Source organism: Mauremys mutica, chromosome 2, assembly GCF_020497125.1.
Source record: "Mauremys mutica isolate MM-2020 ecotype Southern chromosome 2, ASM2049712v1, whole genome shotgun sequence".
NCBI classification, from domain to species: Eukaryota; Metazoa; Chordata; order Testudines; family Geoemydidae; genus Mauremys; species Mauremys mutica.
This window is the reverse complement of record NC_059073.1, coordinates 158300898-158566551: the sequence shown is the minus strand read 5'-3', so window position 1 is coordinate 158566551 and position 265654 is coordinate 158300898. Positions and strand designations below refer to the sequence as shown.

Sequence of the window (265654 nt, the reverse complement as noted above, 5' to 3'; positions counted from 1 at the left end):
CAATGCTGGCAATTCCTTAGTACTATAGAACTTATGGAATAGTCTTCAATATTTTTATTAAAACAGAGATTAATGGCTAATATGCAAATACCCAGTTACCCATTGACTTAAAACAAGCTGGCTGTACCATTAAGAGCTGGCTTGAGCAGGATTGCAGATGCTAGGAAGGATAAGAAGCAGAAAGAAGGTCCTTCAGATAGTTGGATCCAAGTCTGTAAGAAGCCTGTGATGCAAAAGTAGCAGGGGTGTTCTCCATTGCCTTGCCAACCTGTGGACTTGGGGCTTCTTTTCACTCTTTGGGATACTTGGAGCAGCACCTGGAATATTTCACTAATTCCTCCATCTTTCTTATGAAATTCAGAAATTCCAGCATTTTTGCCAGAGGAGCTGGCAGCTTCCAGGAGCAGGATTCATTTGGCTTGTGCAACTAAACTTCACTACTTGTGTTCGCCGTGTCACTTCCTTGAATCCTAGGTTAACGGGGCAGTAGTCCTGGGGTGCATGCACATGTCCCAGTCCACATCTTACAGTCTTTCAAAACTGGGAGCTGTAGGTGTAGGTCACATACCTGCTACTAGTTGTGAACCCTATATAGGAAATTGGATATAAGGGTTTCTGCCTCTTAGGGTAAGTTTGCACTGCAGCTGCTATGCATGTCCAGGTCTGCCTCAACTCCCTAATTTCCACACTGAAACCCCTGAACCGCATGTCTCGAGGCAAGTAGATCTCAAGATGGCTAGCTACAGAAGAAGATTGAGAGGTGACTTGATTATGGCCTATAGATACCTTCATGGAGAGAAGATGATGAGTCCCAAAGTGCTCTTCATTCTAGCTAAAATGCACAACAAGAACCAACGGCTGCCAGCTGAAGCCAGAGAAATTCAAATGAGAAGTAGGGCATAAATTTATAATAGTAAGGGTGATTGGAACAAATTACAGAGGGAAGAGGTGAATTCTCTTTTCCTGATGGCCTCACATCACACCTGGTTGTCTTTTTGGAAGGTGTGTTTTAGTGAAACACAAGCTATTGGGCTTAATATGGGGGTAAGTGTGTGAAATTTCATGGCTTGTGAAATAGAGGCCTGATTAGAAGATCTACTGGCCACACAATCTATGAATCTATGAAAAACTCAGTGTAGGGTAAGGCACAGACTCTGCTATTTTACTGGGTAATCTGCTTGCTCCCCGGAATCAACAGCTCAAACGTTCCACCGGGCTAGCTAGGGGCAGACATCAGTCCTGCAAGGCAGAGGTGGGTGTGGCAGTGACTTCACAAGGGCTTTTGGCAAGAACTCAGTCTATTGGGCAAAGGTGGTGAGGAGGCTGTGACCTCATAGAGCTCCCTTGACATCAGCCAGGCAGGACAGGGATGCAGGGTAGCGGAACCTTGGAGACCCCTGTAGCCTTGCTGCAGGAAGCCTGCTTCTCACCGTCTCTCCTTGAGGACTAAGAGAGGATTTGTGGTCATGCACTGAGTGCTAAGGAGGAGCTTCTTTGGGGGTTTTCTTCTTTCCATGTTGATTTTCTAGAAAACAGACATCTCCTGTGTGGAAAGTAAGATTCTCAGTGAGGTTGGGAACCTGTTCAGTCTGATCCCGACATTGCCAGCCGAGCTCTAGGCTCAGAAAATACAGGTTAAGTTGGCAGAAAAATGTCCCACATAGGCCTCTTTCCCTTAGTAACTGGCTCAAAATGTAATTGTAAATAAGGAATTATTGTCGAGTGGGTGTCTTTCTAGTAGGGTCCTGTGGGGATCAGTTCTTGGAGCTACACCATGGGCGGCCGGTGACCTGGCCACCCGAGGAGGCTAACCCCCAGCTTCTTCCCTTGTGCCTGAGGCCCTTCCCCTTCTGCCTCCCCCTCCCCCGCAGGAGCCCAAAGCACCTAGATGATCAGAGTGGTTCCTTCTGGCCTTGGGATTTATGAATCTGTGACTCACTTGGGGTGTTTGGAATTTGTCCTTTTTTGCTTCCCTTTTCCTCCTTCCCTCTTATCTCCTCTTTTCTTTTTTCTTGTTCCATTTCTCTCTGCTGCTCTTCTTCCTGAGGAGGGTGGGACTGTGCCCTAGCCATCATTGTAGGAGGTCCTCACAAACAGGTGGGGCTGGAATAGTGCTCTGAAAGATCTAGACCAGAGTGATCTCCAATGGTGATTACTGCTGTCTTTTGGCCATATGTTGAGAATGCTCAGCCTCCAGTCCCTGAGAGTCTCCACACTGATTTGGCCGAGTTTGGGGTTATTGCTGAATGAATAGGGAGGAGACTCAGATCATTGTTGGCTGAGTGCAGTGAGGCCTAACGCTCAATTCAATGGCATTTCTTTGTCTCTCTGTAACGCGATAATTTTTGAAGACCACATCCAATTGATCCCAAAATTTCAGGGAATTTCTAGGCATCAATGGGAAGAACCTTGATGATTTTGATGACAACTGGAAAACACCACCACCACAAAAGCCAGGTTTCCACACCAGGCCCCTTAAATTGGTTCTGTGAGTTCAGGGGCATTGTGACTTTAAGAGTTAACTCAGCTAGTCAGTGCTAACTCTCTGCAGGTGATTTGCATAATTCAACCCCATTGGTTATAAAGGAGTCAGCAAATGAACTTGCAGGTTTCAATGGGAGAGATTACCGAGGCAGGCAGCAGGTTTAGGGTTTATGCTCAGGGTTATTGGAGTGAGTGAGTGATGGGTGGCTGAGTTACCTCTGATGTCACAATGTTACTGCTCGGGCTCCTCTGCCTGCCGCTCCACATGGGAAGTGACTGTCGGGGGAAGGTTTTGTTGATCTGAAACTTATAAAACAAGAAGACCAGAAGAGGCATGGCTTAGATGATTTGTCAATAAAATGTAGGTTTTGTGGCAGTATCCTGTGCAATTGCTACTGGTTCAGGGACAGACACAGCATTTCTGCTCCTCTCCCCACCTGTTAGCTGGGCCTACATAAACAAAGAAGGGTCCGACCCTCTTTTAAAACTGAGGAAATAATACACAACAAATGATTGATACGATGACTTTTGCTGCCTTCTCTCCTTTAATTGAATATGAGCAGTTTGATTCTCATGAATTAAGTAGTTCTTCTAAAATCAAGGTGAATAAAAATTAATGGTTGTTTCAAACCAAAAACCCAAAACCCCAAAAAGTGGATTTTTTAAATATTTAAATGGGATTTTTTAAATGTAAATTAAAAGCAAATTTATTTTTTGAAAAACAAGCCAATTGGAGATTAAATTTGAAAGTATGACAACCTATATTAAGGCCTAAAATTGCTTTAAACTAATTTAAATTAAATAAAAACGTTAAGAAGTCCATGTTTACTGCCAAGTTTCAAAGGAAATCAAACCACTGAACGGTTGGAAGTCATTGGCTAAGCACCTGGGTCCAGAGTTTGCTGAAATGTTAAGCCAGATTTTGGCAGCAATAGCCTCTTCTGCAGGTGCAGAAAGAGTATTTTCTTCATTTCAGTTGATGCAGCTAGTTCAGTTCAATGACTAGTTCATTCCGATTTAAGAAACTGACTGGGAGTTGAAAAAGCAGGAAAGCTTCTTTTCCTCTTCTAATCTGAATAAATACTAGACTGGAGGGGATGTGAGCAACTAGTTCTAAAATCTTCAAGTACATTTTGACCAGGAATAAGCAGTTCAATTCGCTAGCTAGAGATACTTGCTTACATCAGTTAGTTTTCAATTAAAAATATGTTTCAAACAACTTTTTTTGTTTTTATGTATCCTACACATCCAGAAAGTCAACATGTGTTAATGGTCACCTATTCATGAGACTCAACCTTTCATTAGGAAAATAACTAAAAAGTTCAAATGCAAAAAACCCATTCTGAATGAAATCAATCCGTCCTGATCTCTAGTGTCTGAGATTCTGGGCCTAAAAGTCCAGACTGAGACCCTCATTGGCTAGGACCAGCCAGGGACCCAGTAACAAACTCTAGTCCTGTTAGCATTCAAGCCTCTAACGCCAAGGAACAATTGAAGATAGAGGGAGACAGAGGGGCACTGACAATTTCTAACCCATGATTGCAAACAGAGATGTGTTACTGGCTTTGGATGGGGGACAAATAGGAAATCAGTCGGGATTCTTGTCCCAAACAATAATGACCCTGTTGAGCTCAAAGGGCTCTAACTTTTCTGACCTGATCACATCTCTATACTGCTAGGAGTTAGAGAAATTTCTCCACCCCTATTATAAAGGTGGGGAAAATGAGGTAAAGAGAACGGACGTGACCTATCCATGGTGTCACAGCATAGTCGTGGCAGAGCCAGAAAAATAAGCTTTTGAAAAAAAGTTTTAAATGCAAAATATTTTTGATAAAACAGCTGATTTCTTAACCAAGCAAACGTTATGTGTAGTTAGTGAACTGAATTGATGAGTTCTGATCACCATATCCTTCTAGATTTACGAACTAGTAGAGCTCAGCCCCTCACACCTAATTTTTATACATAAATAGGAGGAGGAAAACAAGATTGCCTGCTTTGTCAATGCCCAATGGATTTCTTAAATTTCAACAAATTAGTCATTGAACTGAACTTTTTGAATAAACTGAAAGGAAGAAAATATTCTCTGCACCTTCCAAGGAAGCTACTGCTGTCCAAAGCTGTGCTAGCATTTCAGCAATCTTTGGTGCCAGGGGCTTAGCCGTCACTTCAGTGGTTTGACTGTCTTAAAAACTTAGCAATGAACATGCTCCGCTTAATGTTATTTTTCTCTTCTTTTTAAATTATTTTCATAAATTTAGCTCTTAACATAGGTAGTCAATTTCAAATTTAATTTTAAGAAGATTATTTTTAATAAACCTGTGGTTAATTTAATTACAAATCCAGTTTATATTTTAAAAATCATCTATTTTTATCTATCCAGATGGGTATGGAAAGGCCTCTTAGCTCATCTCCTAACCTAGGAAGGGCTGATCCTCCTCAATCCAAACTGTAGCATGGGCTCCTGTCTCTCTACTGGGCTTAACTGAAAGCCAAGATCCAAACACTCCTCACTCTAGGAATTTGGTTCTGACCTTTGATGGTCCAGTGCTCCATAGCACTTACATAGTGGTTTTTCCTGGGTAAATCTCACAGTGCTTTACAATAGTGGGTAAGTATTAGATCCCCATTTCACTGCTGGGGCCTGAAACACAGAGAGGAGGAAAAACCACCAATGAAAGCCAGGAGTGATCAGCATCCCAGAGGGTCTCCCTGTCTGCAACAAAGTCCATCAGTCATCAGAACTCCCTGGTGGTCCTCCTCGAAGGCTCCCAATCAGCTGGAGAGTAGAAGGTCCTGGGTCTCACATCCGTCTACTGTGCCTAGAAATAGTAGGGAAAAGTTTCTGTATTGGGGTAGTGTTTGTTGTTTTCTCGAATACCAAGGGAGGTTTTGTGAGTCTGAGCTTTAAGCTCCTAAACCAGTCACTGATTCACTGTTTGTTTATGCTCGTGTTTCTCCCCCTATTTTATCCAGTTTCTGTACCTTTACCCTTAATACACTTACCTTTGTTTGTACTATATTACCTTGTCTTCACTTTATTTTCACTGCACCACATAGGGAGGGAGGAACACACCTATTGTCAGCTAATCTAACTGGTGACAGACATGGAAGAGAGTCGAGTCTGCCCTTCTGAAAAAAGGGGTTTTCCTTTTCTATTTCCTTCTCCTCTACCATTTCTAGAGTTTTCCCTTTTGAAGCGTTACCTTATTCCCTTTGAGGTAATGCTGGACAGCATGTTTCTTGCAGGGTGTCTTCCAGAGCCATCTCCAGTATGGTGGAAGCCCAGCAAAAGGGCTCCCAGCCCTTCCCTTGTAGGAGACTGTTCCCCAGGCTGAGAGTCTCTGGGGGATCAGACCCTGCCATCTGCTGAACACCCACAACCCCAATCAATGGGAACTGAGGGGGACTCATGCCTCATAAATTGGGACCTTGTGAAGTTTAGCTGGGGACGAGTTCCCAGGGCAAGCTCAGAGGCCTTCCCAGGTTCTGTTCTTTCTCTAGCCTGGAAGGGCCTATGTTCTAGGGGGGATTAGGGAGCTGCTTGTCGAAACAGACTGAAAACCCAACTGCTCTGAAAGGACGAGACTCCCCTGGTGTCACAGTGCCTCAATGGGGAGGGGGAACTTTGGGAGCAGCCTGTGCTGTGAGCTCCTGCCAGTGTGTGTAGATTGCAGTCCCTGTGCCCCGTGGTGGGGCGTGCAGTGAGGGGGAGTTGCCCCTGTGGAGGGGAGGTGGGGACAGAGCAGGCAGGCCCATTAATGAGAATTTGCCTTGACCCCAGACTCATGGCTGCTCTCCACTGAGTTCCAAGAAGGAGAGGCTCAGGCAGGTGCTGGGGAAGAAGGCTGTGCAGGTGACTCCAGAGCCAGTGGGAAGCAGCTGCTGGCTTCCCAGGAGGAGAGCCGCCCCTCTGTCCCCGCTGGTGGGGAAGCAGCTTTTGGCCAGGCCAAGCAGTGGAAGTGCCTGGTGTTCTGGAGGAGGAAGAAACCAACACCCAGAGCAGGCCCTGAGGCACCTTCTGGGCCAACATGGAGGTGGCCCAGGGTGCAGCTGCGCAGGAGGGACCCAGGACAGGGCAGGAGCTGGGCAAGGCGGCTCTGGGGCTTCTTCTCCAGGAAGCAGAGGAGCCAGGAGCCCAGCACCAGGGCCCAGGAGGAGCCATCCCCCTGTCTGACCACTGAAGACCCCCAGACTGTCCAGGGCAGAAGATATGCGACCTCTGCTCTAGCACCAGCAGTTCCGCCTACTCCCAAGGGGCCAGAAGCACCTCAGAGGAGTGTGAGAGCCCTGAGGCTGAAGGCTCCCCCAGTACAGGTGAGGGGAAATCCAAGGGAGAAGGACTGGGGTAGGGAGGCTAGTAACACCATGTGCCCATTGGTTCACTAAGTTGTCAGTCCTCAGCTACGTGAGCCCCACTGACACCAGTGGGAGTGGCACAGCCACACCTGGCGCAGGGCATTCTGTGAGGAGTCGGGGGAGCTCCAGCCTCCCGGGCACCTCATGATGATGGGTGGTGGCCTGACTGCCATGGGGCCCTGAGGCTGATGGGGCTGAGGGCATCTCTGGGAGGGGCAGGGTGGGGCCCTCTCTGCCATGAGGATCCTTACAGAGGAGGGAGGCACATTAGCCCTTCTCTCTCCACTGCATCCCGTCCTTCCCCTCAGCAGCAGCAGGAGTTATCCTCTCTCCTTCTCTGCCTAGCATTTCTCCCATGTTATCTGCGACCCCCAAGAGGGGGTGTTTGTCCCACACAGGCCAGGGTCTCCTCTCCCCACAGACACTGTCCCAGTTACAAACCCAGCCTGTGCAGGAGGACACTATGGTTTTGGGCTTTCCCTGTCCAACCCCATGGAGGACCTGGGCCCTAGAGCCAGTTTGGGTGGGGTGGGGAAGTCCCTACCTAACAGGCTCTCTCTTCCCCAATCCCAGGTTTAGCGGGTGCAGGACAGGGCCAAGCAGCTCCGCTTCCTGCACGCTATCCCAACTCTGTTCTTCTCCACACAAAAGCAGGGGCAGGACACCCTGGAGCCGCACTGCTCCAAAGCGGCCCTTGTGGAGAGCACTGTGGTGACTGAGACCCCGCCAGCCCCTGCAGGGAGGGAGCCAGACATGGGATGAAGAGGCCTCCCCTGGGCCAGTGGGAGGAGATGGTGGGGCTGGAGGTGGCAGCAGAGGACAGGGATTCCTGGGCCTGAGGATTGGGGCGCAGGGAAAGGGGAAATTCTGGCACTGTTCTGCAGCTGGCAGAGGGGGAATTGTAGGGCCAGAGGGGCGGCTGAGGCTGAGGTAGGAGGAATTTGGAGGTCCCAGCTGGAGGGAGGGAGTGAGTAAGTTCGATGGGTGGGAGGGATGTGGGGGTATTATGCTGGCTCTGTCTGCAGCGCACTTTGGCCTCCTCCCTGGGAAGTGCCTGTGGGTCAGCAGGGCCAGAATCTCACTCACTGTTCTGTTTCCTTTGGGTCTCCCAGGAGCTGACTGAAGATCTTCCCCTGGAGTCTGAGCCAAGCTACATCCTCTCTAGCCCTACGGCCGCGGTTTGCCACCTCAGGTACCAGGGCCACCCGCCCAGCTGCCCTAACCCAGGCTGGTTCAAGCCCAGAGCCAGGAGTCACAGATCCTCCCCCACCTAGGTCACCCCCAATTGTGGGTGTTTGCATCCTCCAGCCGAGGAGGCGGGAACATTCACTCTTTCCTGGCTGGGTGATTGATTTCACAGTGACATTACAGTAGCCTTAGAGAGAGGCTTACCGGTGGGGGTGGGGGGCAGAGATAACAGGGCCAGCAGGGTCCAATTGTGACATCAGGGGAAGGTGCCCAATTCCAGCCCTGCCTCTGACTGGCTCTGTGATGACTTCAGCCAGGTCACTGTGCTCCTTGGCACCTCCATTTCCATTTTTGCTGGCCAGTGCCTATTTCCCTCACATTTCATGTCCATGGCAGTGCCAGCGCCACTCTAGTGCTGCAAAGTCTAATACAGGCTCCTTTTCCTGCCAGCAAATTGGAGCTGCGATCAGGCCTCCTGCGAGCTGTCCTGCACAGTGTTTTTACTGTGCGCCCAGGGAAAGACACCACTCCCTTCTGGGTAGGTCTCCATCCTACTTCTCTGTCCCAGGAGCAGGAGTGGCCTGTGGTCCCTGCTCCTTTGGTTTGGTGGAGCTGCTGAGAATAGGAGAGGGGTGAGCAGAGCTGGGAACAAGCCTGGAGGTTAACAAAATGGTGGGGAGGACCCCTTCCCCCCCAGAGGGGATAATGTTACCTGTCCTTGGCAGATCCTTTCCTTCCCTCCTTATTCTGTGCTTTCCTGCCTGGACTCTGCCCGGGCGCCTGGTTCCCATCCATTGCAGTTTGGCTGTTCTATGCCCTGCTGGGTACCAGGCCCTGTACGGAGAACTGCTAAGGGCAAGGACTGAAGAGCCAGGTGGCATCTGGTCATGAACTCTTGCTAAGTGTCCCTGGGGTGATGTGAATGGGAGAGGCCAGGATGTGTCTTTGGGGACTTGCCAGGGTTCCCCAGAGAACCCTCCTAATCCATCCCCTGACCGGTGTAGCCCCAGATCCCATGACTGATGGGTGCTCCCTCCTCTTGCAGGCTCTGCACAAAGCCTCTGCAGACAGCCTGGATGTCATGCTGGGGAACCTGCTGACGGAAACCCCCACCATGGACAAGCTGCAGCACCTCTTGGACGTGAGCACAATGGCAGGGTCTGGGGCCTCTGCTCCATTTAATGTTGATAACAGTTGGCTGCATGCGTGTGTTCCCTCTGTGTGCTGCCCCGGCTCTGCGCAGATAGCTGACACAGCGGACCCCTGAGAGAACCCCGAATGACCACAGACTCCGATAAGGTACGAAGGCACTCGGTCAGGTTTATTGTTGAAAAGAAACACAGTCTCTAGCTCCCCAGATCAGATATCTACAGTTCTGCTAGTACATATGTGCTCCCTGACAATGGACCGGCTCAGTCAGTGATGGGACTTTTCACTGCCCTCTAGGCCAGACAAAGACACTGCCCCAGGGATGCATTCTTACATACAGGTATAAACAAGTTACACATCACTCCTGATGTACTGAGGTGCAACCCTTCTACGTAGCAAGGTACAACCCTCTACAAAATAAGGTGCCGCCTTTCACCTTGTACATGTTGGTTTGAACAAAACAACTCAGACAGACACGGAAGAGAGTCGAGTCTTCCCTTCTAAGAAAAGATGACATCAGCCGGCAAGCCAGGGGTGGGATTTACTGGCTCTACCAGCTCCTGCTCCAGAAGAGAGAAAAGAAATCCAGCTGGGCAATGAGACCCTATAGAAATGAGCCCCTCGGAGACTAACTGCAGCTGGTCATTGGGACTCCTAGAGAACAAAGACCTCTCTTTTTAGACCAACCAGAGCTGGGCAGAGGGACTCCAATAGAAGCAAGGACCCTCATTTGACACTCACTCTGCTGAGGAATGGGACTGTATAGAAAGAAGCCCCCTCCTCTGAGACCGACCCCATCTTAGATGCTGATTCTTTCTCTTCCCTGCTTCCTGAATCAGGGAGATGAGTATGAAAGTGCCAGGGAAATTGGCTGTTTTATCTCAGAGCCCGGCCCTGTCCCCCACCTCAGGGAAATGAGCCCATCCACGGGGTGCCAGCTGGTGAGGGGACAGGAATGGAGATATTGAGACACATGAAGGGAAAGAGCCCATAGGGAAGTCAGGGGCAGGAGCAGGGACCACAGGGGAAGCACACAAAGTGTGTTGGGTGTCACCAGTTGGTTACCTAGGGCCAGATCGTGACTTCAGTGGGACTGGGGGGTTCTCAGCATTAGACACTGTCCTTAACAAGCATCCACTCCCAGAACACAGTGACTGTAAGAAAGGCTGTGGGATTTGCCCAGCACCATCGCGAGTCAGGAAGCAGAATCTGCACCTGCCTTGGGAGTTGGGTCAGGGACACTGAGCTCCTACCCTGGGTTGAATTACTGCACCATACGCAAGGCTCATGGGAATGTCAGTGGGGTGTGGAGTAGAAACGGAGGTAGCTTTGAAAGGCCCATACTTCTAGCGTGTGAGCTCCAGGAGATATCGCTGCTGGAAGCAGTAGAGGGTCTTGTGTGGTCTTTGTGAGCTACATTCTAGAGAGTGCCAGGCTCATGCACATGGACACATTCCCAGCATATCATGGCACCTGCAATGAATCCTGCACCAGAAAGAGCTATAAGAGGCCCTGATGCCTGCGACCTCTTACTGAAGGGGGTTCCCTGGACCATGGGACCCCAAAGGTCCTCAAGGGGAATTAGCTGCCCGGGCTGCAGCAGGACTCTGACTCTCTACTTGAGCCACTAGAGGGATTTGGAGTCTGGTTCTGGGCAATTACCAAGGGCTCTGGTACTGTTGGTTTTAGATCTTCAGAGATATCTTCTCAGAAGGCCAGAGAAGATCCTTCCTGCAGGCGGTGCTGTTGGCCATTCATGACCCCCAGCTACATGTCAGCCAGTCTGGGCTGTTCCTAGCCTTCTCCATCGTGGGGGAACCTGGCCAGCTAATAGGGGATGAGGTAACCAGAGAAGGATTAATCTAGTTAATGAGGAGTGACCCAGGGCCTTTCACCTCCAGGCCATCGAAAGTCACTGCCATCCCATCCCCATTCGCTGACCTGGATTAATCATGGCAGGCGCCATTGTTAGGTGCCAGTTTGTCTCCTGAGTAGCTCAAAGCAATTTGGACCCAGGTCTCCAGCAAGGCTATTTCATAACAGGCATCACATCAACAGGACAAGCTGCCATTGCTCATGCTAGGGGTTGGAAACTCTCCTAGTGATCTCTGCGAACCTTTCTTTCCCTCAGGGCCTCAGGCCAGTTCCTAGTGGTCTAGTGTCCTTGTCATCCGAGCCACCATCCAGAGCTGCCCCATCACTGGCAGCCTTGGAGGCCAAGGATTGAAAAGGCCACGGAGACTAACCAGGCTGGGCTCAGGCATGTGGTCCGGGGAAAGCTTGCCCTGCTGCTGGCCGGGCTGGGCCTGCTCTGGGAGAACTGGAGGATTCAGTCAGCAGAGGCTGCCCATGTGGCCCATTCACCAGAGCTACCGTCCACGGCTTCACCATAAGTACTGGGGGTCACTTGGAGAAAGGTGTCAACTTCTTCTCACCCCACTTCACTGCTGCCAAAAGCCTCCCAACCCCTCAGCCGGAGGGGAAGGGTGGCTGAGAGGATTCTGGGGAGCTGGGTTTGGAGGTAGAACAGCTCTCACAGGGGGACTGAGAGGAATGGGGGAGGAGTTCACTCTACAATGGTGGAAGTGGGGTTGGAGGTCACTAGAGAGGAGACAAGACTTCATCTTGGGGGTTGGGTGGAAATTTTGCTGGCTCCAGGTGCTGTTATTACCCTTCATTGCCGGGAGTGTCTGAGGCTCTGACTAATCCTTGTTCCCTTGCAGGAGGAGGATGTTAGAGACAAAGTGATGGCCTCCCTATTTTACATCTGGGGCTTGTGCCAGGTGCCCAAGGCACTGCATGGGCTTTGCCCCATGGGACAGCCTTAAAGGCCTCTCCCTCGCATGTCCACTCTCTGCTGCAGGTACTGCTCTGTCTCACTGTAAATGGGGGGAGGGACTAGTGGGAGTGGAGATAGAGCCAAGAGCACTGAGTGAAATCCTCTCCTTTCTGGGTGGGGGCAGGGCCTTCTGTCTGCTACCAAATCCCTCTGGGCATGAGGTTCTCCCCACCTGCTTTTTCTTGGCCTTGGCCTCTCTGCCATCGTCCCTGCTCCCATGCCAAGCTCTCCTTGCCCAGCCTGATGCAGAAGGGCCCGTGTTCCTCAGTGGAGCTCAGAAAGCTCCGCATTGGAGCAGGGGGACTGGCCAAGTACCACATCTGTAGCAATCCCTGACCTGGGGCTGATGTGGCAGGGCCCCTCAGTCCCTCCCCCATGCCAAGAGGCCACAGCAAGAATCTGCCCTCAGGGAGCCAAACCTAGAACGCCATCTCCCTCTCACCACATGCCCACCTGGACCCCCCTGCTCCATGCCAGGAGGCAAGTTTAGGAAGCATCAGGCTGTCAGTGCCATGGGACCGGCTCAGCCCAGGACAACAACACATGAGAACATCGGTAGAACCAGGGCTCAACCACTGCAATCTGGGAGTGATGGCGTGACGTGGAACCCCTACCCTGTGGCACTGCTCAGACTTTCCCACGGCCCGTGTCACCTTAGAGCTAGTGAATGGACCCACGCTCCACCCAGGGCCCAATCCACTCACATTGTATCTGAACTCTTCCCAGTCAGGAATGAAACTCTCCACAAGCACCCTGGGGCAGGGAAGGATACTCCTTATCTGACAGGTGGAGACAAAGACACTGGAGGGGTGTGGTCCTGGTCTCACAATCCTGGGTGTAGATCTGGGAACTGGACTGAGTCCCAGGCTAGTGCCTTTCCCGTCAGGGGCAGCTTCACTTTCTGCCTTTTATTCTTCCCTTCTGCTAGAAGGGGGTTTCCGAGTGTGAAATGAACAGAAGCTAGAGATAGTAAGGAGGCCCTGGCACATAGCCTGGGTGGGAACTCCCCTTGGCCTGGATCCCAGCCCAGGGACAGAGACATCTTTGTCATCCTTCTGTCCTCCTTTTATTCCTAGGAAGAAAGTCCCCAGGTGAGGATTCGTGGGACTTGAACCCAGGTCTCTAGTGCCCTCTTCTGCCGCTCTCTGCAAAGCCACATAGAGTGACAACCTCCCCTCTTAACAAGCTAACAGCCTCCCTCTTATTTAGGGTGATCATATTTCCCTATGCTGAATATGGGACACCTGGTAAAATTACTCATATTCACGCAAGTTCAATGGCTATCAATCAGATCGATGCAGTACAAATGTTAATTTTAACATCAAGTTGACAGAGCCCCTGTTGAAAAGAAATACTGTGTAGTTGGAGTCTTTTTATTTACCTTCTTATCGACTCTCCCTGCCCGCCACTCTCTGCCCTCCATGCTTGGCTGGGCTCTCGGGCCGGACCCACCTCTCTTGGTACCCAGCACCTCGTCTTCCACAGGCAACGTGTGTGTGGAGGCACACAGGGTCACATGTCCCCCTCCCCAGATTTCTGCCAGGGTTCACACCAGAATGTGGCCAGCAACAGCCTTTCCGCACTGTGTGAGATGGAAGGGATGGGAGCTCTTCCAGCCACAGGGGGTGGGGGGAAGGGATGACCTGGCCTGTGTCTTTGCAGAGCTCATCTCTTCCCCCATCCCCGTGACTGGAAGCAGCTTGTCCCTTCCTGCCCACAGTGTCGAAAAGCAGCTAATGCTTCCAGGCTGCTGCTGGCCAACAGTATAACCCAGCTGCCTTCTGTCCCCTGGCTACAGTGCAGGCAGGAAGGGGTTAAGCCCTACAGATGCATTATGTCCAAGGAACTGACTGCAGGGACTTGAGTGAACCTGGACAGAGAGGTGCCTCAGCAGGGGACAGGGGACCAGGGGCGGCTCTAGAAATTCCGCCACCCAAAGCAGCGCGCCGCCCTTCCCTGGTCCCGTGGCCGGGGCAGAAGTGCCTGCGGACGGTCCCATGGTCCCGCGGCTCCGGTGGAGCATCCGCAGGCATGCCTGCGGGAGCTCTGTCTGAGCCGCGGGACCAGCGCACCCGCCGCAGTCATGCCTGCGGGAGCTCAAGCGGAGCCGCGGGAAGAGGGGACCCTCCGCAGTCATGCCTGCGGCAGGTCCTCTCCTCCCGGGGCTCCGATGGACCTCCCGCAGGCATAACTGCGGAAGGTCCACCGAAGCCAAATGCCGCCCTGCCAGGACAATGCCGCCCCACGCGCCTGCTTGGCGCGCTGGGGTCTGGAGCCGGCCCTGCAGGGGACGACCAGCCCTGTGCTGTCTGGGGGCAGGGCCTGGGGGTGTGTGTGAAGAGGGTGCTAAGCCCCTGCCCAAGGGGCTGCTGTGGAGTCTGCAAAGTCGGGATGCAAACAGGCTGGAAATCGCTTCCCTCCCCCGGCTGCCATGCCAGAGCTTAGCTGAGGGGCAGAAAGGCTTCCCCATGCCAGTGCTGCGTGTGGCTTTGGCACATACAGGGCTTGGCTCCTCCTGGCCAGAACCCCAAGCCGGAGGGTCTTGGGCTTTCCTGGGGTGCCAGCCCAGCCAGAGGCAGTGGGGGAAGGAAGTAGCCTGCTAGCCAGGTTGTTGGTGAGCTGAGCACTCCAACCAGGGGCTGGTTCTCCACACAGTGCTGGGAGCAGGATGCTCCCTGCCAGTGCAGATATGGAAGGAGCAGCGGGGCTAGGGGGCAAGGTGAAGGGGCAAAGTAGGGAGAGGGGGAATACCCTGCCACCAGCCTTGCACACCACCCCTATTGTTAGCCACTGGATCCCCCCCACTCACCGCTGGTGGGAAGGCGGCTGGCAAGCAGGGATCCAGCCAGCAGCAGGATCCGCCAGTACTGATGGGGGGGAGACAGAAAATATGGGACAATTTTGCCCGTTTTTAACAAAAAGTCAGGACACCTGCGGGAGAGCTTAAATACGGGACTGTCCCTTTATAAACAGGGTATCTGGTCACCGTACTCTTATTCCCAATGCTAAGTCACAAGCCCCAGTACTTACGGCTCCATACAGCTCTGGGCAGCAGTGAAACTGGGTCCAGCTCTGGTTTGTCCTTGGGCGATTCCTCCCTGGCATAGTGCTCCTCCTGGCTCCTGTCCTGGGGTGTGCCTGACCCCCTGCTCTGTCCCTCCTCGGCTTCAGGCAGGTTGTCGGCTGCTTCACTCTGTGAGGGCCTCCTTGCTACAACCCTTCTGTTTGGAGCTCCAGACACCCCCCGTCACTCTCTCCCTTCTTTCTCTGCTCCCAGGCCTTCCCAACAGGACTTCCTCCTCATGGAGCAATCAGCAACCCCTCTCCCAGGGAAAAGATTTAAAGGAGTCATGCTCTCTAAACCCCAAGGGGGTTACAGTGGGTGTTTGGGCAGGTTGGGGAGAGAAGTCACCCTCCATGCCCTTCCTGACACTGGCTTCAGCCTTTAGAATACTAACACTAAAGAATCATTCCTAAGGTACCTGCGCTGTGGTTTATCTTCAGGGCTAGCTGGTTTCTTGGTGGGGTCACTCTGGGTATTAATAGCATTTTATAATTAATTTATTGTTTCTGGATTAATTGCTGATTTTTGGACTCTGGACACAATTCTGCTCTCACATCTTATTTACCTCAGACAAGAAGCAAAAAATTTGATGGCACAAGCTGGTAGAAAGAAAACAGAGCTAACAGAAAGGACCAACTTCAACCCAGGTGTAAGCAGTGGCCAATCCACTAGCAGTCAACATGGGCTGCCCCTGCTTACGGCAGGGGTGAACTGGCAGAGTGTGGTATGATTTGCACTGACTTGCTGTATGACATACCAAAGGCCAAGTCATGTCAGGTGTTCAGCGCCCGCCTTCCGTTGATCCCCTTGGAGATTGGCTTGCTGAGCCCTTTGAGCCGAGCGCCTGGTGGGGTCAGACCCTAGAGCTAGTTGTCAAACATTGTTTTTGAAGTGGGAGGACGGGCTGTAGGTCGCTTTAAAGAAGATTTTTGGAGTGTGAATTCAAATGAGGATGATTTCTGACATCCCATCTCTCCAGCCCAGCTTTGAGTGCCTCACATTATAGGCGGTGGGTGGGGGCGGGTGTTTGTTGCTAGCACTACCTGTTATTAAGGTTGGCCAGTGCTTCCCACAATAAGCCTTTGTTTTCAGTTGCTTATGTAACCTTTCTGCCCGTCTGAGTTGGCAGCAACAAGGGCCGGGTTCAGTATCCAGGGGTTCCGTTTCAATAACACAGTGCAAACCTGGCTTGAGCCCCCACCCAGTGACCTGAGACAATTACATACCACCCCCCGGGGCACCTCTAAGAGGCAATACTTCCCCTCTCGCAAGCACGGAGTCTGAGTGTAGCAAAATCCTTTTAATAAAGGAGGGAGACAATGCGGCCTTATGTTGGGGAAACACCACAAACAGGATTCATAACACAAACCATGAGCAAAAGCCCTCCCCCCAGTAAGTTTGGCAGTATCCTTTTCCCCTCAGGGTCTTAAGTCCAGCAACCCAAAAAGTCACCCAAAGTCCCAAAAGTCCAACACTCCAAAAGTCTCCGTCCCCGTGTCTCTCATCCTGACACTGCTTACACTTATAACATTGTCAGACTTTAGCCCATCTTGGCTAATAATCATTGTTGGACCTATCCTCCATGAATTTATCTAGTCATTTTTGAACCCTATTATAGTCTTGACCTTCATAACATCCTCTGGCAAAGAGTTCCAGAGGTTAACTGTGCGTTGTATGAAGAAATACTTCCTTTTGTTTGTTTTAAACCTGCTACCTATTAATTTCATTTGGTGACCCCTAGTGTTACCCGGGATTCTTTCAACCCAAAGCTCTTGGTAACTTTACTCTGTGCGAGGAGGTGTCAGGAAATCAATCAGGGGAGACACTGCCGTCCGACCGATAGATGGCTGGCACAAACAGGACAACACAAGAGTGCTTTTTCTTAAAGCTAAACTTTACTAAGTCTCAAGCACTAACAAGTTAGTAAAACACCCCCAACCCTTGATAATTACCAAAGCTGAGTGTGGCTCTTGAGTGACACAACAGCAGGTTTCCGGTGGCCAAATCTTCCGTCTGCCGGTGGGAACTGAAAGATGTATCCAGAGGGAGAGTCCAAAAGAGTCCCCAAATGAGTCCAACTATCTCAAGCTTTTCCCCCTTATTTATACATTAGTAATAGAATGACATGTCCCTTAAAGAAACCTTGTTAAGTAAGCAGTTTCAAGCAAGAGGTTCCTTCTGACTATTGATTAACCAGGTGTGAGTTTTCCAGAGTCTGCAGCTCTGAGACCCCAATAAACATTCCTGCTCTTTTTAAAATGCACGTATCAACAACTTCAACACGAGTCTTATCAGGAAGGACGAGAGGTCAAGCTGCCCTTTTTGTGGCACCCCAAACCCCCTCCCCTCCTGCCTTGGTCAAGCTGAGTTTGCTGAATGATCAATTTACAGCTTGCTGACTAGGTTGCTTTTTAACAATAAGCCATAGTGGTTTTAGGCACTTTACTGGTTTGCCAAAGTCTCCCCGTACACTAGTTCTTGTGTTATGAGAAGGAGTAAATAGCACTTCCTTATTTACTTTCTCCACAATAATCATGATTTTATAGACCTCTATCATATTCCCCCTTAGGCCTTGTCTACACTACAGGACTATTTCGAATCTACTTAATTCGAATTTGTGGATTCGACCTTATGAAGTCGAATTTGTGTATCCATACTAAATACACTAATTCGAACTTCTGAGTCCACATTCACGGGGCCGGCGTCGACTTTCGAAGCGGTGTACTGTGGGAAACTATCCCACAGTTCCCGCAGTCCCCGCTGCCCATTTGAATTCTGGGATTTCCCCCCAATGCATGCTGGGGGAAAAATGTGTCGAGGGTGGTTTTGGGTAACTGTCGTCATTGAACCGTCAATCACGCCCTCACTCCCTCCCTCCCTGAAAGCGCCTGCGGGCAATCTGTTCGTGCACTTTTCTGGTCAGTGACAGCGTGGACGCCACAGCACTGCAAGCATGGAGCCCGCTGCGATCCTCGCCGTTTTCTCCTCCTCGCACTTTATTGTCCACCTCTTCCACATTCAGCTGCTGAGAAATTGGGCTACTTTTCAATGGTTCTGCAAGCACTGGGGGACCATAGGGGCCTTTTTACCAACATGAACGTCGTATGGCCGGGCAAGGTTCCTGATGCGTGTGTTCTCAGGAACTGTGGGCTGCTCAGACGCCTGCTGGAAGGTAGTTTCTTCCCGTACCACGAAATAACTGTTGTGGATGTGCATTTGCCTATAGTGATCCTCGGTGACCCAGCCTGCCCGCTAATGCACTTGCTCATGAAGCCCTATACAGGCGCCTGGGACAGCGACAAGGAACTCTTTAAATACCAGCGAGCAGCGTGACCTGTGACTGTTCAGTTTCTTTACAGAGAAGCTGAACCTGCCCCTGTTTCTTTACCCAGTTACTGTTGACTCTCCTCTTCGGTTAAATACCCCGTTCTCCCCGTTTCCTCCACTTCCAAGACACGTGTAAAAATAAAATACATGTCACACTGTTACTGAGGAGAGGTTTCTTTATTCATGACTTTTCGTTAAAGGGTCGAAACTGGAACGCAGACTGCGGTGGGTAGGGTGTGCGCTGATGTAAAGACCGCCTCTAAACTCAAGGAATGACAGGCTCCTGCTCCTACAGCGGTCCGCATTGCCGGACTGCTTGTTTCAGCGGAGCCTGCCATCCCTCCTTTTTGGGATTCTGTGTGTGGGGGGCTATGTGGCCTTGTGGCGGAGGAGGACGGATACAGATTCCTCTGCTGCGTGACTCAGCGGTCCACGACAAGGACCGCTGTATAAGATCTGTACCCGCCCTCCCCCGCTAAAAAGTCACATCCCCACCGCCCACACAGAACCTGGAAACCACCTCCCATACCGACCACGGTGCCTGCTGACTGCACTGTGTGTGTTACCCGCTGCTGATCCGGCCCCCGTGTCTGTACCCTGCGAAAGGTGCCTGTCCTATGCAATTAGCAACGCACTTCCCCACGCACCCCATTCAAACACAGTCTTCAGTGAGGAAACATGACGGAAACAGTACTTAACAGCAAAGTATTTTTATTACTTAAGTACACAGTTATGGGATGGGACTGGGATTGGGACTTGTTTGAGTCCGGAAGGGAAGGACTTATGCAAACGTAGGGTATGAGAGCTTTTGGTTACTTGAGCACTCTGCTGGGGTGCAGTGACAGTATTCACGGCCCAGGGCGGGCATCCTCCTGGTTATTTAGGGTGAGGGGGGTATGTGACTTTGTGGCGGGTGAGGGCGGTTGCAGAGATACTGCCGGGGGCTCTGTCCTGCAGCGGTCCTGCAGAACATACACAAGTCGCCGGAGCGTGTCCGTTTGCTCCCTCAGTAGTACAAGCATTGCTTGACTCGCCTGCTTGTGTTCCTCAAGCCACCTCTCCTCCCATTCGCTGTGTGAGCGCTGGTACAGAGAGACTTTCTCCCTCCACTGCCTCTGCTGGTCCGCCTCGGCTAGGTAGCAGCCCACACATTCATCGAAAATCGTGTCCCTTGTCTTTTTCTTTCGCCGCCTAATCTTCGCCAGCCTCTGCGAGGGGGATGCTGTGGAAGGTCTGGAGACAGTGGAAGCTGTGAGATGGGAAACAGTTAGTTAATTCCTTGCAATGATACTTTTTTGCGAACAATTAACTGAGTCTAGGCTGTCTCTGTGAATTTTTTGTTGAGACCCCTGTGCCTGCTGTTGCACAAATCATTTGCGCGGTGGATTCTGGGTAAATGTCGCCAGTCATTCCTTCCTCCGGGAAAGCAAGGGCAGACAATCATTTCGATCACGTTTTCCATGAAATGCCCTGGCACACGCCATAGCGTGGCAACAATGGACCCTATTTTGCCTTTTGTGTATGTCACCGTATGTGTACTGTATGCCGCTGACAGAGGCGGACCAGCAGCGCTACACAGCAGCATGCTTATGCTTTTGCATGACAGCAGCGATGGTTACCAGGCATACTGCACCGTCTACCATACCATGAACTGGTAAGAAGACGGTAATAAGATGGTCATGGTTACCTGTCCTTTTGCACTGCGCCATTTGGTGCTGTCATAAGTGCCCCTGGTCGATCAGCCAGGGGCGCAAAAGCAAAATTTGGGAATGACTCCCCGAGTCAATCCCTCCTTTTTGGGTATCTAAAAATAGAATCAGTCCTGCCTAGATTATGTGCAAGTGTGCTAGAGAACCACTGTATCATACAACCAGAGACCACAGCTGCTCTCTGTCCAATCCTGCATAAATTTTGAGCTGAACGCTATTCACAGGGGGTGCTCCTGAAACAACCCCAGCTGTTCATTCCGTTCTTCCCCCAGCCTTCCTGGGTTCCAATACCATTGTCCCCCCACTTGTGTGATGAAGTAATATAGAATGCATGAATAAGACACAGGTAGTAGTTTGTGAGAAATGAGTGGAAGGAAGCCTCCAGCTGCAATGATAGTCCAGAGATGACATTAAGGGGTGTGGAGGAGGGAGCCACTCATCCCTCTGCTAGTCCAGGGGCAATTGAATCTTTTCTTTACAATGAAGGGTGGGGGCTGATGGATCTCAGCCCCCTGTTGCAATGATGAGGACGGTTACCAGCCATACTGCACCATCTACCATGAAAAATTAGCAACAGGCGGCCTTGACCGACCGGTCCCAAGCAAGTTGGTACGGTTGTCACGGTTACCAGCCCTTTTGCACTGCCCCATGTGCCAATAGGCTGATGATGAGGATGGATTTCCATCGTTTTGTACCATCAGCCATCCATAGCGTGGGGGGAGCAAGGATGTTGGTGTTGAGTGGTGCACCATCGTGTCTATCTGCAGCATTCAGTACAGATACGGTGACATGTAAAAGAGTCAACAGCGGATTGTTTTCCCTTTAACTTCTGGGGGTCGGGGGGGTGCGTAAGTTGCCGAGCTATGCCCCGACCCACCGCGGACACTGTGTTTGACCCTAGAAGCATTTGGAGATCAGCCAAGAATGCAAATGCTTTTCGGAGACAGCAGGAACTGTGGGATACCTTGCGTCCTCGTTCCCCCCTCCCTCCATGAGCGTCCATTTGATTCTTTGGCTTTCCGTTACGCTCGTCACGCAGCTGCGTGCTGAGTCTGTGCTATGCCGTCTGTCCGTTTATTTATTAAAAATACTTTGGACCAGGCGTAACGTAACATTTCTTCCCCTACTTAGATGCAGGAGTCTCCGAGCGAGATCACCGTGAGGACAGGCACTGAAGGAGATAGAGAGCGCATTCTGCGTGAAATCTAGCACGAACCACGGACCTATGCAGCCATGCTCTGGGAGGCAGTGCTCCCTGAATACCGCATGAAAGCCTCGCGCGGAAAAGTGTGCTATCACGGAGCACCCAATAAGGCAGCTCTCCCCAGGAACCTCCTGCTGATGCTTATTGATTAACGGCAGGAGAGCTTCGTGGCGTTCTCCCAGGAGGATTTCTGTTCTATCACCATATATACAGAGACCTCCTTTTCACACACTTCAGATTCCTGTTATATTAAGAATAAAAGTTAACATGGTTAAAGCACTTACCGACTGCTCCTACCCCTGATTCAGGATCCGGGTTCCTGGCCGGGGAGGGTTGGTAGGGGATCTCCGTGACGGTGATGAAGAGATCCTGGCTGTCGGGGAAACCAGCGTTGTAAGCGCTATCGCCTGCCTCGTCCTCCACAAACCCTTCCTCATCTTCCCCGTCCGTGAACATCGTCGAGGAACTGTCCGTCGACACTGTCCCATCATCAGAGTCCATGGTCACTGGTGGGGCAGTGGTGGCAGGCTCCGTAGCGTCCGTTGGCCGCTTTGATTTTTTGGTAGCCTTGTCTGGGGTCCTTGATTTTCACGCGGCGCTGCGTTGCATGACGGCTGTATCCTCTGTCTCTCATGGCTTTGGAGACCTTCTCGTAGGTCTTTGCATTCCGTTCGTTGGAGCGCAGCTCCGAAAGCACAGACTCCTCGCCCCACACACCGATCAGATAGAAGAGTTCCCGGTCAGTCTATGCCGGGTCCCTCTTTCTATTCAGAGATTACATGAACTCCTCTGCTGGAGAGCTCTGCATTGCTGCCGGTGCTGCGGAGCTCGCCCCGATGTGCAACCAGAACGTCAGATTCAAACCGCCCAGACAGGAAAATGAATTCAAATTTTCGCGGGTCATTTCCTGTGTGGCTGGGCAGAGAATCCAAGCTCGGGCTGCTGTCCAGAGCGTCAACAGAGTGGTGCAGTGTGGGATAGCTCCCGGAGCTACTAAGTTCGATTTCCATCCACACCTAGCCTAATTCGAACTAGCCATGTCGAATTTAGCGTTACTCCACCTGCTGGGGTGGAGTACCAAATTCGAACTAAAGAGCCCTCTAGTTCGAATTAAATGGCTTCCTGGTGTGGATGGTTGAGCGGTTAGTTCGAATTAACGCTGCTAAATTCGAATTAAAGTCCTAGTGTAGACCAGGCCCTAGTCATCTATTTTCACAGCTGAAAAGTCTCCAGTCTTATTAATTGCTCCTCATATAGAAGCTGTTCCATACCCCTAATCATTTTTGGTGCCCTTTTCTGTGTCTTTTCCAATTCCAATATATCTTTTTTGAGATGGGATGACCACATCTGCACGCAGTATTCAAGATGTAAGCGTAACATAGATTTATATAGAGGCAATATGACATTTTGACTTATTATCTATCCATTTCTTAATGGTGCCCAACATTTTGTTTGCTTTTTTGACTGCCACTGCACATTGAGTGGATGTTTTCAGAGAACTATCCACAATGATTCCAAGATCTCTTTCTTGAGTGGTAACTGCTAATTTAGACCCCATCATTTTATATGTATAGTTGGGATTATGTTTTCTAAAGTGCATTACTTTGCACTTATCAACACTGAATTTCATCTGCCATTTTTGTAGCCCAGTAACCCAGTTTTGTGAGATCACGTTGTAACTCTTCACGGTCTGCTTTGGACTTAACTTTCTTGAGTAGTTTTGTATCATCTGCAAATTTTGTCACCTCACTGTTTGCTCTTTTTTCCAGATCATTTATGAATATGTTGACTAGTACTGGTCCCAGTACAGACCCCTGGGTGACACCCCTATTTACCTCTCTCCAGTCTGAAAACTGACCATTTTTCCTATCCTTTGTTTCCTATCTTTTAACCAATTACCGATCCATGAGAGGACCTTCCCTCCTATTCCATAACAGCTTACTTTGTTTAAGAGCCTTTGTGAGGGTCCTTATCAAAGACTTTCTGAAAATCTAAGTACACAATATCCACTGGATCACCCTTGTCCATATACTTATTGACCTCCTCAAAGAATTCTAGTAGATTGGTAAGGAATGATTTCTTTTTACAAAAACCATGTTGACTCTTCCCCAACAAATCATGTTCATCTATGTATCTGATAATTCTGTTCTTTATTATAGTTTCACCAGTTTGCCTGTTACTGAAATTAGGCTTACCGGCCTGTAATTGCCAGGATCAATTGGAGTCTTTTTAAAAATTGGCATCACATTATCTATCCTCCAGTCATCTGGGACAGAATCTGATTTAATCTCCCACAGTTAGTAGTTCTGCAGTTTCACATTTGCGTTCCTTCAGAACTCTTGGGTGTATAGCATCTGGTCTTGGTGACTTATTACAGTATAATTTATCAATTTGTTCCAAAACCTCCTCTAATGACACCTCAATCTGGGATTGTTCCTCAGATTTGTCACCTAAAAAGAATGGCTCAGGTTTGGGAATCTCCCACAGATTCTCATCCATGAAGAGCGATGCAAAGAATTCATTTAATTTCTCTGCAGTGACCTTATGGTCCTTGAGTGCTCCTTTTGCATCTTGGTTGTCCAGTGACCCCACTGGTGGTTTAGCAGACTTCCTGCTTCTGATGTACTAATAAAAAACCAAAACTGCTATTACTTTTTGAGTCTTTGGCTAGCTGTTCTTCAAGTTCTTTCTTGGCCTTCCTAATTATATTTTTACATTTCATTTGCCAGAGTTTATGCTCCTTTCTATTTTCCTCTCTAGGATTTAACTTCCACGTTTTAAGGGATGCCTTTTTGCCTCTCACTGCTTCTTTTACTATGTTGTTTAGCCACGGTAGCACGTTTTGGTTCTATGTTTTTTAATTTGGGGTATATATTTAAGTTGAGCCTCTATTATGGTGTCTTTAAAAAGTTTCCATGCAGCTTGCAGGGATTTCACTTTTGGAACTGTACCTTTTAACTTCTACTTAACTAACATCCTCATTTTTGTGTAGTTCCCCTTTCTGAAATTAAATGCTACCTTGTTGGGCTGTTGTGGTGTTTTCCCTGACACAAATCAAGAATTGCCTCTCCCCTTGTAGGTTCCAGGACTAGCTGCTCCAAGAAGCAGTCATTTAACCTGTCCTGAGGTGACATGTACACAGTCAATATGGGGTTAGTTGAAATGTCCCATTATTATTGGGTTTTTTATTTTTATAGCCTCTCTAATCTCCCTGAGCATTTCATTGTCACTATCACCATCCGGTTAGGTGGGCTGTAGTATATCCCTACCGCTATATTCTTATTATTCAAGCATGGAATTAGTATCCATAGAGATTCTATGGTACAGTTTGGTTCATTTAAGATTTTTACTTCATTTGATTCTACGCTTTCTTTCATATATAGTGCCACTCCCGCACCAGCACGACCTGTTCTGTCCTTCCAATATATTTGTACCCTGGTATTACTGTGTCCCATTGATTAGCCTCATTTCACCAAGTTTCTGTGATGTATATTGTATCAATATCCTCATTTAATACAAGGCACTCTAGTTCAGCCGTCTTATTATTTAGATTTCTAGCATTTGTATATCAACACTTAAAAATTGTTACTTTTCAGTTGTCTGCCATTTTGTGATGTAACTGAATGGGACTCTTTTTCATTTGCCTGTTTCTCATCCGATCCTAGCCATATTTTATCTTCCATCCTCTCCTCCTTACTAGAACACAAAGAATCTCCATTAATAGATCCTCCCCTAAGCCATATCTCTGTCCAAACCACATGCTTCTCCACATCTGTTGGCTTTCCCCCAGCCCTTAGTTTAAAAATGCTCTACGACATTTTTAATTTTAAGTGCCAGCAATTCGGTTCCACTTTGGTTTAGGTGGAACGCATCCTTCCTGTTTAGGCTCCCCCTTTCCCAAAAGGTTCCTCAGTTCCTAATAAATCTAAACCTCTCCTCCCTACACCATTGTCTCATCCATGCATTGAGACCCTGCAGTTCTGCCTGTCTAGCTGGCCCTGCTGTCGGTGTGGAACTGGAAGCATTTCAGAGAATGCTACCATGGAGGTCCTGGACTTCAATCTCTTACCTAGCAGCCTAAATCTGGCCTCAAAGACCTCTGTCTTATCCTTCCCCATGTCATTGGTACCTACATATACCACAACAACAAAGGAGGCGAGGGGGAATGGGAGAGAGATCTGATGAAGAGCAGGGGTTCAGGAGAACCGGGATTGGCTGGGCAAAGAGATTGAAAGAAGGAACTGGGGCTGGAGATTCATGGGTATTGCGATTGGATGAGAAGCCTGGGGAGTTAGATTGGTACAGGAGGCCAGGATGTGGGGGAGAGACAGATCGGATGAGGAGATGGGAGGGAGACAACTGGGACTGTGTCTAGGAGACTGGCCCTACAGCCAGTGCTGAGACGTCCCAAGCCTCTCCAGCCACTTTCCACATTTTTCCAAATTCCCCCTTCACCTCTGTTCACTTCCCTTTCCGGTTTAGCCCCTCAGAGACCACAGAGCAGTTAAAAGGAGGAGCCCCAGGCTTCGCAAAGTAACTTCTTAAACATACACACTTTACTCTTAGCACAAGAGTTACACATCTGTGCAAAACAATAAACACCTGACCTCAATCCCCCCGCCAAGCTCTCAACAGTCCTGAGAGCCATTAGGTTTTGATCAGTGACCTGGGGCTCCTGGCATAAGATTGGCTCTCTCTTCTCAGAGAGCACATCACTTTAAAAAAGTGAAACTTTTTCTTTGGGGCCTAGGATACCTTGACTGCAAAGACTCGCATCCCCAGGAAGGGAGCCAAATACCCAGTTACCCATTGACTTAAAGCAAGCTGGTCATACCATTAAGACATCCATTAAGAAGGTCCTTCAGATAGTTGGACCCAAGTTTGTCAGAAACCCATGATGCAGAAAGTAGCAGGGGTGTTCTCCATTGCCTTGCCAACCTGTGGACTTGGGGCTGCTTTTTACTCTTTGAGATACTTGGAGCAGCATCTGGAATACTTCACTAATTCCTCCATCTTTATTATTAAATTCAAAAGTTCCAGCATTTTTGCCAGAGGAGCTGGCAGCTTCCAGGAGCAGGATTTATTTGGCTTGTGTAACTAAACGTCACTACGCGTGTTCATCATGTCACTTCCTTGAATCCTAATTTAACAGGGCAGTAGCCCTGGGGTGCATGCACATGTCCCAATCCACATGTTACAGTCTTTTAAAACTGGGAGCTGTAGGTGTAGGTCACATACCTGCTACTAGTTGTGAACCCTATATGGGAAATTGGATGTAAGGCTTTCTGCCTCTTAGGATATGTTTGCACTGCAGCTGCTATGCATGTCCAGGTCTGCTCCAACTCCCTATTGTCCACACTCAAACCTCTGAGCCACACATCTTGAGGTAAGTAGATCTCAAGCTGGCTAGCTTGCCTGATGGGTGTGGGTAAGTGCACAGGTGAACTGTGGCCCACCCCATAGCTGCAGTGTGGATGTAGTAAAGGTGCGGGTTCCTGGTCTCGAGTCAGAATAGTCCTCCACTGCAATTCCCACAGTTCCCTGTACCCATATCTTCCTGACCTATCTATAACCTTCCCAATCCCCCTGTGTGCACCAGAATTTACATGCTGCAGCCTCCAAACCCACAGCAGCTTAAAACGACCACAGTCCTGTGAGCAGCTTGTTGGCGGGAGGAACACACCAAGATTGTGATCAATAGGTGGCAGGATTCTAGCCATGACCACGGTTTCTCTCAGAGCAGCAGCACTACACAGTTGTATGTTGCAGAGCCAAAGGCTGGCGGAGTTGGACATTGAGCATTCTGCTGTTCAGTGCCGAGAGAGAATGAAACATTTGAAGCAGCATCAGAAGGTCCAGGACTCCAATAAAAAGTCAGGAACTGCACGTGCCCTTCCTATTCAGATCTAGATTGTAACACTGTCAGTGTTACAGACTGGTCACTTAAAATCTATAACATTCAGGGGAGAAATGAAACCTAGGCCTCAAATCCTACCCCTTTTTACGAGATCAAACTCTCCGTATCTGTCACCGTGTGTATTTAAAATCAAAACTGATTAATACAAAACTGATCAAAACAGGTAAATAACATAAACCAGATAACATTTCTTAACTAACATCTTAATAACAAAGATAATAAGTTTGGCAGTTACCAGGTCCCTAACAAGGAATGATAGTGGTAGGAATAAAAGAGCAGAGCAAGAGAGGAGGGTGGGGGAAGGTAAGATCCCTTCACAAGGTAAGTCTCTCTCCTAGTATTCTGCTTATCTTCCAGAGATTACCCTAGTTGGGCAGAGTGAGTGCGGTTTGCTGCTGCTATAAGGGCAGTGCATGTGGGTAAGGGCAATTCAAGGGCCTTGTCTGCCTCTGAAGTGGTGGACTAGGCAGCAGCACCTTGATTGCTTCCCCCCCTCCCCCCGCCTGCTGTCCCTGAGTGGCCTGCAACAAACTGACAGCCAACTGTCAGGCTATCGACAGCCAACTGACAGCCAACTGTCAGGCTATCGACAGCCAACTGACTTTTTGCACACAGCCCACTTGTGCTGTACACAGCACCAAAAAGGGTGTGTGTTGGGGGGGGTCTCTCTCTCTCTGTTACGAGGCAGAATAGATATCATAGGACAACCAAAAGTTACACAGGGTAACTCACAGAAAACAAGGGAATGAACTTATTAAAAAAAAAAAAAGAAAGAAAAAGGGAGTATCATCCCTACATCGAGGGCCCTCAGCAGAGAGCCTATCGTGACACATGCCATTTTGCTGAATCATAGTAGGCACATTATCAGACAGGATAACGAGGGTAATGCTGCAGCTGGGAACAATGAAGATCCTGCAGGTCACGATGTTGTTGTTGGTGTCACTAGGCCTAAGTAAACCAAAGTTCTTCCATGCTGTAAACTTTAACCAGCCTAAGATGCTAATAAACAACAAGCAAAATTTGTAACTGTCAGCTTTCTTAGCTTGCAGCTGCAGGACAGTTTAAAACAGCAAAAAGCGGCGGGGAGGCGGGGGAGAAGGGGGAGAAAAGTCTACATGCGCCTGGGCCAACAAGGCCAAAGATAAGCATGGGAATGGGAACTTTTCTAACATGCTAAAATGTAATGTTTAAAGTAACTGCTGTTGGGAAAGGAGGGGTGAGGGGGAAAACAAAACAAAAGGCTTACACAAACAGCTTAAGGTATAAATGCTGGGACCCTGCCTGCGCGCGGGTGTGCAGGATTTGAGAATGCTTTTTCTCCCTGGCACCTTTTTTTTTTTGGGCTCAAATAAACTTGGTTTGCTTCTCCACCCTGGTGTGTTAATTAGTGCGACACACACTGGGCAACGAACCCCACTGCTGCCTCCTCGGGCCCTTTGGCCAGCAACAGTTTTGGCGTCCCTGGGTGGGCTCGAGGCAAAAATTGTGCCTTGCCCGGACTCCTCCGATGGCCAGTGGACGATGGTCACAGCCGACGCCCAGCGCGCACCGGTGCCTTTACCGGGGGCCTCGGCAGAGACGCGTCAGGCCGACCTTGAAGGACACAACAGTGCAACGCACTCAGATAGTGGAGAAGCTGTTGCAGGCGATGGTGAGGAACCGGTCCTGTGGATAAGGTAGGAACAGTCCAGTGGTGTGGACTTTGCCTGAGGCTGGGGACGCCCAGCCGTTGTAATTCCCACTAGACGAGAGAGCGTCGTATAGTGGGTCAAGGGCAAGCCCGTGGTATGGGGCAGGGGCAGAGTATAGGTAGGGCACGGTGTACACCCTTAGAATGCATTCTGACGAATTGGAAAGTGTTCGAATCAGATCCATTGGCTAAAAGCAAACTGAAAAGATTCTGTACAGTAGACTGGCCTCAGTACCAACTAGAGGACCAGGAAAGGTGGCCACTGGAAGGATCACTTAATTACAACACGATCCTCCAATTACTCCTGTTTTGTCAGCGAACGGGTAGCTTCTGAAGCTGTTTGTATGGAGAGCTCTTATAAAAATCCCCCATCATATGCCCCAGAGCTGCACTGGGAGGAGGACTGTCCGCAGGGGATGTCTGTCTCTGTTGGGCTCATGCCGTCTGAACTTATTGACTGTGCAGCAAGATAAGATGAATCGTTGTAATAGGAAATAATGGTCTTGGTGTGTGTGTGTGTGTATATACCAGTGTGAGTGACTGTTACCGGAAGACGCCCAGAGTACCCTGTGAAGCGAAAGCTCGTGACCAGGACTACTCTAACGCAAGCCCGGTAACTAGTGGATCTTTAGGAGATCCGACCCACGGTGGGCTGACTCAGCCTGGCATCGTCCGGCGAGGAGGCTACCTGGGTCTAGGAGTGTGTGAACCCATCTTCCCTCCCCCACCTTCCTTTCCGTGTGGGCTACTGACAGTCTGATCATCTCACTGGACGCAATCAGAGTAAGCGGCGCCGTCTCCCAGAGACTAGCCGATGCTCTTTTCTGAAGGGAGGTGTAGGAGAGTCGTGGTCATCCTCATTAGTCTCTCCTGGGTGAGTACCCCGTAGGGAGAGATCCTTAGTTTATGAGCCGCTAGCGCGGACAGGGCACCCTCCCTGTGTGTGTAAGTGGAAAATGGGTTAGAGACAGTCTAAACATTCCACCTCACCCCTTAAGGGTACCCCAGCATAGTACATGTACGTACATTGTGGTCCTAAAACCTGCAGGTATTTAGAGAATTGGAATCTTCACACGCGTGAAGATCCATCTAAACAATGCACCATTAGAAGGTACCTTCAATCTAGATAAGATCATATATCTCAGAGGAGCTTTTAATCACCAAAGAAAAGCCTTTGACACAGTGTGAGCAATTTGTCTAGGAACAGGTTAATTTGAAATTCAGCTTGGCCCAGAGATAAAAAGAAAGTTGCTCTATGTTCAAGGTCAAGAATCAATGCAGACTATGCTAAGTACAAAGAAAAACTGCTTTCGGCCCCAGCTGGCTGTGGAAAATAGAGACAGAGGCAAACCAAAGGCAATACAAGTTACAGAACTGAGATTACATTTGCAAAGCTTAACTGTTCAGTAAGATCCAACAGTCTTTGCAACCCCAGAGCTGGTGTGGCTTGGTGACACTGGAGAAGCCACAGGCAGCTGACCTGGATTGGAATCTCTGAAAAAGACATCGCAGGAGATTCCAGGGTGTAAAAGAACAGCCGTCCCAAGAGTGGAAGCATGTTGGAAATTCTGAACAAGCTGTATACAGGATAATCTCCCGTCCACCTATTCCCCTTCTCTGAATGTTATACACAGACGTGGCCAGTCTGGACATGTGTGAGTATTAAAGTGGCTTAAGGCTTGGGGCATTCATATTTTTCCTGAGTGATGTGGGAGCATTCCCAACACTCTCTATTGTTGTTTTATTATTTTCAATGAAGCTTTAAAATTTGGTTATATGGTGTGTTTTCTTCCCCCAACCTCCTGCAATGTCAGCCTGATCACCTGACATGAGGGATAAATTGGTAACAGAAATTTGTCACAGTTTGGTGAGCAACTAAGAATGGGGAAGCCCTGCAGAATTTACACCATCTATCTGTTTTACCCTTGTTATTTTATGTTTGCTTTGTTTGGTATTGTTGGTGTTATATGTTAAGAATTGCATGATTAAAGGTGAACCCTAATAGAATAAGGAAACACTATCTGGTTTTGGTGCACTATCTAGTTCTGGTTCTGTTCTGTTTAACCGGTTACTGTTGTTTTTCTGCTCTGTTCATTTGGGCGTTAGGTGTGTGAACCTAACTTCTCGTTCGTAATTCCTCAGGGTGGAAGCCATGTGTGCGATGAAGCTCTGAGGTTGTATTGAGATCCTTCTGTCCCGCCCCCTGTAACGGACAATGTAATAGAAGTAGAAAAATCTGGCTTAGACTGTAATTCTCTCTGCTTTCTGTGTAATTTTCTTTTCTGTTTAAGTGTCAGCAGACAAATGGGTGGGTCTCTGGGTAAACCCCCTAAAGGGATTTGGATTATGTGTTAAGTAAATGGCCTTTACCCAATGGCCATGTATTTTTGCCCAGGTGGCAAGCCTCACAAGGGAGGACTCGGGTAGTCTTGTGAGTAAAAATGTTTTAGGGAAAAGACCAGAAGGGTGGGGGCTAGTTGAGAAGCCCACCCTCCTAGCTAAACTGGTAGTGGAACATGTTGGTGCCCATGGAAGGGACGGTTCAGCGAGAAAAGCAGGATCGGGCCCAGGCGGGCAGGCAACAGACAGAGAGATTGGAGAACAGGTTGGAAACTTTTGAGGGTGTAGTGGAAGGAAGGAGTAAGTAAGTATAAGCATGGGGATTTCAAATACTCAGGAGGATATTTGGAATGGTGATTTGAATTGGTAAGTGGCTGTTGGAAGACAAGCAAGTGATTTAAGGAAAGAGCAAGTAATTTAAAGGAGAGTGAAAAGTTAACTCTGTAGTTGCTGGAGGGAACAGCAGTTAAATTTTGTAAAAATGCTAAAGAGAAAAGTTCTTGGTGTCTTTAAAATGTTTAGTATCAGAGGGGTAGCCATGTTAGTCTGGTTCTGTAGAAGCAGCAAAGAATCCTGTGGCACCTTATAGACTAACAGACGTTTTGCAGCATGAGCTTTCGTGGGTGAATACCCACGTCTGCTTGCATCCGAAGAAGTGGGTATTCACCCACGAAAGCTCATGCTGAAAAACGTCTGTTAGTCTATAAGGTGCCACAGGATTCTTTGCTGCTTTTAAAATGTTTGTAAATTCAGGCAAAGAAATTATTAGATTGAAATCATTTGGCTATGAACAAGTTTGTTGAACTAGCTGAAGAATGTATACAGTGCTATGTAATTGAAATTTTATTAGGCTCTAAGGGCACTATAAGTGGTGATGTTTTCTTTCAGTGTTTAAAAGCAGGAGTTAAAAGTAAAAAGCAGGCCAGAAAGCATCTGTCTTAATGCAAATTATCTAACTGATAAGGTAAAAGCCACTAAAACCTGGGCTGCCTATGAAACACATACAAGAAAATATGGGGTAATTCCTCTGTTTTGCCTAAAATCAACAAGGGTATTTGTATATTTTAAGTGATGATTGACTGCCCAGAAGGGGTAGACCTCTGTTTTTGTCTTTCAGATAATCAGAGAGAACTGATGCCAGCTGAACAGCATTCAACATATCATGATTTACTGGCACAGTAAAAATTATGTTTTGTGTTCTATGTTCTGTCTTGTGGTGTTTGTCTTGTGGCCAGAATTGTTGTGTTTAATATTTTCATGGGATGGTCTGGTTTAAAATCAAGCGGAAGGGTTGGATTGAAATGCAGATACTTGTTTTGTTCAACTTAGAATACAAAGTGTTTGGTCAGAAAAATGTGATATACTAAAGTCTAATACATTTTCTTAAGTAAGAGAAAGAAACTACATTGGCCAAATCTTTTAATTGAAAATTGTTATTAAAATTTGCATACCAACAGTCTTTGGAAGCAAGGACACGAAAAGTTAACCCACTCCCCATATTGTACATGGGATCCTTCTGTCTACCTCAGACTTCTAGCCAGAGGACTGGGGATGGTGGAAAGCTATTGAACTAGAGGTTGTATTGAATGAACTCATCAAAGTGGGTGTGCTTGTCCTGGCTTGTTGTTCCAAAGCTCTGTAATAAGGTTATTTTAGTGAAAGGGTATATGTGGCATACATTAAATAATAAGACTAATGTACTGTATAACAGCAATGTGTATGTGTTCATTGTTAACAAAAGGTGTATAAGTAAAAAGTAAAAGTTTCCTTTAAAGGTTAAAAAAAAAAAAAGGGGCCCAAAATGGGAAAAGGAAAAAGAACGAGTTAAATGAGAAAAAAAATAGCTAACATGCTCAGTCTAAGGATAAGGCGCTGGCCCCATTCAAGGACACTGCTCACAGTTAAAACTTGGCTGATAACCAAGAAAAGGGGGGGACTTAAATTTTCCCATGCAGCTATGAAATTTGTAAAACATTGCCAGGCACTAATGAAATGTGTTAGGTTTCTTTTGTCACAGGTAAAGAAGTGCTACCCAAAGATCCTAGCAGCCCTGCCACTCCTTGGAACCAGAAGACTGGATCAATGTAAAGGTCCATCAACGAAAGACTGCCTTGGCTCCATGCTGGAAAGGCCCTTTCCAAGTCCTGTTAACCACCAACACTGCTGTGAAGTGCCAAAGACTGACTGCCTGGACCCATGATTCTTACTGCAAAAAGACCCCTCCACCTCAGGAGGATTCTCCTACTGATAATTAGCCTATTCTTTCTTCTAGTTCTACTGTGCTTTCTGGACAGCAGGGAAAAAGGACAAGGTGACGTGCTAGTAACCTCTCCCTTGTCCGCTGACAAATCTACTGTGCCTTTAAGCTTTTCTAGAAAAAGCAAAACCATTACAGGGTGATGTCCTGGTAATCTCCCCTGTAGGATGCTGAACCACGACTGCTTCGGGAAAGAAGAAACAACACTCACTCCACTGACATTGCCAAAGTGCAGGAATTCCTGACTAAAAAGGACATTAAGAACTGACCCTGGTGAAGAAACAAAGAATTATACACTGGGAGGAAAAATTTTTTTGTGGGACCCATGCTTGGGAATGTGGTATTGATTGGATTTTGGGGTTTATTCTACAGGCTGCGCCCTGTGTTTTGGATAAATCCTTCAGTATGTATTGCCCTCCCTAATTGGATTTTAAATAACATTGCCCTTAACAGGTTTTCAGATTACTTCTACATACCCAAATTGCTCACAAGGGACTGCCATTAGATTAGCACAACAGAGGGCCTGGGTTATTTCCTCTGGAAAGAAAGAGAATTAACCAGATCCCTGTGGGCTAGGGCTAATAGTGCAGCAGCCATTTGGAATATTCTTAAAAGCCAAGAACATGATAAGAAATTGGGCCAAATAGAAAAGGCCACTAGCCTTATTTTTGAAGCTCAGCTATCTTAAGTACAGGCTGGAGTTGGTGAGTTACATGTCATTTCCACCATTAGTTCTATGACCCAAAAGTTACTGACAGAAATGGTATTGAATATCACTGAGGCTGGGAAGGCATTGCAATGGGATCTAGTATGTTTAAAAATTCAGGATTTCCTAAATGACCAGCTGTGGCCATTCCGAGTGATCTTGAGCACCAGACTTGGCCCACTGCCCTTACAGACGCATCAGGGGTACCATCTGATCTGTGGTCATGAAGACATCCTTGGACACTTTCTGGATGAAAGTGTGGACATTCACAGTGCTCCTTCCAAGCATATAGACCGGTTAGGGTGGGTGTGGCTCCCACATACCGAATCCTGCCGGGTCCATGGGGAGGATGCATATGGGACTAAATTATTCACCGAGACATCTGGGAAATTAAACCACTTGGTATACCTACCTGATTTATAGTCAGTGCCCCGATCCCTTAGTTGTTAAATGAACAAATTTCCACTCTTTTGTCCATGCATTCATTTCTGGGTTGGGGGTGACTAAGCTCAAAAGAGCAGTTGTACATATTTCTGCAGAGCTTCATTGCTTTTTGTCTTCAAAGTTTGAGAAGACTCGCCAAAAGTTTGTTGAGTATTCTAAAAGGGGGGAGTTGTTGGTGTCACTAGGCCTGAGTAAACCAAAGTTCTTCCATGCTGTAAACTTTAACCAGCCTAAGATGCTAATAAACAGCAAGCAAAATTTGTAACTGTCAGCTTTCTTAACTTGCAGCTGCAGGACAGTTTAAAACAGCAAAAAGCGGCGGGGAGGCGGGGGAGAAGGGGGAGAAAAGTCTACATGCACCAGGGCCGACAAGGCCAAAGATAAGCATGGGAATGGGAACTTTTCTAACACGCTAAAATGTAATGTTTAAAGTAACTGCTGTTGGGAAAAGAGGGGTGAGGGGGAAAACAAAACAAAAGGCTTACACAAACAGCTTAAGGTATAAATGCTGGGACCCCGCCTGCGCGCGGGTGTGCAGGATTTGAGAATGCTTTTTCTCCCTGGCACCTTTTTTTTTTTGGCTCAAATAAACTTGGTTTGCTTCTCCACCCTGGTGTGTTAATTAGTGCGACGCACACTGGGCAACGAACCCCACTGCTGCCTCCTCGGGCCCTTTGGCCGGCAACATTGTCATCAAATTATATCAGGAGGAGCAGTTTGAAGAAGACATCAGTGAAAACCCTAGAGAGGAGAATGCGCCTGGCCAGAGACAGGAAGTCCAGGCTGGTAACTGCAACTCTACTACCTCCCACACCCACTTTTTTCCTGGATAAATTGTACTTTCAAAACTCATAAATGTATAAGTTATGGGCAAATAATTTACTGTCCTGGATAATATGCCATACATGGCCGTCTGTGTGCCTGTGGTATAGTGCAGCTGCCATGCCAATTGCCCAGCCTGTCTCCTCACCCTTCATCCTCCACCTTCCCCTCCCTTCCAACCAGCTTCTGCTGTGCACAATCCAAAATGGATGCTTTTTTCAATAATTCAGAGACTGGGCTGTATTGTTTGTGCAAAAGCCCACAGTCTTTAGAAAGTTCACAAACAGAAATCAGTGGCCCTCTGTATCTCCCCATTTCATGGCAGGCAGACAGGTGGGGTGGAGGGGTTGAAACACCACTTGGATGAATGCTCTCCATCCTAGCTCAGGCTTTGGTTGATTTCCTTCATTTTCTCTCAATCCTGGTAGCTTGTTCTATGAAATTTCTCATGCAGCATGAATTGTTGATGGTCTTTCAGGTGAACTGGGAGTGCAAAGCTACTAGGGCCCTACCAAATTCATGGACCATTTTGGTCAATTTCACAGGCAGAAGGTTTTAAAATTAGTCAATTTGAACATTTCAGAGGTTTACACCTGAAATTTCACAGTGCTGTGACTATGGGAGTCCCAGCCCAAAATGGGATTGTAGACGGGTCAGACTCACCCTTGCGGCACCTCCTGCTGGTGTCCCCGGGAATTAGCTCGTTCCAGCGCTGGAGCGTCCTCTGCAGGCCGGTGATCCACCTGTCCTCTGGCCCCCATGTCCCTCCCTGGGCCCAGTGCCCTTTTACATGGGATTGCTGCCCCCTGGCAGTAACCCCTTTCTCTCAGGGTTTCCCCTCTAAGAGAATCCCCACCCTCTATCCCCACCTTGCCTCAGTGTATGGCTACTGCCAGTCATTGTCTAGCCCCACACCCCGGGGCAGACTGCAGCATCAGCCTATTCATCACTGGCAAGGTTGGGTTTGGACCTGCTGCCTTGGCCTACCCCTGGGCTGCCCTCTGCAACCCCCAGTACCTGTTGGCCCTCTGCTAGGCAGCAGCCTGGGGCTTTCCAGGCTGGAGCTCCTCAGCCTTTCCCCAGCCCTGCTTCACTCAGGTATCCAGTCTCTAGCTCCCTGCAGCTAGGCCCTTCTCTCTCTGAAGGCAGAGAGAGACTGTCTTGGCTTCTGGCTTCTAGCCTCTTATAGGGGCCAGCTGGGCCTGATTGGGGTGTGGCCCAGCTGCAGCCACTTCCCATTCAGCCCAGCTTAAAGGCTGTTTTCTCCCACCTCAGCCCCTTCCCAGGGCTGTTTTAACCCCTCCAGGGCCGGAGCAGGGGTTCACCCTGCTACAGGGATAATGGGGCGGGGTAGGTCAAAAGTTGTTGTTGGGGGGAAGGGGAGGTCACAGTGTTACCCGGGGTTCTTTCAACCCAAAGCTCTTGGTAACTTTTACTCTATGTGAGGTGGTGTCAGGAAATGAATCGGGGAGACACGGCCGTCTGACCGATAGATGGCTGGCACAAACAGGACAACACAAGAGTGCTTTCACTTACAGCTAAACTTTACTTAGTCTCAAGCACTTACACACGTCCTCAACAAGCTAGTAAAACACCCCCAACCCTTGATAATTACCAAAGCTGAGTGTGGCTCTCAAGTGGCACAGCGGCAGCCCATGTGCTGGTGGGGAACACAACATGCATCCAGAGGGAGGGTCCAGTCCTGAAGAGTCCCGCTACCTCAAACTTCTCCCCTTATTTATACATTAGATAGAATGCCACATCCCTTAAAGAAAACTTGTTAAGCAAGTACTTTCAATGGTCAAGCAAGAGGCTTCCTTCTGATTTCTGATTAACCAGGTGTGGGGTTTTCCCAGTTTGCAGCCTTGAGGCCCCAAAAGACATCCTGCTCTTCTCAAATGCATGTATCAGCAACTTCAACACAATTCTTATCAGGAAGGACGCAGGGTCAAGCTGCCCTTTCTGTGGCACCCAAAACCCCCCTCCCTTCCTGCCTTGGTCCAGCTGAGACTGCTGAATTGGCTGCTTTTAACAATAAACCATAGTGGTTTCAGGCACTTTACTGGTTTGCCAAAATCTCCCCCTACAACAGCATTGCCCCCCCTCACTTCTGTGCTACCTTCAGTGCTGGACTCTGAAGGCAGCAACCACTAACCTTCCTGAAGCTACAGGAGGTTCCCAGATGCGGAGGTGGGTCCCAGCTGGTGGAAGTGCCTTAGCTGGGGGCTCCTAGCTACTAGTTCTCTGGAAGAGTAACGCAGGGGCCTTGGCCAATTTCAGGGTCCCCAGAAAAATAGGCACCTGAGCCCCAGCAGGAGCCACAGGGGTAGTAAGCCCCAAGCCCAGGCAGCCAGAGCCCTGGCAGGAGTGGATTGGAGGGTGGAAGCCCCAAGCCCGGCACCTCAGCCCCAGGAGGGATAGCTCAGTGGTTTGAACATTGGCCTGCTAAACCCAGGGTAGTGAGTCCTTGAAGGGGCCATTTAGGGATCTGGGGCAAATCCCTCCCCCCCTAAAAAAACCCCCCAACAACCTGTCAGGGACAGTACTTGGTCCTGCTAGTGAAGGCAGGGGACTGGACTCGATGACCTTTCAAGGTCCCTTCCAGCTCTATGAGATAGGTATATCTCCATATATAATAATAATAGCTACAGCTGTGGAACAGCAGCCCTGAGCCTGAGCATCTTGAGTTCCAGCTGCAGCCGTGGGGGCTGAAGCCTTGAGCCGTGACTGCAGCTGCCAGGCAGAAGCTCTGAGCCCAGGTGCCCAGATCCCTGGCAGGAGTGTGTGTGTGTGTGTGTGTGTGTGAGGCAGAAGCCCCAAGCCCAGACACCCAACTGGAGCTTTCGGGAGCTCAAGACATGAGCCTGGGCGCCCTGAGTCCCGACTGCAGCCTCAGGGGCCAGAAACCCCTGAGCCTGGGCACCCAGAGCCCTGGCTGGAACAGGAGCGGGTGGGGCAGAATCCCTGAGCCTGGGTAGAAGCTGCCAGGGCCAAAGCCCTGAGCCCAACTCCAGGACTGCTGCAGCGTAGAACTGAGGGTGTACCCCCCTCACTAATGCACTGCATCTACATGTGAGTCTGATATCCCCACTGAGAGCAATCATGCAGATGAAGGACATGTCCTGTCCCCAGCTTGATGAATTAGCAGCTAGGAGCCTCCCTGCTGGGGTTCTCCTGGCTGGAATGCTCCCAGCACCATGGGGAATGGGATTTCACGGGGCAGGGCTAATTTCACAGTCCTATATAATTGGTAGGGCCCTAGCTATAGAAGTAAATTGAAAGATGACTTTATTTCAGTGTAGAACTCCCTTCATGGAGAGAAAATAGTACCAAAATGCTCTTCAATCAAGCCAAGAAAGGCACAACAAGAAGCAACGTCTGTCAGCTGAAGCCAGAGAAATTCAAATTAGAAGTAAGGCACAAATTTTTAATAGTGAGGGAGATTAACCAATGGAACAAATTACCAAGGGAAGAGGTGGATTCTCTGTTTTCTGATGGCCTCACATCACAACTGGTTGTCTTTCTGGAAGGTGTGTTTTAGTGAAACACAAGGAATTGAGCTTAATATGGGGGGTAAGTGTCTGAAATGTCATGACTTGTGAAATAGATGCTGGATTAAGAGATCTAATGGTCTAAAAATCTATGAAAAACTCAGTGTGGGATGAGGAACAGCCTCTGCTGTTTTACAGGGAAGCCTGCTTGTTCCCCAGAATCAATAGTGAGCAAGTGGGGTGATCCGGGGAGCAGCTCAAACATCCAACCAGGCTGGCCAGGGGCAGACATCAGCCCTGCAAGGGAGGGTTGGTTGGGCAGTGACTTCACAAGGCCTTTGGCAGTAACTCAGCCTATTGGGCAAAGGTGGTGAGGAGGCTGTTACCTCACAGAGCTCCCTTAACATCAGACATGTAGTACATGGGTGCAGGGCAGGGGGAACCTCGGAGACCCCTGTAGCCTTGCTGCAGCAAGTCTCCTTCTCACGGTCTTTCCTTGAGGACTAAGAGAGGATTTGTGGTCATGAATCTGAATGCTAAGGAGGAGCTTCTTTGGGAGTGTTCGCCTTTCTATGTTGATTTTGGAGAAAGCAGAAATCCCCTGTGTAGACGGTAAGATTCTCAGTGAGGGTTGGAACTTGTTCAGTCTGATCCATATGTTGCCAGCCGAGCTCTAGGCTTGAAAAACACAAGGTAAATTGGCAGAAAAATGTCCCACCTAGGACTCTTCCCCTTAGTAACTGGCTACCTAATAGGTCTCAAAATGTTATTGTAAATGAGGAATCATTATCAGGCGTGTGTCTTTCTAGTAGGATCCTGCAGGGATTGGTTCTTGGCGCTATGCTGTTTAACATTTTGATCAGTGATTTGGAAGCAAATATACAATCATCATTGATAAAAATCTTAGTTATAAAGTATTTCCTGAGATTTAATCTAAATTTGCTATGCTATTGTTTGAACCCATTGCCTCTTGCCCTGCCCTCTGTGTCAAGAGAACAATTTTTCTCTATCTTTCTTATGGCAGCCTTTCAAGTATTTGAAGACAGCTATCATGTCCCCCCTAAATCTCTTCTTTTCCAAACTAAACATGCCCAATTCCTCCAGCCTTTGCTCATATGATTTACATTCCACCTCTTTGATCATTTTTGTTGCGTGCCTCTGGATCCTTTCCAGTTTCTCTACATCCTTTTCATATAGCAGTGTCCAAAATTGGACACAGTACTCCAGCTGAGGCCTAACCAGTGCTGAGTAGAGCAGTACCATCATCTCCTATGACTTGCATGGTATGCCTCTCTTTATGTAATCCATAGGGCATTTTTTTTGCCACAGCATTGCATTGTTGACTCATGTTGAGGTTGTGATCCATCACAATGCCCAGATTCTTCTGCAGATGACAGAAAGATTGGGGGAGTGGTAAATAATGAAGAGGACATATCACTCATACAGAGCCATCTGGATTGCTTAGTAAACTGAGCACAAGCAAACAACATGCATTTTAGTATGCCCAGATGTAAAGTTATACATCTAAGAACAAAAAATATAAGCTATATGTTCAAGATGGGGGATTCTATCATGGGAAGCCATGACCCTGAAAAAGACTTGGGGTCATGGTGGATAATCAGCTGACCATGAGCTCCCAGTGGGACCCTGTGGCCAAAAGGGCAAATGCGATCTTTGGACCCATACATAGCAGAATCACAGGTGAAAGTAGAGAGGTTCTATATCTCTGTATTGGGCACTGGTGCAACCACTACTTGAATACTGTGTCCAGTTCTGGTGTCCACAATTTGAGACAGATGCTGATAAATTTGAGAGTGTTGAGAGAAGAGCCACAAGAATGATTAAAGGATTAGAAAACATGCGTTATAATAATAGACTCCAAGAGCCCAATCTATTTAGTTTCACAAAGTGAAAGTGTGATAAATGGGGAAGGGGCAGGGAAGGGAATAGCTCCCTTTTATGGACACCCAGCCAGCCAGTAGCTATAAAATCCCTCTTAGCAGCTGTTTTCTAATTGTTCTACCTGTAAAGGGTTAAAAAGTTTCACTGCTATGCAGAGGTAAAAGAAAGTGAGTGGGCACCTGGTCAAAAGAGCCAATGGGAAGGCTAGAACTTTTTAAAATTGAAAAAAAGACTCCCCTTTTGTCTGTCTGTTGTTGTTCTCCCAGAAAGAGGTGGACAGGGCAGCAACTATGCTGTAAGAAGCTTGGGCCAGGTATGAAAAATCATTGGTATCATACCTAGAAACTACTCATTTAAAACCCCAGTTATGTAAGTAGATCAGGAAATTTTTAGGAAGATGCAATTAGGTTTATCTCTTTTATTTCGTTATGGCTTGTGGATTCCTCTGTGCCAACCCAGGTGCTTTTGTTTTTCTTGTAAGCTTTAAGCTGGTCCTCAAGAAAGCTATTCTTGGTGCTTAATTCTTGTAGTTGCTCTTTTAAAATCTAGCAATAGCCTGAGTTCCCAGATGTATTTTCTTTCTTTTTTTAATTAATAAAATTTACCTTTTTTAAGACCAGAATTGGATTTTTGTGTCTTAAGAGGTTTGTGCACATGTTGTTTAATTAGCTGGTGGCAACAGATGATTTTTTCCCCTTTCTCAGCTCTTCCCCAGAGGGGTGGTGAAAGGGCTTGAGGTACCCCACAGGAAGGAATTCCCAAGTGCACCTTCCTGGGCTCTCAAAGGGCTTCTGAACTTGGGTGGTGGCAGCATGTACCAATCCAAGGTCAGAGAAAAGCTGTAACCTTGGGAGTTTAATACAAGCCTGGAGTGGCCAGTATTAATTTTTAGAATCCTTGCGGGCCCCAACTGTCTGTACTCAAAGTGCCAGAGTGAGGAATCAGCCTTAATATGGTGGCACAGCAGTGGGATCGTTTTGAACCAGAAGCACAGATTTCAGGATTTTAAAAGGACACATTTTCCTTTTGGCAGCCTGCAAAGCCAGGAAGATTTCTTTGTTTCTTTCTTTCTTTCTTTTCTGCCTGAGGGAGAACAGGCATGCAAAGTGTCCAGCCTGCCAAGCCAGGGAGTCCAACAAGCAGTTTATTTTTTTTCTTAGCGCTGTGGCAACGAAATAGCTAGGCTGGAGTAGGGCAGCCCTGTGCATGAGGTTGCAGTCGGGCACCAAAACCCTAGAGCAATCAGTCTTCCCAAAGTGGCACACCACAGAGAAGACAGACCCAGATCAAGCCCAGACATCCAGTTCCATGAAGGAAATGCAGGGAGGGGATGGGGGAACAGAGACTTCCCTGGAGGGAAGGGTCAGCCATACCCCAACCGAGATCCCAATGTGAGGATGGAGGGATGCCCTTAACTCAGGCCGAGTTCTAATTGAGGAAGAAAGGAATTTCTTCCTAGAGATGAAGTGCTTGGAGGAGGAAGCGGAGATGAAGTGCTGGGAGGCAGAAGCAGAGGCAAAGCGCTGGGAGGCAGAAGCAGAGGAGAGTTGAGAGGTGAACGCTTGGAAATGAAGTGCTGGGAAGTGGAAGCAGAGGAGAGGAGAGAGGCAAAGCGCTTGGAAGTGTAGCTGAAGCACTTAGAGCTGGAAAAGGCTAAGCTGGATCAATCAGGTAGCCCTAACAGTCCTTCTCCAGGTACCGCTCCGAAAAATTCCCCACATACAAGATAGACGATGATACAGAGACCGTCTTAGAAAATTTTTAAAGGGCCTGCCTTGGGTACAACCTCCTTCCAGACCAGTATATGGTGGAGCTGAGGCCACAACTCAGTGGGCCCTTAGCAGAGGTGGTAGCTGAAATGCCTAAAGAACCCATGAACAAGTACGAACTTTTTAAACAAAAGGTCAGAGTTAGGATGGGGCTAACACCCGAGCATGCCTGTCGGCGGTTCAGAACCCTAAGGTGCAAATCAGACGTGGCATTTCCTTACGCACCTACCACATTGTAAAAAATTGAGATGCCTGGAGCAAATGTTAAGACTCTGGAAGATCTGTCCCTCCTAATACAAATGGAACAGTTCTTAGAGGGTGTCCCTGAGGAAATAGAAAGGTACATCCTAGATGGGAAGTCCACAACTGTAATCGAAGTGAGGGAGATCAGAGCCAAATGGGTGGAGGTGGTGGAGCAGAAGAATGCTAGTAGCAGTTGGTGGGGATACCAGAAGGGGAAACCCGAGATGACACCCCACCATCAGGGTCAGCTCAAGGCCCCACCTCGCAAGGAGGAGCCCTCCACACAGCCAGGAAACACCAAATACCCTCTTGTCCCACCACCCCACTCTCCAACCGCCCATCTCACCCCAGCCCAGAGTCAGCTGGGCGATGCTTTAAATGTAATGAGCTGGGGCATGTAAAGGCCAACTGCCCCAAGAGCACCAGCCGACTGCAACTCATTACCCGGGGTCCCACCGAGAGCCTTCAGGCCCAGATGCCTCGTAAATACTCTCAGAGTGAAGGGAAACTGTGAGTGTTGGGGGGAGGAAGATTACTGCATGGAGAGACACTGGAGCACAGGTATCAGCTATCCACCAATCCTCGGTGGACCCCAAATTCATTGACCCAGAGGCCCAAATGACAGTGCAACCATTTAACATCAACTCTTTTAACTTGCCTACAGCCAAGTTGCCTGTTCAGTATAAGGGCTGGTCAGGAATATGGACTTTTGCAGTCTATGACAATTATCCCATTCCTGTGCTGCTGGGAAAAGACTTAGCCATCCATGTAAGGCTAACAAAAAGGGTGGGGATGGTCACCTGCAGCCAGGCTAAACAGACCTCCACACCTAACTCTATTCCTGAGCCTCCTACAGAGGTGGTGAAACCGGACCCCAGACCAAAGACTATGGCAGCAGTTGTAGATCCAATTCCTGGGACCCAGCCAGAACCAGCCCAAGAATCGGAACTGGCAGAGCAGTTAGCACCAAAGCCCGTGCTTGCAACCGCACCAGAGTCAGGGAAGCCAACACCAAAGGGCGCCACAGAACCTGCACCAGCAGCTAAACCAGTGCAAGAAGCTCAACCAGAGCCTGAAATACAACCTAGCACACCAACAAAAAGCATTTCAAAATCAACGGAGACAACCCCATGACCTGCATCACTTCTAGTGGGACCAAGCCCAAGTCCACAATCCAGTGAGGAACTAATGTCTCCAGCACCAAAGGAGCAGGAAGCAGATGAAAGCCTCAAGGGAGCTTGGACGGCTGCACAGAGTGACCCACTGCCTCTCAGCTCCTCCAATAGGTCCAGGTTTGTTGTAGAAGGAGAACTCTTATACAAGGAAACCCTTTCTGGTGGGCACAAGGAGGACTGGCATCCTCAGAGACAGCTGGTAGTTCCAAGTAAATATAGGAAAAAGCTCTTCAGTTTAGCCCATGATCACCCTAGTGGCCATGCTGGGGTGAACAGGACTAAAGGCTGTTTGTGGGAGGGATAGCTTGGTGGTTTGAGCATTGGCCTGCTAAGCCCAGGGTTGTGAGTTCAATCCTTGAGGGGGCCACCTAGGGAGCTAGGGCACAATTGGTACTTGGTCCTGTTAGTATAGGCAGGGGGCTGGACTAGATGACTTTTCAAGGTCCCTTCCAGCTCTACAAGATAGATATATTTCCATTATATATCTATTTTTATTTATTTTTATTTCACTGGGAGGGAATGGGTAAGGATGTTTCTTGTGAGGTGTGCCAGAGGGTGGGAAAGCCCCAAGACCAAGTCAAGGCCCCTCTCCAGCCACTCCCCATAATTGAGGTTCCATTTCAGCATGTAGCTGTGGATATTCTGGGTTCTTACCCTAAGAAGAGACCCAGAGGAAAGCTATATATACTGACCTTCATGGATTTTGCCATGAAGTAAGCTCAAGCAGTAGCTCTAAGCAACACCAGGGCTAAAAGCATGAGACAGGCAGTGGCAGACATTTTTGCCAGAGTAGGTTGGCCCTCAGACATCCTTATGGATTCGGGAACTAACTTCCTGGCAGGGACCATGAAACGTCTTTGGGAAGCTCATGGGGTGAACCACTTGGTTGCCACCCCTTACCACCATCAAACGAATGGCCTAGTGGAGAAGTTTAATGGAACTTTGGGGGCCATGATACATACATTCATGAATGAGCACTCCATTGATTGGGACCTAGTGTTGCAGCAGTTGCTCTTTGCCTAAAGGGCTGTACCACATCCCAGTTTGGGGTTTTCACCCTTTGACCTCGTTTATGGCCACAAAGTTAAGGGGCCATTACAGTTGGTGAAGCAGCAATGGGAGGGGGTTACATCTTCTCCAGGAACTAACATTTTGGACTTTTTAACCAACCTGCAAAACACCCTCAAGGACTCTCTAGCCCTTGCTCAAAGAAACCTACAGGATGCTCAACAAGAGCTAAAGGCCTGGTATGATAAACATGCCAGACAGTGTTCCTTCAAAGTAGGTGACCAAGTCATGGTCCTGAAAACGTTCCAGGCCAATAAGATAGAAGTGGCGTGGGAGTAGTCATTTATGGTCCAAGAGCACCAGGGAACTGTTAATTACTCATAGAGTTTCCAGACCCTACCCTAAACCCTAAAGTATACCATGTTAATTCTCTAAAGCCCTTTTATTCCCAAGAAATCAAGGTTCTCCAGTTTACAGCCCAGGAGAGAGACAACGCTGAGTGGCCTGAAGGAGTCTACTATGAAGGAGAAAGCCATGGTGGCGTAGAAGAGGTGAACCTTTCCATCACCATTGCACGTAAGCAGCGACAGCAAATCCAGGAGCTGTGCACCAGTTTTACACCAAAGTTTTCAGCCACCTCAGGGTGGACAGAATGAGCATAATGCTCCACTGATACAGGTGATGCTTGCCCAATTAGAGCACAACCTCACTGGATGGCTCTTCAAGCCAAAACCGCAATAGAAAGGGAGATCAAGGACATGTTACAGGTGGGTGTAATCTGCCCCTCTGAGAGTGCATGGGACTCTCCAGTGGTTCTTATTCCCAAACCCAATGGGAAAATCTGCTTCTGCATGGACTACCGGAAGCTAAATGCTGTAACTCGCCCAGAAAACTATCCAATGCCTTGCACAGATGAGCTATTGGAGAAACTGGGACATGCCCAGTTCATCTCCACCTTAGACTTAACTAAGGGGTACTGTCAAGTGCCACTAGATGACCCAGCCAGGAAAGGTCAGTCTTCATCACCCATGTAGGGCTGTATAAATTTAATGTGCTCACTTTCGGACTGTGAAATGTACCTGCCACCTTCCAGAGACTGGTAGATAACCTTCTGGCTGGATCTGGGGAATTTGCAGTCACCTACCTTGACAATGTGGCTATATTCTTGAATTCATGGGCAGAACACCTAGAACACCTCCAAGCAGTCTTCCAGCACATAAAAGAGAGGCAGGATTAACCGTTAAGGACAAAAAGTGTCAAATAGGCAGAAACAGGGTAACGTACCTTGGACACCAGGTGGGTCAAGGAACTATCAACCCCTTATAGGCTAAAGTAAATACTATCCAAAATTGGCCTGTCCCTAAGTCAAAAAAGCAAGTCCAATTCTTCTTGAGCTTCGCTGGGTATTACTGATGATTTGCACCACACTACAGCCAAATTGCCACCCCTCTGACAGACCTAACCAGGAAAAAACAGCCAAATTCAGTTCAGTGGTCTGAGAAGTGTCAGAAAGCCTTTAACCAGCTTAAGTCTGACCGTGTAGTAAGGGCCCCAGACTTCGACCAACCTTTCGTTGTAACCACAGATGCATCCGAGCATGGTATATGAGCAGTTTTAATGCAGGAAGGACCAGATCAACAATTCCATCCTGTCGTGTTTCTCAGCAAAAAACTTTCTGAGGGAAAGCCACTGGTCAGTCTCAGAAAAAGAATGTTATGCCATTGTGTATACTCTGGAGAAGCTACACCCATACATTTGCGGACGGCGTTTCCACCTGCAGACTGACCGTGCTGCACTGAAGTGTCTTCACACAGTCAAAGAGACTAACAAAAAACTTCTTCGGTGGAGTTTAGCTCTTCAATACTTGGATTTTGAAATACAACACATTTCAAGAGCCTCTAACAAAGTGGCTGATGCACTCTCCCGGGAAGATTTCCCAGAATCAGCTGGGTAAAAATGTCCCTGTATTCTAAGTCATTGTAGTCTTAGAAATGTAAACAATACTGTTTAAGTTCTTCATGTAATTAGTAGTAAAATTAGAGGTGCATGTATCTTATTAACTCTGTTTCCTAAACCTCCAGGAAAAAATCCCAGCCAGTGTGGACCCGACCTGAACCAGGCTGGCCAGCACCGTCTGTGATTTGGGGGACGTGTGATAAATGAAAGGGGCGAGGGGAGCTCCCCTTTATGGACACCCAGGTAGACAGTTAGCTATAAAGTCCCTCTTGGTGACTATTCTCTGCTTGTTTTACCTGTAAAAGGTTAAAAAAATCTCCCTGCATAGGTAAAAGAAATGGAGTGGGCACCTGACCAAAAGAGCCAATGGGACAGCTAGAACTTTTTAAAATTGAAACAAAACTCCCCCTTTGTGGGTCTGTTGTTCTCCAGGGAAGAGGGGAACAGGGCAGCAGTGAGAAGCTAAAGGCCAGGTATGAAAATCACCAGCTCATACCTAGAAACTACTCAGTTTGAACCCCAGATATGTAAGTAGATCAGGAAATGTCTAGAAAGACATGATTAGGTTTCTCTCTTTTATTTATGTAAGGCTTTTGGACTCCTCTGTGCTAACCCCCAAATGCTTTTGTTTTGCTTGTAACCATTAAGCTGGACCTCAAGAAAACCATTCTTGATGCTTAATTATTATATTTGCTCTTTTTAAATCTAGCAATAGCCTAAGTTCCAGATGCATTTTCCTTCTTTTTGTTTTTAAATAATTTACCTTTTTTAAGAACAGGATTGGGTTTTTTGTGTCCTAAGAGTTTTGTGCATATGTTTTTAATTAGCTGGTGGGAACAGTTGATTTCCTTTGTTTTCTTTCTCAGCTCTTCCCCTGTGGTGGTGGTGAAAGGGCTTGAGGGCACCTCACAGGGAGGAATTCCCAAGTGAGCCTTCCTGGGCCCAAAGGGGTTTTTTTGCACTTGGGTGGTGGCAGCATCTACCCACCCAAGACCAGAGAGAAGCTGCAACCTTGGGAGTTTGATACCAGCCTGGAGTGGCCAGTATTAATTTTTAGAATCCTTGTGGCCCCTCACCTTCTGCACTTGAAGTGCCAGAGTGGGGAATCAGCCTTGACAGACTGTCTTTAAAACTTGGCAGTGAAAATATTCCTTTTAATATTGTTTTTTCCTATTTTTTTAAATTATTTCCAGAGATTGTAATAAATTTAGCCCTTAAAAAGTTGTCAATTTCAAGTTTGAAACAACAAACCTGTGGTTACTTTAATTAAAAATCCAATTCATATTTTAAACATCATCTATTTTTATCTACCCAGATGGGTATGGAAAGGCCTCTTAGCTCATCTCCTAACCCAGGAAGGGCTGATCCTCCTCAATCCAAACTGTAGCATGGGCTCTTCTCTCTGTACTGGGCTGAACTGAAAGCCAGAATCCAAACACTCCTCATGCCCAAGGTCCCATAAGTCAATAGGAAAACCGCCAATGAAAGCCAGGAGTCCTGACTCCCAATCCCCTGCCTCAGTAGCTCCAGCAGGTCACACTCCCTCTCAGTGCCAGGGAGACTGGGAATACTGTCCTGCTTGCAATTGCCATCTCTGGAAAGGAATGTTCCTCTAGTGATCAGTGCAGGGTCCTGGACACTGGACACAGGCCTCCTGGGCTCCATCCCTGCCTCTGTCACTGCCCAGGCCACAGTTTTCTGTCAGTGGGGTTGGAGTCCCTCCCCTATAGGCCTTGGCTTGTCAGGCTTCAGGAATGTGTGTGAGGTGCTAGGAGACCTTGAGACGGGAGGAGTCCTGCCCGCGGTATGTCAGTGATCTGGACCCCGGCTGCTTGCCTGAGTTTATCCATCCTTTAGCAGGGCATTGTGCAGCTCCCTTTCCAGCCCCCCTTTGTGTGGGAGAGCAAGGAAGAGGGCCAGGGCCAGACCAACGCTGAGCATCTGCCACCCAGCACTGCGCCATCTAGAGCTAGTGAGTGGCATGGAGCATTTCCTAAGAGTCTTCCCTGTTCTGCTTGGGGAGGGGCAGAAATGGGGGGCGGGAAATTTCCTCCAAGTGAGACTAGATTTATTAACACAGTCCCATGCAGCCCTTCACTCTGGGCCTAGGCAGCGTGTTTCTTGCAGGGTGTTCTCTAGAGCCACCTCCAGCATGGTGGAAATAGCCCAGCAATAGGGCTCCCAGCCCTTCCCTTGTAGGAGACTGTTCCCCAGATTGAGTCAGACACTGCCAGCTGCTGAACATCCACAACCCCAATCAGTGGGAACTGAGGGGGACTCATGCTTTTCTGAAGTCCAGGGTCTGTATTCTGCTGCTCATTCTTCCTTGTGTCAGGATCCTGAATTTGACCATCTCATGGTCACTGCCTCCCAGGTTCCCATCCACGTTTGCTTCCCCTACTAATTCTTCCCGGTTTGTGAGCAGCAGGTCAAGAAGAGCTCTGCCCCTAGTTGGTTCCTCCAGCACTTGCATCAGAAAATTGTTCCCTACACTTTCCAAAAACTTCCTGGATTGTCTGTGCAACACTGTATTGCTCTCCCAGCAGATACCAGGGTGATTGAAGTCTCCCATGAGAACCAGGGCCTGTGATCCAGTAACTTCAGTTAGTTGCCGGAAGAAAGCCTCTTCCACCTCATCCCCTGGTCTGGTGGTCTATAGCAGACTCCCACCACGACATCACCCTTGTTGCTCACACTTGTAAACTTAATCCAGAGACTCTCAGGTTTTTCTGCAGTTTCATACCGGAGCTCTGAGCAGTCATAGTGCTCTCTTACATACAATGCAACTCCCCCACCTTTTCTGCCCTGCCTGCTCTTCCTGAACAGTCTTTCCTTTACCATGTCTCTACAATCCCCCCTGTCCTCTCCAGCCCACCTGCTCCAGGCCTTCATCACCCATCCCATTAACTCTGCCCTCCCTCCACAGCGCCTCTCATTCCCCTTCAGAGCCCGCTGTAAAGTCATCTCACCTGTCAGACCAGCCCATTCTGATCCCTCCCCTGGCTCCCTCGCAGGTCCTACCCTAGAGCTAGCAAATTCCCCCAAAATGAATCTCTCAGGGCCACCCAAACCACGCGCGAATTCAGCAAATCCTTTCAGCCACACACACAAAGGGAATGTTTTGTTTTGTTTTAAAAGTCAAACCAGTCTGTTTGGACCATTCCACAGCAAAATGTTGTCACTTTTCATTTTGAAATTGAGGCAACTTTAAAAAAAAATGGGGATGGGGAGCGGGGTGAAAAACACCCACAAACAACCTGAAACAAAAAAACAACAATAATTTTGTTTCAGGCCAAACCGAACCAATATTTATTTTTTTGTATTTCTCTGACTGGCCCCAAAACTGAAAAGTCACTGATTCGCTCAGCTCCATTCAGCACCCGAGTGCAACTCCTTGCTGAGTCTTTGCAAACTTTGTCCCCACCTAGCTCTCCGGGCTCATTCACCCGCTACTCTCCCAGCCATTCCCTTTGGGCCCTTCCCTGGCTCTCCCTTCCCAACCCCCTGCCATGCTGCTCCTTAGGATAACATTGTTCTCCCTTTCTCCTGCCCCAAACTTCCCTCTCTTCCTTCAAGTTCCTCCTTAAACAAGATCCTGCTCAGGAGAATGGGAAATCAAATAAACCAAGCACGAGATTCGCTGCACTTTGGGGTCAGGCCTGTGCCCTCCCCCAGGGCCGGCTTTAGGCCAATTCCACCAATTCCCCTGAATCGGGCCCCACGCCTAAGTGAGAATCCCGCCCCTGGCTAGAGGCGCCTTTTTAATTTTTACTCACCTGGCGGCGCTCCGGGTCTTCAGCGGCACTTTGGTGGCGGGTCCTTCAGTGCCACCGAAGACCTGGAGTGAGTGAAGGACCCGCCGCTGAAGACTCAGAGCACCGCCTGGTGAGTACAAGCCCCATGTGTTTTTTACATTTTTAAAAAAAATATATAGTTATCCCTGCCAGGGCCCTGTCGAAACTGTTCGAATTGGGCCCCGCACTTCCTAAAGCCGGCCCTGCCCTCCCCTGTGTTGTACAGCCCCCAGCATGCCATTGGGACTCAATAAATACCCACGGATCCTGCGCTCTGACTGCCTTTCATTGCAGCCTTCAGGAACGGGATTTAGTGTCTGTGTGTATCCTTAGGAAAGAATCTTCTCAGCCCTTTTATTCTCTCAGCCCAGGGCACTGATGCAGCTGTGGCTGGACTAGCAATTGGAGCGCCTCAGGCTGAGACAGACGGCCAGTCCAATCTCATGCTTCAGGGATTCCATGGTCACTGAGGGGTGAGGAAGGAATTTTTTACCCATATGTCAGAGACCAGCAAAGCTGGCCAGGTGCATTGTGGGGATTTCACCTTCCCCTTTGCTGTGGCATGAGGCAAGATACTGGAATGGACTGACACAGAATGGTTTTGCACCTTGTGGTCGAATCTCCTTTTCTCATGACACATTATATAGACAGGGTTTGTGGGGAGGCCCCGGGGCTTCCTTGAATTAAAATTCCCAACAAAAGCCAAGAGCAATCCTCCCTTAATCCAATCTGTAGGATGCAAACCCCAAGGGCCCTAGCCAGACAGCCCCAGCCCACCTTGCCTCTGTGATGTCAGCAGTGGCCCTGTGTCACAAAGGAGGTAGGCAGCCTGTGGCTCAGTGTGCTCTGGGAGCTGGAGGAGGGAGCACATGTCTGTCTGGGCTCTGCCTTTCAGACCGTTGGGAGCATTTTTTGGAGTATATAGCACCTGTTTACACAGAACTCGCAGAGGAATCCACATCCTCACTGTCATCTGCGATTATATGTGAGACATCAAAATTCTTCTGTGGCTCGACCATCCCAGCATGGTGAGGGACCTTTCCAGATACTCCACAGAGAAGGGGGGATCTTCCAGTTTTTCCGCTGGCTGATCTGGGGTAAACATTCCAGGGATGGGCTGGTTTTGGCGAGTCTTCTCTCTCCTGTCTGTGTCAGCTTGCTTGTAGAGAGGGAGAGGATGAGTTGAGTTTGAGCAGGGTAACAGAGCATGTTCAGGGTGCTCACTTTGAGTTTTTATACTTGTCTCTTCCCTATTTCCATGCAATTTTAGAAAAACACATCTCTCTCACCCTTTCATTGGCTCTGTACATTCATGGAGTCTCTTCATCTTATGGATAGGTAGTTTGTTAATGCATATATGTGTTAGGGTTGGAAGTCTTTCTTGACAGTTATAGTTCCTTTGTTTTTGTTGGAGAGATTCTCAGAACATCTTCAAATTTAGTCTCTTAACGTATTCAGTTCATTTTCTGAGATATTAATTAAATCATTCTTAATGAGTCTTTAGCTTAAATAGTGATTGAAGAAGTTGTTGATTCTTTAGAACAATTGTTGATGATGCTTCTTGTTATCTTTCTGAATTGGGGGAAGGAGTGGGTAGAGATCTGCCAGTAACTAATTACTTCCTCATTAATATAATAAATAGTCTAGACTTAAACGTCTTCTTATATTGGTAATCAGCTGAGCAAAGTCATTAGATTTCATGTTAGTACATAATGAATTTTACCACACGTAGCAATGGTATTAAAAACCACATTAGATACTTTGCATTTAGTTAAAAAACTTTGCAAATATGCCTTTCAAAACAGTTTGTCATTTCAATATTTTAGAAATCAACTAAGGTTTTCTACAAAACTTTTTCTCAATGTAAACGGGCTACTCACCGCCGCGGCGCCTCCCGCTGGTTTTTCCGCGGAATTAGCTCTTTTTCAGCCCGGAGCGCCCTCTGCTGGCCGGTGATCCGCCTGTTTTCTTATCGGCCCCGTGTCCCTCCCAGGACCCCGGTGCCCCTTTAACTGGGTTTCCCCCTCCCTGGGGAACCCCCACCCGGGTTTCCCTGCTTCGCCTCAGAATGGCTACTGCCCAGTCGTGCTCTAGCCCCAGCTCCTGGGACAGACTGCAGTATCCACCTTCTCATCACAGGCAAAAGGGGTTTGGACCTGCTGCTTTACCTACTCCTGGGTTGTCCCATGCAACCCCCAGTACCTCTTGCCCTTTTCTAGGCCGCAGCCTGGGGCTTTCCAGGCTGGAGCTTCCCTAGCTCCTCAGCCTTCCCCAGCCCTGCTGCACTCAGGTACCTGGCCTCTATTTCCCAGCAGCTAGGCCCATCTCTCTCTGAAGGCAGAGAGAGACTGTCTGTGCTCTGGCTTCCCTGCCTTCTTATAAGCCCCAGGGCTTCAGTTTGGGGCGTGGCCCCAGCTGTGGCCACTTCCTTACTCAGCCCAGCTTCCAGAGCCACCCCTCTCAAGCCCTGGCAGGCAGCTTTTCAAGCCCCTCTGGGCAGGAGCAGGGTCCACCCTGCTACACACCCTCCCCCTCAAGAACCCCTCCGGGAGGGGGGCAGGCGGGGTGTTCTACCGGCCCAGCATTCTTCTCAGCTGGGCCCGCAGGGAATCTCTTTCTTGCCGCAGGCCCTCCATTGCTTGGAGCAGCCTGCTGACTTCCCCCTGGTTCCGGGTCCCCACCATAGACCTCCCTGGTCCTCTGTGGGTTCCCCCTTCAGTTTGGGTTCCCACTTCGGCCCCCCTGGCCCTGGTGTGGGTTCCCTGATTACGGTGCGGCCGTTTTGCCCCAGCCCCTTTCTGCTTAGGGGCCTCGGTCGGGACTACCCCTTCCTGGCGGGGGGTCCCAGACCGAGCCTCAGTTACAGGCACGTCCCCTTTCTGCCCCAGGGGGTATTGCCTCGTGATGTGGCCCTTGGGGTGGCAGTGGAAGCACCCTCGAGGCCTCCCCCCTGCCTCGGCCCCAGTTTTGTGGGCCTCAGCCCTTCTTTCTGGGCTTGGCTGGGCCCTGCGAGTTCCGTGGGGGCACTCCCGCTTCAAGTGCCCTGGTTTCCCACAGGCCCAACAGTTCCTTGGCCTTGGCACCGGCCTCCTGCCCCAGGTGCCTGGGCTCCAATGAGGTCCGTGTGCCCTCCCCTGCCGCAGCTGAAGCAGCCCCGCTTGCTGCTCGGCGAGCCGGGCCCGACAGGCTCTCCAATAGTAGTCTCTATACCGTCTCTCCACCATTTTGTGTTCAGCTAGTCTCTGAGTGCCCGGTCCCGGACTCGGGGCCCGGGCGGCCGGGCCTATAGGGGCCTCGGCCTCGAGAAAGTCCTCCATAAGCCTAACGGCCGTGCTCAGCGTTTGAGGACGGTGCCGCAACACCCACGCCGTCTCGGGAGTCGGGAGGATGTGGACGAACTGCTCGAGGACGATCTGCTCCGCGATGTCAGCGGAGGCTCTACGCTCAGGCTGTAGCCATCGACTCGCTGCATCCCTTAACTCCTGGGCCACAGCCCGGGGCCGGACGCCCGGAGGGTAAAACTTTCCCCGAAACCGTCGTCGAAAGGTCTCCGGGGTGACCTCGAAGGCATCCAAGATGGCCGCCTTCACTCGAGCGTAAACCCGGGCCTCATCGTCTGGGAGGCCCCGGTAGGCCCTCTGAGCGGGCCCCGTCAGATAGGGGGCGAGGAGGGTCGCCCACTGGTCCGGTGCCCACCCGGCTACTGCCGCCACCCTTTCGAAGGTTACCAGATAAGCCTCCGGGTCATCCTCGGGCCCCATCTTGGTCAGACGTACTAGTGGCGCAGGGGGGGTAGGCGAAGCGGCCCCCCCGGGTGGAGCGCCCCCAGGACTCGGCCACAGGGTGGCGAGTTGCTGGAAGCATTGGGTCTGTTGCTCCCGATGCTGGACCCCCAAGGTTTGAAGCAGCTGCTGCTGGTGGGCCCCCAGCTGCTGTACGAGCTGCTGCTGCTGCTGCTGCTGGCTTTCGGCCAGGAATTTAATAAGGGTCTCTGTCTCCATTTTCTATCTAGGGCCGTCTTCTTCTGGGCAACTGTCCCATAGTCCTTGCCCAGGCCTCTTGTATCAGGGGCGGACCGCTATGCCTGCATTCTCCACCATATGTAAACGGGCTACTCACCGCCGCGGCGCCTCCCGCTGGTTTTTCCACAGAATTAGCTCTTTTTCAGCCCAGAGCGCCCTCTGCTGGCTGGTGATCCGCCTGTTTTCTTATCGGCCCCGTGTCCCTCCCAGGACCCCGGTGCCCCTTTAACTGGGTTTCCCCCTCCCTGGGGAACCCCCACCCTGGTTTCCCCGCTTCGCCTCAGAATGGCTACTGCCCAGTCGTGCTCTAGCCCCAGCTCCTGGGACAGACTGCAGTATCCACCTTCTCATCACAGGCAAAAGGGGTTTGGACCTGCTGCTTTACCTACTCCTGGGTTGTCCCATGCAACCCCCAGTACCTCTTGCCCTTTTCTAGGCCGCAGCCTGGGGCTTTCCAGGCTGGAGCTTCCCTAGCTCCTCAGCCTTCCCCAGCCCTGCTGCACTCAGGTACCTGGCCTCTATTTCCCAGCAGCTAGGCCCATCTCTCTCTGAAGGCAGAGAGAGACTGTCTGCGCTCTGGCTTCCCTGCCTTCTTATAAGCCCCAGGGCTTCAGTTTGGGGCGTGGCCCCAGCTGTGGCCACTTCCTTACTCAGCCCAGCTTCCAGAGCCACCCCTCTCAAGCCCTGGCAGGCAGCTTTTCAAGCCCCTCTGGGCAGGAGCAGGGTCCACCCTGCTACACTCAACTACACACATTTTTCTCTAAAAATTTACGGACACAAGGATAGGGTTTTCTTGTAAAGAGGGGCTGGTAGAGCCCACTTTACAGCCTAGATTTATTGTTCTAACATATCCCTAAATTCACTTCGGAATATCTAACATAAATAACATTCTCACATTCTCCTACGGGGCCAGATCTTTCCTAAAACATTTCTCTTTATAACATTTGTTTTATTGAGATAAAGGATTAGATCTATAATAAACTGACAGCTTATAGAAAAGGGAGGTGTTCTGGTGCAGATAAAACACTCTTTTGGGTGCTTTGATTCTTGACCCAAGTTCCTTAGAGTTACAAGTGGTTTGTTATAGCAATTAAACTTCTCTTAAATATTTTGTACAAAGCACAAATGCCAATAAGCAACACATATTTTAAACATAGCACAGCAAGAAAATAGTATAAAAGTTAAAGCAGATTAAAATGAGGACAGCTGCCTTTTAAAGTTTGTACAGACACTCTTGCGAGACAGTTTTATGGTCAAGGAGATGTTATTTTCTGGACATTTGCTTCTTTCTGGATGACAGAAAGCTGAAGCCTTCTGCTATTTCTTTGATTAGCATGAACATTTTATAACCTAGCTAACTAAAACTGGGCTACGCTTATATTTTCAAGCATCCTGGTGATAATATACTTATAGGTATATAGGAATGTTCAGTAAAGGCACAAACATGTTCGTAATGACCTAACATTATAAAAATAAGTTAGAATAATTCTATTAACAAAATTTTTACATCAATATTGAGGTCTCACCACCTCATAGCGGTCTTGTCTCTCCAGCCAGGCAGGCAGCAAAAAAACCTAACTCTGGGTCTCCTTGGCCCATCTAGAACCATGTGTGAATATGGTGGGGTCTGTGTCATGGGAAGGAAGCCTCAGGGACTCATTCATGTTGGTTCTTGTCTTAGGAGCCGATATGGATCTTTACGGCCACCTCTGCCGACTGCTGGTCCAGTCTGGAGGTGAGTAGGAATTCTGCCCAGAAATGGACCCTCCTCTCCCCCCATTGCTGTCCTCTCCAGAGGTACCTGCAGGGGACTACTGGGAATCTGCATGGAATGAATCTCCATGTGCTTGGGGAGTCAGGGTCTCCTGATGGAGGAGGTTTGTTTTCTCCAAGGATCCTTGGAGCATTTTAGCTTTATTTAAACCCCCAGACATTTCTAGCCCTTCTGGACTGGCAGGGAATTGTCTGATGGGACCCCAATGCAGCATTGCCACCCTGGCGTTGTCTGCACTCTCCTTGTCTCCTGCTGGAGATCTGTCATTAACTAGAGAAGTGGGGATAGGCAGAGCTGGGGAAGTCCTGGCCTCTTGGGCTAAAATCTCTAATGGAATCCTGCTGGTTGGGGAAGAATTTGGGGCAGATTCTCCCCAAATTTCCCCCTGGCCCCTATTGCCCCTGCCCATGTTATCTCAGCTCCCTACCAGTGGGGTGAGGTGTTTGTCAAATGCCTTGGAGATGGGTGTGTAATATAAATGCTCTGAGCTGTGACTGGTGGCAGTCCCTCTCCAGAGGTGTGGTGCAGTGTGATTAGTTCCCCACATGGCTGTATTGTCTACCTCACCCCCTGGGGTTTCTATCAGTGACCAGGAAAGGAGGAAATGACCCCCTCCTCTTTGCACTTATCTCAGCCATAGGCCAGGGGAAGGAGGATACAGCAGCCACAGGGAGTTGCAGCCCTTCCCTGTCTGGGCCTGCTGCTTCAGGTAAGTAGGAAACAGGGGTACAGACTCCTCAGATTCACCCCTTTCCCTGCGTAACCTTGTGTAACATTCATGTTGGAATGTTTCCAATTCGTAGTAAGTCATTACAGATAAGGCTGCAACAAAACCCAGGTTCAAGCATCTAGGTCGGTTACAGAAAATGTATTTAGGTGACACTATGAATGATAAAACCAAACTTCATTCAAAAGGAAAACGATTAGTTAAGCAAACAGGTGCGCAACTACCACTTATACTGTCATCACTGAGTGTGTGTCTAACTGTTGTATTGTGGATCAATGCGGGATCAGTCTGCTGACAACAGCGTGAAGTACAGTCTTAGAACCCTGGGACGTAACGGTACCCTTGGGGTGTTAATTGGAGCGCCCGCCGAATTAACAAAACAACTCCCAGTAGAAGCCATTCTCATACTGTTGAACGTGCATCTCCCCCTTACACTAATTATATTTCCATCGCCTCCTTGACTCTACTTTACACGTGGTTTACATTAACAGCTGCACCAATAGCCTTCCCATACTATTAGTATAGATAACATTTGAATAAAACAGTCACAGTGCTCAAAACCACTCATTAAAACCCCTGCTTAAGCCAGTTTTAACTCAAACCTAACAGTAGCATAACCCCAGGCCATGTCCTTGCTAACTCTTAGTTTCCCATAACAGGATCTCCAACTTGCCACTAACTTTCCTCACACAAACAACTTCAGTTTTCTAAACTCTTCTACACTTAAGCTAACTTAGGCCAAAAGCCTATTTTCTACTTATTTCTTAACCTAAACTATCCCATAGGTAGGCCAAATTCACATCCATGAAAAAGTCATGGACCATGAAATCAGACCTCCCCCATGAAATCTAGCTATTGGAGGGGTGGGGAAGGGCAGGCTCCCATCATGCCCCTGGCTCCAGCTGCTAGTTCCCACTATTTACCGCATTGTGAAAACTGAAAATATATTCTTACCCTTTGTTTCCTGTCTTTTAACCAGCTACAGTCCATGAGGGGACCCTCCCTCTAATCTCGTGACTGCTTACTTTGCTTAAGAGCAAACTTAGTTTCCTTCTGTTCATTTTAGGCACCAAGCGAAAGGCCTCTGCATCACCCAGGGGACAGCTCACCCCAATCATCAACGAGGAAAGGCCAAGGAAAAGCAGAGTGAGTGAGGAGATAGCGGGAAATCCACAGCACACTGGGGAAGTGCCTATGGCACAGATGGTACAAAGTTCCCTCCATCGCCAACTCAGCCTGGACTCCCGCCTCCTACTGCCTTCCCCATGACACACTGACCCTCTAAGGCTCTGACCGTCTTTCCCCATCTGCTTGCTTCCAGATTCACTGCCATTCTCTGGCCCTAGAGAACATGCTCTGACCCCCTTTGCCAGGGCAGGTGTTGCAGATGGGAGGAGAGAGGCGCCTCCATTCCCAGCACCTGGCTCTGCTTTCTTTCTTCTTTGCTGGCTGGTCAGCAATGGGCTGCATTAGGGAACCAGGGAGAGAAATAATAACCATCGTCCTGAGCTTCACCTCTCCCCAGAGTGTCCCACGCATTCACCTCTCCCTGGGCCCAGGGCAGGGTTAGCTGTTAGCCCAGCCTAGATCTGCGGAGAGCAAGGCTCCGGGAGGGGAAGTGGCTGGCCCAAGCCAGAAAGCAGGAGTATCCATCTCTGGTACACTCTGGAAGTGACCATTGTAGGAGGTGAGCAGGCAGAGACAATGGGCCAGATCCTTGGCCCCTGGTAAGGCCGCATGAAGGGACATTAAGCTTTCCCTTCCAAGCTCCCGCGTGGTCTCCTCATCCCAGCACGGGGGCAGGGAGGAGCCCTTGGATGCTGTCTCCCCATCCCTGACCTGTCTGTGTGGGTCTCTAGACTGTCAGCCCTTCAGGACAGAGATTGTCTCTATCTGTGTTATGCTGCACCCAGTGCAACAGGGCCTGACCCTGACTGGAGTCTCTGGGCACTGCCCTAACATCAGTAGTGATAAGTAATCAGGGCGGGCCCTGCTCTTCCAAACCGAGCCCGTCATCCCTGCCATCCTCTCAGCACACATCACCCCAGCTGGCATCAGGTACAACTTTCCTGTTAAACCAACCAGAAGTGATACTAGGCTAGTGCAAACAAAGGGATCAAATGCCCCTCCCAGAGAAGGGAGAGTCCGGCACCAGCTAGAAGCTGCTCTCCACAAGGCCATAACTTTATTCCTTCCAAGTCTGGGTTGTGGTAACCCAGCTGCTGATGGAGACTCTACACATTGGGGCTTGTCTGCCTGACACGTCATCGCCATGTAATGCGTCTCTTCTCTTGCACAGAGCCTTGCTTGCGTGAGGGACATGGATGAGACTGCCCTGAGGACGGACATTGGCACCCTCTTCCCAGCACTCCACTCCATGGTAAGAGATGCTGGGATCACTCAGGCAAAATGCCGGGGCCTATTGGCTTAGACTAGGTGGGCTGTGGGAAGAGCTGTCCCTGCCTCATCCTGTTCCTAGTGGGTGATGGATCCTGCAGAACTCTCCTTTGGTTTCTTTTCCTCCGACCCCCCCCAACCCCTTTGACCGGGAACATCAGCATCCCACACCTTGTTCCAGTGCTCCACATCTTCGGTTCCTGACCCGTCAAACTCTGCTTCTACATGAGCCATGGTCCCCAAAACCTCGGCGTCACTCATAGACTGATCCATCTTGCTGACCTGTTCTTTAGATGGGAATCAGAATCTGCCTCTCCAGCCTCAGCCCTTCACTCTGCCATCCAAGGGCTTGGCCTGAGAGACACTTGATCTAGTTTACCTTTGCTGTTGTTGCTTTCTTCCCTTAGGTGTGTCATCTCCCCAGAGAGACACACGTAAGGAGGAGCGGAAAGAGGCCCTGGACTTTCTAGTTCATAAGATCATAGAATATCAGGATTGGAAGGGACCTCAGGAGGTCATCTAGTCCAACCCCTTGCTCAAAGCAGGAGTAATCCCCAGACAGATTTTTGCCCCAGATACTTAAATAGCCCCCTCAAGGATTGAACTCACAACCCTGGGTTTAGCAGACCAATGCTCAAACCACTGAGCTATCTCTCCCTCCAGGTAAGAAACCCATTCACCTTTCCCAGAAAAGGAGATCACAGCCTGTGGAATTTCAGAGCCAAGGCATAGAACTATATTCCCTTCCCCTTTATGCTTCACCCCATTATGATTCACTCCTCTTCCTGCAGCTCGCTTGTTCCTGCTGGAGCTGCTTGTGTTCCTGTTCAGGAGGCTGAACAAGGATGAGGAAGAGGAGACCTGTGCCAGTCTCTTCATTCTGGACTGGATAGTCTGATCCCAACAGTAAGTGACCCACAGCGAGGCCTTGTTTTATGATGTGTTATGGCCTCTTGTGCAATTAGCAGCACTTAGCACTGGGCCTCATTGGGGTCATTTGTATCTATCTGCAGTAGATAATCCAAGTCCTGCAGCCCCTCAGCCGATGCTGCGGCAATGAGAGAGGACAATCACTGCTGGAACTGCAAGCGTGGGCAGATGCAGCTGGTTACCCATGGGGGTACCCTGCCAGCAGGGTCATGTAGGGACACTGAGGCTGCTCTAAGTTTCCTGAGATCTCAGGTCCCTGCACACCCCGGTTTAACATCAGCCCTGCCGAGCCGTGTGTCTGTCTCTCTTACAGTTTCCGAAATGACACACCATACAGAGAAGCTGTTCACAGCCCTAGGGCCAATCCTGCAGAGCACAAGCATACAGGTGAGTCTGGAACCATGGCCAACGCGGCCAAAGCTAGCGAATGTCTGCCTGCCAGTGCAAAGCCTGCCAGGACCCTGTGCATCGAAACCCATGACACATCAGTGCTCCATAGTGTAGGGCAGAAGGTGGGGGAAAGAATCCCAGCAGGGCTCCAGCTGCATTCTCATCTCTGGGCTGCCTAGCAGCATTTCCCCAAACACCCGCTGAGAAAGGATCCCAGCCTGGACTGGGAGGGGACAAGGTCCCTCCACACTGTGTGCAAATCATTTCTGTTTCTGTCTGGGTCTGGCAGGTCAGAGAAGCCCTTGCTTCTTTTATACGAACAATGGGGGTGCATGGGCTCTTGGAGAAATCTGCATCAAGACCCTTAATTGACTTCTTGGTGTGTCAGTGCACCCTGACCCTCGACAGCACGGTAAGAATCCGCAGAGACCTTAGCGATGGGAGTCCGTGAACGGGACAGAACATCAAGGGACAGGGAAGGAGGGGCAGCTGCAGATGGGGAGTGGCAGGCGATGGGCAGCAAATAGGGCTTGGGAAGCAGATGGAACTGGGGATGGCGCCCTCCATCTACTGATGGAAGATGATGACAAATAGATGACAGTGTTTTTTCCTCCCAGCCCATTTTCTCTCCTCCCTCTCCTAGCTGCCATCTGGGCTCTGTCCCTCAGGCTGGGAGGGCAGGACCCCTGGCTTCCTCCTTCTTTCGCCCCACTGTGATCATCCACCCTACAGGAGACTAAGCCATGATGGATCTGGTTTTCCCCAGGCAGAGGGGTGGAGCCTAGACCTGGATCCACACAGACCCTGGGCTGGTTATGGCACAGTCACAGCCAGGGTTGCACCTTTTCCCTTCAAGCCCCATTTTCACCCCCTGCCATGCCCACTAGAGTTACCGTGCCACGGAGATCTCCACTGAATCTTAATCTCCCTGGTGTCTCCCTTATTTCTCACCCTCAGGAGGAAGCAGACGGGAGGCGCACCATGGAGCTGGAGGTCCGCCAGCTCTGCTCCAGCACCCTGCAGTCCCTGGGTGACTCCCCGAGAATGGTCAATGTAGGTGACCCTGCCTCTCTCCATTGGACGCAGGCCTCTGTGGGTCTGAGCTTTTCGATGAGACAGGCCCCAGCCAGACTTATTTATCTGAGCCTCCCCGCTCCAGAACATCCTGGGGTTGGGGAAAATGGACCCCGGATCCGAGCCAGACCTGGTTCTTTGGAACAGGAACCACTCACCGGCTGAGTGCTCCTGCATGCCAGGGTTTGGTGTCACAGGGGCTCTTCCGCTCTAGCATCCTCTGTGGCCAGTCATGCTGGTTCTGCAGCTTCCATAGCTCAGTCCCTCTTCATCGGTCCCTCTGTAAACTTTTTCCTGGCTGTTCCAGGGTGGGGTCTATACAGCCCATCACATTCTTGTTTTGCAAATGCCAACCCTAGCCCAGGATTTCCTGCCTTTCATCCACACTACCCTGGTGCCCAAGGGAGAGTCCACTGAGCTGGGAGACACCACATCCACATCTCATCTCTGCTGACTATTGCTTATGTTTCCACACACGGCACAGACCTGATTACTGACCCAGGTCTCAGAACCCAAGCCTAAGCAGTCAAGTATTAGCCAACCTCCCTCCCCACACTGAACAGCGACGTTGCGCAAGGTCACTCCAGGCAGAGCTGAGACTAGAAGCCACATTTCTAACAAGGCAGACCCAAATATTGTGCACTCAGCTACGCTGTCTTTCAGATTGAGCATGCCAAATATATGTGCTTTAGTTACTACAGGTGGGGATAGGCCCCCGGGGGTCCTGATCAACTGAAATATCCATCTCAATCCTGTCCTGGTTGTCAGCTCCACCTCCCTGCTGTCTCCTTCCCTCCATCACTGAGCTCTCCCCCTGCACATGTAGGGAGCTCCCTTCTCACACTGCCTTGCAAGGGAGGGGTACAGCCACCTCTGCCTCTTTGTCCGCCAAGTGCTCGCTGCATCTTTGTATATGACGGTGCAAGTCAGAAGGGCAGCCATGTTCCTCCCCTTCCAGCTGATCAGCATGTTTCAGGCCGGGTCGGGCTGATTCTGGGATAACTACATGACGCACATGCTCCTCTAGGTGGAAGGTGAGGAGGGAGTGTCTCCCCTTGCAGGAGCGAAGGGAGGGGACACTGTGGTGCTGGGCTCAGAGAGGGAGAGGCCAGGGCCTCCCTCTGAATCCAGCATAATATGATGATGTGACCTTGGAATCAGAGAGGATCACATTAGGAACATATCCCTTGGTTCATCAAGCCCAGCCTCCCATGCCTAGACAGGAAGGATCCTTTCCAGGACCTTCATCTGACACCTCACACCCTGGGGAAGGATCTTGGCAAGCAGAACTCCTGGGTATTTCACATGAAGGACTCTGGGTCTGAGGAGCATTGTTGTCCATCAGCGATTTGCAAAGAGCCATGGGTCCGCTCGGGGCCCGTGAATCAGCAGCTCCTCCCCACCCCCCCACCAAACAAGAGCCGTGCTGCAGGCTGCTCCCCAGTAGAAGGGTCTAAACACAAAGGAAACTGACCTGCCCATCTGTGACGTTATTGATATAAATGGGAACCATATAGAACATGGGTTGCAACCAAGGTCCTGTGGTGGCACCAAATCCTAAGTAAAGGGGGTCATATAAGGTGTCTAAGACCAGGTTCTGGGTTGCTGGTTATGATTATGCTGTCTGTATGTCTGTGTATCATTTTGTAGTTGAAGTTATAAGTATTGGCTCTGTACTGTCTGTAGTTTGTATTATGCTCTGCTTCTGGGAAAGATCCCAGACAAGCTGATGTTAGCCCTGCATAGCTGGCTTGATGGCCCATTAAAGGGCCATCAGCTACACAATTGACCCATGGAGAGAAGGCAGACACGCCTTGTGACTCAGCAAAGTATGCAGAAACTTGTCCATGTGACTGCAAACTCCATTTTATTTTTGCTGTAAGTTTCCACCGTGAGGACAAAGGGATTCTTACACCTGGAAAAGTCTATATAAGGCTGAGGCATCATCTCCATCTTGTCTTCAATCCTGCTTCTGACCTCTGGAGGGATTTTGCTACAAGCTGAAGCTCGGCACAAAGGACTGACTGACCCATCCCAGCGGGGGTGTATTCCAGAGACTCAATTTGAACCTGCAGTTTACTCCATCTCTGCTGCAAGCCTGAACTAAGAACTTTACCATTACTGTATGTAATTGATTCCATTTAACCAATTCTACCTCTCATCTCTACTTTTTTCCCTTTATGAATAAACCTTTAGATTTTAGATTCTAAAGGATTGGCAACAGCGTGATTTGTGGGTAAGATCTGATGTGTATATTGGCCTGGGTCTGAGGCTTGGTCCTTTGGGATCGAGGGAACCTTTTTCTTTTATTGGGGTGTTGGTTTTCATAACCATTCATCCCCAGGACGAGTGCACTGGTGGTGATGCTGGGAGACTGGAGTGTCTAAGGAAATTGCTTGTGTGACTTGTGGTTAGCCAGTGGGGTGAGACCAAAGTCCTTTTTGTCTGGCTGGTTTGGTTTGCCTTAGAGGTGGAAAAACCCCAGCCTAGGGCTGTGACTGCCCTGTTTAAGCAATTGGTCCTGATTTGGCACTTTCAGTTGGGTCCCGCCAGAATCGCACCGTCACAGTGGCGTAGTCGTGCTTGGATCCACAGAACCAGGTCAATTAAGCTTTGGGTCAGAACCCCACGCTATCCAAATTCGAATTTTGGGGTTTGAGAGTTTGATTGGTTAGAGAGCTGCTGCAATGGCTGAGCAGAGAGATTATGCGGGACTGGGCAAAAGAGCCCTGGAAAATTTGTGCTCAGAAAAGGGGATAAGCTTTAGAAAGAAAGCTACAAAGGAGGAACTCAGAAATCTGTTAATGGCCAATGATCAGGGAGCTTGGCCCTTGCCTGACGCTGCAGAAACAGTTGGAGGGCAAGAAGCGACAGATAAACTGCAACTTGAGCATGAACGGAATCTAACAGATCTTCGGTTGCTGGAAAGGCAAAAAATAGCTGAATTGGAGAAGGAGGCCGATGAGAGAGAGAAAGAAGCTGATAAAAGAAAGAAGGAGGCTGATGAGAGAAAGAAGGAGGCTGATGAGAGAAAGAAGGAGGCTGATGAGAGAGAAGAGAGAGCTCGTAAGGGGCGTCTGGAGCTGCTGGCTGCTGAACGGGAGACTCACAGGATGCAACAGGAGACTCACAAGATGCAACAGGAGACGGCCAAACTTCAGCTCCAAGTGGAAGAGCGGAGAAAGTCATCACCCCCTGATACTCCACTTCCCCACCGCCATGAGAAAAACTGGGAAAGGATGTGTCCCATTTACAGTGATACTGAGGATATAGAGGCGTTTCTGTCTACCTTTGAACGACTCTGCAATCTGTACCAAATCCCAGACGGTCAGCGGATGCCTGTCCTGCTGACCAGACTGACTGGAAAAGCCAGGGAGGTATTTAATGAATTGGGGGAACGGGAAGCCTTGGATTATGAGCGGTTTAAAGATTCTGTGTTAAGGCGGTTCAAAGTCACTCCTGAATCCTACAGAGTTAAATTTAGAGAGTTTAAAATGTCTAAGGATTGTACTTTTGTAGAATGTGCTCATAAACTGATGGGTTTTGTTAAAAAATGGGTTATGGGAGCAAAGGCACATGGGAGTTTTGACAAACTGCTGGATTTGATAACTTTAGAACAGTTCCTAGACATTGTGCCTGACCATGTGAGAGCAGCTGTGTGTGATAGGGACCCTGAGTCAGTCCTACGGGCGGCAGAGATTGCGGATGCCCATACCCAAAACAGGGCTCGGGAAGGATGTAGACCCCTGGGGAAAACTAGTCACCATTCTCCCCAGCTCAAGAGGAGGGAGGGATTTAAAGGTAAACCTGGCCCTGACTCCTCTAAAGGGGGGATGGAGGGTAGGAACTCGCATCCCAGGATGGAACAGGTGACCTGCTATCACTGTGGTATGCTGGGCCACATCAGACCCGATTGCCCGACCCTGAAGGGCAGCCCAAAGCCAGCAGTGCAGGCCAACTCCATTACCCTGAGCACTCAGGCTGAACCAAGCCTCAACAGCGCCACCTTGAGTCCAGGTGCAAGCACAGCGATGGCTAATGCCAACCCCATTGTCTCCAGTGGCCTGGGGGGAGGGGATGAGCTCACCAGTTATGTCAGGACTGAGGCTTGGCAAGGGAGTGAGAGGTTTATTAAGGAAGCAAAGGTCAATGGTGTTGAATGCATGGGATGGCGAGACACGGGCTCTGATGTAACTATAGTCAAGGGACATCTGGTGAAGCCAGAGGACATGTTGCCAGGGGAATATGTGACAATAGTGGCACTATCTGAGTACTCTGTGGACCTGCCAATGGCTAGGATCCACCTTGAGTGGGATGGCTTTCAAGGGGAGGTGAAGGCTGCTGTCCGGGATTTAATCCCGGCGGATGTTTTGGTAGGAAATAACATACTGAGGGTGAATGGCCACGTGAATGTGGTGACCAGGTCGCAGAAAGAGTTGGTGCCTGGGGCAGATACCTTGACTGAGGCCAGTGAGGGGGACGGCGAACAGACAGAGAGTGTCTCTCATGATGAAGCAGGCGAGGGTTTGTCTGAAGTTTCGGAGATGGCTCTGAATTCAAACAAAACCCAAAATGAATTCATTGCGGCTCAGCAAAGTGATGTATCTCTGGAGAGAGCCAGGAATGATGCCCAAAGTCAGGTCCCAGCCAGTGAAGAGAGAGGCAGGTTTTTCATGCAGGATGGGCTGTTGTATAGGGAGCCGCCCAGGGGAAGGAAGAATTCCCAAGCAGCAGCTCACAAACAGCTGGTGGTACCGGAGAGTTACCGCAGTGATTTGTTGAAGTTGGCTCATGATGGTCCATTTGCAGGACATCTGGGTGTAGGCAAAACATGTGACAGGCTAGAGCAAAATTTCTACTGGCCTCACCTCTTTGGGTCGGTGAGAGATTACTGCAGGAGCTGTGAACTGTGCCAGAAGCGTAAGGGGTTAAGAGGGCCTAGCAAGGTGCCCCTCCAGCCTCTGCCTGTTATTGGGGAGGCTTTTGCCAGAGTGGCTGTGGATATTGTGGGGCCATTCCCAAGACCCTCCAGAAATGGGAAGAAATACATTCTGGTGTTGGTAGATTTTGCTACCAGATATCCTGAGGCTGTAGCCTTGGCTAATATTGAGGCAGAGACAGTGGCAGTGGCCTTGTTCTCTATTTTCAGCAGGGTGGGTTTTCCTAAAGAAATATTGTCTGACCGTGGGTCTAACTTCATGTCCGTGGTTTTCAAGCAGTTGTGGGAGTTATGTGGGGTAAAGCACCTGAAGGCTGCTCCCTACCACCCCCAGACTAATGGCCTAGTGGAAAGGTTCAATGGAACCCTAAAGTCTATGTTGAAAATGTATGTTGATAGACGCCAGAATGACTGGGATGTTCTGCTGCCGTATCTATTGTATGCGTACAGGAGTGTGCCCCAAGAGTCTACAGGGTTTGCTCCCTTTGAGCTGCTCTATGGGAGGCAGGTCCGGGGGCCCCTAGATTTGGTCCGTGACTCGTGGGAAGGTAATGTGAAGGAGACAGAGCAGCCAGTGGCTGAGTATGTGGCTCAGTTCAAGGAGAGTTTGCAGGAGATGATGAAGTTGGTTGAGCAGAATCTGAAGGAGAGCCAGGATTCTCAGAAAGCCTGGTATGATAAAGATGCTAAGGAGAGAGCGTTTGAAATAGGGGACATGGTATTGGTGTTAGATCCTGTCCGGAGGAACAAAATGAAAGATGTTTGGATTGGGCCCATGGAGGTAGTGGAGAAAATTAATGAGGTGACCTATGACGTGGGAAAGCCAGAGCTCCAGGGAAGTGTGCAGACAGTGCATGTGAACAGAATGAAGGCTTATCATGCAAGGGAGGTAAATGTGAACATGATCTGTTGTGCTGAGGAAGAGGCAGTGTCTGTCCCTTTGATTGACATGGTTGCTGAAACCCAGGAAGAGACGCCTCTTGAGAGCATTGAGATGGGGGAGGGTTTATCCCCCCCTCAAAGAAAGGAGCTGCTAATGTTGTTAAAACACCACAAGCGAACCTTCTCCAACAGGCCAGGGCTCACTGATAGGATGACACACTCCATTCAGACGGTGGGTCCCCGCCCAGCTCCTAGCAGAGCTTATAGGGCCAAGGGAGACATGCAAAGGCAGATCCAGGAGGAAGTAAAAAGCATGCTGACAATGGGGGTAATTACCCAATCCATGAGCCCCTGGGCCTCGCCCATTGTGATGGTGCCAAAGAAGGATAAAACCATGAGGTTTTGTGTGGATTACAGGAAGCTAAATGCGATCACTCAGCCTGACCCTTACCCCACACCCAGAATAGAGGATCTATTGGATACACTGGGGGGGGCAAAGTTTATAAGCACCCTGGATTTGACTAGGGGATATTGGCAAATTCCCCTAGATGCTGATGCACAAGAAAAATCCGCTTTCATAGTGGAATCTGGCCTGTATGAGTTCAAAGTGTTGCCCTTTGGGATGCGTAATTCAGGGGCTACTTTCATGAGACTTATAAACGAGGTCCTACGGGGATTAGAGTCTTTTGCCAGGGCCTATATAGACGACCTGGCCATATTCAGCAGTTCGTGGCAAGATCACCTTAACCACGTAGGGGTTGTGCTGCACCGGCTCAGAGAGGCCAATCTAACTGTTAAGGTGTCTAAATGCAGAATGGGAGCTGCTGAGGTGACCTACCTGGGGCACAGGGTGGGCAATGGGCAACTGCGCCCTGAGCCTTTGAAGGTGGAGGCCATTAAGAGCTGGCCTGTCCCTAGAACTAAGAAACAGGTCCAATCGTTCATTGGTCTGGCCAACTACTACAGGAGGTTTGTTCAGGGATTCAGTGACATTGTTGCTCCCATCACAGACCTGACGAAAAAGGAAAAACCGGACCAGGTGCGATGGACCGAGGCCTGTGAGCAGGGATTTCAAAGCATCAAGAATGCTTTGGCTAAAGAGCCGGTTTTGGCCAGCCCAGATTTTAGCAAACCTTTTCTGCTGTGTACAGATGCTTCCAATATCGGGCTTGGGGCAGTACTGATGCAAGAAGGGGAAGGTGATAAAAGACATCCCGTGGCGTATCTAAGCAAGAAATTGTCCCCCACTGAGCAAAATTATGCTACCATTGAGAAGGAATGTTATGCCATTGTCTGGGCTGTCAAGCAGCTTAAGCCCTATTTGTACAACAAAAGTTTCACTGTGTTGAGTGATCATGCCCCTCTGGTCTGGCTGCACAAGGCCAAAGGTACCAACTCCAGATTGCTGCGCTGGAGTTTGGCCCTTCAAGAGTATGAAATGGATATAGTCCACATAAGGGGGAAGGAAAATATCGTAGCTGATGCATTGTCCAGAGTGGGGAGCTCTTAGGATGCAGTCAGTGATGTTTTGTCATCCCTTCCTGCATCACTTTTGCGTTGGGGGTGTGACGTTATTGATATAAATGGGAACCATATAGAACATGGGTTGCAACCAAGGTCCTGTGGTGGCACCAAATCCTAAGTAAAGGGGGTCATATAAGGTGTCTAAGACCAGGTTCTGGGTTGCTGGTTATGATTATGCTGTCTGTATGTCTGTGTATCATTTTGTAGTTGAAGTTATAAGTATTGGCTCTGTACTGTCTGTAGTTTGTATTATGCTCTGCTTCTGGGAAAGATCCCAGACAAGCTGATGTTAGCCCTGCATAGCTGGCTTGATGGCCCATTAAAGGGCCATCAGCTACACAATTGACCCATGGAGAGAAGGCAGACACGCCTTGTGACTCAGCAAAGTATGCAGAAACTTGTCCATGTGACTGCAAACTCCATTTTATTTTTGCTGTAAGTTTCCACCGTGAGGACAAAGGGATTCTTACACCTGGAAAAGTCTATATAAGGCTGAGGCATCATCTCCATCTTGTCTTCAATCCTGCTTCTGACCTCTGGAGGGATTTTGCTACAAGCTGAAGCTCGGCACAAAGGACTGACTGACCCATCCCAGCGGGGGTGTATTCCAGAGACTCAATTTGAACCTGCAGTTTACTCCATCTCTGCTGCAAGCCTGAACTAAGAACTTTACCATTACTGTATGTAATTGATTCCATTTAACCAATTCTACCTCTCATCTCTACTTTTTTCCCTTTATGAATAAACCTTTAGATTTTAGATTCTAAAGGATTGGCAACAGCGTGATTTGTGGGTAAGATCTGATGTGTATATTGGCCTGGGTCTGAGGCTTGGTCCTTTGGGATCGAGGGAACCTTTTTCTTTTATTGGGGTGTTGGTTTTCATAACCATTCATCCCCAGGACGAGTGCACTGGTGGTGATGCTGGGAGACTGGAGTGTCTAAGGAAATTGCTTGTGTGACTTGTGGTTAGCCAGTGGGGTGAGACCAAAGTCCTTTTTGTCTGGCTGGTTTGGTTTGCCTTAGAGGTGGAAAAACCCCAGCCTAGGGCTGTGACTGCCCTGTTTAAGCAATTGGTCCTGATTTGGCACTTTCAGTTGGGTCCCGCCAGAATCGCACCGTCACACCATCTCTTCCAGATCACAAGACCTGCTTCTGCAAGAAGGAGTGGGAGCAGCAGCTGCTGCAGGTAAGGGTCAGAGAAATGGAGGGCTGGAAAGAAACTCAAGAGGTCATCTAGTCCAGCCCGCCCACACTGAGGCAGGATTAAGAGGCCCCTCAGCAGCACTGCATTGTGGGACAGAGGAAGGGGCTGAACCCAGCAGATACAATTGGAGAAGCACCAGGGGCAGCTCATAAGGATTCACAAGCATTAGGAGAGACGTGGGGGGTGACAGTGCACGCTCCCTCTTCCCCTGCCCTTCCCTCGCAGCTGTGGTGGGCTCCTGGCTGGAGCTATTGAGAGGACCAGTTTCTTGGCACCTCTCACTTCTAACTGGCTCTTCTTTCCCTGGCAGTTCCTGGAAGACCTTCTCTTCTTCATCTCGGACCATACCTGGCTGGGCTGATTCATCGCTAGTATCAGGCGCCAGCTGCCCACAGTGATAAGCGGCGCGGTGACAATGTCGGTGTCCTGGAAGGAATTGGGGGTCAGTGCCTAGTTCAGAACAGCAGTCGCTACCCAGGGGCAGCTTGGGGCCAGTGAAGCAGACAACTATACCCAGTGGGCTCTGTGCATGCCAGGCCGTGCCCAATGCATCCAGCGTGATGGTGTCTCTTTCGCAGAGCTTCCTCTCCAAGTGCTGGGGCACCGGACTGATGGTTTTTCCAGCAGAGAGCATCAAGCCCCAGCTATGGCTTCTGGTGGAGATGGTTGATTTCCGAGAAGAAGAGGAAAGAGAGGTGAGGTCTTTGCTCCTCCACGGTCAAGAGATCCCTCATTCCTTGTCAATCCCCTGATGCTACATTATGTTCTGCCAGTGGATTGAAAAGATCTTCCTTATACCCATGCCCATGGCGATGACTTTGAGAGCCCATCCTGGCCCCTTGGCTTGTTGCTCAGCATTCCCAACCTCCATCTTTCTGTCTCTCAGAGACTCGCCCGAGCGCTTGGGCTGTGTACCAGGCAACATCTAGGCGAGATTTTCACCATCCTGGAGCACTGGGAGGAGTTCGTCAGCAGGGTGAAGTTCCAGCCTTCTGCCGGTGGCTCTCTGGAGGTATGGTCCCACCTAGCATCTCTGCTCTTTCATCCATCCCTTCACCAGCCTTTTCAGGTAAAGGGACCTGCCAGGGAGGACTCTGCTTCCCAGAAGCCTGTTCAGTGAAGAGCTGAATTTCCAAGCAGTGGCTCAGCCTCCGTGGAGGGAGCCCTTTCCTTACTCCTCCGTGGAGCTGCAATCACAGCACAATGGGGTGGATCCAGGGGGGAAGGTGGGTCCTGTTGTATAAGCTCTCCGGGGTTTCTCCTGGGGAGCTCAGACATGCTCCACGCAGCCCCATAAACAAGGCTCAGAGAGGGCCCAAAAGATGCTGCCATACCATCAGCTCCAGCTGACACATTTCTCAGCAGAACAGACCCTTGGTCTTCTCCTGATCTGGGCTATTTCACAGACCTTCCTGGCAGACTCACCAGGGCTGGCATGTCTGACATTCCCCTCGCACCACCACCACCACCACCACCTTCCCAGTAACTCTCTGGGCCTGTGCAATCCACTGTAGTCCCAGTGACATCTCTGGAGCTAGGCTGAATTAAAGCAGCTGCTAGTGCGTCCCCTTTGGCTGCCAGGTCACCTCAGCCACCAAATCCTGGGGAGCTGGGAAGGGTCTCGGAGTCCAGGCAATTCAGCTCAGCAGAGTAGCCTTTGGTTGCTAAGCCGGCTGGGTGAAAAATCCTCCCCTGGCCCCATTTGTGAGTTAGGAGCAGCTGGAGGCCATCCCGCCTCCTCACTCTTTCCTTTGCAATTCTCAGGAGCCAGCTTCCATCGAGCAACTGAGAAGCCTCCTGCTCCTCACCTATGGGCACGTGGTCCACTTGGGCCCCACAGATCTCATCCTAGAGAGCACAGACTGCAAGATCCTGTCTCCCATGTGACAACACTATTTTCTGAGCCCACACGTAAGTCAGAGCCCTCCCCTGACTGCCCACGCAGCACCTACCCGGGCTGTGCACAGCAGCACAGAGCTATGTCTTTGCATAAACTCAGCTCAGAGGGCTGGCCCTTTGCCCCAGGAGGGACCGGAGACATGGGAATAGCACCATTCTCTGTCACTCCCCCATCTCAGTTAGCTTCTTCTCTGATTCCAGGCCAACGGAAGCTAATGGAAGGACTCCCACCTGGGCCTTGTTAGAGTGTAGCTGAGCATCACTTGGTGCTCTTGTCCCAGAGACGACTGTACCCTGTTTGGTACCTCTAGGCTTGTGCCGCACTCAGGGATCATGAGATAAAGATTTATGGCCTGTTTCCCCACACACTGCAGTCGATGGTGTAGCTGGGCACAAAAGGCGCATGGAGGGATTCAGGCCCCTAGCCTGGTTGACAGGCTCTGGTGCTGAAGGGGGATTTTTGAGTGACTTCACAAGGGCCTTTCGCAGGAACTTAGCCTATTGGGCAAAGGTGGTGAGGTGGCTGTGACCTCACACAGCACCCTTAATCTCAGCCTGGCAGCACAGGGATGCAGGGTAGGGGGAAACTGGGAGACCCCTGTAGCCTTGCTGCAGGAAGCCTCCTTCTCGCGGTGTCTCCTAAAGGACTAAGAGAGGATTTGTGGTCACGCACCTGAGTGCTAAGGAGGAGCTTCTTTGGGAGTGTTCTCCTTTCTGTGTTGATTTTGTAGAAAGCAGACATTCCCTGTGTAGAAGGTAAGATTCTTCTTCGAGTGCTTGCTCATATAGATTCCAATTAGGTGTGTGCGCGCCGCGTGCACGCTCGTCGGAAGATTTTTACCCTAGCAACACTCGGTGGGTCGGCTGGGTTGCCCCCTGGAGTGGCGCCGTTATGGTACCGGATATATACACCTGCCGACCCAACGGCCCTTCAGTTCCTTCTTACCGCCCGTGACGGTCGTTGGAACTGTGGAGCCTGGCTTAGCTGATCTCCACTTCCCTAGCTTACTCATAGTTCTTTACTGTTAGTTGTGTATATAGTTCGAGTTTTTACAGTTATAGTTAGTATTAGTTGTTTGTGTATATATATAGTTAGTGTATATAGTTGAAGGGGGACCGGGGATTAGCCTCTTCCCCCCCCCCCCCCCGCCTGGTACCGGGGCCCATGCCTGGGTCACCGGGATTCAAACTGTGCTCAGCCTGCCAAAAGCCGATGCCAACAGGGGATCCCCACGACTCCTGCCTCAAGTGCCTTGGGGAATCCCATCTTCCTGACAAGTGCCGCATCTGTAAAGCCTTTAAGCCGAGGACAAAGAAGGAGCGGGACTTTCGTCTGAAACAGCTCCTTATGGAGGCAGCACTTAGCCCAGCACCGTCGGTACCGAGCGCTGAACAATCTGCTTCTGTAAGGAGCACTCCTTCGGCTCCGGACCGCTCCGGTGCCGTGAAGCAGTCCCGGCACAGACTCTCCCCTGCACCGTCGGCTCGGCACCGCTCCCTGTCCCCGTGGCCCAGGAAGCAACTCAAGGCTCCAGTGGCTTCAGTATCATCCGCACCACAGAAGGAGCACATGTCTAAGATGGATCACCTGGCACTGCCATCTGCTGCGGCACTGCCGTCTGCAGCACCGTCGATTCCGGTCCCGCAAGGGCCGTTGAGTCCAGTGCCCGAAAGCTCCCCAGCTCATGCCGGGGTCGAGCTCACTCTCCCATCCACGCCGGAGACCTTCTCCACGGCACGGGAGTTGATCGCGATGATGGAGACCGCGCTGCCTTAACTCCCGGCACCGCTGGTGCAGGTCATCCAATCTATTGGCAAGCCTGCCTTGCTGAGGCCGCCCTCTGTGGGAGCCGCCGAGAGGCATCGTTCAAGATCTCGGTCCCGCCGACGATCTCGGTCCCGCCGACGATCCCGGTCCCGACGCCGCTCGCAGTCCCGGCACCGCTCTCCATTGTGGTACCGGTCGCACTCGCGGCACCGCTCAGCCTCTCGCTCACCTGCCCGGTACACCCGGTACTGATCCGGCTCCCAGCACCATTCACGGCACTGATCACCTCGCAGCCATTCCAGGCGAAGGGGATCGAGATCCCGGTCGACCTCCCGGCACTGATAAAGTCATAGGTCCCGGTCTCACTCACAGTACCATTACAGGTCCCGGTACCTCTCCCCGGTGCCGTCCCGGGAACGACCAGCCAGAGACAGAGCTCCTTCTCAGGGCCCCTCAGCACCGCCTTGGCCATCGAGACACACCTCGGTGTCGTCTCATGCTGGTAGTGTTTCCTATGTACAGGACCGCGACTTGGACGTACCCAGCCACACGTATCCTGAGAGCCATGGCCACGAGCAAGGGGCCCATCAGTGGTCTTTCTGGACACTTTGGGCGTACCACCAAGTCCAAGGTGCTCCACCAGCTGCACTACGGTCAGCTCCATCGGAACACCGGGTGCCAGAATCAACTGTAAGCCGCCCCCCGCCACGAGTACGGATGAGGCTTCGGTACCACCAGCAGATACCCAGGCCCCACTTGAGCCTGATGTAGCCCCTCAAGAACAGGAGCCCCCACAAGACCCTCTTGTCCCTGGCCTCTCCTCTTCCTCCTCACCAGATGAGGCGGTGGCAGGGACATCCTCCTCCGGCCCTCCCCCAATTGACTTAAGGGCCCATCAAGACCTTTTGAGGCAGGTGGCGCAGAATATGAATATGCAGGTAGAGGAGGTCCCTGAAATAGAGGACCCAGTCGTGGACATCTTGTCTGCAGACACCCCTACAAGAGTAGCCCTGCCCTTCATTCGCACTATACAGGCGAACGCTGATACCATCTGGCAATCCCCAGCCTCTATTCCCCCCACTGCCAGGGGAGTAGAGCGAAAGTACATGGTGCCCTCCAAGGGCTACGAATATCTGTATGTGCACCCTCCTCCTTGCTCCCTAGTAGTGCAATCGGTCAACGAGCGGGAATGTCGTGGCCAGCAAGCTCCTGCTCCCAAGTCCAAAGAGGCAAGGTGCATGGACTTGATAGGCCACAAAATGTATTCAGCTGGGGGCCTCCATCATAGGGTGGCAAACCAGCAAGCCCTCTTAAGCAGATACAACTATAATACGTGGATGTCCCTAGGGAAGTTCACGGAGCTTGTTCCCCCAGGAGTCCCGCCAAGAATTTGCGGCCCTGATGGAAGAGGGGAAAAAGGTAGCAAGAACCTCCCTCCAAGCTTCTCTGGACGCAGCAGACTTGGCTGCCAGAACTCTGGCTTCCGGAGTGGCAATGAGATGCCTTCCACCTGAAGTACAGCAGACTTTACAGGACTTGCCCTTTGAAGGCCAGGGGCAATTCTCAGAAAAGACCGACCCTGGGCTGCAAAGTCTAAAGGACAATAGAGTAATTATGCGCTCACTGGGGATGCACACCCCAGTAACCCAGTGCTGGCCCTTCTGCCCCCAGCCTCACCGCACTTACCCCTGTCCTAGGCCACGACAGGACTTCGCCAGAAGGCGTGGCTGGGGGAATCGTAGAAGGCAGTCTGGACCCCACGGAGGTCAAAATCAGGGCCCCCCTAAACCACCTGCGGGGCCCAAACAGAACTTTTGAAGGGGCGCCTGAGGACGACGCACCAGTTCTTTTCCCGGATCCTTTCCCACCTTTTTACAACCACCTCTCCCATTTCCTCCATGCGTGGTCCCATCTAACATCGGATCGTTGGGTCCTGCACACGGTGGAGTTGGGATACCACCTTCAGTTTGTTATACCCTCTCCTTCCCTGCCCCCCTCCTTGTCCCTCTTCAGGGACCCCTCTCACGAGCAATTCCAGACGCTCCTATCCATTGGAGCTATAGAGGAGGTACCAAAGACCTGAGGGGGCAAGGGATTTTATTCCCGCTACTTCCTAATCCCCAAGGCGAAGGGAGGTCTAAGACCGATCCTAGACCTGCGAGGACTCAACAAATTCATGATAAAGTTGAAGTTCCACATGGTATCCTTGGGGACCATCATCCTGTCCTTGGATCCCGGAGACTGGTATGCCACCCTCAATATGAAGGACGCGTATTTCCACATTGCAATTTACCCACCACAGACGATACCTTCGTTTCGTGGTCAACCATCAACATTTTCAACTCACAGTCCTTCCATTCGGCCTTTCTACAGCCCCGCGAGTAATTACAAAATGCATGGCGGTAGTTGCCGCCTCTCTTCGCCGTCGTTGGGTGCACGTCTACCCATATCTTGATGACTGGCTCATTCGAGGGGCCTCCGAGTCACAGGTGAGCAGTCACCTCTGCATCGTCAAAGATCTCTTCACGAGACTAGGCCTGATGATCAACACTGAGAAGTTGAATCTGGTACCCACGCAGAGAATAGACTTTATCGGGGCGATTCTGGACTCCAATCTCGCCAGAGCTTGCCTGCCACAGCCTCGTTTCCAGGCGATGGTAACAGTTGTTCAAGTGTACCGACTGGACCGAGACAGCCTGGACACGATAGTCACGGTTCCCTTGAACATTTTAGCTTCCCTGACCTGGTGGCTGAACCCATCCCTGGTCTGTGCAGGAATGCCATTCCACCCACCGCAACCTTCGATGGCCCTAACCACGGACGCGTCATCTCTGGGTTGGGGTGCCCACCTAGGGGGTCTCCATACACAAGGCCTTCGGTCGGCTCAAGAGCTAACCTTACACATCAATGTACAGGAGCTGCGAGCGGTTCGCCTAGCGTGCCAGGTGTTTTCTCATCAACTCCAAGGCCGTTGTGCATCAGTGTTTATGGACAACATAACAGCCATGTTTTATATAAACAGGCAGGGCGGAGCTTGCTCCTCCCCTCTTTGTCAGGAAGCCATTCAGCTCTGGGAGTTTTGCATAGCCCACTCAATCGATCTGGTAGCGTCCTTTCTCCCAGGAGTTCAGAACACCCTGGCAGATCGCCTCAGCAGATCCTTCCTAACCCACGAGTGGTCGATTCGTCCAGACGTTATCCATTCTGTTTTCCGGAAGTGGGGGTTTCCCCGCATAGACTTCTTCGCCTCTCGCGAGAATCAGAAATGCTCTCTCTCAGATGCATTCCTGATACCGTGGACGAACCATCTGCTCTATGCCTTTCCACCATTCCCGCTGGTCCACAGTGTCCTACTCAAGCTCCGCAGAGACAGAGCCCGCCTGATCATGATCGCCCCAGTGTGGCCGAGGCAGCACTGGTACACCATGTTGACCGACCCAATTCCCCTACCACTTTGGCCAGATCTCATAACTCAGGACTATGGCAGACTTCGCCATCCAGACCTACAGTCTCTTCACCTCACAGCATGGTTGCTGCGTGCTTAAGCCAGTCCGAGTTGTGCTGCTCTGCCTCGGTGCAACAGGTGCTCTTAGGCAGTAGGAAGCCTTCCACTAGGTTGACATACCTGGCCAAGTGGAAGCGTTTCTCCTGCTGGTGCGCTCAACGTAACATTGTCCCCACACAAATACCAGTCCCTATGATCTTGGACTACCTCTGGTCCTTGAAAAAACACGGCCGAGCGGTTTCATCCATAAAAGTGCATCTGGCGGCCATCTCGGCCTTCCACCCAGGGGAGAACGGACGCTCAGTTTTTTCTCACCCTATGGTTTCAAGGTTCCTCAAGGGCTTGGAACATTTGTACCTGCAGGTTTGACGTCCTGCCCCGACCTGGGACCTCAATCTCGTTCTAGCCAAGCTTATGGGTGCTCCCTTCGAGCCGCTAGCCACCTGCTCGCTGCTGTACTTCTCCTGGAAGACAGCCTTCCTTGTTGCCATTACATCAGCGAGGCGAGTGTCCGAGCTTCAGGCCCTCACAGTGGACCCACCATACACGGTGTTTCATAAGGACAAGGTACAGCTGCGACCACACCCTGCCTTCCTCCCTAAGGTGGTGTCAGCTTTTCATGTTAATCAAGACATCTTCTTTCCAGTCTTCTTCCCGAAGCTCCACTCGTCACATCGGGAACAGCAACTGCACTCCTTAGACGTCCGTAGGGCTCTCGCCTTTTATATTGAAAGAACAAAGCCATTTAGAAGGACGCCCCAGCTCTTCGTAGCGGTGGCAGATCGAATGAAGGGCCTGCCGGTCTCCTCTCAGCGGATTTCATCTTGGGTGACGTCCTGTATCCGTACCTACTATGACTTGGCCCACCTTCCAACTAGCCACCTCACTGCCCACTCTACTCGGGCTCAAGCTTCATCTGCCACCTTCCTGGCGCATATACCCATCCAGGAGATATGTCGTGCAGCTACCTGGTCATCGGTTCACACCTTTGCATCACATTATGCATTGGTGCAACAGTCCAGGGATGACACGGCATTTGGCTCAGCAGTCTTACATTCTGCGACATCCCACTCCGACCCCACCACCTAGGTAAGGCTTGGGAGTCACCTAATTGGAATCAATATGAGCAAGCACTCAAAGAAGAAAAGACGGTTACTCATCTTTGTAACTGTTGTTCTTCGAGATGTGTTGCTCATATCCATTCCAAACCCATCCTCCTTCCCCTCTATCGGAGTAGCCGGCAAGAAGGAACTGAAGGGCTGTTGGGTTGGCAGGTGTATATATCCGGCACCATAATGGCGCCACTCCAGGGGGCGACCCAGCCGACCCACTGAGTGTTGCTAGGGTTTAAATCTTCCGACGAGCGTGCACGCGGCACGCGCACACCTAATTGGAATGGATATGAGCAACACATCTTGAAGAACAACAGTTACAAAGGTGAGTAACCGTCTTTTCTCAGTGAGGGTTGGAACCTGTTCAGTCTGATCCATATGTTGCCAGCCGAGCTCTAGGCTCGTAAAACAGAAGGTAAGTTGGCAGAAAAATGTCCCACCTAGGACTCCGGCCCTTAGTAACTGGCTACCTACTAGGTCTCAAAACGTAATTGTAAATAAGGAATCATTATCGAGTGGGTGTCTTTCTAGTAGGGTCCTGCAGGGATAGGTTCTTGATCAGTGACTTGGAAGCAAATATACAATCATCACAGTAAAATCTGCCAATGACAGACAGATTTGGGGAGTGGTAAATAATGAAGAGGACATGTCACTCATACAGAGCCATCTGGATTGCTTAGTTTCCTGAGCACAAGCAAATAACATACATTTTTGTATGTCCAAATGTAAAGATTCCCTTTTGGAAAAACAATATAGGCTATGTGTACAAGAGGGAAAATAGTGTACTATGTGTACTATCCTGGGAAATAGTGACCCTGAAAACGACTTGGGGTCATGGTAGATAATCAGCTGTCTATGGGCTCCCACTGAGACTCTTTGGCCAAAAGGGCAAATGCGATCTTTGGACCCATACCTAGCAGAATCACAGGTAAAAGTAGAGAAATTCTATATCTCTGTACTGGGCACTGGTGTGACCACTACTGGAATATTGTGTCCAGTTCTGGTGTCCACAATTTGAGACAGATGCTGATAAATTTGAGAGGGTTGAGAGAAGAGCCACAAGAATGATTAAAGGATTAGAAAACATGCCTGATAAAGATAGGTTCAAGGAGCTCAATCTATTTAGCTTAACAAAGAGAAGGTTAACAGATGAGCATAAGGGAACAAATATTTGCTAATGGGCTCGTCACTAGAGCAGACAAAGAGATAACAAGATCCAATGGCTGTGAATTGAAGCTAGACAAATTCAGACTGGAATAAGGCGAACATTTTGAACAGTCTGGGTTTGGAGCAATTAACCCAGGGTTGTAATGGATCCTCCACAACTAGCATTTTTAAAATCAAGATTGGCTGTTTTTCTAAAAGATGTGCTCTAATTCAAATAGGAATTATTTGGAGGGGAGTTCTATGGCCCACGTTACACAGACTAGATGGTCAAAGTGGATCTTCTGGCCTTGAAATCTATGACTCACTGAGGCATTTGGAATTTGTCCATTTTTGCTTCTCTTTTCCTCCCTTCCTCTTGTCTTTTCTTTTCTCTGCTCTTGTTCCATTTCTCTCTGCTGCTCTTCTTCCTGAGGAGGGTGGGGCTGTTCTCCAGTTGTCATTGTAGGAAGCCCTCACAAAGAGGTGGGACTGGAATAGTGCGCTGACAGAGATCTCCACCAGAATGATCTCCTGTTGTGACTAGTGCTGTCTTTTGGCCATCTGTTGAGAATGCTCAGCCTCCAGTCCCTGAGTGTCTCCACACTGATTGGGTGAGCTGGGGGTTATTACTGAGTTAAAAGGGATGAGACTCATGTCATTGTTGGCTGACTGCAGTGAGGCCTAACACTCAATTCAATGGCATTTCTTTGTCTGTCTGTAATGCAATAATTTTGGAAGACTACGTCCAATTGATTCCACCGAACTCCCTTGTCATCGATGCAGTTGCACAGAGGACCAAACAGTCACAATATCGACCTACCCCTCAAGACAAAGACCTTAAACACCTTGATGTCCTCGGACGTAAGGTTTACACATCCTCTACACTACAGTTCAGGATTGCTAATTATTCTGCCCTCCTCGCTAGTTATGATTTCGACAACTACAATAAGCTTTTCGAATTTGCCTCCTACATGCCAGAGGACAGAAGAGCAGACTTCAAATCAATCCTGTCTGAGGGGCAACTGATCTCCAGAACGGCCCTACAGGCGTCTCTAGACACGGCGGACACAGCAGCCCGTACTACCGCAACTGCTGTGGTTATGCGCAGAACCTCATGGCTCTCTGCGTCCGGGATTCCTAAAAAACTCCAGACTAAAGTGGAGGATCTCCCTTTTGACAAGGACAAACTCTTCTCCCAAAAAACTGATGAACTCCTCCATACCATGAAGGATTCCAGAGCAACACTGCGCACCCTGGGCATTCAACCATCTCTCCCCAGGAGACAGCAATACCAACCCTACCAAAGACCACGCACACATCAGTACTATCGCCCTCAATTCAGACCATACGACACAACTAGGAATCGTACTAGACCACCCAAGCGCAGACAAAATCAAAATCAAGCCACCACCTTCCGTCCACAGGGCAATAAACAACAATTTTGAAGCTTTGGTCGAGGGTCTGCACGACCACCCTTTGATTCCACCACTTACTTGCCCATTTGGCCACCGCCTCCAGTATTTCCAACGTGCCTGGCAGCGGATCACACAGGACCACTGGGTCCTCGAAATAGTTCAGACCGGCTACTCCATTCCTTTTATATCCTACCCTCTACCCTTTCCCCTTCCCCGTCCCTCTTCAGGGACCCCTCCCACGAGCAATTACTTCGCACAGAAGTGGCTCACCTTCTGGAACTAGGCGCAGTGGAACCTGTACCTCTGAAACACCAAGGGACAGGTTTCTACTCCCATTACTTTCTAACGCAGAAAAAGACCGGAGGATGGAGGCCTATATTAGATCTACGCCGACTGAACAAATTCGTGAGGACACAAAGATTCAAGATGGTCACCCTGGGCACAATAATACCCGCATTGGATCAAGGGGACTGGTTCACAGCCCTCGACCTACAAGACGCTTACTTCCACATATCAATTCATCCAGCTCACAGACGCTTCCTACGATTCACAATCGGTCACGATCACTTCCAATACGGAGTTCTTCCTTTTGGACTCTCCACGGCTCCAAGAGTTTTTTCCAAGACCCTAGCTGTCATTGTGGCTCACCTCCACAAACACGGAATCACACTTTTCCCCTATCTGGACAATTGCCTCATCAAGGGCAACTCCTATGGCGACACACTTCAAGCCACGCATCTCGCCATCTCCCTCTTTTGCAGCCTAGGTCTCCAAATAAACACCCAAAAATCCACCCTAGTACCCACGCAACAGATAGAGTTCATTGGAGCTCATCTCGACTCAACCCAGAGCAGGGCCTCGCTCCCATACAACAGATTCCTCGCTATCACACAACTCATACGCACGCTCTCTACTCGTCCCAGGACGCAAGCAAGAATCTGCCTACAGCTCCTGGGTCACATGGCAGCTACCACCTTCGTGGTTCAACACGCCAGGCTCCATATGAGATGCCTCCAGGGCTGGCTCAACTGCAGTTTCAAACCGAGCAGACATCACTTAGGGATGCTGTTAACTCCTCCTCCCAAGGTTATAACTTCCCTACAATGGTGGACAAGTCCAGAAAACCTCTGTGCAGGGGTTCCCTTCCAGCAACGGTCCCCATCGCTCATGCTCACCACGGATGCTTCCCTGATAGGTTGGGGAGCGCATCTAGGGGAACACAGGGCACAAGGCCGATGGTCTCCATCAGAGACGCATCTACATATAAATCTCCTAGAGCTCAGAGCAGTGAGGAGAGCATGCCTTCATTTTCTTCCCCTTATAAAGGACAAATACCTGCGAGTTCTAACAGACAACATAGCATATATGTATTACATAAACAGACAGGGGGGTGCCAGATCACATTCCCTCTGCATGGAAGCCATTCGACTATGGAATTGGTGCATACAACATCGAATACAGATCATCGCCTCCTATCTACCAGGCTGCCATAACACTACTGCCGATGCACTCAGCAGTAACTTCTCCACAGAACACGAGTGGGAACTGCACCCCGCAGTACTCCAACACCTTTTCTCCCACTGGGGCACTCCATCAATAGACCTCTTCGCCACGACCCAAAATCGAAAATGCCCCGTTTTGCTCCAGGGCGGGACTCGGGACTGCATCCCTAGGGGATGCATTCCTCATCTCATGGAACAGTTACCTCCTGTACGCCTTCCCGCCTATCCCTCTACTACACAGGGTTATTCGGAAGATCGCGGACGACAAGGCCCAGGTCATCCTTATTGCCCCGGCTTGGCCAAGACAGACGTGGTACCCTTACCTTCTCCGCATGTCCTCCTGTCACCCATGGGCTCTCCCCAACAGGCCAGACCTCCTTTACCAGGACAACGGGCGGGTCCTTCATCCCCAACTCCAGAAGCTCCACCTCACGGCCTGGTTCCTTCATGGTTCCAAACCCATGAACTAGCCTGTTCCGAGCAAGTCCTACATGTCCTCTTGCACAGTAGGAGAGACTCCACCCGTAAAACCTACCTTCAGAAGTGGAAGCGCTTCGCTCTTTGGTGCTCACATAAACATTTAGCACCCAACAATGTGACCCTTCCTAACATTCTAGATTACCTCCTCGAACTGAAACAGGATGGACTTTCGCTTAGCTCCATCAAAGTGCACCTGGCGGCGCTTACCACCTTCCACGAACTATTGGATGGGTACTCACTCTTTACACACCCCACCATTAAACGCTTTCTCTCTGGCCTGCAGAATCTCTACCCTGAAATTCACTCAACAGTAGCTACATGGAATCTTAACCTCGTTCTTCATGCTCTCATGAAACCTCCATTTGAGCCCTTGGCTACCTCCTCTGATCTCCATATGTCCATGAAGGTGGCTTTCCTAGTTGCCATAACATTGGCAAGGAGAGTTGGAGAAATAAGTACCTTGATGGCCCACCCTCCATACACAATTTTCTCCAAAGATAAAGTCACTTTGAGACCACATCCTAAATTTCTTCCTAAGGTGGTATCGACCTTCCACCTCAACCAACCTATATATTTACCTACTTTCTACCCCAAACCTCACAAAACGCCACAGGACGCAACCCTGCATACTCTCGACGTCAGGCGAGCAATTGCCTTTTATTTAGACAGGACTAAACCTTTTCGCAAGTCTCCACGAATCTTCGTTTCAATTGCCGAAAGATCAAAAGGCACAGCTATATCTAAACAACGTCTATCTAAGTGGATCTCTGACTGCATCAGATCCTGTTACCGTGCGAAGAATCTTCAACCGCCCAAAGGCATAAGAACTCATTCCACTAGAGCCATGTCGGCATCCGTTGCCTTCCTACACAACGTTCCCATTCCCGATATCTGCAAAGCAGCTACATGGTCATCTGAACACACGTTTGCAAAACACTATGCTTTAACGCAAGACACCACGGCAGACACAATAGTAGGTCATACAGTACTATCTTCAGCACTTCCTGCCGTATCTCCAAAGTCCCACCAACCGTAGTGGGTACTGCTATACATTCACCTAGAGTGGAGCACCCACAGGGACAGCACTCGAAGAAGAAGAGAAGGTTACTCACCTTGCAGTAACTGAGGTTCTTCGAGATGTGTGTCCCTGTGGGTGCTCCACTCCCCGCCCTCCTCCCCTCTACTTTGGAGTACTAAGATACTCTCCACGGTAGAGAAGGAACTGAGGAGGGTGTGGGGCGCACACACCCCGGAAGATTCCAACTGCACGGGAGATACCATCTGGGTGCGTGCGCCCCAACCAGGCACTGCTACCAAAAATCTCCGATTGACAGCGCTGGGACGCACCGTCACCTAGAGTGGAGCACCCGCAGGGACACACATCTCGAAGAACCTCAGTTAATCCTCTGTTGTTAATCCACCAGGCTAGAGATGGAAAAGCCTCCTGGCTCATTTCCCACCCCAGGAAGGGCTGAGCCACAATCCAAGGTCTAGGGCTGGGCTCCTCACTCTGCACTGAACTGAAAGCCTAGATCTAAACTCTAGGAATTTGGATCTGACCATTGATGGCCCAGTGCTGCATAGCACTCACAGAGCGGCTTTTCCTGGGTAAATCTCACAGCACTTTACAATAGTGAGTAAGTATTAGATCCTCATTTTACTGCTGGGGACTGAAACACAGAGAGGGGAAATGGCTTGCCCAAGGTCCCATAACTCAATAGGAAAACTGCCCATGAAAGCCTGGAGTCCTGACTCCCAATCCCCTGCCTCAGTAGCTCCAGCAGGTCACAGTCCCTCTCGGCGCCAGAGAGACTGGGAATAGTGTCCTGCTTGCAATTGCCATCTCTGGAAAGGAATGTTCCTCTAGTGATCAGTGCAGGTGCCTGGACACTGGACGCAGGCCTCCTCAGCTCCATCCCTGCCTCTGTCACTGTCACTGGCCAGGCCACAGTTTTCTGTCAGTGGGGTTGGAGTCTCTCCCCTATAGGCATTGGCTTGTCAGGCTTCAGGAATGTGTGTGAGGTACCAGGAGACCTTGAGATGGGAGGTGTCCTGCCCGCGGTATGTCAGTGATCTGGACCCCGGCTGCTTGCCTGAGTTTATCCATCCTTTAGCAGGGTATTGTGCAGCTCCCTTTCCTGCCCCCACCCCCCTTTGTGCGGGAGAGCAAGGAAGAGGGCCAGGGCCAGACCAACGCTGAGCATCTGCCACCCAGCACTGCGCCATCTAGAGCTAGTGAGTGGCATGGAGCATTTCCTCAGAGGCTTCCCTGTTCTGCTTGGGGAGGGGCAGAAATGGGGGCGGGGGATCTCCTCCAAGTGAGACTAGATTTATTAACACAGCCCCATGTAGCCCTTCACTCTGGGCCTAGGCAGCGTGTTACTTGCAGGGTGTTCTCCAGAGCCACCTCCAGCATGGTGGAAATAGCCCAGCAATAGGGCTCCCAGCCCTTCCCTTGTAGAAGACTGTTCCCCAGGCTGAGAGTCTTTGGGGGGGGGTCAAACCCCGACAGCTGCTGAACACCCACAACCCCAATCAGTGGGAACTGAGGGGGACTCATGCCTCATATGATTGGGACCTTGTGAAGTTTAGCTGGGGACCAATTCCCAGGGGAAGCTCAGAGGCCTTCCCAGGTTCTGTTCTTTCTCTAGCCTGGGAGGGCCTGTTATCTGCGGGGAGGACGGAGCTGCTTGTCCAGACTGAAAATGCCACTGTTCTCAAAAGATGAGACTCCGCCGGTGTCACAGTGCCTAAGTGGGGAGGGGGAGCTTTTGGGGCAGCCTGTGCTGTGAGCTGCTGCCAGTATGTGTAGATTGCAGTCCCTGTGCCCCATGGTGGGGCATGCAGCGAGGGGGTGCTGCCCCAGCAGAAGGGAGGTGGGTTCCCACTCAGTTCCAGGATGGAGAAGCTCAGTCAGATGCTGGGAAAGAAGGCTGTGGCGGTGTGTCCAGAGCCAGTGGAAAGCAGCTGCTGCCTTCCCCAGGAGGAGATCCGCCCCTCTGTCCCCGCTGGCGAGGAAGCAGCTTGTGGCCAGGCCAAGTGGTGCAAGTACCTGCCATTCTGGAGGAGGAAGACACCTTCTGGGCCAACATGGAGGTGGCCCAGGGTGCAACTGTGCAGGATGGACCCAGGGCAGGGCGGGAGCCAGGCCAGGCAGCTCGGGGGCTTCCATTCCAGGAAGCAGAAGAGCCAGAGACACAGCACCAGGGCCCAGGAGGAGCCATCCACCTGCCTGGCTTCCTACCTGTCCAGGGCAGGAGATTGGCCACCGCTGCTCTAGCACCAGCAGCTCTGCCTACTCCCCGGGGGCCAGCAAGACAATCCTAGTCCTGCTCCAGGACGTGTCACTTTGGCATCCTAAATTTGGGCTGGTGCCCCTGTGCCCCTGAAGGAAACAGCCCCGGGACCCCACAGGATCAGTGGAGAGAATCCTCAAAGCGCTGAGCCCAAGACCCTCAGATCTGTCCCAACGCCCCCCAGACAGGAGAGGAGCACTGAGTTCCAGTGTCCAAAAGCGGAGGAGAAGGGGTTAAATACTCCATGTCCTCTCCCTGCTGGGGTGGGAAGCAGGTTCTGGGGGTCGCCCCGGCATTGCTGCCACTCACACGGCTTTCTCCCTGCTCCCCAGCCCTTGCAGCCATGGATCTGCTCTCCCCGGGCCCAGGAGAGGAGCTGAGCTGTGAGAGCCAGCACCCAGATCTTCATGTTCTATCGCTTCAAAGCCATCACTGAGGTGAGCAGCACAGACCCTGCTGTCCCCCACAGCACTCACGGGGTGGGGCGGGGGTGATACAGAAAGATCTGGGCTCGCCCCAACCCATGCCCTGATTTTCTGTTCGGTGACCCGCTAGGACTGGAAACCCATGGCAGAGCAGGGCTACGTGGCCGGGCTGCTGACAAGCCACAGGACTTTGATGTTCAGGAGGCCACCAGATACTGGGCATCTCAGGCTCTCTACTGGCTCTTCACGCCTTGCAAAGGTAAGATGGAGCAGAAGCAGTCACCACTTCTCAGCCCTCACAGCCCCAGCCGTTACCTAGCGAGCAGGGCTACAGAGAGAACGTGGCGCCTTCATCACAGCCCTGACCAGAGGGACACGGAGCAGAAGTGAGCTGGTACCTACCAGGCTGACCTGGCATGTGCCCTTCACCAGGTGCCTGGGACCATCTGGGACCTCCCCTGATCCCACCCCAGCCCCAACACACCTTCTACAGCAGGGTGATAGGTGGGCAGTTGGCCCAGGAGCCAGCTGAGAGCTCACCCTAGCTGGGCGTTCTCAGCTGCGGCTGGAGTCTGGCTCTTTGGCACCTCTGACCTGGCTCGATGGGGAGGGGGAAGAATCCGGCCCTGAGAGCTCTGCCTGAGCACTGCTGGTTTCTTGTGTAGCCGTCGTGCACACCAAGACAGAGGCGGTGGTGACTGTGATGAGCAAGACGCAGAAAGATGCCAGCTGCAGAGAGAGCCCTGCCCACGTTGCTATGGTGAGTAAAAGAGACTGTGTCTGGAGAGAGAGACACCCCCATGGGAAAGGGTTTTTTTGTCTCCTTCCCTCGGTGAGGAGCCGGCAGATGGAAATTCCTGGGTATGGGCTCCAATGCCCACTCACATAGCCCTGGGCACAGGCTGCCAGTGCCTCTGTCCCTGTTCCTCAAAGAGCAAACCCACCTCTCCCACGCAGTGTCTGTGCTAGCCCCGAGGACGGGGAAGTCTCCTGCTTGTATCCTTGTTGTCCAGGAACCCCTGACACCTTCGGGGGACTGAGGGTTCAGATCAGCCAGGCTTCTCGTGCTTAGGAGAGGGCAGAGCTGCCCCCGGATACTCCTGGAGCCAGAGAGCTCCTCAGAGTGGGCAGCTCATGGGGGCAGGGCTCAGAGCAGCAGGGTGTTCAGGGGGGCACTGCATGTACTTTTCTCTTCAGGGTCAGTTTCCTGGGTGTGGGTGGGGGGGGAATTTTCACATCTTTGGAGGAGAGCGTAGGTCACATCTGCAGACACTCCCTCCCCTTCCCCCCTCCCCAGTTGGGGAGTGGAGAACCAAAGGCAGAAGTGGAGCAGCTTCTATTCTCACCCTGATCCCTTCAGTGCTGCAGCAAAGAAGTCCTGCCCCCCCACCCCGCCCAGAAAGCAGGCATCCCCACATCACCATCTCCTGCCCCCTTCTCTTCCCAGCATGGCCGTGCAGGCCCTGGCACGGGTGCTGCACCTCAGGGGCAGTCAGCCAGCTGTGGAGCTCATGGACCAGGAGTGAGGCTGGCAGCTGCTAGAGGAGGCCCAGCCCGAGGGGTTCGCTCTCCTCAGCAGATGAGGACAGAAGAGGGAGGAGTCACGTTCTCGCTCTGGAGCTCAGTGGGGCAGAGATGGGAGGGGGTGGCCGGGACCAGGCCGGATTCCGGCATGTGCAGGGTTGTCATGCACACATCAGCACGAGCTCTTGTTCTCTCCCAGGGCCATGGTGATCCACCCAAAGCAGGCCCTGAGAAGTATCCCGTGGTTCCTCCTTCCCAGCCTCCAGGCCAGCCAGGAGGGCGAACGCATGGCCTGCACTGTCCTGTTGGCAGAGGTGAGCCTGGAGGACTGGGGGGAGGGTTAAGCAGGCCCAGAAGCTGATGGAACAGGAGGCCAATAGCTGCTCAGCCAATGAGAGATGGTCCCGGTGGTGTATTGCTTGTAAATTAGTCCCTCTGCTGGGGGCTCTGTGGTGGGGTTTGGGAGCACTTCGCTGGAACCAGAGGGAGCGCTCTGCCCTGCTCGTGTCACTTCTGTTAAGCTCAGCTGAAGCCAGCCTCTAGTGAACAGCAGTCGGTACAGATCTAAGTCACCTCCTGGCCCCTGATCATACTCCCTTCCCCTTCCTCCGGCCACGCTAGGAACCACTGGCCTCGCCCAGCCCTCTCTGACAGCTTCTTTTGGTCCCTTTAGTTCCTCGGCAGCCCCCTGCTGTTGGGGAATGAGCCCAAAGCCATGTGGAAGCAGGTTGTGAAGGCCATGCTGCTGCGGACAGAGGACAGCAACATCCACATTCGAGGCAGAGCGCTGCACGGCCTCAGGAACGCAGTAACCGAGTTCCCGGACAAGGTGGGTCTGGAATGGCAGGATACTAGGCAGAGAGGGCTGGGTAGGAAGCTCCTGGTTCCCCTTCTCCCCAGCCCATGGCTCCTGTGGAGCAGACTGGGCTGTAGGCTGAGTTGCCCGGACTGTGGTTCCACTCAGGCTGACAGAGCGTTGCTCACCGAGCGGCGTCCAACCCCTTCTCTGCAGGTCAGGAAGAAACGAGACCAGATCCTGGGGAGCTTTGTCTGCGCCGTGTGCGAATGCTGCGACCCCCGCGCTGTTCTGGATGCCATGGAAGGGCTCTGCTGTATGCTGCGGGACCCCAAGGCGTCTCTGAAGGCGCACGTTGCCATCCCGCTGGCCCTGCAGGCGAGAACGTTCTTTGAGGATGTAAGTGCCAAGCAGGGCAGGCCCCATGGCGCTATAGGGCCCCCCACAGGGGAAGATGTTCAGGACCTGCCCTCCCGCAGAGGGGGCTCAGTGTCCGATGCAGGCATGCTCCTGGACTTGTGGGGCAGCTCAGCTCCTCTGCCCGAGGAGGCAGGGATAGAATCATTCTTGGGCCCTGGGCCCACAATTGTTCGACAGCCCTGGGGCCCAGCAGGAAGGAGGGGAGTTTGCAGAGAATTGCCCTGTCATTTGAACTAGCTGACACCTCTCCAGGCTCTGCATCTGCCAGGCTGATTCCCAAAGCATGTGAGGACCTAAGCCTGTCCCCCCCAACCACCTTGCACCCCCTGTCTGCAGGAGAACAGCGGCCTGAGGCAGGCCTCCATGGAGCTCTTTGGCCATCTCAGCAAATTTGTTTGCAAGAAGTCGTCCCTCTTTAGGGCTGAGGTGGAGGAGAGCATGGGGACGCTGCACATCCACCTCCAGGACGGGGACCCCCAGGTGGCTCAGGTGAGTGCAGCTGAGGGCTCATAGGGGCAGGGTTGCTGGGGGCATTATAACAACATGGCAAGGGTGGTGCAAACTCCACCCTCCAATCCCCAGATCTTCTCAGTGCTGACCTGTGGCACCCAGGACAGGGACCCCCCACTAGTCTAGCTCTTCCCCACCCCACACAGAGCTCTGCCAGTCCTCAGGGTGTAGCTGCGGGGTAGATCTGTGGGGTTCCCTTCTCCTCCTCCATTCCCCAGAGGCACCTCCAGCCTCCCCGCCCAGCCAGACTCTCCGCGGCCTTGGCTCCATTTTACAGCCTGCCCTGTTTAGTGGCCAGGCCCAGGTCTGTCTAGCAAGTGACCTGACCCAAGCAGGGCCTCAGGGAAGGGCAGGTTCGCTGGGGCCGGCTGGCTCTCCATTGCTGCTGCCCTGCCCTCACTTGTGTGCTAGCTCCTGTCTGGGAACGACCAGCCTCCTGCAGCAATCCCCTCCCCTGCTCCCCCCCTCCCCCGCCGAGTAGCAGCCCCGCAATAGTGCCTGGGATTGAGGGGAGACCAAGTACGTTGGTCACCGGGCGTTGCTGTTAACGGTCCGTTAGGGACCCACAGGGAATGGCCCGTTCCCTGCTCCACGACTGTCCCTACCCGGCCCCAGCACTCAGGCCTGGCTCCTCTCAACCCAGCCAAGCTGGAGATGGGGGCTGTGGGGGCCTGGGGAACAACCGTCAGGCCATAGGAGGGTCTGCAAAGAGGTGGCTCCTTGCTGCTCCGGCACAGTGGAGTCTCCCCAAGCCGCGCAGAGCCTGCGACTTGGCGCTCAGGGAAGCTCACCAGCTCCCTTCTCGCCCTCTCCGGCAGGCGTGAAGGGTGGCATTACTGCGCTGTGCACCCTTCCTCAGCTACCAGCCCCTGCGCGCGCTCGTGCGGAGCCAGCTGGCTGCATCCCCACCTTCCTGAGTGAAGCCTGCAGGACCCTGGTGAGTGAGCTCTGGGGCATGGGCCCTGCAGGACAGGGGGCTGGGAGGACCTAGGCACAGGGGGTTTCCCTGCTCCAGGGAGCCTCCTCACTGACTCAGCCGCATCCCCCGGCCTTGAGGATGGCTCCCCTACAAGTCAGCTCTGTCCCATGGGAGGAGTCAAGGGGGAGAGGGCTCTGACAGCCAGGGCTTCCTCACCTCCAGAGAAGGCAGCTCCCCTCAGCCTGGGGAGGATGTGTGGCTTGGGACTAACTGGGTTCCTGGCTTCCCAGCTCCAGGACTGCCCGGAGAGGCTGAGCAAGAAGGCTGCCCTGAGAGCAGCCTCTGCCCAGCAGCTGATAGGTAAGAAAAGGGCTGGAGCTCTACTTCCTATTGTCCCTCCCTGCCCCATGAGTCCGGGGCCCAGTGCCACATGCACACTCCCAGCCCGGGGCCGGCGGGGAGGCCTCCTCTGCCCACACATAAACCCAACCAACTTCCCACCTCCTTGGGACAAAGGGGGAACCAAGGCTCCTTGCAGTCAGAGGCTGGAGGGCTCTGCGGCCAGAGGGTCTCCTCTGTCCTGGCCCTGGGCAAGCCTAGCTCCTGCAGCAGGAGCAGGCCCGAGGGAGAGACCTACCTCCCAAAGGTCTCACCCTGGTTCCCCTCCCCCCACCCCCGAGGCACTGGCCCCAGCCAGGTTCCCCTGCAGCCTGTACAGGGAGGGCAGAGATTCACAGGAAGCCCCAGCCCTGCCCACCTCAGCTACCACCAGCCATGCAGGCAAAGAGCCAGGGTAGCATTTCTGCCACACTGTGCTTCACGCCAGCGCTCAGTGTGTGCACAACACCTCTCCTAGCCTTCGTGGGGCACGAGGCCAAAGGCAAAATGATCCCAGTAATCTTGGGGACTGACTCTCCACCCAGCTCCTTCCCCTCCTCTGCCCGCATGGATTGGGGGCAGGGAGCACCTTGAAGGACAGAAATACAAGCGGTGGCTGGTGCCCTGCATGCTGTTAAATAACTAGGCCCGCCTGCCTCCTCTAGGATACATGATGGACAATTGAAGCCAGAGAAGAGCAGGAGGCTTGGGACACCCGCCCTGCTGTAAGTCACGGCTGAGGGGTATTGCTGTGCTGGGAGGAGGGGCGGGGGGAAATCGGGGAGGAGTTCTATGGGCACGGGGTAGCAGCTAGATCACATGGTGACCAGTTCTCTTCTAGTAATAGAGGTACAATCGGGGCTTGAGATAGCAGCCGAGGTGGTCCCAGACCGAGCTGATAATTTACAAAGTAACACCCCCCTCACTTCTTCGAGCTGGACTTCATCCCGCTCTTAGTAATATACCATGTCCCCATAGGACCGCCCAGAGAGGAGATTTGATCAGTCAGGGGAGTTCTGGGGCCAAAACCCATCAGAGGAAAAAACTCACATAGAGCAGTGAAGGGTGGATAGGAGACACACCTAGACCCCTCTTGACAAGGGTGCAAGATTAAGACATCTCCATTAGCATACAGAATGAAGAACAGAGACAACTCCCTAGCCTCATCTGCATGAAAGATGGGACACGGAGACATCTCAATTTGCATACAGAATGGAGAACAGAGAACCGCACTGAACTCTGGGACCAGAAAAAGCAGGCAAGCACTGCATCATGGGAATCTCTGCTCCAGATCTTAATGAACCTATGTCTGCCCACACCCAGCTCAGCAGTTATCAGACCAATTCTAGTAAGGAATCCTTGATTGGTATCCAAAATACTGAAGCAGCCTAGTTGCATTGTGAGCTCTCTGGAAGAAAACATCACCCATAAACAAGAGTGATCAGCTCCTATTGTCTAGCCTAAAGAAAACCCTTGAGTCATCAGTTAACCTAGAAAGAAATCTAGTGTTCTCCCTTGAACCATTGTGTTTTCTCTACAAAAATTCCTGCTCACCCTCCAGTAGGTGTTCTGATGCATAGACCCAAGCTGTGCATCAGTTCTACTGGGACTCCATCTCCTGACTAATCGTGCTGGGGGCTCTGCCTGTCTCCTGCCCTCAAGACCTGAACTACCACAATCACCTGGGAACCCCAACCAGTTCACGCTTCAGATGAAGCATCAGGGCAGTCTAAACCTCATACACATCAAACCCAAGGACAAAACAAAAGACTCTGGCAAAAACCAACCACACAAACACAACTCCAGTTCCTCAGTGGCTGCCACCACACCAAGTCCTGAGAAAACTGTGAGCGCAAACATCCACCTTCACAAACAGCTTGCGCTCTAGGGGTTGTGAATAAAAAAACAAGGACTGAGAAACCATTCTTCCAGCTCCCGCATATTCTAGTATTTGGGAAAAGTATGATGCTTCATTCAGAAAACTGATGGACGCTGTTTCCTTGGGGGTTCTAAAAAAACGGTATTCTAAAAAGATTTGGGGAAAATATGATGCTTCGTTCAGAATACTGGTGGCTGCTGTATCCTCAGGGGGCCTATAAGAAAGGAGGGCTGGAAACGACATCAAAAATGTAAAAGCTCTGGTGGATGACTTTGAAAAATAGTTCAATTTTTCCTAAGGGTAGCTCTGAGCAGGTGTGACTAGTCGTGGAAAGGGACCTGGGTAAAAAGGGCACCCTCAAGGGTACACATCAGCTTAAATGTAAGCAAAAGCGGGGACAGCTCTTGGGGGATAAACAGATGGCTGCCAAAAAGTTCCAGGCCAGGGACGCTGTACAATTTTTTTAAAAAGGCTAAAGATTAAGTAATGAGGAAAAACCCCCAAAAGAGATGTCCCCTACTGGAGGCTCTCAAACTGGTTCATCTGAAATAGGGGAGGTGGAACCCGACTCTCACGCAGAGTCTGATTTAGAAAATTCCCCAGAGGGCTCTCTAGATGGGTCCCTGTCTACTCCTGATGACCCTCATGGAGGCCCCTCGAAGTCTGACTCTCAAATAGCCTCTGATGTAGAAGATGCCGCTGATGGTCCCGTAGAGGAACCGCCAAGTAACCCTGAAAATGCAGAGGTGTGTATGCAGAGAGTGAGAAGTTGGTGAAGCGAATTACCTAGACTGCGGGGGGTGGTGTCGATCTATTGTGACAAATTTCGTTTTGTCAATCTTGAGCTAATAAATTCAGCTCAGCATGTTCTTGAAGCCATACACAGGGGGATACAGTTAGTTCTCGATGATGTTAACAGTAGAGTAAGCCCTGATCATAGAATCATAGAATATCAGGGTTGGAAGGGACCTCAGGAGGTCATCTAGTCTCACCCCCTGTGCAGAGCAGGACCAATCCCCTCATATTATGTTCAGTTACGTTTAGAGAGCCGAAATTTAACTAACCCTTTGTTTTTGGTCAGAAGAACTAGGGATGGCTGTCTGCTGAGGATTTCTTAAATCAGGCCTTAAAGCTGCTACAGAGCAACAGAGAGTTGCATGTTGATAGGACATGGCACCTCGTTGTGACACTTGTATAAAACAGGGGTGGGGGCGCTCATAGTTTTAAATTCTATCCTCAGTTGTCAAATACTCCATAAAAAGACAATGTTTGGTAGACCTGACTTACACCGGTACCAATCTGTGTTTTGCGGGTGGGCTCTAGGCAGTTATGTCTGACTGTAAACCTTCGGATGCGGAATTGTTAGGGGGGCCAAGAAAACTGCATGAGAAACTGGGGTGATCAGATAAAAAAAAGGTTCTGCTCAGTGACGTAGCGACGTTTGAATGGCATTTAGGAGTCAACGTACAGGTGGTGCTGTATGCGGCGAAAGGAGGATGGGGCTTTTTTAAAACCGGGGGCCCAGTGTACTCCAAGACTTTTTTCATCCTGTTGCATGATGAGCATTACTATGGGGTTTTGGATGTGAAAAAGTTGTTCGGTGCGAAAAATTATTGTGAGTTTAGCCACACGGTATACAGTCACAACCACTCTTGCAGGTATTGTTGCCGCCTCTGTTTGAGCGTAACGTGCTCGGACAGTGTGGGCGTGCAGCTGAGGTGTCCTACCTGTAGACTGTATTGTCAGTCCGAAGAGTATTTAGACAGGCACATTGACTGTGCATCGAAAAAACAAGTCGAATGCCTGTCAGTCTTATGTGGACAAGCGGCACAGGTGTAAAGGGAGACGCTGTAAGCAGTGTCAGGGTTTGATTGCTGGTGATGGAGACAACCACCTCTGTTTCATGGACAGCATTAGAGCCTGACTCATCAGAAAAGTATATTTTTTATGATTTTGAATGCACGCAGGAGACTGGGTTGCACATGACCAATTATATTTTAGCTATGTCCCTAAAGCCGGAAAAATCCTGGGAATTTAAGGGCGATGAGTGTCTTTCTATGTTTGTTAAGACCTTTATTGGCAAAGAGTTCCAGGAGTACACATTCCTAGCGCACAATTCCAAAGGTTATGATGCATACTTCATCATTAGACAGTTACTGAAGAAAAAAATGTGCCTAGAACTGATCACTCAGGGTAGTAAACTAATGTGTGTGGAAGTTAAGGTCCTGGGCATTTGTTTTATAGACTCTTCAAACTTCTTGCCCACGAAGCTTAGCAAGCTCCCACAGGCAATGGGTTTGAAGGGTGAAAAAGGTATTTTCCACATTTTTTTAACACTATAGAAAATCAAAATTACGTGGGGTCTATGCCCAGCGTGGAGCACTATGGTGTGGAAAGCATGATGCCCAGGGAGAAAGCAGTTTCTTGACTAGTATCGGGACCACAGATATGAGACGTTTGACTTGCAGAAAGAGCGTGCGTGTTACTGTCAGCAGGATGTCAAAATTTTGAGACAGACTTGTATCCTATAAAGAAAAGAAATTATGAAAGTGATGGAGATGGGAGATACAGTAGAGAAAGAACCTGGTAAATTCACCGAGATAAAACTGTCTATAGATCCATTCCGGTACATAATGCTGGCATCTCTCTGCATGGTTATGTACAGATTTATGTTTCTGGAGCCTAACACGGTAGCTCTTCTCCCTCCAGACAACTATCACAGGCAGAAAAAGATATTTGACCCCATCTATTAGTGGCTGTCATATACCTCCCACAAAGGTAAGGTAATAATAGGAGATATACCAATCTCCTAGAACTGGAAGGGACCTTGAAAGGTCATCGAGTCCAGCCCCCTGCCTTCACTAGCAGGACCAATTTTTTGCCCCAGATCCCTAAGTGGCCTCCTCAAGGATTGAACTCACAACCCTGGGTTTAGCAGGCCAATGCTTAAACCACGGAGCTATATACAGCTGCGGCCTGCTTTACAGGGTGGGGAACTACTATTATGATTTAACCAGCCTGTACCCTTTTGTAAGCAAAATCAAAGAATACCCTATTGGACACCCCGATATAGTTTATGACAAATTTGGACCCCTTGCAAATTATTTTGGAATTGCAAAAGTGAAAGTGTACCCCCCGCGAGGCCTCTTTTCCCCACTGTTACCTGTCAGAGTGGGCAGCAAGCTTACGTTCCCGCTATGCCGAACCTGTGCGGAAACCGAGCAGCGAGAGACATGCACTCATACTGACGAGGAGAGGGCCATCCTGGGGACTTGGTGCACGATGGAATTGAATGCAGCAATAGCGAAGGGGTATGCGGTATGAAATCTGGCATTGTAATGAAAAATCGGATGAACTCTTTTCTGAGTACATAAAATTACACCTCCGCCAGAAGCAAGAGGCTTCAAAGGGATTCCAGCTGGTGCACAAATGAAGAAAAACAAAATAAGTACGTTAACGATTTCTACCAGAAAGAAGACGTGTTTATGCCAACATACGATCAGGTCGATCCCCGCTAAACACCAAATCGCTAAACTGTTTTTAAATTCTCTGTGGGGTAAATTTGGCCAAAGAACAAACCTACCCAACACCAGCATCATGAGAAACCCTGATGAATTCTTTCAGTACCTGTTTCCCCCCAATTATGAGGTTTCATCCTGTGAGTTTATCGACGATGAAACAGCGTGTGTGTCTTGGAAACATGCAAAAGACCAGTACTCTGTCTCTGGTAATACCAACGTCTTCATAGCCTGTTTTACCACCGCTTGTGCCCGCTTAGAACTATACAACCTCCTAGACAGGTTGCCTGTACCCGACACTGACTCGCTGGTATTTGCGAAAAGGGTGACTGGAATCCCCCTCTGGGGGATTATTTAGGGGACCTCACGAGCGCGATCCCGCTGGATCAACACATCACTGAGTTTGTGCCGGCAGGCACGAAAACATACGGGTATAAGCTGTCAGGTGGAAAGGCGTGTATGAAAGTCAAGGATATTACCCTAAACATAGCAAAGTGTGAAAAGATTAACTTTGACAGTTTGAAAGATCTAATCCTGGACAATTGCACGAGCCTGCAAGAAAACACCTCAAAAAAGATAACTCTGTATCGTAAGGAACACAAATCAGCGGCAAATAGAGACAAAAACCTTAAGAAAACACAGAAAGTCGTTTACAACAAGAGGGTCCTAGGAGAAGGGTTTAAACCCCTGCCCTACGGCTTTTAAAAATGGATACATGGTGAAAACACTCCTTTTCTACAATTCTCGCGGGGCCTAGCAACTGCGGCAAAAGTTACTTTATAAAAAATGTGTTGGATAACGCCCAAACAGACATTGTCTTTTCTGCCTGAGAATATTGTGTGATGTTACAGTTGTTGGCAACCTCTGTATAAAGAACTGCTCTGTAAATATCCCTTTATCAATTTTGAGGAGGGGCTGCCTGATGCTTTGGACGATGACCATTTGTTTCCTACTAATAAAGTAAATATGATTATCATAGATGATCTGATGAACTCTGCTTTTGAAAGCGATGAAATCAAAAAAGCCTTTACCAAGTACGTGCATCACAGAAACCTGAGCATTATGTATATACTTCAAAACATATTTTGTCAGGGAAAAAAGAGTCGCACAATTAACCTAAACACAAAGTACATGGTTCTGTTAAAAAAACCCCGGGATAAATTACAAATCGCTAAGCTCTCTCGGCAAATGTACCCCATCAAAGCTCAATTCTTTCTAGAAGCTTTTGAGGATGCTACCAAAAGACCTTATGGCTACCTGATGGTGGATTTAAATGCTTCCACCCCAGAAGCTTATAGACTAAGAACTGGTCTTTTCCTTCCAGAGTGGCCGGCGGTTTATACTTTGAAAAGAACAACAGCTGGGTATAAATAGAGATGAATTATTGGCAGGCCCCCTTTTTAACAGCCAGGGTTGCTGACCGAAAACATGTCTAGCTGCGTGAAGAGAAACCTGGTCCTTTTGAAATTACTTAGCAAATGATCCCAGCAGCAAAGGAGGGCTCTACTGTGTTCGGCCTCTGTCGATTTAGTAGCGGCCATCTCAGAAATAGCGCTCAATACCTTAAAAGGAAACGTACCTTGGACACAAAATCAAGTGCGCGTGCTGAAAAAGAGATGCAGACTTATAAAAAAAAAACTTTGTGTTAATAAAAGGGTTTCACTTAAAAGAAAGAAACATCTGGTGAAGCAGTCTGGGGGGTTTATCGGACCTCTGTTAAGTTTTGGTATCCCTCTGATAACGGGACTTTTGACTAATCAATAATGGAGTATGCAGAAAAAATGTACCTGGTTCCCAGCTGCCAATTGGAGCAATTAAGGGCTTCCCCCTCTGGCAGAGGAAAATATCAGAATGACCGCAACTCCCTTACTGGATGCTGAAATGAAGTCTGTTCTTCAAATAACTGATTTAGCTGAATACGAAAAGGCTAAACTTTACAGCGCCGTGCTTCAAAGGTACCTAATGTACGTGAAGCAGAGCGATACGGATAAAGGGAAAATAAGTCTGTTTCTACCGGAACAGGAACAGAGTGTGACTGCCAAAGCCTCAGAAACACCAAAGACCTGGAGGCGATGGATAACGTGAATAAGCGTTATAAGAAAAATGCATTAGTATTGCTAAATAAGTTGGGCCAGGATAAAAATGTCTCTACATGGAACGATAAAGGGGCTTTTCTGTACAAAGGCTCTGTATTTAATGGTTCTAACATGCTTAGTGAGGGCCGTCACCCAGACACGCTCTGTTCCTAGCAGACATGTACCTAAAGGATGGGATGTGTTTATGAATGTCATGGCGGAACCGAACGTACTATATTACGTCATGGGCAATGTGGCTAACAGAGAGGGGTCACATGACCCACTTCCAGATGGGTCTCCACGCCCCCGAACTCCCCCGATTGATCAAATCTCCTCTTGGGGCGGTCCTATGGAGGAAGAGTTTAAGGGGCCAAGGGCTAGGGTTAGAGTTTGACTGATGGTAGGGCCTTTATACTACTAGGAGCAGGATGATGTCCAGCTCGAAGAAGTGGGCGTGGGGGTTACTTTGTAAATTATCAGTTTAGTCCGGGACTGCCTCAGCTGCTATCTCAAGCGCTGATGGTACCTCTATTACTAGAAGAGAACCAGTCTGGGACAGATCTCTCTCCAACAGCCTCTGCGATAAAGGGAGAAGATGCACACACAAAAATATCAGCTTCTCAGCAATCTCCTTGTCGTCTTTAATTGCTCTCTTGAATCCACCCGTTCTTTCATAGACTTCTGATCTCCTTAAAGTGTTTTTTAGTGTTTGTCTATATCCCTTCAGTTATTTGCTCTTCACAAGCCATCTTAGCACTTCTACTTTCCCGCTTACATGCTACCTGCTGTCATTTAGGCTTCTGTTTACTCCCCACCCTGCCTCTTTTAAAGAATTTGTTTAGCTCCAATGAGCTCTTGGCTCTTGCTATTATTAGTGGCCTTGCTGCTTAGGAGCTCGCTTCACTACAAAGCCAATGTAAAGAGCTCAAACTCCCCCTCCCTAAGCAAGAACTGGCCCCCACAGTTTGTCCTCAGCAGTGACTGTGGCGGGGTAGAGGGGAGAAAGACGCTTGTTAAAGGGAGCTGGGGAGTTTTCTGACAGCCAGGGTCATACCTTGGGAGAGCCCAGGACTGCAGCCAGAGTGAAGGAAATTCTGGCTGCAGCAGCCTTATTCCTCTCTTGCTCTGTGGATTGGGGCTGTGAGAAGTGACACTGGGTCTGCTTGTGGCTTGCAGTTCAGCCTGCGACTCCACCAACCCCTGCCCACTCTTCTTGGGCTGACCGCAGCCTCTACAGGCATTTACGCCCCAGGCCTAGCATAGCCCGCTCAGCACCTGGCTGGGGTCTGCCTAGTGAGCAGCTGGCAGGATCAGCCTCTGACAGAACTAATACCCGTGATACGGGGGAGGGGTTGGACTACACACTCCAGCCCTGGATTGTGTTTCCTCAGCACCTGGCTCTGTCTCCTCAGCTCTGGTGCAGCCCTTTGGGGCAAGATCAGCTGTTGAAGGCAGGAAGGCTGAGAGCTAGAATTTTGTATCCCCATAAGCATAGCTGGGGCTGGGGAGTGGGGGTTGGGGTGATGGTCAGCTGCTCCGTGCCTGAAGGGGCTCTTGGAGCTGCCACTTGCAGGGGGCTGGCAGCAATCCTTGGGAGAGATGGTTAGTGCTGGGTCTGCAACACGGCTTCCTGGCATATGCCAGGCTGGGTTCTGCAGAGTTAGCTCCAAATGAGGCTCGGAGCAACCCTCAGCCTCGCCCTTGGCGGGGGCTGCTCAGAGTCCCTGCTGGCGGCACCGCAGCTGGTGAGGGAGTAGGGGGAAAAGTCTCCTCCAGCAGCCGGGTCTCCCATCAGAAGTTGTTTTCCTCCCTCTTGTGGAGTCCACCCCCTCTCTGCTTGCCACTGCCCCCTGCCTGCCAGGAACGGCTCACTTATGACTCCCAGATCCTGCTGACCAGCCGTGGCTCCTGCCTGGGCCAGGATGGGAACATCCCACGGGGCAGGGAGTTTCAAACTATGGCCGGGGAGAGGATACCCCAGAACCAGCCCCGAGGGCTTTCTCCCTGCTCCTACACTCTGCAGGTCACTCCAGCTGGGTTCTGGCTCCCAGCCACCGTCGATGTGGCTACTGCCCCCTGCCCCTAGAAGGCCTCCCCGATTTCCCCCCGCCCCTCCTTCCAGCACAGCAATACCCCTCAGCCGTGACTTACAGCAGGGCAGGCGTTCCAAGCCTCCTGCTCTTCTCTGGCTTCAATTGTCCATCATGTATCCTAGGGGAGGCAGGTGGGCCTGGTTATTTAACAGCATGCAGGGCACCAGCCACCGCTTGTATTTCTGTCCTTCAAGGTGCTCCCTGTCCCCAATCCATGCGGGCAGAGGAGGGGAAAGAGCTGGGTGGAGGAGTTACTGTATCGCTCTGAGGCTGGTTGGTTCCCACTTTCTCCCACCGAACACAGCCTACCTGACTCCTTTATCCCCCATGGCAGGATTGGAGGGGGACACACACATGTGGCAATACTGTTTATCTCACACCTAGCTTCCTGTGCATGCAAAAATTCAGGCCCCAATCCTGCAATTTATTTTAAGTGGATTGGCTGTGCATCTACGACGAAGTCCCATTAACTTCAATGAGGCTCAGCCTCGCCGCTGGGGTCCTCCTGAGCAGAGCCAGTTGCAGGAGCAAGGATTTACGTGACAGCTGCCAGGAACAGATGCAGTTATGATCGGGTCTATGAAAATAGTATTTTTGTTTAAATATTTGAGAGCTAAATAACAGGAAGATTGCAGTGCTGGTAAGACAGATGGGTCTGTGAGAGGATCGCTGTTCGGAGCTGCTCCACAGGGTGAAAAGAAGAACCTCCGTCCTACAGTGTGAGAAACCCAAAAGGATTGTCAGAGTCCAAGAGAAAGAAGCAGCAAAACTGAAACTGAGCAGCCTAACTGCAGAGTGAAACAGCAAAGGGGAAAGAAAGAGCAGCAGAGCACCTTTGATTTTTAAAGCCTTTAATTTAAACACACAATAAAGGATCTTGCGAGTGTCCCTTCACCTCCCCCAATCTGTAAGGATTTTTATCTCTGTAGGCCGATCTGATCAGAAGATCTCGGGGAGCCTTACAGTTTACCTCCCGCTGAGTCCCCCTTTTAAGGCCATCTATCAGAGCTGACCCCAAATGAATAACACACGCACAAATGTAAAACAACCAAGACCACTTTCTTTGCTAAGGGGAGAGGAAGGAAGGGAAAGGGGAATGGATTTATGATTCTGGAGATTCAGAGTAACACACAGGCACACACATGCACTTATAACAGAAGATTTTCTTCTACCTTTACAGACATCAGTGATAAAGGGGCTGCAGGATCCAGATGACAGAAGCCGGCAATGAACACCGACCGTGGACAAATGAAATAGACGGGTACATACGTATCCCTATCTTAACTCCCACCCTAACCCGCTTTGCGTCGTCCTGAGTGCACGATTGATCTGAATAATCGGACCAGGTCCGTGTATGCAAGTTTGCTTTCCTAAAACAATAAACAAACAACCCCAACTTAATTAGTAAGTAACTATTGCAGGCCAATAGCCAGTGCCAAGATTGTACCGCACTACGAGAGAGAGCTAGACACCTGAACCTCTGACAGCTTAAAAGCTCAAGAGCCACTGCCCCTGGCCCCTCCCCTCATTGGTCTTTATAGGGAGCTGTTGCTGGGCAAGGTCAGATTCCTGCGCTTTCCATTTTCCCGCCTTTTCTGAGGAACAAGAACCTGACCCAAAATGGAGGTTGCCTTGTCCTTTTATCAAACCAAAATGGCCTTTTGATTTACAGAACTTATTTTAACTTTTATACATAATTTGGCAAACATGTAAACTGAAATTAACACCTCAGCCTGCTCCATGCTTTCAGAGCAGCCACACCCAGGCTGTAGCAGGTGTGCACACCCCATCTGATCGCCCCCTGCCCCAGGGCACGGCTGGAGTCACTGCGACTCTCAGGCAAAGCCACAGCCTGAGCAGCGGGTTTCACTGGGGACAAGCCACGTCACTTTCCAAATCCAGACCCGTCTGATCATGGCCCGTGCTCACAGCCTGGCCAGCAGGAAGCAGGGGCTGGGGGTGACTCGGGTCCCCCACCGGCCAGCGGGGCTTGCTCCATAGCTCGTGTGAGCACCCCCCACCCAGCGGCCTGAGCCAGCTCCACGCCCACCTCGGCCCTGGCGCACCGGGCCGGGCCGCTCCAGGCACAGGGGGAGGGGCGCTGGAAGTGAGGGTGCTGGGGGGAGAGGTGGGCAAGCCCCGCTGCAGGGGCTGGGGGGACGCCTGCGGGCTGCTGTTTCCCAGCCGGAGGGGGCGGAACTAGCAGCGGACCGGTCCGACTCCCACCTGCCCCGGAGGTTGCAGTCGGGGAAGCGGTGCTCGGAGACGAACTTCTCGGCCCCAGGGCCGGCTTTAGGCACTGCGGGGCCTGATTCAAAAGAGCTGCTGCCAAAGACAGCAGCTGGACTATTGGCTGCCGGTGCCTTTGGTGGCACGTCAGAGGAGGGTCCTTACGGACATTGCAGGGCCCTCTTAGGGGCGCGGGGCCCTCTTAGGGGTGCAAGGCCCCATTCGGGGGAATTGGGTGAATCGCCCTAAAGCCGGCCCTGCTTGGCCCGCTCCAGCATGGTGTGCTGGTGCCTCAGCCCCTGGGGCCCGGCCATGGCCCCGCGGAGCAGCGCGGACACGGGCCGAGCCACAGCTGGAACATGCAACAGGGGGAGCTGGTCCCTCTGTGCTTCTGCGCATGTGCGGGGCCGGGGCCCGGTGGGGAGTGAGCACCCCGGAGGCGGGGCATGGGTTCCACCTCTCCCTGTCGCCTAGCAATGGGCAATTTGGGCTCCACCTCCGCTGCCCTGCCCAGATTCCTGGACTGGGCTCCTCCCTGCAGCCACTGCGGGGAAAGAGCAGGACGCACACCCTGGCGGGGTCCCTTACACCGCTCTGGGGAAGGGCCGCGGCCTGGCTGTCAAGGCTGGCCTTACCATGAGGCGAACTGAGGCAGCCTCCTGAGGTGCCAGACTGGGGGGGAGGGGGTGCACCAGCACCACTAGGACCCAGAGTGTAGAAAATTGTGTCTGCTGTTGGTGCATATGTTATTCTCTGTGCTCTAGATGCACAGAGATGGTGGAGTGCTGTGCTGGAGGAAGGAGAGCACAAGGGATGTAACAGGCAGGCAGGAGAATTGGTGAGAGGGAATAACAGAAAGCAGCAGGGGCTGCAGGGAGAGAGAGGAGAAGGAACCTCTTATGTACCTCTCTAGCACCCCCAAGAGCCTGGACTGATTAACACCAGCTTCTCAGGGAGCTTCCTGTTTCCTGCTGCTTCCCTGAACTCACTTGAAGAGAACAGGCAGTCAACTGAAGTAGTAGGAGCCAGTTAGGCCCTTAAGATGCCACGAGGAGGAGGGATAGCTCAGTGGTTTGAACATTGGCCTGCTAAACCCAGGGTTGTAAGTTCAATTCTTGAGGGGGCCACTTAAGGATCGGGGGGCAAAATCAGTATTGGTCCTATTAGTGAAGGCAGGGGGCTGTACTCAATGACCTTCCAGTTCTATAAGATCGGTATATCTCCATATCTTCCCTCACTCAGGCCCTGCTACCAGCCTGGTTATTTGTCCCCTTCAACTGAGTGTTGAGAGCCACAATAGCTGGCACAGAACAGCAGTCATGAGTGAAAGAAGAAAACGCCCCTCTGAGGCAGCTTTCAGAAGAAAGAAAGCAAAGGAAGCTTTTCTATCCAAGCAGGAAGGAGCTCTCTCTGAGATACATAGACACAAATGTTCACGGTGAGCCTTCCGGCCCCAGTGAGGATGTGAGTGGTGAGGAGATGCCTGATCTTCCAGTTAGTCAGAGTGCAGGTGACCTGGCATCTACTGCAGCATCCATATCTCCATCTCAAATGGATGTAACCATGCACATTCCTGAAGAAAAGTGTAGATCAGAGAAATGTGTGGTGGAGGCGCAAGAAACAGCTGCTACTGAGTTTTGGTCCTTAAGTCAAGATGATCCAGGACTGTGGATCCACATGAGCAGTAGCCTGAGGGACTTCCTTGTACTGCATGGGCCACAGCAAGTGAAAAATGTCCTGTTCCCCAAAGACAATGAAAATAGAAGTTTCCATCCAACACATTACTGGCGTGAAATCCCCAATGGTGACAAAGTGGAGAGGCAATGGCTTATGTACTCAAAAACCCAGAATGCTGCATACTGGTTTTGTTGCAAACTCTTCCAGTCTAATGTTCCAGCCCCATTGGGTTCTACAGGAACAAAGGACTAGAAAAATCTGGCTAGAAATGTGCCATGTCGTGAGAAGGCAGCAAATCACCAGAGAGCATTCCATAAGTGGAAAGAGCTTGAGATGAGAATAAGGTTAAAGGCCACCATAGATGATCAGCATCAAGAGAAGATTGCATCAGAGTCTCTTAACTGGCAAAATGTTCTGAAAAGGCTCATTGCCATTGTGAGAATGCTTGCTACCCAAAACCTAGCACCACGTGGCACTTCAGATCACCTGTATGTGCCAATCAATGGAAACTTCCTTAAAACTGTGGAGCTGATGGCTGAGTTTGATGCTGTACTCCAGGAGCATCTAAAAAGAGTCACCACCCAAGAAATGTACACACACCACTACCTTGGAAAAACAATTCAAAAAGAGATCATACAGTTACTGGCAACAAAAGTCAAACAGAAGATTGTGGCAGATCTGAAGTCAGCAAGATATTACTCTGGTTTCAGAGTAGCAGCCGTGTTAGTCTGTATCCACAAAAAGAACAGGAGTACTTGTGGCACCTTAAAGACTAACAAATTTATTTTAGCATGAGCGTTTGTGAGCTGCAGCTCACTTCTTCGGATGCATAGAATGGAACACACAGACAGGGGATATTTATACATACAGAGAACATGAAAAGGTGGAAGTATGCATACCAACAGGCAGAGTCTAATCAATTGAGATGAGCTATCGTCAGCAGGAGGAAAAAAAACTTTTTGAAGTGATAATTAAGATGGCCCATAGAAGGTGTGAGGAGAACTTAACATAGGGAAACAGATTCAATTGGTGTAATGACCCAACCATTCCCAGTCTTTGTTTAGGCCACAGTTAATAGTATCTAGTTTGCATATCAATTCACTGTGGCCTAAACAAAGACTGGGAATGGTTGGGTCATTATACCAATTGAATCTGTTTCCCTATGTTAAGTTCTCCTCACACCCGAAACAACAATTCAAAGTTGAATTCTTTAACCAGGTGCTAGATTGTGCAATACAGTCAGTTGAAGAATGTTTCATGCAGCTCAAGGCACACGGCAGTATATTTGGGATGTTGTATGATATTCCAAAACTCTTCACTTTACCTGAAGAAGACCTACACCAGCAATACAGGGCACTGGAGACAGTGATGACATGCGCAATATTGATGCGAGTGATTTAGGTGATGAACTGAAAGCCCTTTCAAGATACATTTCAGCAAGATCAACTCCAAAGGCTGTTCTGGAATATAGGTGCACAAATAAGATGAGCACCCTCTTTCCAAATGCTTGTGTTGCTCTGTGCCTACTTCTAACACTTCCTGTAACAGTTGCCAGTGAAGAACGCCGCTTCTCCAAGCTGAAGTTAATAAAAATGCATCTACACTCCACAATGACACAGGAGAGCCTGGTCGGCCTTGCAACCATCTCAATAGAGCATGAGCTGGCCCAGACTGTGGACCATCAGCAGGAAGCAGTTCAAATCTTTGCAACCAAGAAGGCACAGAAAGCACCACTTTGATCATTCAAACAGATAAAAATGCCAGTGTTTACATTTGCTGTTCAGATATTTGAAAGCTAAGTGTTACTTACAATTTTTGAACAAGGCATTTTAAGTTGTTAGTTTTCCTGTATTGGTTTAGGTAGCAGAGCAGTACCATGAGAGGAGTAGAATAGGAAGAAGGCAGAATTGAGACTTTTCAAAATTTTGGTGTCATTTGAGCTCCCCGCCTCTGGTGCCAAAATGTTGTGGGCCGGCCCTGCCGGCTGTGAACAGCCACGGGGTCAGCCCCGGGATTGTTGTGGGAACCAGGCCCTGCTGTGCCGCAGGCTCCCAGTGCCACGGTGGGCCAGTCACTTGGGCCCAGATCCTCATGGGTTTAGGCACCTAAATCCCATTGAAATCCTACCTTCTCTGTGTCTCAGTTCCCCACCTCTGCAGTGGGGGTTATAGCCTTGCCCTGCCTCCCAGTGGTGGTATGAGGATAAAGACCTTAAAGTTTGGGAGGTGATCAGCTCCTACAATAATGGGCCCACAGGAGTACCTAAGACAGACTACAGACAGGCAGAGATATGAGAAAACACACACACACACACACATGTGAAACACACACACACACACACATGTGAAACACACACATTCCCAAACAGAACTATGCAGGGTAATGCATGTTATAAAACACACACACAAATTAACCACACACAACAAGCCCGTGTAGGGTGACCAGACAGCAAACGTGAAAAATCGGGATGGGGGTGGGGGTAGTAGGAGCCTATATAAGAAAAAGACCCAAAAATTGGGACTGTCCCTATAAAATCGGGACATCTGGTCACCCTAAGGCCATGGACCAAGCTGAACTTGTTACTGTCACTCTCATTTCACATGCCCTTTCCTCCTAGTGTTTGTCACACTCACTTGTTGCATCTTGTTTTAAATCAGGCCCTGTCCCTGCAAATGCAAGCCAGGATTCCACAAGCTGCCCTGCACACTCGAGTCCTTACCCCTACAAGGAGCTCCATGGAAGCCAAGGAGGGTCTGCCACATGGATGCAGGGATCCAGCGAAGTGGACCGGTTTGAGGGATTATGTCACTTCTGCATGAGTTTGCTCATGTGAATAGTCGAATTGACTTCATTGGGGCTCTGCACATGCACAAAAGGCCTTCCATGTGGACCAGTTAGAGGATCAGTGGCTTTGGCCCCCAAACTTGTCTGAACTCCGTACAGCCGCTGGGGTCCACCCACACTCATCTCATGGTAAAACTGGGACCTTTGAAAGAATACGGCTTTTTCATCTCAGCATTTACAAACATCTCCATTGAATGAGCTACTTTATCATAATCACTGCACGCAAGAGAGATGATTAATCCATTTTAATTAGTGATAGCCCTGGGACTTCTACTAAGTTTGACCCCATTGCATGGCAATTTTACACCTTCAAATATTTTTACTCACACCACTATGTTGTCATTGTTACATCAGTTGCATTGTAAAGGAATCATAGGTAGAAAGGGGACCCCTTTGGAAACACTCTCAGGTTCAAACCCTGCTAGCAGCTCAGTGTAGGTGGACTCCTGCAGAGTCATTGGTGAGCTTCATCCTAGGTGCAGTGAACCACCCACAATGATCAGCTTGTAAGGTCGGGGCCTTCGTTGTGACAACTTCTCTGATGATCAGAACAGTTGCTGAAATCATTCCCAGAAGTGTGAGCACCCAGAGAAGCTTGAACTGAACCCTGTATTAAAATATACACTCTCTGTCTCCACTTCTGCAAATGTGCTCAATAGCCTTTCACATTGTTCTCTAAGAATTTAATAAGCATGGGCTAGTATGGGGCTAGAAATCCGACAAGGGCAGTCATTTAAAGATAGATCTCTGTAAGAGAAGAATTTGGGCCCTGGGAATTTCCCATGTTGCAGAATTTGGCTTCCAGAAAGTAGCGGAGTACAGAAAGTTTCACACCGCCGTTGCTTGTTCTCTCTGTTCACTCATACTGCACCATGATCCTTTGTCCAATGAGGGTTTTGATCTGATCTGAATTGTTTTCAGGATGCAGTTTCTTGGAATTCTGCGGCTAAGTCATCCCACCCCCATGGTCAAACCCGTGGTAGAAGGCTCTGGGGGAGGAAATCTCCATGAGACCCTAGCTGAGATACCTCCACATCATCCTGGTAGGGGGCGAAGAGAGAACAAAGCCACAAGGCCCACACTCAAGCTCTGCACATCCCCAGAGCACCGCAGAAGGCCAGGATTCTCCATGCAGAGGCCTTTTACTTCCAGATCAGCTCTAGCCCCAAATTCAGTTGAAGGCAATAGGAGCACTGGCTCCACAGCCCCACTGAAAAACAGCCCCCAGGTGTCCCCAGTTGGGCACAAGAAATGAAGGCACCCAAAAATCAGTAGCTGCTTTTGAGAACGTTGATCTCCCCCTCTCCATGCCTCAGTTTCCCCATCTGTAAAATGGAGATAATACTCCTCACCCACCTTGCTAAAACACTTTGAATGACGAACACTTGGTAATGCTTTCTGGAGAGACTGTAGAAAGAGAGGAACTTTCTTCACACATAGATTAAAGAGACCTACCAACAGCCATGCTGCTTCCCACCTCTTTGACTGAGTCCCTGGAATGCCTAGTGAAAATATGCGTCCACTGAACAATTCTAGACTGCCTTTACATCTCTCGTGGCCACTAAACTGCTCCTTAGTGACACATTGGAAGAGCAGATGCCCCTGACAACACTGCCTGGGGTGGGGGGGACAAGATACTCTTGTTACAAAAGAACTTTGAGATGATCAGAAAGCTGGAGCCAGGGACCATCCTATAGTCTGGCAGCTTTTCCTGAAGAGAGTCAAGAGCTTTGATTCACTCTAAATTAGACTCTTCCTCAGTCACTCTGTGTGAGTGTGTGGATGCAGAGAGAGAAAGTACATGGGTAGGAAAAAGCAGGGAGAGGAGGCAGGGAGCAGAGACAGGCACTAGGGAAAGACACCAATGGGGAATGGGGAGCAAGTGGGTTTGGGGAGACAGAGCCAAAAAGGGACAGAAGGAAAGAAAGAGGCGTGGGGAGAAGAGAGAGAAAAAAGAGAGCTGGGGAATCTCAGGGGAAGAGCCCACAGGTCCCAGGGAAAGGGGTTGGAGGAGGTGCAGAGGAAGAGACTAGAAAAGCGAACAGCAGAGAGGCAAACAGAAGGAGTTTGCCTGGGATCCCTCTGAGCAGAGATACGCTAAGTGCTGCAGTAGGGGGACTGCGCTGGTGAGTATCTGAGTGTCTGTTGGGGGGGGCAGTTTGACTGTGTGCTTGATTGTTTGATTGCTTGTTTGACCAGTTTGATCTGGGAGTGCTTTGTTCCAGCTGGGCCTGACTGTTATAAAAAGGCAGTCAGCTGCAACCCAGCTGAGCAGCGAACAGCAGAGAGGCAAACAGAAGGAGTTTGCCTGGGATCCCTCTGAGCAGAGGTACGCTAAGTGCTGCAGTAGGGGGACTGCGCTGGTGAGTATCTGAGTGTCTGTTGGGGGGACAGTTTGGCAGTTTGACTGTGTGCTTGATTGTTTGATTGCTTGTTTGACCAGTTTGATCTGGGAGTGCTTTGTTCCAGCTGGGCCTGACTGTTATAAAAAGGCAGTCAGCTGCGAACCAGCTGAGCAGCGAACAGCAGAGCGGCAAACAGAAGGAGTTTGCCTGGGATCCCTCTGAGCAGAGGTACGCTAAGTGCTGCAGTAGGGGGACTGCGCTGGTGAGTATCTGAGTGTCTGTTGGGGGGGCAGTTTGACTGTGTGCTTGATTGTTTGATTGCTTGTTTGACCAGTTTGATCTGGGAGTGCTTTGTTCCAGCTGGGCCTGACTGTTATAAAAAGGCAGTCAGCTGCGAACCAGCTGAGCAGCGAACAGCAGAGCGGCAAACAGAAGGAGTTTGCCTGGGATCCCTCTGAGCAGAGGTACGCTAAGTGCTGCAGTAGGGGGACTTGCGCTGGTGAGTATCTGAGTGTCTGTTGGGGGGGCAGTTTTGACCTGTGTGCTTGATTGTTTGATTGCTTGTTTGACCAGTTTGATCTGGGAGTGCTTTGTTCCAGCTGGGCCTGACTGTTATAAAAAGGCAGTCAGCTGCGAACCAGCTGAGCAGCGAACAGCAGAGAGGCAAACAGAAGGAGTTTTGCCTGGGATCCCTCTGAGCAGAGGTACGCTAAGTGCTGCAGTAGGGGGGACTGCGCTGGTGAGTATCTGAGTGTCTGTTGGGGGGGCCAGTTTGGCAGTTTGACTGTGTGCTTGATTGTTTGATTGCTTTGTTTGACCAGTTTGATCTGGGAGTGCTTTGTTCCAGCTGGGCCTGACTGTTATAAAAAGGCAGTCAGCTGCGAACCAGCTGAGCAGCGAACAGCAGAGAGGCAAACAGAAGGAGTTTGCCTGGAGAGAGCTCTTAGAAGGAAGAGACCATGGATGCTGAGCAATCCGCCGTTGTGACCTGCACAGGATGCGCCATGTTTGTCTTCCTTCCACAGGATAGGAGCGACTTTGTCTGTACCAAGTGCAAGCTGATCTCCATCTTGGAAGAGAAGATTCAAGGTCTGGAGAAACGAACAACAACCCTGCATTCTATAAAAGAAAATGAGGATGTCCTGGATAGACGTCAGGATCAGCTGCAGCGGGCACAACTTTCTGAAGATTCAGAGCAGGCTACGCAGCGGGGACAGAAGGCCAGCGAGGATAAGTGGCGGCATGTGACTTCCAGAAGGGGAAAGAGTACCAGAAACATCCATGTACCAGAAACACAGATACAGGTGAGCAACCGTTTTCAATGTTTCTCTCCACAGGTATTAGTGCAGAGAGTGGAGTGGATGACGCACCTGAGGGAACAGAGCAAAAGGAGACTCCACTGATTGGAAGGCATGAGATGCACCTTCCTAGGGATGGGGGTTCCACGACCACCACTCCCAAGAGGAGGAGGAGGGTGGTGGTGGTCGGGGACTCTCTCCTCAGGGGGAACTGAGTCATCTATCTGCCGCCCTGACCGGGAGAAACCGAGAGGTGTGCTGCTTGCCAGGGGCTAGGATTCACGATGTGACGGAGAGACTGCCGAGACTCATCCAGCCCTCGGATCGCTACCCCTTCCTGCTTCTCCACGTGGGCACAAATGATACTGCCAAGAATGACCTTGACGTATCACTGCAGACTACGTGACTCTGGGAAGAAGGATAAAGGAGTTTGAGGCGCAAGTGGTGTTCTCGTCTATCCTCCCTGTGGCAGGAAAAGGCCAGGGTAGAGACCGTCGAATCGTGGAAATCAACGAATGGCTACGCAGATGGTGTCGGCGAGAAGGGTTTGGATTCTTTGACAATGGGATGGTCATTCCAAGAAGAAGGATTGCTAGGCAGAGACGGGCTCCACCTCACGAAGAGAGGGAAGAGCATCTTTGCAAGCAGGCTGGCTAACCTAGTGAGGAGGGCTTTAAACTAGGTTCACTGGGGGAAGGAGACCAAAGCCCCGAGGTAAGTGGGGATGTGGGATACCGGGAGGAAGCACAAGCAGGAGATTACAAGAGGGGAGGACTCCTGTCTCAGACCAAGAAAGCGGGACAATCAGCGGGTTATCTTAAATGCCTATACACTAATGCAAGAAGCCTGGGGAACAAGCAGGAGAACTAGAAGTCCTGGCACAGTCAGGGAATTATGATGTTATTGGACTAACTGAGACTTGTTGTGATAACTGACCTGTTGTGAGTACTGTCATGGATGGATATAAACTGTTCAGGAAGGATAGGCAGGGCAGAAAAGGTGGGGGAGTTGCGTTGTACGTAAGAGAGCAGTATGACTGCTCAGAGCTCCAGTATGAAACTGCAGAAAAACCTGAGTGTCTCTGGATTAAATTTAGAAGTATGAACAACAAGGGTAATGTCGTGGTGGGAGTCTGCTACAGACCACCGGACCAGGGGGATGAGGTGGACGAGGCTTTCTTCCAGCAACTAACAGAAGTTGCTAGATCACAGGCCCTGGTTCTCATGGGTGACTTTAATCACCCTGATATCTGCTGGGAGAGCAATACAGCAGTGCACAGGCAATCCAGGAAGTTTCTGGAAAGTGTAGGGGACAATTTCCTGGTGCAAGTGCTGGAGGAACCAACTAGGAGAAAAGCTCTTCTTGACCTGCTGCTCACAAACAGGGAAGAAATAGTAGAGGAAGCAATAGTGGATGGGAACCTGGGGGGGCAGTGACCATGAGATGGTCGAGTTCAGGATCCTGACACAAGGAAAAAGGGAAAGCAGTAGAACAGAGACCCTGGACTTCAGAAAAGCAGACTTTGACTCCCTCAGGGAACTGATGGGCAAGGTCCCCTGGGAGAATAACATGACGGGGAAAGGAGTCGAGGAAAGCTGGCTGTATTTCAAAGAAACCTTATTGAGGTTGCAGGAACAAACCATCCCTATGTGTAGGAAAGAGAAGTAAATATGGCAGGCGACCAGCTTGGCTTAACAGTGTGAAATCCTTGCTCATCTTAAACACAAAAGAACAGCTTACAAGAAGTGGAAGATTGGACAAATAACCAGGGAGGAGTATAAAAGTATTGTTCAGGCATGCAGGTGTGAAATCAGGAAGGCCAAATCACACTTGGAGTTGCAGCTAGCAGGAGATGTTAGGAGTAACAAGAAGGGTTTCTTTAGGTATGTTAGCAACAGGAAGAAAGTCAAGGAAAGTGTGGGCCCCCTTGCTGAATGAGGGAGGGAACCTAGTGACAGAGGATGTGGAGAAAGCTAGTGTACTCAATGCTTTTTTTGCCTCTGTCTTCACAGACAAGGTCAGCTCCCAGACAGCTGCACTCTGCAGCACGGTATGGGGAGGAGGTGACCAGCTCTCTGTGGAGAAAGAAGTAGTTCGGGGCTATTTAGGAAAGCTGGACGAGCACAAGTCCATGGGGCCGGATGCGTTGCATCCGAGGGTGCTAAAGGAGTTGGCCGATGAGATTGCAGAGCCATTGGCCATTATCTTTGAAAAATCATGGCGATCGGGGGAGGTCCCGGATGACTGGAAAAAAGCTAATGTAGTGCCCATCTTTAAAAAAGGGAAGAAGGAAGATCCAGGGAACTACAGGCCAGTCAGTCTCACCTCAGTCCCTGGAAAAATCATGGAACAGGTCCTCAAGGAATCAATCCTGAACCACTTAAAGGAGGGGAAAGTGATCAGGAACAGTCAGCATGGATTCACCAAGGGCAAGTCATGCCTGACTAACCTAATTGCCTTCTATGACGAGATAACCGGCTCTGTGGATGAGGGGAAAGCAGTGGATGTACTATTTCTGGATTTTAGCAAAGCTTTTGATACAGTCTCCCACAGTATTCTTGCCAGCAAGTTAAAGAAGTCTGGGCTGGATGAATGGACGGTAAGGTGGATAGAAAACTGGCTAGATACTCGGGCTCAACGGGTAGTGATCAATGGTTCCATGTCTAGATGGCAGCCGGTATCAAGTGGAGTGCCCCAAGGGTCGGTGCTGGGGCCGGTTTTGTTCAATATCTTCATTAACGATCTGGAGGATGGTGTGGACTGCACCCTTAGCAAGTTTGCAGATGACACTAAACTGGGAGGAGTGGTTGATACGCTGGAGGGTAGGGATAGGATACAGAGGGACCTAGACAAATTAGAGGATTGGGCCAAAAGAAATATGATGAGGTTCAACAAGGACAAGTGCAGAGTCCTGCACTTAGGACGGAAGAATCCCATGCACTGCTACAGACTAGGCCGAATGGCTGGGTAGCAGTTCTGCAGAAAAGGACCTAGGGGTTACGGTGGACGAAAAGCTGAATATGAGTCAACAGTGTGCCCTTGTTGCCAAGAAGGCTAATGGCATTTTGGGTTGTATAAGTAGGGGCATTTCCAGCAGATCGAGGGATGTGATCATCCCCCTCTACTCAGCACTGGTGAGGCCTCATTTGGAGTACTGTGTCCAGTTTTGGGCCCCACACTACAAGAAGGATGTGGATAAATTGGAGAGAGTCCAGCGGAGGGCAACAAAAATGATTAGGGGGCTGGAGCACATGACTTATGAGGAGAGGCTGAGGGAACTGGGATGTTTAGTCTGCAGAAGAGAAGAATGAGGGGGGATTTGATAGCTGCTTTCAACTACCTGAAAGGGGGTTCCAAAGAGGATGGATCTAGACTGTTCTCAGTGGTAGAAGATGATAGAACAAGGAGTAATGGTCTCAAGTTGCAGAGGGGGAGGTTTAGGTTGGATATTAGGAAAAACTTTTTCACTAGTAGGGTGGTGAAGAACTGGAATGGGTTACCTAGGGAGGTAGTGGAATCTCCTTCCTTAGAGGTTTTTAAGGTCAGGCTTGACAAAGCCCTGGCTGGGATGATTTAGTTGGGTTTGGTCCTGCTTTGAGCAGGGGGTTGGACTAGATGACCTCCTGAGGTCCCTTCCAACCCTGAGATTCTATGATTCTATGATTCTATGAAAAGAATGAGAGGGAGAAGATGAAGGGGGAAATGAGGTCTAATTGGTGGACAAAATAATAAGGGGAAGGACTATTCCACCCATGGCTCCCTTTGGGGTCCGTTCGAAAAAAGACCTTGGGGGGAGAATGAAGTGCTCTGACTAGCTGGGAGATGGGTGGACAGGAAAAAATGAGCTTCACTGCATGGCTGCCACATCCACCATCTCCTAGGGACTCTTGGGCCTTCATGATCCTGATCCTGATGCCGAGAAATGTCCTGTCCAGACCAGGCCTTAGAGAGAGGGACACAGATGACACAGCCAACTCCACTGGCTCTGGTCAAATCCCAAACACCACCTGGGATTTAAGACTTTGGTTCCTGCTGTTACCACCGCCCCCACCTTTGTGTGTCATTTTCCTTCCCTCCTATTTCTCCTCTTTCCTCTCCCTCTCCTTTTGCCTTCTGTTTAGTAAGAGTCTAGATGAGCTGGCCAAGACTGCCTATTTAGCAACACTGCTGTGAGCCTGTGACTAAAAGAGGCAGCAAAAAGCAATGTTCTAAGCAACCCAATGCTGGTACACGTTTGTCAGGTCTCGGAGTGGCTGATTGGACTGTGTGCTGTGCCTTTAGTTTGCCAGCAGCAAGGCTGCAAGTGAAAGTCAACACCGGAAACTGAAGCTGCTTTTTCAGTCTTCCCCTTTTTGTGTGTTTTTGGCTTGTTCTGTCTTTTTGGAAACAGCATCTGTCTGCGACAACAGATCCAGCCCATCTCAACTAACTCCTTCTCTTTCCCAAAAACAAAGAAACAAACAAAAGCAAACAAAACCCCCAAAATAACAAAGGGAAAAACAAAGGACAGTTATTACCATCTTTAATACCATCAAAGAGACCGTCAGACAGGGCTTTTCCCTTCTAAAAACTCTCGATAGCAAAAGAATATTGTTCAAACAAAAGCCTCCCTCAAGATGCTACATTTCAAATGTGTGAACTGTTTCCTTCTTGTTCTGTGTCTTTAATAAAAGGTTACAGAGATTTTTTAACGGGGTGTTTGCTGTGGGACTGAGCAGACCAATATCTGTGTGTTCCAAAATCCCAGGCCTTCTTTCACTGTTTAGTGCTGTACAGTGGCAGGAGTCATGTTAACACCTTTCAATCTCTAGGCCAATACATTCCATTAAACCGAATACAAAAACCTTCCAGGCTATGGCTGCCTCTCTCCCCCCCAGCTCATACTAGCCCTTGGGAGAGCTGCATTGCCCAGCTGCCCCACACCCTCCCCTCTTAGTGCCGGCCCCACAGCCACCCTCCTCTACATCAACCCCACGATCTCAACCTTGGAGTCAGCTACAATTCTGCCCCTCCTTCTCCTGCTCCCCACACCCCAAATCCAGGCTGCTGCCCAATCTCGCCAGTCATAGAATCATAGAATATCAGGGTTGGAACGGACCTCAGGAGGTCATCTAGTCCAACCCCCTGCTCAAAGCAGGACCAATCCCCAACTAAATCATCCCAACCAGGGCTTTGTAAAGCCTGACCTTAAAAACCTCTAAGGAAGGAGATTCCACCACCTCCCTAGGTAATCCATTCCGGTGCTTCACTACCCTCCTAGTGAAAAAGTTTTTCCTAATATCCAACCTAAACCTCCCCCATTGCAACTTGAGACCATTAATCCTTGTTCTGTCATCTTCTACCACTGAGAACAGTCTAGATCCATCCTCTTTGGAACCCCCTTTTAGGTAGTTGAAAGCAGCTATCAAATCCCCCCTCATTCTTCTCTTCTGCAGACTAAACAATCCCAGTTCCCTCAGCCTTTCCTCATAAGTCATGTGCTCCAACCCCCTAATCATTTTTGTTGCCCTCCCATGGACTCTTTCCAATTTTTCCACATCCTTCTTGTAGTGTGGGGCCCAAAACTGGACACAGTGTTCCAGATGAGGCCTCACCAATGTCGAATAGAGGGGAACGATCACGTCCCCTGATCTGCTGGCAATGCCCCTACTTCTACAAATGTCGTTAGCCTTCTTGGCAACAAGGGCACTGTGACAGACCCAGACCAGTGGGGTACAGGAGTCTGGTAGAGGGCAAATATACTAGTCACTGGATGAGTAGTTTTCTGTTCCCTGAGTGACCAGAGCAGGGGCTGCACTAGAGTAATCAGGAACCTGCTAGAACCAATTAAGACAGGCAGGATAATTAAGACACCTGGAGCCAATTAAGAAACTGCTAGAATCAATTAGGACAGGCTAGCTAATCAGGGCACCTGAGTTTAAAGAGGACCTCACTTCAGTTTGTGGCGTGCATGAGAGGAGCTGGGAGCAAGAGGCATGAGGAGCTGAGAGTGAGAAGACATATTGCTGGAAGACTGAGGAGTACAAGCATTATCAGGCACTAGGAGAAAGGTGCTGTGGTGAGAAGGCCATGGGAAAGTAGCCCAGGGAGTTGTAGCTGTCACGCAGCTGTACCAGGAGGCACCCTAGACAGCTGTAGGCCACAGGGCCCTGGGCTCGAACCCAGAGTAGAAGGCGGGCCCGGGTTTCCCCCAAACCTCCCAACTCCTGATCAGACACAGGCGGAATTACCTGGACTGTGACTTCTACCAGAGAGGAAGGTCTCTGGCCTGTTTCCCAACCCACAAGGTGAATCTGTGAGGCGAGCAAATCCGCCAATAAGCGCAGGACCCACCAAGGTAGAGGAGGAACTTTGTCACAAGCACACTGTTGACTCATATCCAGCTTCTCGTCTACTGTAACCCCTAGGTCCTTTTCTGCAGAACTGTTGCCTAGCCATTCGGTCCCTAGTCTGTAGCAGTGCGTGGGAATCTTCTGTCCTAAGTGCAGGACTCTGCACTTGCCCTTGTTGAACCTCATCAGATTTCTTTTGGACCAATCCTCCCATTTGTCTAGGTCCCTCTGTATCCTATCCCTACCCTCCAGCATATCTACCACTCCGCCCAGTTTAGTGTCATCTGCAAACTTGCTGAGGGTGCAGTCCACGGCACGCCATCCTCCAGATCATTAATGAAGATATTGAACAAGACTGACCCTTGGGGCACTCGGCTTGCTACTGGCTGCCAACTAGACATGGAGTCGTTGATCACTACCTGTTCAGCCCGACGATCTAGCCAGCTTTCTATCCACCTTATAGTCCATTCATCCACCCCATACGTCTTTAACTTGCCAGCAAGAATACTGTGGGAGACTGTATCAAAAGCTTTGCTAAAGTCACATCCACTGCTTTCCCCTCATCCACAGAGCCAGTTATATTGTCATAGAAGGCAATTAGGTTACTCAGGCATGACTTGCCCTTGATGAATCCATGCTGATTATTCCTGATCATTTTCCTCTCTAAGTGCTTCAGAATTGATTCCTTGAGGACCTGCTCCATGATTTTTCCAGGGACTGAGGTGAGGCTGACTTCCCTGTAGTTCCCTAGATCCTCCTTCTTCCCTTTTTTAAAGATAGGCACTACATTAGCCTTTTTCCAGTCATCCGGGACCTCCCCCAGTCGCCATGAGTTTTCAAAGATAATGGCCAACGGCTCTGCAGTCACATCCGCCAACTCCTTTAGCACTATCGGATGCAGCACATCCGGCCTCATGGACTTGTCCTCGTCCAGCTTTTCTAAATAGTCCTGAACCACTTCTTTCTCCGCAGAGGGCTGCTCACCTCCTCCCCATGCTGTGCTGCCCAGTGCAGTAATCTGGGAGCTGACCTTGTTTGTGAAGACAGAGGCAAAAAAAGCATTGAGTACTTTAGCTTTTTCCACATCCTCTGTCACTAGGTTGCCTCCCTCATTCAGTAAGGGGCCCACACTTTCCTTGACTTTCTTCTTGTTGCTAACATTCCTGAAGAAACCCTTCTTGTTATTCTTAACATCTCTTGCTAGCTGCAACTCCAAATGTGATTTGGCCTTCCTGATTTCACTTCTGCATGCCTGAGCAATATTTTTATATTCCTCCCTGGTCATTTGTCCAATCTTCCACTTCTTGTAAGCTTCTTTTTTGTGTTTAAGATCAGCAAGGATTTCACTGTTATTTACTATTCTTTCTACACATGGGGATGGTTTGTTCCTGCAACCTCAATAAGGATTCTTTAAAATACAGCCAGTTCTCCTGGACTCTTTTCCCCCTCACGTTATTCTCTCAGAGGATCCTGCCCATCAGTTCCCTGAGGGAATCAAAGTCTGCTGTTCTGAAGCCCAGGGTCTGTATTCTGCTGCTCTCCTTTCTTCCTTGTGTCAGGATCCTGAACTCAACCATCTCATGGTCACTGCCTCCCAGGTTCCCATCTACTTTTGCTTCCCCTACTAATTCTTCCCAGTTTGTGAACAGCAGGTCAAGAAGTTGGTTCCTCCAGCACTTGCATCAGAAAATTGTCCCCTACACTTTCCAAAAACTTCCTGGATTGTCTATGCACCACTGTATTGCTCTGCCAGCAGATATCAGGGTGATTGAAGTCTCCCATGAGAACAAGGGCCTGCGATCCAGTAACTTCTGTTAGTTGCCGGAAGAAAGCCTCTTCCACCTCATCCCCCTGGTCTGGTGGTCTATAGCAGACTCCCACCACGACATCACCCTTGTTGCTCACACTTCTAAACTTAATCCAGAGACTCTCAGGTTTTTCTGCAGTTTCATACCGGAGCTCTGAGCAGTCATAGTGCTCTCTTACATACAATGCAACTCGTCCACCTTTTCTGCCCTGCCTGCCCTTCCTGAACAGTCTTTCCTTTACCATGTCTCTACAATCCCCCTTGTCCTCCCCAGCCCACCTGCTCCAGGCCTTCATCACCCATCTCATTAACTCTGCCCTCCCACCACATCTCCTCTCATTCCCCTTCAGAGCCCGCTGTAAAATCTCACCCGTCAGACCAGCCCATTCTGGCTCACTCCCCATCCCCCCTGGCTCCCTTGTAGGTCCTATGCTAGAACTAGCAAATTCCCCAAAAATGCATCTCTCCGGGCCACCGAAACCACGTGCGAATTCAGCAAATCCTTTCAGCCACACACACAAAGGGAATGTTTTGTTTTGATTTAAAGGTCAAACCAGTCTGTTTGGACCATTCCACAGCAAAATGTTGTCACTTTTCATTTTGAAATTGAGGCTACTTTAAAAAAAGTGGGGTAGGGTTTGAAAAACACCCACAAACAACCTGAAATGAAAAACCAAAACAATTTTGTTTCAGTACAAACTGAACCAATATATTTTTTTTAATTTCTCGACTGGCCCCCAAACTGAAAAATCACTGATTCACTCAGCTCCATTCAGCACCCGAGTGCAACTCCCTGCCATGTTGCTGCTCAGGCTAACATTGTTCTCCCTTTCTCCTGCCCCAAACTTCCCTCTCTTCCTTCAAGTTCCTCCTTAAACAAGATCCTGCTCAGGAGAATGGGAAATCAAATAAATCAAGCACGAGAGTCGCTGCTCTTTGGGGTCGGGCCTGTGCCCTCCCCTGTGTTGTACAGCCCCCAGCATGCCGTTGGGACTCAATAAATACCCACGGATCCTGCGCTCTGATTGCCTTTTATTGCAGCCTTCAGGAATGGGATTTAGTGTCTATGTGTATCCTTAAGAAAGAATCTTCTCAGCTCTTTTATTCTCTCAGCCTAGGGCACCGATGCAGCTGTGGCTGGACTAGCAATTGGAGCGCCTCAGGCTGAGACAGATGGCCAGGCCAATCTCATGCTTCAGGGATTCCATGGTCACTGAGGGGCGAGGAAGGAATTTTTTACCCATATGTCAGAAAACAGCAAAGCTGGCCAGGTGCATTGTGGGGATTTCACCTTCCCCTTTGCTGAGGCAAGAGGCAAGATACTGGAGTGGACTGACACAGAATGGTTTTGCACTTTGTGGTCGAATCTCCTTTTCTCATGACACATTATACAGACAGGGTTTGTGGGGAGGCCCCGGAGCTCCCTTGAATTAAAATTCCCAACAAAAGCCAAGAGCAATCCTCCCTTAATCCAACCTGAGGGGATGCAAACCCCAAGGGCCCTAGCCAGACAGCCCCAGCCCACCTTGCCTCTGTGATGTCAGCAGTGGCCCTGTGTCACAAAGGGGGTAGGCAGCCTGTGGCTCAGTGTGCTCTGGGAGCTGGAGGAGGGAGCACACGGCTGTCTGGGCTCTGCTTTTCAGACCGTTGGGAGCATTTTTTGGAGTGTATAGCACATGTTTACACAGAACTTGCGGAGGAATCCACATCCTCACTGTCATCTGCGATTATATGTGAGACATCAAAATTCTTCTGTGGCTCGACCATCCCAGCACAGGGGTGAGGGACCTTTCCAGATACTCCACAGAGAAGGGGGGGATCTTCCAGTTTTTCCGCAGGCTGATCTGGGGGGAAACATTCCAGTGAGGGGCTGGTTCTGGGGTTGTTTCTTGGGCTGGTTTCTTCATGAGTCTTCTCTCTTCTGTCTGTCAGCTTGCTTGTAGAGTGGGAGAGGATGAGTTGAGTTTGAGCAGGGTAGCAGAGTGTGTGCAGGGTGCTCACTTCGAGTTTTTATACTTGTCGTCTCTTCCCTATTTCCATGCAATTTTAGAAAAACACACCTCTCTTGCCCTTTCATTGGCTCCGTATTTTCATGGAGTCTCTTCATCTTATGGATAGGTAGTTTGTTAATGCATATATGTGTTAGGGTTGTAAGTCTTTCTTGACAGTTATAGTTCCTTTGTTTTTGTTGGAGAGATTCTCAGAACATCTTCAAATTTAGTCTTTTAACTCTTAACTTACTCAGTTCATTTTCTGAGATATTACTTAAATCATTCTTAACGAGTCTTTAGCTTAAATAGTGATTGAAGAAGTTATTGATTCTCTAGAACAATTGTTGATGATACTCCTTATCTTTCTGAGTTGGGGGTAGGAGTGGGTAGAGCTCTGCCAGTAACTAATTACTTCCCCATTAATATAATAAATAGGCTAGACTTAAATGTCGTCTTATATTGGTAATCAGGTCATTAGATTTCATGTTAGTACATCATAGAATCATAGAATCCAAGATCAGAAGGGACCAATATGATCATCTAGTCTGACCTCCTGCAAGATGCAGGCCACATTAGCCGATCCCCCCCACTCCTTTAGCAAGCGACCCCTGCCCCATGCTTCGGAGGAAGGCGAAAAACCTCCAGGGCCACAGCCAATCTACCCTGGAGGAAAATTCCTTCCCGACCCCAAATATGGCGGTCAGCTGAACCCCGAGCATGCGGGCAAGACTCTCCAGCCATACCCTCTGGAAAAAGGTTAAGAATATCATATCATTGACCCATTGTACTATTTACCAGTGTGGCACTTAATTAACCTATTGACTAAGCCCGGTATCCTATCATACCATCTCCTCCATAAACTTATCTAGCTTAGTCTTGAAGTCATGGAGGTCCTTCGCCCCCACTGTTTCCCTCGGTAGGCTGTTCCAGTATTGCACTCCCCTGATAGTTAGAAACCTTCGTCTAATTTCAAGCCTAAATTTCCTAACTGACAATTTATATCCGTTTGTCCTCGTGTCCACATTAGCACTGAGCTGAAATAATTCCTCTCCTTCCCTGGTATTTATCCCTCTGATATATTTAAAGAGTGCAATCATATCTCCTCTTATCCTTCTTTTGGTTAGGGAAAACAAACCAAGCTCCTCAAGTCTCCTTTCATACGACAGGCCTTCCATTCCTCGGACCATTCTAGTGGCCCTTCTTTGTACCTGTTCCAGTTTGAATTCATCCTTCTTAAACATGGGAGACCAAAACTGCACACAATACTCCAGATGAGGTCTCACCAACGTCTTATATAACGGGACTAGCACCTCCTTATCCCTACTAGAAATACCTCGCCTAATGCATCCCAAGACCGCATTTGCTTTCTTAACGGCCACATCACATTGCCTGCTCATAGTCATCCTACGATCAACCAGGACTCCTAGGTCCTTCTCCTCCTCCGTTACTTGCAACTGGTGCGTACCTAGCTTATAACTAAAATTCTTGTTAGTCATCCCTAAATGCATAACCTTACACTTCTCACTATTGAATTTCATCCTGTTACTAATACTCCAGTTTACAAGGTCATCCAAATCTCCCTGGAGGATATCCCGATCCTTTTCCGAATTGGCAATACCTCCCAACTTGGTGTCGTCCGCAAACTTTATCAGCCCACTCCTACTCTTGGTTCCCAGGTCAGCAATAAATAGATTGAATAAAATCGGACCCAAAACCGAACCTTGAGGAACTCCACTAGTAACCCCCCTCCAACCTGACAGTTCCCCCTTCAATACTACCCTCTGCAGTCTCCCCTTTAACCAGCTCCTTATCCACCTCTGGATTTTCATTTCAATCCCCATCTTTTCCAATTTAACCAGTAATTCCTCATGCGGTACCGTATCAAACGCCTTACTGAAATCCAGATATATTAGATCCACCGCATTTCCCTTGTCTAAAAAATCTGTTACTTTCTCATGCATTTTATTACACGTAGCAATGATATTAGAAAACCACATCAGATACTTTGCATTCAGTTAAACTACTTGGCAAATATGCCCTCCAAAACAGTTTGCCATTTCAATATTTTAGAAATCAACTAAGGTTTTCTACAAAACTTTTTCTCAACTACTCACATTTTTCTCTAAAAACTTAAGGACACAAGCAGAGCAGTGAGATGCCCTCACATCACACCTGGATATCTTTCTGGAAGGTGTGTTTTAGTGAAACACAAGCTATTGGGCTTAATATGGGGGTAAGGGTGTGAAATTTCGTGGTTTGTGAAATAGAGGCCTAATTAGGAGATCTAATGGCCTCACAATCTATGAAAAAACTCAGTGTGGAGTGAGGAACAGACTCTGGGTAACCTGCTTGCTCCCCCCAGAATCAATAATGAGCATGTGGGGTGATCGGGAGAGCAGCTCAAACATACTACCAGGCTGACCCAGGCCAGACATCAGCCCTGCAAGGCAGAGGTGGGTGGTGCAGTGACTTCACAAGGGCCTTTGGTAGGAACTTAGCCTATTGGGCAAAGGTGGTGAGGAGGCTGTGACCTCACACAGCACCCTTAACCTCAGCCAGGCAGGACAAGGATGCAGGGTAGGGGGAACCTTGGAGACCTCTGTAGCCTTGCTGCAGTAAGCCTGCTTCTCACAGTCTCTCCTAGAGGACTAAGAGAGGATTTGTGGTCACACACCTGAGTGCTAAGGAGGAGATTCTTTGGGAGTGTTCTCCTTTCTGTGTTGATTTTGGAGAAAGCAGACATTCCCTGTGTAAAAGGTAAGATTCTCAGTGAGGGTTGGAACCAGTTTGATCCATATGTTGCCAGCCGAGCTCTAGGCTCGTAAAACACAAGGTAAGTTGGCAGAAAAATGTCCCACCTGGCACTCCGCCCCTTAGTAACTGGCTACCTACTAGGTCTCAAAACATAATTGTAAATAAGGAATCATTAACGAGTGGGTGTATTTCTAGTAGGGTCCTGCAGGGATCGGTTCTTGGATGTACACTAACATTTTGATCTGTGACTTGGAAGCAAATATACAATCATCACTGTAAAATCTGCCAATGACAGAAAGCTTGGGGGAGTGGTAAATAATGAAGAGGACATGTCACTCATACAGAGCCATCTGGATTGCTTAGTTACCTGAGCACAAGCAAATAACATACATTTTAGTATGTCCAAATGTAAAGTTTCCCTTTAGGAAACAAAATATAGGCTATGTGTACAAGAGGGGAATTCTATCCTGGGAAATAGTGACCCTGAAAAAGACTCGGGGTCATGGCAGGTAATCAGCTGACTATGAGCTCCCACTGAGACACTTTGGCCAAAAGGGCAAATGTGATCTTTGGACCCATACCTAGCAGAATCACAGGTAAAAGTAGAGAAGTTCTATATCTCTGTACTGGGCACTGATGTGACCACTACTGAAATATTGTGTCCAGTTCTGGTGTCCACAATTTGAGACAGATGCTGATAAATTTGAGAGGGTTGAGAGAAGAGCCACAAGAATGATTAAAGGATTAGAAAACATGCCTTATAAAGATAGGTTCAAGGAGCTCAATCTATTTAGCTTAACAAAGAGAAGGGTAACAGATGAGCAGAAGGGAACAAATATTTGCTAATGGGCTCATCACTTGAGCAGACAAAGATATAACAAGATCCAATGGCTGTGAATTGAAGCTAGACAAATTCAGACTGGAATAAGGCGAACATTTTGAACAGTCTGGGTTTGGAGCAATTAACTCAGGGTTGTAATGGATCCTCCACAACTAGCTTTTTTAAAATCATAATTGGCTGTTTTTCTAAAAGATGTGCTCTAATTCAAACAGGAATTATTTGGAGGGGAGTTCTATGGCCCACGTTACACAGACTAGATGGTCAGAGTGGATCTTCTGGCCTTGAAATCTATGACTCACTGAGGCATTTGGAATTTGTCCATTTTTGCTTCTCTTTTCCTCCCTTCCTCTTGTCTTTTCTTTTCTCTGCTCTTGTTCCATTTCTCTCTGCTGCTCTTCTTCCTGAGGAGGGTGGGGCTATTGTCCAGCTGTCATTTTAGGAAGCCGTCATAAAGAGGTGGGGCTGGAATAGTGCACTGACAGAATGATCTGAATGATCTCCTGTTGTGACTAGTGTTGTCTTTTGGCCATCTCTTGAGAATACTCAGCCTCCAGTCCCTGAGCGTCTCCATACTGATTGGGTGAGCTGGAGGTTATTACTGAGTTAAAAGGGATGAGACTCAAGTCATTGTTGGCTGAGTGCAGTGAGGGCTAACGCTCAATTCAATGGCTTTTCTTTGTCTGTCTGTAATGCAATAATTTTTGAAGACTACGTCCAATTGATTCCAAAACTGCAGGGAATTTCTAGGCATCGGTGGAAAGAACCTTGTTGATTTTAGTGGCAAATGGAAACCACTCCCACCAGCAGGAAAGCTTGATTTCCACACTGCCAATTTACTTGGTGCTGCAGGTAGAGGCACATTGTGACATCAGAGTTAACTCAGCCAGTCAATGCTAATTCTGTGCAGGTGATTTGCATAATTCAACCCCACAAATGATCCTGCAGGTTTCAATAAGAGAGATGACCAAGGCAGGCCATAGAGTTAGCATTTAAGTTCACGGTTGTTGGAGTGAGTGTGTGATGAGTGGCTGAATTACCTCTGATGTCACAATGTTACTGCTCAGGCTACTCTGCCTGCAGCGTCACATGGGCAGTGACTGTCAAGGCGAAGATTTTGTTGATCTGAAACTTATAAAACAAGAAGAGCAGAAGAGAAATGACTTAGATGATTTGACAATAAAATTTAGGTTTTGCGGCATTATTCAGTGCAATTGCTACTGGTTCATAGGTAGAAACTGGGCCTACATAAACAAACAAGTGTCCAACCCTCTAGTTAGTCTCTTTTACGACTGAGTAAATAATTCATAAGAAATTGATATGATGAATTTTGCTGCCTTCTCTACTTTAATGGAATATGAGCAGTTTATGATTCTCATGAATGTAGTATATCTCCTAAAATCAAGGTGAATAAAAATCAATGGTTGTTTCAAAACCAAGAAGCCCAAAAAGGGATTTTTTAAAAATTAAATTGGATTATTTTTGTTTAATTTAAAAACAGGTTTATTTTTTGAAAAACAAACCTATTGGAGATTCAATTTGAAATTATGACAACCCATGTCAATGCCTAAACTTGCAATAGCTTAGTAAAGTCATTTAAATTAAATAATAAATATTAAGAAGTCCATGTTTGCTGCCAAGTTTTAATGGAAATCAAACCACTGAACTCATGGTCGTCTTTGGCTGGCACCAGAGTTTGCTGAAATGGTAAACCAGCTTTTGACAGCAGCAGCCTCTTCTGCAGGCACAGAAAGACTATTTTCTTCATTTCAGTTGATTCAGCTAGTTGAGTTAAATAACAATTTCATTCAAATTTCAGAAACTGACTGGGAGTGGAAAAAGAAGGACATGAAAGGATCAGATCTATTAGTTCTAAAATCTGACAGACACGATGACCAGATACAACCAGTTCATTTCACTAACTGCAGATACATCCTTAAATCAGTTAGTTTTAAATGAAATATGTTTCAGTAAATCCAGCAAACTGAAGGTAGATTTATTCAGTTAAGAAACAAATTGAAAATGCTGTTTTTGTGCATTTTTAAGTGCATTTGAATTTCCATCGAAACAGCGCGTAGACAAATCACAAGTAAAAAAAATCTATCGTCGTCTAGGAAATAAATGCATCATTTGCCATTTTGCAACATAATAAAAATGTAAACATTAGATACAAGAAATGTAAATTAAGCCATATAACTGCTTAATTAAATGTACATAGATATACTTTACTGTCATGGTTAGCAAAAGAAAAATCACCAAATTTAGTGTAAATACTATATTTAGTTGCAAATCAACATTTTTTAATGATTCTCAACCAATGAGAATCAACCTATCATTAGGAAAATAACTAAAAAACACATATGCAAAACATGATTAAAATCAATGGTGTAACTCAATCCACCCGGATGTTTACTTCTGGGATTCTGAACTTTGGAGGCCAGACTGAGACCCTCATTGACTTGGAACAGCCAGGAACCCAGTAACAAATTCCAGTCCTGCTAGCATCCAAGGCTCTAAATCTAAGGAACAATTGATAGCAGTAGACAATTGAGGGGTGCTGAGAATTTCCAGACCCAAACATGATATTGGCTCTGGATGGGGGAGAAGCGGGAAATCACCAGGGATTCTTGATAAATCACCCATTGTCCTTTGGAGCTCAAAGATGTCTAACGCTTATGACCGACTCAAATCACACTACTGCTAAGAGTTAGATAAGTGTCTCTATCCCGAACAGAGGTGGTGAAACAGGGGTAAAGAGCAAGAGGTGGTTACACAGCAATGCTGTTGCCGAACCAGAAAGAGAAGCATAAGAAAAACATTCATCAAAAATGTTTTGCACTTAAAACTACCTTATTTCTTAAAGAAAGGAAATACCATATGTAGTTAGTGAACTGAACTGATACATTCTGAAAACCTGGCGCAGTGTCAGGGCCCAGGAGGAGCCATCCCCCTGCCTGGCCCCCAGCCTGGCCAGGGCAGGAGATTGGCCACCGCTCCTCTAGCACCAGCAGCTCTGCCTAGTGGCCAGCAAGACAATTCTAGTCCTACTCCAGGGCGTGTCACTTTGGCATCCTAAATTTGGGCTGGTGCCCCTGTGCCCTGAAGGAAACAGCCCCGAGACCCCACAGGATCAATGGGGAGAATCCTCAAAGCACTGAGCCTAAGACCCTCAGACCTGTCCCAACGCCCCCCAGACAGGAGAGGAGTGCTGAGTTCCAGTGTCTGAAAGCAGAGGAGAGGAGGTTAAATGCTCCATGTCCTCTCCCTGCTGGGGCGGGAAGCAGGTTCTGGGAGTCACCCTGGCATTGCTGCCGCTCACACGGCTTTCTCCCTGCTCCCCAGCCCTTGCAGCTGTGGATCTGCTCTCCCCGGGCCCAGGAGAGGAGCCGAGCTGTGAGAGCCAGGGCCTGACTCTTCATGTTTTATCGCCTCAGAGCCATCACCGAGGTGAGCAGCACAGACCCTGCTGTCCCCCAGAGCACTCACGGGGTGGGGGCGGGGGTGATACAGACAGAGCTGGGCTCACCCCAACCCATGCCCTGATTTTCTGTTTGGTGGCCCATTAGGACCTGAAACCCATGGCAGAGCAGGGCTACATGGCCGGGCTGCTGACAAGCCAGGCCTTTGATGTTCAGGAGACCACCAGATACTGGGCATCTCAGGCTCTCTACTGGCTCTTCACGCCTTGCAAAGGTAAGATGGAGCAGAAGCAGTCACCACTTCTCAGCCCTCACAGCCCTGGCCGTTACCTAGCGAGCAGGGCTGCAGAGAGAACGTGGCGCCTTCATCACAGCCCTGACCAGACGGACATGGAGCAGAAGTGGGCTGATACCTCCCAGGCTGACCTGGTATCTGCCCTTCACCAGGTGCCTGGGACCATCTGGGACCTCCCCTGATCCCACCCCAGCCGCAACACACCTTCTACAGCAGGGTGGGCAGTTGGCCCAGGAGCCAGCTGAGAGCTCACCCTAGTGGGGCTTTCCCAGCTGCGGCCGGAGTCTGGCTCTTTGGCACCTCTGACCTGGCTCGACGGGGAGGCCCCTGAGAGCTCTGCCTGAGCACTGCTGGTTTCTTGTGCAGCCGCCGTGCACTCCAAGACAGGGGTGGTGGCGACCATGCTCAGCAAGATGCAGAAGGATGCCAGCTGCAGAGAGAGCCCTGCCCACGTTGCTATGGTGAATAAAAGAGACTGTGGCTGGAGAGACGGACACACCCATGGGAAACGGGGGTTATTGTATCCTTTCCTAGATGAGGAGCCGGCAGATGGAAATTCCTGGGTATGGGCTCCAATGCCCACTCACATAGCCCTGGACACAGGCCAGTGCCTCTGTCCCCATTCCCCAAAGAGCAAACCCACATCCACGGGCCTGGGCTCACTGCTCACACTCGGCCTGTGACTTTCCCTGCAGCTCATTGCGAAGCAACTGCCATCGCGTGACCTCACGCCCTTCAGCTTCACCCTGTTGGTGGGCTTGCTGGAGAAGGGGGAGTGTGCTGACCAGCTGGCGGGTGTCATGGAGGCAGTGCTGAAAGAATCAGAGGTACAGGGCCAAGTAATGGCTGGGCATGGGACATCTCGGGTAGCTCCATCTTGCCCCATTGCTAGAATTCCTGGGGCACAAGGGAGGATGTGGAGGGGAGACGTCCCTTCTCACCATCATTGATCAATGGGACCCATCCATTACCTGTGTGCAGGGCGGACGTTGGACATGGCCCTGTAATCACTTGCAGGGTTTGATCCCAGGCATCTGGCTTGCCTGGCTCACTCCATAGGAAATGTGCCCTGTCTCTAGACTCATCTTGCAGCTGGGGGAACGGAGCCCGCAGTTGGGTCCCCCGTGTCCACTGACTCTTTGCCCAGTGGACACGGATTGATGTTGAGCACGGAAATGCATCCCGGATGCTTAGATCCCACTCTGGTGCTGAAGCAGCCCAGGCATGCTGTCACAAGGGGAGGTGCAGCCGGGATATCCGGGGGGGGAGAGGGGGATGGGGGTGTCACTCGGCCGTGGGATTGGGACCCTTAGTGCTACAGAGCTGGCTCAGGGCTGGGGGTTTCAAGGTAGCAAACCCCCCTCAGCTCAGTCACTCACTAGGATCGTTTATCCATGGCCTCCGCTGGGCCATGTGAACGCTGACTTGTTTCTGAGCCTGCCCAGCTCCTCCTGGCCCTTGTCTGCCAGACACCCACAGCGGGGATAGGGTATCAGCCCCTGCTTTGCCTCCACAGGTTCAGATCTGCACACGGCTCTTTCCTCCACACTGAACCCACCCCGGGGGAGACGGGCTGAGTGACGGGAAAAGAGGCATCCTGCACCTGCTGGCCAGAGAGCACACCAAGGCCGCGGTCAGCATCCTCCTGCAGATGCCCTGGCCTTACAAGCGGTGAGCGCCGGTCCCAGGGAAAGGATAGACACCCCCCTCCAGCCTCCGAGCCCCCCCTTTAATGGGGTCACTCCACAGCACCATGGTTACACGCAGCACAGACCCTCCCCTTGCATACAGGCCCCCAGGGAACAGCCCTGCCCCGTATGTGTCACCATTCGCCTCCCTGTCCCTTGGAGGGCTCCGTGTGCTCTGGGACCCCCGGCTCAGGGCTCCCCCAGCTGAGCTATTCCTAACAGAGCTGTCACCCTCCCCGACTTCGTTCTGTGCTAACCCCTCCCGGTTCGGCTGTGCAATGGCTTGGCTGGCTGGAGGCCAGAACAGTCTTCCAGGGACCCCCCATCACAACACAGAGCAGGAGAAACCCCATGTGAGCAGAGTCACCCCCTCTGTCAGCATGGCCACCTGCTTCCGTCAGGGCATCCCTCCAGGGCAGGAGAGGCAGGAGAGGTGCCAGCCTAACTGCATTGCAGGGGCACCCCCTCCCCACAGCTGGGAAATGCCCCCTCCCCCCTGGAATCCCAGCCTGGTATCTTCCCCATCGCTGCCCTTTTAGATGCCTCATCCCACCCCCAGAGGCTGCTCTTCTCTGATTCACCAGCCTGCCAGGTTCCCCTGGGCCAGCAGTGCCTCCCCTGCATCCTGCCCAGAGCCAACAAGCACAGAGCCCATTTTACAGCCTTCGCCAACCCACCCACCCCAGAGGCATGGCGTGGTCAGAACTGGAGCCTTCTTCCTCCTGAACCCCCCATCACCTGCCCCATGGGGAAGGAGCTCCTGCTCTCCTTGCCCACAGCCCCCACTCTTTGCCCCCCGCCAGCTCAGGAGATCCAGCCCAGCACCTCGCCCTAGTCCCCCACCCCAAGATTGGGCACCTCCTCACACACACCAGGCCTGAGCCTGGAGTCACTGCTTTCCCCTATGGGGGCTCTAACCACAGCCCCTCTGGTTCCCATCAGGAGAAGGCAGCAAGGAAGGGAGGGGGCCCCCCCCGCTGGGAGAAGTGAGTCTGGCCACCTCCGCCCGTCCCTTGCTGTGACACAGCGCCCCCTGGCAGTGCCCAGGCAGGAGGGAATGAACCTCTTAGGACTGGCCAGTGCCTGAAAGGCCTTGAGGTCAGCCACGAGCAGGCTCAACCTGCTGCTTCTGGCTCGTCACCCCTCGCAGGGCATCATCCCTGGTGTGCACCAACTGGGCCCCTCCTCTGTGTTAATTCCTTCCCTGCCGTCCCTCTGTCCGTCACAGCCAGGCCAAGGCCATCTGGAGATTCCTAGGTGCAGACCCCACGCTGACCAGGGAGGTACTGCACATCCTGCTGTGTGACAGCCCGGAGAAGGGCCAGGCTAACGCTAGACAGAGCCAGGACAGAAACTGCCCCCAGCCAGCCCGGCTGCCCCCGGCGGTAAGTTCCCAGCGCTGGCATTCAGCCCTCTTTCCCGGCTGCATTCTGCACACGGTCACGGCCTTCAGACTGTATCTTATTCCCTTCCAGACCACAGGCAGCCTGTGGGAGCTGGTCGGGGCCCTGGGGCAAGCGGACACGCTGGAGGGACTCGAGAACGACCTGTTCGCCTCTTGCTTCCTCGCCATCGCCTGCTCCCCGGCACGGCACCTCTCGGGAGCCCAGCAGGACCTGCCCAGTGACGCCAGTCCCCGTAGGTAACGTGTGGGGCTGACGGATTCCAGCACCCAGGCAGTGTCTGTGCTAGCCCCGAGGAGGGGGATATTTCCTGCCTAGATCCTTGTTGTCCAGAGATCCCAGACGCCTTCGAGGGACTGAAGGTTCAGATCAGCCAGGCTTCTTGTGCTTAGGAGCGGGCAGAGCTGCCCCCGGATACTCCTGGAGCCAGAGAGCTCCTCTGTGTGGGCAGCTCATGGGGGCAGGTTTCAGAGCAGCAGGGCGTTCAGGGGGGCACTGCATGTACTTTTCTCCCCAGGGTCAGTTTCCTGGGTGTGTGGGGGGGAATTTTCACATCTTTGGATGAGAGTGTAGGTCACATCTGCAGACACTGCACCCCCCCCCCACCTCCACCTCCACCTCCACATTTGCCAGCTGGGGAACCATAGGCAGAAGTGGGGCAGCTTCTATTCTCACCCTGATCCCTTCAGTGCTGCAGCAAGTGAGTCCTGCCCCCCCGCCCCGTCCAGAGAGCAGGCATCCCCGCATCACCATCTCCTGCCCCCTTCTCTTCCCAGCATGGCCGTGCAGGCCCTGGCGCGGGTGCTGCACCTCAGGGGCAGTCAGCCAGCTGTGGAGCTCATGGACCAGGAGTGAGGCTGGCAGCTGCAAGAGGAGGCCCAGCCCAAGGGGTTCACTCTCCTTAGCAGGTGAGGACAGAAGCAGGATGTGGATAAATTGGAGAGAGTCCAGCGGAGGGCAACAAAAATGATTAGGGAGCTGGAGCACATGACTTATGAGGAGAGGCTGAGGGAACTGGGATTGTTTAGTCTGCAGAAGAGAAGAATGAGGGGGGATTTGATAGCTGCTTTCAACTACCTGAAAGGGGGTTCCAAAGAGGATGGATCTAGACTGTTCTCAGTGGTAGAAGATGACAGAACAAGGAGTAATGGTCTCAAGTTGCAGAGGGGGAGGTTTAGGTTGGATATTAGGAAAAACTTTTTCACTAGTAGGGTGGTGAAGAACTGGAATGGGTTACCTAGGGAGGTAGTGGAATCTCCTTCCTTAGAGGTTTTTAAGGTCAGGCTTGACAAAGCCCTGGCTGGGATGATTTAGTTGGGTTTCATCCTGCTTTGAGCAGGGGGTTGGACTAGATGACCTCCTGAGGTCCCTTCCAACCCTGAGATTCTATGATTCTATGAATCACGTTCTCGCTCTGGAGCTCAGTGGGGCAGAGATGGGAGGGGGTGGCCGGGACCGGGCCGGATTCCGGCATGTGCAGGGTTGTCATGCACACGTCAGCACGAGCTCTTGTCCTCTCCCAGGGCCATGGTGATCCACCCAAAGCAGGCCCTGAGGAGCATCCCATGGCTCCTCCTTCCCAGCCTCCAGGCCAGCCAGGAGGGCGAACGCATGGCCTGCACTGTCCTGTTGGCAGAGGTGAGCCTGGAAGATCGGGGGGAGCATTAACAAGGCCCAGAAGCTGATGGAACAGGAGGCCAATAGCTGGTCAGCCAATGAGAGATGGTGCTGGTGGTGTATTGCTTGTAAATTAGTCCCTCTGCGTGGGGCTCTGTGGTGGGGTTTGGGAGCACCTCGCTGGAACCAGAGGGAGCGCTCTGCCCTGCTCGTGTCACTTCTGTTAAGCTCAGCTGAAGCCAGCCTCTCGTGAACAGCAGTCGGTATGGATCTAAGACACCCACTGGCCCCTGATCATACTCCCTTCCCCTTCCTCCGGCCAGGCTAGGAACCACTGGCCTCGCCCAGCCCTCTCTGACAGCGCCTTTTGGTCTCTTTAGTTCCTTGGCAGCCCCCTGCTGATGGAGAAGGAGCCCGAGGCCATGCGGAAGCAGGTTTGAAGGCCATGCTGCAGTGGACAGGACAGCAACATCCACATTCGAGGCAGAGCGCTGCACGGCCTCAGGAACGCAGTAACCGAGTTCCCGCACAAGGTGGGTCTGGAATGGCAGGATACTAGGCAGAGAGGGCTGGGTGGGAAGCTCCTGGTTCTCCTTCTCCGCTGCCCATGGCTCCTGTGGAGCAGACTGGGCTGTAGGCTGAGTTGCCTGGACTGTGGTTCCACTCAGGCTGACAGAGCGTTGCTCACCGAGCGGCATCCAACCCCTTCTCTGCAGGTAAGGAAGAAGCAAGACCAGATCCTGGGGAGCTTTGTCTGCGCCGTGTGCGAATGTTGCGACCCCCGTGCCATTCTGGATGCCATGGAAGGGCTCTGCTGGATGCTGCGGGACCCCAAGGCGTCTCTGAAGGCGCACATCGCCGTCCCGCTGGCCCTGCAGGCGAGAACGTTCTTTGAGGATGTAAGTACCAAGCAGGGCAGGCCCCATGGCGATATAGGGCCCCCCATAAGGGGAGATGCTCAGGACCTGCCCTCCCGCAGAGGGGGCTCAGTGTCCAATGCAGGCATGTTCCTGGACTTGTGGGGCAGCTCAGCTCCTCTGCCCGGGGGGGCAGGGATAGAATCATTCTTGGGACGTGGGCCCACAATTGTTCGGCAGCCCTGGGGCCCAGCAGGAAGGAGGGGAGTTTGCAGAGAATTGCCCTGTCATTTGAACTAGCTGACACCTCTCCAGGCTCTGCATCTGCCAGGCTGATTCCCAAAGCATGTTAGGACCTGAGCCTGTCCCCCCTAACCACCCTGCGCCCCCTGTCTGCAGGAGAACAGCGGCCTGAGGCGGGCCTCCATGGAGCTCTTTGGCCACCTCAGCAAATTTGTTTGCAAGAAGTCGTCCCTCTTTAGGGCTGAGGTGGAGGAGAGCATGGGGATGCTGCTCATCCACCTACAGGACGGGGACCCCCAGGTGGCTCAGGTGAGTGCAGCTGAGGGCTCATAGGGGCAGGAGTGCTGGGGGCATTATAACAACATGGCAAGGGTGGTGCAAACTCCACCCTCCAATCCCCAGATCTTCTCAGTGCTGACCTGTGGCACCCAGGACAGGGACCCCCCCCCTCACTTGTCCAGCCCTTCCCCACCCCACAGAGAGCTCTGCCAGTCCTCAGAGTGTAGCTGTGGGCAGGGCCGGCTCTGGCTTTTTTGCCGCCCCAAGCAAAAATAAACCCACAGGCCGGCCAGAGCGGGAAGGGGTGCGGGGGACACAAACCTGCGGACCGGCCGGAGTGGCGAAGGGAGAAAAAACCCCCCAAAACTGCCGGGCTTGCTACAGACCTGGCACCGCTCCCAGCAGGGAGCTCCCCTCCTCCGTGCTTCTGCCCCCTACAGGGCAGCTGGAGCGGCGAAGGGGGAAAAAAACAACCTGCAGGAATGCTGCCCCTTCAGATCTGCCGCCCCAAGCAGCAGCTTGCTCAGCTGGTGCCTGGAGCCAGCCCTGGCTGCGGGGTAGATTTGTGGGGTTCCCTTCTCCTCCTCCATTCCCCACAGGCACCTCCAGCCTCCCTGCCCAGCCAGACTCTCCACAGCTTTGGCTCCATTTTACAGCCTGCCCTGTTTAGTGGCCAGGCCCAGGTCTGTCTGTGGCCTCTAGCAAGTGACCTGACCCAAGCAGGGCCTCAGGGAAGGCAGGTCGCTGGGGCCGGCTGGCTCTCCATTGCTGCTGCCCTGCCCTCACTTGTGTGCTAGCTCCTGTCTGGGAACGACCAGCCTCCTGCAGCAATCCCCTCCCCTGCTCCCCCACGTAGCAGCCCCCAATAGTGCCTGGGAGTGAGGGGAGGCCAAGTACGTTGGTCACAGGGCAGTGGTGTTAACAGCCCAACAGGGACCCACAGGGAATGGCCCCTTCCCTGCTCCAGGAGTGTCCCTCCCTGGCCCCAGCACTCAGGCCTGGCTCCTCTCAACCCAGCCAAGCTGGAGATGGGGGTTGTAGGGGCCTGGGGAACAACCGTCAGGCCAGAGGAGATTCTGCAAAGAGGTGGCTCCTTGCTGCTCCAGCACAGTGGAGTCTCCCCAAGCCGCGCAGAGCCTGCGAGTTGGCGCTCAGGAAGGCTCACCAGCTCCCTTCTCGCCCTCTCCAGCAGGCGTGCAGGGTGGCATTGCTGCGCTGCGCACCCTTCCTCAGCTACCAGCCCCTGCGTGCGCTCGTGCGGAGCCAGCTGGCTGCATTCCCACTTCCTGAGTGAAGCCTGCAGGACCCTGGTGAGTGAGCCCTGCAGGACAGGGGGGCGGTCCTATGGGGGCAGGGCTTAAGGGGTTAAGGGGTGGGGTTAGGGTTTAATTGATGGTAGGGCTCTTATACTACTAAGAGCAGGATGAAGTTCAGCTCGAAGAAGTGGGTGTGGGGGTTACTTTGTAAATCATCAGCTCGGTCCGTGACCGCCTCGGCTGCTATCTCAAGCGCTGATGGTACCTCTATTACTAGAAGAGAACCAGTCTGGGACAGATCTCTCTCCAACAGCCTCTGTGATAAAGGGAGAAGATGCACACACAAAAATCTCAGCTTCTCAGCAATCTCCTTGTCGTCTTTAATTGCTCTCTTGAGTCTGGGACAGATCTCTCTCCAACAGCCTCTGTGATAAAGGGAGAAGATGCACACACAAAAATCTCAGCTTCTCAGCAATCTCCTTGTCGTCTTTAATTGCTCTCTTGAATCCACCCGTTCTTTCATAGACTTCTGATCTCCTTAAAGTGGTTTTTAGTGTTTGTCTATATCCCTTCAGTTATTTGCTCTTCACAAGCCATCTTAGCACTTCTACTTTCCTGCTTACATGCTACCTGCTGTCATTTAGGCTTCTCTTTACTCCCCACCCTGCCTCTTTTAAAGAATTTGTTTAGCTCAAATAACCTCTTGGCTCTTGCTATTATTAGTGGCCTTGCTGCTTAGGAGCTCGCTTCACTACAAAGCCAATGTAAAGAGCTCAAACTCCCACTCCCTAAGCAAGAACTGGCCCCCGCAGTTTGTCCTCAGCAGTGACTGCGGCGGGGTGGGGGGGCAAAGACGCTTGTTAAAGGGAGCTGGGGAGTTTTCTGACAGCCAGGGTCACACGTTGGGAGAGCCCAGGACTGCAGCCAGAGTGAAGGAAATTCTGGCTGCAGGCAGCAGCCTTATTCCTCTCTTGCTCTGTGGATTGGGGCTGTGAGAAGTGACACTGGGTCTGCTTGTGGCCTGCAGTTCAGCCTGCGACTCTGCCAACCCCTGCCCACCCTTCTTGGGCTGACCGCAGCCTCTACAGGCATTTACGCCCCAGGCCTAGCATAGCCTGCTCAGCACCTGGCTGGGGTCTGCCTAGTGAGCAGCTGGCAGGGTCAGCCTCTGACAGAACTAATGCCCGTGATGCGGGGGAGCGGTTGGACTACACAGACCAGCCCTGGGATGTGTTTCCTCAGCACCTGGCTCTGTTTCCTCAGCTCTGGTGCAGCCCTCTGGGGCATGATCAGCTGTTGAAGGCAGGAAGGCTCAGAGCTAGAATTTCATATCCCCATAAGGATAGCTGGGGCTGAAGGCGGGGTGATGGTCAGCTGCTCCGTGCCTGCAGGGGCTCTTGGAGCTGCCACTTGCAGGGGGCTGGCAGCAATCCTTGGGAGAGATGGTTAGTGCTGGGTCTGCAACACGACTTTCTGGCATATGCCAGGCTGGGTTCTGCAGAGTTAGAACCAAATGAGGCCCCGATCAACCCCCAGCCTCGCCCTTGGCTGTGGCTGCTCAGAGATCGGAGAGGTGTCAGCTAGTTCAAAGGAGCTGAGCTGCCCCACAAGTCCAGGAACATGCCTGCATCGGACACTGAGCCCCCTCTGCGTGAGGACAGGTCCTGAGCATCTCCCCCTGTGGGGAGCCCTATAGCGCCATGGGGCCTGCTCTGCTTGGTACTTATTTCCTCAAAGAACGTTCTCGCCTGCAGGGCCAGCGGGACGTCAACGTGCACCTTCAGAGATGCCTTGGGGTCCCGCAGCATCCAGCAGAGCCCTTCCATGGCATCCTGAATGGCGCATGGGTCGCAGCATTCGCACACGGCGCAGACAAAGCTCCCCAGGATCTGGTCTCGTTTCTTCCTGACCTGCAGAGAAGTGATTGGACACCGGTTGGTGAGCAACGCTCTGTCAGCCTGAGTGGAACCACAGTCCGGGCAACTCAGCCTACAGCCCAGTCTGCTCCACAGGAGCCATGGGCTGCGGAGAAGGAGAACCAGGAGCTTCCCACCCAGCCCTCTCTGCCTAATAACCTGCCACTTCAGACCCACTTTGTCTGGGAACTCGGTTACTGCGTTCCTGAGGCCATGCAGTGCTCTGCCTCGAATGTGGATGTTGCTGTCCTCTGTCCGCAGCAGCATGATCTTCACAACCTGCTTCCGCATGGCCTTGGGCTCATTCCCCATCAGCAGGGGGCTTCGGAGGAACTAAAGGGACCGAAAGGAGCTGTCAGAGAGGGCTGGGTGAGGCCAGTGGGTCCTAGCCTGGCTGAAGGAAGGGGAAGGGAGTTTGGTCAGGGGCCAGGAGGTGACTTAGGTCCGTACCGACTGCTGTTCACGAGAGGCTGGCTTCAGCTGAGCTTAACAGAAGTGACACGAGCAGGGCAGAGCGCTCCCTCTGGTTCCAGTGGGGTGCTCCCAAACCCCACCACAGAGCCCCACGAGGAGGGATTAATTTACAAGCAATACACCACCAGGACCATCTCTCATTGGCTGAGCAGCTATTGGCCTCCTGGTCCATCAGCTTCTGGGCCTTTTTAACCCTCCCCCCGGTCCTCCAGGCTCACCTCTGCCAACAGGACACTGCAGGCCATGCGTTCACCCTCCTTGCTGGACTGGAGGCCGGGAAGGAGGAGCCACGGGATGCTCCTCAGGGCCTGATTTGGGTGGATCACCATGGCCCTGGCAGAGAACAAGAGCTCGTGCTGACGTGTGCATGACAAGCCTGCACATGCCGGAATCCGGCATGGTCCCGGACACCCCCTCCCATCTCTGCCCCACTGAGCTCCAGAGCGAGAACGTGACTCCTCCAGACTCTGTTCTCACCTGCTAAGGAGAGGGAACCCCTTGGGCTGGGCCTCCTCTAGCAGCTGCCAGCCTCGCTCCTGGTCCATTAGCTCCACAGCTGGCTGACTGCCCCTGAGGTGCAGCACCCACGCCAGGGCCTGCACAGCCATGCTGGGAAGAGAAGGGGGCAGGAGATGGTGATGTGGGGATGCCTGCTCTCTGGGTGGGGTGGGGGGGCAGGACTCCTTTGCTGCAGCACTGAAGGGATCAGGGTGAGAATAGAAGCTGCTCCACTTCTGCCTTTGGTTCTCCCCTCCCCAACTGTGGCGGGGGGAAGTGTCTGCAGATGTGACCTACACTCTCCTCCAAAGATGTGAAAATTGCCCCCCCGCACCCAGGAAACTGACCCTGAGGAGAAAAGTACATGCAGTGCTCCCCTGTACACCCTGCTGCTCTGAGCCCTACCTCCATGAGCTGCCCACTCTGAGGAGCTCTCTGGCTCCAGGAGTATCCGGGGGCAGCTCTGCCCTCTCCTAAGCACGAGAAGCCTGGCTGATCTGAACCCTCAGTCCCCCAAAGGCGTCCAGGGTCCCTGGAGAACGAGGATCCAGGCAGGAAACTTCCCCTTCCTCGGGGCTGGCACAGACACTGCGTGGGTGCTGGAATCCATCTGCCCCACACGTTACCTACGGGGACTGGAGTCACTGGGCAGGTCCTGCTGGGCTCCCGAGAGGTGCCGTGCCGGGGAGCAGGCGATGGCGAGGAAGCAAGAGGCGAACAGGTCGTCCTCGAGTCCCTCCAGCATGTCCGCTTGCCCCAGGGCCCCGACCAGCTCCCACAGGCCGCGTGTGGTCTGGAAGGGAACAAGATACAGTCAGAAGCCCGTGACCGTGGGCAGAATGCAGCCGGGAAAGAGGGCTGAATGCCAGCGCTGGGAACTTACCGCCGGGAGCAGCCGGGCTGGCTGGGGGCAGCTCCTGTCCTGGCTCTGTCTAGCGTTAGCCTGGCCCTTCTCCGGGCTGTCACACAGCAGGATGTGCAGTACCTCCGTGGTCAGCGTGGGGTCTGCACCTAGGAATCTCCAGATGGCCTTGGCCTGGCTGTGACGGACAGAGGGACGGCAGGGAAGGAATTAACACAGAGGACGGGCCCAGTTGGTGCACACCGGGGATGATGCCCTGCAAGAGGTGACGGGCCAGAAGCAGCAGGTTGAGCCTGCTGGTGGCTGACCTCAAGGCCTTTCAGGCACTGGCCAGTCCTATGGGGTTCATACCCTCCTGCCTGGGCACTGCCAGGGGGCGCTGTGTCACAGCAAGGGACGGGCGGAGGTGGCCAGACTCACTTCTCCCAGCTTGGGAGGCCCCCTCCTTCCGTTGCTGCCTTCTCCTGATGGGAACCAGAGGGGCTGGGGTTAGAGCCCCCATAGGGGAAAGCAGTGACTCCAGACTCAGGGGTGGGGGTGGTGTGTGTGAGGAGGTGCCCACCCTTGGGAGGGGCTAGGGCTAGGTGCTGGGCTGGATCTCCTGAGCTGGGGTGGCACAGAGTGGGGGGTTGTGGGTAAGGAGAGCAGGAGCTCCTTCCCCATGGGGCAGGGAGTGGGGGGTTCACGAGGAACAAGGCTCCAGTTCTGACCACGCCATGGCTCTGGGGTGGGGGCTGGAGAAGGCTGTAAAATGGGCTCTGTGCTTGTTGGCTCTGGGCAGGATGCAGGGGAGGCACTGCTTGCCCTGGGGAACCTGGCAGGCTGGTGAATCAGAGAAGACCAGCCTCTAGGGGTGGGATGAGGCATCTAAAAGCGTGCGGCGATGGGGAAGATACCAGGCTTGGATTCTGGGGGAGGAGAGGGCATTTCCCAGCTGTGGGGAGGGGGTGCCCCTGCGGGGACATACTCAGTGTAGGAGACAGGGCACAATCTGGAGACAGGGCACATTTCCCAGGGAGTGAGCCGGACAAGCCAGATGCCTAGGATCAAAGCCTGTAAATGATTACAGGGCCATGCCCAGCAGCCGCCCTGCAGACAGGGGTTGGATGGGTCCCATTGATCAATGATGGTGAGAAGGGACGTCTCCCCCCCACATCCTCCCTTGTGCCCCAGGAATTCTAGGCATGGGGCAAGATGAAGCTGCCCAAGATGTCCAATGCTCAGCCATTCCTTGGTCCTGTACCTCTGATTCTTTCTCTCTCAGCACCGCCTCCGTGACGCCCGCCAGCTGGTCAGCACACTCCCCCTTCTCCAGCAGGCCCAGCAGCAGGGTGAAGCTGAAGGGCGTGAGGTCACGCGACCGCAGGTGTTTCGCGATGAGCTGCAGGGAAAGTCACAGGCCGAGTGTGAGCAGTGAGCCCCGGCCCGGGGAGGTGGGTTTGCTCTTCGGGGAACGGGGACAGAGGCACTGGCATCCTGTGCCCAGGGCTATGTGAGTGGGCATTGGAGCCCATACCCAGGAATTTCCATCTGCAGGCTCCCCATCGAGGGACGGACACCCCCCTTTCCCATGGGTGTGTCTGTCTCTCCAGCCACAGTCTTCTTTACTCACCATAGCAACACGGGCAGGGCTTTCTGCAGCCGGCATCCTTCTGCGTCTTGCTCAGCACGGTCACCACCACCCCGTCTTGGTGTGCATGATGGAGGCACAAGAAACCAGCAGCGCTCAGGCAGAGCTCTCGGGGCCGGATTCTTTCCTCTCCCCATCGATCCAGGTCAGAGGTGCCAAAGAGTCTGGCTCAGCTGAGACTGCCCAGCTAGGGTGAGCTCTCAGCTGGCTCCTGGGCCAACTGCCCACCTATCACTCTGCTGTAGAAGGTGTGTTGGGGCTGGGGTGGGATCAGGAGAGGTCCCAGATGGGCCCAGGCCCCTCGTGAAGGGCACATGCCAGGTCAGCCTGGTAGGTAACAACCCACTTCTGCTCTGTGTCCCTCTGGTCAGGGATGGGATGAAGGCGCCATGTTCTCTCTGTAGCCCTGCTTGCTAGGTAACGGCCGGGGCTGTGTGGGCTGAGAAGTGGTGACTGCTTCCGCATCATCTTAACTTTGCAAGGCGTGAAGAGCCAGTAGAGAGCCTGAGATGCCCAGTACATCCCCAGCTGGGATGGGTCATCAGTCCTGTGTGTAGAGCTTCCGTTTGTAGATGCCCAGTATCTGGTGGCCTCCTGATCATCAAAGTCCTGTGGCATGTCAGCAGCCCGGCCATGTAGCCCTGCTCTGCCCTGGAGTAGGACTAGGATTGTCTTGCTGGATCCCAGGGTCGGGTGTATGCCCCATGGGAACTGGCTAGTTCACAGCAACTGGGAGGCCTGCTCAGCCCCCTCGGGATCAACTGGAGCCTTCCCTCTAGTGGTTCAGATAGAATGTGAACAATCAGCCTGGCCCCACATGGCCTGTGCGAATGAGCCCCTCCCTATCATACCAGGAATGTCTGCAGCACAAGATCCAGGCCCTCCCAGGGCAGCTGTTGCAGAGACTGGAGCAGAGAGAAGCAGGGAAGTAAATAGCAGGGGAGCTGGCATACACGAGGCAGAGGGACAAGTGGATCCCCCATCTGGAGCCAGGTGCTGTTGGTATTCGGGGTCCCTTTACCCAGGTGATACTGATCCCCCTGCAATTAGACATGGGTCTCACCTGGACCTTGGGCTGCCCTTCCCCAAAGAATCCTTCCTCCCACCTGTGCTCCCCAACACATGTACTGAGCAGGGCTCTGGAGGGAATGCCTCCTCCCTCCCCATCTGGAGGGGCCCCAGCTGCCCCCCAACACCCCGCTGGGCTCGCCAAGGGCTGAGCTGTTCATCCCCGCTCCAGCCAATCTCTGTTTCTGTGGCAGGGCGAGTTGTGGCCTGGCCGTGTGGCTGTCCCGAATCCATGCTTTCCTCCCTCTGCACCAAATGCTATTTAACGCTCTGGGCCAGATCCTCAGCTGGTGTAAACTTGGGGTAGGTTCCAGCTCTCTGTGCCAAGAAGCCAGGGTAATTCTGTACAGTCTCACAGACACCCACCTCTACAGCTGTCCTCCCTGCCAACCCCACTGCAGAGTTAACTGAGTAGCCACTTGTCACCAGCCCTTTGGAAAATAAACCGAGGGGCTGGATTCGGCTGGACACGCAGCTCTCTGCATCGGGCCAGGGTCCAGCTACTCAGCAGGGGGGTGGCTGAGTTCCCCAGCCAAGGAGGCAGGTGGAAGCTGCAGCTTTGTCCATGCCTCACTAAGCTCTGTACGGATAGCGGAGCTTTCTGCCGCCTCAGTCCCCCTCAGCTTCACCGGGGCTGGGCGCTGAATCATGGCGCTGGTGATACACGTGCTGATGGTCTCAGCCTCCTGTTCCTTAGAGAGGCGAGGCTCAAATTTCCTGATTGAAAGGAAAGGAGCAGACAAGGCCATTAGAACAGAGACAGGTCCCGGCATGAGCAAGGTTGGGTTTGCTGGCACGAGGGACAGCTCCCTCCCTAAGCAGCAGAGCTCCAGGGGGCATTTCCAGCAGAGCCACCGCCTAGGGAATGGTTCGGTCTGGAGATGCCTATGCCCCCAGGGCCCGGCATGGGCTCTGCTGGGGGAATCTGCTCTCTGGGGATGATCCTGGGCCCTGCTCCGTGGCTGCACCCATTCACAGAACTTCATGCTGATGGGAGGGATTCCCTCTTACCAGGCAATATGCAGAGATGGGGGTCTGGATAAAGTGACCTGGAGGCCAAGGAGGATATGGCCCGTTAGTGATCCACCGGGGAGGAGCATCCTCCAGTTCTTCTTGCAGCTCCTCCCTCCCCCATTTCCTCTCCCTCCATCTGCTCCTCCCCAGCTGCTGGGCTCCGCAGGTGAGTCAGGCCTCAGGGACGTACCGTAAGTATGAGATGGCCAGCAGGGCATGCTGGTGATGGGGTTCTGCAGCCGGGCCCGGTCTTTGCCTCTGAGCATCTCCTGCAGCACAAAGCAGAGAGTCAAAGGCAAAAGAATTTGGGGAGCTGGGTTACTTAGCAAGACGTGGAATCTCCAAATGCTGTTTGACGCCCCCACCAACCCTCAGCCCCAGCGTGCAGTGCACTGGGGCCCGGAGCTGGGAAGATGGCCTGGGAGTGGCCCCATGGCCAGAATGCAGGGGACATTCACAAGAGAGTTCCTGTTTTGCCATTCCTGATGGCACATCTGGAAACTTCAGCATCTGCCACGGAGCAGGGAAGGGGGATCTGGGCAGAGGCAATTTTGTGACAGGGAGCATTAGAGTCCTTAACAGCTGAGGTGTGACGTTATTGACATGAACTGGGACCGTATAGATCATTGTTGCAACCAAAGTCCTGTAGTGGCACCAAATCTTATATAAAGTGGGTCAAATAGGGTGTCTAAGACAAGGTTATGGTTTGCTGGTTATGATTATGCTATCTGTATATGTGTATCATTTTTGTAGTTGAAATTATGAATATTGACTCTGTACTGTCTGTATTTCAAACTTCTGCTATGCTTCTGGGTGACACCCCAGACAAGTTGGTGTCAGCTTTGCCTAGCCTGCTTCATGGTCCATTAAGGACCATCAGCTATACAATTGACCCTTTGAGAGAAGGCAGATACACCTTGTGACTCAGCAAAGTATGCAGGGACTTGCCCATGTGACTCCAAACTCCATTTTGCTGTAATTTTCCACAGTAAGAACAAAGAGGTGTTCTTATACCTGGAAAAGACTATAAAAGGCTGGTGCCTCTCCTCCATCTTGTCTTCAATCCTGCTTCTTACCTCTGGAGGGACTTTGCTACCAATGGAAGCTCTACACAAAGGACTGATGACCCATCCCAGCTGGGGATGTACTCCAGAGTCTTGATTTGAACCTGCACTTTATTCTGTCACTGCTGCAAGACTAAACCAAGAACTTTGCCATCACTGTATGTCATTGATTCCATTTAACCAATTCTAGCTCTCATCTGTATCTTTTTCCTTTTATGAATAAACCTTTAGATTTTAGACTCTAAAGGATTGGCAACAGCGTGATTTGTGGGTAAGATCTGATTGTATATTGACCTGGGTCTGGGTCTTGGTCCTTTGGGATCGGGAGAACCTTTTTTCTTTTACTGAGGCATTGGTTCTCATAACCATTTGTCCCCATAATGAGTGGCACTGGTGGTGATACTGGGAAACTGGAGTGTCTAAGGGAATTGCTTATGTGACTTGTGGTTAGCCAGTGGAGTAAAACCAAAGTCTTCTCTGTTTGGCTGGTTTGGTTTGCTTTGGTGTGCATAGAAACCCCAGCCCTGGGCTGTAACTGCCCTGCTTTAAGCAATTTGTCCTGAATTGGCACTCAGTTGGGTCCCATCAGAACCAGCATCGTTACGAGGTCAAATATTTTCCTTCAAACCTAGGGAGGGCTGCGCCTGTTAAGTCCTCAGGATCATGTCCCGGACTTAATCCCCAGGGCACTTCTGGGTGCTGGGTAGATCCCTCAGAAGTGGGATGGGGAATCGTCCCGGGTGTAAGCAGCATGAATCTGCTAATGGAAAATAGTGTCATTTAATTCCTTGGGCTGGAATTGCACCAGAAGACTCTGGCATCAGCACTGGGTTTGCAGTGCACAATGTAGAGCCCTGGGCAGCCGGTCGCAAACACAGCACAGGGCCTTCAGCGCCAGATACTCTGGCATGTGCATCTGACTGAGGGACCCCTCCCAGGACCCCAGTGTGCTCGCTCACCAGCAGCGGGGACAACACGGAGCATGTGCCCTAGCTCACCAAGGGAATCCTGCTCTCTTGGGTGACAGCTTCACCCACCAGCATGAGGCTTCTCAAAAAAACAGATCTCACCAGTTGGTCCTGGGCTCACAGGCAGGAGGGGGAAGAGAATGATGAGGAAACAGCTACAGGCAATAGAGAGCTGAGACACAAGGCTACAGGGCGAGTCTCTACAAGAGAGCTGCTGTCCCAGGCTGGATTGCCCTCAAGCCCTAAGGGAAAGAACCTGGCTTGTTGAGTGGAACATCTTTGCATTCCCTAGGGGACCATCTCTGGAGATGGATGCAAGGAATGGGCTGATTTCCAGAGGTGCTGAGCACTTGCAGTTCCCAGAGCTGTCAATGGGCCATGGGGCTGCTCAGCTCCCCTGACAATCAGGTCGTAATTGTCTGATCTGGGACAGGAATCTGCTGCTCTCTGGAGCTGGCTGGGCTCTCCCTACCAAGGCATCCGTTCTCCACGGAGAACATTCAGTTCAACCAAACCAGCATCCCCTCTTCTTTTCGCTGGGACGCGCATCTGGGCATTGTAACCAGCGTGGGACTGAACGTTGGCCTCAAACCTCCGATGGCAAGAAAACAACCTAGAGTTATCTCAAAAATCCCCCTTCAGCACCAGAGCCTGTCAACCAGGCTAGGGGCCTGAATCCCTCCGTGTGCCTTTTGTGCCCAGCTACACCATCGACTGCAGTGTGTGGTGAAACAGGCCCTAAATATTTATCTTCTGATCCCTGAGTGCGGCACAAGCCTAGAGGTACCAAACAGGGTACAGTCGTCTCTGGGACAAGAGCACCAAATGATGCTCAGCTACACTCTAACAAGGCCTAGATGGGAGTCCTTCCATTAGCTTCCATGGGCCTGGAATCAGAGAAGAAGCTAATCGAGATGGGGGAGTGACAGAGAATGGTGCTGTTCCCATGTCTCCTGTCCCTCCTGGGACAAAGGGCCAGCCCTCGGAGCTGAGTTTATGCAAAGACATAGCTCTATGCTGCTGTGCACAGCCTGGGTAGGTGCTGCGTGGGCAGTCAGGGGAAGGCTCTGACTTATGTGTGGGCTCAGAAAATAGTGTTGTCACATGGGAGACAGGATCTTGCAGTCTGTGCTCTCTAGGATGAGATCTGTGGGGCCCAAGTGGACCACGTGCCCATAGGTGAGGAGCAGGAGTGTCATGGGTCTACCCTCACTTGAAACTGGGGGGTTTCAAGGTGAGGACCCGCATGCCACCATGTCAAAGGTCTCACCCCCACTTGGAACTGTTGGGCTCCAATGTGGGGACCTGACTTGGTTTCCCTCTAAACTAAAATCCTAGTTTAGATCTAGTAAGCTGCCACCACTCAATTAGGAAATGTGAATTGAGACACAGTCCTTCCCCAAAATTAGGAAGAGCCCCAAATCCATGGAGTTCTTACACCCAGGAGAAACAACTTCCTCCCCCCCCTTTTCCTAGGAGAGATACGGGATCCAACTACAGAGGGATACCTCCCCCTCCCCTTTCCCTGAGAATCCACCCAAGGAAAGACCAACAAGTCTTACAGGTAAAACAGACTTTAACCCTTAACTATCTGTTTATGACAAGGAGGCTTCTCAGTTGCTCGATGGAAGCTGGCTCCTGAGAATTCCAAAGGAAAGAGTGAGGAGGCGGGATGGCCTCCAGCTGCTCCTAACTCACAAATGGGGGATTTTTTACCCAGCCGGCTTAGCAACCAGAGGCTACTTTGCGGAACTGAATTGCGTGGACTCCGAGGCCCTTCCCAGCTCCCCAGGACTGGGTGGTTGAGGTGACCCGGCAGCTGAAGGGGACGCACTAGCAGCTGCTTTAATTCAGCCTAGCTCCAGAGATGTCACTGGGACTACAGTGGATTGCACAGGCCCAGAGAGTTACTGGGAAGGTGGTGGTGGTGGTGCAAGAGGAATGTCAGACATGCCAGCCCTGGTGAGTCTGCCAGGAAGGTCTGTGAAATAGCCCAGATCAGGGGAAGACCAAGGGTCTGTTCTGCTGAGAAATGTGTCAGCTGGAGCTGATGGTATGGCAGCGTCTTTTGGGCCCTCTCTGAGCCTTGTTTAATTCAGGTAATTCAGCCACCCATCACACACACACTCCAACAACCTTGACCTAAATTGCTAACTCTATGGCTTGCCTTGGTCATCTCTCCTATTGAAACCTGCAGGATCATTTGCTGACTCCTTTTAACCAATGGGGTTCAATTATGGAAATCAACTGCACAGAATTAGCATTGTGACGTCAGAGTTAACTCAGCCAGTCAATGTGCCTCTACCTGCAGCACCAAGTAAATGGCACAGTGTGGAAATCAAGCTTTCCTGGTGGTGGGGGCGGGGGTTTCCATTTGTAACGAAAATCAACAAGGTTCTCTCCACTGATGCCTAGAAATTCTGGAATCAATTGGACGTAGTCTTCAAAAATTATTGCATTACAGACAAAGAAATGCCATTGAATTGAGTGTTAGGCCTCACTGCACTCAGTCAACAATAACTTGAGGCTCATCCCTTTTAACTCAGTAATAACCCCCAGCTCACCCAATCAGTGTGGAGACACTCAGGGACTGGAGGCTGAGCATTCTCAACAGGTGGCCAAAAGACAGCACTAGTCATGACAGGAGATCATTCTGGTGGAGATCTCTGTCAGCGCACTATTCCAGCCCCACCTCTTTGTGACGGCTTCCTAAAATGACAGCTGGAGAACAGCCCCACCCTCCTCAGGAAGAAGAGAAGAGAAAAGACAAGAGGCAAGGAGGAAAAGAGAAGAAAAAATGGACAAATTCCAAATGCCTCAGTGAGTCATAGATTTCAAGGCCAGAAAGATCCACTCTGACCATCTAGTCTGTATAACATGGGCCACAGAACTCCCCTCCAAATAATTCCTGTTTGAATTAGAGCACATCTTTTAGAAAAACAACCAATTGATTTTAAAAATGCTAGTTGTGGAGGATCCATTACAACTCTGGGTTAATTGCTGCAAACCCTGACTGTTCAAAAATGTTCGCCTTATTCCAGTCTGAATTTGTCTAGCTTCAATTCACAGCCATTGACTCTTGTTATATCTTTGTCTGCTCAAGTGACGAGCCCATTAGCAAATATTTGTTCCCTTCTGCTCATCTGTTAACCTTCTCTTTGTTAAGCTAAATAGATTGAGCTCCTTGAACCTATCTTCATAAGGCATGTTTTCTAATCCTTTAATCATTCTTGTGGCTCTTCTCTCAACCCTCTCAAATTTATCAGCATCTGTCTCAAATTGTGGACACCAGAACTGGACACAATATTCCAGTAGTGGTCACCCCAGTACCCAGTACAGAGGTATAGAACCTCTCTACTTTTACCTGTGATTCTGCTAGGTATGGGTCCATAGATCGCATTTGCCCTTTTGGCCAAAGTGTCTCAGTGGGAGCGCATAGTCAGCTGATTATCTACCATGACCCCGAGTCTTTTTCAGGGTCACTATTTCCCAGGATAGAATCCCCCTCTTGTACACACAGCCTATATTTTGTTTCCTAAAGAGAAACTTTACATTCAGACATACTAAAATGTATGTTATTTGCTTGTGCTCAGGTAACTAAGCAATCCAGATGGCTCTGTATGAGTGACATGTCCTCTTCATTATTTACCACTCCCCCAAGCTTTCTGTCATTGGCAGATTTTACAGTGACGATTGTATATTTGTTTCCAAGTCACTGATCAAAATGTTAGTATACATCCAAGAACCGATCCCTGCAGGACCCTACTAGAAAGACACCCACTCGATAATGATTCCTTATTTACAATTACGTTTTGAGACCTAGTAGGTAGCCAGTTACTAAAGGGCGAAGTCCGAGGTGGAACATTTTTCTGCCAACTTACTTACTATTTTACGAGCCTACAGCTCGGCTGGCAACATATGGACAACTGAACTGGTTCCAACCCTCACTGAGAATCTTACCTTCTACCCAGGGAATGTCTGCTTTCTACAAAATCAACAGAGAAAGGAGAACACTCCCAAATAAGCTCCTCCTTAGCACTCAGGTGCGTGACCACAAATCCTCTCTCCTAGTGGACTAAGACCGTGAGAAGAAGGCTTCCTGCAGCAAGGCTACAAAGGTCTCTTAGGTACCCCCTACCCTGCATCCCTGTCCTGCCTGGCTGAGGTTAAGGGTGCTGTGTGAGGTCACAGCCTCATCGCCACCTTTGCCCAATAGGCTAAGTTCCTGCCAAAGGCCCTTGTGAAGTCACTCAAAAATCCCCCTTCAGCACCAGAACCTGTCAACCAGGCCAGGGGCCTGAATCCCTCTGTGCGCCTTTTGTGCCCAGCTACACCATCGACTGCAGCGTGTGGGGAAACAGGCCTTAAATCTTTATCTTCTGATCCCTGAGTGCAGCACAAGCCTAGAGGTACAGTCGTCTCTGGGACAATAGCACCAAGCGATGCTCAGCTACACTCTAACAAGGCCCAGATGGGAGTCCTTCCATTAGCTTCCATGGGCCTGGAATCAGAGAAGAAGCTAACTGAGATGGCGGAGTCACAGAGAATGGTGCTGTTCCCATGTCTCCTGTCCCTCCTGGGGCAAAGGGCCAGCCCTCTGAGCTGAGTTTATGCAAAGACATAGCTCTGTGCTGCTGTGCACAGCCCGGGTAGGTGCTGCGTGGGCAGTCAGGGGAGGGTTCTGACTTACGCGTGGGCTCAGAAAATAGTGTTGCCACATGGGAGACAGGATCTTCCCAGCTAAACAGGACTGGGTGGTTGATGTGACCCAGCAGCCGAAGGGGACGCACTAGCAGCTGCTTTAATTCAGCCTAGTTCCAGAGATGTCACTGGGACTACAGTGGATTGCACAGGCCCAGAAAGTTACTGGGACGGTGGTGGTGGTGGTGGTGCAAGGGGAATGTCAGACATGCCAGCCCTGGTGAGTCTGCCAGATCAGGGGAAGACCAAGGGTCTGTTCTGCTGAGAAATGTGTCAGCTGGAGCTGATGGTATGGCAGTGTCTTTTGGGCCCTCTCTGAGCCTTGTTTATGGGGCTGCGTGGAGCATGTCTGAGCTGCCCAGGAGATACCCCGGAGAGCTTATACAACAGGACCCACCTTCCCCCCTGGATCCACCCCATTGTGCTGTGATTGCAGCTCCATGGAGGAGTAAGGAAAGGGCTCCCTCCACGGAGGCTGAGCCACTGCTTGGAAATTCAGCTCTTCACTGAACAGGCTTCTGGGAACCAGAGTCCTCCCTGGCAGGTCCCTTTTCCTGCAAAGGCTGGTGAAGGGATGGATGAATGAGCAGAGATGCTAGGTGGGACCATACCTCCAGAGAGCCACCGGCAGAAGGCTGGAACTTCACCCTGCTGACGAACTCCTCCCAGTGCTCCAGGATGTAAAAAATCTCACCTAAGTGTTGCCTAGCACACAGCCCAAGCGCTCGGGTGAGTCTCTGAGGGCTAGTCTACACTTACCTGCCGGGTCGACGCGGTGAGTTTGACTTCTCGGAGTTCGAACTATCGCGTCTAATCTAGACGCGATAGTTCGAACTCCCCGCACGCTCCGGTCGACTCCGGTACTCCACCACTGCAAACAGCGGTGGAGGAGTCGACCTTGGAGCCACGGACTTCGATCCCGTGGCGTCTGGACGGGTAAGTAGTTCGAACTAGGGTACTTCGAGTTCAGCTACGCTATTCACGTAGCTGAACTTGCGTACCCTAGTTCAACCCCCGCCCTTAGTGTAGACCTGCCCTGAGAGACAGAAAGATGGAGGTTGGGAATGCTGAGCAACAAGCCAAGGGGCCAAGATGGGCTCTCAAAGTCATCGCCATGGGCATGGGTATAAGGAAGATCTTTTCAATCCACTGGGCCTTGTCCAAGGCAAAATATACACATGTAGCATCAGGGGATTGACAAGGAATGAGGGATCTCTTGACCGTGGAGGAGCAAAGACCTCACCTCTCTTTCCTCTTCTTCTCGGAAATCAACCATCTCCACCAGAAACCATAGCTGGGGCTTGATACTCTCTGCTCGAAAAACCATCAGCCCGGTGCCCCAGCACTTGGAGAGGAAGCTCTGCGAAAGAGACACCATCAAGCTGGATGCATTGGGCACGGCCTGGCATGCACAGAGCCACTGGGTATAGTTGTCTGCTTCACTGGCCCCAAGCTGCCCCTGGGTAGCGACTGCTGTTCTGAACTAGGCACTGACCCCCACAGCTGGAACATGCAACAGGGGGAGCTGGTCCCTCTGGGCTACTGCGCATGTGCGGTGCCGGGGCCCGGTGGGGAGTGAGCACCCCGGGGCGGGGCCTGGGTCCCGACTCTCCCTGTCGCCTAGCAATGGGCAATTTGGGCTCCACCTCCACTGCCCTGCCCCAGATTCCTGGCTTGGGCTCCCCCCTGTGGTTGCTGCAGGGAAAGAGCAGGACCACACCCCGGCGGGGTCCCTCTCACCGCTCTGGGGAAGGGCCGTGGCCTGGCTGTCAAGGCTGGCCTTACCATGAGGCGAACTGAGGCAGCCTCCTCAGGTGCCAGACTGGGGGGGAGGGCAAGCGCCACTAGGACCCAGAGTGTAGAATATTGTGTCTGCTGCTGGTGCACATGTATTCTCTGTGCTCTAGATGCACAGAGATGGTGGAGTGCTGTGCTGGAGGAAGGAGGGCAGAAGAATTGGTGAGAGGAAATAACAGAAATCAGCAGGAGCTGTAGGGAGAGAAAGGAGAAGGAGCCTCTTATGTACCAATCTAGCACCCCCAGGAGAATTGGTGAGAGGGAATAACAGAAATCAGCAGGAGCTGTAGGGAGAGAAAGGAGAAGGAGCCTCTTATGTACCAATCTAGCACCCCCAGGAGCCTGGACTGATTAACACCAGCTTCTCAGGGAGTTTCCTGTTTCTTGCTGCTTCCCTGAACCCACTTGAGGAGAACAGGCAGTCAACTGAAGTAGTAGGAGCCAGTTAGGCCCTTAAGATGCTGATATCTTCCCTCACTCAGGCCCTGCTACCAGCCTGCTTATTTGTCTCCTTCAACTGAGTGAAGAGAGCCACGATAGCTGGCACAGAACAACAGTCATGAGTGAAAGAAGAAGAAAACGCCCCTCTGGGGCAGCATTCAGAAAGAGAAAGCAAGCAAAGGAAGCTTTTCTATCCAAGCAGGAAGGAGCTCTCCTGAGATACAGAGACACAAATGTTCACGGTGAGCCTTCCGGCCCTAGTGAGGATGTGAGTGGTGAGGAGATGCCTGATCTTCCAGTTAGTCAGAGTGCAAGTGACCTGGCATCTACTGCAGCATCCATATCTCCATCTGAAATGGATGTAACCATGCACATTCCTGAAGAAAAGTGTAGATCAGAGAAGTGTGTGGTGGAGACACAAGAAACAGCTGCTACTGAGTTTTGGTCCTTAAGACAAGATGATCCAGGACTGTGGACCCACATGAGCAGTAGCCTGAGGGACTTCCTTGTACTGCATGGGCCACAGCAAGTGAAAAACGTCCTGTTCCCCAAAGACAATGAAAATAGAAGTTTCCATCCAACACATTACTGGCGTGAAATCCCCAATGGTGACAAAGTGGAGAGGCAATGGCTTATGTACTCAAAAACCCAGAATGCTGCATACTGGTTTTGTTGCAAACTCTTCCAGTCTAATGTTCCAGCCCCATTGGGTTCTACAGGAACAAAGGACTGGAAAAATCTGGCTAGAAATGTGGCATACCATGAGATGGCAGCAAATCACCAGAGAGCATTCCATAGATGGAAAGAGCTTGAGATGAGAATAAGGTTAAAGGCCACCATAGATCATCAGCATCAAGAGAAGATTGCATCAGAGTCTCTTAACTGGCAAAATGTTCTGAAAAGGCTCATTGTCATTGTGAGAATGCTTGCTACCCAAAACCTAGCACCATGTGGCACTTCAGATCTCCTGTATGTGCCAAACAATGGAAACTTCCTTAAAATTGTGGAGCTGATGGCTGAGTTTGATGCTGTACTCCAGGAGCATCTAAAAAGAGTCACCACCCAAGAAATGTACACACACCACTACCTTGGAAAAACAATACAAAAAGAGATCATATAGTTACTGGCAACAAAAGTCATACAAAAGATTGTGGCAGATCTTAAGTCAGCAAGATATTATTCTGTTATTCTGGACTGCACATCTGACAGCAGTCATATGGAACAAATGAATTTAATGGTGTGTTTTGTAACAACAGAACCTAGTGAAAATGTCCCTGCAATAGTGACCGTCAGAGAGCATTTTCTAGAATGTATTGACATTGATACTACAGGAGCTGGTCTGAGAAATGTGCTTCTTGAAAAGCTGGAAGATATGGGAATTGCGATAGCTGACATGAGAGGTCAGGGCTATGATAATGGTGCCAACATGAGAGGAAAGAACAGAGGAGTCCAGACTCGATCTGAGAGTTAAACGCTTGAGCTTTTTTTGTTCCATGCAGTTCTCATTCATTGAACTTGGTAGTCAGTGATGCAGCATCAGCTTCTAGTGAGGCTGCTGAATTTTTTATGATCAGGGGCCAGTGGTGACTTAGATCCGTACCGACTGCTGTTCACGAGAGGCTGGCTTCAGCTGAGCTTAACAGAAGTGACACGAGCAGGGCAGAGCGCTCCCTCTGGTTCCAGTGGGGTGCTCCCAAACCCCACCACAGAGCCCCCAGCAGAGGGACTAATTTACAAGCAATACACCACCGGGACCATCTCTTATTGGCTGACCAGCTATTGGCCTCCTGTTCCATCAGCTTCTGGGCCTTGTTAATGCTCCCGCCCCCCTCCCTGATCCAGGCTCACCTCTGCCAACAGGACAGTGCAGGCCATGCGTTCGCCCTCCTGGCTAGCCTGGAGGCTGGGAAGGAGGAGCCACGGGATGCTCCTCAGGTCCTGTTTTGGGTGGATCACCATGGCCCTGGCAGAGAACAAGAGCTCGTGCTGACGTGTGCATGACAACCCTGCACATGCCGGAATCCGGCCTGGTCCCGGCCACCCCCTCCCATCTCTGCCCCACTGAGCTCCAGAGCGAGAACGTGACTCCTCCCGCTTCTGTCCTCACCTGCTAAGGAGAGCGAACCCCTTGGACTGGGCCTCCTCTAGCAGCTGCCAGCCTCGCTCCTGGTTCATTAGCTCCACAGCTGGCTGACTGCCCCTGAGGTGCAGCACCCGCACCAGGGCCTGCACGGCCATGCTGGGAAGAGAAGGGGGCAGGAGATGGTGATGCGGGGATGCCTGCTCTCTGGGCGGGGTGGGGGGGCAGGACTCCATTCCTGCAGCACTGAAGGGATCAGGGTGAGAATAGAAGCTGCCCCACTTCTGCCTATGGTTCCCCAGCTGGCAAATGTGGAGGTGGAGGTGGGGGGGTGCAGTGTCTGCAGATGTGACCTACACGCTCCTCCAAAGATGTGAAAATTCCCCCCACCCTGCCCAGGAAACTGACCCTGGGGAGAAAAGTACATGCAGTGCCCCCCTGAACACCCTGCTGCTCTGAGCCCTGCCCCCATGAGCTGCCCACTCTGAGGAGCTCTCTGGCTCCAGGAGTATCCGGGGGCAGCTCTGCCCTCTCCTAAGCACGAGAAGCCTGGCTGATCTGAACCTTCAGTCCCCCGAAGGCGTCAGGGGTCCCTGGACAACAAGGATCCAAGCAGGAGATTTCCCCCTCCTCGGGGCTAGCACAGACACTGCGTAGATGCTGGAATCCATCAGCCCCACACGTTACCTATGGGGACTGGAGTCACTGGGCAGGCCATTGCAGCACTTTCTGTGCTGAGCCTCCTGATCCAGGTAGGCCCATGCCCAGTACTGAGTGCCAGGAATAAAGGTGGGGAAAGCAGCCACAGTGACAGCAAAACCCCAGTGCTGAGAAGGCAAGAAGAGACTCCACCCAGGCTCTGTGCCCTGCTCTGCACATGCACATAAGCCACTGCCCTGCGCTCCACCAGCCTCCGTGTCGTCCCACGCTGGGCTAAAGCCCTGCTGCCATAAGGCAGCACTGGATTCACCACTGGGCAGCCTGGGTGCCAGTAAAGGGGGAACTGACCCACCAGGCAGCTCCCTCTACCAGCTCAGCTCCCCAGGGGCTCTTCATAAGAACAGCCATGCTGGGTCAGACCAATGGTCCATCTAGCCCGGTACCCTGTCTTCTGACAGTGGCCAATGCCAGGTGCTTCAGAAGAATGAACAGAACAGAGCAATTATCAAGGGGTCCATCCCCTGTCATCCACTTCCAACTTCTGGCCATCAGAGGTTTAGGGACACCCAGAGCATGGGGTTGCATCCCTGACCATCTTGGCTAATAGCCATGAATGGACCTATCCTCCTTGAATTTATCTAGTTCTTTTCAAACCCAATTATACTTTTGGACTTCACAACATCCCCTGGCAATGAGTTACACAGGTTGATTGTGCATTGTGTGAAGAAATACTTCCCTTTGTTTGTTTTAAACCCACTGCCTATTAATTTCATTGGCTGACCCCTGGTTCATGTGTTATGTCGGGGTAAATAACACTTCCCTAATCATTTTCTCCACACCATTCATGATTTTATAGACCTCTATCATGCCTCCCCTTAGTTGTCCCTTGTCTAGGCTGAACAGTCCCAGTCTTTTTAATCTCTCCTCATATGGAAGCTGCTCCATCCCGCTAATCATTTTTGTTGCCCTTCTCTGTATCTTTTCCATTTCTAATATACCATGGATTTATATACAGGCAATATGATATTTTCTGTCTCATTATCTACCCCTTTGCTAACGATTACCAACATTCTGTTAGCTCTTTTGGCTGCCGCTGCACATTGAGTGGATGTTTACGGAGAACTATCCACAGTGACTCCAAGATCTTGTTTTTGAGTGGTAACAGCTAATTTAGACCCCGTCATTTTGTATGTGGGATTATGTTTTCCAATGTGCGTTACTTTGCACTCATCAACACTGAATTTCATCTGCCATTTTGTTGCCCAGTCACCAGTTTAGTGAGATCTCTTTGGAACTCTTTGCAGTCTGCTTGAGACTGAATGGTGAGTAATTTTGTATCATCCACAGATTTTGCCACCTCACTGTTTTACCCCTGAACAGCAAAGGCCCCAGTACAGATCTTTGGGGACCCCACTATTTACCTCATTGTGAAAACTGAAAATGTATTCTTACCCTTTTTCCTGCCTTTTAACCAGCTACAGTCCATGAGGGGACCCTCCCTCTAATCCCATGAATGCTTACTTTGCTTAAGAGCAAACTTAGTTTCCTTCTGTTCATTTTAGGCACCAAGCGAAAGGCCTCTGGATCACCCAGGGGACAGCTCGCCCCAATCAGTGAGGACAAGGAAAAGCCAAGGAAGAGCAGAGTGAGTGAGGAGAGAGCGGGAAATCCACAGCACACTGGGGAAGTGCCCATGGCACAGATGGTACAGAGGTACCAGGCCTCGTCTTTAGATGTGTTATGGCCTTTTTTGCAATTAACAGTGCTTAGAACTGGGCCTCATTGGGGTCATTTGTACCTGTCTGCAGTAGATAATCCAAGTCCTGCAGCCCCTCAGCCGATGCTGCGGCAATGAGAGAGGACAATCACTGCTGGAACTGCAAGTGTGGGCAGATGCAGATGGTTACTGTCGGAGAAAAACTCAGTTCTCGCTTTTTCTTTGGGTGCAGCAAAATCAAATACTTTATTCTTTCTCTAGTAATTACAATAGAGGGAGGGAGTGCCCTAGGACACAGGGTCGCCCCAGTCCCGGGCAGGTCTCTCAACTGGTAAACAATTACAGCAAGCCTTTATACCTTTGTTACAGACAATAACTAGCAATAATACAGACAATAATGGGCAACAACTGCATTTTGTTTATACATAAGCCATTCTGCTATCTTATTTGTCTCACTCCTAGAAAACGCAAGCCTGCATATTTGGTTATCAGTACAAGGTCGTAATAACTTTTTACACAGTTCTTTTCCTCTTGCCTCACACTATCCTTGCTTCTACAAGTCTCACGTCATTAGGATTACAGCTAGCCTAACTCTTGCTAACTGACTGACATGCATTAAAATCCCCTTCAAATCCTTGTTAATTCTTTCCCTGCTTCCACATTACCCATGGGGGTAACCTGCCGGCAAGGTCATGTAGGGACATTGAGGTTGCTCTAAGGTTCCTGAGATCTCAGGTCCCTGCACACCCCAGTTTTACATCAGCCCTGCCGAGCCGTGTGTCTGTGTCTCTTACAGTTTCCGAAATGACACACCATACAGAGAAGCTGTTCATAGCCCTGGGGCCAATCCTGCAGAGCACAAGCATACAGGTGAGTCTGGAACCATGGCCAGTGCGGCCAAAGCTAGCGAATGTCTGCCTGCCAGTGCAGAGCCTGCCGGGACCCTGTGCATCGAAACCCATGACCCATCAGTGCTCCATAGTGTAGGGCAGAAGGTGGGGGAAAGAATCCCAGCAGGGCTCCGGCTGCATTCCCATCTCTGGGCTGCCTAGCAGCATTTCCCCAAACACTCTGCTGAGAAAGGATCCCAGCCTGGACTGGGAGGGGACAAGGTCCCTCCACACTGTGTGCAAATCATTTCTGTTTCTGTTTGGGTCTGGCAGGTCAGAGAAGCCCTTGCTTCTTTTATACGGACAATGGGGGTGCATGGGCTCTTGGAGAAATCTGCATCAAGACCTTTAATTGACTTCTTGGTGTGTCAGTGCACCCTGACCCTCGACAGCACGGTAAGAATCCGCAGAGACCTTAGCGATGGGAGTCCGTGAACGGGACAGAACATCAAGGGATAGGGAAGGAGGGGCAGCTGCAGATGGGGAGGGGCAGGCGATGGGCAGCAAATAGGGCTTGGGAAGCAGATGGAACTGGGGATGGCGCCCTCCATCTACTGATGGAAGATGATGACAAATAGAAGACAGTGTTTTTTCCTCCCAGCCCATTTTCTCTCCTCCCTCTCCTAGCTGCCATCTGGGCTCTGTCCCTCAGGCTGGGAGGGCAGGACCCCTGGCTTCCTCCTTCTTTCGCCCCACTGTGATCATCCACCCTACAGGAGCCTAAGCCATGATGGATCTAGTTTTCCCCAGGCAGAGGGGTGGATCCTAGACCTGGCTGGTTATGGCACAGTCACAGCCAGGGTTGCACCTTTTCCCTTCAAGCCCCATTTTCACCCCCTGCCATGCCCACTAGAGTTACCGTGCCACGGAGATCTCCACTGAATCTTAATCTCCCTGGTGTCTCCCTTATTTCTCACCCTCAGGAGGAAGCAGACGGGAGGCGCACCATGGAGCTGGAGGTCCGCCAGCTCTGCTCCAGCACCCTGCAGTCCCTGGGTGACTCCCCGAGAATGGTCAATGTAGGTGACCCTGCCTCTCTCCATTGGACGCAGGCCTCTGTGAGTCTGAGCTTTTCGATGAGACAGGCCCCAACCAGACTTATTTATCTGAGCCTCCCTGCTCCAGAACATCCTGGGGTTGGGTAAAATGGACCCTGGATCTGAGCCAGACCTGGTTCTTTGGAACAGAGACCACTCACCGGCTGAGTGCCCCTGCATGCCAGGGTTTGGTGTCACAGGGGCTCTTCCGCTCTAGCATCCCCTGTGGTCAGTCATGCTGGTTCTGCAGCTTCCATAGCTCAGTCCCTCTTTGTCGGTCCCTCTGTTAACTTTTCCTGGCTGTTCCAGGGTGGGGTCTATACAGCCCATCACATTCTTGTTTTGCAAATGCCAACCCTAGCCCAGGATTTCCTGCCTTTCACCCACACTACCCTGGTGCCCAAGGGAGAGTCCACTGAGCTGGGAGACACCACATCCACATCTCATCTCTGCTGACTATTGCTTATGTTTCCACACATGGCACAGACCTGATTACTGACCCAGGCCTCAGAACCCAAGCCTGAGCAGTCAAGTATTAGCCACACTGAACAGCAACATTGCACAAGGTCACTCCAGGCTGAGCTGAGACTAGAAGACACATTTCTAACAAGGCAGACCCAAGTATTGTGCACTCAGCTACGCTGTCTTTCAGATTGAGCATGCCAAATATACGTGCTTTAGTTACTACAGGTGGGGATAGATCCCCGGCGGTTCCTGATCTCCACTCTTCTATACTGGCTAGCAAAGAGTTGTGTAACCCTCTGGCATAGTGTGTGTTAAGTCCCGCTCCTGTCCACACAGCAGACAGCCATTGCGTCTGTGGTTCAAGTGGCACAGGTCTGTGTGGGGATGTGAAGGTCAGAGCTCAAACCTCCCTGAGTGCCTGTTATGGCTTCACTTGATAGGATTGGTTTCCTAGTCTCCTCTTTATTGATCAAGCTGGTGTATTGCATTCACGCCATGAGAACACAGCCTTTCCAAGTGAGACTGGAGTTAGGAAATACTGTGCTGCCAATGATGAGGCTACACTCAACAAAAGGCGGCGGGGTGGGGGTCAGTCATGTGTCACTTGATTTGGTGCTGGAGGCAGACACTGACAGGTGTGAAGGGAGGGGGGATCACTGCATGGTTCAGGCTGGGTAGAGAGGTCTGGCTGGCGGTGGCAAGGCCAGGGGTCCTGTCTAGTGTAGGAAAGAGAGAGCTGGTGCAGGAGGAGGATATTTCTGTACTGAGATGGCTTTTCTGTGCTCTGCAGGTTTTATGGCCCGGGCTGCTGCTTCAGCTGAGCCCAGCAGCCTATGGACCAGCCCTGCCTCTCCTCCTGCAGACGTCAGTTAGGGTGGTAAAGAGGATGCAGGAGGAAGGCAGGCTGCCCTTGGCCAGGAGGTGCAGCAAGGAGAACAGAGGTGAATCCCAGTATCTTATCCACCCGCTCTTAGTCCTGTAGCGAGAGGCGTCTGCCCCCAGGTGGGGGTGGGGATCAGCTCTTGGCTCTGCTTCCATCTCACTGCAAGGACACAGCCAGCCGTCAAGGGCCCAGGTAGAGCTCAGAGACGAATGCAAAACCTCCAGAGCCTGATGGGATGTCCCCACTCTGTTCACAGGGTGTCGGTCAAGCCACAGGGCCACTCTACCCCAGGAGCTGCTGGCTCGGCTGCTGGTGAGTAACCCGCAGCCAGGAGGTTTCCTTAGCCTCAGTGGGAAGGGGCCACTCCTGGAGCTGGCATGCAATGCGTGGTGGCTCTTCTCCCCGCAGCCCCCAGAGGAGCTGGCTCGTCACATTCCTCTTGTTCATTGCACATCGACCCAGCACCTCTCGGCATTTAACAGAACCAGCGAGCCCTCTGAGCCAGCCACCTTCCTGGCTCCCCTGATCCTGGGGCTGGACCAGGTCCCCCAGCACAAGTTAGTGCAGCCCTTGGATGGCTCCAATAGAAGCCAGCTGGAATGAGCCCTTAGGGACTGTTGTGCAGGCCCCCACCTGCCCCCTGGCCTCCAGCATCCTCCCTTGCCAAGGGGCAGCTGGGGATTCCCTTTATGCCCAGCTGCCTCTTTCGGGCTGCTTCAAGCTCCCCTTGTGCTGCTGTGACCTAGGCCAAGGGTCTGACTCAGCAGCTGCCTGACGGCCTCTGGATAATCCTGTCTCCTTTCATCTGAGCTAGAGCCAGCCCAGGAGTGAGAGGATGGAAGGAGCCAATAGCTGGTCCATGGAGTGTCCCTGATCAACTGAAATATCCATCTTAATCCTGTCCTGGCTGTCAGCTCCACCTCCCTGCTGTCTCCTTCCCTCCATCACTGAGCCCTCCCCCTGCACCTGTAGGGAGCTCCCTTCTCACACTGCCTTGCAAGGGAGGGGTACAGCCACCTCTGCCTCTTTGTCCGCCAGGTGCTCGCTGCATCTTCGTATAGGTCAGAAGGGCAGCCATGTTCCTCCCCTTCCAGCTGATCAGCAGGTTCCAGGCTGGGTCGGGCTGATTCTGGGATAACTACATGACGGAAACGCTCCTCTACCTGGAAGGTGAGGAGGGAGTGTCTCCCCTTGCAGGAGCGAAGGGAGGGGACACTGTGGTGCTGGGCTCAGAGAGGGAGAGGCCAGGGCCTCCCTCTGAATCCAGGATAATATGATGCTGTGACCTTGGAATCAGCGAGGATCACGTCAGAATCATATCCCTTGGTTCATCGAGCCCAGCCCCCTGTGCCCAGACAGGAAGGATCCTTTCTGGGACCGTATCTAACCTTCATCTGACCCCTCACACCCTGGGGAAGGATTTTGGCAAGCAGCACTCCTGGGTATTTCATGTGAAGGGCTCTGGATCTGAGGAGCATTGTTGTCCATCAGCGATTTGCAAAGAGCCATGGATTCCGCTCGGGGCCCATGAGTCGGCAGCTCCTCCCCACCCCCTGCCAAACAATAGTCGTGTTGTAGGCTGCTCCCCAGTAGAAGGGCCTAAACACAAAGGAAACTGACCTGCCCATCTCTTCCACATCACAAGACCTGCTTCTGCCAGAGGGAGTGGGAGCAGCAGCTGCTGCAGGTAAGGGTCAGAGAAATGGAGGGCTGGGAAGGACCTCAAGAGGTCATCTAGTCCAGCCCGCCCACAATGAGGCAGGATTAAGAGGCCCCTCAGCAGCAGTGGCGTAGCCAGGTTTTAACAGCAGGGGGAGAAAGCAAACATAAAAAAGGCGCCCCCTCTTGGCTCCTCCTCCGGCCACGCCCCCGGCTCCTCCAGCCATGCCGTGCCCCCTCGGCTGGCTCCTCCGGCCACACTGCGGCCACGCTGTGTGCCCCCCCAGCCATGCTGCCCCCCCCCCCAATGGCTGTACAGGGAGGCTGGCAGAGGATGGAGGTACGAGGGGAGGTGAAGGGGAGGGAAAGGCAGGGGCACGGGGTACATGGGAGGGGTACACGGGGTATGGAGATTGGGGAGGGGTTACTGGGGATGGGAGTTGGCTGGAGTCCCCGTCGCTCTCTGTGCAGAGGGGGATGGAGCTCCCCCCGGGACCTGGAGAGCCTGGGAGGGGCTCGCCACGTGCAGCACCAGCCCAGCTCAGCACTGGCCCTACCTCTTGGGGGGTGGGGGAAGAAGGCAGCGAGCCCCACCAGGCGCGGTCCAAGCGAGCTGCTTCCACGCCGGCCTGCCGCAGCTGCCCGCCCCACAGCTCCTTCGGCCGTGTTGCTGGCAGTGCTGGCCTGCAGGCGCCGCTTCCGCCCCACGATCAGCTATATCCCTCCTGCTGGGAGACACAGCTGATCAGCGGTGGCGGGGCAGAAGCCGGGCAGGCCGTTCAGAGTGGAGCCCGTGAGGCAACACTTTTTAAAAAATGTGGGGAGGAGAAGCAGCTGCTTCTGATACATCCCACTAGCTACGCTACTGCTCAGCAGCACTGCATTCTGGGACAGAGGAAGGGGCTGAGCTCAGCAGATACAATTGGAGAAGCACCAGGGGCAGCTCATAAGGATTCACAAGCATTAGGAGAGATGTGGGGGGTGACAGTGCACGCTCCCTCTTCCTCTCCCCTTCCCTCCCAGCTGTGGTAGGTTCTTGGCTGGAGCTATTGAGAGGACCAGTTTCTTGGCCCCTCTCGGTTCTAACTGGCTCTTCTTTCCCTGGCAGTTTCTGGAAGACCTTCTCTTCTTCATTTCGGACCACACCTGGCTGGGCTGGTTCACTGCTAGTATCAGGCGCCAGCTGCCCACAGTGATAAGCGGCCCGGTGACAAGGTCGGTGTCCTGGAAGGAATTGGGGGTCAGTGCCTAGTTCAGAACAGCAGTCGCTACCCAGGGGCAGCTTGGGGCCAGTGAAGCAGAGAACTATATACCCAGTGGCTCTGTGCATGCCAGGCCATGCCCAACGCATCCAGCGTGATGGTGTCTCTTTCGCAGAGCTTCCAAGTGCTGGGGCACCGGGCTGATGGTTTTTCCAGCAGAGAGCATCAAGCCCCAGCTATGGCTTCTGGTGGAGATGGTTGATTTCCGAGAAGAAGAGGAAAGAGAGGTGAGGTCTTTGCTCCTCCACGGTCAATAGATCCCTCATTCCTTGTCAATCCCCTGATGCTACATGTGTATGTTCTGCTTTGGACAAGGTCCAGTGGATTGAAAAAATGTTCCTTATACCCATGCCCATGGCGATGACTTGGAGAGCCCATCCTGGCCTCTTGGAGGTTGGGAATGCTGAGCAACAAGCCATCTTTCTGTCTCTCAGACTCGCCCGAGCGCTTGGGCTGTGTGCTAGGCAACACTTAGGTGAGATTTTTGACATCCTGGAGCACTGGGAGGAGTTCGTCAGCAGGGTGAAGTTCCAGCCTTCTGCCGGTGGCTCTCTGGAGGTACAGTCCCACCTAGCATCTCTGCTCTTTCATCCATCCCTTCACCAGCCTTTGCAGGTAAAGGGACCTGCCAGGGAGGACTCTGCTTCCCAGAAGCCTGTTCAGTGAAGAGCTGAATTTCCAAGCAGTGGCTCAGCCTCCGTGAAGGGAGCCCTTTCCTTACTCCTACATGGAGCTGCAATCACAGCACAATGGGGTGGATCCAGGGGGGAAGGTGGGTCCTGTTGTATAAGCTCTCCGGGGTATCTCCTGGGCAGCTCAGACATGCTCCACCAGCCCCATAAACAAGGCTCAGAGAGGGCCCAAAAGACACTGCCATACCATCAGCTCCAGCTGACACATTTCTCAGCAGAACAGACCCTTGATCTTCCCCTGATCTGGGCTATTTCACAGACCTTCCTGGTAGACTCACCAGGGCTGGCGTGTCTGACATTCCTCTCGCACCACCACCACCACCTTCCCAGTAACTCTCTGGGCCTGTGCAATCCACTGTAGTCCCAGTGACATCTCTGGAGCTAGGCTGAATTAAAGCAGCTGCTAGTGCATCCCCTTTGGCTGCCAGGTCACCTCAGCCACCAAATCCTGGGGAGCTGGGAAGGGTCTCGGAGTCCAGGCAATTCAGCTCAGCAGAGTAGCCTTTGGTTGCTAAGCCGGCTGGGTGAAAAATCCTCCCCTGGCCCCATTTGTGAGTTAGGAGTAGCTGGAGGCCATCCCGTCTCCTCACTCTTTCCTTTGCAATTCTCAGGAGCCAGCTTCCATCAAGCAGCTGAGAAGCCTCCTGCTCCTGCTCCTCACCTATGGGCACGTGGTCCACTCAGGCCCCACGGATCTCATCCTAGGGAGCACAGACTGCAAGATCCTGTCTCCCATGTGACAACACTATTTTCTGAGCCCACGCGTAAGTCAGAACCCTCCCCTGACTGCCCACACATCACCTAGCCGGGCTGTGCACAGCAGCACAGATCTATGTCTTTGCATAAACTCAGCTCAGAGGGCTGGCCCTTTGCCCCAGGAGGGACAGGAGACATGGGAATAGCACCATTCTCTGTGACTCCGCCATCTCAGTTAGCTTCTTCTCTGATTCCAGGCCCATGGAAGCTAATGGAAGGACTCCCATCTAGGCCTTGTTAGAGTGTAGCTGAGCATCACTTGGTGCTCTTGTCCCAGAGACGACTGTACCCTGTTTGGTACCTCTAGGCTTGTGCCGCACTCAGGGATCAGAAGATAAAGATTTAAGGCCTGTTTCCCCACACACTGCAGTCAATGGTGTAGCTGGGCACAAAAGGCGCACGGAGGGATTCAGGTCCCTAGCCCGGTTGACAGGCTCTGGTGCTGAAGGGGGATTTTTAAGATAACTCTAGGTTGTTTTCTTGCCATGGGAAGTTTGAGGCCGACGTTCAGTCCTACGCTGGTTACAATGCCCAGATGCGCGTCCCAGCGAAAAGGAGAGGGGATGCTGGTTTGGTTGAACTGAATGTTCTCCTTGGAGAATGGACGCTTTGTTAGGGAGAGCCCAGCCAGCTCCAGGAGAGCAGCAGATTCCTGTCCCAGATCAGACAATTACGACCTGATTGTCAGGGGAGCTGAGCAGCCCCAGGGCCCATTGACAGCTCTGGGAACTGCAAGTGCTCAGCACCTCTGGAAATCAGCCCGTTCCTTGCATCTATCTCCAGAGATGGTCCCCTAGGGAATGCAAAGATGTTCCACTCGGCAAGCCAGGTCCTTTCCCTTAGGCCGTGAGAACAATCCAGCCTAGGACAGCAGCTCCCTTGTAGAGACTCGCCCTGTAGCCTTGTGTCTCAGCTCTCTATTGCCTGTGGCTGTTTCCTCATTGTTCTCTCCCCCTTCTGTCTGCGAGCCCAGGACCCACTGGTGAGATCTGCTTTTTTGATAAGCCTCGTGCTGGTGGGTGAAGCTTTCACCCAAGAGAGCAGACATCAGCCCTGCAAGGCAGAGGTGCGTGTGGCAGTGACTTCACAAGGGCCTTTGGGAGGAACTTAGCCTATTGGGCAAAGGTGGTGAGGAGGCTGTGACCTCACACAGCACCCTTAACCTCAGGCAGGCAGGACAGGGATGCAGGGTAGGGGGAACCTCGGAGACCCCTGTAGCCTTGCTGCAGGAAGCCTGCTTCTCGCGGTCTCTCCTAGAGGACTAAAGGAGGATTTGTGGTCACGCACCTGAGTGCTAAGGAGGAGCATATTTGGGAGTGTTCTCCTTTCTATGTTGATTTTGTAGAAAGCAGACATTCCCTGGGTAGAAGGTAAGATTCTCAGTGAGGGCTGGAACCTGTTCAATCTGATCCATATGTTGCCAGCCAAGCTCTAGGCTCGTAAAACAGAAGGTAAGTTGGCAGAAAAATGTCCCACCTTGGACTCCACCCCTTAGTAACTGGCTACCTAATAGGTCTCAAAACGTAATTGTAAATAAGGAATCATTGTCGAGTGGGTGTCTTTCTAGTAGGGTCCTGCAGGGATTGATTCTTGGATGTACACTAACATTTTGATCACTGACTTGTAAGCAAATACACAATCATCACTGTAAAATCTTCCAATGACAGAAAGCTTGGGGAATGGTAAATAATGAAGAGGACACATCACTCATACTCTGGAACTGCTCCCCACAAAGCCAGTCAGGACTTTGGGGAGCCTCCTCTCCCCTGGAGCAGACTGTCTTCAGGGCAAGAAGCTTACATGGCTTCATCTTCCTGGGTCTGAGATGGGAGCATTCAGCATAAGCCCCTCCGTGTGCTTCCCACAGCGAGTCTGCCCTGGCGGGGTCCTGGGGAAGCCAGAGGGTTCTGCATGCACCCCCACTTCGCAATCAGACTTGACTATTAGCCAGTCAGTAAAACAGAGGTTTATTAGATGACAGGAACACGGTCTAAAACAGAGCTTGTAGGTACAGAGAATGGGACCCCTCAGCCGGGTCCATCCGGGGGCCCAGTGAGCCAGACAACCCCATCTGCCCTCACTTCCCGTCCCCAGCCAGCTCCCAACTGAAACCCCCTCCAGCCCCTCCTTCTCTGCTGAGTTCCTTTCATAGAATTCATAGAAGTCATAGACAAAGTCAGAAGGGACAATTATGGTCATCTAGTCTGACCTGCACAATGCAGGCCACAAACTCTCACCCACCCACTCCTGTAACAAACTCCTAACCTATGTCTGAGTTACTGAAGTCCTCAAATCGTGGTTAAAGAGCTCAAGGTGCAGAGAATCCTCCAGCAAGTGACCCGTGCCCCACGCTGCTGAGGAAGGGGAAAACCTCCAGGGCCTCTGCCAATCTGCCCTGGAGGAAAATTCCTTCCCAACCCCAAATATGGCGATCAGTTAAACCCTGAGCATGTGGGCAAGACTCACCAGCCAGCACCCAGGAAAGAATTCTCTGTAGTAACTCAGAGCCCACCCCATCTAACATCCCATCACTGACCATTGGGCATATTTACCTGCTAATAATCAAAGATCAATTAATTGCCAGAATTAGGCTATCCCATCATACCATCCCCTCCATAAACTTATCAAGCTTAGTCTTGAAGCCAGATATGTCTTTTGCCCCCACTGCTCCCCTTGGAAGGCTGTTTCAGAACTTCACTCCTCTAACGGTTAGAAACCTTCTTCTAATTTCAAATTTAAACTTCCTACTGTCCAGTTTATATCCAGTTGTTCTTGTGTCCACATTGGTACTGAGATTAAATAATTCCTCTCCCTCCCTGATATTTATCCCTCTAATACATTTATAAAGAGCAATCATATCTCCCCTCAGCCTCCTTTCCCAGGCCAGGACGTCATCTGACCTCTTTGTTCTCCCACACCTTTAGCATCCCCTTGCAGTGGGGAAGGGCCCAGGCGATTAGTTGCCAGGAGACAGAGTGTCAGCCCAAAACTGAGGCACCCACACAGTATTCAGAGGAAACACCAAGAACAGTCCTACTGGTTTGACACTCAGACCAGTCTCTCGCTGCTGACCTAGCTGTAACTCTCGGTTCTTGATGTTAGCTACCAACACCGGCTCATATTATCTTTGCCCTGCTCTAGCCTCACTCCAGCCCCACTACCGAACTGCTACAACCTTGCCTCCTCCTCCTGAGCCTCCCCAAGTCCTCAGACTCTGACTGCCCGGCTTCGAACTTCCGCCTGTATCTGGACTCTGGCTCTGATTCTGGTTTGTCTTGGACTCTGGTCTCGGTTTTGATCCTGTCGCATCCCTGGACCTTGATTCTAGCACCACTCTTAGCCTAGGCGCAATCCTACACCTAGCTGCGACGTATGCTCTAACCACTAGACCTAATTATCAGACGTGGCATTTGACATCAGATGGTGCAACTGTTTGCAGAAAAGCGAGTTTTCCGGAAGTAAGTGGCCCATATTCAAAAGGAGACATGTCACACCAGGTGTGAACCATGGCGTTGGTCATGAGACTAGCCCTGTGGTGCCCCAACTGGAGTGGTTCGATGGAGATGACTGAAAATGTAGGGGTTTCCTTAACCAGCCTCTGTCCCTAGACCTACTCCTCCTTTATTGGCTCTGACACCCAACATTCCCGATAAATACCAGGATTTTGTGGACATCTTCGAAAGAAAGGAGGACACATTGCCTCTGCACCGAGACTGTGACTGCCCTATTGACCTACAGCCTTGGGCGAAAGTTGCCTTTAGCCATATTTACGCAATGTCCAAACCAGAACTAGTGGCTCTCCCTGCGTACAGCCATGAAAACCAGTCCAAAGGGTTTATTTGCTACTAAGCATTTTCCCACAGCTGCCCTGGCCCTTTTTGGGAAGAAGAAAGGTGGGACTCTACGCCTTCGTGTAGATTACCAGCCCCTGAACAAAGTGAGAGTTTGGAACCAGTAGCCCCTAATCTTAATCCCAGAATTGTTGGATCACATGAAACCTGCACGGGTATTCATCAAACTAGACCTTCAAGGATTTACAATCTAACATTCATTTGGGTGGGAGACAAATGGAAGACAGATTTCAAAACACATTATGGACACTTTCACTGTCTGGTAATGCCATTTGGACTGACTAAGGGTCCTGTGACCTTGCAACACTTCGTCAGTGATGTATTTGGGGACATTCTGGATCACTACATTCTCATCTATTTAGATGACATACTTTTCTCTTTGAAGAGCCCAGAGCAGTACACGCTGCCCACATCAGAACCTGAAGAGGTTGTGGCAGAATGGTCTCTATACAAAATTGGAAAAGTGCACCTCTAGCCAACTCTCCATGGAGATTTTGGGGTACATCCTCTTCCCAGAAGGAGTTAAGAATGATCCAAATAAGGTGGAAGCCATTCACTACTAGGAGGAACTTGAAGCACTCAAGAAGAGCAGCACTTTCTAGGTTTCCCCAGTTTTACTGCTGCTTCAGCCCAGGGTTCTCAGAGAGAAGAAGCCCCATGGTAGCTCTCCTCCACAAGACTGTCAAATTTGTTTGGTCGCCCAAGGGCCAATAAGCCCTCAACAGCTCAAAATTGCCTTCACTGCTGCACCTATTCTGGCGTACACCAATCCAACTGAAGCATTCATTATGGAAGTTGACACATCTAATATGACAATTAGGGCCATGCTCGCTCAGGCATGGCTCCCAGCACCTGCTGCAAACCTGTGCATAACACTCCTGGAGGCTCACCCCCACAGACCAAATCTAGGAGTGTGGGAACTTGGCAGATGGGTATATGAGAAGCCGAAGTGCTTAGACTTCAAGGACGGGCTAATTAGGCTGTGAACTGTGTAGTGCGAAGCTGGCCTTGGGCTGGTTCTCATCTGCCAGTAGGCAGTAAACAGGATAATAAATCAGAAAGTTGTACAGGATGACAATTACCCTATGAAGTTATAGCTGTGCCTGTGTGTATCTTATTAACCAATTAGCAATTGCTTGATTGCCTGCCATAATTGTATATAAGAGCATGCTGGAGAGAAATAAATGACTTTGCTACCAATCACATTGATTGTTGGGCTCTGTCCGTGCCCGCCTGAGAGGCACCTTGACAATGAGTGGGTTCTGATAAAATCATCATTTGAAGACTTATGTCAGTAGCTGAAGGGGACTCGATACCCAGCACAAGTTTGGACTGATCACAAAAGCCTCCAGTATTGTGAAAAGCCAAAGCATTGAATCAGGGACAATTCAGCTAGACCTTATTCTTTTCCTGCTTCAATTTCAAGATTACTTAACTACGGACTGGGAACTAAGAATGGCCAGGCCGACGCCCCGGTCCCTAATGCAGAATATAACCAAGAAGGGAGAAAGCTAGTGAGGAACAGCCCTTCCTCCTCAAGCCCTACAATGTGATTAATACTACCAGACCTCAAGCTCTAACCATGCTAATTTAATCAGTCTCCTGGGATGACCCGTGGCCGGGGAATGGGGGACCCCTCTGGACAATCAGGAGCAGAGAATGAGAAACAACATTCCATGTGGGATGCGATAACATTTACTGAGGGCCACCTGTATGTTCTGCCAGGATGTCCCCGGTTGAAGGTACTACATCCGAACAAGGACAGCTCCCTGGCAGGACACTTTGGGTGCCTCATAACCTCTGCCTAACCTCCTGCTTTGATTGGTGGTGCCAGATGTGGGTTGAAATTCAGACATATGTTGACTCACATGAATTCTGCACTTGCACCAAGGCACCACACACCAAATACCTTGGCACCTCATGTCTTTGTCCCAGCCATGGGCAGCCAGTGCAAATGGATTTCGTTGCAGAACTCCCTGAATCAAATGGCCACATGGTGGAACTGACTATCATAGATCAACTGATGAAGATGGCACGCTTCACCTCCCCTGTGACCACGTACCTTCAGCTGAGAGGCCAGATCAGCTCCAAATTTGCAAACCACAAAGCCAACGACACCTTTTTAAAAAATATTTTTTATTTTTTTTTGCTAACCATAGATTTCCCCCTGATTTCATCCTACACTACCAGTGGCCTCTCCGAACTTCCTGGCTAGCTTCCTGGTTCAGTGAATTGACCACATTCAAGAAGAACTAAGGGGCCACCTGGAGGACACTAGGAAAGACATCAATAGCATGCAGACTGCCAATGACAGGAGGGGCCAGTCTTTTCAGTAGGGAAACTATTAGCTGAGGGGAGGTACTGAGCCCTTGGCACTGATCGAATTCCTAAGCTCCGTTTGTGGAAGCAGTTCCTGTCCCATCCCCCTTCCTTGACCTCCTGATCCCATCTTCTGCCCCGGCTGTAGTGGAACAAACTCTGGGTCCCTTCCCTCACTCTGGCACAATCCATGCCCAGAGTGTCCAAGCCCCATGCAGATAATGGGACTGTCCTCCCCTCAACTCCTGGGCAGGGGAGAACACTACTACCCCCATTTTACAGATAGGGAATGAAGGCAATAAATTGACCTCTCCGAGGCCACACGTACAAACGTGGGGTGGATCTGGGAACTGGATTGGAGTCTACTCTAGTGCCTTCCCCACAGAGGTAGCTTCACTTCCTGCCCTTCATTCTTCCCTCCCTTCTTGGCCCTTCTTCAATGGGGTCTCTGAATGGGAAATGAGCAGGGGCTTCCTCCCCTCTCTGTCTTCCAGGCTCTGGGATCTGTCTCTACCGCCTACATCAATGCAGTCTGCAGCTGGCCCAGCTTGGGGAGTAATGACCTCATCCTGTCAAACAGGGAAGAGCTGGCTCTCAGTGATGCTTAGATGGAAAACCACACACTCCTCACGGAGGTAGGAACCACTCTCTCATCTGGGCGATTGTGGCATTTGGGACAAAGATCAGGTTCCTGGTACACAGCCTGGCTGAGGGCATCCCTTATCCCTGGATCCCAGCCCTGAGACTGAGACATTGTTCTCATTGTGCTGTGTTGGTTTTATTCCTAGGAAAAGCATCCCCAAAGTACATGTATAAGGATCCTGGACTCTATTGCCCGCAAGAAGCTTCAGCCACCTTCACAGGTAGAGGTCATTGTCTTTCATACAATTATACCAGTGCCCTTTCTGCTCTCTATCACTGCTCCCTCCAGCAGGACAGAGACACCCCTTAACTCCCAGAGTTCTGATTCCTGCCATTCAAGGGGCTGAAGGCTTGCATTACCCTCACCCCCACCATCAGATACTTTTTCTATGGGAATCTCACTAGAGCAGGGGAGAAATTTCCACTTCTCTTAGAACCTGTCTGCTCAGTAAATCCACCCATGCTGACCTCATCTTAGCTGTTTTGCTTATCCGAGATTAGCAGTATCTTCTGAAAATCCTTAGCATGTGGGGCTGAGATGGCGCAGGTAATCCTGCCGCTAATCATGTTTTTGACCCCATATGAGAGTAGGGCTGGATGCCCTTTTCCTGTTCTACAGGGGGGGAGTGAATGCGTGGTGCCTGGCGGGTGAACAGGCTCTCAGCCACTAAGTGTCTTCAGTATTTACACCAACGATCCGGAAGTCAATATCACATCACAGCTGGTAACATCTGCAGGTGGCACAAGGATTGGTGTTGTGGTAAATAATGATGAAGACAAGGCAGCCCATTCAAACAAAACACATTTGAATACAGCAAATACCCAGTCCTAATTTAGGAGGGAGGGAGATTAACCGTTGGAACAAATTACCAAGGGAAGAGGTGGAGTCTCTGTTTCCTGATGGCCTCACATAGCACCTGGCTGTCTTTCTGGAAGGTGTGTTTTAGTGAAACACAAGCTATTGGGCTTAATATGGGGATAAGGGTGTGAAATATCGTGGTTTGTGAAATAGAGGCCTAATTAGGCGATCTAATGGCCTCACAATCTATGAATCTATGAAAAACTCAGTGTGGGGTGAGGAACAGACTCTGGGTAACCTGCTTGCTCCCCCTAGAATCAATAATGAGCATGTGGGGTGATTTGGAGAGCAGCTCAAACATTCCACCAGGCTGACCCAGGGCAGATGTCAGCCCTGGAAGGCAGAGGTGGGTGTGGCAGTGACTTCACAAGGGCTTTTGGCAGTAACTTAGCCTATTGGGCAAAAGTGGTGAGGAGGCTGTGACCTCACACAGCACCCTTAACTTTAGCCAGGCAGGACAGGGATGCAGGGTAGGGGGAACCTCGGAGACCCCTGTAGCCTTGCTGCAGGAAGCCTCCTTCTCACTGTCTCTCCTAGAGGACTAAGAGGGGATTTGTGGTCACGCATCTGAGTGCTAAGGAAGAGCTTATTCGGGGGTGTTCTCCTTTCTGTGTTGATTTTGTAGAAAGCAGACATTCCCTGTGTAGAAGGTAAGATTCTCAGTGAGGGCTGGAACCTTTTCAGTCTGATCCATATGTTGCCAGCCGAGCTCTAGGTTTGTAAAACAGAAGGTAAGTTGGCAGAAAAATGTCCCACCTAGAACTCTGCCCCTTAGTTACTGGCTACCTACTAGGTCTCAAAACGTAATTGTAAATAAGGAATCATTATCGAGTGGGTGTCTTTCTAGTAGGGTCCTGCAGAGATCGGTTCTTGGATGTATACTAACATTTTGATCAGTGACTTGGAAACAAATATACAATCGTCACTGTAAAATCTGCCAATGACAGAAAGATTGGGGGAGTGGTAAATAATGAAGAGGATATGTCACTCATACAGAGCCATCTGGACTGCTTTGTTACCTGAGCACAAGCAAATAACATAAATTTTAGTATTTCCAAATGTAAAGTTTCCCTTTAGGAAAAAAAATATAGGCTATGTGTACAAGAGGGGGATTCTATCCTGGGAAATAGTGACCCTGAAAAAGACTTGGGGTCATGGTAGATAATCAGCTGACTATGAGCTCCCACTGAGACACTTTGGCCAAAAGGGCAAATGCGATCTTTGGACCCATACCTAGCAGAATCACAGGTAAAAGTAGAGAGGTTCTATATATCTGTACTGGGCACTGGGGTGACCACTACTGGAATATTGTGTCCAGTTCTGGTGTCCACAATTTGAGACAGATGCTGATAAATTTGAGAAGGTTGAGAGAAGAGCCACAAGAATGATTAAAGGATTAGAAAACATGCCTTATAAAGATAGGTTCAAGGAGCGCAATCTATTTAGCTTAATAAAGAGAAGGGTAACAGATGAGCAGAAGGGAACAAATATTTGCTAATGGGCTCGTCACTTGAGCAGACAAAGATATAACAAGATCCAATGGCTGTGAATTGAAGTTAGACAAATTCAGACTGGAATAAGGTGAATATTTTGAACAGTCAGGGTTTGGAGCAATTAACCCAGAGTTGTAATGGATCCTCCACAAGTAGCATTTTTAAAATCAAGATTGGCTGTTTTTCTAAAAGATGTGCTCTAATACAAACAGGAATTATTTGGCAGGGAGTTCTATGGCCAACATTATACAGACTAGATGGTCAGAGTGGATCTTTCTGGCCTTGAGATCTATGATTCACTGAGGCATTTGGAATTTGTCCATTTTTGCTTCTCTTTTCCTCCCTGCCTCTTGTCTTTTCTCTTCTCTTGTTCCATTTCTCTCTGCTGCTCTTTTTCCTGAGGAGGGTGGGGCTGTTCTCCAGCTGTCATTGTAGGAAGCCCTCACAAAGAGGTGGGGCTGGAATACTGCGCTGACAGAGATCTCCACCAGAATGATCTCCTGTCGTGACTAGTGTTGTCTTTTGGCCATCTGTTGAGAATACTCAGCCTCCAGTCCCTGAGCGTCTCCACACTGATTGGGTGAGCTGGGGGTTATTACTGAGTTAAAAGGGATGAGACTCAAGTCATTGTTGGCTGAGTGCAGTGAGGCCTAACACTCAATTCAATGGTATTTCTTTGTCTGTCTGTAATGCAATAATTTTTGAAGACTACGTCCAATTGATTCCAAAATTGCAGGGAATTTCTAGGCATCAGTGGAAAAAACCTTGTTGATTTTAGTGACAAATGGAAACCACCACTCATACCCCCACCCCCACCACCAGGAAAGCTTGATTTCCACACTGTGCCCATTTACTTGGTGCTGCAGGTACAGGCACATTGTGACATCAGAGTTAACTCAGCCAGTCAATGCTAATTCTGTGCAGGTGATTTGCATAATTCAACCCCATTGGTTAAAAGGAATCAGCAAATGATCCTGCAGGTTTCAATAGGAGAGATGACCAAGCTGGCCATAGGGTTAGCATTTAAGGTCAGGGTTACTGGACTGAGTGTGTGATGGGTGGCTGAATTACCTCGGAGGTCACAATGTTACTGCTCAGGCTACTCTGCCTGCAGCGTCACATGGGCAGTGACTGTCAAGGGGAAGATTTTGTTGATCTGAAACTTATAAAACAAGAAGAGCAGGAGAGGAATGATTTAGATGATTTGACAATAACATTTAGGTTTTGCGGCATTATCCAGTGCAATTGCTACTGGTTCAGAGGTAGAACCATGTCCATGTGTGCTGCCAAGTTTTAATGGAAATCAAACCACTGAACGCATGGCAGTCTTTGGCTGGAACCAGAGTTTGCTGAAATGGTAAACCAGCTTTTGACAGCAGCAGCCTCTTCTGCAGGCACAGAGAGACTATTTTCTTCATTTTCTTCATTTCAGTTGATTCAGTTAGTTCAGTTCAGTAACAATTTCATTCAAATTTCAGAAACTGACTGGGAGTGGAAAAAGAAGGAAAGCTTGTTTTCCTCTTCCAGTCTATAAATAAACACTAAACGTGAGGGGATCAGATCTATTAGTTCTAAAATCTGACAGACATGATGACAAGATACAATCAGTTCATTTCACTATCTGCAGATACGTCCTTAAATCAGTTAGTTTTAAATCCAGCACATTGAAGGTAGTTTTATTCAATTAATAAACAAATTGAAAATGCTGTTTTTGTGCATTTTAAGAGCACTTGAATTTCCATCAAAACAGGGCATAGACAAATCACAAGTAAAAAATCCATCATTGTCTAGGAAATAAAAGCATCATTTGCCATTTTCCAACATAATAAAAATGTAAAAATTAGATACAAGAAATGTAAATTAAGCCATATAACTGCTTAAATAAATGTGCATAGATATACTGTACTAATGAGAATCAACCTATCATTAGGAAAATAACTAAAAAGTACAAATGCAAAACATGATTAAAATCAATGGTGTAACTCAATCCACCAGGATGTCTACTTCTGGGATTCTGAACTTTGGAGGCCAGACTGAGACCCTCATTGACTAGGAACAGCCAGGAACCCAGTAACAAATTCCAGTCCTGCTAGCATCCAAGGCTCTAAATCTTAAGAACAATTGAAGGCAGTAGACGATTGAGGGGGTGCTGAGAATTTCCAAACCCAAAGATGTGATATTGGCTCTGGATGGGGGAGAAGCAGGAAGTCACCAGGGATTCCTGATAAATCACCCATTGTCCTTTGGAGCTCAAAGGTGTCTAACACTTATGACCGACTCAAATCGCACTACTACTAGGAGTTAGAAAAGTGTCTCTATCCCAAACAGAGATGGTGAAACAGAGGTAAAGAGCAAGAGGTGGTTACACAGCAATGCTGTGGCCAAGCCAGAAAGAGAAGCATAAGAAAAACATTCATCAAAAATGTTTTGCATTTAAAACTACCTTATTTCTAAAAGAAAGGAAATACTATCTGTAGTTAGTGAACTGAATTGATACATTCTGGTCACCATATCCTTCCAGATCTATGAACTGGTAGATCTCATCCCCTCACATCTAGTGTTTATTCCTAGAGTGAAGGAAGAAAACAAGTTTGCCTTCTTTGTCCACTCCCAATGTGTTTCTTCAATTCAATTAACTAGTCATCAAGGGCGGCTCCAGACCCCAGCACGCCAAGCACGTGCTTGGGGTGGCACACCGCGGGGGGCGCTCTGCCGGTCACCAGGAGAGCGGCAGGCAGCTCCGGTGGACCTCCCGCAGACGTGCCTGCGGAGGGTCCGCTGGTGCCGCAGCTTCGGTGGAGCATCCGCAGGCACGCCTGCGGGAGGTCCACCGGAGCCGCGGGACCCGCGACCGGCAGACGTTGTGCTTGGGGCGGCGAAATGGCTAGAGCCGCCCCTGCTAGTCATTGAATTGAACTAGATGAATAAACCGAAAAGATGAAAATATTCCTCCTGCACTTGCAGAGGAAGGGTTCCTGCTGTCTAAAGCTGTTCTAGCACTTCCACTAACTCTGGTTTCAGGTGCTTCAAGTAGTCTGACTGTCCTTAAAACTTGACAGTAAACATGGACTACCTAATATGGGTTTTTTTCTATTCTCCTGAAATTATTTTAAGAGATTATAATAAATGTGGGCCTTAACGTAGGTTATCAAATTCAAATTGAATTTTAAGCAGGTTTATTTTTAATGAAAAAACCTGTGGTGAGTTTAATTTAAAAAAACCCAGTTCCTATTTTAAAAATCCTCTATTGTTAATCCACCAGGCTAGGGATGGAAAAGCCTCCTGGCTCATTTCCCACCCCAGGAAGGGCTGAGCCACAATCCAAGGTCTAGGGCTGGGCTCCTCACTCTGTACTGGACTGAAAGCCTAGATCTAAACTCTAGGAATTTGGGACTGACCATTAATGTCCCAGTGCAGCACAGCACTCACAGAGCGGCTTTTCCTGGGTAAATCTCACAGTGCTTTACAATAGTGAGTAAGTATTAGATGGATCCTCATTTTACTGCTGGGGACTGAAACACAGAGAGGGGAAATGGCTTGCCCAAGGTTCCATAAGTCAATAGGAAAACCACCAATGAAAGACAGGAGTCCTGACTCCCACTCCCCTGCCTCAGTAGCTCCAGCAGGTCACACTCCCTCTCGGCGCCAGAGAGACTGGGAATAGTGTCCTGCTTGCAATTGCCATCTCTGGAAAGGAATGTTCCTCTAGTGATCAGTGCAGGGTCCTGGACACTGGACATGGGCCTCCTCAGCTCCATCCCTGCCTCTGTCACTGTCACTGCCCAGACCACAGTTTTCTGTCAGTGGGGTTGGAGTCTCTCCCCTATAGGCCTTGGCTTATTAGGCTTCAGGAATGTGTGTGAGGTGCTAGGAGACCTTGAGACGGGAGGTGTCCTGCCCGCGGTATGTCAGTGATCTGGACCCCAGCTGCTTGCCTGAGTTTATCCATCCTTTAGCAGGGCATTGTGCAGCTCCCTTTCCAACCTCACTTGGTGCGGGAGAGCGAGGAAGAGGGCCAGGGACAGACCAACGCTGAGCATCTGCCACGCAGCACTGCGCCATCTAGAGCTAGTGAGTGGCATGGAGCATTTCCTCAGAGGCTTCCCTGTTCTGCTTGGGGAGGGGCAGAAATGGGGGCGGGGGTTCTCCTCCAAGTGAGACTAGATTCATTAACAAAGCTCCCTGCAGCCCTTCACTCTGGGCCTGGGCGGCGTGTTACTTGCAGGGTGTTCTCCAGAGCCACCTCCAGTATGGTGGAAATAGCCCAGCAATAGGGCTCCCAGCCCTTCCCTTGTAGGAGACTGTTCCCCAGGCTGAGAGTCTCTGCGGGATCAGACCCTGCCATCTGCTGAACACCCACAGCCCCAATCAGTGGGAACTGAGGGGGACTCATGCCTCATAAATTGGGACCTTGTGACATTTAGCTGCGAATGAGTTCCCAGGGCAAGCTCACGCGCCTTCTCAGGTTCTGTTCTTTCTCTAGCCTGGGAGGACCTGTGATCTGGGGTGTGGGGGGGGACTGAAAACCCCACTGCTCTGAAAGGATGAGCCTCCCCCGGTGTCACAGTGCCTCAGTGGGGGTTTGGGAGCAGCCTGTGCTGTGAGCTGCTGCCAGTGTGTGTAGATTGCCGATCCTGTGCCCCGTGGTGGGGCGTGCAGCAAGGGGGTGCTGCCCCAGTGGGAGGAAGCTGGGGGCAGAGCAGGCAGGCCCGTTAGCGAGAGGCAGCCTTTTCCTCAGACTCATGGCTGGTGCCCACTCAGTTCCAGGATGGAGAGGCTCTGTCAGATGCCGGGGAAGAAGGCTGCAGACGTGGCTCCAGAGCCAGTGGGAAGCAGCTGCTGGCTTCCCCAGGAGGAGAGCCACCCCTCTGTCCCCGCTGGCGGGGAAGCAGCTTGTGGTCAGGCCAAGCGGTGCAAGTACCTGGCGTTCTGGAGGAGGAAGACACCTTCTGGGCCAATATGGAGTTGACCCAGGGCACGGCGGGAGCCGGGCAAGGCGGCTCTGGGGCTTCAACTTCAGGAAGCAGAGGAGCTAGAAGCACAGCGCCAGGACCCAGGTGGAGTTATCCCCCAGACTGGCCCCCAGCCTGTCCAGGGCAGGAGATTGGCCACCGCTGCTCTAGCACAAGCAGCTCTGCCCCCTCCCTAGGGGCCAGCAAGACAATCCTAGTCCTGCTCCAGGGCGTGTCACTTTGGCATCCTAAATTTGGGCTGGTGCCCCTGTGCCCCTGAAGGAAACAGCCCCGAGACCCCACAGCATCAATGGGGAAAATCCTCAAAGCGCTGAGCCCAAGACCCTCAGACCTGTCCCAACGCCCCCCAGACAGGAGAGGAGTGCTGAGTTCCAGTGTCTGAAAGCAGAGGAGAGGAGGTTAAATGCTCCATGTCCTCTCCCTGCTGGGGCGGGAAGCAGGTTCTGGGAGTCGCCCTGGCATTGCTGCCGCTCACACGGCTTTCTCCCTGCTCCCCAGCACTTGCAGCTGTGGATCTGCTCTCCCCGGGCCCAGGAGAGGAGCCGAGCTGTGAGAGCCAGCACCCAGATCTTCATGTTTTATCGCCTCAGAGCCATCACCGAGGTGAGCAGCACAGACCCTGCTGCCCCCCACAGCACTCATGGGGTGGGGCGGGGGTGATACAGACAGAGCTGGGCTCACCCCAACCCATGCCCTGATTTTCTGTTTGGTGGCCCATTAGGACCTGAAACCCATGGCAAAGCAGGGCTACATGGCCGGGCTGCTGACAAGCCACAGGACTTCGATGTTCAGGAGGCCACCAGATACTGGGCATCTCAGGCTCTCTACTGGCTCTTCACGCCTTGCAAAGGTAAGATGATGTGGAAGCAGTCGCCACTTCTCAGCCCTCACAGCCCCGGCCGTTACCTAGCGAGCAGGGCTACAGAGAGAACGTGGCACCTTCATCACAGCCCTGACCAAAGGGACACAGAGCAGAAGTGGGTTGTTACCTACCAGGCTGACCTGGCATGTGCCCTTCACCAGGGGCCTGGGCCCATCTGGGACCTCCCCTGATCCCACCCCAGCCCCAACACACCTTCTACAGCAGAGTGATAGGTGGGCAGTTGGCCCAGGAGCCAGCTGAGAGCTCACCCTAGCTGGGCGTTCCCAGCTGCGTCTGGAGTCTGGCTCTTTGGCACCTCTGACCTGGCTCGATGGGGAGGGGGAAGACTCCGGCCCCGAGAGCTCTGCCTGAGCACTGCTGGTTTCTTGTGCAGCCACCGTGCACACCAAGACAGGGGCGGTGGCGACCGTGCTGAGCAAGACGCAGAAGGATGCCAACTGCAGAGAGAGCCCTGCCCACGTTGCTATAGTGAGTAAAGGTGACTGTGGCTGGAGAAACAGACACACCCATGGGAAAGGGGGGTTATTGTTTCCTTCCCTCGATGAGGAGCCGGCAGATGGAAATTCCTGGGTATGGGCTCCAATGCCCACTCACGTAGCCCTGGGCACAGGCCAGTGCCTCTGTCCCCATTCCCCAAAGAGCAAACCCACCTCCCTGGGCCGTGCTCACTGCTCACAATCGGCCTGTGCCTTTTCCTGCAGTTCATCGCAAAGCACCTGCCATCGTGTGACCTTACGCCCTTCAGCTTCACCCTGCTGGTGGGCCTGCTGGAGAAGGGGAGTGTGCTGACCAGCTGGCGGGTGTCACGGAGGCGGTGCTGAAAGAATCAGAGGTACAGGGCCAAGGAATGGCTGGGTATTGGACATCTTGGGCAGCTCCATCTTGCCCCGTTGCTAGAATTCCTGGGGCACAAGGGAGGATGTGGAGGGGAGACGTCCCTTCTCACCATCATTGATCAATGGGACCCATCCATCCCCTATCTGCAGGGCGGCCGCTGGGCATGGCCCTGTAATCTTTTGCAGGCTTTGATCCCAGGGGTCTGGCTTGCCCGGCTCACTCGCTGGGAAATGTGCCCTGTCTCTAGACTCATCCCACAGCTGGGGGAACAGAGCCCACAGTGGGGTCCCCCGTGTCCACTGACTCTTTGCCCAGTGGACACGGATTGACGTTGAGGATGGAAATGCATCCCGGATGCTTAGATCCCACTCTGGTGCTGAAGCAGCCCAGGCGTGCTGTCACAAGGGGAGGTACAGCCGGGATATCTGGGGGGTGGAGGTGTCACTGGGCAGCGGGATTAGGGTGGGGGTTTCAAGGTACCAAACCCCCCTCAGCTCAGTCACTCGCTAGGAGAGTTTATCCATGGTCTCCTCCGGGCCATGTAACCGTTGACTTGTTTCTGAGCCTGCCCAGCTCCTCCTAGCCCTTGCCTGCCAGACACCCACAGCGGGGGTAGGGTCTCAGCCCCTGCTTTGCCTCCACAGGTGCAGGATCTGCACACGGCTCTTTCCTCCACACTGAGCCCACCCCGGGGTCGGGGGGCGGCTGAGTGACGGAACGAGAGACATCCTGCACCTGCTGGCCAGACAGCACAACAAGGCCGCGGTCAGCATCCTCCTGCAGATGCCCTGGCCTTACGAGCGGCCATGGGGAAAGGATAGAAACCCCCCTCCAGCCTCCGAGCCCCCCCTTAATGGGGGTCACTCCACAGCACCATGGTTACATGCAGCACAGACCCTCCCCTTGCACACAGACCGCAGGGAGCAGCCCTGCCCCGGCATGTGTCACCATTCGCCTCCCTGACCTTTGGAGGGCTCCGTGTGCTCTGGGACCCCTGGCTCAGGGCTGCCCCAGCTGAGCTATTCCTAACACACCTGTCACCCTCCCCGACTTTGTTCTGTGCCAACCAGTCCACCCGCTCCCGGTTCGGCTGTGCAATTGCTTGGCTGGCTGGAGGCCAGAACAGTTTTCCAGGGACCCCCCCATCACAACACAGAGCAGGAGAGACCCCATATGCGCAGGGTCACCCCCTCTGTCAGCATGGCCCCCCGCTCCCACCAGGGCATCCCTCCAGGCTGAGGCAGGAGAGGGGCCAGCCTAACTGCATCACCCCCACAGACGCCACTACACTGAGCATGTCCCCGCAGGGGCACCCCCTCCCCCCAGCTGGGAAATACCCTCTCCCCCCTGGAATCCCAGCCTGGTATCTTCCTCATCCCCACACACTTTTAGATGCCTCATCCCACCCCCAGAGGCTGGTCTTCTCCGATTCACCAGTGTGCCAGGTTCCCCCGGGCCAGCAGTGCCTTCCCTGCATCCTGCCCAGAGCCGACAAGCACAGCGCCCATTTTACAGCCTTCTCCAACCCCCCAACACGAGAGCCATGGTGTGGTCAGAACTGGAGCCTTGTTCCTCCTGAACCCTCCACCCCCTGCCCCATGGGGAAGGAGCTCCTGCTCTCCTTGCCCACAGCCCCCACTCTATGCCCCCCCAGCTCAGGAGATCCAGCCCAGCACCTCGCCCTAGCCCCCCCCACAAGGGTGGGCACCTCCTCACACACACCGGCCCCCACCCCTATGCCTGGAGTCACTGCTTTCCTCCATGGGGGCTCTAACCCCAGCCCCTCTGGTTCCCATCAGGAGAGGGCAGCCACGAGCTGGCTCAGCCTGCTGCTTCTGGCCCGTCACCCCTCCCAGGGCATCATCCCCGGTGTGCACCAACTGGGCCCCTCCTCTGTGTTAATTCCTTCCCTGCCGTCCCTCTGTCCGTCACAGCCAGGCCAAGGCCATCTGGAGATTCCTAGATGCAGACACCACGCTGACCACGGAGGTACTGCACATCCTGCTGTGTGACAGCCCGGAGAAGGGCCAGACTAACTCTAGACAGAGCCAGGACAGGAACTGCCTCCAGCCAGCCCAGTTGCCCCCAGCGGTAAGTTCCCAGCACTGACATTCAGCCCTCTTTCCCGGCTGCGTTCTGCCCACGGTCACGGGCTTCTGACTGTATCTTGTTCCCTTCCAGACCACACGCGGCCTGTGGGAGCTGGTCGGGGCCCTGGGGCAAGCGGACACGCTGGAAGGACTCGAGGACGACCTGTTCGCCTCTTGCTTCCTCGCCATCGCCTGCTCCCCGGCACGGCACCTCTCGGGAGCCCAGCAGGACCTGACCAGTGACTCCAGTCCCCGTAGGTAACGTGTGGGGCTGATGGATTCCAGCACCCAGGCAGTGTCTGTGCCAGCCCCGAGGAGGGGGAAGTCTCCTGCTTGGATCCTTGTTGTCCAGGGACCCCTGACGCCTTCGGGGGACTGAAGGTTCAGATCAGCCAGGCTTCTCGTGCTCAGGAGAGGGCAGAGCTGCCCCCGGATACTCCTGGAGCCAGAGAGCTCCTCAGAGTGGGCAGCTCATGGGGGCAGGGCTCAGAGCAGCAGGGTGTTCAGGGGGGCACTGCATATACTTTTCTCCCCAGGATCAGTTTCCTCTGTGTGTGTGTGTGTGGATTTTCACATCTTTGGAGGAGAGTGTAGGTCACATCTGCAGACACTTCCCCCTGCCCCCACAGTTGGGGAGGGGAGAACCAAAGGTAGAAGTGGGGCAGCTTCTATTCTCACCCTGATCCCTTCAGTGCTGCAGCAAGGGAGTCCTGCCCCCCCACCCCGCCCAGAGAGCAGGCATCCCCACATCACCATCTCCTGCCCCCTTCTCTTCCCAGCATGGCTGTGCAGGCCCTGGCGCGGGTGCTGCACCTCAGGGGCAGTCAGCCAGCTGTGGAGCTCATGGACCAGGAGGGAGGTTGGCAGCTGCTAGAGGAGGCCCAGCCCGAGGGGTTCGCTCTCCTTAGCAGGTGAGGACAGAGGCTGCAGGAGTCACGTTCTCGCTCTGGAGCCCAGTGGGGCAGAGATGGGAGGGGGTGGCCAGGACCAGGCCGGATTCTGGCATGTGCAGGGTTGTCATGCACACGTCAGCACGAGCTCTTGTTCTCTGCCAGGGCCATGGTGATCCACCGAAAGCAGTCCCTGAGGAGCATCCCATGGCTCCTCCTTCCCAGCCTCCAGGCCAGCCAGGAGGACGAACGCATGGCCTGCAGTGTCCTGTTGGCAGAGGTGAGCCTGGAGGACCGGAGGGAGGGTTAAGCAGGCCCAGAAGCTGATGGAACAGGAGGCCAATAGCTGCTCAGCCAATGAGAGATGGTCCTGGTGGTGTATTGCTTGTAAATTAGTCCCTCTGCTGGGGGCTCTGTGGTGGGGTTTGGGAGCACCCCACTGGAACCAGAGGGAGCGCTCTGCCCTGCTCGTGTCACTTCTGTTAAGCTCAGCTGAAGCCAGCCTCTCGTGAACAGCAGTCGGTACGGATCTAAGTCACCTCCTGGCTCCTGATCATACTCCCTTCCACTTCCTCCTGCCAGACTAGGACCCACTGGCCTCGCCCAGCCCTCTCTGAAAGCTCCTTTCGGTCCCTTTAGTTCCTCGGCAGCCCCCTGCTGAAGGAGAAGGAGCCCAAGGCCATGCGGAAACAGGTTGTGAAGGCCATGCTGCAGCGGACAGAGGACAGCAACATCCACATTCGAGGCAGAGCGCTGCACGGCCTCAGGAACGCAGTAACCGAGTTCCCGGACAAGGTGGGTCTGGAATGGCAGGATACTAGGCAGAGAGGGCTGGGTAGGAAGCTTCTGGTTCCCCTTCTCCCCAGCCCATGGCTCCTGTGGAGCAGACTGGGCTGTAGGCTGACTTGCCTGGACTGTGGTTCCACTCAGGCTGACAGAGCGTTGCTCACCGAGCAGCATCCAACCCCTTCTCTGCAGGTAAGGAAGAAGCAAGACCAGATCCTGGGGAGCTTTGTCTGCGCCGTGTGCGAATGCTGCGACCCCCGCGCCGTTCTGGATGCCATGGAAGGGCTCTGCTGGATGCTGCCGGACCCCAAGGCGTCTCTGAAGGCTCACGTCGCCGTCCCACTGGCCCTGCAGGCGAGTACGTTCTTTGAGGATGTAAGTACCAAGCAGGGCAGGCCCCATGGCGCTACAGGGCCCCCCACAGGGGGAGATGCTCAGGACCTGCCCTCACGCGGAGGGGGCTCAGTGTCCAATGCAGGCATGTTCCTGGACTTGTGGGGCAGCTCAGCTCCTCTGCCCGGGGAGGCAGGGATAGAATCATTCTTGGGCCCTGGGCCCACAATTGTTCGGCAGCCCTGGGGCCCAGCAGGAAGGAGGGGAGTTTGCAGAGAATTGCCCTGTCATTTGAACTAGCTCTCCAGGCTCACCTCTCCAGGCTCTGCATCTGCCAGGCTGATTCCCAAAGCATGTGAGGACCTGAGCCTGTCCCTCTAACCAGCCTGCCCCCCCTGTTTGCAGGAGAACAACGGCCTGAGGCGGGCCTCCATGGAGCTCTTTGGCCATCTCAGCAAATTTGTTTGCAAGAAGTCGTCCCTCTTTAGGGCTGAGGTGGAGGAGAGAATGGGGACGCTGCACATCCACCTCCAGGACGGGGACCCCCAGGTGGCTCAGGTGAGTGCAGCTGAGGGCTCATAGGGTCGGGGTGGCTGAGGGCATTATAATAACATGGCAAGCGTGGTGCAAACTCCACCCTCCAAGCCCCAGATCTTCTCAGTTCTGACATGTGGCACCCAGGACAGGGACCCCCCCAACTAGTCTAGCTCTTCCCCACCCCACACAGAGCTCTGCCAGTCCTCAGGGTGTAGCTGCGGGGTAGATCTGTGGGGTTCCCTTCTCCTCCTCCATTCCCGACAGGCACCTCCAGCCTCCCTGCCCAGCCAGACTCTCCGCGGCCTTGGCTCCATTTTACAGCCTGCCCTGTTTAGTGGCCAGGCCCAGGTCTATCTGTGGCTCCTAGCAAGTGACCTGACCCAAGCAGGGCCTCAGGGAAGGCAGGTCGCTGGGGCCGGCTGGCTCTCCATTGCTGCTGCCCTGCCCTCACTTGTGTGCTAGCTCCTGTCTGGGAACGACCAGCTTCTGCAGCAATCCCCTCCTCCCCCGCCGAGTAGCAGCCCCCAATAGTGCCTGGGAGTGAGGGGAGACCAAGTACGTTGGTCACCGGGCGTTGCTGTTAACGGTCCGTTAGGGACCCACAGGGAATGGCCCCTTCCCTGCTCCACGACTGTCCCTACCCGGCCCCAGCACTCAGGCCTGGCTCCTTTCAACCCAGCCAAGCTGGAGATGGGGGCTGTGGGGGCCTGGGGAACAACCGTCAGGCCAGAGGAGGGTCTGCAAAGAGGTGGCTCCTTGCTGCTCCGGCACAGTGGAGTCTCCCCAAGCCGCGCAGAGCCTGCGAGTTGGCGCTCAGGGAAGCTCACCAGCTCCCTTCTCGCCCTCTCCGGCAGGTGTGAAGGGTGGCATTGCTGCGCTGTGCACCCTTCCTCAGCTACCAGCTCCTGCGCGCGCTCGTGCGGAGCCAGCTGGCTGCATCCCCACCTTCCTGAGTGAAGCCTGCAGGACCCTGGTGAGTGAGCTATGGGGCGTGGGCCCTGCAGGACAGGGGGCTGGGAGGACCTAGGCACAGAGGGGTTTCCCTGCTCCAGGGAGCCCTGTCACTGACTCAGCCCCATCCCCCGCCCTTGAGGATGGCTCCCCTACAAGTCAGCTCTGTCCCATGGGAGGAGTCAAGGGGGAGAGGGCTCTGACAGCCAGGGGTTCCTCACCTCCAGAGAAGGCAGCTCCCCTCAGCCTGGGGAGGATGTGTGGCTTGGGACTAACTGGGTTCCTGGCTTCCCAGCTCCAGGACTGCCTGGGGAGGCTGAGCAAGAAGGCTGCCCTGAGAGCAGCCGCTGCCCAGCAGCTGATAGGTAAGAAAAGGGCTGGAGCTCTACTTCCTATTATCCCTCCCTGCCCCATGAGTCCAGGGCCCAGTGCCACATGCACACTCCCAGCCCGGGGCCGGCGGGGAGGCCTCCTCTGCCCACACACAAACCCAACCAACTTCCCACCTCCTTGGGACAAAGGGGGAACCAAGGCTCCTTGCAGTCAGAGGCTGGAGGGCTCTACGGCCAGAGGGTCTCCTCTGTCCTGGCCCTGGGCAAGCTCAGCACCTGCAGCAGGAGCAGGCCCGAGGGAGAGATCCTGCCTCCCAAAGGCTCACCCTGGTTCCCCTCCCCCCACCCCCGAGGCACTGGCCCCAGCCAGGTTCCCCTGCAGCCTGTACAGGGAGGGCAGAGATTCACAGGAAGCCCCAGCCCTGCCCACCTCAGCTACCACCAGCCATGTAGGCAAAGAGCCAGGGTAGCATTTCTGCCACACTGTGCTTCACGCCAGCGCCCAGTGTGTGCACAACACCTCTCCTAGCCTTCGTGGGGCACGAGGCCAAAGGCAAAATGATCCCAGTAATCTTGGGGACTGACTCTCCACCCAGCTCCTTCCCCTCCTCTGCCCGCATGGATTGGGGGCAGGGAGCACCCTGAAGGACAGAAATACAAGCGGTGGCTGGTGCCCTGCATGCTGTTAAATAACCAGGCCCTCCTGGATACATGATGGACAATTGAAGCCAGAGAAGAGCAGGAGGCTTGGGACACCCGCCCTGCTGTAAGTCATGGCTGAGGGGTATTGCTGTGCTGGGAGGAGGGGCGGGGGGAAATCAGGGAGGATTTCTAGGGGCACGGGGTAGCAGCCAGATTACATGGTGACCAGTTTTCTTCTAGTAATAGAGGTACAATCGGGGCTTGAGATAGCAGCCGAGGTGGTCCCGGACCGAGCTGATAATTTACAAAGTAAACCCCCCCTCGCTTCTTCGAGCTGGACTTCATCCTGCTCTTAGTAGTATACCATGTTCCCTTAGGACCACCCGGAGAGGAGATTTGATCAGTCAGGGGAGTTCTGGGGCCAAAACCCATCAGAGGAAAAAACTCACATAGAGCAGTGAAGGGTGGATGGGAGACACACCTAGACCCCTCCTGACAAGGGTGCAAGATTAAGGCATCTCCATTAGCATACAGAATGAAGAACAGAGACAACTCCCTAGCCTCATCTGCATGAAAGATGGGACACGGAGACATCTCAATTTGCATACAGAATGGAGAACAGAGAACCGCACTGAACTCTGGGACCAGAAAAAGCAGGGAAGCACTGCATCATGGGAATCTTTGCTCCAGATCTTAATGAACCTATGCCTGCCCACATCCAGCTCAGCAGTTATCAGACCAATTTTAGTAAGGAATCCTTGATTGGTATCCAAAATACTGAAGCAGCCTAGTTGCATTGTGAGCTCCCTGGAAGAAAACATCACCCATAACCAAGAGTGATAAGCTCCTATTGTCTAGCCTAAAGAAAACCCTTGAGTCATCAGTTAACCTAGAAAGAAATCTAGTGTTCTCCCTTGAACCATTGTGTTTTCTCTACAAAAATTCCTGCTCACCCTCCAGTAAGTGTTCTGATGCATAGACCCAAGCTGTGCATCAGTTCTACTCGGACTCCATCTCCTGACTGATCGTGCTGGGGGCTCTGCCTGTCTTCTGCCCTCAGGACCCTGAACTACCACAATCACCTGGGAACCCCAACCAGTTCACGCTTCAGATGAAGCATCAGGGCAGTCTAAACCTCATACACATCAAACCCAAGGACAAAACAAAAGACTCTGGCAAAAACCAACCACACAAACACAACTCCAGTTCCTCAGTGGCCGCCACCACACCAAGCCCTGAGAAAACTGTGAGCGCAAACGCCCACCTTCACAAACAGCATGCGCTCTAGGGGTTGTGAATAAAAAAACAAGGACTGAGAAACCATTCTTCCAGCTCCCCCATATTCTAGTATTTGGGAAAAGTATGATGCTTCATTCAGAAAACTGATGGATGCTGTTTCCTTGGGGGTTCTAAAAGAACGGTATTCTAAAAAGATTTGGGGAAAATATGATGCTTCGTTCAGAATACTGGTGGCTGCTGTATCCTCAGGGGGCCTATAAGAAAGGAGGGCTGGAAACCACATCAAAAATGTAAAAGCTCTGGCGGATGATTTTGAAAAATAGTTCAATTTTTCCTAAGGGTAGCTCTGAGCAGGCGTGACTAGCCATGGAAAGGGGCCTGGGTAAAAAGGGCACCCTCAAGGGTACACATCAGCTTAGGTGTAAGCAAAAGGGGGGACAGCTCTTGGGGGATAAACAGATGGCTGCCAAAAAGTTCCAGGCCAGGGACGCTGTACAATTTTTTTTAAAAGGCTAAAGAGGTAATGAGGAAAAAAACCAAAAAGAGATGCCCCCTACTGGAGGCTCTCAAACTGGCTCATCTAAAAAAGGGGAGGTGGAACCCGACTCTCACGCAGAGTCTGATTTAGAAAATTCCCCAGAGGGCTCTCTAGATGGGTCCCCGTCTACTCCTGATGACCCTCACGGAGGCCTCTCGAAGTCTGACTCTCAAATAGCCTCTGATGTAGAAGATGCCGCTGATGGTCCCGTAGAGCAGGGGTCCCCAACCCCCGGACCGGTACCGGTCCGCGGCCTGTTAGGAACCGGGCCGCGAACCGACCCCTAGCATATCAAGCGGCGTGTCTCTGGCGGGCCCCTGAGCTCCGTCCTGCTCAGAGCCGCGTGGTGAGGGGGCGGGGCTGTGAACTCCGGGCTGAGCTCAGCTGCCTCCGCTCGGCGTGGAGCTCCCAGCCCCGCCCCCTCATCACGCGGCTATGAGCGGGACAGAGCTCAGGCCGCGCCGGAGACACGCTGCAGCTGTCGGGCGAGGCGCTGAGGATCCGGGTGAGGAGGGAGCCGGGGGTAAGAGGCTGAGGCCAGGGGGATTGGCTAAGGGGCAGGGAGTCCTGGGGACAGTCAGGGCACAGAGAGGGGGCGGAGGTTGTGGGGGCAGTCAGGGGGCAGGGAATGGGGGGGGTTGGATTGTGGGTGTTCCGGGGGGGGGTCTGTCAGGACTCAGCGGGGGGGGGAATAGGGGTTGGGGCAGTCAGGGGACAGGGAGCAGTGGTGGGGTCCCAGGGTGGTGGGGGGTCTCTGGGGGATGGTGAGGGGACAAGGAGCAGGATGGGTCAGGGATTCTGAGGGGGGCGGGCAGTCGCGGGGACAGGAAGTGGGTGGGGGTCAGATAGGGGGCAGGGCCAGGCTGTTTGGGAGGCACAGCCTTCCCTACCCTAAAGCTCATTCAGCAGCTCATTCAGCGAGGCTTGCAGGAGAGCCAAGCTGTTAGCTTTTCCATTAGGGCTACCATCCCTTTCACTTCTCAAATGCCAAATTATAGTCTATATGTAATTTCAGTGCCATAGGGATATTCATGTCAGGGGAGGGTAGCTTCATTTAAAATTAGCCACTGGGGGGGAAGGATCACATGAGAAGAGCAATATCCTTCCCAACCTTACCAAGGGAGACCCCCCCCTCCCCTGCATTCCCTGAGGCTTCAGAGGGGTTAATTCAGTGGTTCTCAAACTTTTGTCCTGGTGACCCTTTCACATAGCAAACCTCTGATGCGACCCCCCCGCTTTTATAAATTGAAAACTCTTTTTTATATATTTAACACTATTATAAATGCTGGAGGCAAAGCGGGGTTTGAGGTGGAGGCTGACAGCTCACGACCCCCAGTAATAACCTCGTGACCCCCTGAGGGGTCCTGACCTCCAGTTTGAGAACCCCTGGATTAATTTAGTTTTAGCACCCTGTGTCCATTCACATGCATGTGCTATTTTGAGCATTTCAGTTTTGACAACATAGGCTCATCCCAGATTCAGGAACAAGCTCAAATACTCACTTCGTGGAGTATGTACATAAGCTATAGTAAAGAAAAACCCACAGTAACTGTCTCCAGTTTGTGAGGGACCACATGGAGCCAGTCTCTAGGAAACAGATAAATGCATGACGATTAAGTCCATTAATGGCTATTAGCCAGGATGGGTAAGGAATGGTGTCCCTAGCCTCTGTTTCTCAGAGAGTGGAGATGGATGGCAGGAGCGAGATCACTTGATCATTACCTGATAGGTTTACTCCCTCTGGGGCACTTGGCATTGGCCATTGTCAGTAGACAGGATACTGGGCTGGATGGGCCTTTGGTTTGACCCAGTATGGCTGTTCTTATGTTCTAACCTAAATGAACCCAAAGTTATGGAGACAGATATGAGTCAAGGAAGCCAGCAGAGTATCAGAAACCTGGAAAAATCTCTGCCTGGATGGGCTCAGGTGTTTGGTTACAAGCTGAGGTGGTTCAAAAGTTTGGGATTTTTTTTTTAAGCAGAATTTTTTTATTGCTTAAAGAAACAATCAAATACAGCAAGCAGCAAATATTTGGCCACACACTTCTGAAACCTCAAACCATATTCAGGTTTTGGCAGATTAATTTCAGCTTTTCAATTAAAAAAAACACAACAAATTTTGAAGGAAAGCAGACATTGTCCGTGATTTTTTTCTGCTTTGTAAAAAGCCCTAGTTTTCGATCCAGAAAAAGTTTTGATGGAAAATATTTGTCCAACCCTTTTAACGAGCTTTAGTGCCTTTTAGCACTAGCTGATGCTGAGAACCAGTGATACCTTGTAAAGAAGTTTTCTCAAAACTGGGTTTGTGCCAAAATGCGGAAGGTTTATTTTTCCCAGGGGTGCCTGTGGAGGGGAGCAAGTGGGTCAATTTGCCGTGGGCCCCGCAAGGGCCCCCAGGAGAATATAGTATTGCAATTTTTTTATAGAAGGGGCCCCCAAAATTTCTTTGCCCCAGGCCTCCTGAATTCTCTGGGCGGCCCTGCTCCCCGTCGCTCGCATTACTGCCTGAGCTCCGTCTTCTGTCAGATGTTAGATTCTCATAGGAGCGCGAACCCTACTGTAAACTGCGCATGCGATGGAGGGAGTTTTGCACTCCTTATGAGAATCTAATGCCTGATGATCTGAGGTGGAGCTGAGGCCATGATGCTAGCGCTGGGGAGCGACTGCAAAAACAGATTACATAGCAGAGGTTTCACTGCACAGAGACCATAATAAATCAATCGCTTGCAGACTAATATCAGAACCCTATCAGTGAGTGGCAAGTGACAATTAAGCTGCATCTGGTGGCAGGCTTTATAGTGGCAAGTGAGTTGATGTACTTCAATTGTACAGCTGCATCTGGTGTCAGGCTTTAAGTCAGAATCCGACACTTATATTAGTCCGCACGTGGCCCGCCCATTATTTTATTTACCACTTCTGTCCATGCCTCTTTCCCGCACAGTTTTGGTAAGCCCACAAGCTAACCCTCGCCAAAATGAGTAAAATACAAACGTCGCTGCAAAGCTTCTTTGAAAAGGGGGAAAGACCCAATGATGAGACAGCAGAAGACTCTAAGACGGCCAACAAAAAGAAAGCTGCATTTAAAAGAAAATACCAAGAGTCCTACTTAAATTACGGGTTCATTGCAACAGGTGACTCACATTATCCATGCCCGCTTTGTATAATATGTGGCGACCGGCTATCCAACGAAGCCATGAAACCTTCAAAACTGCTTCGCCACATGGAGACCAAGCACCCTGCATTAAAAGACAAGCCTTTGGAGTTTTTCAAAAGAAAAAAACGTGAACACGAAGAACAGAAGCAATTACTGAAGGCCACCACTTCATCAAATGTGTCTGCACTGAAAGCATCATTCTTAGTGGCTAACCGCATTGCTAAAGCTAAGAAGCCCTTTACTATTGGGGAAGAATTGATCCTGCCTGCTGCTAAGGACATTTGTCGTGAACTTTTAGGAGAGGCTGCAGCTCAAAAGGTGGCATGTGTTCCTCTTTCGGCTAGCACCATAACTAGACGAATTGATGAAATAGCAGAGGATATTGAGGCACAATTGTTAGAGAGGGTGAATGAGTCACCATGGTACGTAATCCAGGTTGACGAGTCTACCGATGTTGACAACAAGGCAACAATGCTTGTTTTTGTGCGATATATTTTTCAGGAGGATGTGCATGAGGATATGTTATGTGCACTTTTGTGGCCAACCAACACCACAGCTGCAGAACTATTCAAGTCTTTGAATGATTACATGTCAGGAAAACTGAATTGGTCATTTTGTGTCTCTATATGCACAGACGGAGCAGCTGCCATGACTGGACGGCTTTCTGGTTTCACTACTCGGGTCAAGGAGGTCGCTTCTGAATGTGAGTCTACGCACTGTGTCATCCATAGAGAAATGCTAGCTAGCCGAAAAATGTCATCTGAACTTAACAAAGTTTTGCAGGATGTGATTAAAATGATCACCTACATTAAAGTACATGCCCTTAACTCACGTCTGTTCGCGCAGCTCTGTGAGGAGATGGACGCAGAACACACACGTCTTCTCTTATACACAGAAGTGAGATGGCTTTCTAAAGGTAGATCACTGGCCAGAGTTTTTGAGTTACAAGAGCCGCTCCAGAGATTTCTTTTAGAAAAACAGTCACCACGGGCAGCACATTTCAGTGACACAGAATGGGTCATAAAACTTGCTTACTTATGTGACATATTCAACCTGCTCAATGAACTCAATCTGTCACTTCAGGGGAGAACGACAACTGTGTTCAAGTTGGCAGATAAAGTGGCTGCATTCAAAGCCAAACTAGAATTATGGGGGCGACGAGTGAACATTGGGATTTTTGACATGTTTCAAACATTAGCAGAGATTTTGAAAGAGACTGAGCCAGGGCCTTCTTTTTCCCAGCTGGTGCATGATCACCTATCTCAGCTTTCAAAAGAGTTTGAGCATTACTTCCCAACCACAAAAGACCCCCGAACTGAGAAGGAATGGATCTGCAACCCATTTGTGAATAAGCCAGGTGAATCGACTTTATCCGTGCTAGAAGAGAATCAACTGCTTGAGATCACAAATGACGGTGGCCTTAAAAGTATGTTTGAGACGACTTCAAATCTCCATACGTTCTGGATTAAAATCAAGGCAGAATATCCTGAGATTTCCACAAAAGCACTGAAAAGCTTACTTACATTTTCAACATCCTATCTTTGTGAAGCAGGGTTTTCTGCAGTGACAGCAACCAAAACAAGATTACGGAGTAGACTGGACATAAGTAACACACTTTGGGTGTCACTGTCTCCCATCACCCCCAGATGGGACCGTCTAGTTGCAGGAAAACAAACTCAGGGCTCCCACTAATTCTGCATTATGGTCAGTTGTATAATTATTTCATTATATATTACAATAATAATAGAAATAAAAGTACAAAAATAAATGTAATGCGCTTGAATCGTCCCATAACCATCCGACTGGTCCGCGGAAATTTTTTTTTCTACGAAACCGGTCCCTGGTGCCAAAAAGGTTGGGGACCGCTGCCGTAGAGGAACTGCCAAGTAACCCTGAAAATGCAGAGGTGTGTATGCAGAGAGTGAGAAGTTGGTGAAGCGAATTACCTAGACTGACGGGGGGAGGTGTCGATGTATTGTGACGAATTTCGTTTTGTCAATCTTGAGGTAATAAATTCAGCTCAGCATGTTCTTGAAGCCATACACAGGGGGATACAGTTAGTTCTCGATGATGTTAACAGTAGGGTAAGCCCTGATCATAGAATCATAGAATATCAGGGTTGGAAGGGACCTCAGGAGGTCATCTAGTCCCACACCCTGCGCAGAGCAGGACCAATCCCCTCATATTATGTTCAGCTACGTTTAGAGAGCCGAAATTTAACTAACCCTTTGTTTTTGGTCAGAAGAACTAGGGATGAGCTGTCTGCTGAGGATTTCGTAAATCAGGCCTTAAAGCTGCTACAGAGCAACAGAGAGTTGCATGTCGATGGGACATTGCACCTTGTTGTGACACTTGTATAAAACAGGGGTGGGGGCGGTCGTAGAGTTTTAAATTCTATCCTCAGTTGTCAAATACTCCATAAAAAGACAATGTTTGGTAGACCTGACTTACACCGGTACCAATCTGTGTTTTGCGGGTTAGGCAGTTATGTCTGACTGTAAACCTATGGATGCGGAATTGTTATGGGAGGGCAAGAAAGCTGCATGAGAAACTGGGGTGATCAGATCAAAAAAAGGTTCTGCTCAGTGACGTAGCGACGTTTGAACGGCATTTAGGAGTCAACGTACAGGTGGTGCTGTATGCGGCGAAAGGAGGATGGGGCTTTTTTAAAACCAGGGGCCCAGTGTACTCCAAGACTTTTTTCATCCTGTTGCATGATGAGCATTACTATGGGGTTTTGGATATGAAAAAGTTGTTCGGTGCGAAAAATTATTGTGAGTTTAGCCACACGGTGTACAGTCACAACCATTCTTGCAGGCAGGGCCGGCTCCAGACCCCAGCACGCCAAGCAGGCGCGTGGGGCGGCATTGTCCTGACAGGGCGGCAGGCGGCTCCGGCGGACCTTCCGCAGTCATGCCTGCGGGAGGTCCACCGGAGCCCCGGGACGAGCGGACCTGCCGCAGGCATGACTGCGGCGGGTGCGCTGGTCCCGCGACTCGGATGGAGCTCCCGCAGGCATGCCTGCGGATGCTCCACTGGAGCTGCGGGACCACGGGACGGTCCGCAGGCACTTCTGCCCCGGCTGCTTGGGGCGGTGGAATTTCTAGAGCCACCCCTGCTTGCAGGTATCGTTGCCGCCTCTGTTTGAGCATAACGTGCTCGGACAGTGTGGGCGTGCAGCTGAGGTGTCCTACCTGTAGACTGTATTGTCAGTCCAAAGAGTATTTAGACAGGCACATCGACTGTGCATCGAAAAAACAAGTCGAATGCCTGTCAGTCTTATGTGGACAGCGGCACAGGTGTAAAGGGAGACGCTGTAAGCAGTGTCAGGGTTTGATCGCTGGTGATGGAGACAACCACCTCTGTTTCATGGATAGCATTAGAGCCTGAATCATCAGAAAAGTATATTTTTTATGATTTTGAATGCACGCAGGAGACTGGGTTGCACATGACCAATTATATTTTTGCTATGTCCCTAAACCCGGAAAAATCCTGTGAATTTAAGGGCGATGAGTGTCTTTCTATGTTTGTTAAGACCTTTATTGGCAAAGAGTTCCAGGAGTACACATTCCTAGTGCACAGTTCCAAAGGTTATGATGCATACTTCATCATTAGACAGTTACTGAAGAAAAAAATGTGCCTAGAACTGATCACTCAGGGTAGTAAACTAATGTGTGTGGAAGTTAAGGTCCTGGGCATTTGTTTTATAGACTCTTCAAACTTCTTGCCCACGAAGCTTAGCAAGCTCCCACAGGCAATGGGGTTTGAAGGGTGAAAAAGGTATTTTCCACATTTTTTTAACACTTTAGAAAATCAAAATTACGTGGGGTCTATGCCCAGCGTGGAGCACTATGGTGTGGAAAGTAAGATGCCCAGGGAGAAAGCAGTTTCTTGACTAGTATCGGGACCACAGATATGAGATGTTTGACTTGCAGAAAGAGCGTGCGTATTACTGTCAGCAGGATGTCAAAATTTTAACGCAGACTTGTATCCTATACAGAAAAGAAATTATGAAAAGGATGGAGATGGGAGCTACAGTAGAGAAAGAACCTGGTAAATTCACCGAGATAAAACTGTCTATAGATCCATTCCGGTACATAACGCTGGCATCTGTCTGCATGGTTATGTACAGATTTATGTTTCTGGAGCCTAACACGGTAGCTCTTCTCCCTCCAGACAATTATCACAGGCAGAAAAAGAGATATTTGACCCCAGCTATTCAGTGGCTATCGTATACCTCCCACAAAGAAAACATACAGCTGCGGCATGCTTTACAGGGTGGGGAACTACAGGTAGGCCCCTACTTTTTAGACGTTTATGCCAGTGTTGACGGGGTACACGTGGCCTTTGAGTTTAACGGGAGTTTTTTCCATGGTGTGTCACCTGTTCTTGTGAAAAAGCACAAAATCCTGTGATGGGGACATCTTTTGGGTTTCTTTATTACAAGATGCAGCTCAAGTCTGACTATCTGAAATGACTTGGTTTTGTAGCGAGGACTCTCTGGGAGCATGAGTGGGATGTGATGAAAGAAAGAGACAGGGAGCTTACAAGTTTTTTAAACCAAGCCCAGTTGCCCAAGCCTCTCATACCTAGGGATGCTCTTCTGTGGGGGAGGACAAACGCTACCCACCTATATTAGAAACCTAACCCTGGGGAAGAAATCCACTATTATGATTTAACCAGCCTGTACCCTTTTGTAAGCAAAATCAAAGAATACCCTTGCAAATTATTTTGGAATTGCAAAAGTGAAAGTGTACCCCCCGCGAGGCCTCTTTTCCCCACTGTTACCTGTCAGAGTGGGCGGCAAGCTTATGTTCCCGCTATGCCGAACCTGTGCGGAAACCGAGCAGCGAGAGACATGCACCCATACTGATGAGGAGAGGGCCATCCTGGGGACTTGGTGCACGGTAGAATTGAATGCAGCAATAGCGAAGGGGTACGCGGTATGAAATCTGGCATTGTAATGAAAAATCTGATGAACTCTTTTCAGAGTACATAAAATTACACCTCCGCCAGAAGCAAGAGGCTTCAAAGGATTCCAGCTGGTGCACAAATGAAGAAAAACAAAATAAGTACGTTAACGATTTCTACCAGAAAGAAGGCATGTGTTTACGCCAACATACGATCAGGTCGATCCCCGCTAAACACCAAATCGCTAAACTGTTTTTAAATTCTCTATGGGGTAAATTTGGCCAAAGAACAAACCTACCCAACACCAGTATCATGAGAAACCCTGACGAATTCTTTCAGTACCTGTTTTCCCCCCAATTATGAGGTTTCATCCTGTGAGTTTATCGACGATGAAACAGCGTGTGTGTCTTGGAAACATGCAAAAGACCAGTACTCTGTCTCTGGTAATACCAACGTCTTCATAGCCTGTTTTACCACCGCTTATGCCCGCTTAGAACTATACAACCTCCTAGACAGGTTGCCTGTACCCGACACTGACTCAGTGGTGTTTGTGAAAAGGGTGACTGGAATCCCCCTCTGGGGGATTATTTAGGGGACCTCACGAGCGAGATCCCGCCGGATCAACACATCACTGAGTTTGTGTCGGCAGGCCCGAAAACATACGGGTATAAGCTGTCAGGTGGAAAGGCCTGTATGAAAGTCAAAGTTATTACCCTAAACGTAGCAAAGTGTGAAAAGATTAACTTTGACAGTTTGAAAGATCTAATCCTGGACAATTGCACGAGCCTGTAAGAAAACATTTCAAAAAAGATAACTCTCGATCGTAAGGAACACAAATCAGCGGCAAATAGAGACAAAAACCTTAAGAAAACACAGAAAGTCGTTTTCAACAAGAGGGTCCTAGGAGAAGGGTTTAAAACCCTGCCCTATGACTTTTAAAAATGGATACGAGGTGAAAACACTCCTTTTCTACAATTCTCGTGGGGCCTAGCAACTGTGGCAAAAGTTACTTTATCAAAAATGTGTTGGATAACACCAAACAAACCTTGTCTTTTCTGCCTGAGGATATTGTGTGATGTTACAGTTGTTGGCAACCTCTGTATAAAGAACTGCTCTGTAAATATCCCTTTATCAATTTTGAGGAGGGGCTGCCTGATGCTTTGGACGATGACTGTTTGTTTCCTACTAATAAAGTAAATATGATTATCATAGACGATCTGATGAACTCTGCTTGTGAAAGCGATGAAATCAAAAAAAGCCTTTACCAAGTACGTGCATCATAGAAACCTGAGCATTATGTATATACTTCAAAACATATTTTGTCAGGGAAAAAAGAGTCGTACGATTAACCTAAACACAAAGTAAATGGTTCTGTTAAAAAAAACCCGGGATAAATTACAAATCGCTAAGCTCTCTCGGCAAATGTACCCCATCAAAGCTCAATTCTTTCTAGAAGCTTTTGAGGATGCTACCAAAAGACCTTATGGCTACCTGATGGTGGATTTAAATGCTTCCACCCCAGAAGCTTATAGACTAAGAACTGGTCTTTTCCTTCCAGAGTGGCCGGCGGTTTATAGTTTGAAAAGAACAACAGCTGGGTATAAATAGAGATGAATTATTGGCAGGCCCCCTTTTTAACAGCCAGGGTTGCTGACCGAAAACATGTCTAGCTGCGTGAAGAGAAACCTGGTCCTTTTAAAATTACTTAGCAAATCATCCCAGCAGCAAAGGAGGGCTATACTGTGTTCGGCCTCTGACGATTTAGTAGCGGCCATCTCAGAAATAGCGCTCAATACATTAAAAGGAAACGTACCTTGGACACAAAATCAAGTGCACGTGCTGAAAAAGAGACGCAGACTTATAAAAACTTTGTGTAATAAAAGGGTTTCACTTAAAAGAGAGAAACATCTGGTGAAGCAGTCTGGGGGTTTTATCGGACCTCTCTTAAGTTTTGGTATCCCTCTGATAGCGGGACTTTTGACTAATCAATAATGGAGTATGCAGAAAAAATGTACCTGGTTCCCAGCTGCCAGTTGGAGCAATTAAGGGCTTCCCCCTCTGGCAGAGGAAAATATCAGAATGACCGCAACTCCCTTACTGGATGCTGAAATGAAGTCTGTTCTTGAAATAACTGATTTAGCCTAATACGAAAAGGCTAAACTTTACAGCGCTGTGCTTCAAAGGTACCTAATGTACGTGAAGCAGAGTGATACGGATAAAGGGAAAATAAGTCTGTTTCTACCGGAACAGGAACAGAGTGTGACTGCCAAACCCTCAGAGACACCAAAGACCTGGAGGCGATGTATAACGTGAATAAGCGTTATAAGAAAAATGCATTAGTATTGCTTAATAAGCTGGGCCAGGATAAAAATGTCTCTACATGGAACGATAAAGGGGATTTTGTGTACAAAGGCTCTGTATTTAATGGTTCTAACATGCTTGACTTAGTGAAGGCCGTCACCCAGACACACTCTGTTCCTAGCAGACATTTACCTAAAGGATGGGATGTGTTTATGAATGTCATGGCGGAACTGAACGTACTATCTTCCGTCATGGGCAATGTGGCCAACAGAAAGGGGTCACATGACTCACTTCCGGATGGGTCACCCTGCCCTGGAACTCCCCCGATTGATCAAATCTCCTCTCGGGGCAGTCCTATGGAGGAAGAGTTTAAGGGGCCAAGGGCTGGGGTTAAGGTTTGATTGATGGTAGGGCCTTTATAGTACTAGGAGCAGGATGACGTCCAGCTCAAAGAAGTGGGCGTGGGGGTTACTTTGTAAATTATCAGTTTAGTCCGGGACCGCCTCAGCTGCTATCTCAAGCGCTGATGGTACCTCTATTACTAGAAGAGAACCGGTCTGGGACAGAACTCTCTCCAACAGCCTCTGTGATAAAGGGAGAAGATGCACACACAACAATATCAGCTTCTCTGCAATCTCCTTGTCATCTTTAATTGCTCTCTTGAATCCACCCGTTCTTTCATAGACTTCTGATCTCCTTAAAGTGTTTTTTAGTGTTTGTCTATATCCCTTCAGTTATTTGCTCTTCACAAGCCATCTTAGCACTTCTACTTTCCCGCTTACATGCTACCTGCTGTAATTTAGGCTTCTGTTTACTCTCCACCCTGCCTCTTTTAAAGAATTTGTTTAGTTCCAATGAGCTCTTGGCTCTTGCTATTATTAGTGGCCTTGCTGGTTAGGAGCTCGCTTCACTACAAAGCCAATGTAAAGAGCTCAAACTCCCCCTCCCTAAGCAAGAACTGGCCCCCGCAGTTTGTCCTCAGCAGTGACTGCGGTGGGGTATGGGGGAGAAAGACGCTTGTTAAAGGGAGCAGGGGAGTTTTCTGACAGCCAGGGTCACATGTCGGGAGAGCCCAGGACTGCAGCCAGAGTGAAGGAAATTCTGGCTGCAGCAGCCTTATTCCTCTCTTGCTCTGTGGATTGGGGCTGTGAGAAGTGACACTGGGTCTGCTTGTGGCCTGCAGTTCAGCCTGCGACTCCGCCAACCCCTGCCCACCCTTCTTGGGCTGACCGCAGCCTCTATAGGCATTTACGCCTCAGGCCTAGCATAGCCTGCTCAGCACCTGGCGGGGGTCTGCCTAGTGAGCAGCTGGCAGGATCAGCCTCTGACAGAACTAATGCCCGTGATGCGGGGGAGGGGTTGGACTACACGCTCCAACCCTGGGATGTGTTTCCTCAGCTCCTGGCTCTGTTTCCTCAGCTCTGGTGCAGCCCTTTGGGGCATGATCAGCTGTTGAAGGCAGGAAGGCTCAGAGCTAGAATTTCGTATCCCCATAAGCATAGCTGGGGCTGGGGGGCGGGGGTTGGGATGGTGGTCAGCTGCTCCGTGCCTGCAGGGGCTCTTGGAGCTGCCACTTGCAGGGGGCTGGCAGCAATCCTTGGGAGAGATGGTTAGTGCTGGGTCTGCAACACGACTTCCTGGCATATGCCAGGCTGGGTTCTGCAGAGTTAGCTCCAAATGAGGCTCAGAGCAACCCCCAGCCTCGCCCTTGGCTGCGGCTGCTCAGAGTCCTTGCCGGCGGCATCACAGCTGGTGAGGGAGTAGGGGGAAAAGTCTCCTCCAGCAGCCGGGTCTCCCATCAGAAGTTGTTTTCCTCCCTCTTGTGGAGTCCACCCCCTCTCTGCTTGCCACTGCCCCCTGCCTTCCAGGAACAGCTCACTTATGACTCCCAGATCCTGCTGACCAGCCGTGGCTCCTGTCTGGGCCAGGATGGGAACATCCCACGGGGCAGGGAGTTTCAAACTATGGCCCGGGAGAGGATACCCCAGAACCAGCCCCGAGGGCTTTCTCCCTGCTCCTACACTCTGCAGGTCACTCCAACTGGGTTCTGGCTCCCAGCCACCGTATGATGTGGCTGCTGCCCTCTGCCCCTAGAACGCTTCCCCGATTTCCCCCCGCCCCTCCTCCCAGCACAGCAATACCCCTGAGCCGTGACTTACAGCAGGGCAGGCGTTCCAAGCCTCCTGCTCTTCTCTGGCTTCAATTGTCCATCATGTATCCCAGGGGAGGCAGGCGGGCCTGGTTATTTAACAGCATGCAGGGCACCAGCCACCGCTTGTATTTCTGTCCTTCAAGGTGCTCCCTGCCCCCAATCCATCTGGGCAGAGGAGGGGAAAGAGCTGGGTGGAGGAGTTACTGTATCGCTCTGAGGCTGGTTGGTTCCCACTTTCTCCCACCGAACACAGCCTACCTGACTCCTTTATCCCCCATGGCAGGATTGGAGGGGGACACACACATGTGGCAATACTGTTTATCTCACACCTAGCTTCCTGTGCATGCATAAATTCAGGCCCCAATCCTGCAATTTATTTTAAGTGGATTGGCTGTGCATCTACGACGAAGTCCCATTAACTTCAATGAGGCTCAGCCTCGCCGCTGGGGTCCTCCTGAGCAGAGCCAGTTGCAGGAGCAAGGATTTACGTGACAGCTGCCAGGAACAGATGCAGTTATGGTCGGGTCTATGAAAATAGTCTTTTTGTTTAAATATTTGAGAGCTAAATAACAGGAAGATTGCAGTGCTGGTAAGACAGATGGGTCTGTGAGAAGATCGCTGTTTGGAACTGCTCCACAGGGTGAAAAGAAGAACCTCCGTCCTACAGTGTGAGAAACCCAAAAGGATTGTCAGAGTCCAAGAGAAAGAAGCAGCAAAACTGAAACTGAGCAGCCTAACTGCAGAGTGAAACAGCAAAGGGGAAAGAAAGAGCAGCAGAGCACCTTTGATTTTTAAAGCCTTTAATTTAAACGCACAATAAAGGATCTTGCGAGTGTCCCTTCACCTCCCCCAATCTGTAAGGATTTTTATCTCTCTAGGCCGATCTGATCAGAAGATCTCGGGGAGTCTTACAGTTTACCTCCCGTTGAGTCCCCCTTTTAAGCCCATCTGTCAGAGCTGACCCCAAATGAATAACACACGCACAAATGTAAAACAACCAACACCACTTTCTTTGCTAAGGGGAGAGGAAGGAAGGGAAAGGGGAATGGATTTATGATTCTGGAGATTCAGAATAACACACAGGCACACACATGCACTTATAACACAAGATTTTCTTCTATCTTTACAGACATCAGCGATAAAGGGGCTGCAGGATCCAGATGACAGAAGTCGGCGATGAACACCGACCGTGGACAAATGAAATAGACGGGTACATACGTATCCCTATCTTAACTCCCACCCTAACCCGCTTTGCGTCGTCTTGAGTGCACGATTGATCTGACTAATCGGACCAGGTCCGTGTATGCAAGTTTGCTTTCCCAAAACAACAAACAAACAACCCCAACTTAATTAGTAAGTAACTATTGCAGGCCAATAGCCAGTGCCAAGATTGTACCGCACTACGAGAGAGAGAGCTAGACACCTGAACCTCTGACAGCTTAAAAGCTCAAGAGCCACTGCCCCTGGCCCCTCCCCTCATTGGTCTTTATAGGGAGCTGTTGCTGGGCAAGGTCAGATTCCTGCTCTTTCCATTTTCCCGCCTTTTCTGAGGAACAAGAACCTGACCCAAAATGGAGGTTGCCTTGTCCTTTTATCAAACCAAAATGGCCTTTTGATTTACAGAACTTATTTTAACTTTTATACATAATAATTTGGCAAACATGTAAACTGAAATTAACACCTCAGCCTGCTCCATGCTTTCAGAGCAGCCACACCCAGGCTGTAGCAGGTGTGCACACCCCATCTGATCGCCCCCTGCCCCAGGGCACGGCTGGAGTCACTGCGACTCTCAGGCAAAGCCACAGCCTGAGCAGCGGGTTTCACTGGGGACAAGCCACGTCACTTTCCAAATCCAGACCCGTCCGATCATGGCCCATGCTCACAGCCTGGCCAGCAGGAACCAGGGGGTGGGGGTGGCTCGGGTCCCCCACCGGCCAGCGGGGCTTGCTCCGCAGCTCGTGTGAGCACCCCCCACGCAGCGGCCCAAGCCAGCTCCACGCCTACCTCGGCCCTGGGGCACCGGGCCGGGCCGCTCCAGGCACAGGGGGAGGGGCACTGGAAGTGAGGGTGCTGAGGGGAGGGGAGGTGGGCAACCCCGCTGCAGGGGCTGGGGGGATGCCTGCGGGACGCTGTTTCCTGGCCGGAGGGGGCAGAACTAGCGGCGGACCGGTCCGACTCCCACCTGCCCCGGAGATTGCAGTTGGGGAAGCGGTGCTCGGAGAGGAAATTCTCGGCCCCAGGGCCGGCTTTAGGCACTGCGGGGCCTGATTCAAACGAGCTGCTGCCAAAGACAGCAGCTGGACTTCGGTGGCAGCTCTATTGGCTGCCGGTGCCTTTGGTGGCACGTCAGTGGAGGGTCCTTAGGGACATTGCAGGGCCCTCTTAGGGGCGCGAGGCCCCATTCGGGGGAATCGGGTGAATCGCCCTAAAGCCGGCCCTGCTTGGCCCGCTCCAGCATGGTGCGATGGTGCCTCAGCCCCTGGGGCCCGGCCATGGCCCTGCAGCCCGGCCATGGCCCTGCAGAGCAGTGCGGACATGGGCCGAGCCACAGCTGGAACACGCAACAGGGGGAGCTGGTCTGGGGAAAGAGCGGGACGCACACCCCGGCGGGGTCCCTTACACCGCTCTGGGGAAGGGCCCTGGCCCAGCTCTTAAGGCTGGCCTTACCATGAGGCGAACTGAGGCAGCCTCCTCAGGTGCCAGACTGGGGGGGAGGGGGTGCACCAGCACCACTAGGACCCAGAGTGTAGAAAATTGTGTCTGCTGCTGGTGCATATGTATTCTCTCTGCTCTAGATGCACAGAGATGGTGGAGTGCTGTGCTGGAGGAAGGAGGGCACAAGGGATGTAACAGGCAGGCCGGAGAATTGGTGAGAGGGAATAACAGAAAGCAGCAGGGGCTGCAGGGAGAGAGAGGAGAAGGAGCCTCTTATTTACCTCTCTAGCACCCCCAAGAGCCTGGACTGATTAACACCAGCTTCTCAGGGAGCTTCCTGTTTCCTGCTTTTTCCCTGAACCCACTTGAAGAGAACAGGCAGTCAACTGAAGTAGTAGGAGCCAGTTAGGCCCTTAAGATGCTATAAGGAGGAGGGATAGCTCAGTGGTTTGAACATTGACCTGCTAAACCCAGGGTTGTGAGTTCAATCCTTGAGGGGGCCACTTAGGGATCAGGGGCAAAATCAGTACTTGGTCCTACTAGTGAAGGCAGGGGGCTGGACTCGATGACCTTTCAGGGTCCCTTCCAGCTCTATGAGATCAGTATATCTCCATATCTTCCCTCACTCAGGCCCTGCTATCAGCCTGGTTATTTGTCCCCTTCAACTGAGTGTTGAGAGCCACAATAGCTGGCACATAACAGCAGTCATGAGTGAAAGAAGAAAATGCTCCTCTGGGGTAGCATTAAGAAAAAAGAAAGAAAGCAAAGGAAGCTTTTCTATCCAAGCAGGAAGGAGCTCTCCTGAGATACACAGACACAAATGTTCACAGTGAGCCTTTCGGCCCTAGTGAGGATGTGAGTGGTGAGGAGATGCCTGATCTTCCAGTTAGTCAGAGTGCAGATGGCCTGGCAGCTACTGCAGCATCCATATCTCCATCTCAAATGGATGTAACCATGCACATTCCTGAAGGAAAGTGTAGATCAGAGAAGTGTGTGGTGGAGACGCAAGAAACTACTGCTGCTGAGTTTAGTTCCTTAAGTCAAGATGATCCAGGACTGTGGACCCACATGAGCAGTAGCCTGAGGGACTTCCTTGTACTGCATGGGCCACAGCAAGCAAAAAACGTCCTGTTCCCCAAAGACAATGAAAATAGAAGTTTCCATCCAACACATTACTGGCGTGAAATCCCCAATGGTGACAAAGTGGAGAGGCAATGGCTTATGTACTCAAAAACCCAGAATGCTGCATACTGGTTTTGTTGCAAACTCTTCCAGTCTAATGTTCCAGCCCCATTGGGTTCTACAGGAACAAAGGACTGGAAAAATCTGGCTAGAAATGTGGCATACCATGAGACGGCAGCAAATCACCAGAGAGCATTCCATAGGTGGAAAGAGCTTGAGATGAGAATAAGGTTAAAGGCCACCATAGATGATCAGCATCAAGAGAAGATTGCATCAGAGTCTCTGAACTGGCAAAATGTTCTGAAAAGGCTCATTGTCATTGTGAGAATGCTTGCTACCCAAAACCTATCACTGTGTGGCACTTCAGATCTCCTGTATGTGCCAAACAATGGAAACTTCCTTAAAATTGTGGAGCTGATGGCTGAGTTTGATGCTGTACTCCAGGAGCATCTAAAAAGAGTCACCACCCAAGAAATGTACACACACCACTACCTTGGAAAAACAATTCAAAAAGAGATCATACAGTTACTCGCAACAAAAGTCATACAAAAGATTGTGGCAGATCTTAAGTCAGCAAGATATTACTCTGTTATTCTGGACTGCACATCTGACAGCAGCCATACAGAACAAATGACTTTAATGCTGCGGTTTGTAACAACAACAGAACCTAGTGAAAATGTCCCTGCAATAGTGACTGTCAGAGAGCATTTTCTAGAATTTATTGACATTGATGATACTGCAGGAGCTGGTCTGACAAATGGGCTTCTTAAAAAGCTGGCAGATATGGGAATTGCGATAACCGACATGAGAGGTCATTGCTATGATAATGGTGCCAACATGAGAGGAAAGAACAGAGGAGTGCAGACATGGATCTGAGAGTTAAACCCTGAGCTTTTTTTGTTCCATGCAGTTCTCATTCATTGAACTTGGTGGTCAGTGATGCAGCATCAGCTTCTAGTGAGGCTGCTGAAATTTTTAATGTAATTCAAAGCATCTATGTATTTTTCTCTGCATCAACTCATCAATGGCAAATTTCGAAGCAACATCCTCTCTGACACTGAAACCACTGAGTGCCACACAATGGGAAAGTCAAGTGATGGCGATAGAGCCTATCAAACACCAAACTGGGACGATAGATGATGCCATAGTTGCCATTATGTAGGATAATACTGTGACAGGAACTGTTCGTGGGAGAACAGTGGCAGAGGGAAATGGAATCACCAGAAACGTACATAACTTCAAATTTCTGCGTGTCTTAGTGTTGTGGCATGACATACTGTTTGAAATAAATCTTGTAAGGAAGAGACCTTGATATAGCTGGAGCAATGGAATAACTGGACAAAGCAAAGTCATACCTACAGTCTTCCCGGTCAGATGAGGGATTTCAAAACATTCTGAAGAGTGCACAGAAGTTGGCAGAGGAACTTCACACTGAAGCTATTTTCCCACCCATTCAAAAAAGCAAGAGTCATTGAAGAAGAAGAAGACATTTTGATTATGACGCATGGGATAATCCCATAAGAGGCCCCAAACAACAATTCAAAGTTGAATTCTTTAACCAGGTGCTAGATTGTGCAATACAGTCAGTTGAAGAATGTTTCATGCAGCTCAAGGCACACGGCAGTATATTTGGGATGTTGTATGATATTCCAAAACTCTTCACTTTACCTGAAGAAGACCTACACCAGCAATGCAGGGCACTGGAGACAGTGTTGACACATGATGACATGCGCAATATTGATGTGCGTGATTTAGGTGATGAACTGAAAGCCCTTTCAAGATACATTTCAGCAAGATCAACTGCAAAGGCTGTTCTGGAATATATGTGCACAAATAAGATGAGCACCCTCTTTCCAAATGCTTTTGTTACTCTGTGCATACTTCTAACACTTCCTGTAACAGTTGCCAGTGGAAAATGCAGTTTCTCCAAGATGAAAAAAAATACATCTATCTCCACAATGACACAGGAGAGGCTGGTCAACCTTGCAACCATCTCAATAGAGCATGAGCTGGCCCAGACTGTGGACCTTCAGCAGGAAGCAGTTCAAATCTTTGCAACCAAGAAGGCACGGAAAGCACCACTTTGATCATTCAAACAGATAAAAATGCCAGCGTTTACTATGCAGACAAGAAAAGTTACATTTGCTGTTCAGGTATTTGAAAGCTAAGTATTACTTAAAATTTTTGAACAAGGCATTTTAAGTTGTTAGTTCTCCTTTATTGGGGTAGGTAGCAGAGCAGTACCATGAGAGGAGTAGAACAGGAAGAAGGCAGAATTGAGAGCTTTCAAAATTTTGGTGTCATTTGAGCTCCTCGCCTCTGGTGCCAAAATGTTGTGGGCCGGCCCTGTCGGCTGTGAACAGCCACGGGGTCAGCCCCGGGATAGCCATGGGAACCAGGCCCTGCTGTGCTGCAGGCTCCCAGTCCCACGGTGGGTCAGTCACTTGGGCCCAGATCCTCATGGGTTTAGGCACCTAAATCCCATTGAAATCCTACCTTCTCTGTGTCTCAGTTCCCCACCTCTGCAATGGGGGTTATAGCTCTGCCCTGCCTCCCAGTGGTGGTATGAGGATAAAGACCTTAAAGTTTGGGAGGTGCTCAGCTCCTACAATAATGGGCCCACAGGAGTACCTAAGACAGACTACAGACAGGCAGAGATATGAGAAAACACACACACACACACAGATGTGAAACACATACAAACACAGATGTGAACCACACAGACTCGCAAACAGAACAATGCAGGGTAATGCATGTTATAAAACACACACACAAAGTAACTACACACAACAAGGCTGTGTAGGGTGACCAGACAGCAAACGTGAAAAATCGGGATGGGGGTGGGGGTAGTAGGAGCCTATATAAGAAAAAGACCCAAAAATTGGGACTGTCCCTATAAAATTGGGACATCTGGTCACCCTAAGGCCATGGACCAAGCTGAACTTGTTACTGTCACTCTCATTTCACATGCCCTTTCCTCCTAGTGTTTGTCATACTCACTTGTTGCATGTTGTTTTAAATCAGGCCCTGTCCCTGCAAACACTGGCCAGGATTCCACCAGCTGCCCTGCACACTCGAGTCCTTACCCCTACAAGGAGCTCCATGGAAGCCAAGGAGGGTCTGCCACATGCATGCAGGGATCCAGCGAAGTGGACCGGTTTGAGGGATTATGTCACTTTTCACATGAGCAAACTCATGCAGTAGTCGAATTGACTTCACTGGGGCTCTACACATGCACAAAAGGCCTTCCATGTGGACGGGTTAGATCAGTGGTTTTGGCCCCCAAACTTGTCTGAGCTCCGTACAGCTGCAGGGGTCCACCCTCACTCATCTCATTGTAAAACTGGGACCTTTGAAAGAATACGGCTTTTTCATCTCAGCATTTACAAATATCTCCCTTGAATGAGCTACTTTATCATCATCACTGCACGCAAGAGAGATGATTAATCCATTTTAATTAGTGATAGCCCTGGGACTTCTACTAAGTTTGACCGCATTGCATGGCAATTTTACACCTTCAAATATTTTTACTCACACCACTATGTTGTCACTGTTACATCAGCTGCATTGTAAAGGAATCATAGGTAGAAAGGGGACCCCATTTGAAACACTCTCAGGCTCAAACCCTGCTAGCAGCTCTGTGTAGGTGGACTCCTGCAGAGTCTTTGGTGAGCTTCGTCCTAGGTGCAGTGAACCACCCACAATGATCAGCTTGTAAGGTCGGGGCCTTCGTTGTGGCAACTACTCTGATGATCAGAACAGTTGCTGAAATCATTCCCAGAAGTGTGAGCAGCCAGAGAAGCTTGAACTCAACCCTGTATTAAAATGTACACTCTCTGTCTCCACTTCTGCAAATGTGCTCAATAGCCATTCACATTGTTCCCTAAGAATTTAATAAGCATGGGCTAGTATGGGGCTAGAAATCCGACAAGGGCAGTCATTTAAAGATAGATCTCTGTAAGAGAAGAATTTGGGCCCTGTGAATTTCCCGTGTTGCAGAATTTGGCTTCCAAAAAGTAGCAGAGTACAGAAAGTTTCACACCGCCGTTGCTTGTTCTCTCTATTCACTCATACTGCACCATGATCCTTTGTCCAATGAGGGTTTTGATCTGATCTGAATTGTTTTCAGGATGCAGTTTCTTGGAATTCTGCGGCTAAGTCATCCCACCCCCCATGGTCAAACCCATGGTAGAAGGCTCTGGGGGAGGAAATCTCCATGAGACCCTAGCTGAGATACATCCACATCATCCTGGTAGGGGGCGAAGAGGGAACAAAGCCACAAGGCCCACCCTCAAGCTCTGCACATCCCCAGAGCACCGCAGAAGGCCAGGATTCTCCATGCAGAGGCCTTTTACCTCCAGATCAGCTCTAGCCCCAAATTCAGTTGAAGGCAATAGGAGCACTGGCTCCACAGCCCCACTGAAAATCAGCCCCCAGGTGTCCCTAGTTGGGCACAAGAAATGAAGGCACCCAAAAATCAGTAGCTGCTTTTGAGAACGTTGATTTCCCCCTCTCTGTGCCTCAGTTTCCCCATCTGTAAAATGGAGATAATACTCCTCACCCACCTTGCTAAAGCACTTTGAATGATGAACACTTGGTAGTGCTTTCTGGAGAGACTGTAGAGAGAGAGGAACTTTCTTCACACATGGATTAAAGAGACCTAGCAGCAGCCATGTTGCTTCCCACCCCTTTGACTGAGTCCCCGGAATGCCCAGTGAAAATATGCGTCCACTGAACAATTCTAGACTGCCTTTACATCTCTCGTGGCCACTAAACTGTTCCTCAGTGGCACATTGGAAGAGCAGATGCCCCTGACAACACTGCCTGGGGTGGGGGGGGGACACGATACACTTATTACAAAGGAACATTGAGATGATCAGAAAGCTGGAGCCAGGGACCATCCTATAGTTTGGCAGCTTTTCCTGAAGAGAGTCAAGAGCTTTGATTCACTCTAAATTAGACTCTTCCTCAGGCACTCTGTGTGAGTGTGTGGATGCAGAGAGAGAAAGTACATGGGCATGTACCTATATGCATAGGAAAAAGCAGGGAGAGGAGGCAGGGAGCAGAGACAGGCACTTGGGAAAGACACCCATGGGGAATGGGAAGCAAGTGGGTTTGGGGAGGCAGAGCCAAAAAGAGACAGAAGGAAAGAAAGAGGAGGGGAGAGAAGAGAGAGAAAAGAGGGAGGCCTGGTGGGAGGGAGAGCTGGGGAAACTCAGGGGAAGAGCCCACAGGTCCCAGGGAAAGGGGTTGGAGGAGGTACAGAGGAAGAGACTAGAAAAGAATGAGAGAGAGAAGATGAAGGGGGAATGAAAATCATAGCGAGAAGAAGGGATAAAGAAATGGCTCAAGGGGAGGAGAGAGCAAGACAAGTCACCACTTTATGATCCAGCCGGGCTAGTGGAGCCTGTTGTAATAATTTGGGCCTCATACGCCTACCCCAATTGTAAGCTTAACTTTAGGTAAGTGGATAAAAAGTTGATCAAATATTCCAATAACTCATAACAGGGAATGTTGATGAAAGGGAGACAGACTGAATGAGCCCAAACAGAAAGGCCAACTAGTAACTAAAGGACAGTGTTAAGATCATGCCTGGTCAACAAGAGAACTGTGGGGCTGGAAATCAATGGACCAAAACTGGTGTGTCGGAAATGAGGTCTAATTGGTGGACAAAATAATAAGGGGAAAGACTATTCCACCCATGGCTCCCTTTGGGGTCCATTTGAAAAAAGACCTTGAGGGGAGAATGAAGTGCTCTGACTAGCTGGGAGATGGGTGGACAGGAAAAAATGAGCTTCACCACATGGCTGCCACATCTACCATCTCCTAGGGACCTCTTGGGCCTTCATGATCCTGATCCTGATGCTGAGAAATGTCCTGTCCAGACCAGGCCTTAGAGAGAGGGACCCAGATGACACAGCCACCTCCACTGGCTCTGGTCAAATCCCAAACACCACCTGGGATATAAGACTTTGGTTCCTGCTGTCACCACCGCCCCCACCTTTGTGTGTCATTTTCCTTCCCTCCTATTTCTCCTCTTTCCTCTCCCTCTCCTTTTGCCTTCTGTTTAGTAAGAGTCTGGCTGAGCTGGCCAAGACTGCGTATTTTGCAACACTGCTGTGAGCCTGTGACTAAAGAGGCAGCAAAAAGCAATGTTCTAAGCAGCCCAATTCTGGTACAAGTTTGCCAGGTCTTAGAGTGGCTGATCGGACTGTGTGCTGTGCCTTTAGTTTGCCAGCAGCAAGGCTGCAAGTGAAAGTCAACACCAGAAACTGAAGCTGCTTTTTCAGTCTTCCCCTTTTTGTGTGTTTTTGGCTTGTTCTGTCTTTTTGGAAACAGCATCCGTCTGCAACAACAGATCCAGCCCATCTCAACTAACTCCTTCTCTTTCCCAAAAACAAAGAAACAAACAAAAGCAAACAAAACCCCCAAAATAACAAGGGGAAAAACAAAGGACAGTTATTACCATCTTTAATACCATCAAAGAGACTGTCAGACAGGGCTTTTCCCTTCTAAAAACTCTCGATAGCAAAAGAATATTGTTCAAACAAAAGCCTCCCTCAAGATGCTACATTTCAAATGTGTGAACTGTTTCCTTCTTGTTCTGTGTCTTTAATAAAAGGTTACAGAGATTTTTTAATGGGGTGTTGGTTGTGGGACTGAGCAGACCAATGTCTGTGTGTTCCAAAATCCCAGGCCTTCTTTCACTGTTTAGTGCTGTACAGTGGCAGGAGTCATGTTAACACCTTTCAATCTCTAGGCCAATATATTCCATTAAACCGAATACAAAAACCTTCCAAGCTATGGCTGCCTCTCTCCCCCCAGCTCATACTAGCCCTTGGGAGAGCTGCATTGCCCAGCTGCCCCACACCCTCCCCTTTTAGTGCCGGCCCCACAGCCACCCTCCTCTACATCAACCCCACGATCTCAACCTTGGAGTCAGCTACAATTCTGCCCCTCCTTCTCCTGCTCCCCACACCCCAAATCCAGGCTGCTGCCCAATCTCGCCAGTCATAGAATCATAGAATATCAGGATTGAAAGGGATCTCAGGAGATCATCTAGTCCAACCCCCTGCTCAAAGCAGGACCAATTCCCAACTAAATCATCCCAGCCAGGGCTTTGTCAAGCCTGACCTTAAAAACCTCTAAGGAAGGAGATTCAACCACCTCCCTAGGTAACCCATTCCAGTGCTACACTACCCTCATAGTAAAAAAGTTTTTCCTAATATCCAACCTAAACCTCCCCCATTGCAACTTGAGACCATTACTCCTTGTTCTGTCATCTGCTACCACTGAGAACAGTCTAGATCCATCCTCTTTGGAACCCCCTTTCAGGTAGTTGAAAGCAGTTATCAAATCCCCCCTCATTCTTCTCTTCTGCAGACTAAACAATCCCAGTTCCCTCAGCCTCTCCTCATAAGTCATGTGCTCCAACCCCCTACTCATTTTTGTTGCCCTCCGCTGGACTCCCTCCAACCTTTCCACATCCCTTTTGTAGTGTGGGGCCCAAACTGGACACAGTGTTCCAGATGAGGCCTCACCAATGTCGAATAGAGGGGAACGATCACGTCCCTTGATCTGCTGGCAATGCCCCTACTTCTACAAATGTCGTTAGCCTTCTTGGCAACAAGGGCACTGTGACGGACCCAGACCAGTAGGGTACAGGAGTCTGGTAGAGGGCAAATATACTGGTCACTGGATGAGTAGTTTTCTGTTCCCTAAGTGACCAGAGGCAGGGGCTGCACAGAGTAATCAGGAACCTGCTAGAACCAATTAAGACAGGCAGGATAATTAAGACACCTGGAGCCAATTAAGAAACTGCTAGAATCAATTAGGACAGGCTAGCTAATCAGGGTGTTATATCCTTGGGGCAGCCGGTGTAGGAAGCAATCACTTGAGGCCAGAGAGCAGGCAGCTAACCAAAACCTCCATTTTATTTACAGATATACAGAGAGCTCACTCAGCCGGTTGAAACCGACTGAGCTATCCCTTAATAGTCTAACTCAGTTGCCATAGTAACAAAACCCATGACAACCAAATACACAACATATTCCTCCCCCCCTAATAAGAACATCCCCTAAATAAAACACACACTAAACTAGAGAAGGAGGGTAGACTGCCTCCATTCCCGGCTAAACCCTGGGGATTATTTTGCCCCATAACCGTGGGTTCGCCCTAACTAAAGATCCAGCCGATGAGGAGGCCTTCTGTCTCTAAGTGGATTACGGCGAACTTCTGGTGTTGTTGCACCTGAAAGTACTAGGGGCTCAGGGTCCGCAGCACGAATAGGTGAGGAGGTGGTATCAGCTCGTGCTGGGCAAAGGGGTATCTCAGCTGCCGGCAGTAATGGAGGAGAACAGTCAGGAACAGGTGACTCATGATTCGGTGTCTCACCAGGAGGGGTGAAGTCAGACCCCTCAACTGCAGATGGGTCCTGAAGACTGGCATGACCTGGCAACAGCTGATCTACATGTCGCCGCCAGGTAAGATTCTCTGCAGTCCGGACTGTATAGGAAACAGGTCCTGTTTGAGTGATGACTGTGGCCGGGACCCATTTAGCTCTGGAAGTATAATTCTGAGCCAAAACTGGCTGTCCTGGGCTAAAGGTTCAGTCTTTTGCTCTGGGTGCCCGTCTGATGACTTGATATTGCTGCTGACGTTGCACAGTTTGTCTGGGTTCAGAAGGTTTCAGCAGATCAAAGCAAGTGCGCAGCTGTCGTCCCATCATTAGAAAGGCTGGGGAAGCCTGGGTCGTAGCATGAGGTGTGTTTCTATAGGAAAGTAAGAAGGTATCCAGACGCTTTTGAATGGAGTGTTGTCCCTTTGCTGATTTCAAAGCGTTTTTCATTGTCTGCACAAATCTTTCAGCTAATCCGTTGGTGGACGGATGATATGGTGCTGACGTGATGTGGTGTATCCCATTTGCCTTCATAAAATTTTGAAACTCCTGAGAGACGAACTGCGGTCCGTTGTCGCTCACAAGTTGTTCTGGCAGACCAAAACGACTAAAGAGTCCTCGTAGTTTTTGGATAGTACTCTCTGCAGTAGTGGACTGCATTATAGAGATTTCTGGCCATTTAGAATGGGCATCTACTGCCACCAAGAACATGCTTCCTTCAAGGGGGCCAGCAAAGTCAACATGAATACGTTGCCACGGGTTTTCAGGCCAGTCCCATGGGTGTAGGGGTGCCCACTGGGGTGCATTTCTTACACCCTGACATGACATACAAGCTTTTGCCTTCTCTTCAATAGCACTGAACTCCTGACAAGCCACACAAGATCTGGTCCATAGCCCTCTGGAACAGGGCGGGAGCCGATGTGATTCCGAAGGGTAGGCGACAGTATCGATAAAGCCCCTTATGAGTCACAATAGTCAACAGCTCTTGGGACTTTTCATCGACGTGCATCTGTAAATATGCTTGACTCAGATCAATCTTACTGAACTTTTGTCCCCCAGCCAGGCCTGCGAAGAGGTCATCGATGCGGGGAAGCGGGTATTGCTCTGCACACAACACTGGGTTGACAGTGACTTTAAAATCACCGCAAATCCGGAGAGAGCCATCTTTCTTCACTATTGGAACGATAGGAGTGGCCCAGGAGCTATGGGTAACTGGTATTAGGACTCCATTGGTGACCAGGCGCTCCAGGTCTGCTTCAACTTTTGGCCTGATGGCATATGGCACAGTTCGGGCTTTCAGATATTTTGGTGGACTGCCAGGTTTAATGTTCAATGTCACAGTGATTCCCTTCATACTTCCCAAATCATCTCCAAAAACAGCAGCATGTTTCCTTAGTATAGGGGTTAGACTGGTTTCTTCTTTAGTCATCCGGTGCACTTCTGCCCAGTTCAGCTGAATCTTCCCAAGCCAAGACCTACCCATTAAGGCTGGGTAGTCACCTCTCACCACAAACAGTGGCAATTTAGCCGCCCGTCCATTGAGCTCCACCTTAACATCAATAGTGCCCAACATGGGCACAGCTTCACCTGTATACGTCTTCAGAACAGTTTTTGTTGCCTTAAGCGGAAGATGCTGTAGCTTTTCCTTATACACAGTCTCAGGAACCAGCGAGACAGCTGCACCGGTGTCTAGTTCCATGCGTATAGGTTTGCCCTCCAATAAGGGGGTTACCCAGTATTCATGTGAGCCCGCTGCCAAAGACAAAACATGCAGTGGCACTTCCTCTTGTGAGGAGGTGTCACCTTGATCATCCTGGGTCTGCTCTAGGGTATGCAAGGTTCCTCTTTTTGTCGGCCAGACCACAGGCCTCTTTTTCTTTTGTTTACAGGCATACTCAATGTGTCCCCTTTTGCCACAGTGTCGACACACCAGGTCCTTACACCAGCATTCTGATGCCTGGTGACCCAGCTTACCACAGCGGTAACATTCTTGACTCTGCACCGTTTTGTGGGTCAGTTCTTGTGACACTTTTTGCACCCTAGGGGATACACCGATGTATTGTGCCTCCCTTGTAGCAAGTTCCATGGAGACAGCAATATCAACAGCCTTCTGTAATGTAAGCTGAGCCTCTGTCAGTAGGCGCTTCCGTATAGCTTCACTGCAGAGGCCACACACTAACCTGTCACGCAGGGCATCATTTAACATCTCTTTAAATTCACGGTGTTCTGCTAGCTTTTTTAAAATGGCTACAAATTGTACAACTGTTTCATCTTCCTTTTGGTCTCTTTTGTGGAACCTATATCTTTCAGCAATTACCAGTGGTTTTGGGGAGAAATGAGACCCCAGGATTTCCACAATGTCACTGTAAGATTTAGTCTCAGGCTTAACAGGGTGTAGTAAGCTGCGTAGCAGAGAGTAAGTTTTAGCCCCTACAACAGTTAAGAATATTGGCACCTTCTTCACTTCTGTAATGTCATTTGCAATACCAAAAAGCTCAAAACGCTCAGTATACACATGCCACTGCTCTGTATTCTCATCAAAAGGCTCCAGGGGCCTGGTCAGAGTAGCCATGATTTTTAGTTTCACTTTCACAGTCAGTGCAAACAAGCAGCTTTTTTTTGTTTGTTTGGTCTTTACCTTAACTTCTACTTCCTTCTGTTACTGGAGCAGCACCGGAGTCTCACCCTCGTCGCCAGTGTTATATCCTTGGGGCAGCCGGTGTAGGAAGCAATCACTTGAGGCCAGAGAGCAGGCAGCTAACCAAAACCTCCATTTTATTTACAGATATACAGAGAGCTCACTCAGCCGGTTGAAACCGGCTGAGCTATCCCTTAATAGTCTAACTCAGTTGCCATAGTAACAAAACCCATGACAACCAAATACACAACACAGGGCACCTGAGTTTAAAAAGGACCTCACTTCAGTTTGTGGGGTGCATGCGAGGAGCTGGGAGCAAGAGGCATGAGGAGCTGAGAGTGAGAAGACATATTGCTGGAAGACTGAGGAGTACAAGCATTATCAGGCACCAGGAGAAAGGTGCTGTGGTGAGGATAAAGAAGGTGTTGGGAGGAGGCCATGGGAAAGTAGCCCAGGGAGTTGTAGCTGTCACGCAGCTGTACCAGGAGGCACCCTAGACAGCTGTAGGCCACAGGGCCCTGGGCTCGAACCCAGAGTAGAGGGTGGGCCCGGGTTTCCCCCCAAACCTCCCAACTCCTGATCAGACACAGGCGGAATTACCTGGACTGTGACTTCTACCAGAGGGGAAGGTCTCTGGCCTGTTTCCCAACCCACAAGGTGAATCTGTGAGGTGAGCAAATCCGCCAATAAGCGCAGGACCCACCAAGGTAGAGGAGGAACTTTGTCACAAGCACACTGTTGACTCATATCCAGCTTCTCGTCTACTGTAACCCCTAGGTCCTTTTCTGCAGAACTGTTGCTTAGCCATTCGGTCCCTAGTCTGTAGCAGTGCATGGGAATCTTCTGTCTTAAGTGCAGGACTCTGCACTTGCCCTTGTTGAACCTCATCAGATTTCTTTTGGACCAATCCTCCCATTTGTCTAGGCCCCTCTGTATCCTATCCCTACCCTTCAGCATATCTACCACTCCGCCCAGTTTCGTGTCATCTGCAAACTTGCTGAGGGTGCAGTCCACGGCATGCCATCCTCCAGATCATTAATGAAGATATTGAACAAGACTGACCCTTGGGGCACTCCGCTTGATACCGGCTGCCAACTAGACATGGAGCCGTTGATCACTACCCGTTCAGCCCAACGATCTAGCCAGCTTTCTATCCACCTTATAGTCCATTCATCCACCCCATACTACTTTAACTTGCCAGCAAGAATACTGTGGGAGACTGTATCAAAAGCTTTGCTAAAGTCAAGGAATAACACATCCACTGCTTTTCCCTCATCCACAGAGCCAGTTATATTGTCATAGAAGGCAATTAGGTTACTCAGGCATGACTTGCCCTTGATGAATCCATACTGACTGTTCCTGATCACTTTCCTCTCCTCTAAGTGCTTCAGAATTGATTCCTTGAGGACCTGCTCCATGATTTTTCCAGGGACTGAGGTGAGGCTGACTTGCCTGTAGTTCCCTAGATCCTCCTTCTTCCCTTTTTTAAAGATAGGCACTACATTAGCCTTTTTCCAGTCATCCGGGACCTCCCCCAATCGCCATGAGTTTTCAAAGATAATGGCCAACGGCTCTGCAGTCACATCCGCCAACACCTTTAGCAATATTGGATGCAGCGCATCCGGCCTCATGGACTTGTGCTCATCCAGCTTTTATAAATAGTCCTGAACCACTTCTTTCTCCACAGAGGGCTGGTCACCTCCTCCCCATGCTGTGCTGCCCAGTGCAGTAATCTGGGAGCTGACCTTGTTTGTGAAGACAGAGGCAAAAAAAGCATTGAGTACTTTAGCTTTTTCCACATCCTCTGTCACTAGGTTGCCTCCCTCATTCAGTAAGGGGCCCACACTTTCCTTGACTTTCTTCTTGTTGCTAACATTCCTGAAGAAACCCTTCTTGTTACTCTTAACATCTCTTGCTAGCTGCAACTCCAAATGTGATTTGGCCTTCCTGATTTCACTTCTGCATGCCTGAGCAATATTTTTATACTCCTCCCTGGTCATTTGTCCAATCTTCCACTTCTTGTAAGCTTCTTTTTTGTGTTTAAGATCAGCAAGGATTTCACTGTTATTTACTATTCTTTCTACACATGGGGATGGTTTGTTCCTGCAACCTCAATAAGGATTCTTTAAAATACAGCCAGTTCTCTTGGACTCTTTTTTCCCCCTCACGTTATTCTCCCAGGGGATCCTGCCCATCAGTTCTCTGAGGGAGTCAAAGTCTGCTGTTCTGAAGTCCAGAGTCTGTATTCTGCTGCTCTCCTTTCTTCCTTGTGTCAGGATCCTGAACTCAACCATCTCATGGTCACTGCCTCCCAGGTTCCCATCTACTTTTGCTTCCCCTACTAATTCTTTCCAGTTTGTGAACAGCAGGTCAAGAAGAGCTCTGCCCCTAGTTGGTTCCTCCAGCACTTGCATCAGAAAATTGTCCCCTACATTTTCCAAAAACTTCCTGGATTGTTTATGCACCACTGTATTGCTCTGCCAGCAGATATCAGGGTGATTGAAGTCTCCCATGAGAACCAGGGCCCGCGATCCAGTAACTTCTGTTAGTTGCCGCAAGAAAGCCTCGTCCACTTCATCCCCCAGGTCTGGTGGTCTATAGCAGACTCCCACCACGACATCACCCTTGTTGCTCACACTTCTAAACTTAATCCAGAGACTCTCAGGTTTTTCTGCAGTTTCATACCGGAGCTCTGAGCAGTCATAGTGCTCTCTTACATACAGTGCAACTCCCCCACCTTTTTTGCCCTGCCTGCTCTTCCTGAACAGTCCTTCCTTTACCATGTCTCTACAATCCCCCCTGTCCTCTCCAGCCCACCTGCTCCAGGCCTTCATCACCCATCTCATTAACTCTGCCCTCCCACCACATCTCCTCTCATTCCCCTTCAGAGCCCGCTGTAAAATCTCACCCATCAGACCAGCCTATTCTGGCTCACTCCCCATCCCCCCCGGCTCCCTCGTAGGTCCTACGCTTGATCTAGCAAATTCCCCAAAAATGCATCTCTCAGGGCCACCCAAACCACGTGCAAATTCAGCAAATCCTTTCAGCCACACACAAAAAGGGAATGTTTTGTTTTGATTTAAAGATCAAACCAGTCTGTTTGGACCATTCCACAGAAAAATGTTGTCACTTTTCATTTTGAAATTGAGCAACTTTAAAAAAAGGGAGGTGGGGTGGGGTTTGAAAAAACCCACAAACAACCTGAAACGAAAAACCAAAACAATTTTGTTTCAGGAAAACCGAACCAATATTTTTTTTTTATTTCTCCGACTGGCCCCCCAAACTGAACCCGAGTGCAGCTCCTTGTTGAGTCTTTGCAAACTTCAACCCCACCTAGCTCTCTGGGCTCATTCCCCCTCCACTCTCCCAGCAATTCCCTTTGGGTTCTTCCCTGGCTCTCCCTTGCCAACCCCCTGCCATGCTGCTCCTCAGGCTAACATTATTCTCCTTTTCTCCTGCCCCAAACTTCCCTCTCTTTCTTCAAGTTCCTCCTTAAACAAGATCCTGCTCAGGAGAATGGGAAATTAAATAAACCAAGCACGAGATTTGCTGCTCTGTGGGGTCGGGCCTGTGCCCTCCCCTGTGTTGTACAGCCCCCAGCATGCCGTTGGGACTCAATAAATACCCACGGGTCCTGCGCTCTGACTGCCTTTTATTGCAGCCTTCAGGAACGGGATTTAGTGTCTGTGTGTATCCTTAGGAAAGAATCTTCTCAGCTCTTTTATTCTCTCAGCCCAGGGCACCGATGCAGCTGTGGCCGGACTAGCAATTGGATCGCCTCACGCTGAGACAGACGGCCAGTCCAATCTCATGCTTCAGGGATTCCATGGTCACTGAGGGGTGAGGAAGGGATTTGTTTTACCCATATGTCAGAACAGCAAAGCTGGCCAGGTGCATTGTGGGGATTTCACCTTCCCCTTTGCTGCGGCAAGAGGCAAGATACTGGAGTGGACTGACATAGAATGGTTTTGTACCTTGTGGTCGAATTTCCTTTTCTCATCACACATTATACAGTCAGGGTTTGTGGGGAGGCCCCGGAGCTCCCTTGAATTAAAATTCCCAACAAAAGCCAAGAGCAATCCTCCCTTAATCCAACCTGGGGGGATGCAAACCCCAAGGGCCCTAGCCAGACAGCCCCAGCCCACCTTGCCTCTGTGATGTCAGCAGTGGCCCTGTGTCACAAAGTGGGTAGGCAGCCTGTGGCTCAGTATACTCAGGGAGCTGGAGGAGGGAGCACACGGCTGTCTGGGCTCTGCTTTTCAGACCGTTGGGAGCATTTTTTGGAGTGTATAGCACCTGTTTACATAGAACTCGGGGAGGAATCCACCTCCTCACTTTCATCTGCGATTATATGTGAGACATCAAAATTCTTCTGTGGCTCGACCATCCCAGCACAGGGGCGAGGGACCTTTCCAGATACTCCACAGAGAAGGGGGATCTTCCAGTTTTTCTGCAGGCTGATCTGGGGGTAAGGGTGTGAAATTTTTGTGATTTGTGAAATAGAGGCCTAATTAGGAGATCTAATAGCCTCACAATCTATGAATCTGTGAAACTCAGTGTGGAGTGAGGAACAGACTCTGGGTAATCTGCTTGCTCCCCCCAGAATCAATAATGAGCATGTGGGGTGATCTGGAGAGCAGCTCAAACATACCACCAGGCTGACCCAGGGCAGACGTCAGCCCTGGAAGGCAGAGGTGGGTGTGGCAGTGACTTCACAAGGGCCTTTGGCAGGAACTTAGCCTATTGGGCAAAGGTGGTGAGGAGGCTGTGACCTCACACAGCACCCTTAACCTCAGGCAGGCAGGCAGGGATGGAGGGTAGGGGAAACCTCAGAGACCCCTGTAGCCTTGCTGCAGTAAGCCTGCTTCTTGCGGTCTCTCCTAGAGGACTAAGAGAGGATTTGTGGTCACACACCTGAGTACTAAGGAGGAGCTTCTTTGGGAGTGTTCTCCTTTCTGTGTTGATTTTGTGGAAAGCAGACATTCCCTTGTGTGGCAAATTGCCAGCACTATTATGATGGGATTCGTGCTTTCTCTTCTTTGGGGGGGGGGGGGGGTTCAGGGCACCATTTCTTGCCCCTCAGTTGGAATATTAATTGCCCCACTAGTGTCCTTGAGGAGGGGAGTGGAGGGGGAGGGACCTGGGCCCACCCTCTACCCCAGGTCCCAGCCCAGGGGCCCTGAGGATAATGGTGTACCACTTGAACTGGCGGTTCCTTCCCCTGGGCTACTTCCTTCTCCTGCCCTTCAGCTTGTGGCGGGGGGGGGGCGCTTCCTGCCCTCTCTCTGCACAAGCCAGGTGCCCCTTACCTAGGGTCTTGGACTTCTTAGCCCACCACAGCACTCCTCCAAACTTACCTCCGCTCCAGTACCAATCCTTTCTGCTCCAACTCCCACAATGTCTGATTGAAGCAGGGGGGTTTTATCATGTGACTGGCTTCAGGTGCTCTACTTGGCTTCAGGTGCTCTAGTTAATCTATAGCAAACTTTCTTCCCCTTACAGGGAATAAGGCTCCCTTGTAACACTCTCCTGCTGCCTTCTGGCAATGCTGTATCACACTGTGTAGAAGGTAAGATTCTCAGTGAGGGTTAGAACCTGTTTAGTTTGATCCATATGTTCCCAGCCGAGCTCTAGGCTCGTAAAACAGAAGGTAAGTTGGCAGAAAATGTCCCACCTCGGACTCTGCCCCTTCGTTACTGGGTACCTACTAGGTCTCAAAACATAATTATAAATAAGGAATCATTGTCGAGTGGGTGTCTTTCTAGTAGGGTCCTGCAGGGATCGGTTCTTGGATGTACACTAACATTTTGATCAGTGACTTGGAAGCAAATATACAATCATCACTGTAAAATTTGCCAATGACAGAAAGCTTGGGGGAGTGGTAAATAATGAAGAGAACATGTCACTCATACAGAGCCACCTGGATTGCTTTGTTAACTGAGCATAAGCAAATAACATACGTTTTAGTATGTCCGAATGTAAAGGAAAAAAATATGAGCTATGTGTACAAGAGGAGGATTCTATCCTGGGAACTAGTGACCCTGAAAAAGACTTGGGGTCATGGCAGATAATCAGCTGACTATGAACTCCCACTGAGACACTTTGGCCAAAAGGGCAAATGCGATCTTTGGACTCATACATAGCAGAATTACAGGTAAAAGTAGAGAGGTTCTATATCTCTGTATTGGGCACTGGTGTGACCACTACTGGGATATCATGTTCAGTTCCGTTGTCCACAATTTGAGACAGATGCTGATAAATTTGAGAGGGTTGAGAGAAGAGCCACAAGAATGATTAAAGGATTAGAAAACATGCCTTATAAAGATAGGTTCAAGGAGCTCAATCTATTTAGCTTAACAAAGAGAAGGTTAACAGATGAGCAGAAGGGAACAAATATTTGCTTATGGGCTCGTCACTAGAGCAGACAAAGATATAACAAGATCCAATGGCTGCGAATTGAAGCTAGACAAATTCAGACTGGCATAAGGCGATCATTTTGAACAGTCAGGGTTTGGAGCAATTAACCCAGAGTTGTAATGGATCCTCCACAACTAGCATTTTTAAAATCAAGATTGGCTGTTTTTCTAAAAGATGTGCTCTAATTCAAACAGGAATTATTTGGAGGGGAGTTCTATGGCCCACGTTATACAGACTAGATGGTCAGAGTGGATCTTTCTGGCCTTGAAATCTATGACTCACTGAGGCATTTGGAATTTGTCCATTTTTCCTTCTCTTTTCCTCCCTTCCTTTTGAGGTGGGGCTGGAATAGTGTGCTGACAGAGATCTCCACCAGAATGATCTCCTGTTGTGACTAGTGCTGTCTTTTGGCCATGTGTTGAGAATGCTCAGCCTCCAGTCCCTGAGCATCTCCACACTGATTGGGTGAGCTGGGGGTTATTACTGAGTTAAAAGGGATGAGACTCAAGTCATTGTTGGCTGAGTGCAGTGAGGCCTAACACTCAATTCAATGGCATTTCTTTTTCAGTCTGTAATGCACTAATTTTTGAAGACTATGTCCAATTGTTTCCAAAATTGCAGGGAAATTCTAGGCATCGGTGGAAAGAACCTTGTTGATTTTAGTGACAAATGGAACCCAGCACCACCACCCCCAGGAAAGCTTGATTTCCACACTGTGCCCATTTACTTGGTGCTGCAAGTAGACGCACATTGTGACATCAGAGTTAACTCAGTCAGTCAATGTTAATTCTGTGCAGGTGATTTGCATAATTCAACCCCATTGGTTAAAAGGAATCAGCAAATGATCCTGCAGGTTTCAATAGGAGAGATGACCAAGCTGGCCATAGGGTTAGCATTTAAGGTCAGGGTTATTGGAGTAAGTGTGTGATGAGTGGCTGAATTACCTCGGACGTCACAATGTTACTGCTCAGGCTACTCTGCCTGCAGTGTCACATGAGCAGTGACTGTCAAGGGGAAGATTTTCTTGATCTGAAACTTAGAAAACAAGAAGAGCAGAAGAGGAATGACTTAGATGATTTGACAATAAAATTTAGGTTTTGCGGCATTATCCAGTGCAATTGCTACTGGTTCAGAGCTAGAAACTGGGCCTACATAAACAAATAAGTGTCCAACCCTCTAGTTAGTCTCTTTTAATACTGAATAAATAATTCATAAGAAATTATTGATATGATGAACTTTGCTGCCTTCTCTCCTTTAATGGAATATGAACAGTTTGATTCTCATGAATGTAGTAGTTCTCCTAAAATCAAGGTGAATAAAAATCAATGGTTGTTTCAAAACCAAGAAACTCAAATAGATTTTTTAAAAATTAAATTGGATTATTTTATTTAAATTAAAAACAGGTTTTTGAGTTCAATAACAATTTCATTCAAATTTCAGAAACTGACTGGGAGTGGAAAAAGAAGGAAAACTTGTTTTCCTCTTCCAGTCTATAAATAAATACTAGACGTGAGGGGATCAGATCTATTAGTTCTAAAATCTGACAGACACGATGACCAGATACAACCAGTTCATTTCACTAACTGCAGATACTTCTTTAAATCACTTAGTTTTAAATGAAAAATATGTTTCAGTAAATCCAGCACATTGAAGGTAGTTTTATTCAATTAATAAACACATTGAAAATGCTGTTTTTGTGCATTTTTAAGTGCATTTGAATTTCCATTGAAACAGTGTGTAGACAAATCACAAGTAAAAAATCTATCATCGTCTAGGAAATAAATGTTTCATTTGCCATTTTGCAACATAATAAAAATCTAAAAATTAGATACATGAAATGTAAATTAAGCCATATAACTGCTTAAATAAATGTACATAGATATACTGTACTGTCATGGTTAGCAAAAGAAAAAGCACCAAATTTAGTGTAAAATACTATATTTAGTTGCAAATCAAAATTTTTAATGGTTCTCAACTAATGAGAATCACCCCGTCATTAGGAAAATAACTAAAAAATACACATGCAAAACATGATTAAAATCAATGGTGTAACTCAATCCTCCTGGATGTCTACTTCTGGGATTCTGAACTTTGGAGGCCAGACTGAAACCCTCGTTGACTAGGAACAGCCAAGAACCTAGTAACAAAGTCCAGTCCTGCTAGCATCCAAGACTCTAAATCTAAGGAACAATTGAAGGCAGTAGACGATTGAGGGGTGCTGAGAATTTCCAAACCCAAAGATGTGATATTGGCTCTGGATAGGGGAGAAGCAGGAAGTCACCAGGGATTTCTCCTGAAATTATTTTAAGAGATTCTAATAAATGTAGGCCTTAACATAGGTTATCAAATTCAAATTTAATTTTAAGCAGGTTTATTTTTAATAAAAAAAACCTCTGGTGAGTTTAATTTAAAAAAAAACCCAATTCCTATTTTAAAAATCCTCTATTGTTAATCCACCTGGCTAGGGATGGAAAAGCCTCCTGACTCATTTCCCACCCCAGGAAGGGCTGAGCCTCAATCCAAGGTCCAGGGCTGGGCTCCTCACTCTGTACTGGACTGAAAGCCTAGATCTAAACTCTAGGAATTTGGATCTGGCCATTGATGGCCCAGTGCTGCACAGCACTCACAGAGCGGCTTTTCCTTGGTAAATCTCACAGTGCTTTACAATAGTGAGTAAGTATTAGATCCTCATTTTACTGCTGGGGACTGAAACACAGAGAGGGGAAATGGCTTGCCCAAGGTTCCATAAGTCAATAGGAAAACCATCAATGAAAGCCAGGAGTCCTGACTCCCAATCCCCTGCCTCAGTAGCTCCAGCAGGTCACACTCCCTCTCGGCGCCAGGGAGACTGGGAAGAATGTCCTGCTTGCAATTGCCATCTCTGGAAAGGAATGTTCCTCTAGTGATTAGTGCAGGGTCCTGGACACAGGCCTCCTGGGCTCCATCCCTGCCTCTGTCACTGCCCAGGCCACAGTTTTCTGTCAGTGGGGTTGGAGTCCCTCCCCTATAGGCCTTGGGTTGCCAGGCTTCAGGAATGTGTGTGAGGTGCTAGGAGACCTTGAGACGTGAGGTGTCCTGCCCGCGGTATGTCAGTGATCTGGACCCCAGCTGCTTGCCTGAGTTTATCCATCCTTTAGCAGGGCATTGTGCAGCTCCCTTTCCAGCCCCCCTTTGTGTGGGAGAGCGAGGAAGAGGGCGAGGGACAGACCAACGCTGAGCATCTGCCACCCAGCACTGCGCCATCTAGAGCTAGTGAGTGGCATGGAGCATTTCCTCAGAGGCTTCCCTGTTCTGCCTGGGGAGGGGCAGAAATGGGGGCGGGGGATCTCCTCCAAGTGAGACTAGATTTATTAACACAGCCCCATGTAGCCCTTCACTCTGGGCCTGGGCGGCGTGTTACTTGCAGAGTGTTCTCCAGAGCCACCTCCAGTATGGTGGAAATAGCCCAGCAATACAGCTCCCAGCCCTTCCCTTGTAGGAGACTGTTCCCCAGACTGGGGTTGTGGGTTTTCATCTACTGAAAACCCACAACCCCAGTCAGTGGGGATTGAGGGGGACTCATGCCTCGTATGATTGGGACCTTGTGAAGTTTAGCTGGGGACGAGTTCCTAGGGGAAGCTCAGACGCCTTCCCGGGTTCGGTTCTTTCTCTAACCTGGGAGGGCCTGTTATCTGGGGGGGAGGAGGGAGCTGCTTGTCCAAACAGACTGAAAACCCCACTGCTCTGAAAGGATAAGACTCCCCCGGTGTCACAGTGCCTCAGTGGGGAGGGGGAGCTTTGGGAGCAACCTGTGCTGTGAGCTGCTGCCAGTGTGTGTACATTGCAGCCCCTGTGCCCCATGGTGGGGCATGCAGTGAGGGGGTGCTGCCCCAGCAGAAAGGGAGTTGGGGGCAGAGCAGGCAGGCCCCTTAGTGAGAGGCAGCCTTTTCCTCAGATTCATGGCTGGTCCCTACTCAGTTCCAGGCTCAGTCAGATGCTGGGGAAGAAGGCTGCGGAGGTGGCTCCAGAGCCAGTGGGAAGCAGCTGCTGGCTCCCCAGGAGGAGAGAGGCCCCTCTGTCCCCGTTGGCGGGGAAGCAGCTTGTGGCCAGGGCAAGCGGTGCAATTACCTGGCATTTTGGAGAAGGAAGACACCTTCTGGGCCAACATGGAGGTGGCCCAGGGTGCAGCTGTGCAGGACAGACCCAGGGCAGGGAGCCAGGCAAGGTGGCTCAGGGGCTTCCTCTCCAGAAAGCAGAGGAGCCAGGAGCACAGTGCCAGGGCCTAGGAGGAGCCATCCCCCTGCCTGGCCCCCAGCCTGTCCAGGGCAGGAGATTGGCCACCGCTGCTCTAGCACTAGCAGCTCCGCCTATTCCCCAGGGACCAGCAAGACAATCCAATCCTGCTCCAGGGCGTGTCACTTTGGCCTCCTAAATTAGGGTTGGTGCCCCTGTGCCCCTGAAGGAAACAGCCCCGAGACCCCACAGGATCAATGGGAGACAGGAGAGGAGCGCTGAGCTCCTGTGTCCGGAAGCAGAGAAGAAGGGGTTAAATGTTCCATGTCCTCTCCCTGCTGGGGTGGGAAGCAGGTTCTGGTGGACGCCCCGGCATTGCTGCTGCTCACACAGCTTTCTCCCTGCTCCCCAGCACTTGCAGCCATGGATCTGCTCTCCCCGGGCCCAGGAGAGGAGCCGACCTGAGAGAGCCAGCACCCAGATCTTCATGCTCTGTCGCTTCAAAGCCATCACCGAGGTGAGCAGCACAGACCCTGCTGGCCCCCACAGCACTCACAGGGTGGGTGAGACAGACAGAGCTGGGCTCGCCCCAACCCATGCCCTGATTTTCTGTTCAGTGGCCCATTAGGACCGGAAACCCATGGCAGAGCAGGGCTACATGGCCGGGCTGCTGACAAGCCAGGACTTCGATGTTCAGGAGGCCACCAGATACTGGGCATCTCAGGCTCTCTACTGGCTCTTCATGCCTTGCAAAGGTAAGATGGAGCAGAAGCAGTCGCCACTTCTCAGCCCTCACAACCCCGGCCGTTACGTAGCGAGCAGGGCTACAGGGAGAACATGGTGCCTTCATCCCATCCCTGACCAGAGGGACACAGAGTAGAAGTGGGTTGTTACCTACCAGGCTGACCTGGCATCTGCCCTTCACCAGGTGTCTGGGACCATCTGGGACCTCCCCTGATCCCACCCCAGCCCCAAAACACCACCTACAGCAGGGTGATAGGTGGGCAGTTGGCCCAGGAGCCAGCTGAGAGCTCACCCTAGCTGGGCTTTCCCAGCTGCGGCCGGATACTTAGATCCAGGGCCGGCTCCAGACCCCAGCGCGCCAAGCGCGCGCTTGGGGCGGCATTTTGCCAGGAGGTCGGCAGGCGGCTCCGGCGGATCTTCCGCAGTCATGACTGAGGAGGGTCTGCTGGTCCCGCGGCTCCGGTGGACCCTCCGCAGGCACGTCTGCAGGAGGTCCCCCGGAGCAGCGGGACCGGCGACCGCCAGCGCGCCCCCCGCGGCGTGCCGCCGTGCTTGGGGCGGCCAAATTCCTAGAGCCGCCCCTGCTTAGATCCCACTCTGGTGCTGAAGGAGCCCAGGCGTGCTGTCACAAGATGAGGTGCAGCTGGGATATCCGGGGGCGGGGGGGGTGTCAATGGGCAGTGGGATTGGGACCCTTAGTGCTACAGAGCTGGATCAGGGGTGGGGGTTTCAAGGTACCAACCCCCCCTCAGCTCAGTCACTCACTAGGAGAGTTTATCCATGGCCTCCGCCCGGCCATATGAACGCTGACTTGTTTCTGAGCTTGCCCAGCTCCTCCTGGCCCTTGTCTGCCAGACACCCACAGCGGGGGTAGGGTCTCAGCCCCTGCTTTGCCTCCACAGGTGCAGGATCTGCACATGGCTTTTTCCTCCACACTGAGCCCACCCCGGGGGAGACGGCTGAGTGACGGGAAAAGAGACATCCTGCACCTGCTGGCCAGACAGCACACCAAGGCTGCAGTCAGCATCCTCCTGCAGATGCCCTGGCCTTACGAGCGGTGAGCGCCAGCCCCGGAGAAAGGATAGACACCCCCCTCCAGCCTCCGAGCCCCCCTTTAATGGGGGTCACTCCACAGCACCATGGTTACACGCAGCACAGACCCTCCCCTTGCACACAGGCCCCCAGGGAACAGCCCTGCCCCAGCATGTGTCACCATTTGCCTCCCTGTCCCTTGGAGGGCTCCGTGTGCTCTGGGACTCCCTGCTCAGGGCTCCCCCAGCTGAGCTATTCCTAACAGAGCTGTCACCCTCCCCGACTTCGTTCTGTGCTAACCCTTCCCGGTTCGGCTGTGCAATTGCTTGGCTGGCTGGAGGCCAGAACAGTCTTCCAGGGACCCCCCCATCAGAACACAGAGCAGCAGAGACCCCATGTGAGCAGAGTCACCCCCTCTGTCAGCATGGCCACCTGCTTCCGTCAGGGCATCCCTCCAGGCTGAGGCAGGATAGGGGTCAGCCTAACTGCATCGCCCCCACAGATGCCCCTACACTGAGCATGTCCCTGCAGGGGCACCCCCTCCCCCCAGCTGGGAAATGCCCTTTCCCCCCTGGAATCCCAGCCTGGTATCTTCCCCATCCCCACACACTTTTAGATGCCTCATCCCACCCCCAGAGGCTGGTCTTCTCCGATTCACCAGCCTGCCAGGTTCCCCTGGGCCAGCAGAGCCTCTCCTGCATCCTGCCCAGAGCCGACAAGCACAGAGCCCATTTTACAACCTTCTCCAACCCCTCCACCCCAGAGGCATGGCGTGGCCAGAACTGGAGCCTTGTTTCTCCTGAACCCCCCACCCCACGGGGAAGGAGCTCCTGCTCTCCTTGCCCACAGCCCCCACTCTGTGCCCCCCCAGCTCAGGAGATCCAGCCCAGCACCTAGCCCTAGCCCCTCCCCCCGCAAAGGTGGGCACCTCCTCACACACACCAGCCCCCACCCCTGAGTCTGGAGTCACTGCTTTCCTCCATGGGGGCTCTAACCCCAGGCCCTCTGGTTCCCATCAGGAGAAGGCAACAAGGGAGGGAGGGGGCTCCCGAGTTGGGAGAAGTGAGTCTGGCCACCTCCGCCCGTCCCTTGCTGTGACACAGCGCCCCCTGGCAGTGCCCAGGCAGGAGGGTATGAACCTCTTAGGACTGGCCAGTGCCTGAAAGGCCTCGAGGGCAGCCACGAGCAGGCTCAACCTGCTGCTTCTGGCCCGTCACCCCTCGCAGGGCATCATCCCTGGTGTGCACCAACTGGGCCCCTCCTCTGTGTTAATTCCTTCCCTGCCGTCCCTCTGTCCGTCACAGCCAGGCCAAGGCCATCTGGAGATTCCTAGGTGCAGACCCCACGCTGGCCAGGGAGGTACTGCACATCCTGCTGTGTGTCAGCCCGGAGAAGGGCCAGACTAACGCTAGACAGAGCCAGGACAGGAGCTACCCCCAGCCAGCCCAGTTGCCCCCAGCGGTAAGTTCCCAGCACTGACATTCAGCCCTCTTTCCCAGCTGCATTCTGCCCACGGTCACGGCCTTCTGACTGTATCTTGTTCCCTTCCAGACCACAGGCGGCCTGTGGGAGCTGGTCGGGGCCCTGGGGCAAGCGGACACGCTGGAAGGACTCGAGGACGACCTGTTCGCCTCTTGCTTCCTCGCCATCACCTGCTCCCCGGCACGGCACCTCTCGGGAGCCCAGCAGAACCTGCCCAGTGACTCCAGTCCCCGTAGGTAACGTGTGGGGCTGATGGATTCCAGCACCCAGGCAGTGTCTGTGCTAGCCCCGAGGAGAGGGAAGTTTCCTGCCTGGATCCTCGTTGTCCAGGGATCCCGGACGCCTTCGGGGGACTGATGGTTCAGATCAGCCAGGCTTCTCGTGCTCAGGAGAGGGCAGAGCTGCCCCCGGATACTCCTGGAGCCAGAGAGCTCCTCTGTGTGGGCAGCTCATGGGGGCAGGGCTCAGAGCAGCAGGGTGTTCAGGGGGGCACTGCATGTACTTTTCTCCCCAGGGTCAGTTTCCTTGGCTGGGGGGGGTGCAATTTTCACGTCTTTGAAGGCGAGTGTAGGTCACATCTGAAGACACTGCACCCCCGCCCCCACCTACAGCTCCACATTTGGCAGCGGAGGAACCAAAGGTAGAAGTGGGGCAGATTCTATTCTCACCCTGATCCCTTCAGTGCTGCAGCAAGGGAGTCCTGCCCCCCCACCCCGCCCAGAGAGCAGGCATCCCCACATCACCATCTCCTGCCCCCTTCTCTTCCCAGCATGGCTGTGCAGGCCTTGGCGTGGGTGCTGCACCTCAGGGGCAGTCAGCCAGCTGTGGAGCTAATGGACCAGGAGCGAGGCTGGCAGCTGCTATAGGAGGCCCAGCCCAAAGGTTTCGCTCTCCTCAGCAGGTGAGGACAGAGGCTGCAGGAGTCACGTTCTCGTTCTGGAGCTCAGTGGGGCAGAGATGGAGGGAGTGGCCGGGACCGGGCCGGATTCCGGCATGTGCAAGGTTGTCATGCACACGTCAACACGCGCTCTTGTTCTCTCCCAGGGCCATGGTGATCCACCCAAAGCAGGCCCTGAAGAGCATCCCGTGGCTCCACCTTCCCGGCCTCCAGGCCAACCAGGAGGGTGAACGCATGGCCTGCACTGTCCTGTTGGCAGAGGTGAGCCTGGAGGACCGGGGGGAGGGTTAAGCAGGCCCAGAAGCTGATGGAACAGGAGGCCAATAGCTGCTCAGCCAATGAGAGATGGTCCTGGTGGTGTATTGCTTGTAAATTAGTCCCTCTGCTGGGGGCTCTGTGGTGGGGTTTGGGAGCACCGCACTGGAACCAGAGGGAGCGCTCTGCCCTGCTCGTGTCACTTCTGTTAAGCTCAGTGAAGCCAGCCTCTCGTGAACAGCAGTCGGTACGGATCTAAGTCATCTCCTGGCCCCTGATCATACTCCCTTCCACTTCCTCCGGCCAGACTAGGACCCACTGGCCTCGCCCAGCCCTCTCTGACAGATCCTTTTGGTCCCTTTAGTTCCTCGGCAGCCCCCTGCTGATGGAGAAGGAGCCCAAGGCCATGCGGAAGCAGGTTGTGAAGGCCATGCTGCAGTGGACAGAGGACAGCAACATCCACATTCGAGGCAGAGCGCTGCACGGCCTCAGGAACGCAGTAACCGAGTTCCCGCACAAGGTGGCTCTGGAATGGCAGGATACTAGGCAGAGAGGGCTGGGTGGGAAGCTCCTGGTTCCCCTTCTCCCCAGCCCATGGCTCCTGTGGAGCAGACTGGGCTGTAGGCTGACTTGCCTGGACTGTGGTTCCACTCAGGCTGACAGAGCGTTGCTCACTTCTCTGCAGGTCAGGAAGAAACGAGACCAGATCCTGGGGAGCTTTGTCTGCGCCGTGTGTGAAAGCTGCGACTCCCGCACTGTTCTGGATGCCATGGAAGGGCTCTGCTGGATGCTGCGGGACCCCAAGGCGTCTCTGAAGGCGCACGTCGCCGTCCCACTGGCCCTGCAGGCGAGAAGGTTCTTGGAGAATGTAAGTACCAAGCAAGGCAGGCCCCATGGCGATATAGGGCCCCCCACAGGGGGAGATGCTCAGAACCTGCCTTCACGCGGAGGGGGCTCAGTGTCCGATGCAGGCATGTTCCTGGACTTGTGGGGCAGCTCAGCTCCTCTGCTCGGGGTGGCAGGGATAGAATCATTCTTGGGCCCTGGGCCCACAATTGTTCAGCAGCCCTGGGGCACAGCAGGAAGGAGGGGAGTTTGCAGAGAATTGCCCTGTCATTTGAACTAGCTGACACCTCCCCGATCTCTGAGCAGCCCCAGCCAACGGCGAGGCTGGGGGTTGATCCGAGCCTCATTTGGTGCTAACTCTGCAGAACCCAGCCTGGCATATGCCAGGAAGTCGTGTTGCAGACCCAGCACTAACCATCTCTCCCAAGGATTGCTGCCAGCCCCCTGCAAGTGGCAGCTCCAAGAGCCCCTGCAGGCACGGAGCAGCTGACCATCACCCCAACCCCCACCCCCCAGCCCCAACTATGCTTATGGGGATGGGAAATTCTAGCTCTGAGCCTTCCCTGGGGGTCCCTGTCAGGCCATTAACAGCACTGCCCGGTGACCAACGTACTTGGCCTCCCCTCAATCACAGGCACTGTTGGGGGCTGCTACTCACGGGGGGGAGTGGATGGGGGGAGGGGATTGCTGCAGGAGGCTGGTCGTTCCCAGACAGGAGCTAGCACACAAGTGAGGGCAGGGCAGCAGCAATGGAGAGCCAGCCGGCCCCAGCGACCTGCCCTTCCCTGAGGCCCTGCCCGGGTCAGGTCACTTGCTAGAGGCCACAGACAGACCTGGGCCTGGCCACTAAACAAAGCAGGCTGTAAAATGGAGCCAAAGCCAGGGAGAGTCTGGCTAGGCAGGGAGGCTGGAGGTACCTGTGGGGAATGGAGGAGGAGAAGGGAACCCCACAAATCTACCCCACAGCCAGAGCTGGCTCCAGGCACCAGCTGAGCAAGCTGCTGCTTGGGGCGGCATATCTGAAGGGGCAGCATTCCCGCAGGGTTTTTTTACCCCCCTTCGCTGCTCCAGCTGCCCTGTAGGGGGCAGAAGCATGGAGGAGGGGAGCGCCCTGCTGGGAGCGGTGCCAGGTCTGTAGCAAGCCCGGCTGTTTTGGGGGTTTTTTCCCCCTTCGCCGCTCCGGCCGTTCCGCAGGTTTGTGTCCCCCGCACCCTTTCCTGCTCCAGCCGCCTGCAGGTTTTTTGTTTTTTTGCTTGGGGTGCCAAAAAAGCCAGAGCCGGCCCTGCCCACAGCTACACTCTGAGGGCTGGCAGAGCTCTGTGTGGGGTGGGGAAGGGCTGGACAAGTGGGGGGAGGTCCCTGTCCTGGGTGCCACAGGTCAGCACTGAGAAGATCTGCAGATTGGAGGGTGGAGTTTGCACCACCCTTGCCATGTTGTTATAATGCCTCCAGCACTCCTGCCCCTATGAGCCCTCAGCTGCACTCACGTGGGCCACTTGGGGGTCCCCGTCCTGTAGGTGGATGAGCAGCGTCCCCATGCTCTCCTCCACCTCAGCCCTAAGGAGGGACGACTTCTTGCCATCAAATTTGCTGAGGTGGCCAAAGAGCTCCATGGAGGCCCGCCTCAGCCCGCTGTTCTCCTGCAAACAGGGGGAGCAGGGTGGTTGGGGGGGGGCAGGCTCAGGTCCTCACATGCTTTGGGAATCAGCCTGGCAGATGCAGAGCCCAGAGAGGTGTCAGCTAGTTCAAATGACAGGGCAATTCTCTGCAAACTCCCCTCCTTCCTGCTGGGCCCCAGGGCTGCCGAACAATTGTGGGCCCAGGGCCCAAGAATGATTCTATCCCTGCCACCCCGGGCAGAGGAGCTGAGCTGCCCCACAAGTCCAGGAACATGCCTGCATCGGACACTGAGCCCCCTCCGCGGAAGGGCAGGTCCTGAGCATCTCCCTCTTTGGGGGGCCCTATAGCGCCATGGGGCCTGCCCTGCTTGGTACTTACATCCTCAAAGTACATTCTCGCCTGCAGGGCCAGCGGGACGGCGACGTGCGCCTTCAGAGACACCTTGGGGACCCGCAGCATCCAGCAGAGCCCTTCCATGGCATCCAGAACGGCATGGGGGTCGCAGCTTTCACACACGGCGCAGACAAAGCTCCCCAGGATCTGGTCTCGTTTCTTCCTGACCTGCAGAGAAGGGGTTGGACGCGACTCAGTGAGCAACGCTCTGTCAGCCTGAGTGGAACCCCAGTCCGGGCAAGTCAGCCTACAGCCCAGTCTGCTCCACGGGAGCCATGGGCGGCGGAGAAGGGGAACCAGGAGCTTCCCACCCAGCCCTCTCTGCCTAGTATCCTGCCATTCCAGAGCCACCTTGTGCGGGAACTCGGTTACTGCGTTCCTGAGGCCGTGCAGCGCTCTGCCTCGAATGTGGATGTTGCTGTCCTCTGTCCACTGCAGCATGGCCTTCACAACCTGCTTCCACATGGCCTTGGGCTCATTCCCCATCAGCAGGGGGCTGCCGAGGAACTAAAGGGACTGAAAGGATCTGTCAGAGAGGGCTGGGCGAGGCCAGTGGGTCCTAGTCTGACCGGAGGAAGTGGAAGGGAGTATGATCAGGGGCCAGTGGGTGACATAGATCCGTACCGACTGCTGTTCACGAGAGGCTGGCTTCAGCTGAGCTTAACAGAAGTGACACGAGCAGGGCAGAGCGCTCCCTCTGGTTCCAGTGGGGTGCTCCCAAACCCCACCACAGAGCCCCACGCAGAGGGATTAATTTACAAGCAATACACCACCGGGACCATCTCTCATTGGCTGAGCAGCTATTGGCCTCCTGTTCCATCAGCTTCTGGGCCTGCTTAACCCTCCCCCCGGTCCTCCAGGCTCACCTCTGCCAACAGGACAGTGCAGGCCATGCGTTCGCCCTCCTGGCTGGCCTGGAGGCCGGGAAGGTGGAGCCACGGGATGCTCTTCAGGGCCTGCTTTGGGTGGATCACCATGGCCCTGGGAGAGAACAAGAGCTCGTGTTGACGTGTGCATGACAACCCTGCACATGCCGGAATCCGGCCCGGTCCCGGCCACTCCCTCCATCTCTGCCCCACTGGGCTCCAGAACGAGAACGTGACTCCTGCAGCCTCTGTCCTCACCTGCTGAGGAGAGCGAAATCTTTGGGCTGGGCCTCCTCTAGCAGCTGCCAGCCTCGCTCCTGGTCCATTAGCTCCACAGCTGGCTGACTGCCCCTGAGGTGCAGCACCCACGCCAGGGCCTGCACGGCCATGCTGGGAAGAGAAGGGGGCAGGAGATGGTGATGTGGGGATGCCTGCTCTCTGGGCGGGGTGGGGGGGCAGGACTCCCTTGCTGCAGCACTGAAGGGATCAGGGTGAGAATAGAATCTGCCCCACTTCTACCTTTGGTTCCTCCGCTGCCAAATGTGGAGCTGTAGGTGGGGGCGAGGGTGCAGTGTCTTCAGATGTGACCTACACTCGCCTTCAAAGATGTGAAAATTGCACCCCCCCCCAGCCAAGGAAACTGACCCTGGGGAGAAAAGTACATGCAGTGCCCCCCTGAACACCCTGCTGCTCTGAGCCCTGCCCCCATGAGCTGCCCACTCTGAGGAGCTCTCTGGCTCCAGGAGTATCCGGGGGCAGCTCTGCCCTCTCCTGAGCACGAGAAGCCTGGCTGATCTGAACCTTCAGTCCCCCGAAGGCATCCGGGATCCCTGGACAACGAGGATCTAGGCAGGAAACTTCCCTCTCCTCGGGGCTAGCACAGACACTGCCTGGGTGCTGGAATCCATCAGCCCCACACGTTACCTACGGGGACTGGAGTCACTGGGCAGGTCCTGCTGGGCTCCCGAGAGGTGCCGTGCCGGGGAGCAGGTGATGGCGAGGAAGCAAGAGGCGAACAGGTCGTCCTCGAGTCCTTCCAGCGTGTCCGCTTGCCCCAGGGCCCCGACCAGCTCCCACAGGCCGCCTGTGGTCTGGAAGGGAACAAGATACAGTCAGAAGCCCGTGGCCATGTGCAGAATGCAGCCAGGAAAGAGGGCTCAATGCCAGCGCTGGGAACTTACCGCCGGGGGCAGCCGGGCTGGCTGGGGGCAGCTCCTGTCCTGGCTCTGTCTAGCGTTAGCCTGGCCCTTCTCCGGGCTGTCACACAGCAGGATGTGCAGTACCTCCCTGGTCAGCGTGGTGTCTGCACCTAGGAATCTCCAGATGGCCTTGGCCTGGCTGTGACGGACAGAGGGACGGCAGGGAAGGAATTAACACAGAGGAGGGGCCCAGTTGGTGCACACCAGGGATGATGCCCTGCGAGGGGTGACGGGCCAGAAGCAGCAGGTTGAGCCAGCTCGTGGCTGCCCTCGAGGCCTTTCAGGCACTGGCCAGTCCTAAGAGGTTCATACCCTCCTGCCTGGGCACTGCCAGGGGGCGCTGTGTCACAGCAAGGGACGGGCGGAGGTGGCCAGACTCACTTCTCCCAGCTGGGTGGGGAGCCCCCTCCCTTCCTTGCTGCCTTCTCCTGATGGGAACCAGAGCGGCTGGGGTTAGAGCTCCCATGGGGGAAAGCAGTGACTCCAGCCGTAGGGGTGGGGGCTGGTGTGTGTGAGGAGGTGCCCACCCTTGGGGGGGGGGGCTAGGGCGAGGTGCTGGGCTGGATCTCCTGAGCTGGGGGGGCACAGAGTGGGAGTTGTGGGTAAGGAGAGCAGGAGCTCCTTCCCTATGGGGCAGGTGATGGGGGGTTCAGGAGGAACAAGGCTCTAGTTCTGGCCACGCCATGGCTCTGGGGTGGGGGGTTGGAGAAGGCTGTAAAATGGGCATTGTGCTTGTCGGCTCTGGGCAGGATGCAGGGGAGGCGCTGCTGGCCCGGGGGAACCTGGCAGGCTGGTGAATCGGAGAAGACCAGTCTTTGGGGGTGGGATGAGGCATCTAAAAGTGTGCGGGGATGGGGAGGATACCAGGCTGGGATTCCCGGGGGGAAAGGGCATTTCCCAGCTGTGGGGAGGGGGTGCCCCTGCGGGGACATGCTCAGTGTAGGAGACAGGGCACAATCTGGAGACAGGGCACATTTCCCAGGGAGTGAGCCGGGCAAGCCAGACCCCTGGGATCAAAGCCTGCAAACGATTACAGGCCATGCCAGCGGCTGCCCTGCAGACAGGGGTTGGATGGGTCCTATTGATCAATGATGGTTAGAAGGGACATCTCCCCTCCACATCCTCCCTTGTGCCCCAGGAATTCTAGCAACGGGGCAAGATGGAGCTGCCCGAGATGTCCAATGCTCAGCCATTCCTTGGCCCTGTACCTCTGAGTCTCTTTCTCTCTCAGCACCACCTCCGTGACGCCCGCCAGCTGGTCAGCACACTACCCCTTCTCCAGCTGGCCCACCACAGGGTGAAGCTGAAGGGCGTGAGGTCACACGACCGCAGGTGTTTCACGATGAGCTGCAGGGAAAGGCACAGGCTGAGTGTGAGCAGTGAGCCCCGGCCCGGGGAGGTGGGTTTGCTCTTCAGGGAATGGGGACAGAGGCACTGGCAGCCTGTGCCCAGGGCTATGTGACTGGGCATTGGAGCCCATACCCAGGAATTTCCATCTGCCCGCTCCCCATCGTGTCTCTCTCTCCAGCTACAGTCTCCTTTACTCACCATAGCAACACGGGCAGGGCTCTCTCTGCAGTTGGCATCCTTCTGCGTCTTCCTCAGCACGGTCGCCACCGCCCCTGTCTTGGTGTGCACGACGGCTGCACAAGAAACCAGCAGTGCTCAGGCAGAGCTCTCAGGGCCAGATTCTCTCCCCCCCCCCACCCCCGTCAAGCCAGGTCAGAGGTGCCAAAGAGCCAGACTCCAGCCGCAGCTGGGAACGCCCAGCTAGGGTGAGCTCTCAGCTGGCTCCTGGGCCAACTGCCCACCTATCACCCTGCTGTAGAAGGTGTGTTGGGGCTGGGGTGGGATCAGGGGAGGTCCCAGATGGTCCCAGGCACCTGGTGAAGGGCACATGCCAGGTCAGCCTGGTAGGTAACAACCCACTTCTGCTCCGTGTCCCTCTGGTCAGGGCTGTGATGAAGGCGCCATGTTCTCTTTGTAGCCCTGCTCGCTAGGTAACGGCCGGGGCTGTGAGGGCTGAGAAGTGGCGACTGCTTCTGCTCCATCTTACCTTTGCAAGGCGTGAAGAGCCAGTAGAGAGCCTGAGATGCCCAGTATCTGGTGGCCTCCTGAACATCAAAGTCCTGTGGCTTGTCAGCAGCCTGGCCATGTAGCCCTGCTCTGCCATGGGTTTCCGGTCCTAATGGGCCAGCGAACAGAAAATCAGGGCATGGGTTGGGGCGAGCCCAGCTCTGTCTGTATCACAATCCTGCCCCCCCCCCACGGTGAGTGCTGTCGGGGGCAGCAGGGTCTGTGCTGCTCACCTCGGTGATGGCTTTGAAGCGACAGAACATGAACATCTGGGCACTGGCTCTCACAGCTCGGCTCCTCTCCTGGGCCCAGGGAGAGCAGATCCACAGCTGCAAGTGCTGGGGAGCAGGGACAAAGCCATGTGAGCAGCAGCAATGCTGGGGCGACCCCCAGAACCTGCTTCCTGCTCCAGCAGGGAGAGGACATGGAGCATTTAACCTCTTCTCCTCTGCTTTCAGACACTGGAACTCAGCGCTCCTCTCCTGTCTGGGGGGTGTTGGGACAGGTCTGAGGGTCTTGGGCTCAGCGCTTTGAGGATTCTCCCCATTGATCCTGTGGGGTCTCGGAGCTGTTTCTTCAGGGGCACAGGGGCGCCAGCCCAAATTTAGGAGGCCAAAGTGACACGCCCTGGGGCAGGACTAGGATTGTCTTGCTGGATCCCAGGGTCGGGTGTATGCCCCGTGGGGACTGGCTAGTTCACAGCAGCTGGGAGACCTGCTCAGCCCCCTCGGGATCAACTGGAGCCTTCCCTCTTGTGGTTCAGATAGAATGTGAACAACCAGCCTGGCCCCACATGGCCTGTGCGAATGGGCCCCTCCCTATCATACCAGGAACGTCTGCAGCACAAGATCCAGGCCCTCCCAGGGCAGCTGTTGCAGAGACTGGAGCAGAGAGAAGCAGGGAAGTAAATAGCAGGGGAGCTGGCGTACACGAGGCAGAGGGACAAGTGGATCCCCCATCTGGAGCCAGGTGCTGTTGGTATTCGGGGTCCCTTTACCCAGGTGATACTGATCCCCCTGCAATTAGACATGGGTCTCACCTGGACCTTGGGCTGCCCTTCCCCAAAGAATCCTTCCTCCCACCTGTGCTCCCCAACACATGTACTGAGCAGGGCTCTGGAGGGAACGCCTCCTCCCTCCCCCTCTGGAGGGGCCCCAGCTGCCCCCCAACACCCCGCTGGCTCGCCAAGGGCTGAGCTGTTCATCCCCACTCCAGCCAATCTCTGTTTCTGTGGCAGGGCGAGTTGTGGCCTGGCCGTGTGGCTGTCCCGAATCCATGCTTTCCTCCCTCTGCACCAAATGCTATTTAACGCTCTGGGCCAGATCCTCAGCTGGTGTAAACTGGGGGTAGGTTCCAGCTCCCTGTGCCAAGAAGCCAGGGTAATTCTGTACAGTCTCACAGACACCCACCTCTACAGCTGTCCTCCCTGCCAACCCCACTGCAGAGTTAACTGAGTAGCCACTTGTCACCAGCCCTTTGGAAAATAAACCGAGGGGCTGGATTCGGCTGGACACGCAGCTCTCTGCATCGGTCCAGGGTCCAGCTACTCAGCAGGGGAGTGGCTGAGTTTCCCAGCCAAGGAGGCAGGTGGAAGCTGCAGCTTTGTCCATGCCTCACTAAGCTCTGTCCGGATAGCGGAGCTTTCTGCCGCCTCAGTCCCCCTCAGCTTCACCAGGGCTGGGCGCTGAATCATGGCACTGGTGATACACGTGCTGATGGTCTCAGCCTCTTGTTCCTTAGAGAGGCGAGGCTCGAATTTCCTGATTGGAAGGAAGGGAGCAGACGGGGCCATTAGAACAGAGACAGGTCCCAGCATGAGCAAGGTTGGGTTTGCTGGCACGAGGGACAGCTCCCTCCCTAAGCAGCAGAGCTCCAGGGGGCATCTCCAGCACAGCCACTGCCTAGGGAATGGTCCGGTCTGGAGATGCCTATGCCCCCAGGGCCCGGCATGGGCTCTGCTGGTGAAGCTGCTCTCTGGGGATGATCCTGGGCCCTGCTCTGTGGCTGCACCCATTCACAGAACTTCATGCTGATGGGAGGGATTCCCTCTTACCAGGCAATATGCAGAGATGGGGTCTGGATAAAGTGACCTGGAGGCCGAGGAGGATATGGCCCGTTAGTGAGCCACCGGGGAGGAGCATCCTCCAGTTCTTCTTGCAGCTCCTCCCTCCCCCATTTCCTCTCCCTCCATCTGCTCCTCCCCAGCTGCTGGGCTCCGCAGGTGAGTCAGGCCTCAGGGACGTACCGTAAGTATGAGATGGCCAGCAGGGCATGCTGGTGATGGGGTTCTGCAGCCGGGCCCGGTCTTTGCCTCTGAGCATCTCCTGCAGCACAAAGCAGAGAGTCAAAGGCAAAAGAATTTGGGGAGCTGGGTTACTTAGCAAGACGTGGAATCTCCAAATGCTGTTTGATGCCCCCACTAACCCTCAGCCCCAGCGTGCAGTGCACTGGGGCCCGGAGCTGGGAAGATGGCCTGGGAGTGGCCCCATGGCCAGAATGCAGGGGACATTCACAAGACAGTTCCTATTTTGCCATTCCTGATGGCACATCTGGAAACTTCAGCATCTGCCATGGAGCAGGGAAGGGGGATCTGGGCAGAGGCAATTTTGTGACAAGGAGCATTAGAGTCCTTAACAGCTGAAGTGTGAAATTGACATGAACTGGGATCGTATAGATCATTGTTGCAACCAAAGTCCTGTAGTGGCACCAAATCTTGTATAAAGTGGGTCAAATAGGGTGTCTAAGACAAGGTTATGATTTGCTGGTTATGGTTATGCTATCTATATATATGTATCATTTTTGTAGTTGAAGTTATGAATATTGACTCTGTACTGTCTGTATTTCAAACTTCTGCTATGCTTCTGGGTGACACTCCAGACAAGTTGGTGTCAGCTTTGCCTAGTCCATTAAGGACCATCAGCTATACAATTGACCCTTTGAGAGAAGGCAGATACACCTTGTGACTCAGCAAAGTATGCAGGGACTTGCCCATGTGATTCCAAACTCCATTTTGCTGTAATTTTCCACAGTAAGAACAAAGAGGTGTTCTTATACCTGGAAAAGACTATAAAAGGCTGGTGCCTCGCCTCCATCTTGTCTTCAATCCTGCTTCTTACCTCTGGAGGGACTTTGCTACAAACAGAAGCTCTACACAAAGGACTGATGACCCATCCCAGCTGGGGATGTACTCCAGAGTCTTGATTTGAACCTGCACTTTATTCTGTCACTGCCGGAAGACTAAACTAAGAACTTTGCTATTACTGTATGTCATTGTTTCCATTTAACCAATTCTAGCTCTTATCTGTATCTTTTTCCTTTTATGAATAAACTTTTAGATTTTAGACTCTAAAAGATTGGCAACAGTGTGATTTGTGGGTAAGATCTGATTTGTATATTGACCTGGATCTGGGCCTTGGTCCTTTGGGATCGGGAACCTTTTTTCTTTTACTGAGGCATTGGTTCTCATAACCATTTGTCCCCATAATGAGTGGCACTGTGGTGATACTGGGAAACTGGAGTGTCTAAGGGAATTGCTTATGTGACTTGTGGTTAGCCAGTGGGGTAAAACCAAAGTCTTCTCTGTATGGCTGGTTCGGTTTGCCTTGGTGTGCATAGAAACCCCAGCTCTGGGCTGTAACTGCCCTGCTTTAAGCAATTTGTCCTGAATTGGCACTCAGTTGGGTCCCACCAGAACCAGTAGCGTTACGAGGTCAAATATTTTCCTGCAAACCTAGGGAGGGCTGCGCCTGTTAAGTCCTCAGGATCATGTCCCGGAGTTAATCCCCAGGGCACTTCTGGGTGCCGGGCAGATCCCTCAGAAGTGGGATGGGGAATCGTCCCAGGTGTAAGCAGCATGAATCTGCTAATGGAAAATAGTGTCATTTAATTCCTTGGGCTGGAATTGCACCAGAAGACTCTGGCATCAGCACTGGGTTTGCAGTGCACAATGTAGAGCCCTGGGCAGCCGGTTGCAAACACAGCACATGGCCTTCAGTATCAGATACTCTGGCATGTGCATCTGACCGAGGGACCCCTCCCAGGACCCCAGTGTGCTCACTCACCAGCAGCGAGGACAACACGGTGCATGTGCCCTAGCTCACCAAGGGAATCCTGCTCTCTTGGGTGATAGCTTCACCCACCAGCACAAGGCTTCTCAAAAAAGCAGATCTCACCAGTGGGTCCTGGGCTCACAGGCAGGAGGGGGAGAGAACAATGAGGAAACAGCCACAGGCAATAGAGAGCTGAGACACAAGGCTACAGGGCAAGTCTCTACAAGGGAGCTGCTGTCCCAGGCTGGATTGCCCTCACACCCTAAGGGAAAGAACCTGGCTTGTTGAGTGGAACATCTTTGCATTCCCTAGGGGACCATCTCTGGAGATGGATGCAAGGAATGGGCTGATTTCCAGAGGTGCTGAGCACTTGCAGTTCCCAGAGCCGTCAATGGGCCCTGGGGCTGCTCAGCTCCCCTGACAATCAGGTCGTAATTATCTGATCTGGGACAGGAATCTGCTGCTCTCTGGAGCTGGCTGGGCTCTCCCTAACAAGGCGTCCGTTCTCCAAGGAGAACATTCAGTTCAACCAAACCAGCATCCCCTCTCCTTTTCGCTGGGACGTGCATCTGGGCATTGTAACCAGCGTAGGACTGAACGTCGGCCTCAGACCTCCGATGGTAAGAAAACAACCTTGAGTTATCTCAAAAATCCCCCTTCAGCACCAGAGCCTGTCAACCAGGCTAGGGGCCTGAATCCCTCCATGCGCCTTTTGTGCCCAGCTACATCATTGACTGCAGCCTGTGGTGAAACAGGCCCTAAATCTTTATCTTCTGATCCCTGAGTGCGGCACAAGCCTAGAGGTACCAAACAAGGTACAATCATCTCTGGGAGAAGAGCACCAAGTGATGCTCAGCTACACTCTAACAAGGCCCAGATGGGAGTCCTTCCATTAGCTTCCATGGGCCTGGAATCAGAGAAGAAGCTAATCGAGATGGGGGAGTGACAGAGAATGGTGCTGTTCCCATGTCTCCTGTCCTGGGGCAAAGAGCCAGCCCTCGGAGCTGAGTTTATGTAAAGACATAGCTCTGTACTGCTGTGCACAGCCTGGGTAGGTGCTGCGTGGGCAGTCAGGGGAGGGCTCTGACTTACGTGTGGGCTCAGAAAATAGTGTTGATACATGGGAGACAGGATCTTGCAGTCTGTGCTCTCTAGGATGAAATTCATGGGGCCCGAGTGGACCACGTGCCCATAGGTGAGGAGCAGGAGGCTTCTCAGTTGCACTATGGAAGCTGGCTCCTGAGAATTGCAAAGGAAAGAGTGAGGAGGCGGGATGGCCTCCAGCTGCTCCTAACTCACAAATGGGGGATTTTTCACCCAGCCGGCTTAGCAACCAGAGGCTACTTTGCTGAGCTGAATTGCCTGGACTCTGAGGCCCTTCCCAGCTCCCCAGGACTGGGTGGTTGAGGTGACCCGGCAGCCGAAGGGGACACACTAGCAGCTGCTTTAGTTCAGCCTAGCTCCAGAGATGTCACTGGGACTACAGTGGATTGCACAGGCCCAGAGAGTTACTGGGAAGGTGGTGGTGGTGGTGCGAGGGGAATGTCAGACATGCCAGCCCTGGTGAGTCTGCCAGGAAGGTCTGTGAAATAGCCCAGTTCAGGGGAAGACCAAGGGTCTGTTCTGCTGAGAAATGTGTCAGCTGGAGCTGATGGCATGGCAGCGTCTTTTGGGCCCTCTTTGAGCCTTGTTTATGGGGCTCACTCCAAAAACCCTGACTTTAAATGCTAACCCTATGGCCAGCTTGGTCATCTCTCCTATTGAAACCTGCAGGATCATTTGCTGACTCCTTTTAACCAATGGGGTTGAATTATGCAAATCAGCTGCACAGAATTAGCATTGTGACATCAGAGTTAACTCACCCAGTCAATGTGCCTCTACCTGCAGCACCAAGTAAATGGGCACAGTGTGGAAATCAAGCTTTCCTGGTGGTGGGGTCGGTGGTTTCCATTTGTAACGAAAATCAACAAGGTTCTTTCCACTGATGCCTAGAAATTCTGGAATCAATTGGACGTAGTCTTCAAAAATTATTGCATTACAGACAGACAAAGAAATGCCATTGAATTGAGTGTTAGGCCTCACTGCGCTCAGCCAACAATGACTTGAGTCTCATCCCTTTTAACTCAGTAATAACTCCCAGCTCACCCAATCAGTATGGAGACGCTCAGGGACTGGAGGCTGAGCATTCTCAACAGATGGCCAAAACACAGCACTAGTCATGACAGGAGATCATTCTGGTGGAGATCTCTGTCAGCGCACTATTCCAGCCCCACCTCTTTGTGAGGGCTTCCTAAAATGACAGCTGGAGAACAGCCCCACCCTCCTCAGGAAGAAGAGCAGCAGAGAGAAATGGAACAAGAGAAGAGAAAAGACAAGAAGAAGGGAGGAAAAGAGAAGCAAAAATGGACAAATTCCAAATGCTTCAGTGAGTCATAGATTTCAAGGCCAGAAAGATCCACTCTGACCATCTAGTCTGTATAACGTGGGCCACAGAACACCCCACCAAATAATTCCTGTTTGAATTAGAGCACATCTTTTAGAAAAACAGCCAATCTTGATTTTAAAAATGCTAGTTGTGGAGGATCCATTACAACCCTGGGTTAATTGCTCCAAACTCTGACTGTTCAAAAATGTTCGCCTTATTCCAGTCTGAATTTGTCTAGCTTCAATTCACAGCCATTGGCTCTTGTTATATCTTTGTCTGCTCAAGTGACGAGCCCATTAGCAAATATTTGTTCCCTTCTGCTCATCTGTTAACCTTCTTTTTGTTAAGCTAAATAGATTGAGCAACTTGAACCTATCTTTATAAGGCATGTTTTCTAATCCTTTAATCATTCTTGTGGCTCTTCTCTCAACCCTCTCAAATTTATCAGTATCTGTCTCAAATTGTGGACACCAGAACTGGACACAATATTCCAGTAGTGGTCACACCAGTGCCCAGTACAGAGATATAGAACCTCTCTACTTTTACCTGTGATTCTACTAGATATGGGTCCTAAGATCGCATTTGCCCTTTTGGCCAAAGTGTCTCAATCGGAGCTCATAGTCAGCTGATTACCTACCATGACCCCAAGTATTTTTCAGGGTCACTATTTCCCAGGATAGAATCCCCCTCTTGTACACATAGCCTATATTTTTTTTCCTAAAGGGAAACTTTACATTCGGACATACTAAAACGTATGTTATTTGCTTGTGCTCAGGTAACTAAGCAATCCAGATGGCTCTGTATGAGTGACATGTCCTCTTCATTATTTACCACTCCCCCAAGCTTTCTGTCATTGGCAGATTTTACAGTGATGATTGTATATTTGTTTCCAAGTCACTGATCAAAATGTTAGTGTACATCCAAGAACCGATCCCTGCAGGATCCTACTAGAAAGACACCCACTCGATAATGATTCCTTATTTACAATTACGATTTGAGACCTAGTAGGTAGCCAGTTACTAAGGGGCGGAGTCCGAGGTGGGACATTTTTCTGTCAACTTACTGTTTTACAAGCCTACAGCTCAGCTGGCAACCTATGGACAACTGAACAGGTTCCAACCCTCACTGAGAATCTTACCTTCTACCCAGGGAATGTCTGCTTTCTACAAAATCAACATAGAAAGGAGAACACTCCCAAATAAGCTCCTCCTTAGCACTCAGGTGCATGACCACAAATCCTCTCTCCTAGAGGACTAAGACTGCGAAAAGGAGGTTTCTTGCAGCAAGGCTACAGGGGTCTCTGAGGTTCCCCCTACCCTGAATCCCTGTCCTGACTGGCTGAGGTTAAGGGTGCTGTGTGAGGTCACAGCCTCCTCGCCACCTTTGCCCAATAGGCTAAGTTCCTGCCAAAGGCCCTTGTGAAGTCACTCAAAAATAGCCCTTCAGCACCAGAGCCTGTCAACCAGGCTAGGGGCCTGAATCCCTCCGTGCGCCTTTTATGCCCAGCTACACCATCGACTGCAGCGTGTGGGGATACAGGCCCTAAATGTTTATCTTCTGATCCCTGAGTGCAGCACAAGCCTAGAGGTACAGTCGTCTCTGGGATAATAGCACCAAGTGATGCTCAGCTACATTCTAACAAGGCCCAGATGGGAGTCCTTCCATTAGCTTCCATGGGCCTGGAATCGGAGAAGAAGCTAACTGAGATGGCGGAGTCACAGAGAATGGTGCTGTTCCCATGTCTCCTGTCCCTCCTGGGGCAAAGGGCCAGCCCTCTGAGCTGAGTTTATGCAAAGATATAGCTCTGTGCTGCTGTCCACAGCCCGGGTAGGTGCTGCGTGGGCAGTCAGGGGAGGGTTCTGACTTACGCGTGGGCTCAGAAAATAGTGTTGCCACATGGGAGACGGGATCTTCCCAGCTCCACAGGACTGGGTGGTTGATGTGACCCAGCAGCCGAAGGGGATGCACTAGCAGCTGCTTTAATTCAGCCTAGTTCCAGAGATGTCACTGGGACTACAGTGGATTGCACAGGTCCAGAGAGTTACTGGGAAGGTGGTGGTGGTGCAAGGGGAATGTCAGACATGCCAGCCCTGGTGAGTCTGCCAGGAAGGTCTGAAATAGCCCAGATCAGGGGAAGACCAAGGGTCTGTTCTGTTGAGAAATGTGTCAGCTGGAGCTGATGGTATGGCAGTGTCTTTTGGGCCCTCTCTGAGCCTTGTTTATGGGGCTGGTGGAGCATGTCTGAGCTCCCCAGGAGATACCCTGGAGAGCTTATACAACAGGACCCACCTTCCCCCCTGGATCCACTCCATTGTGCTGTGATTGCAGCTCCATGGAGGAGTAAGGATTGCAGCTTCATGGAGGCTGAGCCACTGCTTGGAAATTCAGCTCTTCACTGAACAGGCTTCTGGGAAGCAGAGTCCTCCCTGGCAGGTCCCTTTACCTGCAAAGGCTGGTGAAGGGATGGATGAAAGAGCAGAGATGCTAGGTGGGACTGTACCTCCAGAGAGCCACCGGGAGAAGGCTGGAACTTCACCCTGCTGACGAACTCCTCCCAGTGCTCCAGGATGTCAAAAATCTCACCTAAGTGTTGCCTAGCACACAGCCCAAGCGCTCGGGCGAGTCTGAGAGACAGAAAGATGGCTTGTTGCTCAGCATTCCCAACCTCCAAGAGGCCAGGATGGGCTCTCCAAGTCATCGCCATGGGCATGGGTATAAGGAACATTTTTTCAATCCACTGGACCTTGTCCAAAGCAGAACATACACATGTAGCATCAGGGGATTGACAAGGAATGAGGGATCTATTGACCGTGGAGGAGCAAAGACCTCACCTCTCTTTCCTCTTCTTCTCGGAAATCAACCATCTCCACCAGAAGCCATAACTGGGGCTTTATTCTCTCTGCTGGAAAAACCATCAGCCCGGTGCCCCAGCACTTGGAGAGGAAGCTCTGCGAAAGAGACACCATCAAGCTGGATGCATTGGGCACGGCCTGGCATGCACAGAGCCACTGGGTATAGTTGTCTGCTTCACTGGCCCCAAGCTGCCCCTGGGTAGCGACTGCTGTTCTGAACTAGGCACTGACCCCCACAGCTGGAACATGCAACAGGGGGAGCTGGTCCCTCTGGGCTACTGCACATGTGCGGTGCCGGGGCCCGGTGGAGAGTGAGCACCCCGGGGGCGGGGCCTGGGTCCCGACTCTCCCTGTCGCCTAGCAATGGGCAATTTGGGCTCCACCTCCACTGTCCTGCCCCAGATTCCTGGCCTGGGCTCCCCCCTGCAGCCGCTGCGGGGAAAGAGCGGGATGCACACCCCGGCGGGGTCCCTCGCACTGCTCTGGGGAAGGGCCGCGGCCTGGCTGTCAAGGCTGGCCTTACCATGAGGCGAACTGAGGCAGCCTCCTCAGGTGCCAGACTTGGGGGAGGGCAGGCCCCACTAGGACCCATAGTGTAGAATATTGTGTCTGCTCCTGGTGCACATGTATTCTCTGTGGTCTAGATGCATAGAGATGGTGGAGTGCTGTGCTGGAGGAAGGAGGGCACAAGAGATGTAACAGACAGGCAGGAGAATTGGTGAGAGGGAATAACAAAAAACAGCAGGAGCTGCAGGGAGAGAGAGAGGAGAAGGAACCTCTTATGTAGCAATCTAGCACCCCCAGGAGTCTGGACTGATTAATACCAGCTTCTCAGGGAGCTTCCTGTTTCCTGCTGCTTCCCTGAACCAACTTGAGGAGAACAGGCAGTCAACTGAAGTAGTAGGAGCCAGTTAGGCCCTTAAGATGCTGATATCTTCCCTCACTCAGGCCCTGCTACCAGCCTGCTTATTGTCTCCTTCAACTGAGAGAAGAGAGCCACGATAGATGGCACAGAACAGCAGTCACGAGTGAAAGAAGAAAACGCCCCTCTGGGGCAGCATTCAGAAAGAGAAAGCAAGCAAAGGAAGCTTTTCTATCCAAGCAGGAAGGAGCTCTCCTGAGATACATAGACACAAATGTTCACGGTGAGCCTTCTGGCCCTAGTGAGGATGTGAGTGGTGAGGAGATGCCTGATCTTCCAGTCAGTCAGAGTGCAGGTGACCTGGCATCTACTGCAGCATCCATATGTCCATCTCAAATGGATGTAACCATGCACATTCCTGAAGAAAAGTGTAGATCAGAGAAGTGTGTGGTGGAGACACAAGAAACAGCTGCTACTGAGTTTTGGTCCTTAAGTCAAGATGATCCAGGACTGTGGACCCACATGAGCAGTAGCCTGAGGGACTTCCTTGTACTGCATGGGCCACAGCAAGTGAAAAATGTCCTGTTCCCCAAAGACAATGAAAATAGAAGTTTCCATCCAACACATTACTGGCGTGAAATCCCCAATGGTGACAAAGTGGCGAGGCAATGGCTTATGTACTCAAAAACCCAGAATGCTGCATACTGGTTTTGTTGCAAACTTTTCCAGTCTAATGTTCCAGTCCGATTGGGTTCTACAGGAACCAAGGACTGGAAAAATCTGGCTAGATATCTGGCATGCCATGAGAAGGCAGCAAATCACCAGAGAGCATTCCATAGGTGGAAAGAGCTTGAGATGAGAATAAGGTTAAAGGCCACCATAGATCATCAGCATCAAGAGAAGATTGCATCAGAGTCTCTGAACTGGCAAAATGTTCTGAAAAGGATCATTGCCATTCTGAGAATGCTTGCTACCCAAAACCTATCACTGTGTGGCACTTCAGATCTCCTGTATGTGCCAAACAATGGAAACTTCCTTAAAATTGTGGAGCTGATGGCTGAGTTTGATGCTATACTCCAGGAGCATCTAAAAAGAGTCACCACCCAAGAAATGTACATACACCACTACCTTGGAAAAACAATTCAAAATGAGATCATACAGTTACTGGCAACAAAAGTCAAACAGAAGATTGTGGCAGATCTGAAGTCAGCAAGAAATTACTCTATAATTCTGGACTGCACACCTGACAGCAGCCATATTGAACAAATGACTTTAATGGTGTGTTTTGTAACAACAACAGAACCTAGTGAAAATGTCCCTGCAATAGTGATTGTCAGAGAGCATTTTCTAGAATTTATTGACATTGATACTACAGGAACTGGTCTGACAAATGTGCTTCTTGAAAAGCTGGAAGATATGGGAATTGCGATAGCTGACATGAGAGGTCAGGGCTATGATAATGGTGCCAACATGGGAGGAAAGAACAGAGGAGTCCAGACACGGATCTGAGAGTTAAACCCTTGAGCTTTTTTTGTTCCATGCAGTTCTCATTCATTAAACTTGATAGTCAGTGATGCAGCATCAGCTTCTAGTGAGGCTGCTGAATTTTTAAATGTAATTCAAAGCATCTATGTATTTTTCTCTGCATCAACTCAACGGCAAATTTCAAAGCAACATCCTCTCTGACAACTTCTCTGATGAGCAGAACAGTTGCTGAAATCATTCCCAGAAGTGTGAGCAGCCAGAGAAGCTTGAACTCAACCCTGTATTAGAATGTACACACTCTGTCTCCACTTCTGCAAATGTGCTCAATAGCCATTCACATTGTTCCCTAAGAATTTAATAAGCATGGGCTAGTATGGGGCTAGAAACCAGACAAGGGCAGTCATTTAAAGATACATCCCTGTAAGAGAAGAATTTGGGCCCTGTGAATTTCACGTGTTGCAGAATTTGGCTTCCAGAAAGTAGCAGAGTACAGAAAGTTCCACACCGCCGTTGCCTGTTCTTTCCATTCACTCCTACTGCACCGTGATCCTTTGTCCAATGAGGGTTTTGATCTGACCTGAATTATTTTCCAGATGCAGTTTCTTGGGATTCTGCGGCCAAGTCATCCCACCCCCCATGGTCAAACCCATGGTAGAAGGCTCTGGGGGAGGAAATCTCCATGAGGATATCCTAGCTGAGGTACCTCCACATCATCCTGGTAAGGGGTGAAGAGAGAACAAAGCCACAAGGCCCACCCTCAAGCCCTGCACATCCCCAGAGCACCGCAGAAGGCCAGGGCTCTCCCTGCAGAGGCCTTTTACCTCCACACCCGCTCTACCCCCAAATTCAGTTGAAGGCAATGGGAGCACTGGCTCCACAGCCCCACTGAAAATCAGCCCCCGGGTGTCCCCAGTTGAGCACAAGAAATGAAGTCACCCAAAAGTCAGTAGCTGCTTTTGAGAACGTTGACCTCCCCCTCTCCGTGTCTCAGTTTCCCCATCTGTAAAATGGAGATAATACTCCTCACCCACCTTGCTAAAGCACTTTGAATGACGAACACTTGGTAATGCTTTCTGGAGAGACTGGAGAGAGAGAGGAACTTTCCTCACACATGGATCAAAGAGACGTAGCAGCAGCCATATTGCTTACCACCCCTTTGACTGAGTATCTGGAATGCCCAGTGAAAATATGCGTCCACTGAACAATTCTATACTGCCTTTGCATCTCTCGTGGCCACTAAACTGCTCCTCAGTGGCACATTGGAAGAGCAGATGCCCCTGACAACACTGCCTGGGGTGGGGGGGGACACGATACACTTATTACAAAGGAACATTGAGATGATCAGAAAGCCGGAGTCAGGGACCATCCTATAGTTTGGCAGCTTTTCCTGAAGAGAGTCAAGAGCTTTGATTCACTCTAAATTAGACTCTTCCTCAGTCACTCTGTGTGAGTGTGTGGATGCAGAGAGAGAAAGTACATGGGCATGTACCTATATGGGTAAGAAAAAGCAGGGAGAGGAGGCAGGGAGCAGAGACAGGCACTAGGGAAAGGCACCCTTGGGGAATGGGGAACAAGTGGGTTGGGGGAGGCAGAGCCAAAAAGAGACAGAAGGAAAGAAAGAGGAGGGGAGAGAAGAGAGAGAAAAGAGGGAGGCCTGGTGGGAGGGAGAGCTGGGGAAACTCAGGGGAAGAGCCCACAGGCCCCAGGGAAAGGGAGGAGGAGGTGCAGAGGAAGAGACTAGAAAAGAATGAGAGAGAGAAGATGAAGGGGGAATGAAAATCATAGCGAGAAGAAGGGATAAAGAAATGGCTCAAGGGGAGAAGAGAGCAAGACAAGTCACCACGTTATGATCCAGCCGGGCTAGTGGAGCCTGTTGTAATAATTTGGGCCTCGTACGCGTACCCCGATTGTAAGCTTAACTTTGGATAAGCGGATAAAAAGTTGATCAAATGTTCCAATAACTCATATCAGGGAATGTTGATGAAAGGGAGACAGACTGAATGAGCCCAAACAGAAAGGCCAACTAGAAACTCAAGGGCAGTGTTAAGATCATGCCTGGTCAACAAGAGAACTGTGGGGCTGGAAATCAAGGGACCAAAACTGGTGTGTAGGAAATGAGGTCTAATTGGTGGACAAAATAATAAGGGGAAGGACTATTCCACCTATGGCTCCCTTTGGGGTCCGTTCTTGGGAGGAGAATGAAGTGCTCTGACTAGCTGGGAGATGGGTGGAGAGGAAGAAGTGAGCTTCACCACATGGCTGCCACATCCACCATCTCCTAGGGACCTCAGGATCCACCATAACGGTGTTGGGCCTTCATGATCCTGATTCTGATGCCGAGAAATGTCCTGTCCAGACCAAGCCTGAGAGAGAGGGACCCAGATGACACAGCCACCTCCACTGGCTCTGGCCAAATCCCAAACACCACCTGGGATATAAGACTTTGGTTCCTGCTGTCACCACCACCCCCACCTTTGTGTGTCATTTTCCTTCCCTCCTATTTCTCCTCTTTCCTCTCCCTCTCCTTTTGCCTTCTGTTTAGTAAGAGTCTGGCTGAGCTGGCCAAGACTGCCTATTTAGCAACACTGCTGTGAGCCTGTGACTAAAGAGGCAGCAAAAAGCAATGTTCTAAGCAGCCCAATGCTGGTACAAGTTTGTCAGGTATCAGAGTGGCTGATTGGACTGTGTGCTGTGCCATTAGTTCGACAGCAATAAGGCTGCAAGTGAAAGTCAACACCAGAAACTGAAGCTGCTTTTTCAGTCTTCCCCTTTTTGTGTATTTTTGGCTTGTTCTGTCTTTTCGGAAACAGTATCCGTCTGCAACAACAGATCCAGCCCATCTCAACTAACTCCTTCTCTTTCCCAAAAACAAAGAAACAAACAAAACCCCCAAAATAACAAAGGGAAAAACAAAGGACAGTTATTACCATATTTAATACCATCAAAGAGACCTTCAGACAGGGCTTTTCCCTTCTAAAAACTCTCAATAACAAAAGAATATTGTTCAAACAAAAGCCTCCCTCAAGATGCTACATTTCAAATGTGTGAACTGTTTCCTTCTTTCAGAGTAGCAGCCGTGTTAGTCTGTATCCGCAAAAAGAACAGGAGTACTTGTGGCACCTTAGCAACTAACAAATTTATTTCAGCATAAGCTTTCATGAGCTACAGCTCACTTCTTCGGATGCATAGAATGGAACACACAGACAGGAGATATTTATACATACAGAGAACATGAAAAGGTGGAAGTATGCATACCAACAGGAAGAGTCTAATCAATTGTGATGAGCTATCATCAGCAGGAGAAAAAAAACTGTTGAAGTAATAATTGAGATGACCCATAGAAGGTGTGAGGAGAACTTAACATAGGGAAATAGATTCAATTAGTGTAATGACCCAACCATTCCCAGTCTCTGTTTAAACCTAAGTTAATTGTATCAAATTTGCATATTAATTCGAGTCCAGCAGTCTCTTTTTGGAGTCTGTTTTTGAAGTTTTTTTGTTGCAAAATTGCCACCCTCAAGTCTGTCACTGAGTGGTTAGAGAGGTTGAAGTGTTCTCCCACTGGTTTTTGAATGTTATGATTCCTGATGTCAGATTTGTGTCCATTTATTCTTTTGTGTAGAGACTGTCCAGTTTGGCCAATGTACATGGCAGAGGGGCATTGCTGGCACATGATGGCATATATCACGTTGGTAGATGTGCAGGTGAACGAGCCCCTGATGGCGTGGCTGATGTGATTAGGTCCTATGATGGTGTCACTTGAATAGATATGTTGACAGAGCTGGCATCGGGCTTTGTTGCAAAGATAGGTTCCTGGGTTAGTGTTTATGTTGTATGGTGTAGTAAGTGCAGGCCCTGATAAAGGCCCAGTATGAGGCCTAAGGCCTGAACTAAAGTAATGGTCAAGACTTTGCTAACAAAAAGCAAAGTTAAGCTGTGAGCCAGAGGCCGGCTTGGTTCACAGAAGCTGGCACGAAAAGGGCTGATATTGCAGAAATACATATTCACCTAGCATACCAAAAAATAAACACAGTACTAGAACATATTATACTGAAACATTCCATAGATAACAGGAGGACAGGCCGACCCATCCCAATGACAGGGGCAAAAGGGTAAAATGATGGATAGAGTTGTTTTGTACGAACCAACATGTACAAGGTAGAAGGCGGTGCCTTAATACGTAGAAGGGTTGTAACTTGCTACGTAAAGAGGTTGTACCTTAACACGTTAGGTGTGATGTGTAACTTGTTTGTATTTGTGTATAACAATGCACTCCTGGGGCGGAACCTTTGTCCGGCCGTAGGGGGAGTGGAAAGTCCCGCCACTAAGCCGGGTCCTTGCCAAGAGGCACTCTCTCGCAGTACGCCCGGTAGACTAAGTAATCTACGGGGACCCTGCACAGGTGTCCGAGGTCGCAATAAACCTAGCCGATGTGGCTTTGCATCTTACTGGACTCTGTGGCCATTGGGGATTCTCGTCGGGTCTGCTGTGTCAGCTACCTGCAGAGCTGGGGCAGCACACAGAGGGAACTCACGCACGCAGCCGAGTGATATCAACAAGGAGAAAGCAGAGCACCACACCGGTACTGCTCTGACAACACTGGTGACCCCGACCGCTGATCTGGTGAGTAAGCGAACCTGCCGTGGTAAGAATCGCAATCCAACATGGCAGCAAACCTCGTGCTAGGGAACCCCCTGACCCCCTCCCTTTTGAGCCCCATGGAGTTTAATAACTCCTGGACCCGCTGGATTGCCAGTAAAGGGGGTCCATATGAATTTAAAAAAGAGAGTGGGGAAACATGGACTGGCATATGTAGAGCGACGGTACAGACCGAGGCTCTGAGAAATAGTAATAAAAGTAAAAAAGCAGTGAAATGGTTTAAACAGCATGCTGGCATGCTGGCCAAACAAGTAACAGTAACAAAGAAAGAGTTAAAAAAATCAAAAGAAGCTACACAGCCCTGGAATGCTCCCACCCCCCTTGCAGGGTGGCAAGCAGCCCAAAGACAACCAGTACAGGAACAAAGTGAAACACTAGAAACAGCTGTAAAAAACCTACAAAAAATACATGTGCCGTCCCCTGTTATAAATATTGGTGGTAAACAGCAGGCTTCAGGTAGCTACCCTGTGCCTGAAGAATGGGGACAGAAGTGAAAAAAGGTGGCCCTAGTAAAATTAAAAAATAAAATGGGGTCCACTGCACTGCAACCACCACCTTATGATAAAAGCCAGGTTCCAGTTAAACTTAAACTGGAACCTAAACTGGTGCCTGTCAGAACGGGACAAGTAAGTGCACAGAAGGAAAGAGTAGCAAACAATACTCTCACTGAATTGGTAAATCAAATGAAGGAAAAAATGGAACAGTTCACAAAGCACATTAGGAGACAGGACCTGCGACTCGATCGCAGGGAAGTGAATAAAAAAGAATTTCAAAGTAAAAAACTGAAATTAAGCGGGTTAACACCTAGAATTGATGCATTAATACATGGAGCTGCCCAAAAACAGTTAACTGCAGCAAAAAAGGGCACTCCCACTATCCATTTGGCAAAGCAACAGACACTGGGGGAACACATTCAAGTTTTACAAGAGCAGGTAACTACCCCCAATCTCCTCTCACAGCCAGGATAAAAACCAGGGGCGCAATTCCCAACTGTGCAGGTTCCCAATTGCTTTGACCCATGGAACCACACTCCGCGCTCTTATCTGAAAATAGAACCTTCTTTTTCATATATTTTTACATACCGGTTAAGTTTTGTCTTTATATGTTTTCTCAGTTTGCTAAACTTGCTGCTGCTGCTTGTACTTTCAAATACCTTTATAGAGTTAATCTCTCTTGGCTCAGGTCTCGCTACCTTCCTAGGAAAAGCTAGGTTGCTCTTCACCCCCCTTCTTCCCCCCCTTCCCCCCCCCCGCCTCTCCTCACTTCGGCTCTCTTTTTGTTTTAAAAATTAAAAGTTATAGTTTTTACAGAAATCTCCAAAAAATAAAGCAATTTGTACAAGGTGAACCAACATGTACAAGGTAGAAGGCGGTGCCTTAATACGTAGAAGGGTTGTAACTTGCTACGTAAAGAGGTTGTACCTTAACACGTTAGGTGTGATGTGTAACTTGTTTGTATCTGTGTATAAGAATGCACTCCTGGGGCGGAACCTTTGTCCGGCCGTAGGGGGAGTGGAAAGTCCCGCCACTAAGCCGGGTCCTTGCCAAGAGGCACTCTCTCGCAGTACGCCCGGTAGACTAAGTAATCTACGGGGACCCTGCACGGGTGTCCGAGGTCGCAATAAACCTAGCCGACGTGGCTTTGCATCTTACTGGACTCTGTGGTCATTGGGGATTCTCGTTGGGTCTGCTGTGTCAGCTATCTGCAGAGCTGGGGCAGCACACAGAGGGAACTCACGCACGCAGCCGAGTGATATCAACAAGGAGAAAGCAGAGCACCACACCGGTACCGCTCTGACAACATATGGTGTGTGGTTGCTGGTGAGTATTTGCTTCAGGTTGGGAGGCTGTCTAAAGGTAAAAAATCCATTACAATCTACATATCACACAGATTATGCTGACAGATTGTGCCACACACTCTCAAAGAACCAGGACCTGCGATCCAGTAACTTCAGTTAGTTGCCGCAAGAAAGCCTCGTCCACCTCATCCCCCAGGTCTGGTGGTCTATAGCAGACTCCCACCACGACATCACCCTTGTTGCTCACACTTCTAAACTTAATCCAGAGACTCTCAGGTTTTTCTGCAGTTTCATACCGGAGCTCTGAGCAGTCATAGTGCTCTCTTACATACAATGCAACTCCCCCACCTTTTCTGCCCTGCCTGTCCTTCCAGAACAGTCCTTCCTTTACCATGTCTCTACAATTCCCCTCGTCCTCTCCAGCCCACCTGCTCCAAGCCTTCATCACCCATCCCATTAACTCTGCCCTCCCCCCACATCTCCTCTAATTCCCCTTCAGAGCCCGCTGTAAAATCATCTCACCCGTCAGACCAGCCCATTCTGATCCCTCCCCTGGCTCCCTCGCAGGTCCTACGCTAGAACTACCAAATTCCCCAAAAATGCATCTCTCACGGCCACCCAAACCACGCGCGAATTCAGCAAATCCTTTCAGCCACACACAAAAAGGGAATGTTTTGTTTTGATTTAAAGGTCAAACCAGTCTGTTTGGACCATTCCACAGCAAAATGTTGTCACTTTTCATTTTGAAACTGAGGCAACTTTAAAAACTTGGGCGGGTGGGGTGTTTGAAAAACACCCACAAACAACCTGAAATGAAAAACCAAAACAATTTTGTTTCAGGAAAACCGAACCAATATTTTTTTTTTCTCCAACTGGTCCCCAAACTGAAAAGTCACTGATTCGCTCAGCTCCATTCAGCACCTGAGTGCAACTCCTTGTTGCGTCTTTGCAAACTTCATCCCCACCTAGTTCTCCGGGCTCATTCCCCCGCCACTCTTCCAGCCATTCCCTTTGGGTCCTTCCCTGGCTCTCCCTTGCCAACCCCCTGCCATGCTGCTCCTCAGGCTAACATTGTTCTCCCTTTCTCCTGCCCCAAACTTCCCTCTCTTCCTTCAAGTTCCTCCTTAAACAAGATCCTGCTCAGGAGAATGGGAAATCAAATAAATCAAGCACGAGATTCGCTGCTCTTTGGGGTCGGGCCCGTGCCCTCCCCTGTGTTGTACAGCCCCCAGCATGCCGTTGGGACTCAATAAATACCCACGGATCCTGCGCTCTGACTGCATTTTATTGCAGCCTTCAGGAACGGGATTTAGTGTCTGTGTGTATCCTTAGGAAAGAATCTTCTCAGCTCTTTTATTCTCTCAGCCCAGGGCACTGATGCAGCTGTGGCTGGACTAGCAATTGGAGCGCCTCAGGCTGAGACAGATGGCCAGTCCAATCTCATGCTTCAGGGATTCCATGGTCACTGAGGAGTGAGGAAGGGATTTTTTACCCATATGTCAGAGAACAGCAAAGCTGGCCAGGTGCATTGTGGGGATTTCACCTTCCCCTTTGCTGTGGCAAGAGGCAAGATACTGGAATGGACTGACACAGAATGGTTTTGCACCTTGTGGTCGAATCTCCTTTTCTCATGACACATTATACAGACAAGGTTTGTGGGGAGGCCTCAGGGCTCCCTTGGATTAAAATTCCCAGCAAAAGCCAAGAGCAATCCTCCCTGAATCCAACCTGGGGCGATGCAAACCCCAAGGGCCCTAGCCAGACAGCCCCAGCCCACCTTGCCTCTGTGATGTCAGCAGTGGCCCTGTGTCACAAAGGGGGTAGGCAGCCTGTGGCTCAGTGTGCTCTGGGAGCTGGAGGAGGGAACACACGGCTGTCTGGACTCTGCTTTTCAGACCATTGGGAGCATTTTTTGGAGTGTATAGCACCTGTTTACACAGAACTTGTGGAGGAATCCACCTCCTCACTGTCATCTGTGATTATATGTGAGACATCAAAATTCTTCTGTGCCTCGACCATCCCAGCACAGGGGTGAGGGACCTTTCCAGATACTCCACAGAGAAGAGGGGATCTTCCAGTTTTTCTGCAGGCTGATCTGGGGGAAACATTCCAGTGAGGGGCTGGTTTTGGGGAGGTTTCCTTGGGCTGGTTTCTTCACGAGTCTTCTCTCTCCTGTCTGTGTCAGGTTGCTTGTAGAGCGGGAGAGGATGAGTTGAGTTTGAGCAGGGTAGCAGAGCATGTGCAGGGTGCTCACTTTGAGTTTTTATACTTGTCTCTTCCCTATTTCCATGCAATTTTAGAAAAACACATCTCTCTCACCCTTTCATTGGCGCCGTATATTCATGGAGCCTCTTCATCTTATGGATAGGTAGTTTGTTAATGCGTATATGTGTTAGGGTTGTAAGTTATAGTTCCTTTGTTTTTGTTGGAGAGATTCTCAGAACATCTTCAAATTTAGTCTTTTAACTCTTAACTTATTCAGTTCATTTTCCAAGATATTAATTAAATCATGCTTAACGAGTCTTTAGCTTAAATAGTGATTGAAGAAGTTGTTGATTTTCTAGAACAATTGTTGATGATGCTTCTTGTTATCTTTCTGAGTTGGGGAGAGGAGTGGGTAGAGCTCTGCCAGTAACTAATTACTTCCCCATTAATATAATAAATAGTCTAGAGTTAAATGTCTTCTTATATTGGTAATCAGCTGAGCAAGGTCATTAGATTTCATGTTAGCACATAATGCATTTTACCACATGTAGCAATGGTATTAGAAAACCACATTAGGTACTTTGCATTCAGTTAAAATACTTTGCAAATATGCCCTCCATAACAGTTTGCCCTTTCAATATTTTAGAAATCAACTAAGGTTTTCTACAAAACTTTTTCTCAACTATTAACATTTTTCTCTAAAAATTTAAGGACACAAGCAGAGGGTTTTCTTGTAAAGAGGGTCTGGTAGAGCCCACTTTACAGCCTAGATTTATTGTTCTAACACATCCCTAAATTCATTTTGGAATATCCAACATAAATAACATCCTCATTTTCTCCTACGGGGCCAGATCTTTCCTAAAACATTTCTCTTTATAAGATTTGTTTTACTGAGATAAAGGATTGGATCTATAATAAACAGGCAGCTTATAGAAGAGGGAGGTGTTCTGGTGCAGATAAAACACTCTTTTGGGTGCTTTGATTCTTGACCCAAGTTCCTGAGAGTGACAAGTGGTTTGTTATAGCAATTAAACTTCTCTTAAATATTTTGTACAACGCACAAATGACAATAATCAACACGTATTTTAAACACAGCACAAAAAGAAAAGAGTATAAAAGTTAAAGCAGATTAAAATGATGACAGCTGCCTTTTAAAGTTTGTACAGACACTCTTGCGAGACAGTTTTATGGTCAAGGAGATGTTATTTTCCTGACATTTGCTTGTTCCTGGATGACCGAAAGCTGAAGCCTTCTGCAATGTCTTTGATTAGCATGAACATTTTATAACCTAGCTAACTAAAACTGGGCTACTCTTATATTTTCAAGCATCCTGGTGATAATATACTTATAGGTATATAGGAATGTTCAGTAAAGGCACAAACATGTTTGTAATGACCTAACAGTATAAAAATAAGTTATAATAATGCTATTAATAATTTTATGTCAATATTGAGGTCTCACCACCTCATAGCTGTCTTGTCTCTCCAGCCAGGCAGGCAGCAAAAAAACCTAACTCTCGGTCTCCTTGGCCCATCTAGAACCATGTGTGAGTATGGTGGGTTCTGTGTCATGGGAAGGAAGCCTCAGGGACTCACTCATTCATGTTGGCTCTTGTCTTAGGAGCCGTTATGGATCTTTACGGCCCCCTCTGCTGACTGCTGGTCCGGTCTGGAGGTGAGTAGGGATTCTCCCCAGAAATGGACCCTCCTCTCCCCCCATTGCTGTCCTGTCCAGAGGTACCTGCAGGGGACTACTGGGAATCTGCATGGAATGAATCTCCATGTGCTTGGGGAGTCAGGGTCTCCTGATGGAGGAGGTTTGTTTTCTCCAAGGTTCCTTGGAGCAGTTTAGCTTTATTTAAACCCCCAGACATTTCTAGCCCTTCTGGACTGGCAGGGAATTCTCTGATGGGACCCCAATGCAGCATTGCTATCCCGGCGTTGTCTGCACTCTCCTTGTCTCCTGCTGGAGATCTGTCATTAACTAGAGAAGTGGGGACAGGCAGAGCTGGGGAAGTCCTGGCCTCTTGGGCTAAAATCTCTAATGGAATCCTGCTGGTTCATTGCACATCAACCCAGCACCTCTAAGTATTTAACAGAACCAGCGAGCCCTCTGAGCCAGCCACCTTCCTGGCTCCCCTGATCCTGGGGCTGGACCAGGTCCCACAGCACAAGTTAGTGCAGCCCTTGGATGGCTCCAATATAAGCCAGCTGGAATGAGCCCTTAGGGACTGTTGTGCAGGCCCCCTCCTGCCCCCTGGCCTCCAGCATCCTCCCTTACCAAGGGACAGCTGGGGATTCCCTTTATGCCCAGCTGCCTCTTTCGGGCTGCTTCAAGCTCCCCTTGTGCTGCTCTGAGGTAGGCCAAGGATCTGACCCAGCAGCTGCCTGACGGCCTCTAGATAATCCTGTCTCCTTTCATCTGAGCTAGAGCCAGCCCAGGAGTGAGAGGATGGAAGGAGCCAATAGCTGGTCCATGGAGTGTCCCTGATCAACTGAAATATCCATCTCAATCCTGTCCTGGTTGTCAGCTCCACCTCCCTGCTGTCTCCTTCCCTCCATCACTGAGCCCTCCCCCTGCACCTGTAGGGAGCTCCCTTCTCACACTGCCTTGCAAGGGAGGGGTACAGCCACCTCTGCCTCTTTGTCCGCCAGGTGCTCGCGGCACCTTCGTATATGATGGTGCAGGTCAGAAGGGCAGCCATGTTCCTCCCCTTCCAGCTGATCAGCACGTTTCAGGCTGGGTCGGGCCAATTCTGGGATAACTACATGACGCACATGCTCCTTTACCTGGAAGGTGAGGAGGGAGTGTCTCCCCTTGCAGGAGCGAAGGGAGAGGATACTGTGGTGCTGGGCTCAGAGAGGGAGAGGCCAGGGCCTCCCTCTGAATCCAGGATAATATGATGCTGTGATCTTGGAATCAGAGAGGATCACGTCAGAATCATATCCCTTGGTTCATCGAGCCCAGCCCCCTGTGCCAAGACAGGAAGGATCCTTTCTAGGACCATATCTAATCTTCATCTGACCCCTCACACCCTGGGAAAGGATCTTGGCAAGCAGAACTCCTGGGTATTTTCACATCAAGGGCTCTGAGTCTGAGGAGCATTGTTGTCCATCAGCGATTTGCAAAGAGCCATGGGTCCGCTCGGGGCCCGTGAGTCGGCAGCTCCTCCTCACCCCCCCGCCAAACAATAGTCGTATTGTAGGCTGCTACCCAGTAGAAGAGTCTAAACACAAAGGAAACTGACCTGCCCATCTCTTCCAGATCACAAGACCTGCTTCTGGAAGAGGGAGTAGCAGCTGCAGCAGGTAAGGGTCAGAGAAATGGAGGGCTGGGAAGGAACTCAAGAGGTCATCTAGTCCAGCCCGCCCACACTGAGGCAGGATTAAGAGTCCCCTCAGCAGCACTGCATTGTGGGACAGAGGAAGGAGCTGAGCCCAGCAGTGTTATATCCTTGGGGGCAGCCGGTTTAGGAAGAAATCACTTGAGGCCAGACAGCAGACAGCTAAAAAAACTACCATTTTATTTACAGACACAGAGCTCGCCCAACCGGACGAAGCAGGCTGGACTATCCCCTAATAATCTAACTCAGTTGCCATAGGAACAAAAACCATGACAACCAAATACACAACATATTCCTCCCCCCTAATAACATCCCCTAAATAAAACACACACTAGACTAGAGAAGGAAGGTAGACTGCCTCCATTCCTGGCTAAACCTTGGGGATTATTTTGCCCCATAACCGTGGGTTCGCCCTAGCTAAAGATCCAGCCGATGAGGAGGCCTTCTGTCTCTAGGTGGATTATGGCGAACTTCTGGTGTTGCACCTGAAAGTACCATGGGCTCAGGGTCCGCAGCACGAACAGGTGAGGAGGTGGTATCAGCTCGTGCTGGGCAAAGGGGTATCTCAGCCGCCAGCAGTAATGGAGGAGAACAGTCAGGAACAGGTGATTCGGTGTCTCACCAGAAGAGGTGAAGTCACACCACTCAACTGCAGATGTGTCCTGAGGACTGGCATGACCTGGCAACAGCTGATCTACATGTCGCCGCCCGATAAGATTCTCTGCAGTCCGGACTGTGTAGGAAAGAGGTCCTGTTTGAGTGATGATTGTGGCAGGGACCCATTTAGCTCTGGAAGTATAATTCCGAGCCAAAACTGGCTGTCCCGGGCTAAAGGTTCGGTCTTTTGCTCTGGGTGCCTGTAGCGAGTCGGTGTGGCTCCCCTCCTGCCCAGCAGAGGGCGCTCCCTCCCAGAAGCCCAGCTGGGCTGAGCCACCACTTCCTGTCCCCGCCCCCCCAGAAGTCAAGGGGCGGGACAGGAAGTAGAAAAGGAGAACGCCAGAGCTCAGTCAGGAGCCAGCCACCGCCGCGAGCAGACGTGCCGGCGGGAGCTCCAGACTGGGAACCCTCCAGGACCCGAGGCGGCGATCCGGACTGGCCCCCACTGCCCCGCGCCCGGTACGATGAGGAACCCGCGGAACTTCCCCGGGATCGGAACCCGGAGCAACCGCTAGGACTTCCTCCCGTCCGGTACGAGGAGGAGCCGCCGCCGCCGCTTCCGCCCTGCTGTTATCCGGAGGAGCCATCGGAGGCAGCCGGGCCGGACTTCCCGCAGGAGTTGCCGGACCTGCCCCCAAGCCCTGGTCCTGCAGACCCCCTGCCGATGGACTGGTCCGAACTCACGGCGACCGAGGAGCAGGTACCCATAGAGGGGGAAATGGACTGTAGCCCGGGGATAGCCGACCCCTGTCAGGCTATAGGCACCGAGGTGCCCATGTCGGTGTGTTTCGGTCAGGACCCCACTGACCAGCGGCCGTGCTAGCCGCTAATAGGGCCCCGGGCTGGGACACAGTGGAGTGGGTGGGCCTGTGTCCCCCCTGCCACCCCACTCACGGGTGGCAGTCTCCCCCTCACCCCAACGCAGACAGACGCCTGCACTAACCTGAGTTGCTGTCGTTGCTGTCGTTGCTCAGCCCCTGACGTCAGGACCTGAGTCCTGTGGATTATGGGTTGTTGCCCCGCCCTGACCAGAGAGTCTGGGCTTACTGACTGTGTAGTTGCTCAGCTCCTGAGGCAAGGACCTGAGGCCTAAACTGAACTGCTGTAGTAAACTGTTATTACCCAAGCCCCCGCTCCAGAGGGCCTGGGCTTATTGAGACTGATTGCTGTTACCCAAGCCCCCGCTCCAGAGGGCCTGGGCTTATTGAGACTGATTGCTGTTACCCAAGCCCCCGCTCCAGAGGGCCTGGGCTTATTGAGACTGACTGCTCTTACCCAAGCCCCCGCTCCAGAGGGCCTGGGCTTATTGAGACTGATTGCTGTTACCCAAGCCCCCGCTCCAGAGGGCCTGGGCTTATTGAGACTGATTGCTGTTACCCAAGCCCCCGCTCCAGAGGGCCTGGGCTTATTGAGACTGATTGCTGTTACCCAAGCCCCTGCTCCAGAGGGCCTGGGCTCATATTGAACTGCTGTCACCCAGCCCCTGCTCCAGAGGGCCTGGGCTTATATTGAACTATTGTTATCCAGCCCCCCTGATCCAGAGGGCCTGAACGGGAGACGGTACTAACCCTGATTTCTTGCCGTCCCACCAGTTAGAGGGGACAAGGAGCGAGTCGGTGTGGCTCCCCTCCCGCCAGCCGGAGAGTTGAGCCCCGACCAACAGCTTACAGTGCCCATCTGATGACTTGATATTGCTTCTGATGTTGCACAATTTGTCGGGGTTCAGAAGGTTTCAGCAGATCAAAGCAAGTGCGCAGCTGTCGTCCCATCATTAGAAAGGCCGGGGATGCCTGGGTCATAGCATGAGGTGTGTTTCTGTAGGAAAGTAAGAAGGTATCCAGACGCTTTTGAATGGAGTGTTGTCCCCTTGCTGATTTCAAAGCGTGTTTCATTGTCTGCACAAATCTTTCAGCTAATCCGTTGGTGGATGGATGATATGGTGCTGACGTGATGTGGTGTATCCCATTTGCCTTCATAAAATTTTGAAACTCCTGAGAGACGAACTGCGGTCCGTTGTCGCTCACAAGTTGTTCTGGCAGACCAAAATGACTAAAGAGTCCTCGTAGTTTTTGGATAGTACTCTCTGCAGTAGTGGACTGCATTATAGAGATTTCTGGCCATTTAGAATGGGCATCTACTGCCACCAAGAACATGCTTCCTTCAAGGGGGCCAGCGAAGTCAATGTGAATACGTTGCCACGGGTTTTCAGGCCAGTCCCATGGGTGTAGGGGTGCCCACTGGGGTGCATTCCTTACACCCTGACATGACATACAAGCTTTTGCCTTCTCTTCAATAGCACTGTCCAATCCAGGCCATCAAAAATAGCTTCGTGCAATTTCCTTCATGCACACTATTCCACAGTGACCGGAATGTAGCTGTTCTAACATCTGTGATCTCAGTGGTGGTGGAATAATGACACATCTCCCCCACAACAAACAACCAGATTGGACCGATAACTCCGTCCTCCTGGACATGTAGGTAACAAAGTCGGGTGAGACCGGAGAGGTTTGTTGAGTTTTTCCATGCATCACCAGGTCCATAACTTGGGACAATACTGGGTCAACGCAAGTTGCCTTCTTTATCTGAGTAGCAGTGATGGGTGTATTCTCTACCTGTTCAAAGTAGATT

General features: G+C 51.1%; 3 protein-coding genes and 3 long non-coding RNA genes across 21 annotated transcripts; all 6 read left to right on the top strand.

Moving 5' to 3' along the window:
* Positions 1-71231: 71231 nt before the first annotated feature.
* Positions 71232-72604, top strand: LOC123364121. Its single transcript, XR_006577006.1, has 3 exons — positions 71232-71394; positions 71586-71711; positions 72464-72604. It is a non-coding gene; the product is annotated as an uncharacterized LOC123364121 (long non-coding RNA).
* An 18708-nt stretch (positions 72605-91312) lies between these two features.
* LOC123364122 lies at positions 91313-92519 on the top strand. Its single transcript, XR_006577007.1, has 3 exons — positions 91313-91434; positions 91707-91776; positions 92460-92519. It is a non-coding gene; the product is annotated as an uncharacterized LOC123364122 (long non-coding RNA).
* Positions 92520-121488: 28969 nt separating this feature from the next.
* LOC123364118 lies at positions 121489-231697 on the top strand. 10 transcript variants are annotated; one of them, XM_045005944.1, is made up of 11 exons: positions 163775-163844; positions 164921-165073; positions 171730-171870; positions 172024-172098; positions 178186-178300; positions 178991-179286; positions 179701-179805; positions 179924-180052; positions 228927-229081; positions 230361-230517; positions 231583-231697. In XM_045005944.1, the coding sequence occupies exons 7-11, from the start codon at positions 179776-179778 to the stop codon at positions 231664-231666; spliced, it is 555 nt and encodes a 184-aa protein (XP_044861879.1). In that variant the 5' UTR covers positions 163775-163844; positions 164921-165073; positions 171730-171870; positions 172024-172098; positions 178186-178300; positions 178991-179286; positions 179701-179775; the 3' UTR covers positions 231667-231697. The 10 variants fall into 10 exon arrangements, 8 of the variants coding, with proteins under 8 accessions (XP_044861876.1, XP_044861879.1, XP_044861877.1 ...); XM_045005942.1 differs by lacking the exon at positions 163775-163844 and adding an exon at positions 164050-164175; XM_045005943.1 differs by lacking the exon at positions 163775-163844 and adding an exon at positions 164142-164232.
* LOC123364116 (maestro heat-like repeat family member 5) lies at positions 130732-202945 on the top strand. 5 transcript variants are annotated; one of them, XM_045005937.1, is made up of 7 exons: positions 132277-132518; positions 133056-133187; positions 184068-184182; positions 184542-185046; positions 185427-185579; positions 186413-186531; positions 186805-187394. In XM_045005937.1, exons 3-5 carry the CDS (start codon positions 184072-184074, stop codon positions 185507-185509), a joined length of 699 nt encoding a protein of 232 aa, XP_044861872.1. In that variant the 5' UTR covers positions 132277-132518; positions 133056-133187; positions 184068-184071; the 3' UTR covers positions 185510-185579; positions 186413-186531; positions 186805-187394. The 5 variants fall into 5 exon arrangements, with proteins under 5 accessions (XP_044861874.1, XP_044861872.1, XP_044861873.1 ...); XM_045005938.1 differs by lacking the exons at positions 132277-132518; positions 133056-133187 and adding an exon at positions 183831-183923 and having other exon boundaries at positions 184542-184697; positions 184860-185046; XM_045005936.1 differs by lacking the exons at positions 132277-132518; positions 133056-133187; positions 186805-187394 and adding exons at positions 183831-183923; positions 202908-202945.
* On the top strand, positions 140980-144626 carry LOC123364120. The gene is made up of 3 exons (XR_006577005.1): positions 140980-141714; positions 141899-142103; positions 143994-144626. It is a non-coding gene; the product is annotated as an uncharacterized LOC123364120 (long non-coding RNA).
* Positions 231698-236760: 5063 nt separating the features above from the next.
* LOC123364119 lies at positions 236761-241456 on the top strand. Of its 3 annotated transcripts, XM_045005949.1 has the most exons (4): positions 237571-238014; positions 239522-239545; positions 239693-240037; positions 240748-241456. In XM_045005949.1, exons 1-4 carry the CDS (start codon positions 237775-237777, stop codon positions 240778-240780), a joined length of 642 nt encoding a protein of 213 aa, XP_044861884.1. In that variant the 5' UTR covers positions 237571-237774; the 3' UTR covers positions 240781-241456. The 3 variants fall into 3 exon arrangements, 1 of the variants encoding a protein (XP_044861884.1); XR_006577003.1 differs by adding an exon at positions 236761-236919 and having other exon boundaries at positions 237847-238014; positions 239522-241456; XR_006577004.1 differs by having other exon boundaries at positions 237571-237987; positions 239522-241456.
* The last annotated feature ends 24198 nt before the right edge of the window (positions 241457-265654 follow it).

Coding starts and splice junctions, on each gene's coding strand:
- LOC123364118 (XM_045005941.1), top strand. CDS start 121,568: ATGTTTACACAGAACTTGCGGAGGAATCCACATCCTCACTGTCATCTG. Junction 121,625..179,700: donor ACTGTCATCTGCGATTATAT/GTGAGACATCAA, acceptor CCTGCTCCCCAG/CACTTGCAGCTGTGGATCTG. Junction 229,082..230,360: donor ATGCCCTGGCCTTACGAGCG/GTGAGCGCCAGC, acceptor TGTCCGTCACAG/CCAGGCCAAGGCCATCTGGA.
- LOC123364116 (XM_045005936.1), top strand. CDS start 183,856: ATGGACCAGGAGGGAGGTTGGCAGCTGCTAGAGGAGGCCCAGCCCGAG. Junction 184,183..184,541: donor GCAGTGTCCTGTTGGCAGAG/GTGAGCCTGGAG, acceptor CGGTCCCTTTAG/TTCCTCGGCAGCCCCCTGCT. Junction 185,047..185,426: donor CCCACTGGCCCTGCAGGCGA/GTACGTTCTTTG, acceptor CCCTGTTTGCAG/GAGAACAACGGCCTGAGGCG.
- LOC123364119 (XM_045005949.1), top strand. CDS start 237,775: ATGGAGCTGCCCGAGATGTCCAATGCTCAGCCATTCCTTGGCCCTGTA. Junction 238,015..239,521: donor GTGAGCCCCGGCCCGGGGAG/GTGGGTTTGCTC, acceptor CTATCATACCAG/GAACGTCTGCAGCACAAGAT. Junction 239,546..239,692: donor GTCTGCAGCACAAGATCCAG/GCCCTCCCAGGG, acceptor CCCTTTACCCAG/GTGATACTGATCCCCCTGCA.